Below are 288,358 nucleotides of genomic sequence, written 5' to 3'. Positions count from 1 at the left end.
CATCAAACAGCAGCAAGTCAAAAGGGTCAATTCAAAGTCAGAATTTGACGAGTGGCGTGTTGTAAACTTAAACCTTTACATCTAGCGTGACATATAGACTGCTCTTCATGGGACTTTCGTTTAAAACCACAAAGGTATGGCAGGCCTGGGAAAGAATAGATGTGATCTGGAAGGAAACCTTTCTACAAAAAAACACACACCCAATATGGAAAAAAACTACACAATCCTATGTGCAGCAGACAGTGGAGTATATGCGGCAGACGGGCCAATGGAGAGTGCTCAATGCTTTTCAGGAAGCAGAGCACCCCTTTGGCATACGTACATTATTCACAAGTTTCATTATTCACAAGTTTCCACTTGTTTCATTTTCAGTTGGAAGAGATGAAACGATGATCAAACTACACAGAACTCCCAGAATGCATTAACAAAGGTTGTGGCGGTTCAATTAAAACGTCATGCTTCATTTTCTAAAACTTGGCATTGGCTTTGGATGAAACCACAGGAAAAGTATGGGAAGTCTCCATGGGGGCCAAAGTTCTCAGGTCGGAGTTAATTTTGAATGTTCTTTTTAAGGCCAACATAGATGCTTTGACTCTGGTTTTTCGGATGCCACAGGATGTCTGATGCACTGCCACAAGCCAACTTAAATGTCATAGGGTGGTCTCCTTGCGGGTGAAGGAGCTGACAGATGGCAGGACTGCAAAGGGGATAGGTAGGAGAAGGGGCAACAGTTCCTTTGTCTCCTGCTGTAGTGGGAGATTTGAAGGGCAGCAGCAACCCTAAATATGGCTTTGTAGCAGCAAAGTCGTACACCCATACATTGTGACCTGATGGAACTGATACATTTCCCTGCACAATTCAAAGTGTCGGTTATAACCTTTAAAATGGGAGCTAACCCAAAGCTTATTGGTGGCTCCCAAAGGCCCCCCCCCACTTGTCAATTGTGAGTTGGTTTATTACCATTAAATTTTCCCAATCAGGGGTAGAAGACATAAATCAGGGGGACAGGCAAGGGGTTGGAGGTTCGGCAGGGGTTGGTGAGCAGCACGAGCAGAGACTAGCCTCCAGCATTTGTGTATTATTATTCTTAGTTGCCTTCAGTACCTAGCACATACTCTCCAACATTTCTCCAATGAAAACGGATGTCATATTCCACAATAATAATGATTTTATTCATACTCCACCCATCTGACTGGGTTGCCCCAGCAACTCTGGGCAGTTTCCAACATATATGAAAACATAATAAAACATTAAAACAACTTCCCTATACAGGGATAGTCTCGGTTTTACAGAAGCCATTCCAGTTTCTGATTTGATATTGGAATGTCTTGCTATTTTCATTGGATAAATGTTGGAGGATATAGAGTTATGCAACCCCCCCCCCAAGCCAACCTTTAGAACATACAGTGGTGCCTCGCAAGACGAAATTAATTCATTCCGCGAGTTTTTTCGTCTAGCAAATTTTTCGTCTTGCGAAGCACGGTGTCGGAAAAGTTTTGGAAAAGCTTCAAAAATCACCAAAAACCTCAAAAAAGGCTACCACACCACGTTCTATGAGTTGCTCCTCGAAGTCAAGTTGCAACTGTATTAACGGTGTTAAGAAAAAGGAAACAAACTTGCAAGACGTTTTCGTCTTGCAAAGCAAGCCCATAGGGAAATTCGTCTTGCGAAGCAGCTCAAAAACCGCAAAACCCTTTCGTCTAGCGAGTTTTTCATCTTGCGAGGCATTCGTCTTGCGGGGCACCACTGTATCTGAAGGCAGCCCTGTATAGAGAAGTTGTTTAAAATGCTTAATATTTTATTATGTTTTTGTATATGTTGGAAGCTACCCAGAGAGGCTGGGGCAACCCAATAAGATGTGTGGGGTATAAATAGTAAAATTATCATTATGCAGTGGGGTGCCCCTATTTTCATCAGAGAAATGTTGGAGGGTATAGCCTTCGTGTATGTTATCTTCCCAAATATACACATTTTCCACGCAGACTTTACCCCTCTGTGTGCTTTTTTCTACACCTTGCTGTGCTGGAGAAGTGCATTGCAAAATTCAGAGAGGTGCGAATTTCAAAGGCTGGCAGTGGCTGAGTTCACATACTGATTCAGAAAGTGCAAATTAGGCAAGCTTGTATTTGAATGCAGACTAATGAAACTAATTTATCCCTTATCGCTTGTAGGTGGGCATCATGAGATTGTGTGCTGTTGCAGGGCTCAACCCTCTTTCATAAAATTAAGAAGGGTGGGAGCTGGCATGACCTGAGAACCTCACCCATCAAAAGAGAGCTTTATAGGGCATAAGACAACACGACGACTTTGTAGGTGTTTGCTTCCCTTTTGTACTGTATATAACCTGCACAGTAACACGCAGAACGGCAGGTCACCGGAGACCTAAAAAACCCTTTTAGAGAGACTTGTTCTTGAAGGCCTTGTGTAGCAAGGCCTTGGAGACGTAATACTGATTTGACTCAGGGCCATACAATGCCTTTGTACCACTGAAGATAAACTGAAATAACATACAGTGGTACCTCAGGTTAAGTACTTAATTCGTTCCGCAGGTCCATTCTTAACCTGAAACTGTTCTTAACCTGAAGCACCACTTTAGCTAAAGGGGCCTCCTGCTGCTGCCGCGCTGCCGGAGCACGATTTCTGTTCTCATCCTGAAGCAAAGTTCTTAACCTGAGGTAATATTTCTGGGTTAGGGGAGTCTGTAACCTGAACCATATGTAACCTGAACCATATGTAACCCGAGGTACCACTGTACACTTGTTCTTTGATTGTGTGATCTCACCTTATTTAGAATTTTTACTTAAAAAAACAAACCAACACCTTACCTCATGACTTTGGATTCAGGTCATAAAGAAAAGGTTTCGTTTTTTTTTTTAAAAAAAAATACTTGATGCAATGTTGATAGAATCAGCGTATGCGTTTGCTCAGAAGAGTCTTCCTTTGACCAGGCCATAGCCCATCTTATCTAGTTGCCAACCAGATGCCTGGAGGAAGCTCACCTGAATTTATTGGGGCTTTCTCTTCAGGAAGTGTGTACAGGTTTGCAGCCTGAAGTGTGAAGTCTAGCTTTGCAGCGTGATGTTAAATGTGGAAAGCTCCAAGTGCATCGCTACTTCCTGCCTGATAGTGTTTAGTGTCCTCCCTCCCACATCGATTTCCATATCAAGAAATTTGCTCCTTTCATTCTTACTTAAGTGACAGCCTTATCAGGAAACCGGAGGCTGAGAAGTTAACATGTTCCAAAAAACAGTCTAAAGGTCACTTCAAAAGTTGCAGTTGATGGTTTCAGCAGCCACCCACCACTGTTGTTGATCATAGCAGGGGAGTGGGGAAATGTTTGTCTATTTATTTAATTACAAGATTTTAAAACTACCCTTCAAAAATTAGATATCATGGCAGTGCACAAAATAAGAACAAAATGATCTTATAACCATAAATGCAACCATGAAATGAAAACAATGGTCAAAACAACTTTAAGAGGTGGTAAAACCCAGAAGGGCAGACTGCACCACTAAAATGCTCAGACAAACAGAAACATTTTGGCACCAAAATGGTAACAAATTCAGCTAAATTCAGCCAGTGTGGTGTAGTGGTTAAGAGCGGTAGTCACGTAATCTGGGAAACCGGGTTCGCGTCTCCGCTCCTCCACATGCAGCTGCTGGGTGACCTTGGGCCAGTCACACTTCTGTGAAGTCTCTCAGCCCCACTCACCTCACAGAGTGTTTGTTGTGGGGGAGGAAGGGAAAGGAGATTGTTAGCCGCTTTGAGACTCCTGAAGGGGAGTGAAAGGCGGGATATCAAATCCAAACTCTTCTTCTTCTTCTTCTTCTACTATTGTATAGTTAACACATAACCCATAAATATGAACTCTGGTGTACCTTTTGGAGCAGTGGGCAAGGTTTGAAAATGCCTTCCCTGTGTTCAGTGCAAACATATATTTTTCTGTCCTAATTCTTAAAAAAAGAAAGTTTCCAGCGTTAATAGCGTGAACTGGGGAAAACCCAACTGCAAAGGAAATGTATTGACCAGCGCCAATGATGTCATGAACACTTCTACCCTCAACTTCTACAGTAGTCTTACAAGGGTTACATTTCAATTGTTGTGATTTTGATTTCATTTTGCAAGGCAGACATGTAAATGTAAATCTGCAGCTTTTTTTAAAAAAGACACACATACGTCAAACAGCCTACCTGAAGCATGAAAGGGTCAAGAGAGTAGCAGCTGAGCCAATTTACTTGATTTTATGTATGTGATATTAGTTGTGAATTCAGGCTCCCAAATTGAACTGCTTTTAAAATGTTTTTGCCCCAGTAAAAAGACACCTCAGGCTAAACTGGATATAATGTGGGAGATCCATGATAAGATGTCGTGGCATATTTTTCCTTGGTTGTGTGCGCACTGCTTGATAATGTTGGCTGCAGTGCTGGATGCAGGCATCTTTTTAAAGTGCTGTGCATACAACACCGTCTCTGCAATGCGCTCTACGTGGGACTACCTTTGAAGGTGACCCGGAAACTACAACTAATCCAGAATGCGGCAGCTAGACTGGTGACTGGGAGCGGCCCCCAAGATCACATAACACCAGTCCTGAAAGACCTACATTGGCTCCCAGTATGTTTCCAAGCACAATTCAAAGCACAACGGCCTCAGCTCAGTATACCTGAAGGAGCATCTCCACCCCCATCGTTCTGCCCGACACTGAGGTCCAGCGCCGAGGGCCTTCTGGTGGTTCCCTGACTGTGAGAAGTGTGGTTACAGGGAACCAGGCTGAGAGGGCCTTCTCAGTGGTGGGGCCCACCCTGTGGAACACCCTCCCATCAGATGTCAAGGAAATAAACAACTATCTGACTTTTAGAAGACATCTGAAGCCAGCCCTGTTTAGGGAAGTTTTTAATGTTTGATGTTTTCTCGTGTTTTTAATATTCTGTTGGGAGTCACCCAAAGTGGCTGGGGAGTCCCAGCCAGATGGGTGGGGCATAAGTAATAAAATGATGATGGTGGTGGTCTTCCCTTTCCTACACTATTCATTGATTTGAAACACATTCTGCTGGAATAGTTCTAATTTGTTTTGCGCCATGAACACACATCTCAAGCGCTTGCTGTCTCCATGTGGACACAGAGCGTGCATGGCAGAACTTCTGACAGTTGTGATGCTGTGTCACTCCCTCTCATTTCCACGCCCATAGGGTTTTCAAAATGTGAAAATCTGGAAAGAAAAGAAAGTTGTTCTGCTCTTTTTAAGCAAATTTTTGCCCAAAGTTTTTTTGCCCAAAATCACAACAAAAATTGACGTTTTTATACAGTACTTTTAATGGAGGGACATGGGTGGTGCTGTGGTCTAAACCACAGAGCCTAGGGCTTGCTGATCAGAAGGTCGCGGTTCGAATCCCCGCAACAGGTGAGCTCCCATTGCTTGGTCCCTGCTCCTGCAAACCTAGCAGTTCAAAAGCACGTCAAAGTGCAAGTAGATAAATAGGTATCACTCCAGCGGGAAGGTAAACGGTGTTTCCGTGTACTGCTCTGGTTCACCAGAAGCGGCTTAGTCATGCTGGTCACATGACCTGGAAGCTGTACGCCAGCTCCCTCGGCTAATAAAGCGAGATGAGCCCCGCAACTGGACCTAATGGTCAGGGGTCTCTTTTATCTTTTTACTTTTAAGGGAAATACGTTGCCATATGTCCAGATTTTCATGGACATTTGGCTGTTTTTTGCCCCGACACTGCTTCCAACTGCAGTATTCCATGCATGTCCGGGAAATTACAGGTGTATGTTAATCCTACATTCACCTGAGAGATACCATTTCCAGTTCTTTTCCGGTCAAGCTGAGAGTCACTGTTTTTGCAATGGAGGACAATGGTGCACTGGGAAAGGGAAGAGGCAAAAGAGTGCAGAAACAAAAGCAAATCTTTGAGGCTTGTGTACAAGGACTTTCCTGGTTGGCTCAGTTGGTTAGAGTGTTGTGCTGATAACACCAAGGTTGCTTTCTCGTCATTTGTCCTGGTTGTTGTTGTTGTTGCTGCTGCTGTTATGTTGCTTTGGCAGAAGATAATGCCGTACAGAAAATTTAAAATATATAAAAAATAAAAGAACATACTCTTAAAAACAAAAAATATATATGAGTGATCTAGAGGAAGAGGGTGGCAGAAGATTCAATTCTGGTTATTGTTGATTGATTGCTCCCAAGGCAAAAATATATAAGGCCAGGTCTTTTCTGCCTTGTTCTGTTTTTAGATAGTTTGGTTTTATTTTCGCTCCACAGCTGCTCATCAACCCTTGAACAGTACAGAGAAGCCTGGACAAATGCACCATGTGTATAGATCCACCCAGGTTTTTATTTTAGCATATTTGCAGTATATCTACCTCAGGACTGTGAAAATGAGTTTCTCTCTCTCATCAGGTTTTAGCCAAACACTTATTCTGACATAGTATCCTGAATTTTATTATTCCCTCAGTTTAGCCCCTGTTTAGCCTAGCCAAGGCTCACAAGCATTTTGAAGTGTTTACATTCCATTCACAAATGTTAGGAAGTGGCTGCACTCCACACTTTTAAAAGTGGCTACACTCTGTTTTGATAAGAAGTTGTTGCTCGAACCTCTGATTGAGTTGATCAGCAGAACAGTAGTCCTATCCCCCAGCAAGGTGGGGTGGTGAGTCTCTCTAAGCCTCCCAGCCATGCTGGGGGTGAGGGTGAATTGCAGTGGAGGAATAAAAAGACAAGTCTCCCTCGCCCTGTGCACTGCCTTCCCTGAAAGAATCTGGCTACCTGCATCCCTGATTTAAGGGGGGAAAGACCTTTCTGCATGCTACATAACAGTAAACCACAGTTAGGCAACCTGTGACAGCCCAGTTGTTGATGGACTGTGCTGTGCTGCTTGGGGCTGATGGGAGTTGGAGTCCATCAACAACTGGCCAGTCACAGGTTGCCTAGCTGCGCTTTACTGTTATGTCTCTTGTTGATGGACTCCAACTCCCATCAGCCCCATGAAGCATGACCAACGTCAGGGATTATGGGAGTTGCAGTCCAACATCTGGAGGGCCACAGTTCCTATCCTGATTTAAGCAAATGTCGAATTGGGCCCTCAGTCCATCACCACCTAGAGAAGAAACAATGTCATCACAAAACCCCTATGCTGCCCGAGCCTAACATGGTCTATCCCTGACCAATCAAAGCTGCCCCTGGCTCCACCTACGAAGCACATTTTTTAAAAAAACAACATTATTTGGCAACATTATGTCACAGTGAGTTTTCGAACCCAGATCCCCCTAGTGTAAGCCCACCACACAATCCATTAGATAGTGCAGAGGCAACAGTCCTATTCTTGACAACAAATGTTCCATCTCACAGTTCTGAGGCCTGACTCATGGTTTCTGAACATCTGGGACCAGCAGGCCCAAGACAGTGTGATCATCTCCACCCAGTTTCCTTTGAGCTCTGGAAGAGAAGAGGCCTCATTCCACATCCTGCCCCAACCATGAGGCATAGCCACTTAAAAGAGCACCATACTAATCTGTACAGTGTCGCGGATCCGGTCTCCCTTGACTTGGGAGTAGATCTCACGGATTCCAGTGGCACTTGCTCCCAAGTAACTGTGCTGCTGTAGTAGCATCAAGCAACGCCCACCTCCCTGACTCCTATTTTGAAATTAATTGCATTAGGCAGTGAAACCATTGACTGCAATGTTTCCCCCCTATTAGAACGAATCTTCACACCTCTCCCACGCAGCAAAGATGACTAAAGCAAGACTGAGCTAAAATTAAGGGGCTGGTATATTCTGTGTGCTACTCAAACAAGCACCTCCCAGAATTCTCTGAACGGCAGGTTTTTGTCTCACCTTCGCATAGCCAGATGCCATTGCCCATAGCTGTCAACCTTCCCTTTTTTTGCAGGAAATTCCCTTATTCCAGCGCCGTTTCCCACTGCTTCCCGCTGCTCTCCCAAATTGTTAGATATCCTGTAGACTGTCCCCAGGACAGGTGAGGCTGCTGACCCCTTATTTTCAAATCCGAAATGGCTATGCCATTGCCACTAGTACATAATGCATGCTTGTCCTGAGATAGCCACACTCGCTAACAGGGATTAGAATCACCGTAGCATACCGGTAATTCTGATCTTTTCAAAGATTATAATCTTGGCAGCCTGAAGACTGTCTGGCCCAGCAATGCTGGGTCCTACTAAAGCAAGACCCTGTACAGTACTGTAACCTGCTTTCACATTACTTCAACCATCCGCACCCAGAATGCATGGGCCAGTAGGTACTATGGAACTCTGTGCAAAACCAAAATTTGGCACCCTCCCCCAGCCCTCGCACTGCCTTCCCAAAGGAGGGTAAGGAGGCCCTATGCCATGGGTAGGCAAACTAAGGCCCGGGACCCAGATCTGGCCCAATCACCTTCTAAATCCAGCCTGTGGACGGTCCAGGAATCAGTGTGTTTTTACATGAATAGAATGTGTCTGTTTATTTAAAATGCACCTCTGGGTTATTTGTGGGGCATAGGAATTCGTTCATCCCCCCCAAAAAAAAATATAGTCCAGCCCCCCCCCCCCCAAGGTCTGAGGGACAAGGGACCGGCTGAAAAAGTTTGCTGACCAATGCTTTGGGAAGGAGGCACCAGGCTCCTAGAACTATCCCAAAGCTAGGAAAGTACAAACTAGGCTTTTGGAAGGAGTTGGGAGGACTCCAGGACCCTGCCAGAGTCTCATGCCTCCTTCCCAAAGCCCAGCACCTCGCTTACCGGGCGGAGACGCATCCCGGTGTGCCCTTGGCTCAGTGCCCAGTTCATGCACACCACACAAACAGCCCTAAATCCGCCCCTGCATGGCCCAGAGAGCAGGAGCATCGCTGTAACACAATCACAAGCCTTGTTCTTGGCTTGTTTGGCACATGATGGAAAGTGATTCTAATTCTGAGAACTTTCAGACATTTTTGCCAGGCCAACTGGTTGACTGCTACTCAATCACACAGGCATTAGTCATTTGCTATGGGGCGGGAGGAGAAGGAACCGAGGTGATGGTGTGTCGATCCTTGGTGTTGTAAGAGGAATGAGCAACTTTCTCACTCAGGATGACTCAAGAGACGAGGGGGCAACCAAAGGGGACAATAAAGAAAGAAGGAAGCAGATGGTTTGGCCTCAGCATTCAGGGACAGCAGCTCCCTAATTGGCCAGCCTCTTCTTAGCGCATCAGGGATCTTTATGATACTGGTAAACAAAGTTCTTGCACTGGCAGATGTTAGCTGATGCTATTTTTCAGAACTCAGGTTATTTTATGATTTTTTAAAAATTCTTTTATGGTTATATTTCTTTATTTTGATATGGTTCCCAGGCTGCTATAAGTGCCCTTGTGTGGACTGGGATGGAGCCTGTGGTACAGTTGATCATTTTAACCACTCAATGTAAGGGTCTTAGAAGGGATGGGGCAGTTGGGGGCTTTATCAAGGTGATAAGCTAGTTTTGCTGCATTTGGAAAGCCCCCTGCTCACTTTTTTGTGCAACGCTGCACAAAAAGTAAAAATGTTTACATTAATTTTCAAAAAAAGATGCTATTTTAATGGCATAAAAATGCAATTGATCTCTCCCTGAGATCAAAATACCATTCAATTGGAAACAGCATGACTATGGCAAAGCAAGCCAGCCCAGATTCAGACAAATGGCTCTAAGGCTTGACCCAGACTGGGGAGGGATAAATCATTTTCTAGAACCTCTAGCTGTTGACCCACAGTAGATATTACCTGATTAGGCACCAGCAGCAGAAATTTGACAGTAGTGGTCAGCACCTCACAGGCTTACACAGCTGCAGTGATACAGTCCTCTCAGACCCCCTGTGCACCCCAGCCTCTCTCACACATCTCACCCCACTCTCCACAACCCAGGTGTTTGGTGTGGTGCCGTCATCTCATGTTTAGAACTTTGCAGGCATCCTAGTTCTGGTGTGGGCCTTAAATTAGAGGTCACCAGCTTGGCACCCACAGGTGCAATGGTGCCCCTGAGGTCTTCTACTGGGCCCCACAAAATCTCTGATCCTCCTTGGTCATGACTGGGCGAGTTGCCCAGAGGTGAGGTTGGCAAGGTGCAAATGCACCAGCAGTGCTCTTGCCAGGGCATTTGCACAGCACCCACCTCACTGCCCCTTTGCCTTCCCCTGACCGCCTCCCAGTGAGCTGCAGTGACATAGGTGACAGGAGGTCAGATGAGTGTTGGTGGTGCCCTACCAATTGCTACTGGGGAGCAAGTTTGATCTTCTGTAGCTGAGGTTACCAGGGGAAGAGAGCAGATTTAGCCCCAAGCTAATGGCTTCCCCAAGTACAGTTCCACTCTGGCCTTTTACACTCACCCTTTATGTGAATTGTTGCCTTTCAGTCCTATAAGGAAAATTAAACTGCAGCACTTGGGAACAGTGTTGTGTTCCAATGCTGACGCAATGGCTTGGAATGTGTAGGTCAGGTGTGTGTGTGTGTGTATGAGAGAGAGAGAGAGAGAGAGAGAGAGACAGAGAGAGAGCATCCTGCACATTGCACACCTACAGACCCAAGGGTTCTTGCAATATAGAAACACTGTTTCCAGACAGGTTCATCCATCCTAGTGACAGGCCTTTTGCTAGTGTATAACATATAACCCATGTTTATTTTGTACCGCTATGGGTTTCCTATCAGGTTTTTTGTAAGCAGTATTATCAGTGTGAGTTCACAGAATCACAGGATTGTAGAGTTGGAAGGGATCCCGAGGGCCATCTATGTCAACCCTCTGCAACACAGCAATCTTTTGCCCAACATGGGGCTTGAACACACAACCCTGAGATGTTCTACCAGCTGAGCTATCCAAACTAAGGCAGAGAGGTGAAACCTTTGAGTCTCCAGGTTTGGTGGACTACAAACTCCTGTCATCCCTGATCAATGGCCATGCTGTCTCAGGCTGATGCCAGCGTGTGCCTGTGTGTGTCTAACAATATATGGAGCTGGCCACAGGTTTTCCATCTCTGCTCTGGGCTTGACAAAAATGTTCAAAGCCCTGCCATGTGTTCCCATATGAACTGATGGTTAGGTAGTTTTCACCCTGAATGGCTAAGAAATGCTTCAAAAGGGGCAGGAGGAAGACTTTCCTCACTCCCAGCTAAAGATGATGTCTAAGTACCTGCATGTGAAGAAATATCACAGTTCTGAGTGAAGCAGAGAACATCTGAGGGTGTTGCTGGCTGTCGTTGGTTCCCTGTTGAATTGTTTAAGCTGTGTCTCCACTTGTGTTCAAATAATACTCAATTACAAAACAATAAGAAGTCTCCAGCGACTTCGTACCAAAGGAAATCAAACTTGGGTAAGTGCTGCATGCCTGGAATTTTTTGCCGATTGGAGAAATGGGGTGAATATCACAGTTAGTTGAATATGGCTGGCTGCCCAACCAGAGCACAAGTCAGAAACTCAAGAAAGGGACAGTCCCTGCATCCCATCGACATCAAAATAGAAAGAGACAGCTGATTACTCTGTTGGTGTTTTCCAATCACCCCACCTATTTCAGTAGCTCATGCGGAAGACACAATGTAGGTATTTTTTGTTGCTCATTACTGAATCAGCGATGCCATTTTCCATGACTGCAATTCAGTGTCGACTCTGCATTTCACTATTAAACTCTCTCTGGGGTTTCATCATTTACGCATTACAGCGAATGATGCTTAACAGACACTGTACAAAACAAGGATACATGGCACATGAGATGCTTCAAAGAAGGCCAGACCTGTATCAGAGGGACGTGCCTAATTTTGTATTTTGCTTCTCAGCACCCACTTCAACTGCAGTTTTACAACTGCTGTAGCTTAGCTAAGGTTGACTGTTACTTCTCATCGTGATGTGTTAGCACAGAGGTTCCTAAACTTAGTTGGCCGACTGTACTGTCCCCTTTTCAGAAAAAAAATTACTCAGCACCTCCCTGGAAATCTACCTTCTCTAAGTGAGCAAACACAAAAGATACAGTGACAAATTTGTGTCAGATAACTTGACCACTGATTGATTTTAACTTGCACTTTGTGTCTTTATTTGGAAAATAAAGTAATCACTACGACTTTAACTCCACGTTACATTGGTAAGCGTCATTATACAACAGATGAAACATGTACAAACATTTTTTCACATTTTTCTACTCTTCTCTTGTTTCTTTATGCTTCCACTGCCTCCTTATTTTTATTCAGTACCCCCCAATTTCACCAGAGGCGACTACTACTACCCACCAAATTGTTCCAGCACCTCCCAGGGGGCAGTATCACCCACTGTGGGAAACACTGTGTTAGCATTTATAGCAGAACAGGATCCAATCACAAGCTGGTGGCATTTCTAGGCATCTTGTAGTTTTTTGGAAGACGTACGTGCATCATGATCTAGAAGCATTGGATCTCAACCGGAAGCCTAATGCTGGAACAACACATGGTGGCTGATATGCGACTACTGCAACCTGTGTCCCCACTTCTATTCTTCTGCTCTCTTTTGTAACATTTAGTAAGCCCAAACGGTGATGTGATCTTATCTCATTGCACGTTCCCCACGCCCACCTTCACTGCCTGCCATTTAGGAGGGCAGGGAAATCTGCAATGGAATGTCCTTTGCTTCAATCCCTACCCCACACTGACTGTCAAACTCTAAGATCAGAAATAAGCTTAGCTTGGGGTGTGTGTGTATTATATTGAAAAAACTGTAGGGACATTTCCGAGGAAGAGACAAATTTAGAAAAGAAAATCACTCTAGTCCTAGTAACCGTTTCCTTCTGCATTTTCACTGCTGGAGTGAAGTTCTCTTTTATGTTACTGTTAACAGAACTTTTTTTCCATTTCAAGAATGTGATGAACTTCTCCAGCCACAAGACCAACAACCAGCCCACTCAATCGCTAACTCGCTACTAGGAAATTACAAAGGACTAAAACCCCAACAAATAAAAAAAGAATCAAATGAGGTGGAAGGAAATGTGCAGACTTAATTATGAAGCCAGGAAAAAAGGGTGCGGAATATGTATTAGTAACAGAATAAAACAGTTGTTTAATGGCACAAGTTCCCATGATCCTTTGGGTCCCTTCCAGCTCCACAGCTCTAGGATTCTAGGTTGTCTGATCTCCCAGTCCTGAGACTTTAGCCTGGTCCTCACATTATTCTAAGCCATGGTTTGCGGTTAACCATGAGTTGTCTAATGGATGGTCAACAAACCATAGCTTGCTTCTCCAAATTATGTTTGTTTTCCATCTGTTCTTGCCTTTGTAGCTTGGCAAGCATCTGCAATAGAGTGGCCAAACAAACCATGGTTAAGGGTTAAGGAAGGCTGCTTGTGTTCACACATAATGCCAAGCCATAGTTAAAAACTTAAAACAAACCAAGGTTTGTAAGCCATGGATTTGGTGGCAATAAACAAACCAGAGTTACACTAAGTCATGGTTTAAGAAGCAATTGTTTATTAAACCGTGGCTTAGTACGAACAAACTAGGTGATACTGGGTAATATCTGTGTCTGTCTACTAGTGGAACAGACTTCTGCTTGCACAACAGGACTTCCCCTTTCTCCCTTCTGTAGTTTTTCATATCTCAGATCTGCTGCCCCTGTGGATCTTGCTGCCTGAGGCACTCACATCACCTTGCCACATGGGTGGCCTGGCCCTCTTTGGGGAAATTGAGCTCCAGAGTAGCCCACTTGAGGTCACAGTGTTACCCTTCAAAGGAGAGATTTGTTTTATTGTTTTTAGAAGAGTGGATCAGTTGTTACTTTCTGCTACTCTCATTTCCTTGCCCATTGCTTCCTCAAAGCTTCCATTTCTTTTCCAGCTGTGTATGTAACTATTCTTGGCACTCTTCAATCAGACAGGGAGAGAGGGAGATTCTTTTGATCCCTCAGATTTGCACAAAACAAATTATCCAAATTCTTCACCACATTTATGGACAGCAAAAGGTGGTGGTGGTATTATTGCCCTGGAATATTAAAAAACATTCAAGAGGTGACTAAGAAAATTCCCAGAAAAGTTATTAGAACATTATTTCCTGAGAAATTGTGGCCCAGATCTATACTGTCTCTTGTTGTGTTTACTCACAACTCCTACTTCCTCATTCCAGATCTAGCTCCCATTACGTTTTTACTTGTGTACCTCTTAAATCGGCTATGATTTCTGCTTAATGGCTCTCCATTTTTATAGCTGCTGTGTCAATGTGCATCACCAATGTCCCGCTTGCCTGCTGATATATTTATAATGAAAATGCACCGGCAAGGGGTGCAAGTCTACAATTCTGTTTCTATGATTGATGCAATAATAGCACAATCGTGGTGGATTTATACCAGACTGTCCACACACCATTCCACTGTATTACCATATTGGCCCAAACATAAGCCGCACCCGAACATAGGCAGCACCTTTAACATTGGGAGGGGGGTAGGAAAAAAGAAAAAATACCCAAATAGAAGCCGCTCCATTCCTTGCTGCTCCTGGCTGCATACTGGGGGGGGGGGAGCCATACTGCGTTGCCGGTGGCCTTTCCCCTTCCTCGCTCTCTCACTTCCTGGCTTTGGGGGAGAGGACGGGGAATATACACAGGGTGGGCGCCCCCGTGCCACGCTCCTGGCGCTGTTTGCCCCACGCTCTTGGCTGTATGCCGTAAGGTCGTGAATATAAGCAGCATTTTAACTTTTCATGGTTGGAATTTGGGGGGAAAGCGAGGCTTATATCCAGGCCAATATGGTACATATGCTTCTCTAGTGTTTCTGCATTACTGCCATCTGGAGTTTTTACTCGTGGAGGGAAAACCATGCCTGGAACATATGCAGTATGAAAAATTACAAGATTTCAGAAGAAAGCTGACCTGCAGTGAACAGTAAGTCCGCCCTGAAACATTGACAGATGAAAACAGTATAACAGTCTCAATACCATCATGAGCGCAAATTGTCACGAATTCTATGGGACGGTTTCCATTCATTTAAGTCAGGGCCAGCTCAATAACTTTTACCACCGTAACTAAATGAGGCCAGGGCATCTCTGTGAAATCTGCAAGTGCATTCTGGGTCTCTCTTTGATGTCACTGAGGACTCTGGGCTACTCTGCTGATTCATGTAGAGTTCATGTAGCACTGCAGGTGTCCTTTTAGGTGTACTGCTCTCAAGCTGCTGCCTCTTAAGCCTTCATAGTGCCGGCCCTAACATTGGTAGATGTCAATTGTACACAGCGAATCTGTTTGCACATTGAAACTATTCCCTGTTTTGCACTTCACTGCTGTACTTTATGCAATTAACCATATCAGTGCTATGCTTTTTGGAATGACATTCATTTTGGTCATTAATCCACAGCGAAAATGAACTGCAACTGCTTTATCGGAATCAGAACTAAACACCAGTACTTTTGGAAAACAGAGAGCATCTCTGAACGCACAGAACAAATATTTGCATTACCTATTTATATTAAAATATGCAGAAATTTCCTCAGCGTCAAGCCAACTTATAAATTTTTATAACTTTTTCAAATTCTTCACATTTTTTAACACACAGCATTATTTCAGCTTTGTGCAGAGCTCAATAACAATCTTTCTGGCCTGGAAGGAAAAGAAGAAGAAGAACACACATTAGAATAAAGAATGCAGAATAAATAAAAAACAAAACAGTACAGATTGTACATCTACACATACAAAGACAACTTTCATGGTGAGGTCTGAGCAATTATAACAATACAATGTACCACATGTTGATTGAAAGGAATTTCTCTAGTTATTGAAGTCTTTCCTGGCCAAGTTTCACAAAACATAAGTTAGGAAAGGGGGGGTATGACATTCTCCCAATCTGACTTCTGTGCAATGCCAGTCATGCACATTTTAAACACAGCCGAATAATGCGGTCTTTCTTCTAGGAACTGTTAACAGCTGTAGAAACTATTATGGCCTGTTTAAAAAACATGTCTTAGTAGCCAACACCCTCCAGACACTTAGCAATCCTAAAGCTATTCCTCCCGGCTAAATGAGAAGTGCTGCTGGAACAACACAATGTTTGACTGATGATAGTTGCTGGGAAAACAAGAACGAACAAACAACACAGACCTTTCAAGCAGCCATTTGTGCCCTCAAATCCACTGCATAGTTAGAAAATGACCCATCAATTTTATAAAAACTTAAGTGGGCAGAAGGGGGGGAAGGAGAGACCGAACAAGAGAAAGGGGTGAGAGAAAAGAAACAAGGGCTGCAGCAGTCAGCGACATCACAAACTGAGGTCTTCTTCCAAGGATGAGAAAGCTGTGGATCTTCAGGTGTTATTGGAGACCAGCATTTCTGGAAAAGGGATGGGCAATGGTCAGGGATGATGAGATATGACTATTAGTTAGTTAGTTAGCTAGTTAGTTAGTTGGTTAATTAGTTACTGAATTTCTATGCCACCCCTCATCCAAGGATCACAGTGTGGTTTACCATTCTTCATCCTTGCTGTATGCTAAGGAAAATCTAGATTCTTTCATCCACTGAGATTTGCTAGAAGCATGTATCTTTCTACCATGAATTTTCCTGTTCCCCCCAACCCCTCAGCACAGGGTAGGATCAACCAAACTTCAGACAGAACTGCTGTCATCCTACAACTGCTGCAAGCAATTTGGATACCTGAATTACCAAAATGATTTCAGTTTGAGTTTTTCTTTTGTATATGATAAATGAGTACTGAGAGTCGCCTATTTAATTCTGGTGAATAAACCTTATATGCTGTGGTTTGGTATAAAAACAACTCTAAAGCACAGCTAACAGTGTGAGACAGTTCTTTTAATAAAAATAAAAAAAATTAAAATTTGTGAACTGTTGCTAGAAGCTTCTCCAGATAAGGCTTCTTTCCTATCTGGCCCAGTGAGAGAGAGATATATATACTGTATGTGTATATATATGTCTGTGTGTGTATCTGTACATGTGGCCACATCCTGCTTCTGGCCTGACCTCAGCTTCTCCTCCACGGTCTGAGTCATGCCCACCAATATTTGAAAAGAAAGTAACCACATTTGTTTTAATATCAAATGAACTGCAGATTCATTGCTTGACACTGGGCAAGTCTGACAAACAAACCCCTTACATTTCCAAAAGAATTTTGAGCACCCTAATCTCAAAATACACATTGAGTAAAGACCAGATAGCACGTGCAGACAATTGTGAAAGTGTGTGTTTTATTTCAGTCCCTCAACCAACCACAACGCTAGCAGTTCAAGACAAGTGGATTTTCCTGACTGGACTGATAGCTTCATTTCTCCAAATACCACAGCACAACATTGCCAGCCCTTGGCATTGCTTGTTGCTCAGATTTGTTTTTCTTTTGTGACTATAATCACATTGCTCTATATTTTGCTTCTTCTGCCAGCTTTTACATATACTACATCTAAGCTGAAGAAAGTTTCGGTGATTTTTTTTGGGGGGGTGAGGTGGAAACAGGGATGAAATGGCCATCCATCTTAGCCTTGGTAGTGACAGTGTCAATACGCCATATTATTGATCAGGGAAATTATTTTCCTGTGTCTGCACAGCAGTAGAGCGAGGGCAGCAAGCACTACCCTCTCTCTGACTTGGCTTTGTGATGGTGACCCTACATAGTAAATAAGGTCTGACTAGTCAGAGGTAGCCAACATGATGCCATCCTGATATTGTTGAACTCCAACTTCCATCAGCCCCAGCTGGCATGGCCTGCGGTCAGGGATGATGGGAGTTTTTGTCCAACAACATCTACAGGGCACCATGCTTACTATGCCTAGACTACCTGATGTCACAGAGCCAAATCAGAGTAAAAACAAAACTTTTCACCATCATTCTAGCACAGCTAAAGACAGAAGAAAAAAATAAAAGCTAAAAAGCCACTTAGATGAAGAAGGGGAAATTATGTTTGAAACTTTTAAGCCACATCTCCAAAACTCCCCCTTTTGCATCAAAAAGGTTTGCAATGCAAGTTTGCAGTGTAAGCCATGCACCCTAGATGCTGCAAGTGTACTCCTACAATAGCAAAGTGCAAACTTACCTGTGTACAGTACATAATCAAGGTACATTCATCAGGGATTCACGATGAGCTACATATCCCTGTAGAGCACACACTCACTGACAAACTTGTGCATTCCTCTGTAATGTGTGCAGTTCCCCCCGTCCTGCAATACTCCCATTACACCAGGAAAACTCAGGAGGAAGTTACTCAGGAAGTCACTGGTCTGACACAAACATTCAAATGGGTCTCTGAAAATCTCTGTGTCTTAGATTGGCAGAATCTCCTACCTAACCTACTTATTTATTTTCTGTTAAATGTTTGGGCTTTCCACATTATTAGCCAATAAAAGTAAGCTATGGTGTTTGTTTCTGAGTAATGGTAATAACCAAAATGGTTGTTTCTGAAGCTGGCATTTGGTTTGTAGTCTATTATGGAGGTCACAACCAAAGAAGTGATTCATAAACCTCAAGGAAACAATTCATCATGTTCCTAGTTATGAAGTGATATCACCGTTTCACATCTCCATAAGAACTGCAAAAGGAAGTCATTGTTTTCAGTCATTCGCTAGCAATTATTTCCAAAAGAAAGTGGCATTTACACAGGATGCCATTACAAGCGAAAAGAGAATTTGTTCACAACAATGGTAGTTCATCAAGATCTCTTTGTTCTAGGATAATAGGAGCTGAGAAGCTACAAACCACTTCTTAAAGGCTGAGGTGAAAGAACTCCAGATGTTTTATTAGGGTAGATCACAGTCATCTCCATATTGCCTGAAAGGTGCTTATAAAATATGTGTCAGTCTAATCTGATTCTCTTCAACTTATATTCAACTTTTTCAGCAACTACACATTCAGAAGTTTTTTGCAGTATTACCCTTGGATGACTGAACCACTTCGTGTGTTGAAACCCTTTCTGCTTCCTTTGAAATTCCTGTTAAAACCTTCCCACCCTCGCTTTTGCTTAGAACTTAGAAGCAGATATGCAGATTCTGAAAGCATTGCCCTTGGTCTGACTTGGCTTTGCAGTAACACCATGCAGTCAATCAAACTTGACAACATGATGATGTCACAAAGCCAAGTCAGAGTGAGAAAATTCTGGCACAGCCAAAGAGGTGAAAAAGGTATGTGTTGCATGATCAAATATTCCCATAAGGGTTTTTGTTGTTGCTGTTTTTAAAATTGAACATAGTATACTAGCATAATAGAGAGAAGGCTATACTTTTTTCTGGTGGACTAGCTTTCCCCAGCAGGGAGTTTTTGACATGGGTGATTATTCAATAATGCTCCATTACTACAAGTTACCAAATAAACAGGTACTTTATTTCCCCTTATTGCTCCCTCTCTTCTTCCCAAACTGTTGTATGCTATGCCCAACTAAAAAAGAAGAAGAAGAAAAAGAAAACCAGCCCACAGCCTTTCCAGCTCATTGTGAATCATCAGGTTTTCAATAAAGCCTGGCAGCCAATGATCTTCCATAAACTGGAATTCTAATCATAGTTTGTATGCTCTAGGACTTCCCCAGATCTGAAAAGTTTAAGAATATGTTTAATCCAACTGGCATGGGAAATGTACAGATTGCTAGAGACTAGAATCCTGCATTTAAAATGAAAAAAATCACATTTAAGGGAAGCTAAGGGCAGAACTGCCATTTTATAAGATGAACACAGAGTTTCAGTTTCTGTATTTCTCTTGCAGCACTAATGCAGGAATTGTGATGTGAGCTGCTGGGAATGAGTCTTGGGAGAGTGAGTCTAGGACTAATTAAACATGCTAGTTCTTCCCTGCTCTACCACCACTTTTTTTTTTCAAACCTGCCCACCTACCTGCAAGTCAGTCTCTGGGACTGTGAAAACCAATGTTGGAAAGGATTTTCAGGAGTTATTCAATACACAAAGGAAGAATGAAGAACTGCCCCCCCCCTCCATCTTCCAATTTTCTCCTTCAAAAGTTGCCCTACCCAAGTATTCACATTACCTTGGCAAATGCAGGTTTGGGACCATGCGTTATCCAGGTAGCATATTGTCCTACTGAAGCTTACTGAAAGCTTGAAGCCTACGGTTGATTTTAACTATCTTTTGAATGTTTTATATATCTGTTTCTAACTGTTTTATGTTGATTCTTTTGTAAACCACTTATTGTTGTTGTTGTTGTTTAGTCGTTTAGTCGTGTCCGACTCTTCGTGACCCCATGGACCAGAGCACGCCAGGCACTTCTGTCCTCCACTGCCTCCCGCAGTTTGGTCAGACTCATGTTCATAGCTTCGAGAACACTATCCAACCATCTCATCCTCTGTCGTCCCCTTCTCCTTGTGCCCTCCATCTTTCCCAACATCAGGGTCTTTTCCAGGGAGTCTTCTCTTCTCATGAGGTGGCCAAAATATTGGAGCCTAAGCTTCAGGATCTGTCCTTCCGGTGAGCACTCAAAACCACTTATTACATTCAAGCAAAAGATGGATGATAGAGATAGATAGATAGATAAATAGATAGATAGATAGATAGATACACAGATAGATTTGAAAATAATGGAGTATTTGTGCTACATACAGGTCAAAAAAGAGTGAATATGGTCACGAAGAATTCAAGTGCAACCTGTGTTCATCTGTAGCACAAATGGCTTGGATGTAGAGACTTCAGGATTATAGCAGACCTGCCAAAGAAATGTTTGGTGAGAGGAATGGAAATTAACTGGTTTATGTTTTTTTTTTTTTGTAAACCACTTATTACAATCAAGACAGATGATAGATAGAGCGTGTGTCCCCATTTAAGAGAGTCACACCCAGCAACCTTTATTTTTGCACGTGTACCCTGAGCTGTCTTTATGACTGACATTTAGGATAACCATTATTTAGGTAGAACTACAGCCTGTCTTTTAGCCGTGGGCACCACCATGAGCCTTCACACTTACTCTGGGGAATGTAAGCTTGTCACCACCACAGCTGGAGACCCAAGTATGGGAAACATTGATCTAGACCTTCAGCCAGAGGGTGTCCACCTCACGTTCTTATGGCACCATCCTAACAATGTCTATTCAGAAGTAAGTCCTATTGGATTCAATAGGGCTTACTACAAGTTAAGTGAGGTTACGTTTGCAACTTTAGCTATTACACAATTAGCTTTCTAGAAGCACACCTATTGGCAAAATTCCTCTCAGCTTTGAATTATCATGAGACATAATTAAGGGAGAGGGCACAATGAGACATTATTGTAAGAAAGGGACAACACTAAGCATCAGCTTATTTGGCTTCAATTGACTAGCTATCTAGCACACTTTCAAATTAATATCCAGCTTTGTTAATAGAAAGGCTTCCCCACTTCCTGTTCACTGCCTTCCAACTGACTTTTAAGATCCCAATAAAGCTAGAACAGCAAACATTTCCTCCTACTCAGTTTTTAGATTTCCAAAATGTACACATATTTTTTCATTTAACACTATATCCCAAAGGGACTTGGTGTATGGTGAAAGCTTTAGTTACCACCATGTTTTTTTGGCAACCCAAATTAGTATCTGGTCCAACTCCGCCTTCTACCTTGGGAATGGAAAAAAGAAAAGTCTACAGATGTGGGATAATAACTCAGTAAAAATGCAATGCTCTAGCACAGATGCATCTATTCACTTTTCTTTGTTTCTAATATCTGGTTCGAAGGGAAATTGTCTTTTTTGAAAATTCATATTATTGACTGTTGGCCATGCTCGTGGAGGCTGATAGAAATCCAACTCATATTGTAGAAGAATTTCTGTACACATTAAGTGGCTGGGCAATAGCATTGCAAAATTAGGAGAAAAGTGAATTGTGAAGGATGGCTGTGTTTTGGTTCACATCTTCTTTCAGAAACTGTGGATTACTTAAGTTTGCCTTTAAATGTTCACTCATCTCCACACAGAGAAAGCACTACTGAGTTCAGTGGGTCTTGCTCCCATGCTACTGTGTATAGGATTGCAGCGTTGGTTTTCATATAAATCCTCAAAACAGTCTTGATATTCCCTGGTTTCCCTTGAAGAGTTACTTATTTTTAATTCTTAATTTGCTAAGTTACAGGTAATATTTACACAAAAGAAACCACTCCGCTGGTAGTACTCAAAGTATTTTTAAAAGAACCAGCACTCCATTTCTAAAGCAAGAAAGAAATAACTGTAGGCTTACTCACATTTCTAAATTGATTGATCTGGGACAGTTCTTCAGTTCCTGTCTGAAGTAGACTTTTTGGATATGTTATTTCGTTCCCTCAAGGATAATGCAGAATTTGAAGATGGACAGCCCTCCTTATCTAGGGGTCACTCTTGAGTTGGAAATGAAGGGAAGATGTTCAGCCACTAGCCTGGCTTTATGGCTAAGTCCTAATAGCACTGCCCCACCTCAAAGCTGCCTTAAGGGTGATGCCCTGTTTGACTGTAACCGGGCAGCATTTCCGTGGCAACGCCTGGTGCTCCACTGTGTCATCATTGAGAGTCATCTGATTGGTCAGATTAGCCTTTAGGCTATGTCATGCAGCTGAAGGTCTGAAATAAAGTCCAGTAGTGGTGTCAGTTATCAGCCCAACAATAGCAAAAGAAGATTGTGTTTTGCAGTGGGGAATCAGGCAAAAACCAGATCGAAATCACCTATCCAGAACAATAGAGCCTTCATCTTCATGCAGAACTTCCATCAGGGAGTAAAAAAAGATGACTTTCCCAAGGAAGGGTATTCCACAACTTAGGCACAGGCAACAGAGAAATTCCTGCAACATGATCCTGACAACTGGTGGGAGGACATGTAGCAGGGACTCCTCAAATGACCTAAACAATTGTGCAGGGTCACGAGAGGAATAGCTTCTCTTCTTTACAGTGTTCCAATATATGCAATCAGTTGGTCAAGAGACTAGTAGCCCTCACTGATCAACTGCAGGAGTGCCACGAAGGCATGCATGGGAAATCTCAGTCCCAGGGGCCCAAATTTGGCCCTCTCTATCTGTTTCTGGGTATTCTTCCCAGGTCACAACCCCTCTTGAGCCAACACCGCTCACCATCCCTGAGCCACACCATCGCTGAGTGCTTTTGCCTGGCTTGAAGGAGTCCTTGAACTCTGCCAATACTTCATGCTCGCCGGGAGGATAGAGAGGGATATGTGAGTGTGAAGGAACTAGCTTACCAGACAAAGGTAAGATTCACATTTATTGCTCTGTCCACCTTTGCCTCTGCGCTCCCCCCCCCCCCACACACCACTGCCATGTTTCTGATTACTTTTTGTAAATGTTTAAGTGGGTCTATATATTAGGTAAACACGCCAGGTATCTGTTTTGTTTTATTTTTAAAGGGTGAAGCATTTATAACTGATATGTGCTGCTAATTAAGGGCTTATTTTATTCTCTTTATAAATTTAAAGCACTTTTATACAATTTGTATAATTTTACAGTGTCAGTCTCCCACTAGAATCCTTTTTTGGCAGTTTAATTTTGAATGTGTCCAAGAACCTTGAACCTTGCTTGCTCACCCTCCCCATCAAAATCTCTCTCCTCCCACCCCCCGGTCAATTATTCCTGTTTTAATTTTAATTCAGGAAAGCTTTTAAATTATTAGAGGTGGACATGATTATCTTATAGGGCTTTGGAAACTAAAGGCAAAGACAAAGAGTCCAAGATCTCCTGATCACGATGTTCTCCTGTGATTCTCTGTGTCAGCTCACTTTCCTGCTCAGGTTGCCAGAGCAGTACGTATTGCGAATGGTTTTAATATAGCCAACTCATTGTGACTTCAGTTTAAAATCCTCAATGAATGAAGAGGATAACAAAGCGTGGATTGCATGCTTGTGATATACGGGAAGTACTGTATGTCACAAGTAAGATAATAACATGCATGTGTGGGAGTTTCCAAGTTGACTGAGTTATCTTTGAAGTTGTGGTATATCTCCCAGATACACTCTTTTAATTTACAGATATTGCACCAAGGATACATTCAGCCCTTACAAAATCTCCACACTATGCATTCTTCTGTGATTAACCGACTCTGTATTTGATTTCTCCCCTACTTCCCTCTTCTCTGTTATTTATTGACAGAGAGGCCAAACAAACCACAGAAAAAATACTCTTGTTTCTAGACTCAATCTAGTAGTGCCAATGGGAGCTCTTTTTAGAAGTCTGATTTCCACATTTGGAAGGATGGGGGGTGGGAGCTGGTTTTCATCAGGATAGCAGCGCACAGGAAGCGGGGTTAACCCTTCGCTTCCCAGCTGCCATCCCAACAAAAACCATCACTCCCCACAAAACACATGTGACAAATCCTCTAAACATTATTGTTGTGTAAGGCTGGGGAGGGGAGGCGGCAAAGAAAAACTGGCAGAAATAATGACCAAGATAAAGTGTCTGGGAACCAAACATTATGAATAACAGCTGAGGGAATTGGTTATGTTGAGCCTGAAAAAGAGGAGATTGAATAGAGATATTATAGCCATCTTCAAATATCATGGAGGACAGAGCAAGCTTGTTTTCTCCTGCTCTGGAGGGTAGGGCATGAAACAGTGGATTCGTGTTACAAAGAGATTCTGACTAAACATCAGGAAGAACTTCCTGATGGTAAGGGCTATTTGACAGTGGAACGGTCTCTCTCAGGAGGTGCTGGACTCTCCTTCCTTGGAGGTTTTAAAGCAGAGGTTGGATGGCCATCTGTCATGTTTGATCTGGTTGAGATTTGTGCATAGCAGGGCGTTGGATTAGATGACCCTCACGATCCCTTCCAACTCTACAATTCTGTGATTCAATGTGTGATCTGTGGACCCCCAAGGTCTTCATTAATTCAAAGATGAATTGAGGGAATGAAAGAATTAGGATAACATCTGCACCATTTAAAGCACATAGCTTCCCCAGAATAATGGAAACTGTAGTTTAACCCAGAGCTACAATTCCCGGCCCTCTTAACAAAATATGGTTCCCAGAATTCTTTGCGGGGGAGCAATGTACTTCGAATATATGGATATGAAAGATGTTAAATTACTCAAAAGCAAGAAAGAGTCTGTTGACAGAGTGGGCTGCTATAGGTGAAAGATGGGGTGGGAACTGTTGCTAAAGTCATTGGCTATTTAATCTATATGAATGTTTTGTTTGTTTTTACCTAGGAATTTTGTTAAATTGGAAATATTAATTTTGTTGCTGTTGCTTGTTTACCTTATGGCAACATTGTTAAGTTGTTTTTTTGGACCTGTTTGTTTGATTTTGTAATTTTTGCATATTGTTTTTGTTTATTTTTATTACTTAGTTCCTCTGGTACTGAAAACATTCAATGCAGAGTGGGCTATAAATACTGTGAATAAATAAATATATGGTGTGGATGTTATATAAGAGACTGGCTGGGCTTAGGGGGAGAAATAAAGAAGTTGTGGGATGACACCATATTTGAATCTGCAGGAAGGGCAGAGAGTGCTGGCAAAGAAGAAAACTGTGAGTATATTAGGTTTGATATGCAGCTTGGAGTCTCAGGAACTTAATTATCTCCTCAAATAAACTAATGCAAAGTTTGCTATATACAGCATTTCTCTGTCAAACATTAAATCAAACCGGCAGGTTTTCAGTATTTTAATATTTATAACCTGATCCCAACCATTTTTACATTTATTTCAGCTGAGCATATTGCAGCCTTAATGGTCCACTCACTGCTGCAGCAGTCCTGTAGATCTGCATTGATTCTTACTTCTCAGGTAAATACTAGGCATATTAGTTTAACGTCAATGGCAACAGGTGAAATGAAGGACCTGAAGTCAGTTGTGCTCACTGTAAAAATGATCTGTTCTTGCTAACCTAGCTAAAGAGAGTGATGTATTTCACTGGACTTAGGCTAAACTACACAAGGTGAATAATTAAGTGCGGAAAACAAAATATTCGTCATGAAAATTCAGTGTTGTTAATACATAGAAACCTAGACCTTTAGCAAAAGTTGTGAGAGGTAGAATCATAATGCTACTCTTCTATATTGGAAAGGCACAGTACCAATGGTTCATTTTTCATTATTAAATGTTGTTTTTAAATACATATGTTCTTTCAGACTTAAGATGTGTGCGTCCTTTACGAAAGAAATACCCTAGAGTGTGATGAGAGGGGCAAGCTCTGGAACTGTCTGCCAGAAATCTGCCCCACATCCTTCAAAACAAGGCTGTGTACAGCTTTAAAACACATTCTTTCCCTCAAAGAATCCTGGGCGCTGTATTTCACCCTTCACAGAGTGACAATTCCCAGCAACCCTTAGTAAACTACAGTACCCAGAATCCTTTGAGGAGGACATGGTGTGCAAGCAATCAGAACGTGTAAACATTCCTAAACAGAAGTTTGCTGGGTGACCGTTTTTTCCAGGAGCCCAAAGTTGCCTGCGGCCCAAGCCAGAAGGTTATGCCGTTTACTAGCCGCTGACGGAGGCGGCCTGTCACCCCGAAGGAAAACACTCTTCAGACACGCGGCTCCCACCTGCCTCATGGGAATTGTAGTCTCTCCGCGAGAAAGGAAAGGAGAAGGCCGGCAAGTTTTGCCCCATTAAAATCCTCCGTCCCCTTCAGCTTTCCTTTAAAAAAAAAAAAAAAACCAGGGATACCCGTGTAGGTGCGTTTCAAGCAAAAGAAAAAGAGAGAAACTGTCGAGGAAGAGAACTACAATCCCCATAATGCCTAGCGGGACCAAAGGGGGGGGGAAAGGGAATCGAGAGGCGGAAAGCCGACGAGGCGGCGCGTGCGCAGAGCCTCGCACCATCCGCTGTGGGGAGGCAGCGGCAGCGGCGGCGGCGGCACGATGCCCCGCGACAACATGGCCTCCCTGATCCAGCGGGTGGCCCGGCAGGCCCGCCTCACGTTCCGCCCGCCGGGCGGTAACAACAACGGCGGCGGCGGCGGCGGCGGCGACGGGAGCGGGCCTCGCTCCGCGGAGAACCTGCACCGCCTGCAGCAGCTGCTGAACGAGGTCCGGGCCGAGGACCTGCGCCTGTCCCCGCGGGGCCCGTCGGCGGTGCCGGGCCTGGCGCAGCCCCCCGTCAGCTACATGCACATCTGCGAGACGGAGAGCTTCAGCATGGGCGTCTTCGTGCTGCGCGCCGGCGCCTGCATCCCTCTGCACGACCACCCGGGCATGGACGGGCTGCTCAAGGTGCTCTACGGCACGCTGCGCATCGCCTGCTTCGACGCCCCCGACGGGGGAGCCGGGGCAGGAAGCGCCACCTCCGCGGGGGCGTCGTCGTCGTCGGGGCAGCCCCCTCCTCGCTCCCGCCGGCGCGCCCTGCTCCGCTCGCACCAGCTCTACACGCCCGCCTCGGCGCCCTGCCTGCTGTCGCCGCACACCGACAACCTGCACCAGATCGACGCCGTGGGCGGGCCCGCCGCCTTCCTCGACATCCTCGCGCCGCCCTACGACCCGGAGCACGGGCGGGACTGCCACTACTTCCGCCTGCTGGACGGGCAGAGCCTGCCTCCGCCCGCCGCCGACCCCCCGGGTCTGCCCAAGGAGGTGTGGCTGCTCGAGACGCCCCAGGCGGCGGATTTCTGGTGCGGCGGAGAGCCCTACCCGGGGCCCCAGGTGTCCCCTTGAAGGACCATCCCCAGACCCGCCATGCTCCTGGCCTGAGCTGCCCGCCATCCGCTTTAGGCGGAGGGAAGATGCGAGTCCTTTTCTCGTCCCCAAGGCCCGCCGGGAAGGGATTGCCCAGCTCGCCCCAGGCCCCTCGACACTCTAGCTTCCGGAGGTGCTGATGGCTGCGGTTGGGGAGAGCAAAGCCATAGGAAGAGTCCTGTCCAGTCCCTGGCCAGAGGCTCGCCCCCCCCCCCTTCTGGACTTGCAGCTTCCTTCCTTCCTACTGCTGCACCACACAAAATGCCCTACTTCCACGAGGGCATTTATTGGGAGGTGTCTTGATTTGTTTTAGGGAGATAAGTCAGCATCTGCTGCTACTTCTGGTTCAGTTATTTCAGAGAGCATGAAGAACTCAACTCCACTGGCTTAAGGTGGAGGGGCAGATCTGCAGGCGACATTAAATGAAGAGTTAAGGAAGGAAAACAGGTCCCGCACCTACTCCAAACCCACATTTCAAATGGTACACATAGAAGTAGGGTATTTTTTAAGGGTGGATGTTGCCCTCCCCACCTGCAGGCAAATTCCCAGTAGCACAACAGCCAACTCCTACTTGGCATACAAACTGAGAACACTTAAGGTGGGCACTGCCTCTTTTCTGGCCAAGAACGTGGCCTGAGCTGCTTTGTTGTGTGTGTGTCTCAGCTGCTTGGAGCGGAGAGGGGAACCATCATCCACTCAGGACACATACTGTATTCCACAGCTCTTCCTGCAAGGAAGCTACTACAAAATCCGGAGCCTTCCTCTCCATTCTGTGCGTGCAAAGCAGTCAGGTGCCATTGTATTTATTCCTACCGGTTGCTGTGAAGATATGGAAGAATAGGTTTGGTTAAAAACAACAACAACTACACTACTTGGCTTAATTTAGAAATAAACTTTGGGCTGCAACCCCCCCTTTTTTTCCCCTTTTGCTAGAGCTGAAAAAAATTAAGGCAATAAGAATTCTTCCCTGAAGCTTGCTAGTTAACTTTCCCTATGAATGGTCCAGTACTTTTCAGTTCCCATGTCAATTCAGACTGATGAGGATGTTGTCCTGCTCCTTCTCTCCTGGGTGGATTTGGGAGAAAAAATGTGCTGAAAAGCCAAGAAAGATACTAAATTGGCTGGAGCAGAGAGCAGTTCGGTATATAACTGAAATTCAGGTTGCATCCTGTGCAAGGATGCTGCCAGGTTAGAGATTATCCTGTGGGGGAGAAATATTGTATTAAGAAACATGATTTTTAGATATTAAAAACTGAGAATTCCTGATTATCTGTTGTGCAATTCTTTAACATAAGGTGACACTTTTTTTCTTAGTGGATTTTGCTGGAAGATTCATTCCTATGTATCTGGAAGGATAGCATTATGTAACAGAACAACAGATGGTGTTTTTCGCAATTGGTGGTAATAGTCTTAGTTTCTGGCACACGTCTTGTATAGAATAGAATTGGGGGGGGGGTTGAGTTGCAGGCAGCTTCTGGCTTGACCACTCTGCTTTTATGGAAAAAATAATGATCTATACCTGTGGGTAGACATGTAGTGAAGTAATATACAGTACTTGCCCCATTTAATATTTCTAGAGTTATTTTACAGAACTTTTATTAAAAGAGGAGGAAACAGGTGTTGTGGCTTTTCCTCCCCATAGCATGAGTGTCATTACAGGGTGGGAGGGGGCTTATTTACTGGATGCATACTGTCTATACTTCTGGAAAACTATATAATCCTGTTGAACGTAATACCAGTTGTCCAACAAGATCTAGGTTATACTGGTATCTTGGCTATCATTCTATTTCAGTGAGTCCCAGTTACTGAGGACCCCCTATTTTTCAACAGCCAAGCCATGACCCCTTTTGAAAAATTTGGTAACTCTGTGGTAGTTACCTCCGCAAAGCAATTTTTTGAACAAAATGTGGAGTAGCTCCTATTAAGACTAGGGCTGAGCGATATCTGGCTTTCAATGTTGTGATATATCAGCAGCTAAAAATCACAATATTACAATATATCACAATGTCTGAAAATGGAGATCAGGTGTGGGGATGTGGGAAGGAGCAGTCACAGTCATGGTTGAGTGGGACGGGGTGGGGATGGGGGGGTACATCAGGCTGCCTTCAGTGGGGCAGCCTGCGGTGGCAGCTAGCCAAAATGCACAAGATGCATGTCTACTGTGGCAGTGCTGCTTTCCTGCTGACTGAGAAAAGCTGCTCTGCCTCAGTGCCAGGGGAAGGTAGTGCCACAGTGCATTGGTGTGAGGGCGATCAGCTGCCCTTTTCTTCAGTCAGTGTGAGGGAAGGCAGCTCAGATCAGCAGCATTATCGGCTGAGATCATTGTGTGATTTCAGTGGTGCCTTGCAATCAGCTGCCCTGTTCTCCCTTGCACGAGGAGTAATATATTGCTGTCTATTGCCGAGTCAAAATCATTATCGCGATGTGATTTCAAAACCAATTTAGGTCAATATATTGAAAATTGCACAGCGCTAAAACAGACCATAAAATTTGTGATATTACCATGCAAAAATGACAAAAAATTATTGGTGAACCACTGGTCTATTTGGTTCATTAAGTGCCCTTCAACCTCTGTGCAACTCTTTTCATGTTTGGATAATTTGTTTCAATGTACAAGGTGGTAGTAGTTTGGGGGTTTTCAAGGTCAAGGTGTGTTACACAAGGATTTCAAGTATAATTTACTAATGCTTGTGAGTTTTGATCATAACCTCCACAAAGATCATAAGAGAAAGTGCAGTATCAAATATCTTAGAACCAACCCTTCATTGATGGTGGATTTCCTGTTCTTGTGGCAATCTCCAAACTCCTGCCTTCGTATCAGTATCACTTTTGTGGTGCTTTTCCTCCATTGTGATCAGGTGTTAAATCTTTTGAAACAGTGGTGGTCTTTAGTGTTGCAGCATAGGGAGCAGCTAAGCTAACTCTGGCCACGTTAAACCATGGCTGATTTGTCCCATGATGTACTGAGAGAGGAGGAGTGCAAAAGTGAGTATTGCTGAAATAATGATGTGCTGGGATGGATGGGAGTTGGAATCTAATCTAGCAGCATCTGAAGGGTGGCCTAAAGAATTAGCCTTGTGACTGAGCTGCTACTCATCCATGGTGTTCTGCCCCTGTATGCCGATTTTTCCTGTCTGTAGTCCCTTTTGAGCTTCACTGAAAACTGCTGTGGAGGGTCCCCTGACCCCTAGAAGCAGCGGGGGTGAAGTGGGGCAATAGAAACCCCCTGGGCTAATATTTGTATAGATAGAAGAGGATCTCTCTATAAAATCGGCAGCGATGCCATAGTTTGTACCTTAGGAGGATTTCTATAGTTCATAGACAAGTACAGGTTGGCAAATTAACTGTTGCTAATGGAAAAAGCTGCTGCTGTGTTAAACCAGTGTTGTTACTATTAAAAACTCCATTCTTAAGTTGGCCTAACTTTTACATTAACCAGGAAAGTGGACACCACACGTTACCAGCTAAGTTTGAGTAAATGTGTTTCATAACAAATGGATTTAACACACAGGAAACAGGAAAGCATGTGACGGTTTCTTCCTCCTGCCTGTGGAATCCAAAGTTTTCGCAAGCCAGGGTAGAGGTTTTCAAAAGAAACCTATGAAGGCGTAATCCACAAGCCACACAACCTGTAGAGCTGTTTAAATAGTAAGCCATACACGATCTATGACAGCAGGTGTGGACTGTTTTGAATGTGGCCCTGCTTAAAAAAAAGTCTCCCTGCAAGCAGGCTATGCAAACCCTTTTCTGCCTTTCCCCCCCACTCCCCTTGGTTCAGCTACCCTCCCCCTGCTTCTTATCCCTTATGAGTAGATTGCTGTGGTCTGTGGTGAAATCTCTCCTGCAACGGCCAAAGATCACAGAAGCCCCCTCCACAGTAACTCAGAGCAGGATTTTTAGTGTGTCTGCCCCTGTTCTGTGGAATAGCATTCCTGCCTAGATGCGACAGGTGCCCACTATGTACTTTGTGGAAACAACTGAAGACATATTGCCTCCTTCCCTTTCCTGTGACCAGCTAAATGCTCCCTACATTTGCTAATGTTTATTGTGCCCTGTTCTTTCCCTTTATCTTAGTCCCCGTCATCTTTCTTTTTGCTCTAAGCACTCATGGTTAAAAGACCAAAAGGCTGGCTCACACATACATACATACATACATACATACATACATACATACATACATAGGAATCACACGACGACTGCAGGATCAAGTGAAGACTTGCACTTGCAAAGGAGCCATCGTAGAGCCAAGACCACAGAGAGAGCTTCCATATCTCTGCACCTTGCCTCAAAGGCAGGGCTTTTCAATGGGGTCAGCTCATGTATTTGGGGGCCAGCCATAAAGTGTCGAAGAAGTCAAGTAATATAAATGCCGTGTGTTGGCCATTCTCATATCACTGTACGTCTTGCAAAGTTCCTACGATTTCATTGCCGCTAAAGCAAAAACACAGTGATAGGACTCAGGGGTGGCACCAAAACTCTGAAATTCCCATGTTCAACCAGCGTACTAATAGCCACTTGCCTCTCTCCCTCTGGCTTGCCAAAGTTAGTGCTTTTTCTTTACACCACATTTGGGATCCTCCCCCTGAGTTCTCTCCCTGGGCCCATCTCCCCTTCAACTGCGGAGGAGCAGCAGAACCAGGGGGTTTCAAGAACTGGCAATGTCTCCTTGCAGTTGACTGACAACCCCAACCCGATGCTGGCCTAATGCCCCACATACAGTAGATATGTGTGGGCAAGCAGCCAAATAAAAAGGGTAAGCACGAAACTAATGTCTGTGGATTTATTTCCAAGACAAAGAATGGGTCACAGAGTTATCAGGAGTTTCCACCACGACAAGATTCTTTACAGAGGGATCTGGCAAAAAAGGCATTGAAGCCCGTGACCTATTTAAAGTGACATTTCCCTGTGAAGCATGATGCTCTTTAAGCACTCTCTTTGCAAAGCTGCAGACACCTTTCCTTGCCCATCAAAGCAGCTTTCTCCAAGTGGGCCATGCTTGGTCGGCGCGGTATTTATTTCCTGAGCTTGCTTAAATTAGTATGCCTCAAATCACGGAACAGTAATGAGTCAAAAATGCATTAACATTTCTATTTCTTGCTTTGTGGGGAAGTCCTCAGTGTTCAAGTGCTACTCGGCTCGAGGATTTGGTTTACACGCAAAAAGGACAAGGAAGCTTTGCGCATGTTGCCATTTCGTGCACTTCCGGAACCTCAGGTCGAATTTTGCACGAGTCAGGAAAGACCTGTTGTGCACACCTAACCTGCAAGATCAGAAATGAACACCCAACTTTCATAGGCTGTGATCCAAAGAACAACATGAGCTTTCACAAAGTGCTTCCACTGGACCAGATCGTTTTTCTTTGAATGGGCTTGTGCCAAACCTGCTACTTCAAAACATTCTCAAGTGACCTAGAAGGCTGCATTCTTCTGTGTATTTACTTGAAAGTGAGCGCCATTGAAATCAGTGGGACATACTTCTGAGGACACGTGGTTAGGTTTGCACTACAGCCTGATTGCACTCAATAGGGCTTACTTCTGAGTAAACATGCCTAGGAATGGCTTCCATATCTACCGTACCTCCAAGCTCACTAAATTATGTTTCATGGTTCTTTAGATCCAGGCCATACTGTGTGGGATATCAACACTATTTCAAGCTGTGTGGATGTTTCTACCAAATACCTTTGCTGCAAGCAGGCGAAATTGCTAGGAGGGACACACAGCTGAAAGTGTGAAAGTGCAATGGCACAAACTTGGCTGTGGCACTATTCAGTCTCACAATTTCAAAACAATGCCCTTTCTATCATCATCATCATCACCACCACCACCACCCCCGGTGAAAACTTGCTAGGGGGGACAAGCGTAAAGGAATTCCACAGGCACTGGGAAAGTGACTGCCCACTGGATACAATGAGTAGACATATACAGAATCAGGCCTGCACTTTTCCCACTGAGGCTGATGGGACAAAATGCATCACTTTGGCTGGGTAGTACATTAGGTCCGCTTGATACACAGGAGTTGAAGGGAGCAGGACAAGACAGAAAAATGAGGCACATGCCCATGAGGCACAGTTGGCCACCCTCCCTCACTGTTTACTTTCACTGGGTTTTAAACATATTTTTCTTCCAGCAGGTTTTCCACACAATGTTTTCATGATGCTTTAACTGCTGACCCTGTTTCTTTTGCAGTTGTCCCACAGTGCTTTTTAGGAATTGCAGTTTTAGGCATTGCAAGCAGTCCTGCGTATGTACACTAGGACAATGTGATAAACGTTTTTTAACAGGTGGATCAATAGATTCTGTGGGATCTTGGGTAGCAAACCTAGAACGGGGAATTCAAGATTCCACCCGAAGACAGTGGGAATCCTAGTATCAACATAGCCAGCTTTAAATTCAGGTTAACATGAACATTCATGTTTGACGTGTTTGACAGAGAAAATGTAAGCAGAACCAGGAGGTAATGGATAGAAACGCTAAGTTACTTTTTTGACAGTCACTTAATTTTTGTCTATGAAGGGGAATTCTCAAATGTAGGGATGGAAATCTCTTCCCTGCCTCCATCCCTTCTCCAGTACCCATGACTGTAATATACAAGTAGCTCAATGTGTGGGATACTTCATAGTAATAACAGGACAGGTTTTTTTCTTTGCACAAAACATTTATTTACACAACGTTCATGACAAAACCACCTTTCTTGGGGGGATGGCTCCAGTTAGTGGTCGTGCCTTTTTAAGGCAGATCACTTCAATTTCACGCATTGTGCAGAAGCCAACAGCTTCTCTGTCAGCCCTCTAGAAAGATTATACACATCCTGTGATCCTTCTGTTTTTTAAAAAACAAATCAACGGACCAATGAACCAAAATATTATTTTCTACAAAAGCAACACTTAATAAGAAGTCACAAAGGAAAACCCAGTGCATACAAAAATAGAGTTTCTATGAAAAAATCCAAATATTAATAGGCAGAAATATACAGCTATACTAAAACCCAGGGAGCTGATGATAAATCTCTCTCTCCCTCCCACCCCACCCCACTGTGCCGTGATTAGTAAGGCAACTGATTCGCCATGCAGCCAAGGAACCATTGCCTACATCCCCAGAACAAGGCACCAAGCACAGTTCAACACGATTGCATGCAGCCAGACACCAGAGAAGGTATGTACAGTCCCCCTTGAAATAAGTTAAATAAGTCTCCATTCAGTCCACTAGCTTCTAACCCTCCTCACCCTGGGAGGAGAACAGTGCACATTGCTTTTCAAAAGAATACAGACCACAAAAGGTGGAAATATACAGTGGAGGGGGAGGAAATAGTTATTTTAAATCCGGAAAGTACCTTCCCCGCCCCCCACTATTAAGGCCAGATATTGCCCCCTGCCTCCTGTCCCCCTGCCCTGTCCCCATTGCATTTCTGTTTTATCCAGAGACGCATTGGTTTCCATTGGTTTTGCATGCTTTTCCAAGTAAACAGTGCTTGGGGGCCGCTGCTTAATTAGTTGCATTTAGATTGTTAAAACGAAACGAAACAAGAAAGGTTTCCATCTTTAACAACGCCGTGGTGCGTGCGTGCCGGAAGGGGTGAGGAGGGCAGGGGTTGGGCGGCTTTGGCAAATAAGGGATCCTTGCTGCTGGATTCTTGGGGGGCTATAAAGTGCACGTGAGAGTCCTCCCCTCCCCACCACTTCCCCTCCCCGACTCTCCCCACGGGAAAGGTACCGGTCTGTGCTATGAAGGGGCGCTTCTCCAAGTCCATCGCTTCCCGCAGTTTGTCCAGCAGCCCGCCCCAACAAGCATGAGGCGTGGAGAGCGGGCGATCCTTTACCGGTTACCTGCCGGACGCTGCCCACCGACGGCGGGACGGGCGGATCGCAGGAGGCGGCGAGGCCCCCTCACGCGCAACGCGAGTCCGTGGCCAAAAGCGGGCCCAGAGGCTTCAGGATCAGGGCGTCCGGGTCCGAGAGGCACACGAGGTTAGAGTGGCGCCGCCGCCGCCGCCGGAGCACATGGAGCCGGGCGGAGGCGCACCGGGGCCCGAGGCGGAGGCCGATCCCGGGCCGGAGGCCGCGCTGGCGCCTTTGCGCTCCTTCTGGCGCAGGTGGATCTTGGTGTGGCGCTTCCTCTCGTCGCTGCGGGCGAACTTCCTCCCGCAGAAGTCGCAGGCGAAGGGCTTTTCTCCCGTGTGCGTGCGGATGTGCGTGGTGAGGTGGTCGCTGCGGCTGAAGTTGCGCATGCAGATGCGGCACTGGAAGGGCTTGTGGCCCGTGTGGATGCGGATGTGGCGCGTCAGCTCGTCGGAGCGCGAGAAGCGCCGGTCGCAGCCCTCGGCCGGGCACGGGTAAGGCCGCTCGTGCACGGGCGTCTTGCTGGGGCGGTTCGGGTACTTGCGCGGGCGCAGGATGGGGCGCAAGGGCAAGTGGGCCGGGCTGCCGTAGGCGCCGGGCGCGAAGCGGGCCGCGGGCCCCGACGCCGGGCCGTCGCCCAAGCCGCCAGGGGGCGCGCCCAGGCTGAAGCTGCGGATGGTGGAGAGGGGCGTGAGCGGAGGCGGGACGCGCACCGAGTCCAGCGGGCACGAGAACGGCTTCCGCTCGACGGCGGCGCCGTGGAGGTCGCGCTGGCTGCACGGCGGGGGGGGCGGCGGCGGCGGCGGGAAGAAGCTCGGGTAGTCCTGGATCATGGAGAAGAAGCCGCCGCCGTCGGCGCCGGATGGCGTCCCCGCCTTGGGGGAGTGGTGGTACGAAGGGGGCGGGGGGTAGGGCCCCGAAGAGGCGGCCAGGAAAGCCGAGGAGCCGTCCGGATGCGCCTGCTGCTGCTGCTGCTGCTGGGAGGGGTGGTGGTGCTGTTGCGGCTGGAAAAGCTCCCCGCAGGCGGAGTAGGGCGGCGGGGGCGGCGAGTACATGTGCTCCAAGTCTCCGGCGGTGGGCGCCATGGCGCAGCCCAGCGGGTTGGGAGATCCCGACGAGGCGGCGGACGACGAAGTGACCGAAGACGACGAGGGGGCGGATGAGGACGAGGCGACGGCGGACGACGACGACGACGAGGGGGCAGCCACCCCCTGCAGGATGCCGGCGCTGACCAAGTTGAGGATGCCGTCGGCCGGATAGCAGCCTGCGCCGGGGTACTGCGCCGGGTCTATGGAGAACTTCCCCATGTAGGTGAAGGGCTGGCCGCGCGAAGGCGGCGCGAAGCCGCTGCAGGGGTACGGCAGCTCCAGGGACCGCTTGTCGCTCATGTCGATCAGGCCATGATCTGGAGGGTGGAGGGGAGAGAAAGGCGGGTCAGCACCGGGGGCCCCGCGGCTCTCCTCGAGGGCCCGCGGGCCAAGCAGCGCCCGGGCAGCGTCTTCTCCCTGCCAGGGCAAGTGAGCATCAGTATCCGTTCCATGCCCACGCAGACACAACACGGGGGCCTCTTTCTCGCGGATCGGTGGGGGTGGGAGAGTGGGGGCGTCGATTTCCCCGGGGGGAGAGCGCCTTTCAAGCGGCGCAGTCTGCGCCACGTTTGAAAGTTCGTCAGCCCTAACTTTGGTGGCTTGGATTGAGCAGAAATTCCCGCGCAAGGGGTAGGAGTGGGGCGGGGGGGGGGTTCTATCGACCGAAATCCCAAACAAGACACATTTCACTTTCACACACTACATTCACTGCAACCCACAAACCCCATTTCCACTTTTTGGGGGGTGAGTTACCCCAAAACACACAACCTTAATCCCACTGATATGAACGGGAATCCCCAAATTATCCTTTTCGCTCTTGACAGTAAAAGCGACTCCAGCGCTCTAAGTGGGCGTCTTGTGCAGTTAGTCACACAGTTAGGTTACCCCCGATTAAATACAGTTCCGTCGGCCCTATATAAATGTCTGTTACTAACTGTGGGCAGTTTATTTAGTGTAGCTCATCTCAAGGTTAGGGAATCTCTTCCAGTTTCAGGATACGAGTTCCAATTTAACACACTAACCCCCCCCCCCCAAAAAACCCGCCCTTTTCTTGAAAACTCCAGTTAAGTCAGTGGGATTTCTCCAGGGCAAGAGAGGTGGAGGTTTGCAGCTTCCTGCCCCTTGACACCTGTTTGCACATGCACAGAGACCCAGTTTCCCTGCCACTGAAACATCAGCCCCAAACTCAAAGTGCTGCCCCTACTGCCCCCACACCTCCCACAAAAAAATACTCTTGCCCACCACCAAAAGCCCAAGATCCGGATCCAAAAAGGTCGTTTTGGGAAGCGGCTCGCGGGGGGGGGGGTGCCTTACCTCCTGTCACACCGCTCAGCTGGTCAAAGGGTCCTCCCAAGTCACCATTAGGAAAGTTGATCACTGATCCTGGCAGGGTAGTGGCGATGTCCTCCACTGAGTAAATGCTTTCAGGGAGGTGGTGCACAAGCCCACTCAGACTGACTGGGATTTTGTCTACCGTCTTGGCGGTCATCATTTGGTCCACAGACAAGGGAAACTGCCCTGCCTTGCCCGTGGTGTAATTATTGTGCAGGGAAAGGGGAAAGGGTCGATTCTCCTCCAGTAGATAGATTTGGTTTGGTTTTGTTTGGTTTAAATCCTATATCTAAAGAGAGGCTCTTGCTCTGCCTCCCTCTGATAACTGCTCTGTTTCAAAGCCCCGGGAGTTGCTGTAAATGTTGTTGTAACAGTCGGTGTCCCTTGCAGAGCCCGTTTTAATCAATTGCAGCTCTCGGTAGATGGAAAGTCTTGCTCTAAGTATTTATTGGGAGGCCGTGAATGCCCGCTACGTCACTGCCCATATAAGGACTGAGGAACGGGGAAGGGCGGCCGGGGAGACTCGTCACATGGGAAATTAGCATGGCGCGCCCGGAGTGGCTGCATCCCCGCCCCTGCTTTCTTTCTATACCGTGCAGAAGAAGCGGCAAACTTGGGCATAGCATAGCATGGCAGGGGCAGCGGAGCCGCGGCGTGGCTGCCAATTTCGAGCCGGATCTCCGGCGCACGTGGCCATCGGCGTGGGGAAGGGGCTGCGGCGTGGGGGACCACCAGAGATCGCTTTCTGCAGCCCCCGGGAGAGGGATATTCCGGTTGCTGAGCCCCATTCCTAAAAAGGCGAGCATCCGGCAACGGCGGGGCTCCTCCCCGACTGCCTTTTTGGGAGTCCTTCCGGAAACTTCAACTTCGGAAAAAAGAAAACACACAAGCACACACACACGGGGAGCGGATCAGATAGCCGTCTAAGCGCCCCCTCCCCCCGCTCTCTCTTCTGGGCAGCTCCTAACGGGCCAATCGGAAAACAGCTGCATTCACCAAGCCGGATTCTATCCCACCCCCCACCCCCCGCACGCACATATACTCCCAATTTAATTTTTCTGAATTAGTGGCGGAAAGATGCGCCGATAAGAATGAATGAGTTAGACGACAGCTGCTTGGATGGAAAACTTGCGCGCGCGCTCTCTCCGCCGCGCAAGTGGAAAGTTGCTCCGCCGCGGAAAGAGAGAGTGAGAGGTCTGCAGGAAGGGGGAGATTTGCCAAACGGGACAGAGCGAGCGGCTGCCGGTTTTGTGCCAGCGGCGAGTGCGCGTCTCGACGCCGCCGCCACTGTTTATATCCTCTCCGCGACCCGCCCGCTGGGAAACTTCATGTGGGCGATTCGGGCTTCGTAAAACACCGTCCGGGTCCATCTGGAGTCGGAATCAAATCCACACAGAACACCCGCGAAGCAATTCATGGGGTGGGGGTGCACTTTAGATGACAATGACAAAAGCCACGATGAGTTCAATAAATGGGGGCAGGCCGCCGTGGGCCCCTAGGAAAGGCCCCTCTCTTACGCACACCCCCCCTTCTATAGATCCGGCTGGTTTGCAGTATTTCAGGTGCTCCCACCGACTTCTTTTTGTTTGGACTTTGTTCTCTTTGTCCCGAAGCTTATTCCCGTAGTCTTTTGTGGGCGAGAAGGGTCTGGTGGTGGTAATTGCCCATGAGTGAGGGGCAGGCGCTCTGCATATGCTCAGGAGCCATATCCTCGCGCTCCCGCGCGCACATGTTGCAGGCTGAACCTTGACATTCAGAGCAGACCCAGCAGGCGCTGACTCGCAGCTTAAATCAAGGTCTGCTAATGCAGATTAGTCATCTCTTATCTCCCATGGAGCTGCCTCGGATTTCAAACCCCAATCCTCATTTAAAGGAAGTGGAGGGGAACGCCACCCGGTTGCAGCGCTTGAGTTTTGAGAACCCGTCCTCATAAAACACCGGATCACAACGCTTCCGTGGCGGGATCACAGCAGATTAAGGCTGCGAGCGATCCTATGCCCTTGTGTCCTAGGAAGCAAGTCATGCGAGCCCAGTGAGGCCGCCTTCTGAATAGACGCGCGTGGGATTGCGCCGTGGGGGGTTTGGAGACCGCTCTCAAAATTTCCAGCACTTCTTTTGCAACGGGCCTTTCAAAGCAAACCCACACCATCTCCCCTTTTTATGGCTGATCTCGGCAGCAACGCTGTAAAAGGGAACCACTTTCTGTACAGGCCCAAAGCCACCCAACTGTGTTCTGCCCACGGAAGGGCTACGCGGCCACAAACCGTTTGCATGATCGCCACGTGGCGCCCCTAGAATTAGCAATAGTCGCCTGCGGGAACACTAAATGAGTGCTTCCAGAGTGACGGGTGTCGATGGTGGGCTGGGTGATCCTCATATAGATACAAGCGAGCACACAACACCCTTGGCATGCAAAACGCCACTGTCTATTCCCCCAGCCCATTTTATCCCAAAATCTGGTCTTGGGGTTCGTCTTGGTAGCGATATGCCAATAGCCCGTTAGCAAACCAAGCCCCCATCTGGAAATACCCCCCCCAAAAAAAACAGGCAAAGTACTGTACAGTACTACACTCCAGGGACGCGGACTTATAAAAAATATTGGGGGGGCCCGGGAAAGCTCGTGAAATGTAAATAAGCTCATGAATATGCAAATAAGCTCATGAATATGCAAATAAAGTGGCATCGCCCCCTCGTGAGCGAATAGGGGAGAGCGTGCTGCTGCCTATTAATCAGCTCCGGAACAGCTGATAGGCGGGAAACCTGGGGCTAGAGGCTGGAGCCCCCGCCCCCGGGGATTCCCTAATCTCGCGGGGGACGGCCGGGGCTCTCTGGCTAGGGCGCGCGGCTGGCTGGCTGGCGAGGGAGCAGGTGGGGAGGAGGCGGGGGACGGCGGCGGCGCCCGAGATTATTGGGGGGGCTGAGCCCCCCCAAAATTTTTTTTGAGGGGGCTCAAGCCCCCTCAAGCCCCATGGAGTCGGCGCCTATGCTACACTCTCCAAGTAAACTTTAAAACAATGGAACATGGGGCCTTCCAAATTCTTCCGGTCTACAGCTCCCATTCCCTCCGCCCATTGATCATGCTGGTCGGGACTGTTGGGAGTTGGAGGCCAGCAAAAGCTGGAAAGCCCCTGCTGCCTCAGCCTCGCCTTTCAGAAAGGAGGCCTGTGGCCCGGCCGTCAACGCGCACGCGCTACAGGAGACACGTTTTGTTGTTTTCCAAGAGGGAAGGTGGCGTTTCTCAGTTGAAAAGCCTTTTATTAAAGGAGCGAACTGAGAGCAACTCCTTGCAAACCTCGCGCGCGGGTTTTCCTTAGGATCAGGGGTGGGGGTAGCCAGTGTGGGGGCGCTCTCTAAATGGTCCTGGGCCTCCCGTCATCGCCCATCATCATCGAGGACCATTGGCCATGCTGAACGGGGATGAAGGTTGCTGGGCTAGCTCTAGCACAGGGGTCAGCAAACTTTTTCAGTAGGGGGCCGGTCCCCTGTCCCTCAGACCTTGGGGGGGGGTTGGACTATATTGGGGGGGTGAACGAATTCCTATGCCCCACAAATAACCCAGAGATGCAGTGGCATAGCGTGGGTTGTCAGCACCCGGGGCAAGGCAAGTAATTTGCGCCCCCTAACCCGTGGATTTGCGCCCCCTAACCCTAACCCCCAGATGTTGCGCCCGGTGCGGCCGGGCCCCCCTGCATCCCCCATGCTACGCCACTGCAGAGATGCATTTAAAATAAAAGCACACATTTCGCTCAGGTAAAAACACCATGCAGGCCCCACAAGTAACCCAGAGATGCATGTTAAAGAAAAGGACACATTCTACTCATGTAAAAAACACGCAGATTCCCGGACCGTCCGCGGGAGGGATTTAGAAGGCGATTGGGCCGGATTCGGCCCCTGGGCCTTAGTTTGCCTGCCCATGGTCTAGCATATAGAGCTGGGGGGAAACCACAGCCGAGTCGCCTCCATGGCTGATCACCCTTTTAGTTGGTTCCTTTCCATTCACAGCTCATCTGGGCTCTGAAATCTGAACCTTAGAGCATCTCACAAGCGGCTTTCATTGCAATTTGCTGCATTTTCCTTATTCCGATGTCTTTATAATAGAGGTGTCTCAGACGCGACTCTCAAGCAAATAAATAGTAATGATGGTGATGACGATGTAGCTCATTTGCCTCTTTTGCAACAAACCCAGTGCTGCCTTGACAGTTTTTGAATTTGTATTGTATTATATTGCTTAAGGGAGGGGAGTAATGCGGGTTAAATTTTTATTCCTCTCGGTTAAAAAGAAAAACCCGAAGGGAACCTGATCTTTCATCCCTCGTGCAAGTGCTGTATTCCGCTTGCATCTAAAACTGCTCCCCGCCCTCGCCTGATCACGCGCCATCCTGTGGCAAAAATGTTAATTGCAGGCAGAACAGTTTGCATATTGTTAAAAAAAAGAAACACGTTTAAATTCAGCTAAAAGACACACATTTTTTCAATACCAGAAGAAAACGAGAGATTTATATATTAAACACTATGTATAAATTGTTTCTTGTTGAGAGGGCGTTATTAGTGCCCTCAGCTGCCTAATACTTTTGAAGGGAGGTAGAGTGAAAAATCTCTGCTAACTTTTTAAAAAAATAAATAAATAGGCAATTAGGTATTTTCTGCGAAATCAGGAGAAGTTTGCTTTGGCATTATATTAATATCCGCACATCACTTTCCCTAAGCCCTCAAAATGCTTTGTGTCAATACTTAAAAGGTAGATGTAGATTAAACTTTAGACACGTTGGGTCTGTTTCTCTGTGGGCTTGCAAGTATCGTTTTTATTCTAGAAAGAACACTGTGCCACAGTGGGTTTGTTCAAGTGCACACTTTTTATTAAAAAAAATGCATTTGAAAGTAGATTTAATAGTGGGTGTTAAATAGGGCGTGTAGTATTAACCAGCATTCTGTTATCTAGTTCTCCAGCTTAACCCTCTTCCTATTTAAATTCATTTAAACACTCATTGCTCTTTCGCTCTTTACAAGGTGTGTCCCCCCCCCCCAAAAAAAGTATTATTAGTAGTAAATAGCTTACCAAGCTGGAGTAGCTTCAGAATGGCAGGTATATAGTAAGCAGCATCAGAGAAGCCTTAGTGCTCTCACGAACCCAAGTAGTCAGCACGAATTCTGAAAGCAGAATGATGGCCCACACCATTCCATCCTTGTTAGGAAACCTACAATTATGCAGCCACCCCGTAATGATGTTGGGCTCCTCTTGCCGCAACCACACACCAGATGATTCCCCAAATTCTATGCGATCGCATTTATCCGTTCCCACCCACACCCCAGTCTTTGCCTTGTACATTTTGCTGCATCATTCCCCACCCTCCCCTTTCTGGGGTCACTTATAACAATATAGGCGCAGGCTAGGAAGGAGGGGCCGAGGAAACAAAACTAAAAGGAGTGAGATTTTGGAGCAAATGAAAATCCATGGCGGGGGTTGGGAGAGAGTAAGAACGCCAGCAATCTAAATTTCGAAAACGGAGTGGAAACCAAAGCAATCATTTGACGACGCTCGTAAGGTCAAATGTGTAATTCCCACTGAACAGGGATGGTAATAGCTGAGCGACAAAGCACAACAGAGTCCACATTTGCTACCTGCTCAGGTCAGAATGCCAATGTACAAAGCCTGAAATTCACCAGCTTTGTGAAAGCTCGGTTTTATTTTGAGTAAGGCCAAAGCGTCAGAATCTCTTTAGTTTTCCTTTAACTTTAACCCTACCCATTTTATTTTTAAAACAAAACTATGACTAAAATAGGTATATATTATGGCCCTGCCCCAAGTCAGTGGTTAGAGTGTCTTGACTAGAACCTGGGAGACCCGGGTCCAAATTGCCATTCAGCCGTGAAGCTCGCTCGGTCCAGTCAGCTCCTCACAGCCTAAACTACCTCACAGAGTTGTTGTGGGAATTAAGTGAGGAGGGGGGGAACCGTGTGTGCCATTTGTGAGCTCCTTCGAGGAAAGATGGGGTATAAATGTAGTAAATCACTAGCAAAAGCCACTGCCCTTTGACACACCCAATGCTCTCACGTCACACCTCTGACATGATAAAAGTTGCGGCCTTCTACAGCGACACAGTTTTTGGACAACTTTCACGACACGTGTCCTTGTGATGTGGTGTGCTCTGAGCATCACACTACAAATACAAATACATGTTTTGTCCATACAACAAGGTTTTCTTTTGTGTTGAAGAGTACCAAGTTGGGAAAGATTTGTTCAGGCAATTATAATAGTACACCTCTCAGGCCTCTAACTAACCCACAAATTATTTACACAGAGGAAAAAGAAGAGAAGACAGGGCAGGATTTTAACAGCTGACTGGTTTTCACTGTTGCCAGTTTTGGCTCTGTGTTCTTTCAGTAGGAATGCCTTTAAAATTGAAATAATGCTTTTACCGAAATGGCTTGCTTCAGGAGCATCTATCTTAGTGGTACCCCACTGAGTTCTTTAAATGTCAAGATCTATATCTCTTTATTTTGTAATTCAGGCTAGAATAGAAATTAAAGAACCTCTTGTGTAATCAAGGTAGAAATGTTTCTGTCTTAAATCTGAACTTGAAATACAAAGAGGCATAATGAGGAAAGCTTCTTGGTAAAATGAAGGAGGTAATTAAAGACATCCCATCTAAAAGCTAAGGCTCAGTTCTCACGGAAATCATTGCACCTCTACTGCTTCAGACAATAGGTGGAAACTCACCTGAACACTCCTCCATCCAACCTCTCCAAAAACCATTCAAACCCTGTCACTACACATAGGACACCAGGTTGCAGAGAGAAGAATTCTATGCGTATTTGCCACGCTAGTTTTCTATGTGCATGGAATTTATTAAATAAATAAAATTATTATTTATTACAGCAAATTGTAGCTCACATTTCAGCATACGGATCCTTCCAAAACAGCTCACAGGTAACATTAAAATGCATTTTCAAGAAATAAATACAACAATAAATATATACATTAAAAAAACACACCAGAATCCTTCCCACAAGGCACCTGTTGGGTGGAAACTAAACACATATAAAAAAAGTTCTGAAAATTCTTTTTTCAAAAAAGCATGTAAAAAATTCATTGAATTTTCCATAAGGCTCACCATTGCCATCTAGTGTCTCATTGTATATTGCACTTAAACACACTTAAATCGTTTTAATTTCAACTGTATAGCTGAGTCCTTAGTAGATGGCCCTGGGGGAAGGAGAAGGGTTACTCCAGTTGGAGCAGGCCATGTCACACACTGAGGAGTATTTTGTGATGCTGGCAAGCCCTTCCCAGCATTCTGAAATACAAGTTTTTCACCCCAGTGATCATTGGGCTCAATTCATGAATCAGCGTCTAACATAGTGTGGTTGTGATCTGCGGCAAATCATTACAGCTCTGGCACCATGGCAGCTTTATTTAACCCTCAGAGAAAGATTATGATTACTCTGAGTAAAAATAAATAAATGTTTTTTTTAAAAAAATATTTTATTTTATTTAACAAAATGGATATGGCCCTTGATTGTGAGAAGCACTACTGTGCTTAAGGTGGACATGTGTCTCCTTAAGGCGACCAGCGGCAAACAACATCCACGCATCCTCTGACATAACAACACAGAACTCACACTTTGTACGAGTTCAAGCCACCACAATGATCTCTTATTGCTTTCCCCAACACTTGAGAACTCTCTCTTTTTGCCTTAACCCCTCCCCAAAAAAACCTACCTTATAGCTCAGTTAAATGCACTCCCATCTTTGGTTTTTAATTTGTTCAGTTGTCTCCCCCTCACTAATCACTTTTCCTTCTATCTAATTATATATTTGGAATAGTATTGGAACAAGCTGTTCCTTTCTTCGACAACACAGCAAGAACAGCCGCACTCCCACTTTGTTTCTCCAGCCGATACACACTGAGGAGGAGACTGTTTGCCTGTAACACCAGATGGGAGAATTCACAAAAGAGCTCCGTCTTCACAGCAGCGTCAACTTCTCCCTTTTAGTGCAAGCATTCACAAAACGGGTAGACCGAGCCACCTCTCCCAGTAGTATCACTCAGGCAAGGGAGGGAGGAGGCCCTGGATTGCTATGCGCTACCATAATTTCCTTTCCAGAGGTGTGGCACGATCCTGCCACAGTCTCACCCACAAGTCTCATTTATGACCATGTTACTGTTAGTCATTCTTAGAGCAGGCCTACTGAAATGAATTAACATGGTTAACTTAGGTCCATGCATGTCAGCGAGTTCACTTGGAGTAAAATGCAGTTGGATACAACCCATAATGCCTCCATTTCCTAAGCAGATTAGAGTCGTGGTTCTCTATTTTTTAATTTTTATTGGAAATTTTATTTACAACATAACATGAACCCCTCACTCCCCAATACAGAAATCCACCCTCATTAAACGTGAACATAACATACAATAAGCATAACATACAACAATACAAACAACCAAATAAAAGACTTCCTTTATCTTGAATCTGGCCTCCTTATTTACTTCTTATAAGCTGTTTCCTTTATGAATAATTATTAAGATTTTTCTAATTATAACTTAAATATCCACAAAGTCTCCTGTAGACATTAATCGAAACAAGTCCAGGTATGTATTTGAGGGCGCTGTTTTGTGAAGTACTCTCTGCATCTCCCCCATGGTTTTTGAAACTAGAGTTGTGGTTCTCAAACTCTCACCCACCCACCAGACCCCGTGACAATTGTTGTGGGTCTTACTGGACAACAAATTATTTTTCTGCCTGTTTAAGGTTATAATGTACTGCACACTTTCCCTCTGAGCTCCTTCTCCTCTTTCCAACGTAGGACCCTATCTTGCCATACAGGTCTCTTCCCCCTCTCTGCTTCTCATGCTCTCTCTCCCTGTCTTTCTCCAGCTCAGGCATAGGCAAACTCAGCCCTCCAGATGTTTTGGGACTACAATTCCCATCATCCCTGACCACTGGTCCTGTTAGCTAGGGATTATGGGAGTTGTAGTCCCAAAACATATGGAGGGCCGGGTTTGCCTATGCCTGTTCCAGCTCTTAATAAACTGTAACCCCAGCCCCCTTCAAAAGAAAGAGGAGTGGTCCCATTTGTACCTCTGTGAATCCTGCCCCATCCAACTGATGCTCAAAGGAGGCAGATTCCCAAGACATCACCAAATTAATTTAGGCCACCATACATCATTATTATTTTAAATTATTATTTAAACATGGGTAGCCTGCTTTTCTGTTAAAAACAAACAAACTACAAGGTTGCTAATAGAAGAAAAGAGCGGGGAACAGAAAATCAAGATACAATAATAACATAATCAATCACTAAGGCTACAGTGTGCACATTAGCAGCTTAAAACACAGTGAGGTTGTTTTCTCCAGCTGCTTTCCAAGCCACATTTTTTACTTGCTGGGCACAGCATGGGCTGATTTGTTTCTCTGTGCCTACATCTCCCCTGAACTCCTTCCTATTCAGTGAAGCCAACATCATGGGCAGAGACTGCCCAAGGGCTGAAGGTTCCTTGCCACCACCTGCAGTTCAACAGTTCACCACATGGGGGAACTGCAGATGGATCCAGCAGTTCACGATGGGCCCTGTGTTCTAAGGGTGCTCTCATACCCCACCCCAAAGCCAGCCATCTGAATTGGTGGGTGAGCAATAGTATAAATGGTTTGAGGACCATACTTCTTTCCCCTTTGTTCCATCGCTGCTTCTCTCTTGCCCATCTGGCTGCTCTGAACATAAAAGATAGGAAGGAAGCAGTTCTCATCTTCTGAATATCAGTCACTGAGAATCCCAAGTGGGAAGAGTCTTTCGCACTCAGGTCCTGCTTGCAAGCTTCCCATAGGCTCCTGACCTGACCAGTGTGAGAACAGTATGCTGGACTCGATGAGCCTTTGGTCTGATCCAGTCAGGCTTCTCAGGTTCTTGTATCAAAGGACCATAGCAACATTTTTTGGAAAGGGTTTTCCAACCAACAGAGAATCTGCTAGAACTGAAACACAATTTCCTTGTCTTGTGTGCATCGCCTGCTTCTCAGAGTTATTGTTTCTCATATAAATTGTGACCTGTGGATCACAAGTGGTCCATGATGCACTTTCTGGTGGTCTGTTGCATTCAGGGCCGGATTTAGGTTGGATGACGCTCTAAGCTACTGAAGGTAATGGGGCCCTTTATATGTCCAGCTGTCCTTTGTCAACAACACATTGTCGCTTTTTTGTGTTGAATATATGCTATATGGTAATTTATGGACCTAATAGGTATCTAAAGCCATTTGCACATAACAAAATATGTATTTTATCAAAGTGATTGTTGAACTGTGATATTTTAGGGAGCAGGCTACCAGGCGGGGCCCATTACTTATATCATAGGAGCCTATGTTAACACTGTTGCTGTATGTAGGCTTTATTTTATTTGTTTTTTATCTTATATTTTGGAAATGTACATCCAGGTGTTTTTTTCCTTTAAATTTTTTTTGGGGCCCCCAAGAGAGTGGGGCCCTTAGCTATAGCTTGTTTAGCTTATACGTAAATCTGGCACTGGTTGCATTCTGACAAAAACCAATACAGGGAAATTCTAAAAGTCTTCTTTCCCCCCAGAGCAAATAGTGATGATCAGCCCTGCATAGTAGCATCTCAGCTGATAAAAAATCTCAGTGACTCACAGTATGTGTAACGTTGCCTACCAGGCAAGACTCCCTCCCACCCACCCACCAACTCCCACAAAACATTCGTCTTTTTGATTCGCAAACACAGCTCCGCTGTATTTTTAACTTAGAAACGCTTCAAGGGAACTTTTCCATATTGCCTGCTTCTGAGGAGGCTGAACCCACAGAAGCCTTAATCTGGCCTTAATCTGAAGGCAAAAACAGAAGGGATAGATAGGGACAGTATATTAACATGTACAGCCCCTATCTGTATATGGATGCTATTGGCATCCTTCCATCTCGGAAGACAGTGGAGGAGGGCGCCTTTGAGGGTGAAGTCAAACTGTTGGGAGTCACAGCGCCTGCTGTGGGTGTAGAGATTGGTATGGAAGAGACATGTTTTGTTGCAGCTGGGGCAGATGAGGCATCTGGTTGTGCTGCTGCGGATGCGCCACGATGCTGCTTCTCTCTGCACTCCTCCCAGCAGTCATTCCTCCTCTGGTCATTGCTGTGGTTAAGCAACCTGTCTGTCTCCAGGCTGATGTTGCCAGCCTCATATCACGTTTGCAACACAGACCTGGTGCCTGACTGTATAGGACTGTGTATCAAGGTCCTTCAGTACCCTGGACAGTTCACTTGTTCCGATAGCATCATAGCTCCAAAAGAGCCCTTATAACCCTCCTAGCCTGACTGTCCTCACCCAGGCTCCACCCCCTTCATGAAGAGTAGAGGAAGTGGTGGATAAAAGGATAGTCTTCTGACCTACAGTCTATCATTCCATCACTTCTCCTGCCTGTTTCCCACTTGATGCGTTGCCTATACTGGAGAGCAGATACCAGGGAGCATGGGATAACTTGGTATTGAGGGTGCCGAACCTTCAGGGGAATTTGGCTCAGGGATGCTGCCTCTGGATTGAAGCACTCCTGGCTGTTGGGCTTGGTGGTGAGGACTGGGCCCAGCACCACTGATGCTGGCTTCTGCCACCTGGTCCTCCTGGCTGGTCTATTGTGCTGGGCCAAGTGTCCTGGCCACTATTTGTGGTTGTGACATGCAAAGTAGCTGTAATGTTCAAAACTTTGGTAGTTGAGAACAAAAGAAGCAAACCCAGTCAGTTGTCCCCAGAACATCAAGGTTTAGGAATCACTGTTAAAAGTTGAGACATTCCACTGCAGCTAGCAATATTAAAGCAGAAAAAGGTCTACTAGACCTCCTGCTGGTTATTAGGGATCACTGCAGTTTTCTCAGAAAGTTATACCCATAAACTTGTAGATCTGGAATGCCCTCCCCAATTAGGTGAGTGTTAGAAAATGTCAACTTCAGAAGCATGCTTTAATGAACACGAGCTTCCAAATGCAAGACTAAAGCATGGACAACTCCTACTGTAAGAACCTTAACAGAAGTATAACTATAGAGGGAGAAAAGAAAAAAGAATAGAGAATAAATATTTCAGTATCTAACAAGTATCCCTCCCTCAACATCTCCAGTTCTAAATCTGGTGATAAGCCATTGTGCTTGTTGACAGACGGAATGAATCAAAATAATAAAGTGAACAGAAAATTATATTGCTGTCAATAATTTAATTTGCACCAAACAGCATTTTGACAAGGTAACTGTTATATATGATGCCATGTTGGGTATAATATTTGGAGAATGTATTATGGAAAGTCAGCGTCTGACTAGTAGAATCAACTTATATAATAATAACTGTCACAGAATCTTTAGTTACATAGTAATTCGACTTTAATTGCCTACTGTAGAGGAATTATTGTTGAAGCTATTTCCAATAGTTAATAATCTCGGCATTTTCATTAGAAAATGCGGTTTCAAAGCCATTGCGGCTTATGTGGCCCCCTGAAATTCTCAACCTCCTGCTTTTGGCATCAAAGTCTGCTTTTAAGCGTCTTGTTTGAATGGTGATAAATCCTAGAACTGTTTCCACTGAATCTGTTGGTTGGTGGCAAAAATGGCAAAGAGGAAGCAAGCTGTTGCCTACGAAGGAGACCCCTTGCTACAGAACAGTGGTACCTTGGGTTAAGAACTTAATTTGTTCTGGAGGTCCATTCTTAACCTGAAACTGTTCTTAACCTGAAGCACCTCTTTAGCTAATGGGGCCTCCCGCTGCTGCCATACCACTGCTGCCTGATTTCTGTTCTCATCCTGAAGCAAAGTTCTTAACCTGAGGTACTATTTCTGGGTTAGCGGAGCCTGTAACCTGAAGCGTCCGTAACCCGAGGTACCACTGTATATTGCTAGCCTTTCACACGGATAGGAGAGTTGTGACTCACCAGATGTTGTCTAAGTCCCATCAAGCCCCAGCCAGGATAGCAGGGATGATGGGAGATATAGTCCAATAGCATTTGGGGGTCCATAGATGCCCCATCCCATCCTAATTTCCCAAGACTTAGGAACCTATGAAGCTGCCTTATATTGAGTCAGAACATTGGTCTGTCTAGCTCAGTATTATCTACAGCAGACTTTCCCAAACTTGGGTCTCCAGCTGTTTTTGGACTACAACTCCCATCATCCCTAGCTAGCAGGACCAGTGGTTGGGGATGGTGGGTATTGTAGTCCAAAGACAGCTGGAGACCCAAGTTTGGGAAAGCCAGGTCTACACTGACTGGCAGTGGCTCTCCACTGGAGACTGGCAGCTTCTATGTGCAAGGCAGATGCTCTGTACCTCCCCATTTTGCTTAATGGTAGGGTGATGTTCCTTGGCATTCGGCTGTGTGAGGTCCTGTACTCACATACCTTGGTGTAAACTTCACCGAAATCAGTGGGATTTAATAGAATCAAAACCATAGAGCTAGAAGGGACCACAAGGGTCATCGAGTCCAACCCCCATTTACTGGATTGCACTGTTGGCCTTCCAGATCATCAGATGACCAAGGTGTTCAATGGGCTCATGCTCTAGTAACTAAGGCTAGGGCATCAGGGGGAAAGCTCAATGGTGCTTCGTACGGAAACATACTGAATTTTTTATAAATTTGGCAATACAAGTGGGACCTGCACAAGAATGCTCCAGGGCCAATGGAGTGCTCCTGCGCAGGGTTCCTTCCAGCCAGCCAAGAGTTGCTGGAAGACTTGTCAGGACCAGAGAGGAGGAACAAGCTGGAAAAATCTCCACTGCCCTGGAGAATTTACAGCCATATGTGCAACAGCCATCTCAATTCAGGTCATTTACCAATAATTGGCTACTGTACCTTAAATATGTCCTAATGAGATGCAAAATTTGTAATTTTTATAAAGTGGAAAAAGAAAAAAGATTGTAGATATTTGAGGCCAGTATTTCATTGCCCTCCACACCCCCAGAGAATTCCCCTGTTAAAAAACACTAATACTAATAATAAGAATAGGGTTTGATAAGCGATGAGAAAGCGCTGTTAGAAGCTGCCGTTCATTCACATTGTCCTGCAGGTGCAAGCTAATCTAGAATTGCTCATCTTCATGCTCCGTTTCCCCTGGTTGACTTCCCTGGCCATCCAGGTTGCTCTTCACGATCCCTTCGGGATTCACACCCACTTCGTTCGGAGGCATTCCAATGTATCTGTGATGTCAGCAGCTCTTGGGCAACTGCCACCGGCCCACACATTTCCTCTACAAAGGAAGGATGCTAAGATTCTTAGCCGTTGCCTTTCAAGTATACCATGAACAAATCTGCCACAAAGAACTTTGTTCTGGCTCTCTTTTTTTCTCCTCTGTAAAGACTGGAAACAAATGGGAATTCATTCTCACACTTTTTCTTTTCTTTTCTTTTCTTTCTTTCTTTTTCTTTCTTTTTCTTCCTTCTTTTTTTAAAAAATGCTCTACTGCCAGCAATAAACATGACTGAAGTTTTTGTATGGTAGGCAGCTTCTGCCACACAAAGGGAAATTAATGCTGGTGTTAACATCTATGGCCCCGATCCAGATAAATTTTATAAAGATGTGTAGCTCAATCATACTAGCTTGGAAGTAAACCCCAAGCCACCAAAACATCAAATTTGAACCCGCTGGTGGGTGAAGCCTTGCTGACAGACCGTGAGCTGGAAGTTTCCACTCTGGTCTGTCAGCAACGGATAAAAGCTGGTTGCTCTGGGTACCTTCAGTGCGCTTGTCAGAAGAACAAACCCTCCCTCCCTTCATACTCTTATAATTGTTTAGTTTGGCATTTTGTTGCATTTTAGGCCACTCACTTCTTATGGAATTTAACCACGGTTGTGTGTTTGACAATGTTTTGCTTCGTTCTCCAGGTAACTTCTTTACCATGTTTGCTTCCTTTGTACTATCTGACCTTGCTATGGTTGCCAATGATTGCCATATTCGGAGCTGGGAAGGAATTTGCCTGCAGACAGATTGACCTGTCCAGAGGTTTTGCCTTCCTCGTAGCAAATGCCACAACTTTTGGCAGTTCAGGTTTTGGGTGGAATCCTAGCCAACAAGCTTTGGGATGAAGCAGTGCATCACCCGGACCAAACCAGCGATGTATTCAGGGTACCCTTTTAGAGGGGTCTCAGTGCAAGTCTCTGTCCAGAAGCCAAGCAGGGGGCAGACAGGCCATAGAACTTCCAGGGGTGGCCTGAGGATGGCTACCCCATTAGACTGGCATCTTCGGGAAGCCATAATCCTAGACAAGACCCTGAAAAAAGTTGCAGCCCTCTGCCAGGAGGCTGAAATTCGAGATAACACCCAGTGCCTGAATTAAAATTCACCTACATCTGGAATTAATAAAATTGTGGCCATTTTAAACCCAGATTGTTGTCTGCTTGAGTTTATTCATTACACCTTGGCTAAAGACACTGCTGTGTCTGGGGCCGCAATTGTGTGCCTTGCCTCACACAAGCATAAATGTTTATCACGAGTACCAACCCACTGCCAGATACAACTACAATTTTATCTCCGTTAAGACTTACAGTCAAGACAACAAAGAATTGATCAACAGTGCAGTCCTGTACATGTCTACTCAGAGGTACATCTCACTGGGTTAAACGGAACTTTTTACCCAGGTAAGTGTATGCAGCCTAAGTATTATCACTACCCATTATTCTTGCGCATGCAAACAATTCTGCCCAGCCGCTTCTCTTCTTGAGTAGTGCCATGTTTTAATTTGCTTTAAATAATATTACTTTGTCTCACTGGCTGCTGCAGTTTTACAGTAAGCAGAGCGAAACAAGCTTGGCAAGCCAGGGAGGGCCTCTGTTTCTGATTACAAAGCAAGAAAACATGAAGTACACTAGATGGAACAGTGATGGTACCTGATAACATTAGGAGTGGAACGCACCGATCAGCTTCACAGAAATCAAAGGCCGTATAGGCAACTTGTTCCTCAGTGGGCTGTAGCATCTGTGCAGGGAACCCTTAGCTGGCACTTCTGTGTTTTGGCAGAGTGCCTTGCACCATTAAGCCTTACCTCTCAACCGGAACCTCCTTCGCCTTGCACACACACACTTCTAAAGTTTGTCGTGATGTTCTGCTCTCCTTGTGCACAGGGGGCACTTTCAGACTGCAGTTTCCTTCCAGGTGAGATCCAATTGCAACCTGGGAAATACAGGCTGCACAGTTAGAGCTGAATGGGAAGCCATGTGCAATGAACCTGCTTCCCCCAAAGATTGAACTTTTCGCAGTAAGGAAAGTGAGGGGGAAAGGCAGTGGGGAAGTGTAAGGGAACACTTGTTTTGATGCCACATCATCTGAGCTCCCCATGAGCAAATCAGAAGGATTGTTCATTGAATAGTTTTGTCTAATCTCCTTGCAAACAAATCAGGATGAGTACTCAAAAAACAAGTCATCTGGAAGCACCTAAGGACTATTAAATCAGGGTAGGAAAACTTCAGAATTACAGGATCCACAGTATTTTTTAACCAGAACCCAAGATCTGTAGTGATAAGCGACTCTTCCCTCCAAGTGTCTTGTCACAGCAGGCTTCTGTGTCAACAGACCCCTTCCTACTCAGATGAGCTCAGCCAGACAGCTCCTCGTTGATGCAACAGAGGCAGCCAAGCCTCTTGTTGCCTTCACTGATACAAAGCACTATAATGTGTTCTAGCATAAATTCAGTCATCTTCACAGTGAGTGTTATGCCATCTGCGTTCCAGCCATCATCCAGTCTGCCTCACTGCCTGGAGCTCCACGGAGAACCATGGAACAGCCTGGGCTCCAGAGTGCTGGAGAAGGTGCTCAGGAGTCATTGCTTCAATGGCCCAATATGTATTGCCATTCCACAGTGACACCAAGGCCTCAACCATTTCTGGTTATCAAATCCTCAGAAAATTCAGGAATCCTCGGGGGGGGGGTAGTTGCCCTGGGTGCAAAATTCTTAGGGGCACAAAATTTCAACACCTGGTGCTGCCTCGGTGCAGCTGCGTGCTTCCATGGCTTCTCCAGGCGAACCAAAAAGTGACCTCTCTAGACAATGGAACAACTCTTTTTTTCTTATCTTTGTGGCTGCGAGCTCCTGGGTGATGCAGATGCCATTAGGAAGTTGAATGTGCATGCATACTTGGTCTGTTCCTTTCCCTCGCTCCCACCTACCCCACCTGACGGCCCCGGGCACTGGCAACCCATGCTACACTACTGGTGTAACAGATCTCTCTCTACTTGTGATTCCCAGCAAGCGACTTTAATTCAGAGGCATCCTGCCTCCAACAGGGGAATTAGAACATAACTATCAGTTCTAGTAGTCAGTGATAGCCTTTACCCTCCATGGATTTGTCTAACCCTCTTGTAAAGTCGCCCAAAGTGATGGCCACTACTACATCTAGTGGGGGTGAATGCTATAGTTTAATTATGTCTCGTGTGAAGAAGTGCTTTGGACAGTGGCAGATGGTTAAACTAAAGGCAGAATCTCACAGGGATATGGCAGGAGGACAAGGTGAGGCAGTATTTGTGCTGTCATTGCAAGGACGTTATGACCAATGTGAACACACACACACCCCAGGAGGGAAAACCCTCCAGTTTAGGTGCTGGGTGCACAACACATGTATACCTTCTTTAGAGGAAGATCTTCTAAGCTGGCTTTGTAGGGAAACAGCTGCCGCTTTGCTCAGTAACAACAAGCAGTTGTTTGATTGCTTTGACAGCCTATTTTACTCTCATGAATAGAACCACAGTCCCTAGAAGATAGCAGATTCCTTTTGATCTGTGGTTTCATAAGGTTTGGCCATTGACAAAAAAGTTTTCTAGTATTTTTGATCATGCTGGAGTTCAGGCTTGAAGCCAGTATGAAAGCAGCGAGGCTCGTCACTCAGAAGAATAAAGTAAAAACTCTCTCTTTTGCTGGTGAGTGACTGCTAGATAAAATAATGAACCTATTTATCACATGCATAACCCTTTAAAGCAGGAAATTGACTGAAGCAATAGTCATAAAGCTATCTCTAACTATTGGCCCATATTTAGAGGACCGTGACCTTACCAGGAAGCTAGATTGGCTATGGCAGGAATTGAATCCATACTGGATTTACTCTTTATGTCAGAGATTGTGAACAGAATCGAGCTGGCAGGTCAGATCCCAAGCAACACCCCACCCCTGCCATCGATGGGCCATTTTGACAGGTCACTGGAGCCTCTCACCTCTTTGTAAAGTATTTTAATGTTGCAAACAAGAAAAACATTTTCTGTCAGGTAGGTAGGAGTGTCACCCATTTAAATAAAATGAATGTAGTCAATAATCTGGGGGCTTAGTTTTAATCAATTGATTTATGAAAGCTGCCATCCTATGCCCACTTCTAGGGAGTAAGTCCCACGAAATTATTGGGACTTCTGAAGTTAGCATGTGGGCAGTGATGGCAGCAGTGAGGAAGAAGAGGAGCCCACCATGGACATCTTGTCTGTGGCCCCCCAAATCAGGAGCTGGTTTTTCTCAAATGACATGCTGTGGGGCAGCAGTCCTTGTTCTGATTGCTCCCACAGGGGTGATGCAGGAGTCATCATGGCGTGAGGGAAAGGGCTATTGTAAGTCATGCCTAAACAATGTCAGTAGTTCAAACCCCTGCAGGAGGAGAGATCTCTTATATGGCACTTCCTGCTTCAGGGACAACACTCGTGGGAGCAACTTTGGGAAGCGACCTCAAGAGAAAATGAAACGGTCCACATGGTTCCTAAGTAGTGACTGACAGTTTAACCTAGATTTAGAACCTTTCCAAAGAGGAAATGCCTCGATTAATGGCTCTGAGGGGACCGAAGCTTGCCTGTCTGTGAGCGCATGCCACATTTTTTACACTAATAGTCCCAGCCAGAATAAATATTGCATCCATTTGTGTGGCCGGCCTTTGACAAAGCAGCATTGGCTGGGTTGATTAGGAATACGTGTCAGACACAGATAATAGGGGAATCCCTTTCAACAATAACATGGCCAGAACTGCCATAATGAGATCAATTGAACGAGCCTCCTGCTTTACGAGCGATATTAATTGCAGCCTTGTCACATAAGGCACAGTTTCCCATAAACTAAGTAAAACACAGGGAATTATACTTTGGTCCATCCCCCCCCCTCATTCTGCCCCTTTGCCCATTTGTTTGCAGGATCATGAATCTGTTTGCTCAAGATCTAAGTGAGAGAGCACGTGTTTGCAATGCTTGAAGAACCATGGGAGTTGTCGTAATGCAATCTGCACCAAAAGCATTTCAGGCAAGGTTTTAGCTCCAACTTTCCAACCTTTCCCTGTTTTGACAAGATTGGTTTGTGTCAGGATGGGGAGTTGGTTGGCCAGCTTCTCTACTACTTGCCTGAATGCACCACTATGGGCTGAGATCCCTATTAAATGTTGAACGCTTCTCCAATTTCAATTTGAGCAAAAACATCTTCACAAACGATTGGGGGAGGGGAGGAATCCAGAGATAGCTGGTGGTGGCATTTAACACCTTGGTGATATTAAAGTTCAAAGAGTTGTGTTGCTTGGCCAGTATTCTGTAGCCATTTTGGTGTGAGCAAACTCTGGGTGGGGTTCAACTAATTTTTAACATGACCAGAACAAAGTCTTCTCACATAATGGGACCTTCCTCCTTCTCCCCATGAACCCCCTAAATGTGCTCTGGGGGCCACAGAACAGGTTTAGGGGGTGCACAAGGGGGAGAAAGGGGAGGAAGTCCTATTGCACTAGTGGACTTGCTCCCCGTGTGCATACCCTTCTTAGTGCTCCGTTGAATTCCCCCCCCCCAATGTACAGTGGTACCTCAGGTTACAGACGCTTCAGGTTATAGACTCCGCTAACTCAAAAGTAGTATCTCGGGTTAAGAACTTTGCCTCAGGATGAGAACAGAAATTGGGCGGTGGCAGCGGGAGACCCCATTAGCTAAAGTGGTACCTCAGGTTAAGAACAGTTTCAGGTTAAGAATGGACCTCTAGAACGAATTAAGTTCTTAACCCGAGGCACCACTGTACTTTGCTTGCCATATATTGTGTCTTTGGCCCGAACCCCTGTTTTTTTCTCTCCTTGTGCTTATTCTCTTCCATGGCATGTTTTGGTGACCAGCCCTGCGGGGAAGGAACATTCCCCCCCCTTTTTTTTGGGAGTGCGCTGCCCTGCTCCCACACAACTACCATCCTCCAAAGGATCCTTTTGTCTTTAGTGACTTGTATCACACATACTAGCAAAGGATTCTGCTGCATGGCAATTAATCAAATGACTTGCTTCTAGCTTTGATCTGTACGAAACACTGGGCAGAGTAAGGGGGGGGAGAAAAACGCTCCCCTCTCCGCAAGCGAGTTCTCTGTTTGGTAGCCTTCAATGAAAGAGAACTCTGAATGTGCCGTTTCTGCACTCTACATGTGACATCAGCATGGCAGTCTAGATTCACAGCTTTGCACCCAGAGTAGTCAGTTAAAATCTTGGTTTTATTTTTTTTAAAAACTGCCAAAGGACAAACATGGCGCACCAAAAGAACATGCCAAAATCCTTATTCTGAAGAAGAAACCTTTAGACCGGTGATTCTTTTAAGCCATTGGATATTTGTTTGTTTGTTTACTAGCTACCTTTGCACAGCTAAGTAAAACACGTCTTCCCTGGGCAGCTCTCTCACACACTCAAAGTGCAATATTAAACATGCAATACAAAGCAATAATAGCAGCATTAAAAAAAGAAAAAAAGTTCTTCCTGGCAGATCTATAATAAAACACAAATTATAAAATTGAGACGCCCGGCTTGTTTTTAAAAAAGAAAACCCAGAGGGGGGGGCATTATTGGTTTGTTTTGTTTTTGTTGTTTCGGTTTTTATTATGTATTTTGTGCTTTTATATTGTATTTTAAGGGTGGTGTACAAATTAATAAGCAGCCTGGGTGAATGAAAAAAGGTTTTACCCATAAGGATGCACCCAGGGGAGCCTCTCTAGGGCGGTTCATCTATAAGTTGGGTTGTACCAGCAGGAAGGCCTAGCTTACTGGAGATCATCCACCTCATAGCTCTGTGAAAATTCTGATGGTGTACTGCAGTAATGAAGAAGGTAAATTCCATGCTGGGGTTTACTAGGAAAGAATTGGAAAGCAAAGCAGCCAGAATAACAATAGTTGGGTACAGCCACATCTGGAATACAAGAGGCAGTTCTGGTCTTCCCATGTCTATGAGGGCACTGGAGAAGCAGAGAAGGTACAGAAAGGGACAATCAATGTGTTCAAGAGCATTTCCTCCATGCAAACAGGATAAAGCAGAGGCAGTGCATGTGGCTTCCCCCCCTCCCAAAAAAGTTTCTGAACTACAATCCATGACGGAAGTGCAACCCACAACATTTGGCAGGCAGCGATGGTGATGCTATGGGAAGGGTGGGGCCTGGGCTTGCTCCAGGCGTTGTTAATCAAATGGAGAGGGGAGGGAAGAAGGTCTCTGGATATGCCTGTCGTCTCTCTGAATTGCTAGCATATCGCCATCCCATGAAGGCACTCGCTAGGATGAAGCTCAGGCGCTTGATAATCAAATGTCTTTGGGATGCACGGCACCAAAATGAGTTGGCAAGTTTGCGCCCTGCCCTAAGGAGGTGGGGAAGGCCACTGGGACGCCACTTCCTAAACAGCTGCTGCCACTCCACATTGATCAAAAGCATGGATCCGTAATGGGCCATTGCAAAACTACAATGGCTTGCCCTGTCCATTGAAATCTCGTGTCAGCTATGGCAAGGAAACATAATGCAGCCCTATCAGACGTCCACCCACAAGTTTCACTCCTTGCTGTGGAGGTGTAGATGAGACTCTTGCTTTCTCCTTCTTGGCAGCTTAGCAAGGCAACTACTTGCTTAAAAAAACAAAACTTTTAGATTCTCATAGCTGTTGTTCACCCACGTTTTAAATCACTGTCTTTCCCCCCAAAATGTTCAAGAGAGAGAGAATGATATCCTCCACAAGGGATTCCCCTCCCTCTCTTACACACACACTCATAATTGCCTCTCCCAAACTGCTTCTTCACTTCAGGATTTAGGTGTATATTATTTACTCAGTGTGTGGGGCAGGACAGGAGAGAGCAAGGGGGAGATTTGGATGGAAAAACAAGGGATTTGTTCAGCTCCTCTTCCCTGTACTGCTTCTCCATTCAAAATGGCAGCCTCAGCTCCACAAACACGTAGAGTAAATATACACCTGAATTGTGAGGGAAGGAAGCAGCTTGGGAGAGGCAATTGCAAGCAGAAAAATGGTGTCCTGGGGGGGTCTGTCTCTGCTCAAAACTGCAGTCCCTTGAGGTAATTTCTTAATTTTTGCCATAGTGAACATCTTTCTGTCCCTGTTGTATGTGCTTGGCTGCTGCCAGTGCAGGTGGAGCAATGTGTAGCACAATGTCACATCACTGTTTCATTAAAGTACTAGATGTTAATGTGAGGGTACATGGAGTGGCTGCTTTTGACAGCCCAGTCTCTGTAACATCTAGTATGACTCTTCTTCTCTTCATGCCCACATTCTTAGAAAATGGAAGTACCTGTTCTCGTCTTTGTTACTGGGTTGCAAGATGTATGCGCCAGTAGCCTCCAAGAATAGAAGTTTTAATAAAGCCACTTCCATAGCTGAATATTTAAGTGTTTTTAGGACACTCCAGTGCCATCTTAACGGGGAAACAGAAACATTTTCTTAGTTTGGTGTGGGAGCTGAAACCTTCTTTAAAAAGACAAGAGAAAAGGTGGGGAGGGAATGTAAATTAAACCATAAACAAGCAGTATTAAGGGTTTTGTTTTCAACTAACAGGATTTAAGTGGGAATTGGAGACAACTTTCATAACATGGATTAAAAGTCTTTCATTATTAATGGTCACAAGCCATCCATAATTGAAGACTTCGTATCTGTATTTATTCAGGTTTTGTGAGCCCCAAAATACCTATTTAAAGCTTCAAATTTTATGACAAAGCTTGATCCACTCTGGTAGACATGGCAAAGTAGAAACCATTTGTTCCATCAGTGTTTGCTTGAAGGGTGAGTTTTCCAAAGTCACATCTATCTTCAGCCTCATTACCTCTGAAGATTCATCAACAAAATAATAAACAAATACTCCTCTAACGAAACTAACCTCAAACAATTATTTTCTCAATTACATTTTATTAGTCCCATTTCTGTAAAGTAGAACAAGATTTTCACCTTGCAGAAGGAAGACACCACTATGGTCTACACAATTTCCTTATTGACAACCTTTTCTTATGTTACTTTGGGAGGTCCATGCAGCACAACATTCTCTACTCTGCCTGGCCTGAGCTCTCCAAGATCTCAAGCACAGGTCTGTCTGAGCTCTGCTTCCTGAAATCTTTTAAATGGAGATGCCAAAGATGGAAAGTAGATCCTTTTTCATGCGGAGGTTGGCATATGAACCTCCGGGTCCCAGAGCTGCACTCAAAGCACACAGTTCAAAGATGGAGCTAACTCTTTATTAGCAAAAGCATGATCTCCACTGACTCAATTGAATGTCAGGCCTGATGAACAGAGCAGCTCATTCCCAGTGGTCTTCCTCCATGAAAATCAGTTGCCAAGACTGAAAATCAGTCCCTGCCTCCTCAAGGCTTTCCCCAAGCAATCACAGACTGCGCCTGCATGCAGCCAACTCTCTTCATGCCTCTTCTGGTTCTGGGAGACCAGGGGGGAGAGGAATTTATCACAGCAGGAGGGGAAGACACCTGTGACTCTTCACCAGCCGGACTCCTCTCTGCCTCTTGGCCTCCCTCCTCCCTTGCCTCTGACTCTGGACTTTCCTCTGCCACAGACTCTCCCTGCTCACTAACACCTGTTACCTCCTCAGCTTCCGACACCTCCTCTTCCTGGTCTTCTCCCTCTGACCATTCATAATTGTTCCACCACCACTCCCTGGGCTCTCAACCTTCTTCTCTTGGGGGTTCCCCAGCTGGTTCCTCCTGCCATTCCTCTGCGTTCAACTAGTCCATAACATCAGTGCTCCAGACCTCTTTATCTGGCCCTTGGGATACAAACCACACCCCTTCTTTCCAGGTTGCACCCCTTAATTGCCCTGCTTCCAATTTCCTTGTGTGTCTGGCTGGAATGTGTCCTTGTACTGTGAAAATGTCTCTTGCTTGCCTGGTGAGAGGATGGAGATTGGCGTGTGAGAGGCTTGTGTTGTCTGTGGCTGGAATGTAGTCAACTGTACAAAGGTAAGAGACACAGTCATCATTTTGCCTAGTTTGGCCTCTGTGTCCCTCCCCTCAACCCTGGTATGCGGTCCCCAGAACGTTCCTCATAAGGAAGGGTGGCCCTTCGGTTGAAACAGGTTCCCCTCTTCAAAAAAGCATAATTTAGAGTAGCTACATTTTAAAATAGATTTTATTCATGCAAGTACACTATCACTGCCAATAGTGGTTGGCATCTGCTTGTTGTAAAAGACAATGAAGTGCGCCTCCAGGGTTTAAGTCAATCCGCTGTGTTAGCAGCACCGAAGTGCCCTTCCTGGGGTGCAAGCCTGGGCAGTCTGTATTGAGGTCCTGGGCTGCCTAGATGACAGGACCCCTCTCTTGGTCCCACTGATGTGGTCCAGAGGAAAGCAGAGCAGTGAGTTTGGCACCAGTTCAGCTGCAGGAGTTACAGGAAGGAAGCATACAAGGTGCCATCCAACCATCTTAGAGACTCCACTCCAGATTTGTGTAGGGTTTATTCCTTAGCCCTTTCTTCTTCCAAAAACAGGGGTGCTGACTTGGGCCCCAGATTATGGGTGCCCATGTGTGTGACGTCATGTTGTGACATGATGTCATGACATCACACGTGCGTCCCAGCCTTGGAACCTGACTTCCAGTGGCACCACCGGAAGTCAGGCTCCAAGGTCTCACAAGGCCCCGGCCAGTATCTCCAAGGTCTCACAGGCCTTGGACGTGCCTTCTGGTGCCTTCTGAAGCACAGGAAGTCTGTTGGGGCCCCTGTGATGTGGATGCTGAGCACTCACAACAAAATTGTTGTGGGTGCTCGGGCACCCTATAGTTGGTACTCTTGCTCATAGATATCCCACAAGGCCCATGGAAATCAAAAGGCCTTCTCTGAGAAGTGAACAACAGATGTCACCCAAAATGTTTTGAGTTTTCTTCATGCATACTTGTCTTTGCTGACTGGTGATGCTGCTGTTTTACCAATTAGTTTTGATTACGCTCATTTAATTTTATTGTTTTATTGATGGCTGCTTAACTCTTAGTGAGTTTTATTGTTATGTTTTTTATTATAGTTGATAGCTGCTTCAAGTACCCCTTTGGGAGAGAAAGGCAGACAAAATACATTTTAATTAATTAATCAGTCAGTCAAAGATCACTGGCATACTTTTCAAGTGCATCACATACATTAAGAAAAGTGGCATGGACAGAATGTTTCTGCTAAACTTATTCAGCTTGTTTACCTTAAGACAGAATTTTTAAGCTGTGTTTGGTTAGACCTACTTGTACGGTTTTGTAAATTTTGTACATTGTTTACTTTTATTACTTTGCTCCCCTCTCTGTGATTGAAAAAAAATCACCAAAGTGTTGGCTATAAATCTGCAAAAATAATAATAATAAATAAACAAATTCATCTTATGTGGTAATTGAGAATGGATAAGCTCTCTCTGCAGCAGTCTTTCCAAGCTCTGGTCAGTCTCCCCTAGTCTTCAAGATTTTCCCTGTTATTGTCTATATATGTTCAAGTTGTGGGACAGAATATCCCTGGGAACAACACCCTTTTCTTTTGTTAAAAGGAAGGAGGGGAAGAGAAACACTCAGCCACCTCATATTTAAAGGCAAGACACAAATTTTCATATAATTCACCCATCTCCCGAAGGTTGCCAGATATATCCCCTTTTTGTGGGGGACAAATGGCTCTGCAAGAGTGGAAGGAGGGTATTTGGCCCAATTTGTCATGTACCCCAAGATAGCCTGCTGTCTTCAGGTAGGATGGAGAATGTTGTCCTTTTGCCTGTGTCGAAATGAGAGTCAGCCATCAGTACAGTTGGCTTCTAGAACTGGACTGTGACACAATAGACAATATGGCAGCTTCCTCTCTTCACATTCCAAAGCTAACCCAGAAGGGCAGCTGAATCTTACTTCAACACTGGCTATGGAAGAGCTTCCTCCTCTGCAGAAGAAGACTGGCCAGGGGGCTGCTGCAACTGCTCCACTCCCAGCATTTGCAACTTGAGGCGGCCGTCTCTCTCTCACAAATGGTAGGGCTGGTCCTGTCAGCTTTTTCACATGGAACTGTGTGGCACCTGGCTGGCCTGTCAACAGAGGAGATCTGTTAACATGACAAAAGGGGTTGTTGATAGGCCATCCGAGAGGAATCCTTTGGCCTGGGGAGACAGATGAGACCGTGTGTTTGAGGTGACAGGAAAAGAGAGTTTTTGAGCAAGGGGTGCTGGGAAGAAGGGAGAAGAAGGAAGACTGGGATCCATCTTGAGAAGGCTGGCTGGGAGAGATGCCTTGGACTCCAAGGTTGTAGCTTCATCTGGTTTGCTGATCCATTTTAACAAGGGCTGCAATCTGTAGCCAGTTTTAAATTGACAGATTAATCTGCTCCAGCTTCCGCTAATTAGCAAGGACAGATTTTAATCAGCGGAGGCACAAGTTGTGTGCACTTGTTTAGAGTCTGAGAATGTTTTTGTTTTGGGTGTCATGGGGATGAGAAAAACAATCGAAAAAGGGCTTTTTTAAATAAAAAAAAACAAGTTGAAGTTTCTGTGAAAGCTGTAAGCAACCTCAACAGCTTTGTCATGTTCTGGTCCAGTAGCAGAACCCACGGGGGAAGTGGTGAGGGTGGTTGAAGGTTACCGGACCGTGGGGAGCTCTGAGTGAGCAACTTGCTCCAGGAAAGGTTAGGAGCAGGCTGAGGTCTTTTATGCCTCTGTCTCCAGACCACCTTTATCGTGCCCTTCCATCCCCTTAATGCAACATTGGAGACTTACAGGGCCAACCCTCTGCCCTGAAGATGGACGCGCCTTCATTCCTGGTGTGCTTCTGGTCTGGTTCTCCACACTCAGGTGTCCATCAGGGTTCTGGCTCTGGCTTTGCAGACCTTGGTGGTTCTTCTGGGAGTTCTGGTCCAACTGCCTCAGGCACACTGGTCTCACTGCCTTCTGCAGCCAGCTCACCCCTGACCCAGACACAGCTCCCCATCTGATGCCCCTGCAGCCTTTGACTCTCTTTCCAGATCATGGCTGGATATCACAAACCTGAAGTCACCTATATTAAGGCTTTGGCAGATATCCCATTGTTTTAAAATCAGTTCAACTACACTCATGGTGCTGGGATTGGGTTTTTTAAAAAACAGTGTGCTCCTAAATTTTTGAGGATTTGGAAAAGTGGAAATGGGATTTATAAGCATTTTTTAAAAATAAACACACAAACATATAAAGTAAATGAGATGAAATGGTGCATCATGGAAAGTGTTGCTGCTCTGCAGAAAACCTGCAAGTAATATGTAAAGAGAGAGCATGTTGCATATTGCTAGGGTCTTGCAAAGTCACTAGCCTGCTTCTAGAGACCACAGGGAAATGTGAGAAACCCACAGCCAATGTGAAAGAGCTCTCTTAATCTCTTTTTGCACATGCATCAAGTAACCCCATGCGATATGTAAATGTCGTATATCTTTAGTAAACAGACCAGCTACATATACCACGGTATGTATTTTAATGGCATTTTTCTAAAGGTCAGACAATGCAAAGGAAAGTGGATGGGGGGGGGGAGGTGAAAGAAAGAGGCCCATAGCTCCAGCGTGATATAGCAGTCTGCTCAAAGGTACATATTCCCAGGGCTTTTCATGTCATTTGATTAAAGGACAGTGTTCTGCGTATTGGCGTGGGGAAAATAAAATCCTGCAAATGGGCTTATTTTGCATTTCGATCAGTTTGGTATGCTCTCTCCCCCCCCCCCATTCCCCAATACTATTTTCCATCCTATACTACCAATACTGGGGACAGTATATTCTGTTTATGCTAAACCTCACACACATGGAAACAAATCCACAAATCGGTTCTGCCAAATCCACATGGGACTCCTTTGTTGGGTATAGAAGGCCTCATGCCCTCTGTACATAGCAGAAGTGTGTGTGTGTGTGTGTGTGTGTGTGTATTTATGCACCCTTCTACAAGTATATCTACTATGCATTGAAGAGGATTCCAGATCAGGGCAAATGCCAAAACATTTTCAAAGACTTTTCCAGAACCAAGAAAAAGTACATACGTATGTAAGTAAGTAAATGTTATGGCTCTCAGAAATGCATCCAAACCACTCTGAGACCTGCGGGTATAATAAATTCAATAAATAAAAGAGTAAATGAATAAATGAAAGAATAAATGAAAAAAATCCAAGGTATCAGATCAGATATGACTTCCGATAATAGATTCTGCATGCAATTCCATGTTTGGATTAACAAATAAAACCACACATCCTAAAGATTTGGGCTACATCTAAAGTGGAGCCTCTGCTATAATCTGAAGATGCCTTTAAGTGGAGAAATGTTATTATATATTTGTTTATACCCCCAACTATTCCTCAAGGTAGCATACACATAAAAACAAGAACCGCTAAAAACAGAGCAAACAATTAAACATTACCAGAATTGAAACTATATACATATATAAAAGCTATTAAAACCATACGAATTATTACAATGAAAACAGCACAGCACCAGCTGTTTCATTAAAAGCAGTCAGATCCCCAAAGCCTCTTGGAAAAAGAAAATCTTCCACAGGAAGGAGCCTGTTTGTCTTCTCTAGGGAGGGAGTTCCAAAGCCTGGGAGCAGTCACCGAGAAGGCCCTCTCCCATGTCCCAAATGCTTTTCTTTTTCGTTTGCACAGCTAAAGCATCCTGGGTGCAATCCTGGAAAAAAACACAAAATACATGAAAAAGCCATCAGTATCCATGTATCTTTGTTAGAGTTCTCTGGATGTTTCACCCAGTGTAATCTGTTAGCAGAGTCTATGTATATGCATTTCATGTATGTGATCTTTGTTAATTAAATAGCAGCTACAGAGGGTGTGATCAGGATTAGGACAATGTTCACATGGCAGGGTAGAGTTTATTCATTTCCTCCTGTGCCACAACCCCAATGAAAATGCCTTCTTTAAGCCCCAGGAGGTCAGCATTCATTGGTGTCCAAAGCAGGTTCACTCCCGGAAAATAGCAGCAATTTCTGGGTTCCCATTGGGACCACATCATAAGATTCACTCCACACCCTCGCTGCACAGTGTGGTCTCGATCCTGGCCCTCAGTATTTGCTAACAAAAAGCAGGCATGTTAAGTGTATACTCACATTTAACGTGTTGTCTGGTTTGGCTCACAGCCTTTGCCAGTTACCTAAATTTGGCCTTGGTTGTGAAAGTGGTTTTTATTTTTGTCAAGTGCCATAATTCCTTGACTTGAAGTCAGGAAGACTTTTAGGGCCTTGAGTGACGCACTTGGTAGGATCAGTCAAAACCGCGAACTATTTAAAAGAGGCAGCATCATAAAGACATATATTTTTCTTTCTTCCTTTTTAACTCAGGTGCTGGTTGGGTCCCCGGAAGTTGCAACTGAACCCTAGCTTTGAAGATTAGCTTTTCGCAGGGTTACAAAAAGCCAATGTGACAGGTCTGGCATTTATTTCTTTAAAGCCTTCTGAAAGGGAATATTTTTGGAAGTTTAAGGGATAAGTGTACTTGGTGATGCATGAAGTTGCTGATAATTGCAGTAGCTGTTCATCGTAGCTCTGCCCTTCCCATGACAGCACAGCACAGATCCTAGGGACGTTTCAAATGCCATATGAGGAGAAAGAAGGAAGTTCTGACAGCTTTATTATGGTTATTGCTGCTTGAGAAACCGCTATCCAGTTAGTAAGCACACTCTGTATTTAGAACATCTGGCTGTTTCTCCTCAGGAAGAACACCACGGACTGGGAGAAATTAGCAACCCTGAAATCAAGGGGGGAAAGATGTTGAGAAATGTATACAAGAAGCAAAAATTAAAGTTGGAAGAAAGATGCACAAAAACACAAACCACGTCCCCACCCCCATGTGAAGAAGCAGCTTCAAGTGAAAAAGTGTAACAGGCTAAATTAAAGACAGGGAGGAAACCCCATTGCCACACGGGGTATTTTCAGTTGATCCAGAGGTGGGAAGCCTCATGATGCTGAGGGCCGAAAGTGGCCCTTCATGCTTCTCTGTCCAGCCCTTAGAATTCTCCCCAGGCCACACCCACTTTCCGCAGGCCACACCCATCACTGGACCTGCTTCTCACCCCAAGTGTTTTTGCCTGCTGGTATGTGTCCTTGAACTCTGACAATGTGCCTTACTTGCCAGGATAGTGTGTGTAGAAATTAGCCTTCTGTATAGAAAGGTAACATTTATATTAATTGCTCCAGCGACTTTCGCCTCTGGTCTTGCTTGCCTCTGGTATGCAGCTCTCAGAAGATCTCCTAGAAACGTTTGGAAGACTGCCACCTTCCCTTCAGACTTTCTCGGGTGTTGAGATTAGCAGAGGTGGTTCTCTTGTTCGTTCCACCATGAACGTAGGATCCCATCTGAGGCAGCCCCCAAATTGCGGAATTCCCTTCACACAGAACAGCGTCTGTCACTTTCATTATCATCATTATTTCTCCTAAGATCCCAGGATGAGTTACAACAACAGAAGTAATGCAAATTAAAACCTGATAAAACCAAACCATATGCAGAACAAAAAGAGATTATCAGCAGTCTTTTTGAAGCAATTTTGAGAGGAAGGCAGGCAGCTGACGCTAATGAAAAAGCTGATCAAACCACCAAGACAGAAGACGCTGAAGGGGAGCCTCTTTACCCTGGCCTCTGACACCAGAGAGACAGAGAGATTTTTAAGACCCACCCTATTCTTGTGGTTGTAATTTGCTTGGAACCGATTTTAATACTGTATTTTTAGATTGCTATAACCCGCCCTGGGACCTTGCAGGGAAGGGTGATGAGAAATCGAAACAACAAACACATAAGAAAAGGACTTCCCACCCCAGCTCAATCTAATCCAGGCTTCCTCAACCTCGACCCTCCAGATGGTTTTGGCCTACAACTCCCATGATCCCTAGCTAGCAGGACCAGTGGTCAGGGATGCTGGGAACTGTAGTCTCAAAAAACATCTGGAGGGCCAAGGTTGAGGAAGCCTGATCTAATCAGACTACTTCATGGTATTTAACTTTTGTCTGAGCTGTGAGGCCTTTGTCATCCTCCACCTGCTGGCATCCTTGGTTGGTTGGTTGGTTGGTTGGTTGGTTGGTGTGCCTATAATGTCACTTTCTTCCTTGAACAATGAGATTTTAAAATGAATGGTGGTACACATGTTCAGGATACAATTATTTGTTTTATGTTTGACTACCTGTCCAACTCCCTGTGCCTGTTTTCAAGGGGGAGGAGAAAAGGCAACATACAGTGTTATGCACTATGTGGAGCCTGGAGCCTGAACTGCCTCAGATGCACATTGTATCTGCATCCACAAAGGGACAGGTGAACCTGTTGCTTTCAGTTTCTCATTGTTTCTATTTTTAAGTTCATTTCTGCATCGGTTTGCAATGCTTTCAAAAAATGACACCTCAGAAGTGTTTATCAGCATTGGGGTGTGAATATAGACATCTGCATATGTGATTTTGCCTGATATACAAGTTTGCAAGCAATTTCTCCTAATATAGTGCATTCTTGAATATTCTTTTCACTATTATCTGCATTTTCATGCACACTTTCCCCTAAAACACTCTTTCTTTCTTTCTTTCTTTCTTTCTTTCTTTCTTTCTTTCTGAATTGCGTTATGAATGTATAGAAGTGTGAACTTTGAAGGGTAGCTATGTTTTGGTTTGTGTATTTTTTCAGGAAGTGTGAATGAAGGTAACTCACATTGAAGTGTTAACCAAACCTAATTTATCCCACATCCCTATGCAGAAGTCAACTTCTGATTATGGGCATTAATAATAATAATAATAATAATAATAATAATAATAATAATAATGCAGTGGTACCTCAGTTTATGAACTTAATCCGTTCCGGAAGTCCGTTCTTAAACCAAAACCATTCTTAAACCAAGGCACGCTTTCCCTAATGAGGCCTCCCACCACTGGTGCCCTTCCACAGTTCGGATTCCATTCTTAGACTGAGGTAAAGTTCTCAAACCAAGACACTATTTCCGGTTTTGCGGAGTTTGTAAACCAAATCGTTCTTAAAGCGGACTGTTCTTAAACCAAGGTACCACTGTAATAATGCAGGTTACGACAATTTGAAATTTACAACAACTTTAAAAACAGGTTAAAACTAACAATTACAAAAACTGCAAAAAATATAGCTTGTTGGTCTGGAGCACTTCTTACTGTTTGAAGAAGTTTGCCTCATGAGGTAAATATGGGAAGCAGATTCTGAGGGGTCTTTGCACAAACCCTGAAAGTGGTGGTTATGCACCGTTATGCAGACCCCAATGCTCTGCTATGAAGAAAAGTTTTCTGCAATATAACACCAATTCTTTTTTAAAAAGGAAATTTCATATTTAGCTTCTTTCACTCTCTTTTAGCAAAGCTTTAAAGTAGAACCTTTCTCCCAGAGGTAGATTATCTGAATGCTCATTTACTGAGACCGCAATGCCCATTATTACAGGACATGCAAATGTTTCATACAGTGTATGAAGAAAAATTATTCCAAATGATTATTGATGGGTTAATCAAGAAAACCATGTCAACTTCTTTTGTCCATTAATGTGGACGGCATTTCACAATCATCATAATAAAAGCCAAATGTTAATGGTTCAGGTAATCAGATCCTAATGAAGAACAGCGATGGATTTTCGCCTTTAAATAGTTTACAATTTTCATAATCACTGAAGTGGTCAGTTGGTCCCACGATTCTTCATATTTCATACTGCATCTTTTCCAACCTGTTCTTTAGTTTAACTTTTTCCTCTTGTTTTCTTTTCAGAAGGGGAAAAAAAGTTAAGGAAGCGGAAGGCAGGATATGAACACCTTTGAAATGAAAAAATCATCAAGCAATAGTGATGGTGGCCAATAATTCAACATCTCTCACACATCAAAGAAATTACAAAATATCATGTCACAAATCGGCTAGTAGCTGCAGATATACTGCAGGCCTCTTTCACCTTTTTATATATGGTTATTTATACCTATGAGAAATCCCAGCATTTGGATTGTCCATGATCCATTGCATGGCTTTTGAAAAACAGGGTCTGCAGTACTTAACTAATTGGGAATCGTTGACTTAGAGGTTTCCTAACCATCAAGCAATATAAAAAACATTGCTAAATAAATAAATAAAACATTAGGACTGCCTTTCCTTGTGTCCCTAGATGGATTTGCCCCTTACATATATTGCAATTAATTTGTAGGCCCCAGTATAAAGTCACCCAGTGAACAATATTTCTTTCATTGTTAAGGACACAAAGGTGGAATCTACACACATATTAAAAAAACACATTGTGAAAATGTATTTTTAAAAAAGTTTTGAAAAATACATTGAATTTTGCATAGCTCACTGCCACCATCTACTGTCACATTCGTATATTGCAATTTAACAACACATTTAAAACGTTCTATTTGCAGCTGTAGAGCTGAGTCCAAAGACTCCCTTCCCTGCCTCACATTCTCAAAACTGTCGTTCTGACTGACCACATGCCTATCTCTAACAGGCCTAGGCCTATTTGCCAGCTAAGTTTTCCTTTAAGAAGTAATGTATCCTAAGGGACTGCATACAAAATCTAATACCACAGAGGTGTGGGAACATAACAATAGTGGCAGCTAAACTGGTCAGTTATAAAGGCTCTCCAACTCAAAGCAACTGATGGTTTCCTTTGCTCAGATGCTGGATATTCCCCTGCCCTGTAACTGTGTTAGACTCTGTTGCGTCCAGAGAAGTACTGTTTTTCTGTTGATGAATCCTAGGATAAATTAATGAGCCCACTCGAGAACTTGGGCCGTTTACTTTATATGCTCATTAAAGGTGTTGTTAAAAAGCAAGTAGAGAGCTGCCCGAAATAAAAACGGATGAGAGTAACTAAAATATTGATAAATAAATTCCATTAAAACACAGTAGGTTTAAGTGGTATGGACAGCAAAGGGCAAGTTATAGCTGAGAAAGTTCCCACAAGACCAAGTCTAAAAATCACAAGGTTATGTAGATTGCTCACATCAAGGAGCACTGTCCTCTGCTTTTCCATAAAATAAATATTTCCTTACATAATTGCCAAATCATTTGGACGTACTTACTCCCTTGTCATGTTTTAAAGAGCAATCAAAGTGTCAATTTCCTGCGAACCAATATTTAACATTTATTAAGAGCCAACTAGTCACTTTAGGTTGAACTTCACAAAATAGAAGGTACCACTTTAGAGGATGGATGGAATATCTGTGGTCCTCCAGATGTTGTTGGGCAATGGAACCTGTGATCCCTGACCACTGGGCATGCTGGCTGGGACTGGGGTTCCATTCTGGCCCACCACACACGCCACTAGGATGTGTGTAAGTGGGGATATCTCTATTCTGCCCCTGCCCATTTTGGGCACCATTTTTGGTGCACATGTAAGCAGGAACACGCGTGCTGATCACGCACAAGTGGGTATTCCCCACCTTCATTTTTCCCCTAGCGCTCGCTGTGGCATTTGCCCTCCTAGGTGGGTCATAAAGAGTGTGTAGTGATTGGCCAGTGGGAACCCAAGGGGAGGAGTTAGAGTTAGAGTTGGAGTTGTTGGGAAGTCAGTTGGGAGTTGGAGAAGGAAGAGGGAGGATAAGTCTGTGGGTTGGTCTAGTTTTGATGTGAGAGAGTGAGAGAAACTGTTAGGAGGAGTCAGATAGACAGTTGGGATAATCAGTTAGAAGTTATTAGGAAGGTATAGGCCGGTAAAGAAACTAAGATTAAGAAACTGACAAGAAAAATTATCTGAAACCACAAACTTGTTAATGCTTATAAAATAAAGTTGCTTATTTGATTTAATGTTAACAACTGTCTGGACTCTGTGTTTTCCCCGAGAGAAACGGGTTGGTGGCAGCAGGGAAGCAATCACAGTGGTGGGACAGGGATCAATAGACCGTCAAATGTCCGGGGACCATGTGTGATGGCCACACTCGCCAAACCAAGGATTCTTTCCATATTGCTGCCTTTTAAATTTAAGCGTGGGACCTGGGTGCAAGAAATTCAGCAAAATAGGGATAGAAGCAAAACAATGCTAGCAGTAAAAGGCGAAAAATGTAGGAGCCAAATGAAGCACCTTTGGTTACTATGTCGCCATCTTGCAATATCCCAAATGACTCATTGGCTAAATATAGCCAACTGACTAAATATAGAATATAGTGAAATCAAATCAAATGACAATGAAGCAGACTTATGCAAAAGTTTTCATTTAGTCTAAAAGCAAATTTTGGCCATGATGGCATTTGGGTTTCTTGATCATAGGCGAGAGGAATCAGTTTGGAACTATCTGTGTGTTTCAATAAAGCTTCATTCAAGGACGCAGGCTCCTTTACAAAAAAAAGGGGAAAAGATACACAGTGAATGCAGGACCTATTTGGCTTTAGTCGTGAATTAATGTGCCCAGAATGAAATCTGGTAACTCTCCACCCCCCGTAAAGAACACCCAGCACAGTATAATTACAGCAGGTTGTTTCTCGCTAGCAAATTGATGATAAAGAAACACTGAAGTGACTTTTTCGACATAATCATAGATATTAGATGTCTGTGAACAAACCATTTGTGCATTTTAAGGACTTTGGAGGCAATTGTAGAAGTCACTAAACTCTATTCAGTACCAAACCTGGTCCATTCTACAAGTCCATTAGGACAGTGGCTTTTGAACTTTTGGAGGATTCCTTAATGAGCAGATCAGTCATTGTGGACGAGCTTCCCTGAAAGAGAGCTGACTCACCCATGCCATCGTGCTCCCTGCCATGTGCAGCTACAGAGGAGTGTTGAGAGCAATCTCAGATCATGTAGGGCAAGAGTAAGTGCTGAGTGATCAATGGTTCTGTGGCTGACAAAGGGGCCTTCCATGAAGGTGGAAAGCTTGAAAACCGCATGGAGAACTTCTGAAACAACAATGGGATATTAGCTCCGCCCAAGGCATGATGGAGAATAGCAATGGCTGGGTAAAGATAGACATACAGTGGTACCTCGGGTTACATACGCTTCAGGTTACAGATGCTTCAGGTTACAGACTCCGCTAACCCAGAAATAGTGCTTCAGGTTAAGAACTTTGCTTCAGGATGAGAACAGAAATCGGGCTCCAGCGGCGCGGCAGCAGCAGGAGGCCCCATTAGCTAAAGTGGTGCTTCAGGTTAAGAACAATTTCAGGTTAAGTATGGACCTCTGGAATGAATTAAGTACTTAATCTGAGGTACCACTGTAATATTTTACAAGGACAGGAAAGAACACCACAGACAGAATAACTGACACACAAAGGAGAAATAAGGACATAGTTTGAATGCTTCATCTATAGATTTATAAACATTTAATGTGTTCATACGAATGGATGTCATTAATATTGCAGTTGTTGTATAAGGGATCGTTATTTTTACTGAAGTGTAATTGTGTAAGATTTTGGAACTCAGAAATAAATCATCAAACCATCAATTCTAGCATGCGGGAGGCCACCTAAATTATATAATTTGGCTTTTGAATGGCTGGGATTAGTAATTGTGTTATAATTTGGCATTGTTATAATGAGGCTATCATTGGATTGTTGTAATTGAAAACTAGTAAAAATTATAGTAAAAAACAAAAACCCTGCTGCTTGAGGACATCATGGTGATGACCTGTTTAATTGTAATTCATAGAATCATAGAGTTGGAAGGGACCCCAAGGGTCATCTAGTCCAACTCCCTGCAATGCAGAAAACTCAATCAAAGCATGCATGACAGATGGCCATCCAACCTCTGCTTAAAAACCTCCAAGGAAGGAGAGTCCACCACCTCTTGTGGGAGTCTGTTCCACTGCTGAACAGCTCTTACTGTCAGAAAGTTTTTTCGAATGTTTAGTCAGAATCTCCTTTCTTACAGCTTGAAGACATTGGTTCGAGTCCTACCCTCCAGAGAAAATAAGCATGCTTCCTCCTCCATGTGGCAGTCCTTTAGATATTTGAAGATGGTGATCACATCTCCTCTCAGTCTCCTCTTTTCCAGGCTAAACATACCCAGCTCCTTCAAGCACTCCTCACAAGGCTTAGTTTCCAGACCCTTGGTCATCTTGGTTGTCTTGGCACAGCACACCTCCCTGGGATGAGCTGTGAGACAAAAAGCCGCCTTGGGGAGCAGGCCACAACCCACATTACAGCACTTGATGTGCAGTGTGTGTGTGACAGGCTGAGGGCCAGCTCTGTCTCTGCAAGGCCAGGAGCCTCCCTTGCGACTTAAGCTCATCGCCCTGGTTAAGATTCCCCTTTGGGGAGCGTGGCTGTCCTTCTGGACCGCCTGCAAACTACATTGCCATTCCCTGCAAGCGGACTGTTGCGATGGCCAAGCTGGTGGCCTGATTCCTGCCCCATCACTTACCATTCCCTGCTTGTGGGATGCTGTGCTGGGCACGGGGGTTACCCGAGCAACGCGGTCCAGGTCCAGTCCCAAATCCAAGGATTCCGCAAGGAGTCAGTCTGACAGGGCCAAGGCAGGAAACCAGGCTAGGTCAGGCAAAGGGTCGCAGGCAGGTTCTAGCAAACAGCAATGTTGCTCCCACAACCTGGGGTGGGGTTAGACAGCCTTTTATCTTTGCCGGGGTAACGGCCAGTCCTGATCCCCCAGTGACTCACCTCCCTGTCTCGACCGAAGGCGAGCACTCCTCCTGTGAGTACTCAGGTCTCTCCTTCTCTCAGACCTTAGTCTCTGCAGCTTGGGAGATGTTGGTGGGTTACTAGACCCAGAGGCCGCCTCAGCCTCTTCTGACCCAACCAGTAGTGGAGCAGCTGTAAGTGATGGCCCAGCTGAGGGCAATGAGGTAATTCCCGCATCTGGAGCCAGGGCAGGCTCAGGCCCCTGACTCGGCCCAGCTGGTGCTTGTTGCAGGAGAACCTGTGCAGACTGGGACTCTTCAGAATCAGGCCCCAGACTTGGTTTGGATGCCACCTGAGGCAGAGGATCTGGTGCGGACTGAGACTCCTCTGGTTCCGAGTCCGAGCCCGAGCCAGAGTCCCAGGCCATCACAGATGCTCTCTTCAGGGAAGCTTGTCTGGTGTCATCTTTAGACGCCAGGCGACAACTTTCCTGGATAACCAGGCCTTGGGCTTCTAACTATCTGTGTCTTTTCAGAAGCTGGTGGGTTGTTTTTCTGTATTCCCTCCATCCTGCTTTTAATGTACCTACTTGGGGTTTTGTTTGCTTGCTTTTAAGTCACTTTAGGTTGCCTTGGCCAAGATAATCCAACAAAAAATAGTAATGCATAAATATATAACATATATAAATGAAATTTCTTGCTTGGTGCCTTTCGCTGCGTTCCAGAGGCCCTGGGCTCCAAGGCAGAACTGCTTCCCCAGTGTGCCTCTGGAAGTAGCCAGCTGCCCTCCATTCCTAGCCAGACAGCCTTGCCACCCTTGCCCAGGGTGACCCCCTACGAGATGGCCGGCTGCAGAGTAGGGCCAAAGCCACCTCTGTGTCTGGCTAGGGGCCGCCTCTCACTCCTCCCCTTGAGGGTCCTGCATCGCTGCCAGCAGTTGGGTGGCCCAGGTCTGCACCTGAATGGGGAGTGGCATCTGAGCCAGGCAGAGCGCAGAGAGACTGGATGGGAGAGGAAAGGGAGAAGTGCTCCAGAAGGACAATGACAAGCGGAAGCAGGGGCAGGAAGTGTGCACAGCTCAGAGAAAGAGGGGGGGCAGGGGGTCCCCTGCTCGGTTTTAATTGCCATTGCTAATATGTAATTGTTTTAATATATGCGATTTAATAATTCAATACATGCAGCTCTCTTTTGATAATCACAGGACGATCTTTCAAAGATGTCATGGGTGGCAGAGAAGCTAGCTGGAGAAAGCATTACAAATGGAGGAACAATGTTTGGGAATCGTGGAGATGGCACCCAAGAGGAGATCCAAGGAAGTAAAGGGATGCTGGGAGGATGGACAGCTCCTCCAGACCACTAACTAAATTGGCACAGGGATGGTGGAGGAAAAAGCCATTTTGTTCTCCCCAAGTATCCATTGGCGAGGACATTTTAACTGCACAAAAAGGCTGTAATCTATTATTCACACCAATTCATTGATTGACGCTTGCAGCCCTAGCTGCAAATGATAAGTCCCTCTCCTGTGCTGGATCTCTGTTGGAGCCGCTATAATATCTGAAATTATCCCCCCTGAGAACCTGTGTGAAAAATCCTCTTTGTATTATTATTAATTGTGGTGGTGGTGGTTGCTCCCGCAAAAGGAGCTCAGTGTGGCTTGCGTACTGTTGGAGGTCATCTGTCCATATTTTAAAAGCTTCAGAGACTTCCACTGAAATCAATAGCACTTGGATGTGCCTGACTCTGGCTGCATTGTGCTCGGTGTCCCTCATCCGTCAGGACTGGCGTGTTGCTTCAGCATTTTCTCCCTACCAGGCTAGAGTAGCTCCCAAGGCATCTGAATTTCTTGAGCTTGCCGTTTTAAGGACTGCTGAGGTTGTGAATTGCAAATACCCCAAGTCGCCGTCGAAATGCGAAGGCATGGGAACAGTTGTCCTGTGATGGGTCAGTACAGTCATGATGACAGCAAACAGTCCGAGGGCCCAGCAGGACCCCTCCAGCTACTGCTGCATCCCCCTCCCACAGACATATCCTGATTGTGTGTCCTCTTTTGATAGCACCAAAGTCTTCTGTCCCATTGAAAGAAGTCCCATTGAAAGAAGATTCTCTAAAGGCATTTTTTTAAAAAAATAAAAATCATTTATTTTGAAGCAGATTCAAAGTCAAGCAAGAGGCAAAAACATTTATTCCCCCAATGATTCCTTTGTATTTGTATGACTCCTTTAAGGATCACAACGTGCCCCATTATGTCGAAATAGTAGTCAAAATGCAAGGACATTATCTTTTTTCTCCCCTTTAATTAGATTGATATCCCCCCTCAATGGAAGCTTCCATACATTCAACTGTACCATGAAATCCTCAAGAGCAAATCCCATACCGACAAAACATTTTAAGCATCACAAAGTACAAAAACTGACCGCAAGGGGGCAAGATATAGGGAGGGCGGCAGAGCTCTTAAATAAATGCTTCTTGATAGGTTCCAAAGCAAACCCAGTTAGTTCCTCTCAGTGGTGTAGCGTGGGGGGTGCAGGGGGGGCCGGCCGCACTGGGCGCAACATCTGGGGGGGCGCTCGCACTCGCAGCTCTCTGCCCCTACCTGGCTCACTCACTCTCTCTCACTGCAGTGCTGGCTGTGCGAATCCGATCCGAGCCGCTGGGTCGCCGCCCACTGTGGAGGGGGTGGGTGCCAGGCGTGCGGTGCGGAGAGAGAGCGAGGGACTATCTGGGGGAGGGACAGTGCAGCGGCCGCCCAGCGCAGCGCTGAGCACGGGAGAGAACCACACCAGACCAGACCAGGCAGCAGCAAGAAGAAGCTGGCAGCGGCGGCAGGTTAGGGGTTAGGGGGCGCAAATTACTTGCCTTGCCCCGGGTGCTGACAACCCACGCTACGCCGCTGGTTCCTCTTTCTGAAGGAAAGGTCAGGCTGGGGCTGAGGTGGACCTCCTTAGGGAAAGAGTTCTGAAGAACATGGACCACAATGAAGATGGGCCCTGCAGTGTCCTTTCCTCGCTGACACGGATGACAGTATGTTAATGAAGAAAACTCTTTGTACCAAACGAGATACTATCTCAGCAACAGGAAGGTCCCAGCCACACATTTGCTTCAATAGCATGGGGTATATGGGCAAAGTGGACTTACAGGGGAGGGTCAACGGGCAGAAGGGGGTTTCCCTCCCAAGCATTATCTCCTTAACAGGACATCCGCACTAAGCAAGTGTTTCTCCTCAGCTGGGATCATTTCCAGGTTTGGAACGTAATTGTGAGAGTGGAACCTTTTTTATGTACAGTCGTACCTCAGCTCCCAAACACCTTGGGTGTTGAACGTTTTGGCTCCCGAATGATTGAAAACCAGAAGCGAGTGTGTTAAGGTTTTTTAACGTTCTTTCAGAAGCCAAATGTCTGATGGGGCTTCCGCAGCTTCCAAATGTCTGCAGAAGCCGATCAGAAGCCACGCTTTGGAAGTCAAACGTTTCAGGAGTCGAATGGACTTCCAGAACGGATTCTGTTCAACTTCTGAGATACAACTCTATATAAAAACTGAGCATGTGTGCATGCGCTTGCAGAAGAGAATCAGCGGCCAAGGAAAAGAATAAGCAGATGTAGATTTCCCCCTGCAATTGGCTCCCTACCCCACCACGAGTGAAACATGGGGTTGGTAGCACCATGTTCCCTTTATAGCATGGGGCACCCTTGATCCTGTGCACATTTAATCAGAAAAATGTCTCGCTGAGTTCTCTCTCTCAAGAAAACATCCATAGGACTGCAGCCTTAGTTAAGCTGGGGAGAAGAAACAAGCCTCACAGTCTTCAGAAGAACAGCAAACAAAGCCTCAGCAGTGAGCCCATTATGACTTTGACTAATCAAGAGAGAAACCACCTGCAGGAATAGCCTCTTTTCTGTTTCCTCCCAACAGGAGCGTCCGAATGATGATTAATCACCGAATAAACCGAAGAACTGACAACAAAATAATGCCCAAGAGAAAGCAGAGATGGGGACAGAGCAACAGGCGCCATGTGGTCCTCGCCCGGGTGGGTGGAGCAGCCTGAGAAGATGGATGGCCCTCAAAATGCATGACACTTGAGTATCTTAAATGTGAAGGTAAAGCTACTCACGCCGTCAAGAAAATAACACCCATTCAGGTTGACACACTTCAATTGTCCAAAACTTTTTCTTTTCTTCTTCTTTTTGGAAAAAGAATCTAATAGAGGGGCAGCTTGGAAAGAAAATCTGCTAATGAGAGATTTTAATTGGACTTCTATGCCTGATCATAACTGAAATAAGAGATACTGTAAATGACAGCTTAATCCATTATCGCAAAAGGCACCGCAAAGGCTTTGTTGATTATATTCGCAGATTAGCCTAACTATGTCCCTACTAATTTGAGAAGCGATGAATCATGGGGTTCAAACGGGGCTCAGATGAGTCAATTATTCTAAACAGCGATATCAAAAGCTCATATTTTCTACACCAAGGAATCAAGCAAGTTATGTTCAACAATGAGCCAAAATGAGCTTTATTGCACATCCTCAATTGACCAAGTCATTAGCAACACGGAAGAAGCTTTTGCTAATTTTTCAGTATGTTCAGTATCTTCTTGCCCCCATGGAATCCCTTCTGGCAAGGATTTATTAACTTGAAAAACATTTGAAGGAAAACAAGCTTACTGCTGTCGGCTGGAAACCGGTCTATGGTTACTTGTTGCTGAGTTACTGCAAGTATATTTTTTTTTTGTCACTTTGAAAGAAAGAAGGAAACTCTGACACAACTAAGCACATTTCCTTATAATTCTCCAACACTTGGAATTGGGGCATATGCACAATGCATTAATCTTTCCTTTTCTCGTGGGTGGGTGGGTGTTCACTTCCCAAACTATCACTTAAGTTACTGGCAGTTTAGGATGTGTGAAAGATTTGGCTTTACAGCTCAGTCCTAACCAAGTTTATGCAGAAGCATGTCTCACTAAGCTCAATGGTCTGAGGACTTCCCAAAGGTATTGGATTGGACACTGGATGCCACACCAGTTTCAGATTTAGGGCTGCATGGTGATTTTGAGAAGATCCACGAAATTCAGAAGACCCACAAAATTGAGAAGATCCACAACAGAGAAGATTCATTTGGGGTTGTCAAATTTTGGCCATGCACAAGGCGCCATACTACAAAATATTACCATCTGGCTGCACCAGATGGACCCTTGGGTTACTCCACATAAAAGTCCATTAGCCCTGCTGAGGAACTGCTTTTCTATAATTGGATGAATTAAAAAAATCAGAGGTTCCGCTCACCACTTAATATAGTGCTATAGTATAGTAAAGTGCCCTTTCCCGTGGTCCAGGTTCTCCTGTAATGTTAATATACAAGTAAGCCTCACTCAACAAAGGTCCTTTCCAATGGCAATTAAAGGCTTCCTGTTTACTTATTATTTTAATTGATCAAATTTGTATACCACTCTTCATTGAAAATCATAGGGCAGTTCACAACAGCCAGTTGTGTGGATTCTCCATAAAAAGAAAGAAAGAATGGCAATCACAGAGAAAAGGGCAAATGTGGAAATAACATTGGTTTGATCTAGTAGGGCTCTTTGTCTGTTCTTAATGGGACTTGCTTCCTAGTAAGCATGCCTGGGGCAATGCAGCCACAGACTGTATGGTGATTGCTTTTTGGAGGTCCATGATCTATGACAAGCACTGAGGTACGCAGGAAGGTGCCATAATGTGCTGGTCCATTTATAGTAAAGGTAAAGGGACCCCTGACCATTAGGTCCAGTCGTGGCTGACTCTGGGGTTGCAGCGCTCATCTTGCTTTATTGACCGAGGGAGCCAGTGTACAGCTTCCGGGTCATGTGGCCAGCAGGACTGAGCCGCTTCTGGTGAACCAGAGCGGCGCACGGAAACGCCGTTTACCTTCCCACCGGAGCGGTACCTATGTATCTACTTGCACTTTGACGTGCTTTCTAACTGCTAGGTTGGCAGGAGCAGGGACTGAGCAACGGGAGCTCACCCGGTTGCGGGGATTCGAACCGCCAACCTTCTGATCGGCAAGTCCTAGGCTCTGTGGTTTAACCCACAGCGCCACCCGCGTCCCATTTATAGGCAGTATTAAAAATCATACTAATATTATTATTAGCATGCCTCACTCTGCCTAATGGAATGGCCAGCTTTATCATCCATTTCCTTTCACCATAAGCTTGCACATACTTGTTTGGCTGATGTTAGGGATCAAATGAAAGACTTGCAGAAGCAGCTCTCTAGTTTTCCTTTCACACCGTCTTTTGGTGACAAGGAAAAAGGAGAAACTTGTTTTCTCCTTAGCAGCACCTCTAGGTGATTCCAAAATAAATATAATGAAATGGTGAAAATTTATGATTTATTATCAGTGCTTTTTTTCTAAAAAAGAATGTTTAGGGGTAGTCTCATTTTCCAACTCATATTGAAATACTGCCCCTCAATGAGGCCAAACAAAATGTTTAGGGGTATGCGTCCCCTCCGCATCCCGTCCCCCCAGAAAAAAGCACTGATATTCTTATTCCACCCTTCACCCCAAGGTCCCAGGGCAGGACACTCCAACAAAAGCCAACACTACAACACAATATTAAAAAGTTTAAAACAGCTTACAGAAATAAGGTGGGTGGTAAAAATACAGTGGTACCTCGGGTTAAGTACTTAATTCGTTCCGGAGGTCCGTTCTTAACCTGAAACTGTTCTTAACCTGAAGCACCACTTTAGCTAATGGGGCCTCCTGTTGCCGACGCGTCACCGGAGCCCGATTTCTGTTCTTATCCTGAAGCAAAGTTCTTAACCTGAAGCACTACTTCTGGGTTAGAGGAGTCTGTAACCTGAAGCGTATGTAACCTGAAGCGTATGTAACCCGAGGTACTACTGTATACACATCAAAGGTCAAAAGCAAAGCTAAAGGGGGAAGCTTACACACACATAAACAATGCCTTGCTTATGGAACGCTGCTGCTTTATGATGTAACATTGCTTCAGACTCATTGTTGGCAGGACTGGGAAGATGGCAGCCTCCCTGGCCATTGATGGGCCACAGTTTTTTCTCCCACAATGCCTCTGGATAGCATTGTTCCATGTAAGGCATTGTGGAGTAATTTAGAAGCCTAGAGGACCCTACATGCTGTTTGTGAGGGCTGGTAACAAGAGAGAAGTGGGAGGCCAGCAAATCCATCCACATGTTTCTTCTACCTGGCAGCTTTGCTGACTTTGAAGCCTGTGAATTTCCTCAAGACTGAGAAGTCAGGAGAATGGTCACCTGTGACTTACTAACTTTCAGACAAAAATGATAACTTCTGTTCCTCTGAAGTACTATCCTATGCATATCTACCCAGAAGTAGGCACCATTAAGTTCAATAGGATTTAAAGGTAAAGGTAAAGGTACCCGTGCCCGAACGGGCCAGTCTTGACAGACTCTGGGCTTTGTGCACCCATCTCACATCTATAGGCCGGGGGCCAGCGCTGTCCGGAGACACTTCCGGGTCACGTGGCCAGCGTGACAAAGCTGCATCTGGCGAGCCAGCGCAGCACACGGAACGCCGTTTACCTTCCCGCTGGTAAGCGGTACCTATTTATCTACTTGCACCCGGGGGTGCTTTCGAACTGCTAGGTTGGCAGGCGCTGGGACCGAGCAGCGGGAGCGCACCCCGCCGCGGGGATTCGAACCGCCGACCTTTCGATCGGCAAGCCCTAGGCGCTGAGGCTTTAACCCACAGTGCCACCCGTGTCCCTTCAATAGGATTTACTCCCAGCTAAATTATAGAAGTCAAGTCTGAATGGGTGTCCTATTCTTTCAGCTCCCTTGCTAGTTCTTTTTAATAGGATTTGCAAACTGATTCAGAGCACTTCACATATGTGAGCAAGCTACGGTAGTTCTCTCTTCTCTATCTCCCCCCACAGATTCCTCTCAGTGCAGGACAATGGGAAGAGAACTGGACTGTGCACAAATATGTGGGATTTCCACGATATTGGAAATAGCTGGAGGCTATCTACACGTATGTCGCTTGGTTCATATTGAGGTTTTTCCATGTAATTCTGTACCCAGAAGGTGTTAAATGGAACAGAAGTGGGGAAATCACACCACTTCTAACATGTGAGCACAGTTCATCCATTTGATTGACTGAAATACAGTACTAACCAATCTGTCCATACTTATATATTCGGACCTTTGTTACTAAATAGATGGTTAAGATGGCAAGTTTTTTTTGTTTTTTTTGTTTTGTTTTTTTTTGCATTACCAATAAGCTATTTTGTTTTAAAAACAGGGAAGAGCTGTAGTGGTTCTTTCAGTATATTATTAGACCCTTCGTTTCCTCTACATCCTTTTTCCAAGACCCCAATGGAAACCAATATTCCAAAAAGAAAAGGAATAGTGGCATCAGTCTGGAAAGGCATAGATAGAGCCTTCCCACTCCAAATAATGAAGATCATCTTGTGCTTTGTTCTTTTTCTTTTTAAAAAGAAATCTATGGGTTGGAGATTGATGCCTTTTAGGATAATGCACTGAGCAACCACCACTGCAAAAAAATAAAAATAAAGAACAGCTCCTTTTTAGCCCAATCCCTGCATGTGGCAGGATATTGGTGGAACTCAGCAAACTGTGGTGTTAATGTTCAACCAGGTACATCGCTGGCTGCAAATCACTCAGGAAAGGAGAAAGATCGGCTTGACATTTCCAGCACTCCGGCCTTTTTAGCTACGCATGTAAACTCCTTGTAAGCTGCCATGTCTAATTAGCCGCTGAGGCATTCTGTCTTCATTGGATGCCTCGGCTGCGATTAGGGAAAGTGGATGAGGGCCCTGCTGCCGATTGTGACAAAGCACCGGTTGATGCTGCTACATGATGTCCTGCAGATGAAGTCCAGACACTTTCGACTAATCATCAACTTTTCCAGTCCTATTAACAGCAATTATTCGGGGAGGCAGGGAGTGGATTGCGGATGCTGGGAAACAACATATTTTCACACCGCCTTTCATCTGCCATCCCAAGGCAGAGCACACAAAAATAAGCAAAGGAAGCAATTTAAACCAATACAGATAAGTAAACATCCCTGGAACAATAAAACGCCGCAGCGATTCGGAGCAAATTTAAGACATAATAGCAGATAGATGATAGATGATAGATAGATAGATAGATAGATAGATAGATAGATAGATAGATAGATATTTTTTAAAAGGTTTGGGTTGTGTGAGAAATAGCTTGGCATCTAAACCCTTAAAACAAACACAGATGCCACCACCAGAAAAATCCTAAGAAAGTATATGGCAATCGGATTTATACACAACTTTTACTGTTGCCTACAATTTCAGATTGAATTTTTCACACCATCACTATAGTTGCTCCCTTTGTGGCATCCAGTGAGTTGTGTTCCTAGGGATTTGCTAGGTTGGCCCATGCCAAGGGTGCAAGCCCAGGGGGTGTGCAAAAATTTCGCCTTTCCACTCTGGCTCAGAGTGGCTAGGAGCGCGCCTGCCCACTCCCTAGGCTGCTCCCCCACTGCTCTGGGCAGTTGCGTGAGGAGCTCAGACTTCTCTGGGTTCTTCGGTGAAGGAATCCAGTTGCTGGTTTGAGCTGTTGCAACCGCCCTGCAGGGCCCCCTCCCCAGTCAGCCAGCAGCACTATTAGAAGTGTAAGTGGAGTGCCCAGTGAGGCTCAGACAGAAGAAAGACTTTGGGAAATGATATATAATGAGATGAAAAAAATGTTTTCAAAAACGTTTTCCCCAAAACCAGAGGTATTCCTTTTGTGAATGGTACAGATGGAAGTACTCAGTATATATGTATTTATGTATGCCACTAAAGCAGCTCAGATCTTGTTGGCCCCAAAATGGCAGGTGAGTGAGGTCCCTAATAGGGAGGAATGGCAATTAAAAATGATAGAATATGCAGAGTCAGCAGGTCTAACAAGTAAAAAAAGAGAGCAAGAGCAAGTATACAAAGAGGAATGGATTTTTGTGTGTGGAGTATATGGAAAACTGTAAACATGTGAAAATACTAGCAGGATTAAAGTAAATTCAACAGTATAATATATAATAAAGGAATAATAAGGGGAGAAAGTGAACCAAATGGATATATAAGAATATGCAGGGATGGTGGGAAAATCAAAGGAACCAGGTAAGGGGAAGAAGGGAAGTTATTGAATGTTTTATTATAAAGAAAGATATTAATGGTGGAAAGGTATAGTTGAACGTGAATGTGATTTTGGAAATGGTAATAATGAAATATCTAAATATATAAAACAGACAAAAGAAAGACAGAGAGCGGGCAAGAGTTGTGGGAGAAGGAAAGAGGAAGGGAGGGAGGAAGATGGAAGAAGGGAAAGCAGCGAGCGGAGGCAGGGCAGGAGGCAGGCAAACCGATGGGGGGAGCAGGAAGGCAATGACCATGGAGGAAGTCATTGGTGGAGCGCAAAAGGCACTGAAAAGCAAACATGAGCTTCTGATCCATGGTCTCTCCTGGCTTCTGAGATGCTGGCACAGCTCCTTGACAAAGGTGCAAGGGAGGACCAATCCAATACAGTGCAGCAGTGGCAGATTCGGGTACTATGGCGCTTTGCGAAACGCCAAAATGTGGTGCCCCCACCAGCCCTCATATGATAGGTAAGGAGGCAGGTGGCTTTAGCAAGGAGGTGTGGGGCTCTAAGAGAGTCCTAGAGCCCTCTCACCTCCTTCCCCAAACTGTAAAAGCTCTAACTAGGTTTTGGGAAGTAGGCAGGAGGACTCCAGGGCCCTGTCAGCACCTTATGCCTTCTCCCCAAGACCAGTGCTTTGCTCACTGGGCTTTGAGAAAGTACCCCCCTCGTCTCATCTCCCAGTGCATGTGAACAGCTCTCACAGCTCTAAATCTGTCCCTGCACAAGGGAACCTAGGCAGGCCTCTGTGTCCAGCACCTGAGTTTTTTGTGTGACTTTTCTTGCTGGTTTGGGGGCCACAGATACAGAGGAGAACAGTGATGAGTTACAAAGAGGGGGTACTTGGAGAGAAAGTGAATGGGTACAAGGGAGAAGAATTGGGTTGTAGGTAGAGGATGAAGAAGGAGGTCCAGAACTAGGGGACAAGGAACCAGACTCTGATCACAATGGCTCCATCTTGGCAATGAAAAGAAGAGCTACCCTCCTTGCCACTTGTGTAGGGAAATCATTGAAGAACACGCCTGAGCTGCAGATCAACAGTGGTAATGGTGAGGTAGTCATCATTTTAAAAAACAATGTCACAAAAGCTATTCCGATGCTGTCAGTCCTAAGACTAATTAGTTTCCATCAAAGCAACAGATTATCTGTTCATGTTGTCCACCAGGTCATTACAATGAGCAACCAATACAGACAAATGGTATCTAATCTCTTCTGCTCTTCCTTGGGACTGATGGATGGTTATAACATCGCCAATATTATAAGGCAGAAAAATTATGCTGACATTTAGAAGCCAAAGCTCCGAAAGATAAAACTAAGTACAAAGCACGTCCAGAACCATAAAAAACGGAGCGAGGGAAAGAAATAGCTCACGACAAATAGAACCGAGAAGTGAGCGGCAATTAAGCAAAAGGAGAATTATATAAGGGAAAGGCTATACCTTGTGGGTGGCAGGCAGCTCAATTAATTATATCACAACAGGGGAAATCTAGGCATTTCCATGAAACATTATTAAAAGGCATATTGACTTAGCTTTCTTTACATGTTATGCCTTCAAAAACGACAAAAGGATTTCCTCGGTATTGATTTTGTTTCCAGACTCGGTCGACTTAAGAGGCACACGGTCTCACACAATGAGAGATAGCTGTGTAGTAAATGAGATGGAGAAACGAGGAACTGCAGTTGCTTATGGGTCGTATTGACCAGCGTTGATGCATCATAGCCTCCTTCCATTTAGCTTTTGTTCATCTTGCCTGTCGAGATAATGTTAAGGCACAACTAAGGTTGCTCTATATTAGAATGCCCAAGCTTATATTTTAGCTGCTGCTCTGAAAAACATTTGGAAAAGATCTATGTCTTCCTGCCTCTTTTGCAGCGTACCAAGGATATAGTGGGCTTTTAGGTCTGGCTGACATAAGCCTGCAACTCTGCCACTTTTATGGAAAATCCTGGCTTTCTATGCTCATTGCTAAGGCTACCCAATGTGGCGCCTTCCAGCTGCAGCGGGACTCCCAACTTCCATCAGCCGCAGACATTGTGGTCAACAGACAGCAACATCTGGAGGGCACAGCGTTGGCTATTGCTGCTCAACATATTATTATTATTATTATTATTCCATTCAAAAACTGATAACTATCTGAAAGCTCTCAGCACAGTTTATAAGTGATAGATACAGAAGAATATCTATATATAAACAAAATAAATACAATAAAGTACAATAAAAACTTGTTTCGATTTGCATAAAAACAAAATACATAATAACCATACACATAAACACAATATGTTTGTTTGTTTAGTCGTTAATAAATAAATAAATAAATAAATAAATAAATAAATAAATAGTGTAGTGCAATGCAGTAGTGCAAACCTGCAGTCCAACAGTATCAAGGGATAAATGATGTAGGAGCTCTGCATGTTGAATGAAAGTGCTTTCGGTTTCTGCAAACACTGAAATCAGTGGCTAACCTGTGCTTAAGTTTGTTTGCTCTTTCTCAAATAAGAGTGGCATCTGAAGTGGTGTACAAAATCCTGGGTCCCCCATGGCTTGGGCACAGGACCCAGACAGGACCCCCCCCCTCCCTGGGTTAGTGCCTAGAACAGGAAAACACACTAGAAGTCCATTCTTTCCCTCAAAGAATTCTGGGCACTGTAGTTTATCCTTCATGGAGCTGTGATTCCCAGCAAACCTTAACAAAACTACAGTGTCCGGAATTCTTTGAGGAAAGGAATGCTCTTTGAGTGTACTTCAAAGAAATGTGCTTTAAAGGTACAGCCTCAGCGGTTCCCCTGAAGACCTCACTGATAAGGAATCGGGCGACCCTTCAGGTGTTCTGGACCCAGGTTGTTCACACCCTTGAACTTGGCTTGATAGCATATAGGCAGCCAGCTGTGGCACTCTTTTATGCCTTAGAGAAAGAGAGGGTGCATGAATGAATGTGCTTGGTCTGGATTCTGAACTTGCTCCAGAATGCTCAATAGCCAAGTAAACCAGAGCCTCGCTTTAGTATGGGAGTGCAGCGGGATTAGCAAATCTTTGCTCAAAAATTATTATCAGTGTTTCATCCTGCACAGGGTGTGATGTCAGCTGATGGTTAACACATTCATCTTGCCCATAGGAGACATCTATGGTGGAGCTATACTGCAAACTTGTGTCCATTTTATAACAGTTCAGCTGCCTTGATGATTTCCCCCCACAAGAAGGCAAGAGGTGTGGTGAGTTCTTCTTTTAGATATCCCTCACTCCCCTCATAAAACAGTTCCCGGGGGTCCATGGGCAGAGGGAAGGTCAGATGAATGTAGCGTTGCCTTCAGAGTTTCATAAAGCTGCCTGCCATACTTCAAGACCCGAAAACTCTCTCCCAAATTATAAAGCAATGTTAGAGAAGAGCTGCTAGAATTAGATGTGATAGATATATATTAAACCACAGCACTCGGCGAAATCGAATAAATGTATATCCAAATGTCATTAGCCAAGAGAATCTTGTCATTCACCTAGATGAATGAAGAAGGATATTCAATTTATATCAAACTAAGTTACTGTTCATGGACATAATGCACCACAATCTTTTGCTGCACAAGCCATACTGAACTGAATAGAAGTCAAAACTTCAAAACATACACAGACACATATGATGGGCAGGGATGCTCAAGGAATTCACTCACTCCACATTTTGAAGCAAAGTAATCGGATCTGGCAGCATCGCCCAGGCTAATATGGAACACTATTTCTCTGGATTTCGCACTTCCCTAAATGTTTTATTTACCTACTTGCATTTACCCTACTATGTTTTAGTTACCTATTTGCATTTATGAAGTGATCCAACAGCTGCCTGGAGAGTGTTTTATTTCTCTCCCTGAGTATTAAACCAAAAATGGGGAACTTTTATCAAACCAAAGGGGAAGTATCCCTTTGGGGTGGTGGTGTCACATACCACTGGGGGACAGTGACAGAGGCAAAAATGGGCGAAACTCCACTGTGCTAGCTAGCAGGAACCCTTGAATTTGGTTCAATGCATTCAACAACGAGGCAACATAGAATATCCATACAAATAAATAGGACTTTGACCCAGTGTTTCCAGGCTGCCAGGCACTCTCATCACCAGTGGAGGGGTATCTCAATTTGGCTTTCAGCATTTAAGGGTCTGCTGTTTGTCAGACAAAAGGTATATTCCAAATCCCACCCCCCGGCCTGTGATTCAGTTTTGTTTGCTTGTGTGGTATACTTTTGCAAAAATATATATTAAAAATAAATAAATTCAAAGTGTGTGCATGGTTTGCCTTACTACAGGATTGGATTCAACTAACTGGTTGGATTCAACTAGTGGAAGCTGTGCCAGGACCTCTGTTAGCACAATGGGGCTTTTCCTCCTTTTGTCCGTTCCCCCCCCCCGTGCCCCCAAATTGGCACGCAGAGGGGGGCAATCATTCCACTGGGAAGCAGAAATGCTTGAGCTTGCAGAACACTTGCAACAGCACAACCTCTAATTCCTCCCGCTATCAAGATCTCAGCACTGAGCCAAACCATGAATTATACATGGCCAAACTAATTTCATTTATTCATTTGACTTCTCAGCCTCCATAAAAACCCATATTCTATATGGTTTCTGCTGTAAAATGTACATTGGTAATAATGACCGGGCTTGGCAGTTTAGATCTTATTTGCGCAATATTTTAAATGGTTGCATGCAGGCTTCAATGCAAGGACACTGGGTTTTCTACACCAGTACCAAATTCTAGTCCTTGTCCTGCCTGTCACATAACCATAGTTTCATTTCTCATAGCCGTGGCACCTTGGCTGGCAACAGTTGTGCCATAGCCATCTCACCGTCCGCTGTAAAGTAGAAACAGCTAGAAACTGAATGACATTCAATTAAAATGATATTAGCAGTTCAGGACTGATTTTGTTTAATTTACTCCTACTCAGATGTAAAAACATTAGTGACTTTTTAAATTGGACCTCATAATGTCTCACTCCCACTCAGATGCAATGAAATTAAAGACTTTGGTGGCTAAATACCGCTTAATTTACTCCTACCCTTCTCTAACGACATTAAAGATGCTTTGGGGTAGATATTGTTTCCAATCATTTTTATTCAAAGGAAATCTGAGCTTATTGGTAGCATTATTAAGCATATAATGAAATCACCCAAGAAATGTATCTATACAGGAGGGGATAGGTGGCTACCCGTAATATTAAAAAGCAATAATTCCTTTCTAATGCAGGGATATTAAAATATATTTCACAAATTTCTGCAAAGTTTACAGCTGGCCACAATCTATTTCAGGGATAAATATAACTTTGAATATGTGATATTCATTCAAGGTATTTATAGGTACTATATTCTTCAAACAACTGCCCTCCACTACCCTGGAAAAGCATTGCGACTGGAAATGTAGAGATTCTAACGTTGCTAGAAATTACAGCATTAGGATCTATCCCTTCCAACTTCAGATGAAGAGCGGGACTTGTTTTGAGTAAAGATGTTCAGGGCATCACTGCAAAAGGAGGCTGGCTCATTATGGGAAATGGGTCATCAACCTTAGCCTGCCCTCAGCCTGCTTCCACCTGCCTGCCTTCCTACTTGCATCCTTTCTGGGGGTGGCACTGGCTGTCAGCCTCCTCCTCCTTAGTGTCAGTTTTGCCCTGGTAGAACTCAGCAGGGAAGAGGATGGGGACAAAACTAGAATTAGTTCTCTCTGCCTGTCATTGGCTCTGGCTCCACCTACGACTGGCCTCTCTGCCTTCCACTCAATACTTCTCAATGGGCAACAGCCACCTGTTGCGCAGTTTGGGGACATTAAATGCAAGAGAGTGTTTTTATTGTAGAATACATTCGTTTCTATTGTCCACTGTATAACCAGCTATGCAAACGCGTGCTATCTCCTTTTTTGGGTAATCCAGCATCACGGCACAATGAAAATATCAGATCCTATCTTCAGGTAGGTAGCTGTGTTGGTCTGACACAGTAGAAATATATTAAAAAATTAAAAAATGTCTAGTAGCACCTTAGAGACCAACTAAGTTAGTTCCTGGTATGAGCTTTCATGTGCATGCACACTTCTTCGGATTCTATCTGTCTGACATTAACCTGGAAGTCACTGCAAAGGCGGCTGAGTTTTTGTCAATAGTATCTCTTACAGTGGTGAATGGAACTATTTAGCAAGAAGAAAATCCAATGAAAATCCTCATTACAGTGATACCTTGGTTCTCAAACACCTCAGTACTCAAACAACTTGGAACCCAAACACTGCAAAACCGGAAGTAAGTGTTCCGGTTTGCAAACTTTTTTCAGAAGCTGAACATGCTCCATTTTGAGTGTTAAGCTTCTGATTTGGGTGCCACACTTCCATTTTGAGTGTTACACTGAGGTCTGTTTTTGCTTTTTTGGGGCAGCTTTTTGTGTGTGACTGTGTGGAACCCAGTTCAGCTACTGATTGATTGTGACTGCAGTACATTGTTCATTGCTTTCGTTTTATGGATCAATGGTCTTGTTAGATAGTAAAATTCATGTTAAATTGCTGTTTTAGGTGTTTTTTTGAAAAGTCTGGAACGGATTAATCCATTTTGCATTACGTTTTATGTGAAAGGGTGCCTTGGTTTTGGAATGCTTTGGTTTTGGAACTTCCGGAACAGATTAAGTTTGAGAACCAAGGTACGAGTGTATTACATATTTTACATGGCTGTTTTTGTATATATTTTAAATTTTTATTTATGGATGTTTTATGATGGCCTATATTCGTAATGTTGAATAAAAGTTTGGCAAAGTATGCGAAGCAAGTTTCTATTGTATTGCGAAATCTCTTTGAGATACTTCAGAGGAAGCGATTCATAAATTAAATTTGTCCATTTATCCTTTTAAGGAAAAGGACCTAAAGCTACAGCAATAAGCATGTGTATATGGTCAATTGTATTACAATAAGGTAAAGGTAAAGGGACCCCTGACCATTAGGTCCAGTCGTGAACGACTCTGGGGTTGCGGCACTCATCTCACTTTATTGGCCGAGGGAGCCAGCATACAGCTTCCGGGTCATGTGGCCAGCATGACTAAGCCGCTTCTGGAGAACCAGAGCAGCGCACGGAAACGCCGTTTACCTTCCCGCCGGAGCGGTACCTATTTATCTACTTACACTTTGACGTGCTTTCAAAATGCTAGGTTGGCAGGAGCAGGGACCGAGCAATGGGAGCTCACCCCGTCGTGGGGATTCAAACTGCTGACCTTCTGATCAGCAAGTCCTAGACTCTGTGGTTTAACCCACAGCGCCACCCGTGTCCCTTGTATTACAATAACGATAGCCAATTTGTCACTCTCCAAATGTTGAGGCTATGATTTATTTACTGTTCTTGTATTTCATGTAAAGGGAGACCAAAACTGTGAGGCAGCTGCTGAGGAGTTGACATAGTATTCAAGGGCAGTCCCATGTAGACAGTGCAGTGCAATAATCCAAACTAGACATGGAGCGCAGTGGTCGCACCACCTCTTTCCAAAAGGGGCCAAAATGGGAGAACCAGCTGACACTCCTGGCCGCTGAGGCCACCTGAGCCTCATGAGGTAGTGTTGGACCCAAGACTACCCCCAAGCTAAGGACCTGCTCCTTCCAAGGGAGAGCAACCTGGTCCACAACAGGCCATCTTCTCACCTCTCAGACCTGAGAACTCAGAACAAATAACACCTCTATCTTACAAAAATGCTACTTCAATTTACTATGTAACATCCAGCTCACCAAAGCTTTCAGGTATATTTTCACACCAAGTTAGAAGAGAAACGAAGGGCCAAACGGCATGTGAAATGAGTGACGGACCTCCGCAGGGGTACTTTCAGTCAGGATCTTAGCAGGACCCTTTGCCCTTTTACTGTGAGCACATTTCAGACTGGGACTCCTACACCTGCAAATAAATAAATAAATCCCAAAGCTCCCAGAACTTTCATTCCACTGCCGCCCCCCAAAGCCCTCAGTGAATTATTGACTAATTCATTGTGCTTTCCACCCTGAGTTCAAGTAGCTCTGAGCTTCTCAAAGACATGAAATTGGAGTAGTAATTGCAAGTTTAAAAATAAATCTACGTTGACTAATGCAATCATCTGTGCTCCATGTTGAACATTCAGAGCACATACTTAAGGCTTTGTCCATACAGATGATGAAGCTCTTATATCATTGCAGACTAGCTGATGGCTGAAGAAAAAGCATGATACAGAGCAGCAGAAAATGCACAGATTCTTTTGAATTTCACAAAAGGGCAACTGTGTCCTGATGCAGAACATTCTTTCATTATTATGAATACACAGGAGTGCCAACTTGAATAAAATATTGGGGGGGGGGGCGGGAAAGCTCTGCCCCGAATAATCAATCACAAAATGTGGTGTGTGCACACTATTTGAATGGCAATGCCTATCAGCTTGGGGGGGGGCAGCCCCCTCAAATATTTTATGAGGGCCCCAAAGGGATCTCAGCCCCTACGAATTGGCTCCTACGGGACTACATGAAAGCTGCTTTAACTACTATTCTTCAAAATTCAGGACAATGCCACAAATAAATTATCCCACAAGACTGTTTTACTGATGACTTCTTTCCTGAGTCACTTCTTTCTATTCCCCTGCTCCCCTTTTAACCATGAGAAAATTTAGCGGAGTTCTCTTGGGTACAGCAGACTTTTGTTAACTATTAAAAAGCAAGATAAAACATACATATACACACACTTCCTTTAGGTAGGAATAGCTGCTGGCTGCTTGTTCTATTAATTTTATTTAAGGATGGGCAGCAGTGGCAGAATTCAGGCTCTCAAATTTCAGCAGTGCCCTGTGTGACACTAAAATTCACCCCCCACCTCTCACACCCTGTTCTACAGTGTTGCTGTGGTGCCCCCTCGTGTGCAGTGCCCAGGGCAGCTGAACCGGTTGCTCTACCCTGAAACCACCTCTGATGGGCAAGCATCAAACCATATTCGGATTCTTCCTTGCATGCACTGTATGGGGCACAGGTAGGGAAGACATCTGAACTCCTATATCAGCCTTGATGGTGGTTCTTGCCCTTACTACCACCGCCACTTTCTGCTACACTTAAAAAAAAAGGCGTTCATGAATCAGCTGAAAATCTCGGTTCATAGACAGATGACGTGTTTTCTTCAACCGAACATTACGAATGCCAAACAGGAAGAGCCCATCCGTGGAAAAACAAGCCTCTTCAGCCAAAAGAATGAATAATGATAATGTGTGGGATGTGCTTTGTGTGCAGCAAACTCAGGGAAGATATTTCTATGAACAGCTATTTGATAACAATTGAAGAGGCTTTGGTGTTCTTACTCACCTCCCACAGACCTTTGTAACAGCAGCCTGGCAAAAGATATGTCTAGCAGGAAAGATTCCTTTGCCGTACAAATTTTCAGGTATTATGATAAGGAGGCTTGATACGCATCCAAAGCACAACGTGCCTTTCGTTCTTTTGCAATTTGCGGTGAACTAAGACATAAACCTTGGAAATTAAACAACACAAATATTATGTTCTTTTATGGGTCACGTTAACTTTCAGCTGCCAATCTGAGATCCACCTGAGAGCAACTCCTGTTGAACTTAGCAGAGCTTACTTCTGAACAGACATACTGGCCAACAAGAAATAAAACATTAATTATATTCCCTTCAAGTTACCAAGTGGCAAAATGAACTCACCTATATTTACAAAAAGCAACTGTGTTGAGGAGTTAGTTAGCTCCAAGTATTGCTGCAAAGTCAAAGAAAGCTACAGTAATTCCAAAAGGACAGTAATTATGAATGGTAACAGCTGTAATAATTATTATGAGCTAACCTTTGAATGCGGTGCACTTTATGTCTGACTGGATAGGCATGTATTGGTTTTGTTTCTGATTTTATATTGTGCTTTATGTAAGTCATTCAGAGACTTGCAAGCAACTGATAAATTTAATAAAATAATAATAAATACTATTGCTAATGTTTTTTGCACTGACACTTGAAAATCCTACAAGATTCAAAGTTTCTTGACACTTTTTGACAGAGTTAGCCACAAAGTTTGTGCAATAAAGTTGAACGCTACACCACCACCCAAGATTATATCAACAAACTGAGCCTGTATCAACATATGTAATTGTTTTTACATTTTAACACAGCCGTTATAAAAAGGGGAGCGGGGAATTGGAACAGTCAGGATCAAGACCACATGCTGTAGTTCTGATGTGACTCCCTCTCTGTGAATTTGCTATTATCTGAGGAGGAAAACTACTATTTCCACCAAAATGGAAGCTCCGGGGGGTGGGGATGGTCCATCTAGCCGAGTATTGTGTTCCACTCTGAGTAATATTCCAGCAAGTACACATGGTAAGAGCACTAGTGCAAATGGCAGCCCTGTGCCGAGTTCTCCCCTTCCCCAAACCTTGATAACATGTAGCACGAACTACCTCATGCCCTGATGTCACTGAATACCGTAAGTTTCATTTCTCCACCCACCCTTGCCAGCCCATGTAAAGCCACAGACAGGAAAATGTGCAGTGCAATGACAAGAGGACACAAGCTTGTCCTGAAAGTACATATATAGGAAGGGTGGTGAGGGGTGGCTCTGAGATTGCTTTGTTGGTGGCGGTTCTGCATTTCTTACAATGTGTATTTGTTTTGATGAATCCAGTCATGCTGTGTTGGCCCCCTTTTAAAAGAAAGTAAAAATAGCGTGTTCATTTGTTTTAATTTGAGTTTTAGAGAGGCATGCATAAAACATTTGTTATTCCACCTAAAACAAAACACACACACATATATATACAAAAAATGATCCATTAACTCTGACAACCTTCCTGGTACGTATTTTGCTACAGAGGCATTAAGATGTGGCATGAATCATTTTGGCATTATGTGAGCTAACCGTATACTTCGTATTTTTCAATATTATTAATATTTAGTGTCTTTCAGCAAATTAAGGACCAGACTTAACTAAGGTTAAAATATCTGATGATACAATACACAGAAGATGGTAAATGTATATTAATGAAGCTTGGTACAATCGGTTTCTATGCGCACACCCCCGCCCCCAGTAATCACTCACAGAACTGTGCCAAACATATATCAAGCTTTCAGCTGCTTTTTCACCCAGCCTTCCGACATTTCATTAATAAGGTTACTTGATTAATGGCTGCAATAATATATGTGGCGTATGATATGATATGTTCGCATTAAATTTTAATCAAAAATTACTAAATTCAGAAAACATTAAGTAAATCATGACTGATGAGGTAATATTGCCCTGCTGTTGTATTGATGGTTTGAGGAGAAAACTCACAAGGGAGAGTTACAGATGGAGGAAGAGCAACTCCAAGAAAAAGGGACTCTCACAACTTCAGCCGTTTGGTTTTCTTCCCACCCCAAAGCCAAGTTGGAGATCCAGCAGTTATGCGTGCCACTGCTAATTATGATGGGTTTTATTCATGTCATTCCCTGTTTCCAAACTGGAGGAAGGAAGTGGGGAGTTAGGGCAAAAGTCGTAACAAGGGTTTCTGTGGTGGGCAGAAAGTGTTCAGATTAACTCTTTATTCTGTCTAGAATTTATTAAGTACAAGTGGGGAGTGCTGCCTGCGAATTTTTAGAAATGAAAAATTGAGATTTTAAAATTAATATTCTAAACTGTGAGTTTGGATCCATCACACTGTCACATTTTGGTCCGCCATCTTGAGTCAAAATGATGCCCACCATCCAAACATCCATGAAGGCTGTTGCCTTCACCTCAGGAACCATTGTGCTGAGTTTGACACTGATAACTTGAGAGGTGTCCAAACATATGCCAACAAATGGGTGAAACCATGCCAAAATCACATTTGAGTTGTTGTTTTTACATGTTTACAGCCAGTGACACATGTGGGTAAGGGAGAAACAAGACTATAGCCTCTTACCTCACTGTACTCTGTGGCTTCAAGTCATTTTCTCCCAGTCCAGCCCTGATAATGAGGCATCTAATCATAAGCCTGCATTTTATTAATGTTTGATCAGGGCTTGTATATTAAAGAGAGCTTAAAGATTTTCAAAAGTTTCATGCCAGGCAGAAGACCAGCTGCTTAGAGAACCTTGGCAATGTTTTCCTCCTAGACAAGGGGCCCCTTGATTTATAGCAGAAAACAATTCTCAAAGTCGTAAAAAGGGAATTACAGGCTGAAGAGCAAGGCTACACAGACCCTACATAATTAATAGTTGGTAAACAGTAAAATAATACCAATGTGCCTCCCAGTAAAATGAGCCAGTTCTTCTTCCTAAGGTTAAAAAGGCCAAGAGCAATGGAGAAGCATCTAGCTGGCAGAAAGAGAGCATTTTTGGGAAGTCTTTTCTAAAGCTGTTTCTTTCTTAAACTGAGAGAGTTAAAGGGCAATAGAAGTGAACTGTGCAAGGATGGTAGTGCAGGACTGCTTGAAATAATTGGGCCCAGCCAAGGAAGATGGGAGAGGCTTAGGGTTTAATTCTCCCTCCCTGTTGAGTAAAAATTACAGAACTCTCTCCTACACCACGTCAAATGGGGGGGGGCGGCACTCCATATGGCTGACCTATTGCATCTAATTTGACCAAGAGTTAGTAAGCGACAAAACACACCCACCTTGGGATGGAACAAAAATGATAAGGGCATCTCTATACCACAGATATAAATAGGCTTAACAGCCTGTTTTCTGTTACAGATATACCCCTCCCCACCTTCTCACTATATAGAAGGATCTGGCAACTTCTGTTTCAGTGTATCTGAAGAAGTGTGCATGCACACGAAAGCTCATACCAAGAACTAACTTAGTTGGTCTTTAAGGTGCTACTGGAAGGAATTTTTTTATTTAGCCTGTTTTCTGTTCAGAAAATTGTAATAACTTGGGAATTCCTTAACGAAGAATTCTCAACTCCTGGGATATTTTGGTGGAAGCAAATCAAGATGAACACTCACTAAAAAGGTGAACAGGAGGGTCCCTTGCAGAACATTTTTTACTTTTCTCCCCAACAACAAAGAGCATAATTGATATATGCTTCATAGATTAGCTTTGTAGCATTTGCCTCCTCAAAGAAATCTTTTAAATATATAGATGCTTAGATAGAGAAGAGTCCTGAAATTTGCTCAGCCTGAAGGCTCTCCAAATTCAGCTGGACACAGCAGCATGATTGCTGCCCATGTGTGGCCAAAAAAAAAAGAAAAGAAAAAAGATGGGTAGTCCCATCAGCACATAGGGAAATCCCTTTTGTTTGAAAAGTGCTTCTTCAAAGAAAAAGGCATCCCCGTTTTTCTCTTTGAGGAAGTCACTGTGTGGGAGGTTATGTGGGCTTTTCTATAATGCCACAACTGAGGAGCTTGTCTTCAGCTGGTGCTTAACAGAAAATGCACAGTCCAGGCAAAATTCAAAGGCACAAAGAGTCAATAAAGGAGTAGTCAACGCCAAGCAAAGTGTGGGCTGAAGAATCTGATTCTTAAGGAGGCAACAGTCAAATGGAGCTGCCTCATCGTGTCTGTCAAAAGATGCTTTCAACAGGTAAAAGAGCAGCTAAACACTTTCCTCCTACTCTAAAATTCCACTCTGACAACACTGGGGATGCAGGAAGTTCCTAAATGACAGGGACTGTAGGACAATGATTGGTCTTTAATAGTCCAATTTGAGGCAAATTGACACTTTCTCCTAACACGGTTGTAAAACTTTCAATAGAACTCTTTGGAAGAGTAACAAACAAATACTTCCTTAATTAAAAAAAAAGGCTATCAACAAATTAAAAAAACTTGTTGATTAATCATCTGTCTTTGAACTGATAGATCAATTGAATTTAAATAATTGTGCATCTTCTCAAAATCTAATATAAGTGTCTTCTTGAGATAATGAAAAAAGTGTGAGATTAACATGCAATTTAACAGACAAAAGCTCTAATACATTGTTAGGATAGGTCATTTTCAGCATTTTATTTTTCATTTTATTTTAAGGAAACCAAAACGGAAATAGCCAGAGGGAGGGGGTAGCAAGTCTGCCTTTAGCTTGCAGCCCTAATAATTAAAAATTATCTAGTCTAAAATTAACATACTGGTTAAATTACAGCCCTATTTCTATTATTTGCCATATAACAAAAGAGAACTTCACAGCAGTCTTGTGTGTGTCTACTAAGAAGTAAGTTGCACTGAATTCAATAAAGCTTACTCTCAAGTAAGTGAAGATAATCTCAGAACTTCCTAATCTCAGAACTCTTGCAATTCTGTATAGTATATTCTCACAAAAGGAACTTCTTGGGTCAACCAGATCTTTATACAGCTAGGGGGGAAAGTATTTGATCCCCTGCTAAATTTGCCTGTTTGCCCTCTGATGAAGAAATGACCAGTCCATAATTTTAATGATAGGTTTATTGCAGCTGTGAGAGACAGAATAACAACAGGAAAACCCCCAGAAGACAAAAGTCAGAGATTGATGTCCATTATAATGAGTGAAATAAGTATTTGATCCCTTTGCAAAAGATTACTTAGTACTTGGTGGCAAAACCCTTGTTGGCAATTACAGAGGTCAGACGTTTCTTGTAGGTGGCCACCAGGTTTGCACACATCTCAGGAGGTATTTTGTCCCACTTGCTCTTTGCAGATCCTCTCCACGTCAGTAAGATTTCGAGGCTGATGTGTAGCTATTCGAACCTTCAGCTCCCTCCACAAATTTTTGATGGGATTAAGGTCTGGAGACTGGCTAGGTAAAAGGTAAAAGGACCTATGGATGGTTAAGTCAGTCTTTATACTTTCAGGTTGAGGGAGCCAGCATTGGTCCACAGACAAGCTTTCTGGGGCATATGGCCAGCATGACTAAACTGCTTCTGGCACAATGGAACACCGTGATAGAAACCAGAACACACGGAAACACTGTTTACCTTCCCGCTGAAGCGATACCTATATTTTTTTTTAATGAATTTTATTAAATTCTTGCAAACTACATCAACCAAGACATACAGACATTTAAAAGGTAAAAATAAAGAAATAGAAGAAAATAGAAAAGAAAAAGAATAGAAAATAGATATCAGATTAACACATATTAACATAAAATAAACAAAGTTACAGACGTTACACATTGGCTTCCTTCCATCTCGATTTAGGTTAGATAAATTTATAACCATTCTGCAGTTTTATTATAATAACTCTATACATCGCAGGTTTTAAATTCTGTCCACTGTTATTTTTTTAATTCCCAAATTACCTTCAATATAACTTAAAAATTTATTCCAATCATTCTTTAGTTTTACATTTTTTTGATGCCTGATCCTCTGTGTCAATCTCGCTAACTCTATATACTCACATAATTTCGTCCGCCATTCTCTAACCATGGGGATATTAGGGGTTTTCCAGTTTTGCGCTAACAGGATCCTAGCCGCCACCGTTGCGTATTGAAAGAATGTTTGATCTTCGCTTTTGATCTCCTCTCCGATCATACCTAAGAGGAACGCTTCAGGTTTTTTTGGGAAAGTGTATTTCAATATTTTCTTTAATTCATCATAAATTTGTCCCCAAAATCTTTTCACCTCATCACAAGATACCTATTTATTTACTTGCACTGGCATGCTTTTGAACTGCTGTTGCGGGGATTCAAACCACTGACATTCTGATTGGCAAGCCCAAGAGGTCCAGTGGTTTAGACCACAGTGCCACCCATGCCCCTATGTTTTCATTTTACTCAGAGCCAAGCATGGCAATTTAGCAACCCAAGGCAAGCTATTGTTGGAAAGAATCTGCATTTTGATATGCAGCAGGAGTGAGGGGCCACCCAGGCTTCTCACTCTGGTCCCTGGGACTCTCCTTGCTGGTCTCCTTGAGTCTCACTGGCTAGAATGCTCAACTGAACTCTTGATAACCACCCTTGCTTGCCAGGAGGTATGAGTACACACATTTTAAAAAGTAGTCTACTGTACAAAGGTAAACATTTCTAGTCATTGCTCCACTCAGCCCTGCCCTCTAGTGGCATGTGGCTGCTGGGAGGCTCCCCAGAAGGAAGCGCAGCCCTTGGATTGAAAAAGTTTCCCAACCCTAAAATGAAACATGGGCATCTGGTTTATATTTAATTTCCCAAATACCACTGTGTACCAGAAGAAAAATAATTTAACTGGATGAAAGCATCATTCAGATGACTGCTTTCTCTCCACCCCCACCCCCCGGGTGACTTCTGCAAACATCTCATAGGAAAAATCCATGCTGAGGGTGCTTCTAGACTGCTGCTATTTTGGGGTGGGATTCAGTCACATATCAGCAAATTCAGGCTGTGCAATTATTGTTGATTGAGAGGCCTTGCATAACTAGCCCATTCCCCAAAAGGATTTTTGCAATTAAGAAAGTGACTGGAAAGTGTGGGATCACACTTACTTTGAGGCATCATTGAACCTGCCCAGAAACAAACTGAAATGAATGATCAGCTAAACAGCCAGTGTTGTGTCACTTATCCAAAAACTTGATACTCTGGTTTCTCTTCAGATCGTATAATTTTTTAACTCCACATACATATGGACCAAGCTACAAGTTCTCAAAATCACTTCAAATCTGATTAAGTGTGCTCTAGTCCACAATCATTAATGCCATAGCAAACCTTCATTTTTAAAATGTTCTTGCTATACCAGACTAATAATAATAATAATAATAATAATAATAATAATAATAACCAGCACATCTGACTGGGTTGCCCCAACCACTCTGGGCGGCTTCCAACAAATATAAAAGCATAATAAAACATGAAAAACTTCCCTACATAGGGCTGCCTTCAGATGTCTTCTAAAAGTTGTAGTTATTTACCTCCTTGACATCTGATGGCAGGACATTCCACAGGATGGGTGCCACTACTGAGAAGGTCCTCTGCCTGGTTCCCTGTTAACTTCAAGTCTCACGACTACCTGTTTGGAATTTTTTTGTACGAGTTCAAGGAAAGGGAAAAGCCCAAAGAACATCTGTGTTATTTCTAATAAATTTACCCCTTTTAATATAGTAATTTGTTCTCAGATGGACTGCTTTGTCTGCTTCAAACCCAGATACTTCAAACCATGAATCAATACACTTTTGGATTTGCAACAAGGTCATCTGTATATACCAGAACAATCTCAAAAATGCAGTTCAGTCAGCGAAGAGCGGAAGGAAGCTAATAAAGCTGAAAGAAATGTAAGCTGCTTGATAGTAGCAATTTGACTGCCATTGTATCTAACAACCCAACCTACGTAGAATTTAACTAGAATTCATCAGTCTGCAGCTGTATTACTAAGTGCATCATGGTTATGGATAATCAAAAGATGCTGCTTAATTAGTAGAGTGGGTCAGATCTCAGGCAGTAAAATACCGTATGTAGTGGTATAAGTGAAATGCAGCCCTTTTTCAAAGAATACCTGAGTCAATGCACCTTAGGAAAAATCGAGCAACCAAACAGCATGTTAAAAAAACTTAATGTGCAGAGCCCAAATGTATGCTTCAAGCTGCATACTGAAGAGACAAAGAGAAAACTGTGATCACTTCTAAGCTTGTCAAGGAAATGTAGGGCAGCTTCAAGCAGGGAAGCTATATGGGATGCAATATATACATGATTTGAAGTGTTGAAGCTTTCACCAGGAGACTTGCAAGAATTATTTCCCCCACATATCTGCAAGCAACCAAAAAATTCACGAAACTGAAGTTTTGGATGCAAAAATAAGGTTCTAAGGCTCCAAACCCATGGTTCACTATGAAATTTGAATTTGGGGAAAAAGAAGAGCAAAAGGGAGACAGGCAAAGACAACATCAGGGGCTACCTCAGTTGGACTTTCCCCTCTCCTGTCACAGGGTCAACGATAAATTTTATTTCATATATTTGTTTTAGTATTTTGAAATGGCAAACCACCTTGGGTGTCTTGGCACAAAGGCAGTACATGTACCCAATAAATAAATAATAAAGTATGCTAACTGATTATCTTAAATTGTCAAGTTACAAATTCCAAGCTAGTGAATTTGAACTCAAATGTTTGTGTAATTTACATGTTTTACATGACTAGAGCTCTACTGATTTCCTTAAAAAAAAATCCAAAAAAAAAATCAAGGGGCCATAATGAAGTTCCCTCATGCCTGTTTTCCTTTCTACTAAACTCAAACTTGAGTATGATGTGTTACTATTATCTATTTTATGTTGAATGAGAAAAAGGAGGAAACTGAAGTATTTGCAAGATGAGACATCAGTTTATTTCAAAATGTTGTTGGTGTCAGAGCTAATAACAAGGAAGCACTACCTCTTTATAATCCCTAGGATACATTAAACTTCCTGGTACCTCAAAGCAAACAACCAGAGACCCAAGCATGTGAACAGTTTGCAATGCTTGTATCTTGCCATCTAACTCCTTCTTTTCTTTTCTTTTCTTTTCTTTTCTTTTCTTTTCTTTTCCTTTCGTACTCAAGAGAGAGAGTAGAAAATCGAACCATCCCTTCAGTGTTAGAAATGATGCAAGACAGCTGATGGAAACACACCTTTAACTATTAATGTGGGATGCTAACATGCTGTAAATTCGAACCTAGGCTCTTGTCTAAAATAATCTACCGAAGTACAACTGGAAGATACTGATGTTTTAGATTTAGAGGGATCTGATAATGTGTTTGGATGGCATATTTGTGTATGCCACAACTGCTGCTCGACTTTTATTAGCCAAGAACTGGAAAACACAAGAAGTACCAACAGTGGAAGACTGGAAGATGAAGATGATGGATTTTTCGGAGCTAGCTGACCTGACTGGAAGAGTCCGTGACCAGAAGGAGGAGGAGTACCAGGAAGAATGGACAAAATTTAAAGACTACAGTGGTACCTCGCAAGACGAATGCCTTGCAAGACAAAAAACTCGCTAGACGAAAGGGTTTTTGGTTTTTTGAGCTGCTTCGCAAGACGATTTTCCCTATGGGCTTGCTTTGCAAGACGGAAACGTCGTGCAAGTTTGTTTCCTTTTTCTTAACACCATTAATACAGTTGCGACTTGACTTCGAGGAGCAACTCATAGAACACGGTGTGGTAGCCTTTTTTGAGGTTTTTAAAGACTTTGGTGATTTTTGAAGCTTTTCCAAAATTTCCCCGACACCATGCTTCGCAAGACGAAAAAAATCGCAAGACGACAAAACTCGCGGAACGAATTAATTTCGTCTTGCGAGGCACCACTGCATTTAGTTAAATATGTTAAGTTAAACTAATTGGAAAAGCTTGCAAACACCAGATAGGCTTAGGACTTAAATATGTAATGTGATGAATTAATATGTTTAATGCTGAATTAGAAAGAAAGAAAGATGTTAAGTAAGTTAATTTTATAAGAATACTGATTTTGGAAAACCGTTAAAATGATATACACTGAAATTCAACCAGGGGGATACGAATAAGTCACATAACAATGTTAGTAAGATTAGTCTTAATAAGGTTATGATTTATGTTTGTTTGTTTGTGTGTTTACAATTTTGTGAAAAATCACTAATTTTTTTTTTTTGGGGGGGAATAATAATAATAAAAATCTACCAAAGCTCTTCTCTTTGTGCACCTCCCATTTGGGATAAGGTGACATCAACGTGGTTGAGGTTTTTTTTTACTGTAGTGCCCAGCTATGGAATGTCCTATTGGTGACTTGCCTGTCATCAATATTAGCTGCCAGGCCCAAATTATGCTTATTTATCTAGGGAAGGTAATAATTTTAGTCTGTTTTCAGGCTTTATCTATTGTTTTGATCTTGGAGCCGTGTTTACTGAATTCCTTGTTTTTAATGCTTTGTACATCGCAGTATAAACATACATTTAAATAAATCAGTAAGATGAAGTGCTGTTCTGACTGTTTTTTTAAAAAAGATATTTATTAAAGTTTTTAAAGTATAACAGTAAAAATGAAAAATAAAAAGAAACATACAAAATAAAAACAGTTAAAAAACACATTGATTTTCCATAACAAATCTTCCTTACACTTATTTCCCCGGACCTCCTTGTACCTCCCTTTTTTGTATTCCACTTCAAGTTTGTTAGTTCAGCAAATGCTTACCATTAAGCTTTTACCCTTTTGTAAACCTTTTTTCCTATCCCTTAAAGCATTACAGCTGGAAACCACTTAGTTTCTATCCAACATCCTTCTAGCATTCATTAATTTTACAATATTTCTGTAAATAGTCTTTAAATTTCTTCCAGTCTTCTTCCACCGACTCTTCTCCCTGGTCTCGAATTCTGCCAGTCATTTCTGCCAATTCCATGTGATCAATCACCTTCATCTGCCATTCTTCCAGAGTGGGTAAATCTTGTGTCTTCCAATACTTTGCAATGAGTATTCTTGCTGCTGTTGTAGCATACATAAAAAAAGTTCTGTCCTTCTTTGGCACCAATTGGCCGACAATGCCCAGGAGAAAAGCCTCTGGTTTCTTCAAGAAGGTATATTTAAATACCTTTTTCAGTTCATTATATTGAAGTGCTGTTCCGACTGTTTGCCCTCCACTAACCTAGGAATCATTTCAGTGAACTCCTTACTTAATGTACATGCTCACCACAAATGTCGAATCAGTTCAAGACAGGTTATAATTCAAGTGCTGAGAAAGGACAAGCTACAGGGAAATAATTCAGGATATGATTAAGAAGCTAATTAATATTATGTAAGGAATAATGGATAAATAATATGGCTTCAATCCCCATTTACCTGGGCATAAGTCTCACTGAATTCAAGGGGGACTTGCTTTATAAACAAGTTAAACATGCAGTGCAATTATTTGCATGTATATGCACATAAGTAACTGACATGGAAATAATGCACTCGAAATTTATTCAGCCCCCAACTAAAAAAAATGAAGCCAAAGGTCATTTTTTCATTGGAACCACAGCAGAGTGGTGATTCAAGTAACCCATACAACATTATGTGTAGTTAAAGCAGAATTGTGGACTGTTTTAGAACATTTAAGCATAATAATAATTTATTATTTATACCCCTCCCATCTGGCTGAGTGTTAAAAACAGTACAGCATTAAATATTAAAAACTTCCCTAAACAGGGCTGCCTTCAGATGTCTTTTAAAGATAGGATAGCTGCTTATTTCCTTCACATCTGAAGGGAGGGTGTTCCACAGGGTGGGCACCACTACTGAGAAGGCCCTCTGTCTGGTTCCCTGTAACCTCACTTCTCGCAATGAGGGAACCGCCAGAAGGCCCTCGGCACTGGATCTCAGTGTCTGGGCTGAACAATGGTGGTGGAGACGCTCCTTCAGTTATACAGGACCGAGGCCGTTTAGGGCTTTAAAGGTCAGCACCAACACTTCTGAATTGTGCTTGGAAACGTACTGGGAGCCAATGCAGATCTCTCAGGACCGGTGTTATGTGGTCCCGGTGGCCACTCCCAGTCACCAGTCTAGCTGCCGCATTCTGGATTAATTGCAGTTTCTGGGTCACTTTCAAAGGTAGCCCCACGTAGAGCGCATTGCAGTAGTCCAAGCAGGAGATAACTAGAGCATGCACCACTCTGGCGAGACAGTCCACGGGCAGGTAGGGTCTTAGCCTGCGTACCAGGTGGAACTGGTAGACAGCCGCCTTGGACACAGAATTAACCTACGCCTCCATGGACAGCTGTGAGTCCAAAATGACTCCCAGGCTGCACACCTGGTCCTTCAGGGGCACAGTTACCCCATTCAGGACCAGGGAATCCCCCACACCCGCCCGCCCCGTCCCCCCCAAACAGTACCTCTGTCTTGCCAGGATTCAACCTCAATCTGTTAGCCACCATCCATCCTCCAAAAGCCTCCAGGCATTCACACAGGACCTTCACCGCCTTCACTGGTTCTGATTTAAAGGAGAGGTAGAGCTGGGTGTCATCTGCATACTTATGAACACCCAGCACAAACCCCCTGATGATCTCTCTCAGTGGCTTCATATAGATATTAAAAAGCATGGGGGAAGAGGACGGAACCCTGAGGCACCCCACAAGTGAGAGCCCAGGGGTCTGAACACTCATCCCCCAACACCACTTTCTGGACACGGCCCAGGAGAAAGGAGTGGAACCACTGTATACAGTGCCCCCAGCTTCCAGCCCCTCTAGATGGTCGAGAAGGATGTTATGGTCGATGGTGTCAAAGGCCGCTGAGAGACCCAGCAGAAGTAGGAAACAGCTCTCACCTTTGTCCGTAGCCCGCTGGAGATCATCAACCAGCGCGATCAAGGCAGTTTCAGTCCCATGGTGAAGCCTGAATCCCGATTGGAAGGGATCCAAATGGTCCAAATGAAAACTTTTTCATACCAATTGGAACATAGCTTGCAGTTACAATAGTCATTATTTCATAGTCATTTTTTCTTTTGAGGAATGCTGGTCACTGAAGACACCTAGGGGATAGGATTACAAACTACACAAGTTCAAATATATCAATGGTAATGTAAGTACTAAATTGCTTAATTGGGAATTCCTAAACACTTATACTATCTTCTTCCTGCCTCTCCCATGTGTACTCTGTAGAGGATAGCAGAAAGATATGAGTACTGTTTCAAAATAGTTAGGGCAAATAGCCATTATGTATTGGATGAACCTGTCTGAAAGATGTTGTCATAGAGCTCATACCTTTTCTGCCCATTTGGAGGAGAGCAGCTCAGGATGTTTGTGCTTTTTATTGGGGTGGGGGGCGGGAATGTTTAAGTAGGCCTTCCTTTTGATGTCCTCTACTTAAACCTGTGGGACGTGGGTGGCGCTGTGGGTTAAACCACAGAGCCTAGGACTTGCCGATTGGAAGGTCGGCGGTTCGAATCCCTGTGATGGGGTGAGCTCCCGTTGCTCGGTCCCTGCTCCTGCCAACCTAGCAGTTCGAAAGCATGTCACAGTGCAAGTAGATAAATAGGTACTGCTCTGGTGGGAAGGTAAACATCATTTCCGTGCGCTGCTCTGGTTCACCAGAAGCGGCTTAGTCATGCTGGCCACATGACCCGGAAGCTGTACGCCGGCTCCCTCGGCCAATAAAGCGAGATGAGCGCCACAACCCCAGAGTTGGTCACGAGTGGACCTAATGGTCAGGGGTCCCTTTACCTTACTTAAACTTGCAGCCTCCCGCTGGTTTCGACTAAAAGGCAAAACAAACCACACATGCAGTTTATTCACATTCTATCTGCCCCTCATGTTTCCTGTTCTTTGTGGCAAGCACAGAGTACAGTTCCAGAGTGTTTTTTATTTTATTTTAAAAGTAACTCTGTTAACCAAGTAAAGAATGTTTTGTTGATTAGTTACCTACCTTTTACCAATAATTTGCATTTATTTGTCCACAAAAAATGCTTTTAAAAAATTGAAAGAAATGTAACATATGATAATTTCCTGACGGTCACTGTGAAACGTTATTGCAGCCAAACCAAAATCTTTTAGCATACCTTAGGGCTTGCCGATTGGAAGGTTGGCGCTTTGAATCCCTGCGAGGGGGTGAGCTCCCGTTGTTCAGTCCCAGCTCCTGCCAACCTAGCAGTTTGAAAGCATATCAAAGTGCAAGTAGATAAATAGGTACCACTCCGATGGGAAGGTAAACGGCGTTTCCGTGCGCTGCTCTGGTTCGCCAGAAGTGGCTTAGTCATGCTGGCCACATGACCCGGAAGCTGTACGCTGGCTCCCTCGGCCAATAAAACGAGATGAGCACTGCAACCTGAGTCGGCCATGACAGGACCTAATGGTCAGGGGTCCCTTTACCTTTATGGTAATATAATTGTCATAGGCAGTTTTCCCCACCCCCCAATTTACTTCCACCTGACCTCGCTGTTTACATTTATTACTCTACCTTCATATTTTTCTGTGTGACATGAGAATTTGCTGGATCAGACCAGTGGTCCATATAGTCCATTATCCTGTTCTCCCTGTGGCTAATCAGATGAGACGACCTGCTGACCTACATTGCTCTGATGGTGGAGGTGTGTATCTCACATACATACATCTGTCACCTGGGATTTCATGCATCTGATAATTGGAATCTAGCCTATAAAAAATTTAAACCATAATAAATGTGTTCATCTTTAAGGTTCTATGCTCTTTGTTGATTTAACTTATGATGCAACAATAAAAAACCAATCCCCTTCACATTAATACACCAGAAACAAAACAGCCTCAAAATAAATATGGCTGCGGTCATCATCAGTTGATCAGCTAAGCAACCACTGGCCTTGTAGAGGTTGCTGGACTCCAACTGCCATCAGCTTCAGCCAGCATGGCAAATAGTCAGGGATGATGGGTGTTGCAGTCCAGTAAGATGTGACAGAAAGTAAAATGATTGTTACCTCACTGAATTCTCAAACTTTAATGCAAAGCATCATTATCCCAGAAAGTAACATTTGCACACCCAACTGTGCATGTTGCTAGATCTCTAGAATCCCATTGAAACATCCCATGGCTCTGGCTTCACTAAAATCTCACCCGGGTATCCATACCTCATCCGAAGCACAGGAATTAAAGGACTTGCCGATCAGAAGGTTGGCGGTTTGAATCCCCGCGACGGGGTGAGCTCCTGTTGCTCGGTCCCTGTTCCTGCCAACCTAGCAGTTTGAAAGCACGTCAAAGTGCAAGTAGATAAATGGGTACCACTCTGGCGGGAAGGCAAACGGCATTTCCATGAGCTGCTCTGGTTCTCCAGAAGCGGCTTAGTCATGCTGGCCACATGACCAGGAAGCTGTATGCCAGTTACCTCGGCCAACAAAGCGAGATGAGCGCCACAACCCTAGAGTTGGTCACGACTGGGTCAGGTGTCCCTTTACTTTTACCTATTTACAGTGGTATTGGTTTCACAGTTCACATCTTGATGACCTCCTACATGACCTGCTACTATAAATGATGCACATAAAGCACATTCAAAGCACTCTCCCCGCTCTCCCAAGAGTCACGGAAACTGTCGTTTACTCCCCACAGAGCTACAGTTCCCAGCACCTTTTAACAAACTACATTTCCCAGGCGTCTTGGGCCCTGTGGAAACCGCCGGGGTGTTTTGAGGCGCTGCGGGGAAAGCGGAGGCGGGAAGTCGCAGCACTGAGTCAGCGGCCCCAGCCCTCTGCGGCTACCGCAGCCGACCGGCGGCGGTTCCTTTGTGAGGGAAAACCGTTGCCGTTGGACGCCGGTTGCCAAGGAGACGGCCGGTCATCTCGCGGGGCGTCACGACGTGAACTAGCGGCCGCGCGCGAGACCGGGCGTGGTGAAGCGGCCTCGCCTCCGCCTCGCCTGCTGGCGTGGTGCGCGCTGACGTCACTGCGGGCGGAAGCGCCTCGGCGTCGCGGTGTTTACAAGCGGGCTGGTTGCCGTCGGGGCCGCGCTAAGGGCGCTCGGGCCGGAGCGGCGAAGAGGCCGCCTCAGCGCCCATGTGCCCTCAGCCGCCCATGGAGGTGATGGAGGGCCCGCTCAACCTGGTGAGTGGCGCCGGGCGGAGTGTGTGCTCCGCGCTGGCGAGCTGACGTGGCCGGCCGGATTCGCGCTTCCTGGCGGGCCGGACGGGCGAAGGATAGATAACCGGGGTGGGGGGGGGGCGGGGAGGCAGTGTGTCCGACCCTTTATGGATGTCACCGTGTGGTAAAAGTAGCCACCAACCCTGTAAGTTAGGCTGTTAATAATAATAGCAATAATAATTAATAATGTCAACACCTAGTAATGATAATAACAACAACAACAATAACTACAACACCCCCCACACCCCATTTCGGGGGTGGAAAGGGTCGAAGGAGGCGCATTCCTGGCCCTCTCTGGACAAGCGAGAGCTGACGCTGAGGACTTCCTGTTACGTGGTTCTATTAGCCGCTGAGTGCAGGGAATTACTCCCAAGAGGGCCTTCGCCTACTTCTGCCTTACTAATCATAGGCTCATTGGGTTGGTGGAAGGGACCATGCAGGTCATCTTGTCCAGCCCCCCGCCCCAGCAGTGCAGGAATCGTTCGCCTGACGTGGGACTCGAACCCACGACCCTGAGATTAAGACGGCGGTACTCTACCAACTGGTGCAGCAATAAAACTGCTAGCACATTTGCAAAGCCAACCGGGGTCCAGTATGGCTTCAAAATGGATGGGGCCCCCCCATGGGTCAAAATTCTTGCATTGCAGGGTGTCGGGCTGGATGACCTTCAGGTCCCTTCCAACTCTACAGTTTTGTGATTCTATGACTGAGCTATTCCAGGTCAATGTCTGTATGAAGCTTATATTCTTACCCATTTGTATGAAACTTCTATTCTTCCAAACAAGGGATGAGGAACCTGTGGCTCTCCATATGTTGTTAGATTGTATCTCCTCTCAGCCCCAGCCAGCATGTTCAGTGGTAAGGAGTTAAATGCAGTTGGAGTCCCACAGCATCTGGAGGGCCTCAGGTTCCTGCAGGTTGATTTGTAGGAAATCCAGGTTTCATGTACACACCTTTTTGCAGTCAGTAGCTAATTTAGACATCATAGTTAAATAGATGTGTTCAGAAGTACTGAATACTAGATAGATGCTGTGGGCAAATAATGGGCAAGGGCTTGTGGGAACCATCTGCTATGTTAAAGGTACCCTTGCAGTGTTGATCCAGTTGGACCAGATTTTACTAGAGGACTACTTTAAGAAGGATTTACAATGGGCTAAAATCCCAACTCTCCTGAAGTTCCCTGCTGTTGAGTTTAGCCACCACACCATAGCTAAGGTTACCAGATTGTTTTCAATGAATCTGGGGACACTTTTCAACTTCAATGGATTTTGTATGGGGACTGATTTGTAAATCTGGGGACTGTCCCGGGGAAGTGGGGACATCTGGTAACCTTGCCTTAGACACAGTTGCTTTTTTGGTTGGCAACTGCGAGGAGGCAGTGCTTTCAGAAGGCCAGGTTTAGTCCTGGTGCATAGTAAGATGCACCATCTGTGGATGAATATAAAGGTAAAGGTACCCCTGCCCGTACGGGCCAGTCTTGCCAAACTCTAGGGTTGTGCGCCCATCTCACTCAAGAGGCCGTGGGCCAGCGCTGTCCGAAGACACTTCCGGGTCACGTGGCCAGCGTGACATCGCTGCTCTGGCGAACAAGAGCCAAACACGGAAACGCCGTTTACCTTCCCGCTGGTAAGCGGTCCCTATTTATCTACTTGCACCCGGAGGTGCTTTCGAACTGCTAGGTTGGCAGGCGCTGGGACCGAACGATGGGAGCGCACCCCCGCCGCAGGGATTCGAACCGCCGATCGGCAAGTCCTAGGCGCTGAGGCTTTTACCCACAGTGCCACCTGCGTCCCGCGGATGAATATAGGTGTACACAAATACTTAAAAGATGCTTTTGAGCATTTAAAATGCTCCACGTGTACAGGTAACTCACAACTAATGTGAATTTAACTAGTTCGCATTCAGCTTTATGTGCTTGGCAAATTAAAATAAAAATAATGGAAAGGGGACTGGGGAAAAAACTTTAGAATTCCCACCTACCATTGAACCCATTGTGTTTAAACCATACATAATTTTGCTTTAGGCGCCACCTCCGGAAAGTAACCCCCACGTAAGCTGAGTCACCTGTGTTACCTTTGCAACAGCCCTGTCAAAAGAGATCAGATTTGTTATCTGCTCGTTATAGAGGTGAAGAGATGGTCACCTTTGCCACTATTTATCAACCATCTTTTTGTGTGCTGGACACTGAATAGAAATAGAAAACACTAGAGAGAACAGTTTGCTTTAATTCATTGAATTGAACTCTACTTCATGTACCACACAGCAAAATGTGTGGCAATTGTCTTTACAAAAGTGTATCCTAATACCTTTCCTACATCTCTGTATGAAAAACAATTAGGTGTGAAGCAGCTCTTCTCCCTTTGTTACATGGTTGGTATTTGATCAGCATTGCTGAAAAGTCAAAATACTGTGTTTAGAAAATCTGTACCACATGCAATTCAGAATTTGTATGATTATTAAAGGTAAAGAGACCCCTGACAGTTAAGTCCAGTTGCGAACGACTCTGGGGTTGTGGCCCTCATCTCACTTTACAGGCCGCAGGAGCCGGCTTTTGTCCGCTGCCACAGACTGTTTTTCCGGGTCATGTGGCCAGCATAACTAAGCCGCTTCTGGCGAAACCAGAGCAGCACACGGAAACGCCATTTACCTTCCTGCCAGAGCAGTACCTATTTATCTACTTGCACTTTGACATGCTTTCGAACTGCTAGGTTGGCAGGAGCTGGGACTGAGCAACGGGATCTCACCCTGTTGCGGGGCCTCGAACCGCCGATCTTCCAATTGGCAAGTCCAAGCGGCATAGTGGTTTAAACCACAGCGCCACCCGTGTCCTGGGTGATTCTTACTGCACTGGTATAGTATAGTGGCTATAAGCTAAAAGTCCCCCATTCAAATTTTACAGAATCCACAAATCAGTTCATTGGGCTTAAGCAGGCTGGTGTGTATTGTCTATTGTTAAATAGATGAGTACAGTCTTCACACATTACAGTGTACATAGATATAAGTTTCTCCTACATTAGTATGAAAGTTGTGTGCAATGCAGCCCTCAGGTTCAGTGCCTAGAGGAAATAAATAGAACCGACTGTTAGAAGTAATAGATTACATCTGGATGCCCACTAGTACTGAGTAGTTTTATTGGGCTTACAACAAAATGTTGCTGGCTTGGAAGGGTTATTAAACTGTCAGCAAATTTGACAGCATGGCCAGGAATGCAAAACACATTTGCTTTATATGTGAGCCCGCTGTGATAGATGGAGCCAGTTGCCATCTAGTGCTGATTTAAGTATGCTTGCTTCAGAAGCTTCACAAAATACTTGGGCTTCAGTCCAACTACAACTTTGGCTGTAGACCAGCGAAACCATATGCAATCGGCAGAGTTCAGTGTCTCTTTTTAGGTTTAAGAAGATGTGGACTAAAATAGGTGGTAGCTTGTCAAGGAAAAGTAGTAATAACATGAAGTAATAACATGAAGGAGCAATAAAATTGCTTCCCTCCATTCAGTCCTTTGCTTTAGCACCATATCTAAAAAGCTTGCGAGATTAAAGAAGCATAAATATTTAGCCACAATTTGTATGAATAAGTCACAAAAGAACTACAAGACCACAAGTTATTTTTGAATCATGCAGAAAGAGGGCATCTGTCTAAGGGCAAAGTCAAGAGCCAGGTTAAAGTGCAACCCATTGTCCAAATCATGAAGAGTTTGCTATCTAAACAGAATCAGGATGTGATGACGCAATGAGGGCAGCAACACATGATTCATGGAAAGAGGCATGCAATAACAAAGTTCCTTCAAAACAGAAAACAAGTTTGGCAAACACAAAGCGTTATGTGGCTCAACTGAAGCTCAGGTGACCAAAGTGGCAAATGCAAAGTTTATTGTTTGCTTGGGCAGCTAGAGGGCCAGTGGGTAGGGCATAGTTTTAAGCCAGCCAGCTTCTTTCGGTTGGTATTATTGTTATTATTATTATTATTAGTAGTAGTAGTATACTGTCCTTCATCCACAGATCTCAGGGTGGTTAACAGCATAGATTGGACCATCCCAAGACATGGGGTTTTACAGGCACGTAATCCCTCATATGTGCAGTCCAAATGTGGCACTATTTCATATTTTTGACGTGGTAAAACTACAATTCACGATGTTTTTCCCTCAGCCATTTGTAGGGGTGTTGAATAGGAAATCCTTCTGCATGAGCAAATGGTTCCAACATGTCATGAGAGTACAAGGTGGTTCAGTAACACTCCTTCTTTGCAGAATGCAGTCTTGGCATGTGGTGTGCTAGACTACGAGCAGCCTAGCACATTTCAGGCAATCTTTGGAACACGGAGAGTCTTGGGGTTGTCCTGGATGGGTCTGGATTATTTTGGAAACACCATGCTCTTGAGGAGGAACAGTGAGCCTAGGAACAAAGCAACAAGGACTAAGCCAGGGGGAACCTGTGGCCTTCCAGAGGTTGTTTGGCTCCCAATTCCCATCAGCCCAAGCCAGCAAGGCCAGTGGGCTACTCGGAGTAAAACTTAGTTGCATCCCACCCAAAATAATTCTTCTGTTTATATATTTTGTAAGAATAGGCCAAGAACAGTAAATGCATATCTCACATAAACTCAATATATTCACAATCTAGGTGCATTGTATTAACTAAAGGACATCCATGATCTCTTCCACATCTTATGTATTTTTTGTCAGCAATAGCATGCTGCTACTAAACAGCATCCATTATCTTGATATTCATTTTACCCCTGTGGTAAATCTGCTAGCTTGTCTCACCACATCATCAAACTTTGTAGTCCTTGGCAGCATGATTTCAAAGGGAAATCATCAATTTTTTTCTTGCAAAGTGTCAGTTACTGTTCTTGCTACTCTATTTTTTTAGTTCTTCTTGTACCTGTTGCAGAGCAGCTGTCTCAGTGTGCTTTGACTGGGATGTCTGCTTGGTTGTGAAGGAGAGCCAGGTACTTTCTGCTGCTGGAATCTGCCAACATCAACTCCTGTGTTTGCTGCCAGAAATTCCCTAACACCGTATGTGGCAAGGAGAGGGACAGAACAGCTGCACAAACTGTATTCAGGGCCTGCCTCTAAAAAATAAATAAAAATCAACCCACAAAAAACCCACCTAAGAAGAATATCTCCTGTTGCTGGAACTGTTCTATGACCGAAATAATAAATTCAATTCAATATCTCCTGTTTCTCTTCTGACAAAGTTACATGCTGATGTTTTCTGTTCCCATAGCAGCCTGTCTTTCTTGAGACTCAAATTGATTCCTCTAGCTACCATGACATTAAAATGTGCATCTCACAAAGGGTCTTAGCATTCACTGATCAACAAATACATTCACTTGTCTTGCACTTCTCTTTCCTCAGAAAAAGAAAGGGTCAGGCTGTAGTAACACTGAAGTGTTTTGTAATTAAATCATGCCTGTGACTGACTATACATATAATTATTAATTTTTGTATTTTTCAAGCAGAAATGTATGTTTAAATTGGCTGTATTTCCCCCTTATAACTGCACTATTTGATTGTTACTGGAGAAATAGCTGGTGTGCTATTGGTCAGAGCTGCATTCCTCAGAGTTGCTCAGTATGTAGCCCTTTCCACTGAACCTTAGTGCCTTTTTATTACCCTCTAGGCGATTATTAATTCTTAGCTTAGAAATGTGAAAGAGGAAGAATCAGATGAAGGAAGAGGAAGCTGCAGCTAATAATTCACTTCAGGGCTCAAACTGCATGTGGCAGTCAGATGCAATACACACACCCTATGTCTAAATGAGGCCAGACGCACCATTTTCATTTGCTCACTGTCTAACATTTTTTAAAATACATGAACTGCAATCCAGTGTGGGTGTACATGAGCACTGTTGTTATGCATGCAGGTGTGAAAATACCTAAGGCTATCACAGAGGCAAACTTGACCTAAGCAATCAAGCTTTATGATAATTCTGTACTGAGGTGCCAAGCTATCTTACACAGAACCTGAGGCAGCTGACGTTTCTGTTGCATTGCCTGCCTTTTGTGTATCTACATGTCTGTTTCATGCAAAAGTTTGAAGTAACTAGAGATGCTTAAATAATAGTAAAAAATTCCAATAATTAAAAAGTTTGTTTTTCTTTTGAAGGCTCATCAGCAGAGCAGGAAAGCTGACCGTTTGCTGACAGCGGGGAAGTACGAAGAAGCAATTTCTTGTCACAAAAAGGCAGCAGGTGCATATTCAACAAAAAGAGCATTGTATGGCTTGTGTGAAAACACTGTCCTCGAAGTATGCCTGAGTAGCAATCATCTATTCAGCGCCAAAGCAAGTGCAAGTGTGTGTTAAGCCAGGCGTGATTGTCCTGACTGGGGCAGAAGTTTGTTGTCTTGGGAGTTGGTGTAAGCCTTATATGGAAGAAAAGTTAATTGCCTACATGTGCACGGGGAACTAAAATACATAAAGATCAAGGTGGTTGTAGAAAATCAGTAGCCAAAGACATAATGCAATTATCTCTCTTGAATATCCCACGTTAGAGCAGTGGAGCCTCTTACATGGTGGCTAAGTGACTGCCAAAACTGGGCATTGGCTGCCAAACTGCAGTTCATGTTAGGTTTAAGAGGTCTGTTTGCAAGAAAGTGTTTCTCTAATCACTTGCTCCTTGATACAACCCCTTTTGTGTGTGTGGGGGGGGGTGTTTGTCAATATTGTCTTCGTCAATATTGCAGTAGATTTACGGTCATAGGCACACTTAGTGGGATCACAGTGTACATATCTGGATAATGTCTGTGAAGCGATCATTGTACCTAAACTTAATGTGACTTCTCTGTGACCTAAACATTTCTCATTTTGTGGCTTATTCAGCATATCTCTTGGAGGCCATGAAGCTGACACAATCGGATCAGGTGAGATTGCACTCCAAATTACAGTGAGCGAGTCTAGTAGTGAGTCATTATCTCTATAACCATAAAATTGACTAGGACACCCCACCCCACCCCCAGCTTACATTCTGAAAAGGCAAGAAATGGTTGGGGAGAGATGTGTGATAAGAGGATGCAGATGCTGTTTCACTTCTGTATCCTTCACTGGCCAGGTTTCTAGAAAATAGTTGGCATTAGAAGATGATTTGTGGAATTACTGATATTATTTTGTTTAAAATGTTTGTAAAAAATAGCTGACAATTGCTTTCAAGCTATAATAGCTTCGTTGGAGTTGATTGCACTGTGCATATGCCTTCCAGGACCAGAATCTATGTAGTGCCATAAATGATGTTTAATACGGTTTCTCTAATGAAGTTAATGCTTTAAAAACACTTTACCACCATTGGACGATATTCGACCAACCTTATTTCTCTTGTTATATCCAAGGCTAATTAAAGGTGGCTCTAATGGTGAGAAACTCATCCCTTGTTTTTGTCTTTTCCACAGGCCCAGTTATCATTGGAATTACAAAGGGAGAGCCACCTGAAACAGATTCTACTTATCCAAGAGCGATGGAAAAGAGCAAAAAGAGAAGAGAGGCTAAAGACACAGCAGACTGTGGACAAGGATAGTGCTTCGTCGAAGCCGTCAGCTGAGGAATTTGATGACCAAAATGTGGCAGCTCCCGCTAGCCTGAAGTACAGCCCCTCCCCAGAGAAGGATGCACAGGCAATCCACGGTGTCTTGGATAGGGACCCCGACACGCTACTGTTCCTGTTTCAGAAAAGAAAGGAGCCACTGGAAGTGTGTGTCGGAAGCAAAACCCCAAAGGACGACAAGACAAAAATTGAGGAGCAGGCCACCAAAATCGCCGTTCTAGAACGGCATGTGGACTTTCTCTTAGCTGAAAACGAGAGGTTGAAGCGAGAGAACAAGCAGCTAAAAGCTGAGCGGGCCAGACTCCTGAAATCCCCCCTAGAAAAGGAGCTAGATGTCGATGCCGACTTTGTAGAGAAGTCAGAGCTGTGGGGTCTGCAGCAGCATTCGGAAACTGCTGCCGCGTCAGCCTCAACTTGGCAGAAATTTACAACGAATGCCGGTAAGGCCAAGGACATTCCGATACCCAGCCTTCCGCCTCTGGACATTCCATCCCCCGAGCTCCCTCTATTGGAGCTCTCGGAAGATATACTGAAAGGACTGATGAACAGTTAAGTAGAGACCACAATGTATGTTCACCTGTAGCTCAGCAAAATCCAAAAAAGGGAAACCCACCAGTACAGTTGTGATTCACAGGTACAAAACACCAACTACAACCCTACTGAGGGAGAATATCTTAGTGACTTTGTCACTGTGAAAAATATGCATGCTATTGGATCGGTTAAACAGGGCTGACTGTTTACCATCGTTGGTAAAAGCTAAGCTCTCTCTTCCTCCCCACCTTCAAGCCAAATGACTGAGGGGAGACTTTCAAGCAACTTGATCCTGCAGGGGTCTTGAGTATGCGATATGTAACATGTCTCTTTAATGCCATAAAATAATGCAAAACCTAAGTGGTGTGGGCCATTTTGGCAGTGGGGAAAAAAGTTTCTATCATGCATTCAATTAATTTAATTATGCAAACCAGGTCAATAGATTGGATGTTGCTTCTGTTCCTCCACAGTATGGATCTACGTGCCACACTTCGCACTCCTGACTTAAAAATGCTTTATCAGCCAATCAGGAGAGATGCTAAATTTACTACTACTACTTTTTTTATTTTAAGGAACCAAATTTTAGTTCTATTGAAATTTTGATTTGTTTACATAATCAGGGTGCTTAATAATGTGCGTGTTCTGTATATGAAACTAGTAGGCATCGTTTTAAACAAAATACAACAAAGAAGAATCCTTGATGCATGAATGGAAGTAACGGCAGTTGCCAGAACTTGACTGAAAATAAAAAGTTTTGGGTCAGTTTTGAATCTTACTTGTTTGAACACATAAAGCTGATGAATATTGAGTCAGACCACGGGTCTATCTAGCCCAGAATCACCTCTGACTTGAGTAAAATTCCAAGACCACCTTTTAACAGCAATCAGAGAGGCCAGGCATAGAACCTGTGGTGATATATTTTCTTATTGAGATACAGTTCCTTTCAAAGCAGTAAGCATAGGAAGCAATTAAGTTTATAAAAGGGAGCTGTGGAGTCCCACCTGCATAACCAGTGAGCAGGGATGATGGGAATTAGAATCATAGAGTTGGAATAGACCACAAGGGCCATCGAGTCCAACCCCCTGCCAAGCAGGAAACACCATCAGAGCACTCCTGACATATGGTTGTCAAGCCTCTGCTTAAAGACCTCCAAAGTAGGAGACTCCACCACACTCCTTGGCAGCAAATTCCACTGTCAAACAGCTCTTACTGTCAGGAAGTTCTTCCTAATGTTTAGGTGGAATCTTCTTTCTTGTAGTTTGGATCCATTGCTCCGTGTCCGCTTCTCTGGAGCAGCAGAAAACAACCTTTCTCCCTCCTCTATATGACACCCTTTTATATATTCGAACATGGCTATCATATCACCCCTTAACCTCCTCTTCTCCAGGCTAAACATGCCCAGCTCCCTTAGCCGTTCCTCATAAGGCATCGTTTCCAGGCCTTTGACCATTTTGGTTGCCCTCCTCTGGACACGTTCCAGTTTGAATTGTAGTCCAGTAATACCTGGTGGACTTTGGGTTCCCCATATGTTCCTTGAGCAGGCAGGGGGTGACACTGTTGCAGTTGCTAACTCATTGAGGAAGCCATTTGCATCATTAAGCAAGCTGAGGTGAAGGATTTCTGCCTGGCTTGGAAACAATACAGAGACTATACTACCTAGCCAGTTATTACAGTTCCAAGTATTGCCAAGGAAGTAAGGGGTGCATCTTTTTCTTGAATACCACCTCTTTAAGATCTTGGAAGCTGCAGTACTAAGGTTCAGTTCCTATAACTCTAGTGAGAGCTTGGGGGCAGGCGGGATGGAATCAAGCATTTGTATTCTCATCTACCAAGGGACACGGGTGGCGCTGTGAATTAAACCACAGAGCCTAGGACTTGCTGATCAGAAGGTCGGCGGTTCGAATCCCTGCGACGGGGTGAGCTCCCGTTGCTCGGTCCTGCTCCTGCCAACCTAGCAGTTTGAAAGCAAGTCAAAGTGCAAGTAGATAAATAGGTAGCACTCCAGCGGGAAGGTAAACAGTGTTTCCGTGCACTGCTCTGGTTCACCAGAAGCGGCTTAGTCATGCTGGCCACATGACCCGGAAGCTGTATGCCGGCTCCCTCGGCCAATAAAGCGAGATGATCGCCGCAACCCCAGAGTTGGCCACGACTGGACCTAACGATCAGGGGTCCCTTTACCTTTACCTATTCTCGTCTACCACATTATAAAAGGCAAACGGCATTTCCGTGTACTCTGGCTTCCGTCATGGTGTTCTTTTGCGCCAGAAGCGGTTTAGTCTTGCTGGCCACATGACCCGGAAAGCTGTCTGTGGACAAACGTCAGCACCCTCGGCCTGAAGCGAGATGAGCGCTGCAACCCTATATTTGCCTTTGACTGGACTTAACTGTCCAGGGGTCATTTACCTTTACCTTTTACCCATGAAAAGGAATATGACATGGGCACATTGGGCAGAAATGTGTAATTGCTTCAGGTGGGGTGATATTTATGAAGCAGGTACTTTGCATGGAGGACCAAATATTCCATGTCTGGATACATGCTCTTCTACCCTCTGAGTTGCATGACTACCCAGATAAGTGATGGAACCTAATCAAGAGTTCTAACAATGAAACTATGCATGGATTCTCAGTAGCAGTATTTGTGCTGTAGCAAACCAAATGTCAACTTGGTACACTTGCGATGGTAGCCATACAGGTATTGCAAGCAAGCCCAAAAGCAGACCACAATGGAGAAGAAAACTCACCCTGCTTGGCCCCAGCTAGGAATCCACTCTTTCTGTTAACAGCTTACTGTGTTTGAGTCATTGCTAGACCTATAAAAATTCTGTATGTGGCCCAGCTAAAGTGCAGCATCCTGCCTTCAGCAGGGACCAGCCTGCATCTGGAAGCAGTGCTGAGAGCTCTCCCACCATTTTTGGTGGCTAGAGGGTTCCCCTTGAATGCAGATTTTTTTATTATTATTAAATTTATCTACTGTCCTTTTCTCCAATGAGCTTAAGGTGGTGTACATGATTCTCCCCTCCCAATTTTAGCCTCACAACAACCCGGTGAAGTGGGTTAGGCTATTTCAGCTAATGATTGTTGTTAAATCTTACATTACTGTTCTGATGCAGTCATTTAAAATAGTAGTAACAAATGCCTCCTGTTAGCTATGCTCCTGAAGTGCAATAGTCAATTTCACTGGCTATCTCCAAGACAGGGGATTATGACAGGCTTTCTCGCCACACACTTGAGCAATTTTGATTGATACTGATTCCTTTGGTTACTACTTCCAGCTGAATCTAAACACTTTGGGTCACAGTTCAAGAATGAGTCTTGCCTCTTTTCTGTGTCATTTTTTAAAAAAAACATGTTTAGCTCTGGTGGAATAACTGTTTATTTAAAAATGAGAGAAAGCCGCACATAAATTCTGGTCCCGCAATATTTTGTTACTTCCTAGTAGCTAGGAATAAGAATTTAGAAATTTTATACAAAGAGTGCCATCTGCTGGACAATGCTATTTGCTTTATACAGTATTCCAGCGGTTCTGAACTTATAATCACAAAGTTCAACATACCACAGGCCCATAACATTACATCCTTTGGCTATACATCAAAATGTTATGTCATATCACATAAAAATGGTTTACTATTATTTTGTAGGAATATTAGTATTCTATGGGCATTAAATCCCCCGTATGCAATGTAATATGTGCAAAATGGAAACCAAATCCATGGTGCTACAATCACAATTCCATCACTGCCCTGTGGATAATGAATAGCATGAGAGTTTAATCTCATGGTTGTGGGTTCAAGCCCCATATTGGGCACAAGATTCCTGTATTTCAGGGGGTTGGACTAGATGACTCTCATGGTCCCTTCTATGATACAATAGCAATCTGTGACAGTTGAGTGCCTATCAGTTTGGAACCTAAACAAGGCTAATGAAAAATAATGCATTGGCTTTTATAGACAGGTTTTCCAAAGGTTGCAGAAGTCTGTGAGCAAGCAGAAAACAAAAGCCAGGACTGACAGAATGTCGAACGCATAAAGATAAGAAAATGATAAGAGCGGGGATGGGGATTCAGTGGCCCTTCAGATGATGTTGGACTACAACACCCATCATCCCTGGGTCTTGGCCTTCTTGGCTAGGACTGATAGAATCCTACAATACAGAGAGAGCCACAAGAGTAACTCATCTTGAGGGAACTTCCATATTCCTGTTGAAGGGTGGAAACTGGAACACCCATCACTGCTGCTACATTTTTTTCTTAAGGGTGTGTGTGTGTGTGACAGTGAAGGACGCACCTGGATACAACTATACAAAAATCAGGTTTTAGGGGGGCTGATGGGTGGCTCTCGCTTCTACATATCAATAGCAAATTGGAATTAATGGACACACCTAGTTTGGTGCAAGATTGCACATGGTGAAATGCAGTGTGCACCTTTACTAATATACTAATATTCAATTCAGTTAGTCCTCCCCCCTTCTACGTTGGGGAACCCCTGCACATCTACTAGGCCTAGGGTATTCTCTCTGTTGCAAATTCAGGGTTACATAATAGGTCAAAGCTCGGTTCATAAAGCCAGACCTGTTGCCTCTCAGTATGAACCGTAAGTGTTTTCTAATACTACAGATGCACAGAATACTGAAAGTTTCATAATAGTTTTTTTCATGGAAGTTGTTCTGCTATCACTCATCTGTCAAACCTTTGATAAGTGCCTAAGGGTACCACACTGACTCCTGGAACAATTTAAAAAAGTGCTGTAGTTTCTTTTTAAAAACAAACAAAACATAAATCAAATACATTATTTGCCCCAACTCGTTTAAACAAATTAAATACACACAAACCAAACAAAACCTTCATTTGAACGTTAAGGGAAGAAGGAATCATAGAATCGGAAGAGACCACAAGGGCCATCGAGTCCAACCCCCTGCCAAGCAGGAAACATGGTGAGTGAGAGATGGCTACAGACATTATTTCATAGTTTCTCAAATATATTGTACATCAGTTTTAGTTAAAAAGTGCTAAGCACAAGAATAAAGGGGATGAAATGTGTATTCAATGTTACAGTCTATGGCAGACTGGACACAAATCGTCACAACAGCTGTTAATCTATAAACAACTACTATAGCCAAGTTCTAAAGAGGCGAAAACCCTCAGGAACAATATTATTTTTACCATTTTCCTAAAAATAAGAGAACTGGCTATGTGAAATGCATGGTTTCTGGGACCAGGGCTGGGAGTTGGTTCAAGGTTTTAGAAAATGATCAACCCTGTACATTTAGAGTTAGATCTTATTTAAGCAATTTTGCTGCTTCTGAGTTGCAGTTCTAGATGGAAATCTTTTGATGGCAATCAGGACACTGCTGTGCTGGACCCACTACAGACTGAACCTGGAAGTTGTGTGTGATTTTTAAGATCTCTGCACCTATCCAATTTAAATGGGGGGACCAGACATTCATTTCTGCTCAGCCTGTTTGCTCACCACAGCAACCACTTGTCAGCTGGACCACAGAAATAGCGTCTATGAGTATAGCAGACACATACTTTGCCAAAATATGAGTCATGCTATCCAAGCAAACAGGGAACAAAATTGGTGGCACCTGTACTTCATCACAAAATGAACAAATACATATTCCTGGGAATAAATTTGGTGTTAAATCACAACAACTGCAACAATCCATGTAATTTTAATATGTTACTTTCAGCAGATAAAAGGATTGGGAGAGACAGTTGAGAGAGAAGCAGCTTTGCTTGAAAAAGTTTTGAGAAGAGTGTTGAAGGCAAAAGAGTTTACTAAGTTCATGTACCACCTATCTGCTGCTACACCTGTCTTATCCCAGCTGTAAAGAAAGGCACGGAACGGAACAGGCTGTACCACTTATGCATTAAAATCACCAGAAGCAACCGTCATAGTGCACTACTGTTCACTCCAGCATGAGCTCCATTTTTCAGGTGGATACAATTACAATCTGGTCTGAAGAACACAGCACAATTTATGAAATGCAGGTGGGGGCCAAGAATTCATGAAATTCCTGTTTATAGATGACTATCAGCATGTAGAGTTTAAGGACTTACTAATCTTTCTCATGTCTTCAGCTAGAATCTATTAACACAATATTGGCAAACAGCCACTAACTTACCTCTAGCAGAGAAATTAATGAAGCATGCTAGAGCACTAAGAAACACAAAGAGCAAAGACGATTTTGAAACGGTTTATTCAGTACACTGGAAAGGACAATGTTGTTTCTTCAGCACCAGCTACCCACAGCTCACTCTTACAATGGAGATTAGGAGACATTGAACTGCTATACTCAATTCTAAACTCTTATACAAACCTGTTTAATATTTGACTGTATCGCTTACACTGCACATGCATGGAAAGTTCCTTGGTGGGGTGCAGACCAAGAAGTGACTTCCTTTTAGGCATGAGCAGAACCCAGACACTTTTAAATCAACAGCAGAGTGCCGTAGTGTGCTTGAAACAGTCTTTAAATCATCCGAGACACAGATTAACCAATACCTTATACCAGGCATGGGCTGACTTCAAGGTCATTGGATTTGCATTTGTTTTCTACTATAAACAAAGGAACACCAACTGGAGCCTGGCATTAAATATGGCATGGGAGCTAAACCAGTTACATGAGAAGTGGAAATCTGCAGTTGAGTTACTACAGATCAGAGATTGTTGTTAAACTCCTAGGAGTTTAACCATTGATGCCTCGCTGGCTGGAGCTGTTAGGAAATGGCAGTCTATCAACTGGAGTATCACAGGTCAGCCATCCCTGCTTTAAATGGTAACAGTCCAACATCCTCTTTTAACTGCAGCTCTGCTGCTTCAATGATTCAGCATTTACTTAGGTTAATAGTTACAAGGCAGTTTCATACACCAATATTGGGCCCAGTTCAGAAACTCAAGAACTGGGTGGTGACAGTCAAAATATTGGGGGGGGGGGAGAGAGAGAGAGAGAAACAGCACACGTTATTCCACCACGTAGAGTGGAATATGAAGGTCCAATTTGTGCAACCTCCTATTTTAAAGCAGTAATAATAATAATAATAATAATAATAATAATAATAATACCCCACCCATCTGACTAAGTTGCCCCAGCCACTCTGGGCAGCTTCCAACACATATAAAAATATAATAAAACATGAAACATTAAAAAGCTTCCCTATACAGTGCTGCCTTCAGATATCAAGCATATCAAGTGACTGCCTTGTAAACCTGCCAACTCCACCAGACCAAGATTGTTTCCACATAAATGAATGTCTGAACTGGGCCTTAGAATTCTAATTTTTTTAAGTCCGCAGCATGTTTATGCATTTGTGTGTTTTACCTTTGCTATTGCCTAGGTTGTAGCTGAAAACACATATGCAACAGACTAAACAGGAAATTTTTGATCATGTGGTTCCATCATGTAATATTTGCCACATTCTGTTTGCTTGTGGTCTCTCTTTCATGGTTAAAATGTATTAGTTACTATGGAAACATTGCAGTTGTTACAGGGTGAGCATAATGATGCATTTAATTATAAAATCATTTCATAAATAAAATGCATGAAATCAACATAGGTCTACCTAAACGTATTAACCACAATTATCCAAACACTATACGCCAATGTACCCATTTGAAAACACTCCATACAAAGAGAATGTTTCATTTTCTTCATCTCAACAGGATTTCATTCTGTCTACTCCTTCCCCTAGCAAAGTGTGTAGACACACTGGGTTGTCCAAATGGCAGGCGGGAAGGAGTCCTGCCCCACCTCCAGGTCTCCCTCCCTACATATTGAGAATTAACAAGCAAATATTCTAGGGCAGATGGCACCTGCTTATTAGACACAATAGGAAATCACACTAAATTCAAGTGTGTTTGTCTGGTGCCTCTTTTACATTCTAATTGAAGTGCCTAAAGAGGAGGAAGTGGGACGCGGGTGGCGCTGTGGTCTAAACCACTGAGCTTGCCAATTGGAAGGTTGGTGGTTCGAATCCCCACGATGGGTTGAGCTCCCATTGTTCGGTCCCAGCTCCTGCCAACCTAGCAATTCAAAAGCACACTAAAAAAGTGCAAGTAAATAAATAGGTACCGCTCCGGCGGGAAGATAAATGGCGTTTTCGTGTGCTGCTCTGGTTTCACCAGAAGCGGCTTAGTCGTGCTGACCGCATGACCCGGAAAAACTGTCTGCGGACAAACATTGGCTCCCTCGGTCAGTAAAGCGAGATAAGCGCCGCAACCCCAGAGTCGTTCGCAACTGGACTTAACTGTCAGGGGTCCTTTACCTTTAAAGAGGATGGGTTGTCCTCCACAGCCACTTGGTGGAGCTTCAACCACCCAGGACACATCTACATCTTATGTTTACTATCAAGGATCTCTCATATAAACTTCAGGATGTGTTCAATCTTCCATACATATCTAGAGATGGTAACCTTCTCTTCCTTCAAGGCCAGTTATGTCAAGGTAAGGTTTTGCTACCTGCAAAGGAATAGCAGATCCAACAAAAAAGGCACAAGGGTTCTAATCAGCCACCTAGAGGGTATTTGCAGTCTCTCTCCAGTCTCCAGCCTTTCCCCCCATGAAAACGATATGGCTAGAGTGAAGATTCTTATTCTTTTGGCTATTGACTAAGAGGACCAATTACATGCTGCTTGTACAATAATGTATAGTTAGCCCCTAACTGATGCAATTATCAGAGAAACCTGAAACCTTGCCAAAACTTTGGCTAAACAATTGTCACATCAAATTTACAGATAGAATTTAAAGTAGAACATTTTCAAGTGATTAGATAGTAAATTTTAACATGGATTCAAACTTGTTATGTTGTGTACCCATTTTGTTGGTAACTTAGAATAAGACTATTACCTATCAACCGCTAAATACAGTCATTGGGACGCTGTGCTTCAGAAGTACACAAAATATTGTAAAATATGCACTATACCACCAGTGCAGGGAAAGCATGTGAAGACCTCAACTCTTAAATTGTTATTTGTAAATGTGAGCTTCTACATAACTATCATTTCCTAGCACAAAAGTTTGTCAAGGAGTTTGTCATATTTTATGAGTCTGTCAAATGCAATCTTTCTGACTGATAATAAAAGTCCAGGTTTTTTAATATGGTAATTTGAACTGTAATTAACGACAATACATAACAAGGAAGGATTTAATTTTTTTTTATTCTTCATTAGATAAACTTTCTTTGGCTCAGCCAGTTGAACTGTGCTCTAGCACATGTGAGCAGTTTCATATGAAACCTGGAGAGGGCAGAAAGATCCACACTAATTAAACACACAACAATCTGTCATTTACAATAGTCAACATTACAGACATCTGCAACCACTGTTAATGAATGAATGACTCAGACATGTGCATTTTTAACAAATGTGCCACAAAACATGAAAAACACACACAATGAGACAACATTTGATAAAGTCCTTTTAATGGAAAATGTAAAACCCCTTTCAACTTTCAAAGTACAAAGCATGTTTAACACTTGCACTTTTAACAAATTAAAGCAAGCCAATGTTTTAAAAAAATACATCATTGAATGTATATATGTATATATTTACATAGCATATTAAGTTTAATATTTAGCTTTAAAAGTTCACATAAATTTTACCAAAATGAGACAATTTTTAAATAAATTACACCTTTTTGAAAATGTTTTAATTGTACTCTGAATAGCTTCAATAAAATACTGAAGTGTCTGCAATATCTATTTTATATACTTTATATTGTACAAAGTTTACAGTTATTTGGCAGTAATTTTCAGATCATGACATGACTGCTGTGCGGTTTCAGCAATATCCCAAATGCAGGCAATAGCTGGTGTTTGTGTCCTACTCTCACAGTAACTGTCTCAATGTAGTGAAAAATATCCAAGTTATTTTAACCAAACTGTACAAATCACATTTACATTTGATCAACAATAGAGCATAGAATTCTGTGTTTTCTTCCCAAAAAAATAAATACATCTTAAATCTTTGACATTTTGAAAATTTCATTTACAGTATAATACAGAGCAGCAGAGCACTGCTTAGGATTTCCAATTTCTTTTTTTAAAAAAACCTCTCGTTCAAATCACAGCAGCTGTGATGAGAAGCTAGTTTGTTGCAGCGTCAGTAGCAAGTAAAATACAACAAATATATTTTCTTGGCACTGATGGTTCGTGCAGCTTAGATTAGTGAGTAGATTTCTTTTATCATAAAGGAAAAAAAAAGATAAAATACGTTCTTCTGACCCAAAAAGGACAGAGAGCGTGCACACTTAATTTTCCTCCATATCTTCTAGTTCATGTTCATGAATCTTCAAAGCTCTCACCATTTCCTTAACTGTATGATACAAAATATTTTTAATCTGTAAAAATAAATTTGGAGAGATTGGTGATTAGCAGAGTATCAGACAATGTAAAGGAAGGCATAAGAGAGGAAAACACTGAAAGGGAAAAAAGACTGCATCATTTTTGGAGGTTCTTTGTTTACAATTGTGGTGGTACAAAGATTAAGAACACTTTTATAACTTGTATAAGGCCCTGAGCTCACACGGGGTCTAAGCCTGTTCTTTTAAAGGAGAGAACACAATACTGGGTGGGGGCACAGAGCAAGTTCAGTATACCCCAATTGGTTGGCCTGTTATATGGCACTTTCTCCCTGGGGAAAACGGGAGAGGGAGTAGAGCAGGGGTTGGCAAGGCTTAACTTGCCTGGGCTGGTTCACTGCCGCGGAGCCCCCTCCGTGGGCTGGATCGCAGGCGTGCTTCCCGGTGCCGCAAAAGCGAGTCCCTGTGCCATGATGGTTTAGTGCAGGGTGCAGGGACTCGCTGAGTGGGTGGCTCGGGGGCCGGTAAAACGACCCGTGGGCCGCTTATGGCCCATGGGCCTTAGGCTGCCGACCCCTGGAGTAGAGTGAGCATATACAAGCCCAAGATGTGCACCTGTCATACCATTATATGGCCTTGTTGGAGCCCATAACCTTGTTCCTGTATAGGAATTATTCTGGATAATAATTTACATGCTGCCCATCTGAGTGGGTTGTCCCAGCCACTTTGGGCTGCTTCCAACAAATCAAAACATTAAACACAGTAAAAGATCAAACATTTAAAAATTCCCTATACTGTTCTAAAAGCTAAGGATCTACTTAAATTGTATTTTAAAACACATATACAGGATTTTACACATACTTACACATCTGGGTCCTAATTCTACAGGGAAGGGGGAAATGGAGAGTCCATTTTTTCTTCTTTACTATGAACCTAATACATAGTTCCCCCCTCTTATTAAAAAAGGCTTATTTAATTGTTACAGCGGCCATAAGCAGAATTAGCCATGGTTTTTATTTTATGCATTTTTCAATTGTAAACTGCCCTGTGATCCTTGGACAAAGAGCGATATAGAAATTTAATAACCAATTAACTAACTAAATAACTAACTAACACACATGGAAATGCTCAGAAAAGCCAATGTAAAACTATCACAAATGAAAGTGATACTACTGTCTCATATTCAATGCGCACATTCAAAGTTAACATGAGAGAGGACTGATGTTTCATCAGAAATGGAGTTATGACAAGTACTCATTTGTTACCTGCAGCTTATCATCATAATTGATTTCTTCCTTCGAGAGCCTCAATTCTTGTGTTAAGTGAAATGACTGTATAAGGTGCTCTGGAGACACAAAGTCTTCAGTTACTTGAATACAGCTATGAAAATTCTGTACCTGAGCAAGAAATGGAAACACAAAACAACATTCTGAATTGTTCTTGGGCAAACGAGAAAAAGTTTTTTTTTAAAGACAGTGTGCATTGATCACAGTTATCCAAATCTCTGAAAAACCCTATTATGCGTTCAAAAACCCATGCAAATTTTCCAGCTGATTAGATAGGAAAACAGTGTGTGTAATTTTTATCAGCATGAGCATTGCATTCACTGTAGTCAGCCCTCTGACCACCCCACAATTGCTCTCTCTCACATACATATGAGGAGGAGGTGCGCGCACATGCACGCACGCACGCACACTCACTCACCCACCCACCCCTATTACCGCCTTCACACATCCTCTTGGGTTGCTCCACTCTTGGACACCAAATAGTACAACAGCTTGTCTGAGGTATCTAGTGACTCTAGTAAAAATAAATTGATGTTTTTACCTGGTGAAGTGCTCCTGCTGGTAAAACAATGGCATCACCAAGGAACTGGATTAGAGTGCAGGTTTTTACTCCATATTCTTCAAAAAGTCTTTGACGGAGTTTTCTGTTTACATACCAACTCTGGTCACGTATCGGATCATGTTCTGGCAAAACATCTAAACCTTGTTCTTTTGCCATCTGTAATATGTTATAAGCAAAAGTGAATGCTATGTGGTTTTAAGCAATATCTATGTTCACAAAATCCTTTCATTCTAACATCTTATTTCTAACATAAATACAGTTTCAGTTTCAGAACTCTCCTATGAAACTTTGAAAACCTCAAGGGAAAATGGGGAAAAAACTGCTCCCTCCCCCATGTCTCGTACAGACTGCTTGGGCCGTATCTCAGAGATCTTATTTAAAATATTTATATCCTGACTTATGGTTGAGGCTCCTACAACTGGCTCGTGATCTAAAATAACTTTACTTAAAGACATAAAAAAATATAAAAAGGAAAAGTAAAAACCAAAAACCTCCAAAACAGAGCTAGAAAAATAACTAAATAAACCACGTTCCATAGCTTTGCTGCTTCTTGGACAAAGAAGCTCTGTCTCAAGAACATGTCCAGAGGAGGGCAACCAAAATGGTCAAAGGCCTGGAAACGATGCCTTATGAGGAACGGCTAAGGGAGCTGGGCATGTTTAGCCTGGAGAAGAGGAGGTTAAGGGGTGATATGATAGCCATGTTCAAATATATAAAAGGGTGTCATATAGAGGAGGGAGAAAGGTTGTTTTCTGCTGCTCCAGAGAAGCGGACACGGAGCAATGGATCCAAACTACAAGAAAGAAGATTCCACCTAAACATTAGGAAGAACTTCCTGACAGTAAGAGCTGTTTGACAGTGGAATTTGCTGCCAAGGAGTGTGGTGGAGTCTCCTACTTTGGAGGTCTTTAAGCAGAGGCTTGACAACCATATGTCAGGAGTGCTCTGATGGTGTTTCCTGCTTGGCAGGGGGTTGGACTCAATGGCCCTTGTGGTCTCTTCCAACTCTATGATTCTATGATTCAAGCGGTTCTCCACCAGATTACACCTGGTAGAGGAACTAGAACAAAGCTTCCAAGAAAAATCTGAAGGCAGCCTTTCCCAACGTGGAGCTCTTCAGATATTTTGGATTCTAACTCCAACCATACCTTACATTAGTCATGCTGGCTTGGGTTGATGGGAGTTGTAGTCCAAAACAGGGAGGGCACCAGGTTGGGGGAGGCTGTCTTAAAGCAGAGAAACACAGATGCAACTGAAGGGAAGAAAACCATCTCCCTGTCTGGATAGTCACTTCCTGCGAGGGAGCACAAGTGTATCTAACACTCCACACCCCAAAAATGAAGGATCCCATCAACAACTCAATGAGTACTGAGCATGCTCAGTGGGCAAGGAATTCTGGCTGACTGTTAGGGGAAAGGAAGGAAAACCTGGGGAAGGATGATGGAACAGAGTGGCTGGTACCCAGAAGACAAGCATTTGCCCATCACAAATCTTATACACAATAATACCAATATGCATTCATTGTAAATCTAACCTTCTGTAGAAACTCCCTTATCTTGTCAGCATCCTTGCTGGCATAAATGTGCCACAAAGCACCAGGCAGTTCACTTGAATCCTTCAGTCTTTTTCTTAGAAGATCATCCAAATCTTCCTCTTCAAACTTCTTTAATACCACTGAGAATTCAGAAATGCAATTACTTTCCAGAGCTGGAGAAATTCTTCCTTTAGATTCAACACTTTACCATAAATCTCTCCCTCCTTAACAAAAAGGGGCAGGGTGGAGCAAATCCACATTCACTGAGTAAAAATTATAATGGAACAAATCTAAAACAATAGGAGTACCAGGGGAAAGCTTAGAAACACCTTTGCTACACAAAGGCTTTCTGTGTCTCCATGGAAAATGCCAGAATCCAGTTTGGGGCAATTCACCCTCCCCAAGTGCCACAGTTCAACCTATTCAGGAGGGTTCCCTAATCCTGAGGAGGGACTTTATGAGGGTCTTGGGAAGTGAAGTGAGAAGAGGGGGGCAGAAAGGTTTTTCTTTGCCAAACCCCTTCCATGAACACTTCCTTGATTATAAGTCAATACATCCAATAATACTTTGCAAAATGGGGGGTGGGAGAGAATGTCCTTTAATCTGAATGAGCACCAACAGATTGCTAAAGTATCAAGTGGATTGATTTAGGGTTCATTTACAGGGTGTAGATCAGCTATTAAGCAAGTTGTGCCAACTCATATTTTTCTGTTTAATAAACATTGTATTATTTTTACTTTACCTGATTTTGAAGGAACGCCATTCCCTTTTGCTATGCCAACGCTGACAAGGATGTTCACCACGTCAGATACCTCAATATGAAGATTTGTAGTTCCTATATCATGATCTTTAGCAGCAGCTACACCTTTTTCAAACAGAATATATAGAATATGCTGAAGGGCATTTTAAAATTATCATAGACTTGTAAAATGTTTTCCTGTGAAATTGTTTTCTTAAACAAATACTGCTTTTATAATGAGCTTTCGTGTGCATGCACACTTCTTCAGATACCCTGAAGAAGTGTGCATGCACACGAAAGCTCATACCAAGAACTAACTTAGTTGGTCTTTAAGGTGCTACTGGAAGGGATTTTTTTATTTTGACTATGGCAGACCAACACGGCTACCTATCTGTAACTGCTTTTATAATGTATAAGATTAGGAGTTAGCATTCTGATATGAATAGCCATGAGGGTGTTATTCAACTAAGTTTTACTCAGATGAGACCCACTGAAATTAATGAACATGCCTAAGTTAGGCCCATTAATTTCAATGAACCTACTCTGAGTAAAACTTACCTGAATACCACCCAATTATTTCACCTACATCAGGAGCATTAATGTGTTTTCTCTCATCTCAATGTACATTGAATATGTACATGTATACTCCCTCCTCATTCATCAGGGAATTCTGTTAAGTGGCCAAGTTAACTGACATCTGTAACTCCCTTTTATAAAACATCTTTATATTACTATGACCACATTATCACATGCTTTGACCCTCTCAAATTTATTGATTCTTCCATTTCCTATAAACTTGCCTTTCTTAACTTTTCCACCTGTTGCTCCTTCTTTGATATTTCCCCAACCTCTTTATCCCTTCTTCATGCTCATCACCACTTTTGTGTCTCTGGCTCTTCCAACCATTCAAAGGCGAGAAGCTGTTTAATAATGAGGAGACACAACCCCCTGACCTGACACAAGCGGTATTGTAAGTTACCGTATTTTTCGCCCTATAGGACGCACTTTTTCCCCTCCAAAAATGAAGGGGAAATGTGTGTGCGTCCTATGGGGCGAATGCAGGCTTTCGCTGAAGCCTGGAGAGCGAGAGGGGTCGGTGCGCGCCGATCCCTCTTGCTCTCCAGGCTTCAGGAAGCTATCTGCAGGTCTTGCAAGCCTGGCGGGAGTTCCCGTGGGCTCGCAAGGCTTGCGGGCAGCAGCCTGCACCCCGAAGCACGGGGCGCCCTCTGGAGGACGCCCCGTACTTCGCGCAGGTGTCTGCAAACCTTGCGCGCCCGGGGGGGAGTTCCCGCGGGCTTGCAAGGCTTGCGGGCGGCAGCCTGCAGCCCGAACCACGGGGCGCCCTCCGGAGGACGCCCCGTGCTTCGCGCAGGTGTCTGCAAACCTTGCGCACCCGGGGGGAGTTCCCGCGGGCTCGCAAGGCTTGCGCATAGCAGCCTGTTCTGGGGGCTGGGGAAGCTCGGGCTTCCCCTGCCCCAGCCCCGCGGCTGGGGGGGGAATAATTTTTTTTAATTCTCCCCTCCCCCCAAACGAGGTGCATCCTATGGGCCAGTGCGCCCTATAGGGCGAAAAATACGGTACTTACCATATGCACTGCATAATCTGGGCCCTAGATCTGGGCGCACAAAAAAACCTGGCAAGTATGAAGCTAAATTCAGTTTTCCTTCTGGGTTGCAATATTCAGGCAGTGGCAAACATTTTAATAAGTCTTCATATCTGGAAAAAAAAGAGTAAAATAAACATAAATAATTTTTCAGTAAACCAAAAGCTCAATCCATCAATTGATGAGCTAAATAATACTAAATACCTTGCAGGCATCATGGTCTTGAAATCGTCTCCTGAAGGAAAGTCTTTCAACTTAAGTATAACTGTTTCTCCATTTTTAATTTTTTGCCGTTCTGCAAACAGTGAAGAGATCAGTGAGTGTGCTACCAGATGGGGAAAAACAGGAATTTTTTATAATGGTTTTAACAATAACTTAGAATATATCCCATCTTTTTGATCATGGAGTAACAGGGTTGATAAGGCATTTACCAACATCGGGGGGGGGGGGGAATCCTGAAATTCCAATTTTTTGGCTCTCATATCTGATATTAAAACTGCTCTATTAGTTAATACTACATTGCAATTCTGTTTGGTTCTATACTCAAGTTTTGGATGTATAAAACACACACACACTAAACATTTAGACATTTTAGAGATTGAAATACAGAATGGAAGATATTTGAATGTACATACTATACTGTCAAATGTGAAAAATGGGTTTTCAAAAAAACCATTAAAGTATCTTGTGGTAGAGGAAAATGCACACTATTATATAGCAATACAGATATTTTCCAATTCATGCTCATGCCTGTCACTGGAAGTAATTGGTGTCTCTGATCTGAATTTTTTTTATCAAGGAAGCGGCCTACAGATTCACATTGAGGTTTTTCTTTTTAAAATAAAATAAGCAGAACATATAATTATGAAATATTACTAAGGCTTATTTTGCATTAGTATATTATGTAGAGGGGGGGTCCTGTCAAGTCTAAATACTTTTCAACTGAACTTAATGGAAAGAATTAAGCACACAATCAACTCTTGGACAATTAACAGCATCCTGTCCCAAACTAAATCTTTTCTGGCAAATAATGAAAAAGGAAGGACCTCCACAATTCTCTGATATCCTCTTTTTCCAGATTATAGATAGGTATTTTATTTGGGTCTGTTATAGTCCTATACAAAGCACAACATACTTGAAACTTCTTCAAAGCCATCCCAAAATTCCTTGACACTGCCACTGGAAGTAATGCTGTCTTTGCAATTCAAGAGATCAGCTTTGAGATCACCAAAATCTGAACTAATAAAATCTGCCTTCCATAAGCTAGCATTCAGTTTCTTCTGCATTCCAGACACTAATACGGGCTGAAAAGGAAAACAGAAAAGTGGAAATAAGCAAGAGCACTTAAAAAACGGATTCATGCATATTTCCATCACTCTTGAAAGGACATCTTCTCTTGACTGCACAGAAGTTTAGAATATTAACTGTTCATCAATAAATATTGGGACACCTTCATTTAGGCATGTGAATTGTCTTTAACATAGCATGGTTTTCAGAGTTTCTACTCTTTTCATTTGTCTCACATTTCAAGTTCTTTCTACTATTTTTCAACTCGTTTTCTTAAATGCTGATTTGCAAGACTGCTGTTTGTACCACCAAGAGATGAAAATTAGTCCAAACATTAGTAATATTCTCTATGAAGAATTCTTAAGTTCAGATTTACTCTCAAAACAATAACCAATAAAACAATTTACCTGTTACTTACTGCATAATGAGACTTCATACTTAAAAGCAATTAATTTGCCAGCAATGGAAATACATAGTGAGATGCAACATTGAGTGAGTGTGCATCAGCTCATGCAATGGGGCTTCTTCATCTCCTCCCCACTGCAGCCCCCTAAATCTGCTCCAGAGAATTGCTGAATGCTCCAGAGCAGTTTTTTTTGACGGGGGCTGTAGTGGAGAAAAGAGAAACCACAAGTCTTGTTTTGTAAATGGGTTTCTGTTGCACAAGTGGAAAAACATCACCAGATGTTGCCCACTGACCAACCTCAACACAATTAGACTACAACTAAGACCCTGTTAATTTTCTTCCTAACTGGGAGTGCAAAAGGAGTTGTTAGGTTGATCTTTACACATATATACTGAAGTAATATTGCACAACATTAATAGGGAACACTTTAACTGGTCCATAATTCTCAGTATTTAATATGTTCTTGGCCTTAACCCACACTTAAAATTTTGTTAATGCATTAAGTTTTAACTTCAAGACTGGCATTAAAATGGTAATACATTGAGCTATGTGGCTGGTCACTTTTGTCAGCAGGGACCAAGAATTCTCTCTGATAATACATCCCTGCTACTGTTGTGGGCTATAGTTCTTCCCCCTTCCACTATAGCTAAAATACTGTTCTGAAGACTATTTAATGACAAGGAAGTATTGCAAAATTTACATGAGCTGCCATGTTGGTGATATTGCATAATCCTTATCTTCCTTTCCCCCAGTTAGTCTGGAATATTCTTCAAGACAAAATGAGGCATCTGTGTTACAAACCATATATAATGAGGCAAGTGGCAGTTAGTGAGGGACTCTGGCTGAAGCGTTAGGAAGTGGTAATCCTTTGGCCACATTTGGCTGCATCCACTGACAAATGGATTCTCTTCATTTAAACTCGATAACCCTCATGGTCCCTTCCAACTCTACAATTCTATGAATCTATGAAATCCAACAACAGATCTAAAATTAAGGTGCAAGCATGCACTTTCTAGGTGCTGAAGGGCATTTTAAACATACCTTTCCTTGTTTCCAACAATCCTTGAAAAGTTTCCAGTTGTTGCTGTTTTTATGATCACTGAGCCATAAAATGTGTTTATCACAGAGCCATGAATGTGGAACATCACTGAACAATGTGCTGCAATCATCTGTAATAATTTTTCTCTCATCCTTTGGCTCATCCTTCACTTCAGATTTTGCATTTATCTTTGGTGTTCTATTTGGTGGAATCTTGTTTTCTACAACTGAAGCAATTATGTCCTCAAGAATGTTTGGCATCGTCCTTCCACCTTTGCTACTCTATTGGAAAAATAAAATGAGGACTTAAGCAATATTGAACTTGTCAGGAGGAAACCTTTCATTATCAGACCATAGAAGAGGTGCTGCACTAATAATAATCAATAGTACAATCAAACTGAAAACTACAATAATATATTATATTCTCATTCATTAAAAAGTGATCTTCTGATAACAAACCCCTCTGATTTTTACACAAACAATAAAGGACAATGAGATTGCAGGAGTTTAACTCTTTAGTGAATTGCTCGTGTAATATTTACATGCATAAACAGAGCCTTAAAATGTTGTTAATAAGTTTGAACTTTAACTAAGTTAGTTCATAACTAAACTTTTTAAGGGAAACCATGGCAGACTGAGATCCAGAGAATTGCATAACTAACTCCACATGTCCAAGAAACCTTTGGACTCATGAAAAACAGCCCCCTTGTTCTGCAGTGACAAAAAATTCAAGAGCAGTTAATGATAATTCCAAATAATAGCATTGGACATGCCCAGGCCCTTAGGTATACAATTTCATTCTATGACGAATATCATACAGTGAAAGCAGTGCCATTTAGACATTGCTTTCTAAGCTAATTTAAGCCCTTCTCACTCAAGAACATTTGGAGCAAGGCATCTGGTAACAAACTCACTGCAGTTCCTGTAGAATAAACTGGTGCAAAAGCAATGCCAGCATCTGTAGAGCCGAGACGCAGTTTTCCAGCAGTAGTGGTGAGCAAGTCTCGTAATGTTGAGCCCTGCTCACTATTTTGAGACAAAGGAGTTGGCATCTTGTAGTTAAGAGATTCTGAACTGTCTTGGTCCTGCTCTTCCTTTGTATGCTTTCCAAGAGGGCAGTCTTTGTTTTCTGAAATAAAAAGGATTAATTGTACATAATTGTGCCATGATACAACATGAATAATACTAGCTGTTTGTGATTCACAATGGCAACAATCTACCTGTGGCGCTTATTGCCTTTTTTGGGGGGGGGGGGTTATTGGGTTGTTTTTGTTTTTATTTTGATTGTGTATTTCATGTTTTTATGTTGTGGTTTTATCCTGTGAACTGCCCAAAGGCCTGTGGGTACAACGGTGGTAGACAAATTTAATAAATAATAGTAATGTTTCCCTGAACACATGGGGATGAATTAAATCTTCCAAATTTGACCCTACTTAACTATGTAAATGGCATTTGTGACTGTTGAGTGTCCTGTCATAAATGACAAATATGGTAACTAAAAAAAGGCTGGAAATACATGCCATCAGCATATGGTTTTCCTATCTTATACAAGAAATTGTTTAGTTTGATGCCTCCAGAAGGTGCCAACACACAAGACTGGAAAATATGGAATTCCCATTGCTTTTTATATTATGAAAAATAGCAAACTGTGAATGATGACATATATCAATCAGTTACTAGACCAGTTCAGACACAATGGGAACCCACAGTTTTCTGCAATGTGAATTAGTTGTGACAAGCCTTGGTCTTAGGATTTTTTTCCTCCCCTTCACTTCACTTTCCCATGTCAGAACAGATGGCCAGATACATCCACTTTTGGTTTAAAACTAATCAAAGTCCCCTGGAGGTGTCAGAAGAACTATGATTTGAGAAAAAGCTGGAATGAGAACACAATATGATCCTGGCCTGTTCTTACTAACCATAGCTTAGCAAACCGTAGTTCCTTGAGTTCACACATCATAGGGAACCAAATATAGTTTCAAAGTGGAAGCAAAGATTTCTAGTCTCCTCCTTACAGGTATGAAAGAGCAGGAGGAGAAGTATGCAAGTCTGGGGGCCATTCACATAGTGGGGCAACAAGGTTTTCATATGAATCTGACCCTAGTGTTTTGGGGATCCAGTAAGAAATATAACTTGCCGCCCCCCCAAAATTCTCATTTTTTGTGAAAAAATAACACTAATAGTAGTTTGGTGAGTCTGAGAATTCATAAAAGAAATAAATTACTTTTATTTTCTGGCAAGCTGTTGCGTCCAGTGTCAAAACGCTAAAGTAATTTATAGTTATATTGAATGATACTGAACTTCATGACCATAATCCAACACTCTTCCAACCACTGACTTCAGTGGACATAAATGTGCCTGTGTGCTGGATTGTGGTTCAAATATATAAATGTGCTGGAAGAATTCATATTCACCACAGCCTCTTCTATGCCCCTAGGCATCCTTCTGCATTTAACATTTTCTGGTTACAGATGGCATTTCTTGCTCACAGACCAGAACAAGGAGGGCATTGAACGAGGGCTGAAGAAAAGAGGCATATGATGTGGCTTCTGATGTGGCTAGGTTTTTTGTGATAATATTGCACAGGGGATATTCACTACCATCTCCCAGGACTCCTGAGAAAACACCACCTAGCTCTGCTGTTCCTTAGAAGTAGCATTGTATTACTACTGTTAATATTTAAACAAAATGTATATACTGCTTGATAGTAAACAAAACTTCTGTGCAGTTTTAAGAAACAATCTGTAAAAGGAGAGAGGGACCAAATAAGGCGGCTGAAGCTGAAAGCCTGTTAAGGCGTTTGATGAGCTACATAGTAAACAAATACTTTTGTCTTAATGAAACACTAAAGCTTCACTCCTTCACCTCACCCTCCCCAGTTCCTCTTCTTGCAGTATATCCAAGCATTATTCTACTTCTGCTGTATTTATATTGTAACCACACTGTCAATATAAAAGTTGTAAACATGAATGTATGAACAAGCAGCTGAACCATATTGGTTGGTTTTTTTGCTGCAGACTCATTCACAGCTCCTCTGGAGTAATGTGTCATTCAGTCTACAGAAATCAAGGCAAAGCCCTCCAGTACTGCCTCGTTCCACAAGATTACTGGAAGTCTGAATCAGCTTTCTTTTTATTCTAGGAGGACCATTTGTTCCTTCCTATCCTCTTCATTCCTGCCCATGCAACATACATTTTTCTTAACATGGAAAGTTTACACAACGAAAAAACTTAATGATAATGTAGGTCCCTATAATGATAATTAACGATAAACTGGGTAATCTTGAAAAACACCTGTCATTTTGGAAATCTAACGTGTAAAGGAGGTCTATTCTGTGGCAGCCTGCTTGCACAACAACCACCCATCCCAACAGCATAGAAGTCGAGAACCTGCTGCCCCAGATGTTGTTGGGCTATTGCTCCCATTGTTCCTGATCATTAGCCACACTTGCTGCGTCTGGCGGAAATGGCAGTCCAATATCTGGAGGGTGACCGGTTCTCCACTCCTATACTAGGAGAAATCTTGTGCAGCACAACAGCTGAATCCAATGGGAGTCCTATTCTTGTCAGAGGGCCTTCTAGGTAGTGGCGCTCACCCTGTGGAACGCCCTCCCATCAGATGTCAAGAAAATGAGTAACTATATACCCTTTAGCATCTGAAGGCAGCCCAGTATAGGGAAATTTGTCAAGGTTTAATGTATTATTATGTTTTTATATGTTGGAAGCCACCCAGAGTGGCTGGGGCAACCCAGTCAGATGGGTGGGGTACAAATAAGTTGTTGCTGTTGTCAAAGCTGTTGTGCAACTGCCTAACGCAACCCGTTATTGTTAGTGGTGACAGTTAAGCTTGTGTGCTATTGCTTGAACAAAATTAAGATTCTCAAACTTCCTGTGCTAATGTTATATGGGATCTCACCCGCAATCTGCTTTCTAATCAACATATCCCATTATTTACCTTTCTTTTCTTCCCTGGCCTTTTGTTCTGCTAGATCTGCCAACCAGTGCAGTGGTGACTGGGATTCAGGAGGAGTTAACTTGCTGTCTGTGCTCACGTCACTTCCTGGGCTTGTATTACCATTTGTCTCAGATTTCTGAGATGCCTTCTGCTGTTGCAACTCAGGTATGCACAGAGAAATTTTATTACTGTGATTAAGGACGTTCTGCAAAATCTGTAGGACACAACAATTCAATTAAGCACTTTGCATATGATAAAACTGTAATTACTTTAAGACCCTAATGCAGCATATGTAAACTATGCTTTAGTGATGCACAGTTAAGCAGCACTGAAAGTCACTAGCATATGCAACTGTGCATCTTAAAAGTGTCATAACAAATATTAACAAAATTATATTTGATCACTAAGCTGTGGCCTTACCTGAGATACACCATTCATTGAAGGGAACTTGCCAGGTTGTAAATTCTGTTTGCTGGCACACTGGCAATGGGCTCTAATCTCATGTTTCTCTCTAATATTATGCATTGCTTCAAGAAGTTCCATTAATACTATAAAATATTAAGAAAACAATGAATTATACAGTTTTGAAGCTGACCACCTCAAACTTCATCTGCATCTGCACACCAAAGAGAATAGACACCAACCCTTAGAACCAGTTCCACCTTTGCCAACACATTTCAGAATTTTACCCCAAAATAAACAGCAAAATTCTGACACTAGCTATCTTCAACATGACTTTTTTAGATATGTCATTTTTTTTAAAAAATAATCTGCTAACATGGTTAAGTACCATTTTTATTACATAGGGTAAGCTGCAGCATTTGAGGGACTCAAACAAGAGGGATACTTAATGGGGAAAGGCAGAGAAGGGCATGACACATGAATAGACAGAGATCATAAAGCACGACCATCATTAAAACAACATTTCCTGTACACTGTGACCTTTAAAAGCAATGCTGGCCTGCCGCTTCATGTTTTTTCTGTGTTGCTTTCCCACTCTAGACAGAGGGCAGCTGCACACTTTATACAGCAATGGCCACTTGCTGCAGGTACGTTGATTGTTTACATAAATATTCTAATTAAACACACAATAAAATCAAAATGTATTTAAAATTCACCAAGAACCATCACTAGCTAATCAAAGAAACAAAAAAGCATTTCCAGTTAAGCACATTAAAACCAGGAGTACCCTAGGTGCTCGTTCTATACCAAGTTAGCCAATGTAGATGTAGATGTTGTTGGGCTAAAACTTCCATTATCTCTGAAAACTGACCAAGCTAGCTTGGGCTGTCGGGAGGTGTAGTCCAGCACCATCTGGAGGGCAGCAGGTTGGCTACTCCTGGTCTGTACCATAAACTCTGATGAAGTAAAAGGTCTTGATCTCTTTCCTAAAATCCTGCAAAAAGCTTTTGAACAAATCTATACTTTACACTTCTGCTATGTGGAACACTGATGTAACCATCATTCCGGTCAGGCCTCAGCCTTCGCTGATCTATAAAAGTTTATAAACTATGACCAGGAACAAAAGAAGTTATAATTTTATACTTAAAATTCTGAGCTGAGCTACGGCCTGGTTTACAAAAGAGTGCCTTTTCAGATGAAGGCTTGACAGTAGCCTGCAGAAGGCACATTTCCTTCTGAGGCTCAAGCACACTGTGAAATACCTTCCATTTTAGGAAAAGAGACACAATACCTCTGAGTCTGCAGCGCTAGCTATGAATCCTGAAATGCAGTACCAATATTCATTGATACAAAAGCTTTGACCTTCATTATGATCTTACCTGTTCCAGGAATGATCTGGGTTGGCATTAAATGTTTGTGATCATGAGGCTGCCCTTTCACACATTTCATCCAGGCGTACAATTCTTTATCTGTGAAGGCATTAACAGTTTACATCAGGGGTCAGCAACCTTTTTCAGCCGTGGGCCGGTCCACTGTCCCTCAGACCTTGTGGGGGGCCAGACTATATTTTTTTGAGGGGAGGGAAATGAACGAATTCCTATGCCCCACAAATAACCCAGAGATGCATTTTAAATAAAAGCACACATTCTACTAATGTAAAAACAACAGGCAGGCCCCACAAATAACCCAGAGATGCATTTTAAATAAAAGGGCACATTCTACTCATGTAAAAACACGCTGATTCCCGGACCGTCTGTGGGCCAGATTGCAAAGGCAATTGGGCTGCATCCGGCCCCTGGGCCTTAGGTTGCCTAGCCCTGGTTTACATCATAGAATCAATTACAAGTTTTTATTAACTTCAATTAAACACAGTAATTTTAGATCAGCCATGCAAACATACAACCTACAGTTATAAGAGCGGTGGTTTTGAACAAAGCTGAATACACATGTGGTGATTTTACTTGTATCCAGTTTTTGTGATTAAATAGAAACTAACCTAAAACTTCAAACAAGCAGTTCTAAAATGTTTAACTATTATCTTAGTTCTTACAAAAAGTGCACTGACCTCTAGAACTCTTCCTTTCCTTAGCCTTATAGCAATCTAAGCAGACCACAAATCCACATTTTTGGCAGACCCAGTGAATGTTAAACAGAGTGGCTTCACATGCATCACACATTTCACGGACTCCTCTGACTGCTCTCTTCCAAGCTATTTTGGCTGGAATACAGAGTAAACAGAAGACCAAGTACTGAAATTTAAAGGCAAACAACTGCAAAATTATAGCACATAAATGAAATTTCAGCTGAAAACCTGTTTGATTTAGGGTGTCCTTCCCCAACTTGGGGCCCTCCAGACTGCAACTCTCATCATCCAGGACCACTGACCATGCTTCCTGGGGCTGATGGGACTCATAGTACAAACCCTGTGGAGGATACTAGCTCAGGGAAGACTGATTTGCAAAGTACATTTGCCGCCCCACACTCTGATTATTTTGTATAGTTTTGCACTTTTTAATAAAAGTGCGTTCATTTTCAAAGAACCAATAAAGATACAGTTGAGACAGCCCATAATTACAAAACATCATATTAAATACTTTTTTTTTTACAAAAGAAAAGAAAAGTTGTTATGGAACAAATCAAGCTAGCAAGGCTGTTGTTGCATTAGGAATGGAACCCACGCTAATTTTATTTACTAAATTTATATCCCACCCTTCCTCCCAACTACAGTAAGTTTGGGGTAGCCCACCTTGTTCATGTCTTGGACATTTATCCCAATACATTTTTGTTTCCTCCTGTGCTACTTCAACAGTACAATAACATAACATTTTGATGCCAATAGGGAAATTCCCAAGGAAAAACACGATGGATGAGCCACATTAAAAAGCAGCAACTAACTTTTGAACAGAGTTATTCAGAAAAAGTTGGATACTTACCATCCTTTTTGACCCAGGACATGGCTGTTTTCTCAGATGTCACTAACTGACAAAATTTGTCACCTATGTGGTCTAAGATGTATTTGCAAGTTTCTAGGTCAATTTCATCATCATCATAATTATCATGTGTCCATAAACTCATTGCTTCATCATCATACTGATCGGGAGAAGAAAAGCCATCAATCCTAACCACTCCGTTCTTACTAAAAGAAAGCCTACAAAACAAAATACACAACTGACATAAGTATCAAATTCATGATCAATTTAAACTGTATTTCGATGTTAACTGTGTGTCAAACATGTTATGGTTGGTTAATGTCCAATGTTTCTAAAAGGCAGCATGAGAATGTATATATCTGTCTCGGTTCTCTCCCTGAACCATTTTGTTGGCAGAGACAGACAAGGTACTGCTGGAAAGCTAAGAGGGAGATGGTGGCATTAGTGTATCATTGGGGAATCTACAGTTGAAATATAGATTACCTGTTTCTGCTTTATATACCTTATATACATTGATGCCACATATAAAACAATAATTTCATAGAATAATTTCATTATTAATCTGCACCCGAACATGAGAAGTTTGTTACATAATGGTATTTTTTCACTGTTCAATCTACTCAATCTGCTGAAAATCAACATGGTGTGACTACTAGAAAGCTTTTCAACGTTTCTATTAGTTGAATATGTGTTTGGCATAGAATGTAATGATATAAATACAATAACAACAACAAAAATAACTCCACAAAACCACAGGGATTAATTTGCAGGTCACACCCCATTTTGTTTTTCTTTCCTTCCATCACTTGGGACCATAGTTGCTGGCTTCAATCTTACATTCATTCTTACCTCAGGCTACTGTCTCCTTCCTTTCTTCCCTTCAGTCTTATTCAGTTCTAGATCATCCTTGTTGTTGTGAAAAGGAAAAAAGTATTGCCTTTATGACATCAGAAACCGCTACTCCAATCCTTAGTCATCTCTTTGCCTCTGTCCTTCAGTTACTAGTAGGCATGTACATCTGTTCTGGTGATTGGCTCAACGGTTGATGTCACAAAGGCCCTGCTTTTTCCTCTGTGGAGCTCCTTGTAAAGGTTCCTTTTCAGGTTCTCTCCTGTTGAAAAGCTGAATGTTTTCCACAGTCTCTCACTTTCTCCTTATACATACCAGTCCCATACATATGACTTTTGTGTGGCAGGAATGAAGCCTACTACAAAGCCTACTACTACAAAGGCAGAGTCACCTCAGCTGCTCCACCCATTTTTGCCTTTGGCCACCCTGCACCAAGAACAGAGCATGTTGCATAATATGTATGGATATATTATTATTAGATTCAAAGATCTGAGAAGTAGCCTATAGTTCAAAATCACAAACCTGTTAAGCCAAAGACCTTGGATTTAAAGTAAAGGATTCAATATTTTTTAAAACCACCTCCACCAAAACCTGCTGCTTTTTGTGCAATAGAAACTCCAATTGAGTTTACTCAAAGAAAAATATTTCATAGAATCACAGAGTTGGAAGAGACTCCAAGGTTCATCTAGTCCAACTTCCTGCAATGCAGGAATCTCAGCTACAGCATCCATGACACATGGCCATCCGATCTCCAAAGAAGGAAAGTCCACAACCTCATCATGGAGTCCGTTCCGCCCATTTACACCTGCGATAGTGAAAGTGGTGCATTCCAGACGTTGTGGACTCCAATCAGACCTAACCATGGATTATGCTGGCCAGGGCTGATGGGTGTTGGACTCCAACAACATCTAGACCCAGAAATGTGCAATAATGTCAGAGGCAGTGTTTTGATAATGCAAAATTTCTATAGGTACCAGGCTTTAGCAAAGTAAAAAAAAGGAAGTAGGGTCCACTTCATCAGCTTGGTTGATAGATCAAATCCATTTGTTTCTCCTCTCCCTGAGCTGCTTCCACTCAAGTAGGCCATGACAAGAACATCAAAACTTTAAGAACTGGTGCCTGAGATTGCTGCCTCCACACCACTTGTTGCAAACCTGTGGTAGGTACTGAATTGTTTGCAACTGATCCTACGTAAGGCACTCTGGGAGCTTTTTAACTGAAGAGTGAGGTAAAAAAGTGACTACCCACAATTTAAAAAGCATTTCTAGCTTGTATGCATCACTGCTCCAGCGTGTTTCAAACTGCACCTCTTCAAAGCGTAACGGCATTGCTACAATAGAAGTGTAGAAATAAAACTTGGTTTCTCAAAAAGAAAAAAAAGTTTTTCACTTACCGACGAAAGTAGTAGAATCTACAAAACACTGGTGAGTGAGCTGATTCTTCTCCTTTCTTGCTTCTTACAAGTCTACATTCTCTGCATTTTTGCAAATTGGGCCCAATTTCGTAACAAGAGTCATCCTGCAAAAAGGATTCTCCCGTCTGTTTCAACTTCTTTACTTTACGCCAGTCTTTTAATACTGAACGAGGTATGCCAGCTGCAAAAATGACAACTTCTTTAGTAAAAGGAAAGACAATGTAATCAGGACTTAATATTTAGAGTTTAACAGAAGCTGTAGTGGGAGTTAGTATTATTATTTATTGCCTTTATTAATCACTTACTACAAAAATGTTTCAAAGCAACTTACAATTATAAAAGAATATATACATGATACAAAATTTAAAAAACATTTTTAAAAAATGGGTAAAAGTGTTTATATTGCAATAAAAAGGATGAATCCATGTATGTTAAATTATAAAAAAGTGTTTGAAAATAGGTGGGGGCGGATGGGAGAATTCACACTTTTTTATTTAAGCTATTTTTGTTTTTTATCAATTACCATTTTTATTATCAATTTGCCCCATAATTTACAGGAGAATGGATGATAACCCATTTATTTTGTCAGTATAACCACTAAGGCAGTAATAATTTCAAACACATCTTATTGGTGACTCTGCTTCTGTGAACTACTATGGTTACCTACACGATGAATTTATTTATTTATCTTGTTAAGACCAGTAGTATAAAAAAGGAAAGTATTTTCAAAAGAACAAAGTAAAATCTTTTACACATCTCCTTTCCGAAAATTCAGAAAAATGGGATTGCAAACATTTAATACATTTGTTGGCCTCAGTGCAAAAGTATTTCCTATGGACTGCATATGGACAGTAATGTACAATGCAAATGAAACATTTTAGTTTAGTTTGTTTTCAAACACTTATATCCCTTCTTTTTTCTACCATAGAACCCAAGGTGGCACATCTATTCAGGCACTAACTAGACTCAGAACCAGCTACGCTTCAAGCAAGGTGGTGGTCCCATGTCCCTTATATCCCGGCTATAGTTTCAGTCTTTAAAACAGTACTCACAAAAGACTATCAGCCAATCATGATAGGAAATTTTGAAAAACTGCAGCCTGGCAGAAAGCACATTTTCCTGAATCTTGTGACACTTTACATTTGTCAAGTGTGTAAGGTCTGACTTGCACTAATGCTAAGCCATGGTTTGTTCATTCAAAGGGTGACTTGTTTGAACATTTGATCCAAGTCTAGCAGATAGCAAAGCTATCTACAAAGCCAGTTTGTAGAGGAAAAATATTCATTTGCAGGCATGGAATTCAAACTGCACCGGCAAGCGAACTACTTCTAAGGGCTTGCTGTCAGCACTGATCAAGGAGCCCCACTTGCCAAGGAACACTGAAGAACACACTTTAGATTCACAACTGTTTCTTTGTGGCTGTCACTTTTTGCCTCATATGACATTGGGTGTGGGGCAGGCTGACGTGGTTTGGGAAAACAGCCTCTTGAGCCAATTTAGGATCCCTGCCAGGCCTAATTAGGCCCACAGGCCAGATGCTCCCAAACACTGCCTTAACACTAGCACAAACAGCTACATTAACATTGATATAGGTCACACGGTTCTCTGTGCCACTGATTTTTCTTCACATTATTTTAGTCTGACGCATCATTGCCTGCCTTTGGGAGTAGAAAGTGCTATGCAACCTAGTTACGCTCTGCAGTGATTTCTGTTGCTGAGGTAGTACTTTATGGAGCTACTGTGATCATAAATTCCTGCAGTGCGCACATAGCTTGTTTTCTACTGGTTCATGTAGTATACTTTCCCCGTACAATTATGTGAGGGAAATAAGAAAATGCAGAATATATGGCTAAGGATTATTTTGTTGAACCAGCCCACAGACATAAAGAGGAAGCACACATCTGTTCATCTGCTAACTCCTAAAGCAACTGTGCATTGCAAAAACTAATTTTAGAATCTAGACAGAAACAGTGTGGTCCATATCACATGCTCAATCCTAAATTATTATTGAGTGTGAAAATGATAACCAATTCAACTGAAGTGCATGTGCACAGAGTGGAAAAGAAATACATAAAAGGAAGAGTTCTTCACAGCAATAGGAGATGAAGGATCTTTAGATGGGGAAGCAGCTGGTAGCAACAGGGAGACAGGAAAAGCAGAGGCGCAGAGAGAGAGAGAGAGAGAGAGAGAGAGAGATGCTTTGGAAGAAGTAAACGGGCATGAGTCAGAAAGTAGCTACAGGGATTAGAATTGTGTAGCAAGTACAGATCAGTAAAAAATAACATTTTAAAGTAACAGTTCAAAAATGGGATAATATACAGCTACTTACAATAACAATTTGTATAAACCTCTAAGTTGTAACACTTAGGAATATTAGGTAAACTGAAGTGTCCCTTTTATAGCATTTATACAATTTCAGCACTGTTTTGTTGCAGTCCTAAAATTACTTGTGAATAGTAATTTTAAATAGTATCATTGTAAATAGTAAAACTGACAACAATGTTACAGTACAGCCAAAATCAGTCAGTTCTGATCAGTGGCCTGAGTCTGAAGGGGCAACTTTTAACACATGCAGAATACAGGGATAAGATCCCTAACTGGTGACAGTTTCTGTCTCTTTGCTGGAAACCCCTCTGCACCATGAGGGTGACCATTACAGACTCAGTCCATCATGTGCCGGTTTGGGAGTATTGTGGGGTTATATTGAAGGGACGGAGCTACACTAAAGCATTCCCACAGCCTCGCCACACGTTCAGAATGAATGTCTGAAGAAAGCATAGCGGACAGCAGAACTGTACAATACACATATACAGATGCATAATTTAGATAGGTTTCAAAATTCAAGCTTTTCCTGGTATATAATATTAGGTGGTGGTGGTTGTTTTTTAAAGTATAAAAGACACACAATCCTGACTGCAATAAAAAAACCTAATGTTCTTACATTCCAATTTGTATGCTAACTATATACTTACAATTGCTGCTGCTGCTCTGTAACTTCAATTTGCTTTTTTCTTTGGCACTTCTGCTAAGAACACCATTTGGCTTTATTTCTTCCTCTGCATCGCCTTTTTTCTTTTGCAAATCATTCTGTTTCTTTTTGTAAGTTGGCTTAGGCTGCCGCTTAGTCCTTTGCTCTGATTTGCTCTCACTTTCATCAGAATCTCCACTTTCAGAGCCAGATTCATACGTCCTTTTAGTTTTTCGCCTTGTCTGTTTCTCTTCTTTCGCAAGCTTTTCACCCAGCATTTTACAATCTATATTATTTTGCAAATCATTTGACGTAGAAGCTATTAAGTTAACAGTACATGGCTTAATGATTTCTGAGACACTGTTCCCCGAATTCTCTTTTTTATTAGTATTTTTATCTTCTTCCGAATGTCTTGTGAGCCAAGCTTTTTTCAGCTTCGTGTGGTAGTTCCCTTGACTCGTCTGGGATACTTGCCCATTGCCTACAGTATTTGCTTTGTTTATTGTACCAGAGATGACAGTACTGTCTAGGGAAACGGAGGCTGGATATATTGGATTTTTCGCAGCAGTCAACTCTGTATCACTGGCACCGCTACTTTTAAACTGAGCAGCAGCCAATGCTGCCTTGTGCTTTTTCAAGTGAATAAAATCAGATGGCCCAGAGAATCCAGAGCTGGCCTGAAGAACACTTTCCGTTTTGCTGCAGGCTAATGTAACTGGAGCTGCGGTGCTCAGGCCACATTCTTGTATGTGTGCCACTTCCTGGTTTATGGCTGTGGAGGCAGTACTCTCTACTGACGTGCAAGCTAAAGCTGCATTGGACAAACAGTAAGTCACTTCTGAACTGCCCATGATTGGAACGCCAGTAGTAGCCACAGATGCTGTTACATCCGTTTTGGTGCTGCATAGTGTCGTCGTAGTCGGCGTGACAGAACTGGGAACACTGCCCTGGGAGGCAGCTGGCAAGTTCTTTTCATACTGGGCATGAATTGTGTCTGAGTTCACGGTCGGCATAACTATTCTTCCAGTCTCTCTGGCTTCCGCTGGTTTGGGACAATCGGTTTGGTTTATCCCCATCAGCGATCTTTCAACAACTCGCTCTTTCGGAGCTGTCTGCACGACCGATACTGTATCATACTTTGTACGTGAAGGTGGACGTACAATGACAGAAGCTGTGGCAGAAGGCAATTTCCTCTCTATGTGCCATTCCATTTTGTCATTATTTGGAATATTATTATTTTTCCACATATCTGTAAATTTTTGCTCCAAAGCACTTTTGTAAACATTTTGTGCTTCCTTCGGCTCAGGTACTAAAGTTGGTGGCTTCTGTAGTTCGTGGATTTTGCTACCAGCATTAACTGGCTGCACTGGAGTTAAGGTTGGAGGAGAAAGGCTATTGTAACTTCCTTCCTTCCTCTCCAAACTGTGATGGACTGGAGGGTGAAACACCGGTGCCCTGTGCAAAGCGGGCATTGTTCGGAGTGTACTTGAGGATGAAACAGACAACTGAGTAGGACTTCTGGAGTCATTTCTGAAAGAATTTGCTGAATTAGAGGTTGCTTGCTGTGAAAACTGCTCTGTTATCTTGCCTATTGAGCTTTCAGACTCTGGTGGGTGTTTAATCAAAGGTGGTGGTTTTGAAAGAGATGTAGTGAAAGAAGTGAGTGACTGAGCAGAAGCTGTTGAAGGACAACTGCTCTGTTTATCGGCACACATACCTGAAACCTCTTTGGAGGAGTATGTTCGTGGTGGTTCGTTGACCACGCTGTTAGACAAAGTGGTAAAATAGTTGCTTTGTGGCAAATTCTGTGGTACAGAATGCTTCATCTTGTAGAGTTCTGAATCTTTCTCATGTTTTACTCCATGGCTTTTGGGGCTAGAGGATGATAATGGCAATATTCTGGAATATGATTCCCTTTCACCCTCAAGTGCCTTGATTTTAGCAGTAAAAGGAGCAACCTCAATACTTTCTTGAAGTATCCTCCTGTGCTCTTCTTTATACTTGCTTAGCCTCTCGCCTGTCTCTTGAAGTGACCTTTGCAGTGGGTCTACAAAGTGTCTTTGCAAATGGCCCTCTTTTGCGGTCTGTGATCTGTTATGCTCTACATCTGACTTTGCTGGAGTAGCTGCAACTGAACGTAAAGGTTCAAAAATTCCTTTCCTTTCCAATTCTCTGTACAAAGACACAGAAAGCAGAACTGAAATAATTCTGTTTCACATCAATGCATTAATATGCTAAACAAGAAATATGCCATACAAATGTGAAAGTGATAGTAATAATATATTCATCATTAATATATTTTTCACATTCCTGCTGGTCATCCTTTGAGTGTGATATGTGATGCAAAGTTTCCAGAGACTTAAAGCTAAATACAAAAAGCAAACAAGTAAACCATCCTCACTTTTTCATCGGCATTATCTTACCTCTTGTGTTTAGAAATTTAAACAAAGCAAACTTACTCTTTATGATGATCCGCTATACTTTTTGACAATGGAGGACTAGAGTGTGTCGTCAATTTAAGTGGCCGATGTGGTTCTGCACTGGATGGTCTTACAGGTATGTGGCTCATTAACCCAAGACCGTCAGCTGAGGTCACAGGGGTGGGTTGGTGTAACCAAGGACTAGGAGTATTCTGTTAACAGCAATAAAACCAGACTTTATAGTTACTACTGGAACCTAAACATAAGCATAACTCCATTTTATCAAAACCCTAGGGTGCCAAACTGTTTTTCTGTGCTGGCATTGTTTAAGGTATAAGTGACACAATTAAATTACTGCGGCTATCCTATTTTTGAATCCTATTTAAATAAGGATTCAAAATAGATGAAAAAGTATTCAGTTTATTTTGAAGCAAGGTAAAATGTTAAATTTAACTAAAAAGAAAAGCATACCAAATGAGTAGGAGAAAAATCTGTGGTCAGCATCTTCTAAAAGTAAACTGAAATATCACCCGTGGCCCATTTTTGGAACACAATTCCCAGCCAAAGCTATACCATCTTCCATGCCACACTTACTACAAAATACAGTATGAAACATCTTCAATAGCAATAGATTCAATAATGGGTTAGTTAACTAGCAAAAAAGACTCGTGCAGATGCAATGCTAATGATATCATGATTAGGAGCCTGGAAGCTTGCCATGTTCTTTCCCAGCCCCCTTTCCCTGGTTAGAATTAGTATGGTGCAGTATTAAGTCTGCACTGGTACTAAGAAAGGTTTGAAAACCAACATCTGGCCCCAGTTTAAAAGCTAGCAATTAGTTACCACTGCTGCAAATGTAATGTTGCACATTAGTTATCAACAGAAAGGGAGAGCAGGAGAAAGTACACATGAGTCTGTGGCATGCTTCCAATCTCTTAATCATGTCTAGGAGACTGCTATTACTGCATCTGTATTGGGCCTCCATCCTATTATAGTATATTATATTCTGCTGCTAAGATACTACAGTAATGGGTGAAAGAAATCCTTCTACAAAGCTAAGGACATTTGAGTCTTTGAATTTCAGTTTTAAGTATCCCCACATTCTGTATGCTTCTACAACAATGGCTTTTTTTTTTAAGAAAGAGAAAACCCTATAAATCCAGATTTCTCTTTTTTTAAAAAACACAACAACCCTAAAGTGCCTCCCAATCTCTCACCAGAAAGCAGAATTTAAGCACAAATATAAGTGTTGCACTCAGTCACCCAACTCTAATATTATACATAATACAAAACTATGACATGTTTCATTTTCCCCTCCCCTCTTGAATCAAAGCCTGATTACAAAGCAGCAATTATTTAAATTTGTTAAGGCAATTATAAAGCACTATAAACAGATTACACGCCACATCAAGTTATCATATATTAATCCAATTTATAATAAACTGGGGTTTGAGCATGACTTACCCTTCTCAGAGGAGCCTCAGTATTAACAGAAGCTTCAGAATGGACCCATTTAGATGAAGGTATTCCAAGTCCTGAGTATGCATGTGTTCCGTTGGGATACTGCCAAATAATTGGATAAAGTCCCAGGTGATTATACGTAGCAGAAGGGTGAGCTTGCCCAAGAAGATGTGGTGACTGGTGCTGCAGCATCTGTTGCTGTTGCTGGTGTGCTAATGCCAAATGGCTTAAGCTGCTAGCGTGAGCAGTCTCTAGTCGTGGATGGCCTCCCAACAGAGAGGCTGTAGGCACTCCAGGTAACACTGCAGGAAGTAGATGCGGGTGATGAACAGAATGGTGAGATGTACTACTAAGAGGATGTGTATTAATAGTAGACAAAGGAGTTTGGTTTGAGGACCCAGCTAACAAATGGGATGCACCAGTTAATGCGGGGTGATGAGTGTTTGGATTTAAACAAGTTCTATGGGAAGTGGAATGAGGAGGATAGTTATGTTGATGTAAATAGGGTGATATATGGTTAGTTCCCGTTTCTTGTCCAATTAGAGCGGGATCTCTGTAAACTGTGAAATGTTCATTCTTGTCAATGATAAGAGGACTTTTAGTAGCTTCTATTGAACTAACTCTAGCTGGAACTGGATGAAAGCTAGACCTAGGCAAATCATGTTCAGTTTTAATTGCTGACCTTGTTACGCCAGTAACATGGCTGTTTTGGTAATTAACCTTAGACTTCACAGTGTCGGGAGATTGGGCGTGTTTATATTTAACTTCAGGTGAAGAATTTGACTTGATTTTAGGGGTTTCAATCAGTGGGCCAGCTTTTGACTTCACTACATCAGAGACTGGACTTTGTTTACGTACTCTGCCCTCTTCTGCTATGGAAATGACAGTTAAAGATGAAACAGAGCCATACGGAACTTTTTCAGAATTATGATGTTCATTTGCTGATGTACTTTTCACAACTTTTGGTTGTATCAAATCCATTTTGTTGGCATTATTAATCCAGTTTTCATCAGTTTCCAGCTTTCTCACTTCCAGAAAGCTTGAATTTGTAAACAGATGTTTTGTATCACTACCCAGAGGCTCCATTTTCTGACGGGTTTGCAAACCAAAAGTATTTGATATGTTTTCCTGGGCCTCAATAGTTGAACTGTTTTCAATATTTATATCAATACAACCTTTTGGTGTAGGGCAACTGGGCACAAACTGCTCATTCGGTAAGAGCTCCCTGGGTTGTTGCTTTTCTATACTGCACTCTTGAATGCATACATCATTTGCATTCCTATCATAAACTGTTGGCTGCTCGGCCTGATGGAGTGAAATTTCTTGCAGCTCCAAGTCAGCTGACTCTGGCCTATCTGTTTCTTGGTGTTTTTTATCTTCCTGTATCTCGTGCCAGGGTGACTGGCTGTCTATTAGTGTTTGTTCCTCTATACCATCACTGCTCTGGGATTTTCCTTCTTTCCCATTTATCTTTGAAGTGTTCTTGCTTTTCAATTCATTCTCTGAATTCTGCTCCGACGAAGAATCTGTCAGTCTTTTGTTTGAATTTTCTGAGTCACTGCTCTCAGAATAGTCTGAAGTGTTGTCTATCCGCTGCCTCTTCATACAGAGTTTCTTTTCATCATCTTCTGGTTTTCTTCTTTTGGAAATAAAGTGTTTGCTTTTATTTTTGGAATTTTCTGTAGAAATAAATAAATAAATAAATAAATATTCCTTTATTTAGTACTATGTTGAAGAAGAATTGTTCCAACCCTTTGAAAAATGTTTATACCTCCTTGACTGATATAGTCGTATTTTTCCTCTTTTGTCTTTTCTTCATCAGGCACACTGCTATCAGAGCCTTTCCTTTTATGTGGACGAGCATTCCGCTGCTGGTGATGTGAATTTTGCTTAGGTGCTGCACTCTGGGAATTCATTGCTGGCCTGGGACTATTTGCCTGTGCCCGGGTATAGTGGCCCTAAATAAAAAGAGCAATACATTTATAATTCATTAATACAAGATAGTTAACAAAGTAAATGGCAATGAAATTTAAAATCAAAATATATCTACGTGGGCTGTGTTGCTGTTCTGGTTGGAACGAGACCTGCGTCGTGATGTAATGCCAATATTTTCACCTTTCAACAAAGAGTGAACAACATCATCTAGAAAGGTCATCTGAACCATAGAGGGATCCACATTTTGTGGTTCTAAAACCTGGTTAATTTTGAAAAACAAAAAAAGGGAATCAATTCTTATTTATATATTCCATATGAATACCAGCTGCAAATACAAAATTTATTTCCTAACTTGAAACAACTTTTTTGGCACAAAACTTCAAAAGGAATGAAGAAGTGGCATCCTTTCATATTGAAAGGGAGGGCGAATACATGTTAACATGTTTTATAAGAACAATGCCAACGTTCCAGCTTTGGTCCCAAACTGAAAATCCTTCAATTTTTTTTAAACTGGTCAAACAAAAATAAAGCATACAGGATGAAGATTTTTTTTTCCGCTTCAGAGGGAAAGGTATATGAGTGATTAATGATAACTATAAACCAACGCTAACTGAAAACAGGACAAAAGGTTATATTGGCCGTTACTTCTACCCCACCATTTCATTATCTTGGGGGCTCAATTAAGGAAAATAGATCTTCACCCCCCCCCGCAGCTCCATTTTTTTTCTGCATTTATGCCCTGAAAATATTAAAGACTACTGCAATATGCATTCTGGTTTCCTTTGTTCCATGTAGGCATTTATAGCCACTTTATCACCTGACAGCACTTTTTAAAAACAACAACAATGAATCCTTACAGACATGATTCCCTTCATCCACATTTTATTTATCTTACTGGTCAGGTAATAACCGAATAAGCAGATTTGAGTTTTTAAAACCATAAATGATTGTGTTAAGTAATATTTTAAAACAATTTATATATGCAACTCAATTTTAGGCCAACAGTTCCAAAGCCATGACAAACCTATTTATGTTTAAGACAAACACGGAAGAAATAGTTACCTGATCATTCATAACAATCATAGTGCGAGTGAATAGATCATGATGAGTTATTATACCAGTGAACCACTGGGTGGCAGAGTCCTGTCTGTATACTCTCACTCTATAGCCGTTTAAGGAATATGGTCCTTTGAAAATAAAAATAAAAATAAAAATAGTTTTTGAGGATTATTGCAATAATTTTCCAATCCATGGCTTGGTTTTAAAAGCGCATGCAGCACAGATGTTATCTTACATTGTAACCCACCCCACCCACGAAAACCCCACTTCCATTATGCCTTTAAGTCTACTGCATACTTCTCTTTGGATACAGAGGCATTTTTATGATCAAGCAAGCCTAACTTCTCGAACAGAACCTCTCCAGCAGCTGTTTGCATGCCCAGATGCTTCTGGAGTAGAAACAATGTAGTTCTTGAAGTTTTGGGTTTCACAGCTGCCAATAGCTTCCCACAAGTGACCACAGAACTCTGCAGCCTCTGCAGTAGTTAAAAAAAAAAATCTAAATCATTCAGCAGCCTTTTCTCCTTCCCAAGGCTACTGAGCAATAACAAGCATTAATTTATAAAACCCAGCAGATGAAACATGCATTTAAATCACATAGTAACCAACAAACAACTTCCTATTTTAAAATACTACAAATTTAAAAAAAAGGGGGGGGGGCTTTGCGAACAAAATATCCTAAAACTGGAAATTGGTTATACTGAAAACTGGTTGGGAAATACCACGGCTATTACCCACAAGTCATAATGCATAAATAGTCTAAGAAGGAAATTTTTAGTCTGCTTATTTTAAGATTTGAGACATTTCTGCATTAAAGTTTTGTTCCTATGCTCCCTGCTTGTTGCTTTAGCACTGAGCTGTAGTGTAGTGTGGAAAAAGTTCTGTGAAAAAGATCATACTGACATTACACCTCAGGTGGCACCAAAATTGTCAATAACTAAACAATAACTAAGGGACGCAGGTGACACTGTGGGTTAAACCACAGAGCCTAGGACTTGCCGATTGGAAGGTCGGCGGTTCAAATCCCCATGAAGGGGTGAGCTCCCATTGCTCGGTTCCTGCTCCTGCCAACCTAGCAGTTCAAAAGCATGTCAAAGTGCAAGTAGATAAATAGGTACCACTCCGGCGGGAAGGTAAACGGCGTTTCCGTGCGCTGCTCTGGTTCGCCAGAAGCAGCTTAGTCATGCTGGCCACATGACCCGGAAGCTGTACGCCGGCTTCCTCGGCCAATAAAGCGAGATGGTCAGGGGTCCCCTTACTTTTACCTAGCCCTATGAATGTTCTTATCTATGCATGAAAAAATATTAGTACAGATCCAGTAGAAGTATGGGTGCATTGTGAATTGCAGCTAAAACCATACTGCCTTCGTGTCTTGCTGGTGGGCTTCCGAGAAGCATCTGGAATTGTGAGAAACAAGATGGGCTAGACAGACGTTGGATCAGATCCAGCAGGACTCCTTATACTCTTACTGTGGGAATCAAATCCACTGAAAAAGCATTTCCAGTCCCTGCAGAATATTACATGCTGACACCCTTTGTTTGCCTGGAAAATGTACCATTAATGTAGCATAATATTACATGTATTTACATTTAATACATAAACTTGGGTCACAGACTCAGAAGATGTCAGTCATGTCCCTTTTTCATCATGTCAGCTCCAAGGACTTAACCACAAACTGTTTTTTAAATTCACTACTCACAAGTGGTTCAAGCGACAAGAAATAATTCATAATACATGCGATTACACCTGATTTTTAAAAGCATCCCCCCTCAACACAAAAAACCAAGTAAATCATGGCTAATGGCATTGCTGAACTACTGAGCTATTTACCATATACTAAACAACAGTTTCTGAAATATGAATATACTTTCATTTAATAAATTTTGAAAACAAATCCACATTTCTACTTACAGTATAATTTTTCCTCCAATCATGTTTCAGTATTAATTTTCATGGGACCTAATTAGAAGAAAAAAATATTTCTCAAAATTACCTTGCATAAAAATCTCTTGCACCTTTTGTTCCTTTACCCAGATTTTTACTTCCTCCTGAAGCTGTGGGTTGTCCCTGAGAACTGGGTTTAAACTGTCTACGTCGTCCTAAAGCAGAAATTAAGAAGAACCCTATGTTATACACATTTAGTATTTTATGAAGTTTATTTCCTTCAATCCAACAATTTGTTGAAAACTATGTATTCTGAAGAACACAACTGCAGATCAGTGGCAGAAGTTGTCCCAAATGCTCAATTCCCCCCTCCATTAAGGACCCAGATCCAATATGTTGCCAAATAAATAAATGGCTTTAAATACTTCTCTATTCCATGCATGTTTTCAATAGCACCAAATCAGTCCACTTTAATTCTTGGATCAAAAAAATCTGTAAGTTAAGACTACAATACCTCAATAAAAGTACTGTCAAATTCTGTACTTGGACAATCTCTTTATTAGGCCAACCAAAATGTAACAAAATAGTGCAAGCTTTTAAGTTTTCCACAACGCTTCATCAAGCTACATGGTGAACAGGGCAGTATGGGGGAGAGAGGGCTGCTTGTGGTTGATGTTGAAACCATGGGGTCTGCATCTGGTGGCAGTCTTAAAACATAATAACGAAGAAGACAGAAAAAAATACAAATGAATCGATGCAGCTATTGAGTTGCACCAAGGTCTGCTGAGAACTGTTGGCTGATTTACCATCTCTGAAACTCTCTCCAACCTTAGATGAAACACATAGGCTTCCACACATAAGGATGGAAAGCTTTTCAGAAATTGGGAATCAACCATTGCTATGCCTCTTATTCCCAGCAGGAAAAGCTCCATAAAGAGCTTCATTTGCACGTGGGCTACCTAGTTCCCATTCCACCTCAAGACTGATCAGATGAAGATTCCATGGCTTCAATGTTACAATTGTTGTCATCTCACTTCTGCCAAGTGCTCTGTTAACTTTCTAGCCTGGTCAAGAATTTTAGGAGTGCGCAAAAGCTTGCACACCCTTTTGCTATATTTTGGTTGGCTTAATAAAAGGCATTGTACTAATATGGATAATGAAAATCGTATGGGTAGAACATAGCTACCTTCATCTTTTGTGTGACTAATAAAACTAATGCTGCCTTATAAACTAGCATATTGAACTTTAAATACATTTTGATTTACACACCAACTGGAGTTTGGATGCTCTAAAACCCAAAATTCAGCCACTCCTCCATTAATACAACAAAATGAAACAAAGAGATGACATTGCTGAATCTGAACAAGTGCATTTGTATACACTTCTTTTGTTACACAATTTATACGGTGTGGGTGGATTCTGAAGAATTATCCCAGTAATATTATTTTAAAACACTGTTAGATAATGCTTTTCTTATCTGTGAACTTCAAAGACAAGTAAAAATCTATACTGAGTGGTCAATGACTATGATTAGACAAAGGCTGAATTATATTCACAAAATGCAAGAAAAGAATATAAAAGATGGCTGCTTATTTACATACAAGAGGACTCTCTACTGAAGGAATCCTCCCCCCCCCCCATCTATTGTATTTCAATAGTATGAAGTACAATGGTGGACCTATTACTGCATTTCTCAGGGGTTCCCTGTGAAGGCCTTCTTGGGTGCCCCAGAATAAACTGTAATTCCCTGATCTCCAGTTTTAATTTAAAAAGAAGTTCCTAGCATTTATTGAACCCGAGATATGAGGCAGAACATACAGAAACAGTTCTTCTCAATTTTTTGTGTGATAAATTATACAGCTCCACCATTTCAGTGTTTTACTTTGCCGCCCACCACATGGAAAAAACTCCCACCCCACCAGAAAATAATCCTGTGGACTCCCAAGTGTATTAGAGAGGAAGATGGTGCACTTAGGCAAGAGAGGGATAGATGCACATGTGTGTGTGTGTGTGAGAGAGAGAGAGGGGGGGTATAAACTATCTAGTCTCCATGTTATGTGCGGTTTGAGTGGCAGGGGAGAGATGGATAGGTGAGCAGTGACTGTGTGTATGTATGCAAGAGTGTGAGTGTGGTGTAGCCACCTTGTATATTCTTCATAGTACTGCTGGAACGCTCAATAGTGTGTGCATATGTGATATATGGGACGTGGGTAGCGCTGTGGTCTAAACCACTGATCCTAGGGCTTCCTGATCAGAAGGTAGGCGGTTTCAATCCCTGCGACGGGGGTGAGCTCCCGTTGTTCGGTCCCAGCTCCTGCCAACCTAGCAATTCGAAAGCACGTCAAAGTGCAAGTAGATAAACAGGTACCACTCCGGCAGGAAGGTAAATAGCGTTTCCATGCGCTGCTCTGGTTTCACCAGAAGTGGCTTAGTTATGCTGGCCACATGACCTGGAAAAACTGTCTGCGGACAAACGTCTGCTCCTTTGGCCAGTAAAGCAAGATGAGTGCCGCAACCCCAGAGTTGTTTGTGACTGGACTTAACTGTCAGGGGTCCTTTACCTTTTTATGTGATATATACACAGATATATCCTGTGTGATCTCTACAGTCAGGAGCAGCAGGACATAGCTGCCTCCCAATAAACCTAAGGTTGTCTATGGCAGAAGTAGGAGGGAAGAAGAAATGACAGCACTCTCTTTAATTTTGTGTTAGCCACCTCCCCCCCATCTACTTTCCTAGCGTAAGCCACCAGATTCTCCATCCAGAGATCTTACGGTGCCACTGCGTCAGGAGTTGGGAAGATGGCTTGCACGAGTTTGTGCACTAACTGATTGCGCAGATCCTGAATGACATGCTCGTGCCAGGCTTTCCTCACCCCGGTACTTGAAGGTAGTAAAGCTGTGGACATCGAATTTGTGTCATCGTTCATTAAGGAGTTTGCTGTCCCAAGTGAAGTCAGAAGAGCAGTTTCTGGGATCATGCTAGGTTGCTGGTCTGTAATTCCTCCAGGAGTCAGATTCATTTGATTAGTTCCCAGTGCATTCATGGTTCTCATTTGCAGATGAGCCTAAGGCTGGCTGGCTGGCTGACCTTGCACTTGGGGCTGCAGTGGCGCCTGCTGGAACTGGTTGCCATTGGGAAGGCCAAGAGCTGTGTAGGCTTACTGCATGGAACTGGGGTCAATGGGGTTCAGGTTACTCAAAGAAGGAGTCGTTGCCTGTCCTGTCCCAGAGGCAACAGAATTCTGTATCCCACGAACGGGGGATCTAGGGAGTGGTTGCTAGTTTCTCTTGTCACTGGCATTTTTCAGTGGAAGACACATAGGACAATCTTGTCGCGTACAATTCATGCTCCCCCATGGCAACCATTTTCTGACTGGTGCCCACAGTACTTTCTCAAAATTCAAGCACTGTACAGGCAATGCCCAGTTGGCAAGGGGTTGCATTCTAGGTCATTGCATGCTTCTGTGAAATCATACATTGAAAAAGCCTGCCTGCCCCACCCCCTTTTGTGACGTTTTTGTGTCACGTCCAGGTTTGGTGCAATGCACAAGTGTGTGGTTGCACACATATCAGATGCACCTAAAACGATCGCTGCCTGTGTGGTCAAATACCTGTCAGGTCTGTTAACTCAGTCCTGTTTTTCTTGAAAACACATATAATCTTTTAAAGGCATTTTTAAACATCAGAGGAAAAGAAATCCAATCCTACAATACTTAATAATTTTCAAGTTAGTGAAATAAGGCCCAAACTAAACATATCAGGCCACTATAGATACATTAACACAACCTGGCTGCTCATAAAGTGGTATGTGTGTATTATTTGAAGGAACAAAAGCATGTAGGGGAGGGAAGAACACATTACCTTTCTGTGCTCTACTTCAATAATGGAAATAAGCCAGCCTGGGAGGAAAAATAGCCTAAAGCAATGGAGTGTAACAAAATAAGGCAGGGAGGGTTTCATGTAAAGATTAGGGACCTGCCTCTTGTTTTTTATGAGTGGGGAAGCTATGAAGACAGTTGCCCCATCACATCTTGTTTGGCCCTCAGATGGAAAGCAAGTCTGCTTACTTGATTGAAGTTATTCAGCTTCAAACAACAATGTGTCTGCTGGCTACTGTTCCCTACTGCTCTTTATTCAGCTCTGGAGCGCAAAACTGCTTTGGATGGTATGTCTGTTTGAGCCAATCATAAAAAAGCAAGTAGGATTATCTCATGCCTTTTGGTGACAGGCTACTGAAGTATTTTCTACATCAAGGAGTAATATCTAATGAGCATGCAAAAAAAAAAAAAGTTTAATAAATTATATACTGAGAGAATAAAACAATATACATTTAATTAATAAATAAATAAGCCTCTCCCTATGGGTCTATCCTCTGCTTTGAAAATGTGGAAAGCTCACCCTCCTGGCAGACATCAACAAAACTTATGGAAGGAGGTAGTGCCAGGGATTTATGGGCTTTGTAATGCTTTTATCCAGATGATCCATAATATCTCATCTGCCTTCACTGAGGATTAGAAGAGGCAAACAGCCTACTGCACTAAGCTGACAATTAGATTTGGGTGCTCTAAGATTCTATGAGCCACCTGGATGCAAGACTTGAAAATATACTCACCGTACATTACAAAACAATATTCCATTTTTAAAAATGTTTTAACACATGCACAAAAACAGACAAGTTACTTAGTTAAGACTAGTCAAAATATCCATGGCTTTCCTATGGAAAGAAACACGCAGAATCTCTTTGAAGCAAGAAAGCAAAATTGCTGTGTGACGTCAAGGATCAAACAGAGAAGAAAGTGACCAAAAAACTGAAGAGATAGCTGTGATGCATACACAATTTAAGCTTAAACCTGCACTATTAATTTCACCAAATGGGCTTTTTAGGGCTGTTTATGTCTGACTGTTGAAAGTGACATTTAAGTGAGAGAAGTGGAAAGAAGCCATAAGTGACAAAGTAAGCACTTAAATACATGATTCAATAAGAATTTCTCTAGTCCCTAAGCACATCTGGGAGGATTCAGGAAGATGATTGCTTTACGGAACATATGTATACAGGTTCATCTGTTTCAAACTATCAGAAATGGGCAGACTGATAGAACTACACATTTCTCAACATTTGGGTGGGATTGTCTCCCCCTTCTTTCTGTTATTGTACATCTGGGATCAGATGTGTGCTTTCCTGAGAGGGGTAGTGTTTTAAGGTGGGGGGGGGGGTCGGCAAGCATCCCCTAAACTCCTGGGTGCCAGATTCTCCTCATAATTCCTAGATTTAGTAAATGCTTGAATTTGAAGGTGTCAGATGTTGGATTTAGCAGTCTTAACTAGTTTTTTTTTTCTGATCAGGAAATCATCTGGCAGAAGAGCCATCATGTACAACAGAAGAAAGATAATGAGTTATTAACAAAATAGTTACTCTCTTCCAGGTGATAAGGGGTGGGGCCCCTCCTCCAGCTGTATGTGTGCAGACACAAAAGGGTTTAGGTTGGGATTTCAATTTGCTGGATATGGGTGCGAGGAAAATCCCTTGGAGTTTGTTAGCAGCAAATAGTAAGAAGGGGAACAGAGAACACCATGTGGGTTGATTGTGACAGGCTGTAAAAGAGAAAATGGCTGATTTATGTGTTTGGGACCCGAATGATGCTGCGCCTATGAGAGAAGAGATCCTCTAGAAATGTGATTGTGCTGAACTCTCTTCATCTAGACTCAGGTTGTAAAGGTAAAGGTAAAGATACCCCTGCCCGTACGGGCCAGTCTTGACAGACTCTGGGGTTGTGCGCCCATCTCACTCAAGAGGCCGGGGGCCAGCGCTGTCCGGAGACACTTCCGGGTCACGTGGCCAGCGTGACATCGCTGCTCTGGCGAGCCAGAGCCGCACACGGAAACGCCGTTTACCTTCCCGCTAGTAAGCGGTCCCTATTTATCTACTTGCACCCGAGGGTGCTTTCGAACTGCTAGGTTGGCAGGCGCTGGGACCAAGCAATGGGAGCGCACCCCGCCGCGGGGATTCGAACCGCCGACCTTTCGATCGGCAAGCCCTAGGCGCTGAGGCTTTTACCCACAGCGCCACCCGCTGTGGTTGTATATATGTGTAAATAAACCACATATCATAAAGACACCACAGTCTCCGCTGTGGCTCATTGTCCAAAAGGAAACATAGACCCTGTACACCAGGAACCCCTGGAAGCTTACACTGATCAGAGATTGGGGTCACATGTAACATTCTCACCTGGTGCCTTCATTACATATATTTAGGCGCCAGGCAAAAATGGTTCTCTTTAACCAGGTCTTTGGCTTTGGTGAAATAATATTCTATGTCACTAAACGCCCCCCCCCCCGCAACCAGCTAAAGTTTCCAACTGCTTTTCAATGAGCTCCAAGTAGGATGCATTACAGTGAACCAGTGAACTTATGTTCCAGCAAAGAGCATGACCTGTACACCAGCCAAAACTAGTAAAATGAATTTGTAAAGCACCATAAATGGCATTAAGGAGCACCCCAAATCGATGAGCCTCTATCTTTAGGTAGACTACAACCCCACATGGTACAAGCTGTACACCTATCTTTGGATCAAGTGATCCGTTAATAAAAGTATTTCAATCTTATCTAGTGCTTATTGTAATTAGACCTCAGTTTGTGAATAAATCCATGTAGGAAAGGTAGTCCTACAATGAGGGTCCCAGGCTATGTTTATAACTATAGGTTACCAATTACATCAACCATAATCCAAAGAACTGTGAATTAGTTTCTATGAGTCCAATGGATCTTTGGGAGTTGTGTTTCCTAAACAGAAGTTCTTCAGGTCACACGAAAAATTGCTTTTGAAACCAAGGAGAATGTCAAAAGTCACTTGTGCTATGGCATGGGGGGGTACTTTGTTTATAAAGTAGTCATAAATTCCTCTAGCACAAAGCATGAACCTCAACAAGTCTTTAGATGTCAGCCAACGTTCCATTGGCACATGTAATGAATTTAACACAAGTTGTAAACTACAACTGTTGCAATTACTGTAAAAAAAAGTTTGAGTATAATGTCTCTACTCTCTGAGAAGCTGCTATGCCAGTACAGAACATGAGAGTTTGGAACATAAAGATATTGTCCAGGACTGTGAGACTCATTATAAAGATGCAAACTTACTGGTGATCACTATGGGCACATGACATCTTCTTTGATGGCAAATTAAAACCTGAACCCTACTAAAATGCAAGTATTAAAGATGAGACCATTATGTTTCCTGAGCTCCACAAATTTGAGAATGCGAAACAAATTGCTTCTCAGTTAGTTCTACATAGCCCTCTGGAAGGTTAGGCTCCTACTTTGGCTCCAATGAATTTTGTATTCTTTTTACAAGTGCCTTATCTCTTCCCAATAGGAAAAATACTGCATCAATTAAGACTCCTAGTACTTGAGGTGAATAAATTCCAATATTTTGATGTATTGAAAGAGAGAAGGATGCAGACGCAGCCAACGTTACAGGTTCTGGTGGCATTCCAGTGGAAGGTAGTAAATATGCAGCAAACCACAATCAGTACTAACTATCTATGTCCTAGAGGTGTTTCATGCAACCCACCAGCAAAAGTACCAAAATAGTGAGAGTGGGGAAAAGAGTGAGGGATCAGAGGCCTTGCCAGAAGGCCAGTCCCAACAGCACTGCTCCTACTACAATAGGTGTTACTCACCACTTTACATGGTGGCTAAATACATTTTTAACTATATAGTCCTTTTAAAAAAAACTTGCTTCCCTCAATTCTGCAGAATAACAACACAGGAATCGTATATTGAAACCCATGTATGCTAGTCCACTAAGAGCAACAGTATTATTATTTGATAAATTCTTAACTCAGCTTGAAGCAATTCAACAGAGACTGTGCCATGTTGTCTGCACATAAATGGCGAGGAAGTGGAGAGGGTTGGTAGTTTTAAATACCTGGGCATTTATATCTCGGAGGACCTCTCATGGACTGCAAATGTTAATATGGTTGTGAGGAAGGTGCAGGGGAGGTTGTATTTCTTGAGAATGCTCAGGGGACTGAATCTATCCCAGCACCTACTCCTGTCCTATTATCATAGTACCATCGAGAGTGTCCTAACCTATAGTATATTATCGTGGTATGGGAGCAGCTCTGAAACGGATAAAAAAGCTTTACAGCGAACAATTAAAATTGCCCAGAACGTTATTGGGCTCCGACTACCAACCCTGGATGAGATCTTCACGTCTCGCATCTTGAAGAAGTCACATAATATTCTGAGAGATCCCACCCACCCTGCTCACAACTTCTTTGAACTATTGCCTTCAGGCAGAAGATATAGGACAATGAAAACACGAACCACACGCCTTCTGAATAGTTTCTATCCAAGAGCTCTGATTGCACTAAATAATGATCTCAGGGCCAGTTGCAAGGTTTAGTAAGTAGGGAGTGGAAGGAATGAGATAGGTTTTAGGTTATGTTATGTTTTTAATAGGTCATGCTATATTCTGGATTATGTTATGTTTTATAGATTATGTCTAAATAGGATGAGAGTTCGGAGATACGTGCAAATGTATATGTGAACCCGGTCTTTGGGTGGGTGTTTGATTTTCGTTGTTGTGTATACTGTGTATATACGGACAATGACAATAAATTTATCCAAATCCAATATCAGTACATAAACGTGGAATTTAGTTTCTGGCCCAGAATTCAACATCCTGTTGTGAGCCAGTGTGGTATAGTGATAAGAGTATCAGACTGGGGCCGGAGAGACCAGGGTTCAAATCTGCACTCAGTCATGATGCTCACTGGGAGGCCTCGGGTCAGTCACTGCCTCTCAGTCTAACGTACCTCCCAGGGTTTTTGTGGATCCCCACAACACAAGAGAACCACATACACCATCACCTTGAAGCAAAAGATAGGATACAAATGCAACAAATAAGCAAATATCCTGAGAACCTCGTTTACATGAGTGCAGTTGAACAGCTGGTGCAGGCTGCAATAGAAGTTTGGAGCTAAATAAAGCTTCATTAGCTTGCAAAACTAAATAGCCCTCTTTCAAACATATTGGCCAATGGCCATAAAACCTCATACTCTCACAGCATTTCCTTTTACCTCCACAGTCTCTTGTTTTCATCCTAGTCCCTTATACATTCCAAGTTCATTGATAATCTCAATCTGAGATGTATTTATATACATACAAAAAATATATATGAAAGACCAATTGACAGAATTAATTCTAGAACAGAATTTTGATTTGTTAATTTTGTGCACTGTGCATACAGCCAAAATGTTAACAAATTCACTAACATAAAACAGAATCAGGATTTGGGATCCAAACAAAACAGAGAGAGAGAGAGAGAGAGAGAGAGAGAGAGGGAGAGAGAGGCTATCAAGATAATTCTTTATACACTCCATAAACTGCTATCTTCTCTGTACCTGCTTAGATGTAGCCATACTACTGGTTTCAATGCACACAGGGTATGCATTTTAAGCATTAATTTTAACTGCATTCTTTTTCAAAAATAAAGATAAGAAGATTTTGCAGCTCTCATGGAGGTCAGCAGCACATGTCCTTGCCATCTGTGGTCTAATTAACCATAGCTCCCACTAGATACTTAGAGAGGGACAATTTAAAACAAGAAATGGAATCAAGACTACTACAGATGAGATTCCTTAAAATGTACCATCGCTTTCAAGACAAGTGTTTTCAATATACAGTAGCAGCAAAGATAAATATAAAAAATTGTTTTCAACAACCTAAATTCACTAACTAAGATATAATTTTAATTGCAATATATTACACATTTTAAATCGAATACAGTTTTGTGGCACTATTTGAGACATTTGATATTTTAGTCAATGGTGAAGTCCTGCAAAGATCTCTCAGAAAGAAGCACTATTTTCTATATGTCATTCTTTTAAAAAGCTTACAGGTTACCTCATCATCATCATCTTACATTGGGCTCAAATAATCTGCTGCAATTCTCAACACTTGCTTTAAATCTACTGAAATGAAAACTGTTTAGAAAAGGAAGTGTTGATATTTTTCTTTTTGTTCACTTAGTCCTTTTCAAGCAACAATGAGGTTAATAGCTCTGCCCCAGTCCTTTTCTTGGAAGACAGAAAGGATGGAAAGCAACCCTACTCTGCAAACAAAAGACTAGAATTAATAGATCAGTTCCTGATTTACAGCCTAATGGAAGGCAAGCCATGCACATGAGGAGCAAGTCAAAGAAGCAATTCCAGAGGAATTTGGATCAATAATGTCACACAAATATACACAACTTAAACCAGGAGTGGGGACTCTTTTTCAGGTCAATGGCCACAGTCCGCTTTGGGGCCTAATGCAGCCCACTGGTCAGTTTAATCCTGCCCCTGCGGCAGTTTATTTCCTGGGGTAAAATCCTTAAAAAAAACACCTCAACAACTTCAATCCTTTGGTCGGCCCTCACCGCCCTTCACTTCATCAAATCTGGCCCTCTTTGAAAAAAGTTTGGACACCACTGCCTTTATGCGGAATTACCAGTGAAACCTTCAGGAGCAAAATGGCAGCGATGAGTGGGGATCAGAGATAAAAGTGGATGCAGTAATGGAGGTGACTCTTGAGCAATAGGCTACATTCTAGCCATGCAAAACAAACAAACTCACTCTTTTTTTTTTTTAACTAGTATCTCCAGCCAGGATGTTCACAAATGCAAACTGCTAAGCTAAGAATATGGATTTCTAATAGTATAGACTTAGTGGCTTGTTTCCAGAGAACAGAAAAGGTCACAGGAACCCTAAACAAAGAATGAAATTGGTATAAAACGTGATTTGTGAACAGACAAAATTTCTCCATTTCTGTTCTGGGAAAGTAAGACATGGGATGCAGACCATGAAATCATGTCTAACAAGTTGAGGTGTTTTGGGAAATTGTTATGATTGTCACACAGCAGTGGCTATAACTCGTGTATGAGCGCTTGCTCGCTCGCTCATGTGCAACCCTCAATTTGCACAGGGGTTAAGTTCCGGGTCATTGCAGACTTGCGTAAAATTGTGTGGACTTGAAACACCCTGTTCCACCCTTTCAGTGACGTCTTTTATTACGTTTCCGGGTCCCTTCCAATTTCATTGTTTGTTAGAGTTCCTGTGACCTCTTCTGTTATTCTGATACTTTTGGGGACCCTTTTCTTCTTCTTTTTTATTAGTTCCAGAGAAGCCAGCATGCAAAGCACTTCTGCATGTGTGGGATGAAGGCGAAGACCTTTAAACTTATTAAAGGTTGCTGCTACCAGGGGGAAGCTTCCGTAGAACAAAGGTTGCTAACTCAGTCTTGCATGCTAGCCACAAATTACACAACCACCTTCTGCCCAGGACTGCTGAATCATCATATAGTTCCATACTGAGAAATATACTGAGCTTACTGTGGTGTTTTAAGTTTTTAAGGTGACTTAAGAATATGTGCAACTTGGTCTGTAAACTGTTCTGGGAGAAATGTGCCTATGGCTGCAAACAAACCCCCATACATTCTGTAGAAAGACTACAGACTACTCTACTCAGTCCCTATTACTAAGCAATCTCCACTGTTTTGCATAAACCATAAATCCTTAAACCAGGAGAAGGAAACCTTTTTCAGCCAGACAGTAGTGGGCAGGGCCAGACGCAAAAATGGGCAGTGTAATGGATGCAACTCTTACCTTTGTACAGAAGGCTATATTTCACCCTTGCAAAAACCAGAGGTATATGCATATAAACACCTCTCTCCATCTCACATCCAAACAAGAAAGTCAAATTATCACAGTCCAAGGACACATTCCAGTCGGACAAATGCACTTCAGGAGGGCATGGAACAGCACTAGTGAGGGGTGTGGTCTAGGGAAAAGGATGTGGAGTAGGAAAAGTCCCAAGTTTGACCCAGAGTGCTGCATTTGACCCCTGGACCTGAGGTTCCCAACCCCTGCCTAAACCAATCCTCTTCAAAGAAGTCTTGCTTCCAGACATTTTCATTCCAGTATACTTGCACTGACCATTAAGACACACTTCCTCTTCTTTCCACACTGTCAATTACCTTTCACTTTCTAGTACTTGAACTGCTAAATGCAGTCCTTGACTATCGCCAGCTCTTTGATTATGAGAAAGTGTATGGAGTCAAACTTATTTGCCACATAAAACACACAATGTTTATAAATCTCAACAGAAGGCATGGATGCATCTTGAGATACTCGTGATGCCACAGATGTTCGGCCAAAATGTTTGCACGGCTCACTCCCCTTCCTCCAAGCACTTGTCTCTCCCCACATTGACCTCATTACCTTAAACTAAGATGTATTAACTTCAATATTTTAAGTTTCAATTTCGTCATCCAAATTCTACTTTAACACTTTTCATTACTTTGATCAAAGTATATCTGAAAACATTCAAAGCTGTTAGGAGTCAAATGTTCAGCTGCTTTAGCAACTCCAGAATCAACTATGACACGTCCTGCATAATGCTGGTAAGCATGACTAACTGATTTAACAAGCAACATAGAAACATAATTGAGGCCTGGGCTTCAAACATACTTGATTCCCCCCCCCCTTGTTTAAACACACACATCTTGCATCAATCACATAGTCTGCCATTCTGTTACATAGCCAGGGACTTACTGGAAAAGAGACTACTCTTTTCTGTACCTTGGGGGCGGGGGGACAGAAGGCACAAGTCAGATCTCAGCTTTGCTGATTACTATTTTCATCTCCAAACATTTTCGTGGTCTATTTTTGTGATTTCATAGAAACAAAATGTTAATATTCTCCCTGACCTAGATAAAACAGATTATGTGCTGCTGCTATATAGCAAATCCATTCTCAGTGGTACTAGCAGCTGCACACCTGGGGCTGGGGAGAATCTCAGCCATTTTATTACCATTTGAAAGAATTCTAATTAGGAAATATATGATTGTGAATATTTACTGGTCAGAGGAACTATCACATTTCACAATTAATGCCAGGAATTAATTAACAGTGCTTTGTGGATTATCCAGTTGTATTTTTCTTGTACATAACCTTGCAATAGGTGGTTGTTTATATACCACCTCTTACCACCTTGTAGACGGTGATGTAAAGCTACTGTTTTGATGTTTACAAGGTACAGAAGTTTTCCCCTTGATTTATAAAAGTATTTATATATCAAGGGGCAAATTTCTACACAACAGTAGCTTATAATCATCAAAACAAATACTATATTGTTGGCTAGTAAAGTCACCATAATTTAAATGATCTGAATTTGCATCCTGATGTTTATTGTTTGTTCATTTTTAAATCCCTTCCTGTCTGTCATCAGAAGTATTAAAGTTACCTGAAAATTACTGTATACCATATTTCCACACATTAGACTAAAATAAATTCAATTCTACTTTGACCTTTTAAATTAATCTACAACTTTCACATCTTGAACTTTCATTACTAAGATTTAGCTGACAATATGTACACATGCTGTCTCTCTCTCACAGGGATGAACCATGTTAAGCACTTTTATGTCCTACTTCATTTCAACACGGAGTTAAGCATTATTTCATTCTCCCTGAAATAAATTGAACTTGGAAGGTGGTCAAATTTGGATAGGCCTGTGCTCGCTCTTCTCTAGTTTACAAATTAATAACAAACATAAGGAAAGCTGAACAAAGACATACTATCAAGGACAAAATTCCAAATACAACATTATAAATACAAAAATGCAACACTATTTAATGGCCTCTGTGCCAGATTAAAGACATCACACTACAAGCATAGCACAAAGCAAAATTTAAGTCACAAAACCGTTTTCCTCTGGTGCCTATAGGATAGTGGAATAGGCACAAGGCAAACATGGTTAGGAACAGTGCTCCATAACTGGAGTACTGTTACAGAAGATAATCCGCCTTCAATAATTATCTATTGGTCTTTGAAAGTGGGAATACTCAAAGTAAGCTGAGGATCTCAGTATATCTTCATTTGAGAGAAGGCAGTTCTTCAAATATTTCAGTGCCAAGTCATTTAGGGCTTTACAGGACAAATGAGCACTTTGAATTCCATTCAGAAAGAAATGGAAAGCCAGTGGAAATTTCTCAACAGTAAAAGATGATCAAGCAGCAGGTCCCACTTAATCTGACCATTGGCAGACCTACACATAATTTATTATAGTAATCCAATGGATCCAAGGCATGGTTTTGTTTCATGGGAAATTAAGTCACCTCAATACTTCTTTATGCTTCTCCAAGCGCTAACAGCACTATTATGTCTCCCATAATGGTTTAGCTGGGACTGGGGGGGGGGGGAGAGATTTAGCAAACATTGATAAAACAATGGTGGAGAGGTCACAGTTCTACAGTTAGTGCTGTTGAAAAATTCTCAGAGATTAATCAACAGTGTTTAAAACCATACAAAATAATATAGAAAGCAACTATGCTTGCCTACTTCCCAACTACTGTATTGACCCAAATATAAGCCGCACCTGAATGTAACCCGCACCTTTAGAATTGGAGGGGGGGAAATATAAAATACTTGAATATTCCTCACTGCATGCTGGGTGGGGGTGGGGAGCACTCTTGAGCTGCCAGCGGCCTTTCCCCTTCCTGGCCTTGGGGAAGGGGGGGGGGACTACATGCGGGGCGGCCGCTCTTTGTCCCCCGCTCCTGGCTGAATACCGTAAGGTCGCAAATATAAGCCACACTTTAACTTTTCAAAGTCGGAATTTGGGGGGAAAGTGAGGCTTATATTCAGGCCAATATGGTACTTTAAGCACTAGAAATACTATCGGTGTCACAGAAATGCGTTTACATGGTAACAGAAGAAATAACCAACTGTGTATATCCCTGGTTATTTTACTGAAGGTTTTTGTACTGTATTTTATATTGTTTACTGAAAGAATATTGTTATATTCTTTACAGTGAAAGAAACTCCCTCCCAAATATACTGTTTGTGATGCAGGACATATTGACCAGCTTTTATTCCCCTCTTACATGAGCTCTGCAAGTGCGGCTTCGATTGAAGTGCAGAGTGTTTGAGGACCGGGACATTCACAGGGAAACCAAAATGCTTGTTTACAAAGCTATTGTACTACCAACCTTACTATATGCTTGTGAAACATGGACAACTTATAAACACCATCTCCAACTCCTCGAAAGATTCCATCAACAGTGTCTCTGAAAAACTGTACACATCACTTTGGAAGACAGGCAAACTAATATCAGTGTACTGGAAGAATCAAAGATCACCAGTGTTGAAGCAATGATTCTTCAACATCAACTTTGTTGGACTGATCATATTGTGCAGATGCCTGATTATCGTCTTCCAAAGCAACTACTCTATTCCAAACCTAAAAATGGAAATGCTGGTGGTCAACAAAAGAGGTTTAAAGACTGTCTCAAGGCAAATCTTAAAAAATGTAGTATAAACATTGACAACTGGAAAACATTGGCCTGCGAGCACTCCAGTTGGAGAACAGCCTTTACCAAAGGTGTCATGGGCATTGAAGACCTCAAACTCAGGACGTAAGGGAGAAACGTGCTAGAAGGAAGGCATGCTTGGCAAATCCACACCACTATCAACTCCCGCCTGAAAACCAATGTCCCCACTGTGGAAGGACGTATGGATCCAGAATTGGCCTCCACAGTCACTTACAGACTCATTGTTAAAACCATGTTTATGGAAGACAATCTTACTCAGCTACGAGTGATCATCAAAGAAGAAGACATGTGTGAAGTTCACATGATGGACTCTCCTTCATTGGAAGTTTTTAAGCAGAAGTCAGATGACCATCTGTCTTGGATACACTTTAGCTGAGATTCCTGCATTGCAGGGGGTTGGACTGGATGACCCTTGGGGTCCCCTCCAACTCTACAATTGTATGATCCTGTGTCTCTAAAGTTGCATATCAAGCAATTTAGAGTGATATATCTGTTCTGGCGATGTATGAAGAAACAAGAGAAAAGGGAGGAAAACTCCAGAAGACAAGGCGATGGTTAGGTGATGGCTATTGTGGGGAAAGAAATTAATCCTCTACTCCTCAGTCTACATAGTTTTCCCTCCCTCTTTTCATGTATATCAGTGGTAGGGAAGCTCTGGCCCACAAGCCTATTTGCTTATTTATACAAGATTTCTTACCGCCTCTTCACTGTAAGGTCTCAGGAAGAATTATAGCGATATTATCATACAATTAAAAGCAAGTAAAACGGTTTATGCACAGTTAGAAAAACAATTCCTAGCAAAAGCAGCACAGTTAAACAGGAGAGATAGGTTCCATAACAATAAAATCCTTAACTGTCAAAGTCTGTAGTGACTGCAGCCATTTAAATGTTGCATAACAAACGGTAGGTATGCCAATGACTGTACATAATGCTATGTTCCTCTTAGTTAGCCCAAAGGTAAAGAACAGAATTCCATTAAAAAGCATACAATAAATATGAGTTAAGGTTTTTTCATTTAAAATCCTGTCATGAACACTACCTTAAACTCCAAATGTAAAACAAAAACTCAGGATATAGTATTTGTACAACTTTAAATTTCTAGACCTGACAGTACGGAGATCGGCCTGAAAACAAGTGGACAGTGCTAGGGGAGAGGTGAATATGATATGTAGGAATTTGAGTGTCCTACATAGCTCTCTTTGCCTCATGACCTCCAGAAACAGAATATATGCAGGTCACAGGGGCAATGAATCTGGGTGGTGACATTGCTACCAGCACGCACGCACAGGTTTCTCTAGTTTGTGTAGTGCAAACTTACTTAAAACAGTAGTTTCACCAGCAGAACACTCCCCTCTCCAACCAAAAGGAAGAATTTTTGAAATTGCTTTCAATAGGCTTTCTTTTTTTTCTGTATTACCTCAGTAAATGTTAAGGAAAGCAGATCAGCTTCACAGAATACGTCAGCAAAGATTGTAGCAGATGTGAAGGGGTGGGGGGGACATGAATCCACAAAACAACCCTCACACAAAATCCAATTTAAGCCCAATTTTTCTTTTTCTCACATTCCTGCTGGAAGAGACTCCTGAGGAATACACTACACAAAAGAAAAATAGTCCAGCAAGTTCACAGTTAGGGGCAGGTCAATGTGAATATGAAAATGCAAGGAAGCAATAGTATGGCTGCAGCAGAAAATGGGAAGCTAGCCAACAGCTCTGCTTAGAGTCTAGTGGCCTTTGTCTCTTCTCCCTCAGCTGCTATCTAGAAGCGGCCATCCAACTATTGCTTCTGTGGGTTGTTGTTTTGTTTTAATTCCTTTTTAAAAAATAATAATATTTATTAGTTTTCCAACAAATTAAACACAACACTACAAAAAACCAAAAAAGAAAAAAACATACAATACAATACAATACAAAAAAACCTGCAAAACACTAACATACATCTAACAATACAAAACAAAAACCATTTAAAACACAATCCAATTTCAATATCTTATATTTCTTTCACTAATTTCCACGACCTCCTCACACCTCCCTTTTTGTATTCCACTTCTATTAATTGTTTCAGCAATTCCTTACTACCTTCCTCTGTTTTCTATCCTATAATTATCTTAACACATTCTAACCTTATTTTTCCCTTTAATGCTCTATTAATCTATTTATACTTAATTCCTTATAACATTTCTACTAAAGCCATATAACTTCATTCCAACATTTTTCTAACATTCATTAATTTTACAGTATTTCTGTAAATAGTCTTTAAACTTTTTCCAGTCTTCTTCCACCGACTCTTCTCCCTGGTCTCGGATTCTGCCAGTCATTTCCGCCAATTCCATGTAGTCCATCAACTTCATCTGCCATTCTTCCCTGGTGGGTAAATTTGTGTCTTCCAATATTTTGCGATGAGTATTCTTGCTGCTGCTGTTGCATACATAAAAAAAGTTCTGTCCTTCTTTAACACCAATTGGCCGACCATGCCCAGGAGAAAGGCCTCCGGTTTCTTAAGAAAGGTATATTTAAATACCTTTTTCATTTCATTATAAATCATCTCCCAGAATGCCTTAATCCTTGGGCACGTCCACCAAAGGTGAAAAAATGTACCTTCAGTCTCATTACATTTCCAACATTTATTATCCGGCAAATGGTAGATTTTTTCAAGCTTAACTGGTGTCATGTACCACCTATAAATCATTTTCATTAAATTTTCTCTTAAGGCATTACATGCCGTAAATTTCATATCTGTGGTCCATAACCGTTCCCAGTCAGCCATCATTATGTTATGTCCAACATCTTGTGCCCATTTAATCATAGCTGATTTCACCGTTTCATCCTGAGTGTTCCATTTCAACAGCAAGTTATACATTCTTGACAAATTCTTAGTTTTTGGATCTAACAATTCTGTTTCCAATTTTGATTTTTCCACCTGGAAACCAACTTTTTTGTCCAATTTGTATGCCTCCATTATTTGATAATAATGGAGCCAATCTCGCACTTTGTTTTTCAATTTTTCAAAGCTCTGCAATTTTATTCTCTCTCCATCTTGTTCCAGAATTTCCCAATATTTCGGCCATTTGGCCTCCATATTGAGTTTTTACTGTGCCTTCGCTTCCGTGGGGACAACCATCTAGGGGGTTTTTCCCCTAACAAATCCTTATATCTTATCCAAACATTAAGCAATGCTTTTCTGACAATATGATTTTTAAATGCTTTATGTGCTTTTACCTTGTCATACCACAAATATGCATGCCAACCAAATACATTGTTAAAACCTTCTAAATCCAACACTTCCGTATTTTCAAGAAGCAGCCATTCTCTCAGCCAACAAAAAGCAGCTGATTCATAATAAAGTTTAAGGTCTGGCAGGGCAAATCCACCTCTTTCTTTAGCATCCGTTAATATATTAAATTTTATTCGAGGCTTCTTGCCCTGCGAAACAAATCTAGAAATATCCTTCTGCCACTTCTTGAAACAATCCATCTTATCCAAAATTTGCAATGTTTGGAACAAAAATAACATCCTTGGTAGCACATTCATTTTTATCATAGCAATTCGGCCTAACAATGATAACTTCAAATTTGTCCATACTTCTAAATCCTTTTTCACTTCAGTCCAACATTTTTCATAATTATCCTTGAATAAGTTCACATTTTTAGCAGTCATGTTAACCCCTAAGTATTTCACTTTTTTAACCAATGTTAGTGCTGTCTCCTCCTGAAACATCTCTCTCTCATTCATAGTTAATTTTTTCTCTAGAACCTTGGTTTTCATCTTATTCAATTTGAAACCTGCAACCTGTCCAAATTCTTGAATCAGTTCCAATACCCTTTTATTACTAGGTTCTGGCTCCTGTAAAGTCAATACTAAATCATCAGCAAATGCTTTCAATTTATACTGTTTAGCTCCCACCTGTATACCTTTAACCTCTTGGTCCTTTCTAATCATATTTAGCAAAACCTCTAGGACCGATATAAAAAGCAATGGAGAAATTGGGCAACCTTGTCATGTCCATTTTTCAATCTTAAACTCTTCTGTGATCACATTATTCACAATTAATTTTGCCTTTTGTTCTGAATAAATTGCACCTATACCATTGTTTTGTTTTAATTCCTGATTGCCTCGCTTATTATGATTTATACTCTTCCTATCAAACACATTATTGGGGCAGCATACAATTAAATATTGAACACATGGCAAAATACAAAACAGAAAGCTAAAAACAGCAAGTTCATAGAAGCAGCATACATATCAAAATAACTGAATAAAAACAGAGGTGTTAAAAGGACAGTGAAAATCAAATCTCTTTACTCTGTTCCCATTGCTTTACTGCTTTCCTACTCCCTTTCCCTCTCAAGGTTGTGTTCTCATCCGTACCACAATCTTTCCTTCCTCTTGTTACTCAAAAGAAAGTCCTCGAGTTCAATGGTACTGACTCTCATGTGCATATGACCATCACTCACTGGCATAAAGGCAACCTATTTATCCCATCTCATCCAAACACAGTCACTGCCCACAAAGCCTGCAATGTGTATGGCAAGAAATAGCTCATACACCACCACACTGCTGATTTACTTCCTCAAACTAAACTCTAAAGGTTTTCTTGTTAGGAGCTTCCTTGATAACTATCCATAATATAGATATAACCAAACACAGGCTAAAATGACTGCCAAGCAAAATGCTTACATACTGTTGCGTAAAATGCAACAAATTCTCTCATATATCCACTTCTGACTTTCCAGAAACATTTGCTTACATTTTTCAACAAATCAAGTTGTAAGAAAGTTATTTTCTTCTAGAAAGACAAACATCCAGGTGGTGATAAATTGCACATGCCTCATGCGAAGTTTCAAGCCCAGTTTAAATATGCAACACAGCCATATGGAGGTTGCTGCATGTGGCAAAGTGTTTGTGGAGTTTCCTAAGCAATTCCAGACATTTCTCCCCACAAAGTCTTTTTTTTTAAATGAGATTTTAAAGTAGCATAATGAAAAAAATCTAGAATTGCATACGAAGTTGTAACCTGGCTGTCCAGCCACATGCTCCATTAAGCTGTACATGAATGGGTCTTAAGGCTTTGAAGAAATGTGTTCTCTAAAATTAACAACTTAGATTAAAATACCAGCTATATGAAGTTTGTAAAAACTACTATTTAAGTATAGAAGTGTCCAATACAAAATTTGAAGGAAATATTTTTGAATAGAAATGATACAACACTCATAGAAACTATATATCATCTTCAAATAACCTGCAGCTCGCAGTTCCAAGAACTTTTATAGGACTGTTTTGGACAGCTTATTATCAATTTAATAATAATAATTTAATTTATATCCCTTTTTATTATTATTATTATTATTATTATTATTATTATTATTATTATTATTAAACCATGGGCATAGGCATGATTTATTTTGGGGGGGCAGGCTTTATGTTTGGAAGAGTAGAATCAAGTTATCTACAATGCAAATCATTAGTTAGTTAGGTATTATTATTTATTTACTTAGAGAGGCAGCTCCCCACCCCCACCCCTGGCTATGCCCATGGTATATCACACCACCTGATAATGACATTAATTCAAATTATACAACAACAGCAACAATTCAAGTCACATCCTGCCCCTCTTCCTAAGGGATTGGCACTGACCCTGCAGAGCAGATGGCCAGGAGCATGTTTTTGGTCTCATTACAACAGCCATCACTTACAATGTAACTTGGAATACAGTGACCACCAACCAAGCAGCCAGCATCAACCTGCTTCCCTCTCCTTGTCTCCCATTGACTTAAAACCTGGACCATAAACCAAACAGTCAAGGCTGCATAGAGAGATTCTAGTTCCTGTATGATATAGGAATCAAATCAAACCCAAGTGTCAAATTACTTAAGTTTTATTAAAGAAGACTAGAAAAAGGGGGGGGGGAGAGAAAGAGAAGAAAAGAACAGGAGTGTTTCCAGTGAAAGAAGATGCAACCGTTTAATGGTCTACCTAAATCTATGTTGAGCAATTTAACATAGCAAAAGCATTTTTGTGGTAACCCAGGGTCACACAGTTTGTGCCCAGGGAGTCTAAGGATAGTAGGGGAATAACAAAGAATGCAGGGAAAACAATCCATGTTTTAGGAGGGTGATAAGTGACAACAGATGAAGTAAACCAGCAGAATGGAGGGCTGCCTGGGGCTTGGTGTATACTGTATGTAGGCAAGTAAACACCAAGAAAGTTGATTAAAGCCAGGAATCACCCTGACAAGGGGAAAGATGGTTAATCTTTCCCAGTGAGACAATCACGTGGATTTAAAAGAGGATTGTTTAATATGTGTCATGAGATGCTTCACATGATTTATTTTTATTTATTTAAAAATATTTATAGGTCCCCTTTCTGAGAAAAATTCTCTTATGGCAGCTTACATAGTAACGACTTAAATTACAGCTTCAACAATAATAGAATAAAAATACACTACAATATTTTATTATTTAACTGGACTTGTTAGTTGCTTTTAAAAAAGCTAATACAATCTCAAAGTGACTTACAGTATAATACAAAATTAAAATCAATATAAAGCTAAAAATATCTTCAGGAAAAGAAAGGGCTAAGCAGTAAACCCTACACAACTCTGGAGCGGAGTCCCTAAGATGGTTGGTTGGCACCTTGCACACCTCCTTCTGGCAACTCCTGCAACCAGGTTGGTGCCAGATGTATTGCTCATCAGTGAGGTTGAGAGTGGTTTTTTGTTTAATCTTGGCAATGCAGAACCTCCATACCCACTGCTCAGGCTTGCGCCCCGGAGAGGTCACTTTGGTGCTACTAATGCAGCGGTTTGACTTCATCCCTGAAGGCGGACTGCATTGTCTCTCAAGACAAATGGATGCCAACAAGGACATTAAAAAGCAGGCTAACATACCTTACCCACTAAAAGAGGCCACACAATGTCTAAATGCTCTATTAAAGGCCAAAAGCCTGGCTGAAAATAAGTGTTTTTGCCTGGCACCTAAAAATAGCTAGTGATGGGAGTCAGGCAATGCCTGGGGAGCGCATGACATACGCAGGGAATCACCTCTGAGAAGGATCCCAAGGTTTGTTCAAATAGAGAGAGGTGGTCCTTGAGGTAGAGGAATACAAAAATGCACAAGGCTTTGTAGGTCAAAACTAGCACTTTCAGTTGAGCCCAGAAACTAATTGGTAGCCAGCACGGTTCTGCCAGAATTTTATATGTTCTGGTTTTACATTTCTCACACTGGTCAGCAATCTGGCAATCAAATTCTGCACCAGCTGTAGTTTCTGAACCATCTTCAAAGGCAGCCCTGCATAGAACATGTTGCAGTAATCTATCTTAGAGGTTACCAGAGCGTAGATAGCAGAGTTTAGGTCAGGCATGTCCAAAGACCGTTTCAGGGGCCTGCTTAATCCGCCGGTCTGTTTAATCTGGCCCCTGTGGCAGTTTATTTCCTGGGGTAAAATCCTAAAAAAAGCTTCACAACTTCAACCCTAAAAAAGGTTAACAACTTTGGTCCTCACGGCCCTTCACTTCATCAAATCTGGCCCTCCTTGAAAAAAGTTTGGATACCATTGGTTTAGGCTGTCCCTCTCCAGACAGGGTGCAGCTGGGCCACCAACTAAAGCTCATGGAAGGGACTCTGCACCATTGAGACCACTTGAGCCTCAAATGACTGTTTATTAAATCTGTATACAGTGGTACCTCTGGTTACGTACTTAATTCGTTCCGGAGGTCCGTTCTTAACCTGAAACTGTTCTTAACCTGAAGCACCACTTTAGCTAATGGGGTCTCCCGCTGCTGCTGTGCCACTGCTGCGCGATTTCTGTTCTCATCCTGAAGCAAAGTTCTTAACCCGAGATACTATTTCTGGGTTAGCGGAATATGTAACCTGAAGCGTATGTAAACTGAAGCATATGTAACCCGAGGTACCACTGTACTGTCCCTCATCTGAAAATCACATACAGGGTGGCTCACAGAATATAAATGCAAAATGAGAATGCAAAATACAGATATAAAAAACCCAGTCTATTATTGTGGCAAGACATCATTTCAGTACTGCCACATCTGCAGATATAAAGGAGACAAAGTACTGTATGTCATGAGCATATTGCTGACAACTTGCTCCGAAATTCTGTATGACCCCCCGCTCCTGTTTCATGCTGATATTAAACAGAATAGGGGATAAAATTGAAGAACTCCACACTGACGGTTTCATACAATACTCCCTAAGTGCCATTCTCTGAAAACGACCACCCAAATTGGATCAGAACCATTACAACACAGGGCCAAACCCCCCCCAAGCTCAAACGGCCATTCCAAAAAGATACCATGGTTGATGGTAAAAGCCACTTGAGAAATCAAGCAGAATTAACAGGGACACACTTTCCTTAAATTCTCTTGGTATACCAAGAAGCCAAATAGGCACTATAAAGTGGGAGAGGGCGATCATGTCAATGTTATGGGCTTTTTGCATATTCCACAAACCTGCCAAGGATTCAACAGGAGCACCAGTTACATTCTACTAAACACCCACACCAACAAGCTAGGAATGCTAACAACAGTAACACATGCAGTCCAGAATATAAGACACAATTTCAGCAAAGCCATCAGCTAAAAGCAGAACCATAACTAACAAAAAAGTTGTGCAAGCATATATCACTTGAAACAAACAGGTATTTAAAGCCATCCTGAAGGACCAGTGTGTGGCAGCTTTCTGGACATCTTGTGGCCACAAATTTCAGAGTAGTGGGGCCAGCCACAGAAAAGTTCCTGCCCTTCATGTTTACTAATTTCACTGATAGTGGTGGTGGGCAAATGAGGAGGGCCTCCCACATTGATCTTAATATAAAGGCAGGCTAATATTGGTGTAGGTGGTCCTTCAAATAATCCTGACACAAACTATTCAAGGCTTTAAAAATTAGAACCAGCACTTTAAATTAGGCTCAGAAACACACTAGTAACCATAGAATCACAGAACTGTGGAGTTGGAAAGTATCCCAAGGGTCATCTAGTCCAACCCCCCACAATGGCAATGGCAGATGGCCACCCAACCTCTGCTTTAAAACTTCCAAGAAAGGAGAGTCCACCACCCCTTGTGGGAGTCTCTGTTCCACTGCCAAACAGCTCTTATGGTCAGAAAGTTATTCCTGATGCTTAGTCGGAATTTGCCTGCCTTGCTCCCTTCAAGACTTGAGTAGCTGAATTTTTAACTAGCTGAAAAGCAATCAAAAGGCAGCCCCAGAAAGAGTGTGTTACAGTAGTCAAGTCTGGAATTACTGTGGCTAGCACAAAGCTCACCAGATAGAGCCACCGTTGGCACATCAGCTGATGCTGGTAAAACACACTCCTGGAGACTGCCATCATCTGAGCCTCCCTTTTGGTTAGCACAGAGTCCAATAAAATTTTCAAACTGTCTGCTCTTTCGGGAGAGTGCAACCTTATTTAAGAAGAGCTGAAAAGCACTTTCCCATACATGGCTTCTAGTTATGATAGCCAAATATATTGAATTCTTAAAGCAATAGGCTTTCTTGAAGCAGGTTCATGTCACAATTCCTCTTAAAATTAAAATCCTAAGAAACCTGTTGCCAAAAATACTGCTTTTGCTTTCAAGTAGACAAATATCCCAACCAATTACTGAAAAATATACTAATACTGCAGAAGCAAAAGAATCACAAATCAACCATCCTGCTGTCCTTAAATGAGACAGTTCCAAAATAGTTTTGAGACTGCAGCCTCAATCCACTGACACCATGGTGATTAACACAAAGAGAAATAAGCTTAATTTTTATCAATGAATGACCAAGAATGATGTCAAATGTATTTTATAAAGCAGGGGTGGCCAACTCCCAAGAGACTGCGATCTACTCACATAATTAAAATCTGGCAGTGATCTACCCCCTCAAAGTTGTTGAGCTTTTTTTTAGGGAGGAGGAAAGCCCCAATTTTTGAGAATTAAAGCCTAAGCTCTAGGGACAGAGGAGAAAAGCCACTCATCAATGGATCGGATCACTGGGGAAACAAACATTCTGCAGATTGTGCAACAATGGAGGGTGGGGCCGGATTCTATTTTACCAACACTAAGGAAAGGGACCCAGCCATAGACAGTAGATTGCAACTAAGACTGCGACCAGAGAATAGCTTTAGGATGATGAATTATTCCTAATACTAAACTGCTGTTTTTTTCCAGTATATCATTAAAATCTTCCCCAGATATGCCACCAGGTCCTAAGAGAAGACCATTCAGAGAGCAGAAGTATCACAGATAGCTGCTCAATATCAAATTATAAGAACAACTATATGGAATTCAATTTAGCCAGATATGTTAGTTTTAGTAACAACTGTTTTCCTTACCTGATAGGGCTGAAAGGCACTATCTTCTGCTACAAAATCCAGCTGTTTGTCCACAAGAAATTCAACTGCAGTGATAGAATTGTACAAACTTTTCCCAACCAATGGTTTGAACGTCTGTGGACAAAATAGAAGCATTTAAACATTATGCTTTCTAAAGATCAAAGCATTCTATTTTTAAATTTTGTTCAATAACTATAAAAATAAACTTATCAGCTACTTGGATATATAATAGTATCTGAATAATTATTTAGATCAATAATTACATGCCCCCCTTTTAAACAGTAATATACTTCATGCATTATTTTTTTGGGAAGATTTTCAATCTCATTCCAAGAACAGGACAGACTAGCATCACAGAATGAAATTGCTAATAGAAAACGGTTGAAGACAAGCCTTTGTTCCCCATATCTGTGCATTTTCCACCATATAATCTCTTTTCCTCTCCCCAATATGTGCTTCTGGCAGTCTATCACCATGCCCACTCTGCCACAATGTACTGTGTCATCAACAAATTGCTAGATTTGATAGTTTCTGTGTTTTCAGCACATACAAGCAGCGAAAAGAAGCCTATAAAAAGAGAACACATGCACAAGAGGCTGCAGAGGTGACAAAAATAGGCTTAACCCACCATAAAATTCCTTCATCTGCCCACAACAGATGGGACAGACTGAATAACAACTTTAGGGCAGTCTGAGCAGGAAGGTGGCAACTTCTAAATTACAAAACAGGAAACAAGACTGACCATTGTGGAATCTTTTGGGCCAAAGTTTGTGAAATGATAAAGGAACCCAATATAAGGAGTTTCCTTAGCTACGATGATGAGAAATGTAGAGCATGGGCACCACATCAGCCCTCTGCAATTCACTCAGAATCTCAATAGCTCCATCCTTATTTTGATTTGGCACACTGTTGGGGGGGACGTGTGCACGCGCCAGATAGAAAACATGAACAGTGTCTCAAGGGGGTTTCCTAGGAAGGAGCATGGTGATGAAGAGAGTTTAGTTATAGAGGTAAAGCCACCTTTGCTTAGTGGAATATAAAGCTTGGTGGTTTGGATTGGTGGCCTGGAGCTCAGTTTCACAAGCTGTACCATTTCCCCAAGCGACAAGGGAAATACAGAGGCAGATACAAGATGGTAAGCAAACAGAAGGAACAAAAGAAGGTCTTTCTTGTTTTCTGTTGTGTTTTTCCTGCCTGAGGGGGAGAATGAAAATGCCATTGCTGCCTAGGTTTCCTCCCTTGGTTTCAAATAGTACAGGCTAGATATGGCTGTGAACGCGAACAGCCCATCAGCTCCCAACTGTTGTTTTTTTAAAAAAAACTGTGAAAGATACCCAGTAATATTTAGATGTGGTGTTCAACTACACAATAGGGTTGCAACAAAGGAAGTAGAACTTACAAATGGACTAGAACATGGGGATCAGAGATCATGTTCAAGATAATGACAGGCAAATTACTGGTATGTTTATTACATTCAACTAGAATATACAACTAGCATGTATTAGGTTTATACTATGGCCTTCAATGCTGCCCATTTCAGTTATCATTTATCATTTCTTTGCTAATGTAACAGCATTTCTGTTCCAGAAAGAAAACACTTCTTGATTTTGAGGAACAGAAGAGAGATGGAAGATCTGTCATTAGTTAAGAGACAAACTAAGATAGACTCAGGGAACCTTTTTGTTCCATCAGTTTATTTTCTAGGGTTCTCACGCCACTGGGCCACCAGAGTAAGCTTATGTAGAATCACTTGCCCTGACTATGTATATGAACAATAGCTTCCCATGAACTCTGGCATCCTTTAGCCATATACACCACTCATGGAGTACAATACTATGTCACAACTAGGCTTCGTATCACTATATGACAACAAATGGCCCCAAGCACAAATTGGTTTGACTGATGCGAAGAAAACGTGAGCATACAGTAAGATAACACCAGGCTCCACATATCCTGAAAAGTACAAGTATTTCTTGTAGGCCAAGGAGTTGGAAAAATACTTTTCAAGCAGCTAGGAGGAGCTCCCAATTAACTTAGCCTTTTGTGCATTTGCTTTTGTTTTATTATGTGTTTTGTGTTTTCATTTTGTGTTTTGATGCTGTGAATTGCCCTGTGATGTCCAGATGAAGGACAGTATAAAAAATTATAAAATTAAATAAAATATATAAAAATATATTAAAAATTGCCAGTAGCACCTTAGAGACCAACTAAGTTTGTTCTTGGTATAAGCTTTCGTGTGCATGAACACTTCTTCAGATTTTTTGATTTTTTTATATATTTCGACCATGTCAGACCAAAATGGCTACCTACCTGAATCTATAAGTAAAAAAGCGCACATGCATCACAGAAGACGTAAGTAACATATGTTGGAAGGCTTTATGTACATGCCATCATGTTACATATACATTTTATCAACATGAATGTGTTTTCCCATAGAACAGTAATTTCATAGTTGCTAATCTGAATAGCGTTAGCATAATCCTGGCAGATGTCAACTAAGATATATATTTTTTGACATTAAACGAGGGTCATGGGCATTTGTATCAATTCTTTAGCTGGCTAGGTATACCTATTTTAGAATTCCACAAGCAGTTTAAAACACTTGTTTAAACAAACAAACAAACAAACAAAATCAATTTAAGAAGGTAGAGCAGAACTCCTGTTTGCTAACTTAATAGTCAGAAATGAGTCTAGTAGTTAAAAATGTTCCTTGTGCTCAGCTGCTTTCCCCACCTCATACACCACAATAATTCACATCCAGCTTCCAGACACAGAATGGATGCAAAGATAAACAACAGTAACAATTTTGAAATGTTACCATGGAAACCCCCACAAGGACACAAAATCTGCAGGCTGTGGGCCAAATAAACTCCTTACACTGCTCTTGGGAAGGCATTCTGTTCTCAGTAGATGGCCCTATAAAAGGTAGAATGGCTCAGCCTGATTAAAAAAAAAGCAGGAAAAAACAAACATTTCCAACCAGAAGTCCTTGAGGCAACACTATTACAAGGACACCCCTTCCAAACAGTATTAAATAGCAGTTTGCTTCCAACTTTTTCTTTAATTGCTCAATTGAGCTGGTGTCCAGATACGAAAGGCGAAAAAGATAAGAGGAAATTAAACATTGTTTTCTTTAATTCTAGCACATTTGCTGTGTTAAAAACAAAAAGGTTTTGAAGGCCTTTCAATTACATACTTCAAAACTTCATAATTTTCCTTGGATAAATGGGGAGATTGACAACTTTTAGGTTTGTGGGCAGTTAAAGCTAATTGTCACTGGAAACAATATCAACATACAGATCAACAAATAATATTTTGGTTAGTGTGCTGCACTTGATAAAATCTGCATTACTACTATTTTATCGTACTTAAGTACCAAACTCTGTTTCCCAAGGCTGACTTCATTTCAAAGGTATTTGCCTTATATGGTGTAGTTGTTTAATTCATATATATACTACTGCCTGGAATAACTTGGCAATCTTCTTAAAGCTTCTTATTAATGGAAACTTTGTGTGCCAATTAAAAAAAACCCTAAAGACCTGCTAGTAACTAAATTAGTAGGCAAAATTCAAGCCACCTAAAGTACCATCTGCTCATCCACTCTGGTCTCCCTTTCCTATTGATTCCATGTCCTACTGTCTCATAGCCTCCAAGGTTCCTCCATTCCCTTTTCACATCAGTTACTCCTGTCTCTAGAACTTGTGTAAGATATCCCTCACTAAAAACTGATATTTCATGATCCTCACAAAGCTGCACTGTTTTTCAACACAGGTAACTCTCATCTTAAGCGAGTGTTTGGTCCCAGGGGTCCAAAAACACATTCAACCCCCCCCCCCCCGTGGCTGCTTACCTGGCTTTGGAAACGTGATGTGAGGACTCTTGACATGCCGCCTCCTGGTGCCAACCCAAAGCCATGAAGGCCCACAATCACAGCTGTGCATGGGTGGGGTAAATAAATGGAGGGTGGGTTTCCTCCTCTCTCCATTTATTTATTTATTTTCCTTCCCCACCGTGCAAAGCTGTGATCGTATGAGTAAAGTAAGCGGAAGATGTGTGTTACCTGTATTCTATTCTGACCTCCCCCAGAGCCAGCCAATTAAGGAAGGGGATGCTTATTTATCTATGTGTAAGCATCACTGGTTTTAAAATTCATTATTTTAAAAATGTTTAAAGCCTCATTATTTGCTTCTAGCTTCTAAAACATTCCAGGTGAGCTGCAACAAGTATCTAATAATATTTAACCATTAGATCTGTAGGTAGCATTTTTTAGAAATGGGAGGTGTACAAGGTAGAAAACTGACAGGAAACTCAGGCAGTTCATTATAATAATATGAGAATATTACTCAAGCTAATCAGGTGGTTTGCCTTTCCCATGAGATTTAAGTCATTTACTAATGTGAAAAACACATTCTTTAGAAGACGTGACCTCCCTCGCCCTCCTTTCCTTGCAAAGGTCAAAGGGTTCTGAGAGTAATGTTAAGCAACTAGTAGTGCTGGCTAAAGTAGAAATTAAATTTATGGGATGTTTAGGTGTAATTACCAAAACAATCATGACCAAACTTGCTTCTCATTGCCCTAGTTTTTAGGGTGCATTTTCATACGTTCAATGTATACGTGGGGAAACCATGGTTGTTTATGAACTGGCTTAACTATAAAAACAGAAATAAATCAAAACACAAGTATCACTTTATATGTAAAGGTTATGGCATACTGTTAGCATGGATTTTATGTAGTAGCTATACAGTGCCTCCTTTTCCAATTCAGGATCGGAATAGGCCACATGTTTTAAGTGGCACCCCATATGCTCATTTTTCACCTATGATGCATGCTGCATTAAAAGAAACAGACCTCTGTGAACCCAAGTAAATAATGACCTATACGGGTCTACCATAAATTTATATTTTTGCTTCTTCTGTCTCTGGATTCTTTAAATCAATAAAATGATATTAATAAAAACACACATCTATCATTCTACAAGTTACTTTCATTGCCTTAGGAAGCTGTTGTCAAAGATACTGTGAACCAGATTGGGCTACAGACTATTTTTAGCCCTACTGCAAAATGCCATGTTAAAAACAAGGGACAATTTAGAACCAACTATCTTTGCAAAAGTAATAATAAAGGGGAAGCGAGAGAAAGGAAATTTCTGCTAGTAGGATGAAGATATCTCTATTACTATTACAACCTCCTTTTTATACTGACACTCAGAACAACAGTCTTGTTTGGGTCTCCATGCAGAACTAAATTCCATTCATATGAGAAAAAACAGACCAGCCGATCCTTCTCTGAAAGACTTTAAAAAAGCAAGAGTTCCTAACACAGAATTCAGCTGCTCAATCTCTCCACTCCCAACTCCTGACACACACACACACACACACACACACACAACCATTTCGATTTCCTGTCTGCAGCAGGAAATATATTTACTTAATTGCAGGAGGCGTTGTATCATTCTGCGTCGTCTACCAGTCCTTTCAGAAATAATCTTAGAACTGTTCTTAATTATTTTGTGATGTTTTGTAGTTCAAGTAGATATTTACTACAGATTTTTTTTATACACTTCTTATTCAAACTTGCTAGAATTCAAATTAAGAATAATTTAGGCACTTGAGAAAGCTAGGAAACAAGGTTTAGATCCTAGATTTGTATCCTATCAAATGCTGAAACCACTGGAAACAAAATAATTACAAGTTTTTAAAAGATGAGGAAGCAGGGAATGAGGTTTGACACATTTTTGCTATATTTTTCTTTAAATATCCAAAGGCATACACTGTTGACAGAACTTTTAAGTAGCTTTTATTAATATAAGGCAAGATTTAGAAATCATTCATAATATATGGAGAGCTACAACGCTAACCTTATTTTACTTCAAAGTACCTTTCATTAATATTTAAAATTTTCACAAGACATGCCAGCCAGCAAGTAAGCGATTTCTAGTGCTCGTCGCAATATAGAATTCAACACAAATATATGTACAGGGAACAAAATCTAACCTTACAATTACACAAATTAGAGTCTCTCCCCACCTCCCCCACTCCAAGAACCTAGGCTTGGCTGAGCAGATTACAGCTCTCTTTGTCATCAGCAATGTGTGTGTTAACGACTAAGAAATCCTGCAACTGAAGCACTTACTGCGTTCCCAGATCTGGGTCATGATAATTTCTGCCAAGGTCGCTTACATAACAAAGCAGTCTTCAAAGATACAAAGGAACCGTCAGCTAGCAGTCCATAGGAGAGAAAATGTCTGGAACAATACTTTTTCGTCTGCACATACACTGCCTTACAGCCGAGCAGACACGGAAAGGAGAAGCTATCCCTCTGCTTACGACATGTTGAAAGAAGGGAAGAGGCGGTGCTCTGTGAACTGTAACTAATCCCCCGTCACAGGTGGTGATGGAGTCACTTCCAGCACGAGTCACATTACTGATTACTCATTTGGCTGGGCTGGCCAGGGAGCATGGGTCATAATTTTAACTACAGACAAAGCCAGACTTAAAGGAGAGACTGGCAGCTCAAGTTTAATATCCCTGTACAGAAAATGCAGGTATCGGGTTTCCACTTTCCTGAATTACTTACAGACTATTCAACGTATGTTTACTCAGATTTAGTGAAACTTGTTCATGTAGGATCGCAGGCCCAGCAAAAAATGGTGCATATATATGGTGCATATATAGGGATTCCTCCCCGCACAGGGGAAGTTCTATAGCCCAAATAATCTAGCAACATAGTTTTGAACTTTTACTAGAGTGCAAGTCTCTAAATTGTATTGTTATCTGCTCAACTCTTCGTGTCTCATTATAAAGAGTAGTGTAATTTGGGGACAACCAAACTCCATTTTAAGCTGCATTACAGCAGCAGTTTGACTTCACTCCCAGAGGTGCACACCATTGTCTCTCAAGACAGACGGATGCCAACAACAGCCAACTGGTGCTTTGAGCTCCTTGGAGGAAAAGCAGGATGCAATTTTGACAAACATTGGGACTGGAGTTCTATGCAGCTGTTCTACCTACAACTTGGCATTGGTTTGTTTATATTAATGTAGCTTTGGAGGAACTAGCAGATACTAGGGAGCCAAGGATGACAAAGTCAATTATTCCACTGTATGTTTGTGTGTTGGGGCCACGTCTTACAAATTATAAAACCGATTTTAAATTCAACACATTCTGAAATACATTGAAACAAAGGGAAAATATTGCTGCACTGGGGGAGGGATTTATTTTTTTTAACTTAATTCTTAAATGAAAGTACAATGCTCTAAGTCTTTAAAATAAAAAGGTAGAGTGTAAGCCCTGTAGCTGGCCAAAACTGATTGTCAAGGCAAGTAATATGCTGTGATGCCTCATGGCTCTAAAATACATGTGATCTAAGGGGCATGTGGATATTGCTAAATTTTGGGACTCATGTGATGGTGAACATTTTATCTACTAAACCTTCAAAAAATCCGTTTACGGATACTGGAATATTAGAAGTCTCCCTTTTATAACGATGGGTGTAGACATACATTTTGAGCAGTATGCAGCTGCACATGACTATTATTAGACCACAGCACATTACACTTCTATTGGTATACATACATTTAAAATACCATATGAAATAAAAAGGGTTCAATGGCTATCCTGGCACATGGAATTATGGAATAAGACATGGTAAGAAACAGAACACATCTGGGAAAATACAGACTACTCAAAAGAAAGAAAGAAAGAAAGAAAGAAAGTAAAAACTGAAAGCAGCATTGCTCTGTACATAGCAAATGTATATGCAAGTAATTCCAAGTCAGAAGATATTAGTGGGGCACTTCTGTTGAGCTTACCAAACTAAATACAAGTGGATATAATGGTATATGCCTATCACTAGCCTTCACAATGGGAGCAGAAAAATACTGACAAAGCATTATTTTAGCCTTTCCCAAGCTAATGCCCTTCAGATGTTGTTGGGTTCCAACTTCCACCTTCCCTGATCACTGGCCACGCTGGATAGATGGGAAATGTAGTCAAAAATATATGGTTAGGGAAGGCTGCTTTATTTATCAAGCCGGGGAAACATGCAAAGAGAAAGATCTGATGATTTTTCTGTTATCTATCCAGGAAACAATAAGGCTAAAGTAAAGTTAGCAGTCACGCTCACATACATTTTGGAGGTCAATTTGTTAAATCAAGAGGTAGTAACTAACTGGAAAGATAAGTTATTTTAAGACTTGTTTCTCAAAGATATAATGAAAAATTGATGATACAAAAATGGCATGTCACCAAGGTGAAAGCAGTCATATCATGTTAAAGTCAAGATAGTCTAGAATGAAGAACAATGGACTAAATGTGTTTAAGCCACAGAAACTAGTAAGCAAAGTCCAAAGAGAACCTCAAACAAAGGGTCCGGGGAGAATTGCCTTTTTCTAAGGAGACTACTTGGCATACTGGAGTATTAGTAATATGAAAAACAAGCAGCTTTAAAAAGAAATCGTAATAGTTTACATCAAGCAAAAATGTTTAAACCTAGCACATACAAAATGTAGCGAGGGAGTGATGCACTAAACCCCAGATAATCCTGTGTCAAAATGAGACTATTTTACTCTTAGTTCAGAATGGGAAATCTCCACTCATGGACTGAATTTGACCCACAAGGCCATTTCCCCCCAAAGCACACCAACCAACTCCCTACCAGATGATATGTGTGACATCAGGTGCAGGGCAGGTAGAGAGATTCAGCTGGATTAGCGGCATTATTTGACTTCCCTGTGGCAAACTTACTCATGTAGCTGATCGGTGTAGGAAGCAGCTTTCCAGCCCTATGTTCTTTGCTTCCCAAATGGCAAGCATAGGGCTGGTAAAAGCCCCTTGTGCTGTAGTTCTCAAGTGCCTGAAAATCAGTTGGTTGTTGGGACAACCTATCCATCAAGCATCTGACATCATAATGTCAGATTACTGACAGATGGGTGGTCCTGCCCACCTATCAAGTTGGCCTGTGTGGGTAGGAGCAGGTAAGGATCTGGCCTCCCTGGCGAAAAAGGTTCCCCACCCCAGTTGCAGTGGAACACAGTAAGGCACAGGAATATAGGAAGTTGCCCTATACAGAGTCCATCTAGCTCAGTCTGCAGTGACTGGCATAAACTCTCCAGGATTTCAGGGAAGGATCTCTCTCAGCCCTACCTGGAGATGCTGGGGTTTGAACCTGCAATCTTTTGCACACAATGCAGATGCTGTCCTACTGAGCTACTGCCCTGTCCCCAACCTCAGAGATGAATTGCTGCATTGAAGTATAGCTATGTTAAATGAAGTCACATTAGCAATCCCTACATGGAACCTGTACAAAACTAATCCCTCCAAGAACCTTCTGCGGCTGAATGTTCTTCTCAGAATAAAGGAGCTAGCAAAATCTGTACTGAAACATTATTTCTTGCTCAAAAATAGAAAAAAGGAAGAAGTATGGCAGTCAAGGCAGTAATGGGCTGAAAACAGTAGGATTCTTGCTTAAAATACACTTTCAACAGTCTTAGCCTGTAAGAAGTGATGGTATTTCAGATGTCCTTATTGCATTTTTTCATTCATCATTCTGCACTAAAGTATAATAATGTGTGAATTTTGTAATCAAGCGAATGACAGGGCTGGTGTCCCCCCCCCCATTCTGATAGCATCAGTAAGCAAATGCATGGATCAGTTTTGAAATATATCTTTCTATGTTGAATGTGCAAGTACGTCAGCAGGCTACTCCCAATGTTACAAAATATACATGTTCACAAGTGTACACCTGTCTGCACCATACACAAGGAATTGTTACACACAATTCATCCCCACACTTCAGAGGTGGGAAGACTGAATTTTGTTGCGGTAAACTGAAAGGCAATATAAGCCAAAAGAAACCTGCTTAGAGACAAGGAGTATGTTTAGAGTGTGAACACTGCTGAGCTTGCTCACATCACAGTCACTCTTCATTCTTATTCCATTCATCCTTTGTTTTGAGGTTCCATTAACTGTATTTTGGTAGAAACATTATTTCACGTGCCTTTAAAACACAAAAAACATGTGGTGATGTGACATAGTGGTTAAAAAGCATATGTCCTAAAGCTCACATTTGGCTACCTTACAATGCTGGGGTAAATGCAAAACATTCCAACCACTTGTTCTATTGATATTTTCTCCAGCAATAATGGAACAAATCTCCAAATTAACTTACATTATTTCACCATAAGGACCAAAGGTGAGCCACAATTTAAAATACAACTTGAAAACTGTTTAAAACAAATTACTATCACAAGAAATTATTTTTATTGATTTCTTTCCCTCCACTTCTAAACTGGGATGTTATTTTAAACAACCACAAATAAGCACTGGCAACAGCAACAACAACAACTTGATGTTGACATTACAATTCATTGGTGCACAAAATACCTGTGCAAAATGTTTCATTTCTCTATAATGACAAGACAAACATGTATTAAAACGCAATCAAAACTGACAGGCAAAGTTTGTATATCCATGTATTAATAGCATTCAACAAGCAATACATTAGTATCTGTTGCATTAGTAGTCCTACTAAAAATATAGGTCTTGTTTAAAGCTCAAGGGACTTGTTTTCATGATCAAAGCTAGAGTCATTTTTTCCTCTGAATCAACCATCTAAATTTTACACATCAGGGAATTCTTAGGCATCTTACTCCCTTTCCTACAACCTCAAAACCATTTCAGCAGTTTGCTGCTGTTAACCCTAAATTCCATTGACTATTCATATCACAGTCTGCATGCCCAAAGTAGGAAAGAAAGTGAAGAACCCTCTGAATATCCACAGGATTTTTAACATTTTACCTTACTACAAACACTAGCTAATTGGTGTGTAAACTACAGTGATTTAAAGGCATCACAACAAATTGTGTTGGAATGACCTAAACAAGCAACAGCACTTGGATAGTTTAAGTATTTTACCTATGTTCTTCAAGAAAACTATTGACACAGGGTTGGTGCAGATGTAACACTGCCTGTTTCATAACTATCAACTAAGGCATGGGGACAAACAGCTGTTTCATGCTAACTTCTAATGTGCAAAATTTCCTTACTGCCCTAACAGTGGTTAAAAGGTTGCAAACTGCTGCTAATGGGGGTTCTTGAAAAAAGGGGTGTGCTAATTTTCGCTTAACTAAGATTAAAGAAACAAAACCTGGAAAGCATGGTGCCCCCTACGTTCAGCCTCCTTAATACAGAATATTCTACCACAACAGGATCTTGTCATCTCATTCTATGCTTATGTAAACCAGACCTAAGAAAATACTGTATCTGCATGAATATAAATGCAAGGCTAGTTCAAACTGGTAAATGTGTGCTACTTGAACAGAGTTTAATTGTGGCTGCTGCATTCTAATACCTCACCAGCAACTGTTTTGCAGTAAAAAAAAAAATTGCTTGAAGTAAAAAAATGCAGGCAAAACTGAGCAACTATGTAAATGTAGAGTGAGAGTGACTGCGTAACGTACACCACAATTTATTTCAGAAACCAGCATTACAAAGTATTGAGGTATACAAACTTTCACACTTGACAAACTTCATTTAAAGTTATAGATTTTATAATATTTCATTAAGCCACCATTTGCTTCATCTCACAGTCAGGCATTAACTGTCAAGCAATCCATACCATAACCTTAAAAAAACAAAACAAACAGAGCTCTCTTTGTTTCTTGGCATTGCCAGTCCCCCTATGGACCAAAACAGCACACAGAACTGCACTTAGCAAACAATCCATGACCTTCAATTACTGTCTTGGCTTACAGCCACGGTACTAGTGTATTTCTGCTAACAGTGTGCCCTACTTTACAGAAAAGTTATTCAATGTGGCTCAAACACAAGCTCAGTTTTCCTTTATGAAAGAAAAACTGATCCTAATGATTTGTGACTTCAGCATATAAAAGAAATGTTAGTAGTCGTGAGGATCTAAACATGTACATACAGCATCTGAGTATGCAGAATGGTGGTCAAAGTTCCCTTGAGAGTTTAAACTATACGGCAAGATTATAAAAAAAGAATTTTTTGTTTGATAAGCATTGATAGCTCCTAAGGTTGAAGAAAGACTAAGATAGATTTCTTTCTGTCTCAACGAACTCTTATGAACTTTTATCAAGAAATGCTACTTGCATGTGCTAGCGTTTGTTCATTAACCTCTACAGAAATTGTGAAAAATATTTATATATAACTCTGCTAGAGGAGCTGCTCTGTACTGCCAACAGCAACGCTTCACTGCAACTCCTTTGCTGAAGTGTAGAACAAGATGGATAGCCAGCTGGAGGGCTTTTATCTGCAACTTGGATGACAGCCAGCACTGAAAATGTGAGTCACTTCTGGAAGGCTGAGAGCATAACAGACCCAGAGAACAGCAGAAGAAAGGGAAAATTGAAAATGCACACTTCCTTCCAAGAAATATTCTAGTTCAACATTACTTTTACTTATTTAAAAGTTCAGAGAGAGAGAGAGAGCGAGAGCGCTATAAACATAAAACTTTTGTTGAAATCTTATATTATCATTATTATCATTATGCTGCTGTTGAAACAGACCCCAAATATATGAAAGACTGCCCTAGAGACCTTCTTGGGAGTAAAGAAGGAGAGGCTTTGGCACCACCCACCAAGCAAAAGCTGGGGGGAAGGGCAGTATCTGTGGCAGTGCTGAAGTTGTATAATGCCCTCCCTACAGAAGTATGTGTGGCACCTTCATTATACAGTTTTTGTTGTGCGCTGAACTCTGGCCTACAATGCCTTATAAGCCGGGGGGGGGGGGAGAGAGAGAGAAAGAGAGAGAGAGAGACTATATGGACCCACTTTATTCTTGTGATTGTCCATGTTGGGATGGCATGCTAAACCAAACCTTGGTTTAGCTTGGTGGTGCAGCAGCTGGGCGATGGGGGGGATTAGGAGGAACAAAGCAGCTATGAGCTCTTTTCAGGGAGCCTGCATATTCATATTAACCCAACGTTTGGCTAAGTGTGTTGTTCGGACCAGGCAAATCTTGTGTAAAAGGGAATACAGTGGTGCCTCCGTTCCGAAGCTCCATTCGCAACATGAACAGAATGCAACCCGTGTCTGCGGGTCGCGATTCGCCGCTTCTGCACATGCGTATGACATCATTTTGAGCGTCTGTGCATACATGAGTGGCGAAACCCGGAAGTAACCCTTTCTGGTTCTTCCGGGTCGCTGCAGGACGCAACCTGAAAAGATTTAACCCGAAGCGTCTTTAACCTGAGGTATGACTGTATTTGTACTATTGGCTTTTGCAGCAGGGTTAAGATCCAGAGAAGAGAAATTGGAGGGAACAAAATAATCTCAGGAATTTGAGGGAATATGATTATCGTGTTTATTGCTCTTTCTTTCTTGTATTGGAGGTGCTGCTGTCGTTATACAGTTAAACAACCATGAAGTTTAGCTATGAAAAGTAAGTAAATCACCTAGAAACATTTTGTATTAGGTGACAAAGAAATCGAGTTAATAAGAGTTTTGTGTGTATTAATTGGTCTGTGTCCTATAATACTGAGAATAAAGTGGCCCCTTCCATTTATGCCCTGGCACTTCCAGTCAGGAATAGAGAGGTGTACATTTAAATGAGCAGCTCTAGTGCAAGGTCCTCTTAGTAAGCTGTACTGTGTACAAAGGTAGCTACACAAAAGAGATGCATTTAATGATTGAAGCTTGTACCATGCTAGAAAACGTTCCTGCATCAACATCATCATCACCATTAAAAAAAGCAATTAAAATTAAAAGTAATTTTCTTCAGGTAAATTGCTACATTTTAAAAAGGGAGGACAACAAACATTCTATTGATATAATGTTTGTGTAATACAGATTTAAAACCATATACTGGTGCTGTCTATAACATTTATACTAGAATATATCTTTTGTTTTATATAAGGCAAAGAAAAATATGGTCTAGTTTAGTTTAAGACAATTAGCAATATATCAGTGAAGAGATTACAAAGTGAAAGCAGTCACTTTGTTTACAAGATTTGATTAAGAAAGCTTATCAGGCTAGACTGATAAAATTAAAGGCCTTCCCATATGAGGGGGGTTGGGAAGCAAGGTTGTGGTGGTGAAGGAAATGCTATACTACCACTAATCTTAATTCAGTAATAGGAGCACAATAATCCTTGAACAATTGATATGCACTGACAAACCCTTTTAACGGGGAGAAAAACCCTGCTGCAATGTTTACTGGCACGTGGCTGCTGACTGCAGCAGACTATAAAGCTTCTAAGCTGGTTTCTACTAAATAGACATTTGGGCTTTCTGGGGGTGGGGGGAAATTCCTATGCAAATTAGAGTTATTTTCACCAGAAAATTTTCAGTTTGCATTGGAAAATTTTCTGATGAGTGACCTAATGTCATATATTTGACCTGCATTTAGTAAACAAAACCCCCCAAACCGAGCTGCTCAGCAAGTCCCTGCGCACTGCGCTAAACTGGAGCAGCGCAGGGACTCGCTTCCGTGGCACCGAAAATCACATCTGTAGATACTGGAAATTGCGGGCATACACACTCACGATCCGGCCCGTGGAAGGATCTCCGCTGGAGTGAGCTGGCCCAGGCAGGGTAAACCTTGCCGACCCCTGGTCTTTGAGGAAGAAGTTGCTGTTTTGTTGAAATGTGCGTTGGAAATTTTTCTGGTTGATTATTTTGTTTTGCAGATTTTTTTCCTGTTCTCCATTACCATGTGCTAAGCTCACAGATTCTATACTTTATGCCTTGGACTGGCCATGCTCTTTAGCCCTGCTAATCCTTTTCTTTAACCTCAGTCTCACCAGTTCTGCTACCCACTCCTTCCCACATACTCTGTTTTGATTGCTTTCTGGAAGTGATTGCAACTTGACTTCTTAACTATAGATCCATTTTGCTCTTCAAAATATGCACCTCTTTTATTTAGGAACTGCTTGATCACCCCAAACATTTAATTTTGCAAGAAGACACCAGCCCTCTCCAAAGGAAGGCAGGGGAGAGATGGGTCTTTTTGCTTAAGGCAGCAGTGTGAGAATGTAGTATGGAGAGTAAAAGAAGGAGTAGACACGCAGTACGTTGGATGCTGAGTCCAGTAAGGCTAGAACAGATGGCATCCAGCTGGGTGTGACTGTGCTGCTATTCCTACCTCTCATCCCCTTAGCCCCAAGAGCTTTCGGACACCCAGCTGGCTTCCTGCTTTGGACATATTTATGGTGAGGGATCTCACAGCACCACTAGCCAGAGGTAACAGTTCACCCATTCTTTTACTCTCATGGGTTGGCTGTAATTCTAGCTGCTGGAGACACTGCTGTTATTGCTACTGCTTAGCATAAAAGCAAGAGAGAGGAGAGAAACCCCACTCTGAGGTGGTTGTTCTACAGTTTGCTCTCTGTAGTAGATGCAGACTGCCCATTGAATCTGTTATTTAGCAAAGTGTGTCTTCCCTGCCAGAAAGAGCACTGAATTAACTATATGCAATTTTTAAAAAGTAGAGGAAATCATGTTGCTTTTCATTACTGATATTATCTTCTTCTTTGGCGATCACTCGCAACAGAGTAAGATTGTCTTCCGTGACTATGGTCTTAACAGTGTGTAAAGAGGTGACTGTGGAGGCCAATTCTGGACCTACTAATATTGTAGGTACTATTCATTAGCACTATGATATTCACAAGATCACAATTTACATTGTACTAATTACAGATGTGCTAACTTTGAGGGCAGACCAACTTACTTTCCTACAACAGGAGCAACATTTTCAAATTTGCTCTCAAGACTCCCCTATGACAACTCCACATTGCCAAGAACAAAAAAAGAGCACACAAACTTGTAAAGAAGGAGTTCTGTTCATGCAACAGAACTTTATCTTCCTCTCCTCTACACTGCAGGAACAGGACCCTCAAAATTTTTTCCAGATCTGATTTGTTCAAGCGCACCCAGGCAGACCTTTGTGATATATCACTTCTTCCAAACAATGTATCAGTCCCAACAATTTCAACATGTAACATGGGTTCACACACAAAATCAAGGTGAATTACAACTGGTATAATTCCTGCTCACTAAATTAATTGCAAATGTTTAACTTTTAGCCTCTAATAGTCCACTGGTCTTCAATTAGTAAACTGCACCCCAGACTAAGGTGGGTTACAAAATAATTTTAGAATGGTTTCTGTAATGAGAGCAAAAAAGAAAAACAGCTTCTAAATGCGAGAAGAAAAAGAAAGAAGACAGAGCTTATTTACTGTTTAAATAATTGTGAAGTGAGAAGGAAAATTCAGCAGCTGCTAGTTCTCACTCCTCTACAAGTTGCACTGACCCAAATTCCCACTTTTCTTCTAATGGTAACAGGGTCTTGTACCTGATTCACACATGGTCATTCTAGCTCTTAAAAATCAAGGTGAAAGATGAACCTGTGTAGTGAAAAAATAAAAGTGGGTCTCATGTTGTAGACTGAGATTAAGCATGGGTCTGAAAGGGATGAACACAAGTGCACTAATAAACTAAAATCAGGAACATTTTCTTTTCTTTTCACTATATTTTCCCTAAGGCAATTTATATACCCCATCTTATATACTAAGATGTGATGAGGAAATTAAGCCAGTGAGTCATCCCAGCACCCAGCACCCTCATATGACCTTTAGTCTTTGCTGGCACTACAGAGATGCCACAGAACATGCAGGCTGCTCAGTCAAGCACATGCTGAGTCTCATTTCCATTTCAAACAAACAGCATTTCTTCTGTACCATTACATCTAGGCCAACTGCAATAAGCTGTCAAAATCTAAATGGAAGACAAACCCAGAAGGGATCCCATGCCTTATGCCTTGTATGCCAAGGTCAAATCATTCTGTATACAGTAACTATGTTCAACAGAAGTGAAAATGTTTTCAGTGTTTCACGCAGTTTGGGAAATTGTGTGCTTTCAATATAACTTACAACATAAGAATATTTTTGACAATGTGCTTCAAGGCAACTTTCAGATACTGCAATAAATACTCTTCAATGTGGCAGTGAACATTTAGACTTCTTTGTAGCAATGAATTTCACAGAAAAACTTTAGTTTATTAAATCCGTCCTGTCTTTACAATGGGGAAATAGGTCAACTGCATCACTTCTGACAATGTCATAGGAATATTTTATACTTCCTCTGACAGCAAAATGGGAACACAGTATCTGCCTTGTTAATAAACTTGAGGAGACAGTGCAGAACAGTGCATGCACACATACATTCTAGTAAACATAATGATGCAGCAGAGAAAACATAGTCCAATCATAAGATGATGTTTAAATGGAACTGTATTGTTTTCAATAGACTCAAACCTTCTGTAAGCATATGTCAGCTAGCAGCACAATACTGTATAAATTAAACCAGTGTCCTGAAAATGTCATTCAACCAACTAAAAGTTCTTCACAAGAACGGTACAGAAGCTTACAAGCTTCAAATGAAAATCAGTCTTTTCATTTGCTATAGAAATCACACGTGCCTGCTAAACTGCTAGCCTTGCCAACAGGTAGTACATTTTCTGCAGTAAACTAAGAACACAAACCTACAGGCACCTGTTGCCTTTCTGATTCTGAATATGAATGCTTCCAATCTACAGCTATGAAGACAATATTTTAATATTGCAAGATAGAATTAACATTCTGTATTAGGAACACACAGTTTCTAAACCACAAATAAACATCTCAATGTGTGAAAGACACAGTCCCCTTGTCCTCATCATGGCTACAGTTCTTCCACTTCCTCACTGACCCCCCATCCCTGCAAGCAAGCCTCTTCACAGCAGCAATTCCTACTCTTTGTCCCTTAATATACACCTTAATTCTATCCCAGATATATTGCTTATCTTTCTTACCCAAACTGTTCAATGATACCCAAGAAAACTCAAACTGGAGGTCCCAAGCAGCACAGAACAAAGTGCACAGAAATTCAGGAGGGAATACATTAAATCAACCAAAGGCCCTGAAAGGGCTGCAGCTTGGCCAGTCATCCCACATGCATTGGTTATGCTTGTTGTACTAGCCATAAAGATCTTATAGTCTCAGAAATGATCTTCTAAGAGCTTTAAGACTTTTATATAAGCTTTACTAGAGATTCCAAATGCACAATTCAGTTGCCATTCCACTTCAGTGTGTAAAACAGGTAACAAGTGATCTTTCTTCTGAAGAAATTAAATTGCTTAAATAGAAATGCTCCTGCAGTCCACGAAAAATAAGAAATCTGTAAAACATTTGCAAGACATTAAGTCATTCCTCTGCATTAACTAAAAATGGTGAACCTGTTGGCCCACCAGTTGGGCGGAAACATGCTAAAATTATATTATGGTGATCCAACTCATACAGAAATGAATGTGTGCCTGCACCCACCCTCCCCTTGTGGGCATGGCATCAAGCAAAACTTTCCTGGTTTCCCAAAACATTGTTTCCCATCATTTCAAAACTGGTAAGAGCTCCCTACAAGGCATAATAAGATCCTGGTTTTATATCCTGTTTTTTGGGAGCCTTAAAACACATCCTACTGGTTTAGACACCACAGGAGACTGGTTTAATAAACCAGAAAAGCTTCACTGAAGCCAAATGCACAAGGAAAGAGACAAGGAGTGTATAGTCATATAGCTTCTAAGTAAAGATCTAAAAATCTGAAATCTGAAAAACAAAGAATCTGATGTAGTTCAAGGGGGTCTCTGTGTGAAATAGGCCGTAAGCCAAACATAGACTGTATAGTTATGTATTTGGTAAAGGAATTAAGCATGTAAATCTGGAGGTGGGGTGCTTACAGCTTACTGAATACGCAAATGTTTTTCATTTCATTGCCTCAAAATTATAACTAAGGCATCACCTACTAATTTTAACCACCCTCCATTCAGAAACACTAGAACTACACTGCAATATTCCTGAAACAATAACACAGCCATGAGATTTCAAATGGAAACAAGTGACTATGGAATTAATGAGGAAGATCCACACAAACAAAGGAAGCAAAGTCAAAGCCTTTTCCCATACAGGCCCTTCAATCTTATTTTTATTCTCTCTCCAACCAACCTTCCAACCTCAACCAACCTTCCAGCACCTAAGGAAGAACAACCTAGAAAATTGGCCTCCAAAAGAGGCTGACAGGAATTGGCTAATATAGCTCTCTTCCAATATCTAGAAACAGCTGTTTTGATTTTAAAAGACTAAAAAAACACAAAAATATTCCTCCACCTCACCCTCTAAGTATCCACTTACCCTCTAACAGATAAAGTATAGATTTAAAAAAGTGCTCCTTTCAGGAAAGAGAAAACAGGGAAGGGAACAGACTTTGCCCAGAGAGTCAAGCCTCTGTGTACTGAGTATGGGCTGCTCCCTAGTGGTCTCCTCCCTCTGGCTAGCTAGCAAGGAGTCGACAACAGAACTTGCAGCGGCCAAAGAACTTCTAGGACTCAATGTTGTTGTCTAAAACTTGATTGGTGTATATTTTGATTATTTTTTTAACCCTGAACTTTAATATTCTGAAATGTTTCTATTGCTTTTTGTTAAACTAACACAAGGGCTAAACATTGAGACTCCATAATGATAACAAGGTAGCCATGGGCCTCAATGGAATAACTGAGCAATACTGTATATGCACGCTAATGTCATTTCTCTAACCCTGCTGGTAAAGGCAATATGAACCAATAGGTTGAGGGAGGCAGAGAAGTGGGGCCCAGAGCAGTTTGTATCCTTTGCACCACTGTTAAAAAGAATTTCAATATCTTACCAGTGCAGGCCACTGAATATGCTTGGTCTTTGATCCCTGAGTCTGGCTAGGATCCTTTCTCTTTGCCCAGACCAGCTGGTACTCCACCAAGAAGGCTGCAAAATCTTCATAAACTTTAACCCATTCTCGTTTTTCCCATTCAAGGTCATCAAATTCCACATATACCTGGGGAAATAAAGTAGTTGGAGAAACATTATTGCAATGATACACATACTTTAACAGCAAGACCATAATATCTTATTTCTTTGATTTTAGACTGCTCCTAAGCAAAATCATCAGAATGATAAGTCCTGAGCTGCTGATGTGGTCCATCACCACACTAGCCTAGGTCAGTATTTTTCAACCACTATTCTGGTGACTTCTGTCTGGTGAGCTTTTGTTTTTGATTCTGTGTTCCATTAAAAAAAACCAACAACATTCATTTGATTACTTCTTCCTCCAAATTCATTTTCCTTTTATGTCATGTATTTTCAAGTTATAATCCTGGGGGCAGTAACTGTCTTTTTAAGTGATCTGTATGGCTGCTTGGAGCCTTTTTGGCTGAAGAGCAGGATAAAAATTATTTAAATACATATTCTAATTTGTACCTGTGTGAGAGTATTTAAGTAATAACCGAGTTTGGGAACAATTCAGAATTATGCTTTATTTGTTTTCTAGCTCTAATCTACAACACCTCACTAGTTGGAGGCAACAAAATCGACAAAATTTAGCAATGTCTGCAAAATGAAATTCCTATATGTTTCAAATTAAGTTCTTTATTTCTGAAGAATTGTGTTCCTATCTTTTTTTTGCGAAGTAAGTTTTTGTGCTCCTTCAGTGATAAGCTACCCCTGTGGTTATAAATAAAGGTTTATATAACCATGCTTAGAGCACCTTAAAATTTAAGGGTAACTTACGAATTGTGTCACAGCAACCCTATATAGGCCAGATTTGTTGCAGCAAGATGCAGATAGGTGTATGCAGATAGAAGAAGAGTGGCCAAACGGATTTTCCTTTGAAGTTTAATGTCAGGAAACAGTAATGAGGAGCAGATCCTAGCTTTGCGGTCAGTTTAAGAAAAGGTTCCACAATTCACATTAGCACTACAATTACAAGACACTTTCCCTACCATCTGCCCCTCATTCTGATTTACTTAAGAGGTCTTTGTTTCCAATAGTAAAAGAGAGAGAGAGAGAGAGAAAAGAGCAGTATAAGGTTTTATACATATTGGACCACTTGCAATGTTAGTCATACTCTGAGTAGACTCATTTAAAATGTTTAAGGCCATTGGTTCTGATGGGTCTAGTCAGAGGATGACTAACCATGGATATCACCCACTGTACATCTCAGACTGAAACAAGATTATTGTAATTCCATCTTTTCAAAAACCCCAAATTCTGTGCACTCAAAAGCATTTATAAAGCTCTTAGGAATATTAGCACCTGCAGGAAAAGATCCAGCCTTGGAGCTGGTGGTATTGTCAAAGTATTCATCAGATAACTCACATTTTCCTGAAGCCTAACTAGTAGAGTTTAAAATGAACAATACAGGCTCTGTTTTCTTAAACTCCTACAGCTAAGCAGCTGCATCTTCCTCTTAAATACTGCTAGAAAAGCTGCCTTCACAGAGAGTCATACAACATCCAGTTCTTAGCCAATAGCTCCAGATGGGCTGTGTTTTGATTTGTAAGGAAAAAAAGCATTTCATACACACATGCCCCCAGAAAAGTATGAGACACCAGAATTACATAATTGTCAAAGGCAATAACAAATTCAAGCAACAGAAGTTCACTTCTTTGTTGCTGCAAAATGTACTTATTTCACAACTTGTGCTAAGAAGGTACATATGACAGAGATGTTAGCACAGCAATTGAAAATGTTTTTAGATGCTTAATACTTAAAATAGTTATATCTATCTTACAACTTTTAGAAGTACCTGTCTGGAAACTCTTTTCAAGAATTAGAAACACTTAGAAAACAAAACAAAAACTGCTAAAATTGCAATGCTGTGTTACTAAGACAATGTAGGTTTTCTGCCAACATGAGAGGAAAAAAAACTGTCTAGCCTACTGATCACACCGAGTACTGGCAGTTTTTCAAACATCTGCTAAAGGTCAGGTTTCGCCTGCATGGAACCAATCAATGGAGCTACACAACTCTTAGCTCTATACTCAGCTAAAAGAAAGACAGTTTCTCTACATAACAACCAACCTACATTATTAAATATTAACATGAACTCTCACCACTTATATGAAGTTCAATAAAAAAGAAGCTCAAATAATTTTAAAATTGCCAAGTATGAATCTTATGATATATTCATACTTGGCAATTTTAGAATTAGTTCAGCTTCTTTTTTATTGTACTTCATATCTGACACTGCTTCAGTTGTATAAATTGCATCATGTCAAATTGGTTCAATTGTAAAATGAAGACACTCTCTTTAATATAAACACACATTTCTAATTAGTCATCTTTTCATTTATATAAAACAAAGTCTTACTTTACAGTATATAAGAAATCATCATGGAAAAATCAGTGTAGAATGATGAAGCATGACATGATTGCTCTACTCAGAGATCTGCACTGGTTGCCAACATGTTACCAAGCGAAGTTCAGTGTGTTGTTGTTATATAAAGCGCTTAGGACAGTTTACTTGTGGGATTGCCTTGCCCCATATATCCCACTCAACTGCTTTGTTTCTAACACCAGCAGTAACTAGGTAGTGGGGGGGGGAGAACTCACTGCCCCCTCCATTATGAAGACTGGTGAGGTGAGTTACATGGGGAGGACTATCTGGCAGCCAATATCAGAATAGACACACAGGATTAGCTATGGAGCAAATTCTGATAGCATCACAGAGACATGGGGGTTGCCCTTTTTATTATTATTTGTGGAACACCTGGTCCTTTAAACTCCACCTGAGACAGAAAATTACCAGGTACAACATCTCTATGCCAAGTACAGATACACCTGTTACATCACCACCTGTCAAATAATTTCCAAAATGTGCAGGTACCCAGTACAAGCTGTGGAAATGATGGCAACTTATGAAAAACAGCTGGACTCCCACTGGTCACTGCTGCTAGCCTTGTTTTTGATCTGTGTGGCACAGTATTGGGGAACATCCTTGTCTCTGTGCTTGGAGGATCGCTGTCTACGGAAAGATACAGAGAGAATGCAGAATAACGGATAGCAGTTGCAACAGACAACATTCTCATTTGAACGCAAAACAGGGTCAGCTTCAAACTCAGCCTACAATCATGGCTTCCCCTGAAAGAAACATAAAGCTAGCTGCGGTTCAGTCATAATGGTAAACCACAGTTAGCTTCAAACAAGAAGCTAATGTTTCTGTTCTCTTCCACATAAGGAAAAACATGGGAGCCTGTGCTTTGTTCAGGCTGATTCCTGTGGTGCTAAGTAATGATTTATTGTGTCCAAATGAAGCAATTATCTGTGTCTGGCTGTCCATTGGGAAAGGATGCCTTCACCTCCAAGTTTTTCAATTCTGCATGCCCCATAGATTCTCCCCAGTCTCTCACTAGGTACCACAGTCAGGGATACACTAGTTGGGTGAACTCATGTTGACATTAAAGCAACATTCATTTATTCACTCTGCGCCAACATATTTATTTATTCATTTATTTCATTTATGAATTGCTTCCTAAGAAACATCTCAAAGAAATTTAGCAGTAAAATTATATAGATAGTGGATTTGAAATTGTTTTTATATATGAAATAACTCCAACAGAATATGTTGCTTATCTAACCATATTTGCAGATACCTGTATTATGTTACATTTTATGGACTGTTTTCTCAGCAAGCATCAGATTCTGAGTTGTCCTCCTCTCCTCCAGTCCTCTGAAGTGTTTTACACACCAGATCAACTTGGGGACCGGATTATGCAATAAGAATGAAAATTTAAAAAGGCAATCTTTCCCATCTTAAAGCACTAAAGATAGGACTATGCATTGTCTTTCATCTCAGAGCCTGGTGGTTCCAGCTCCCTTTCATTCATTTTCCTGATTGTATGTCACAGCTTGAACTGATATTGTGCTCTGCGATCTAACTGCTGGCTCCAAAACAAAAGGTTACAGAAGACAACTTATCATTCAGATTTCTGCTTTAATAAGCCACTTTATATACAAAGCTCTACTGTAAACAGGTTGAGGAACCCAACACCCCCCAAACCACTTAAATGCTTGTCAGTCAGCCTAAATCCACTCTATCCTCACTTTGCGAAAGCATCACCCTTAAAAATAAATTAAGACTCTATCTTACAGCTTTCCCCCTCCAATACCCACCTATTAATTAGCACTCCACCATGTCCCAGCCCAGTTCTAAAAAGAGAACAAATTCTTTGAGGTATCCAATAAAAAAAACAACTGGCCCTGTGGCCCTATAAAAACACTTGCCATAATTAGATAAATGACCAGATTTTTATGACACTAATGAGTCTCTTAAAACACAAACTACAAAACGTGGGAGGAAATTTCAAATTTGAACTCACAAAACCAAAGGCATAAACCAACAACCTTTGTGTAACATCTTCCCCCATACACATCTAAAATACAGAAGTCTTCTATCAAGATTATGGAATGTGCTATTGAAATTAGGTATTGACCTACATACTGAATGTGCTTCACAAAGATTTTCATTACCGTATTTTGCGCCCCATAGGACGCTCCGGCCCATAGGACGCACCTAGTGTTTTTTTTTGGGGGGGGATAAAGGGGAAAAAAATTATTCCCCCCCCAGGTGCGGGGCTGGAAGAACCAGGTCGGGGAACAGTGGGAAGGCACGCTCTGCCTCCCCGCTGTCCCCCGAGCTTGTGGGGCTGGCGATGGGGAGAAGTGCGCTGATCCCGGGACTGCAGGCAGCTCTGCACCGCCATCCGGAGCGGGGCGGGACTTAGCGCCCCGCTCCCGATGGCCGCGCAGAGCTGTGCTGAGCCGGGGACTGCAGGCAGCTCTGCGCAACCCTCGGAGCAGGTCTCCCGAGGGTTGCGCAGAGCTTCCTGAAGCCTGGAGAGTGAGAGGGGTCGGTGCGCACCAACCCCTCTCACTCTCCAGGCTTCAGCGAAAGCCTGCATTCGCCCCATAGGACGCACCCAGATTTCCCCTTCATTTTTGGAGGGGAAAAAGTGTGTCCTATAGGGTGAAAAATACGGTATATGCGAGTCATACTGATTATTTTTTGACTCCATGTCTCCATTGTGGAGGACCAAGACCAACTGTGGCTCCCCATAGTATAGGCACATAACTTCTAAGTTGTTAAAAATTTAAGTCTCCTGTATGTTATGGAAACATTAGAAATATATGCAATGTGCACCTGCTAATATACATAATACTGTATGTGACGGCGGCCTCAATCATTGTCTTATTAAATCACTTCCTATGCAATCACTGTTCATGGCTATATATTGTAAAACAGTTACAGTAGCAGGATGAAAAACATTCTGACAGAAGATATCCCCATTGTTGGATAGTTAGGATGCTTCATGTACTTCCAAACAAGACTTTAAAAACTAAATTACTTCTTTACTGATGTTAGATGTGGGGAAGAATCCATAGCATGGTATGATACCAATACATCTGTATAATATGCAAGGTAGATAAGTATCAGCTGTCAACCAGGAAGACGTTGGATCAAACATCACAAGATGACATTAAGAAGCTAACTACACTCTTAACCTCAACCTGCCTTACTACACGCAAGAGAGCTATACAAACTGGTGTTTCGACAGTATCATTAATGAAGGCAAATATTTCATCTATAATAGCAATCGAAATAAAAATTCTCATATTTGAATATATGTGGAAATACTGTATCATTAAAGAATTAAAACATAAACAGAACATTGAAGTAGGTATCACAAAAAAAGTTTATGCATGCTGCTGTACCCTTAGACAACAAAAACAGTCAACTTCACACGATACAGATAACCTCCTGAGATATCTGCCTTTCATTTAATCAAATGATAGGATTCCAGCTGATATTTCTATAGTAAACATTACCTCAAGGATACATCCTGCGAAAACTTGCATATAGAAACAAACTGCTAAAATCTGTACAGTACAGTAGTACCTCGGGTTACATATGCTTCAGGTTACAGACTCTGCTAACCCAGAAATATTACCTCGGGTTAAGATCTTTGCTTCAGGATGAGAACAGAAATCGTGCTCCAGTGGCGCAGCGGCAGTGGGAGGCCCCATTAGCTAAAGTGGTGCTTCAGGTTAAGAACAGCTTCAGGTTAAGAACGGACCTCCAGAACGAATTAAGTACTTAATCTGAGGTACCACTGTATAAGGATTAAACCTTACAATATCAAAAACTATTCAGAATATCATTCTGTTATGGGCAAAGATGCTTAAACTATGAAGGTACCCCAAATACAACTGGAGGCCTGGTTTGCATGATTATTTTAAGTGTTAATGGGAATGTATGTGGCATGCTTTGAGCATTCATAACGTAGTATACAAAACACTAAAAATTATTTATTCTTCCGCTACTAGATTACATCCAAGGCATCTGCAGTAAAGCATTCTCAGCTTTCATTTTCACAAATTTATACAAGCTATGGTGGTGGCTTCCAACCTTAATGAGTATTAGAAACCCTTTTTAACCTCAAAACATTTTGTGGACCCCACATGCTAATTTGTTGTAATTTTCCTGAAAATGTGCAGGCTTATTCCTAAAGCAATTTAAAAGAACTTTCAGTTATTGCAAAACTATGAACATTTTCTCCTTTAAATAAGTTTGTAAAAAAATTCTTCCCCAAGCTTAAATCCCGACAGAAAGCAGCTTCTGTATGACATACTGAGGTCACTTTAAACATATAAGGAGAAAAGAATACATTAAATACTAATTAGGAACAAATATGTGCATCACAGGTAAAAAGGATTTTTTTAAAAAAGGTACGTAGCAGAATTCTACTTATTTATCCTGCACCAAAGTGTGTGGCTCTTTCACACCACATAAAGTTGAAAGCAAATTCCCAAAGACCATCTGAACAGACCCCTTGGGAGAAATCTGTTGCTCCACAAGAGTCTGTGGCCCACAGACTGGGAACCACAAAGCTATGGAATTTTAAAAATAGTGTTAAGAGTTAAAAATCAAAAGCTCTGGATATTGTAAAGATCTACATGATATTGTAAAGATCCACAGTGGATCACGTTAGTTTTTCCTCTATTCTTAGTTGGTTATTGCTATTTCAGGATGTTATGAGTTATTTCCACTGCTACAGTTCTAATACTTCTGAGTACCTCTAAACATAAGTAAGATGTCTTAAGTTCCTCCCCCTCATCTCTATTAAAAACAAAAGGAATAAAAACCAGTGCAGAGCTGTAAAATATTGGCCTGGTTGACACATCACATTAAACACATCACTGTTTAAAACACAGTTAATACACAATGTGCTAGTGCACACACTGCTGAAACGTTCTTGCTTTGCTCCTCTCCCACTCCTGCCACATCACCAAGAAACAAGCTAGAACCTGGCTTCTTGAGTAATCAAAACATGTAGTCATGGTTTATTTCCTCCAAATTTTGTTCTTGGCTTACCACTCATGGTTTAGAGAGAAACAGGTCACAAACTCAGGTTTTGCAGTCACAACCCTAACTCAGGCAGCACAGCAGGACCACAGAAAGAGCAGAGCAAGATGTTTTTAGGAGCATGCAGAAGCATGCTGCTCACCCAAACTACACCATTGTTTGTTTTTACTACAGTTTTAATATAGCATGCAAACTAGGCTGATATATGTTATCTTAGCAGAAGTTTTTCTTTATGGATAAGCTACATTTCAAGTTTCACTCACTGACATACTACTTTTTCAATGGGCCTTGCAGAATTTACAGGCACACTTGCCTTTTCCTTGCACTCTAAAAGCAGTTACCTGTAAAACCACCAGCAAACCTCACTCAAATTGATACCAAAAAGGCAACAAGGAGTGTCTACAAAGAAAAGAAAGCAGTTAAGATTAAGCATTCTTGAGGGTGTTATCTGGATTCCAACAATACTTTCAAGCAGCAAAAGGCTAAGAATTGGTTTTAAATGCCTCAAGATTTATAACCTACCTATTACTTAGTGGGTTTTGTTTTTTTTTTGCATAAATGAATCTCTTTATTTGATGCTGCTGGTATGCAGTGAATACTCTACCTTCTAAATATTATGGATTTTCTTTTCTGTACCTGCACAGAATGTGCAGTAATTTCAGCTGAAATGGCACTCCTTCCTTAAAAAGCCCCCAATGTAATCTGGAGTTATAGGTAGCCTATTTCACTGCAATACAGTTTCACAGTTTAGGCTCTAAGGTATTCTTCATAACCAAGGGCAGATGAAGATGAAGAAGCACTCCAGAGACAAAACAATCACATATGCCTTTTTTCAGGTTATATCTCATTTGTTCCCAACACTCCCCATTAAGAACACTGACTAACAAAATAAGTCCAGTTCTTTCTTCCTCAAAACCACTAGGCTTGCAGTAAACTTGCTTGTTGCTGCAAAAATTAGTTTTAACCAGACACTGGAAATCTGCACGTGTGCCAATAATAACAGGATGATTAAGAAATTGGTTACACGTTCCTGCAGTGGAAAAGTTAGCAGAAGAGGCCTGCCTCTCTCTGATTACTGTGTAAACAAAATGCCCTCCTTTATTAATGCTGGAATCATCAATGTGAAGAGATGCCTTTGGAAAGATCTCTTTGTAAACATTTAATGAAAAATGCAATGAAATGCAATGAAAACTTCTCCCCAGAAATAATGGTTTGACTTGAAACATTACTCTAGCTTCTACTTAAAATGACATGCTACATACTTCTTCATCATCACTTACTGGCCAACCGCTCAAAGTTACTGTCTCTATATACTAGAAACATTCCAGTGAAAGAATACATATACAGACATGTACAGTTCTACTGTACAAAATACTTTCCATTACTGCATTAAACACCATTCTAAACTTTTGGCTCTACATTCTAGGTCAAGGTATAACTTTAGTCATTCATTCCCCCTTAAATCAAAGTGATGTAACAAACATATGTCCATAAAATGCTAAATGAGTACACATGAAGGTTATGTGACTTTATTGTGAGAGCTCCCAAGGTACTGTCTTCTATTTCAGGCTGGCTTGCATTGCCTTGATTTAGTGAAAAAGATGGGAAAGGATGTCACAGAAGAGAGAGATAAGAGGAACGGGCTTCCAGTTCCTTTTTAATTAAGCCAGAGCTGGAGAACCCCTTTGGAATCACCTATACCACACTCCACACAAAAATAATGAATTATTCACAGGTCTAGGAAGCAAGGAGAGGGAGGCAGGAAGATACCCATGAGATGCCTCCTGTGGCATCAGTTCAACAAACTCCTTCACAACTGCAGGGGCTGTGTGAGAGAGTGCTAGCATTCAGGTAATGGCACTGTCACATGCATGTTTCCTGGGTCTTAAAATTGTTTCCCCTGGTGCTCCTCTCCCCCATAGATAGAATTAATTGTTCATCACCATTCCTTTAAAATAATCTGTTCATATGTGAGGTGGGGAACTGAATCTGATCAGCAGGCCAGAGAGTACCATCTTCCCACCCCTTGAGTGACAAGTTTGACAAGCTGGCAGGGCTGCCCACCTGTCAACCATCCACTATCACATTAATGGATGCTGGCCTGCTTTTGCATGTGTGGTTTGAAATAAAAATGTTTGGGCAAAGGCACAATCTACAAAAGCACTGATGATCACCTTATCATCAGGTACTGTTTTGGTAACTACTTTTGAGGACACTTTGCAAGACTCTACCATCAGCTGATGCCAGGGTTTACAAAGCACTGTGCATAGCACTTTGCACAGGGTTTTATAGGCAAACATTTTTTTTTTTTTGCTTTGCTGGCAAATCCTACAAAGTCTCTGTTTACCTGCCCACACAGTTTGTAGGGCAGCAGAGTAGGGCAGCTTTGTAACACAAATGAGGTGGCTAAGGGAGCTTAACTGGGCCTGCGGGCTAGAGTTCTCCACTACTGGCTCAATGGGAGAGGAGAGAATGAGAGGGTCTCCTGCAAAAAAAAGGGGGGGGGGGCTGGGGCTGGAACCACCTTTCCATCTCAGTCAACACAATGGAACAGAGCAATAAGACCGTGTAAATGTAAAATACTTTGCAGAAATTAACCCTATGAGAATCCTCAGGAATGATCATGAATTTTCACAGAACCCTTTTGTTTTTCTTTATCAAATGCCAAGGGGGAAAGTTGTGGAATGGGCACTGGTGGTTAAACAGCCAAGACTTGGGGCACAGAAATGTATCCTGGCAGGAATAGAGATGGTACTGCTTGAGGATTGTGAGGAGTTCGGAGCTGAAGGGATCCAGGGAGGTATTAAATCAGCCCTCCCCAATCTGGTGTCCTACTGATGTTTGGACTAGAACATCTATCAACCCTGGCCATCATCAAAACTCCCATTACAAAATACACACAGTAAGATCTGTAACAAATACAGAAAGTTATACTTAGGAGCTTAAAATTCCTACAAACTCATCCTCCTGGAATTGGCATAAAGCATGGAAACAGCTTCTTTCACCATTCTTAAAGCATAATTAAAAGAATTCTTGCACTATTCAGGACCAGCACTGTAAAATTAAGTTTTGAAAAACAATTTGGAAAAGAGAAACGCCATCTTACATCTCTGGCCTCTTCTCTGCAAAAACATTGTGTTTTCCCTACAAAATGTCACCAAGATATTTAAAGAATGGACAAAAATTGTGGCTATGTAATTTAGTGCTGGGAGAAAAACTATTTGATTTCTCATCAGACATTATTTAGTTTTGCTCTACAATCTGTTTCAATGCCTCACTGGTATTCATATTTATGTAACAGTGCTTCAAACAACACAGTGTATAAGTCTTGTTAACCTACCATCACTGCTTGGGAGGCAACTACTTTTAACACCTGCTCCTATTATGCTGCAAGATAAACTGTAATTTACAATACCTTGCAGAAATTTAACCTGACTGAATCAGGCAGTTACCTCCCATCTTTCAGGATAATCTAAAACATTATGCAAAACTGAATTCCTCAAGGCATATACAACTAAGTACCCCAAGGCAGTTTTTATTCCTGAATGCTAGCTTTTCTAAAAATATAGATGACACACACAAGAGACGTATTTTTACTAAGTTAATAGCCTGTCAATATGAGGTACTTTTAAAAAAGATTATGCAGAAAGGATGCTGAAGGAGGGTTGTTTCAAAACATGACCTTTCTTTATATGGTAATTTCTTCCCCTGCTCAAAAATTGCATGGAATGAGTTGGCATCAGATCAAACTGAGAGTTATCCATGGAAGCCCTAACACCTCACTGAAGCAATTAATTTTTAATACTTAAAAAAAAATAGATTTTCCTCTTGTTTTTGATTAAATGATTTATTACCTAAAATAACTAATATTTCAATAATGCATATTCAAATAACCCTCATCATACATTTACTCTAAACCTTAAATGTGGCCATTTATTTCCCTCAGTCGCCGCCTCTGCCGCTTGCAAGAGCAGGCATAGGAGCCGTGGTTGGGAGACGCACAGCGCAGCGCCTCTCCCAACCATGACTCCTGTGCCTGCCCTTGTGAGAGGGGGGTGGCGGCAGTGGGACCAGTGGTAAGAAAGGGCTCCTTTTGGCCGCTCATCCCTCCGCCGCCGCCCACCTCACTCAAGTATAAGCCATGGGGGGCTTTTTCAGTATAAAAAAAATACTGGAAAAGTCAGCTTATCCTCGAGTATATACGGTACTATAAGTTTATACACAAAGACCTTTTGAAATAAATAATAATAATAATAATAATAATAATAATAATAATAATAATAATTTATTATTTATACCCCGCCCATCTGGCTGGGTTTCCCCAGCCACTCTGGGCGGCTTCCAAAAGAATATTAAAATACTGTGATACATCAAACATTAAAAGCTTCCCTAAACAGGGCTGCCTTCAGATGTCTTCTAAAAGTCTGGTAGTTGTTGTTCGCTTTGGCATCTGGTGGGAGGGCGTTCCACAAGGAGGGCGCTACTACCGAGAAGGCCCTCTGCCTGGTTCCCTGTAACTTGGCTTCTCGCAGTGAGGGAACAACAAGAAATGAAACAAAAGTAAGCCAAAAAAATCACTTTGGTGGTCAGCTCATCTACCTGATAGTCTTAATAAACCTAAAGATCTATAAAAAACTATGTTTGGTCCATAAACAGGAACAAACAATAACACAACTTTCTATTTCACTATAATTTTAAAATTAACAATTTTAAACTGCACAAAAGTTTAAAATGGATATCTGAAAAACTAACTTTAAAAGGCACTATATATACTATGGAAGGTTTTCGTTTGATGCAATGCCAATCTCTGACACATATTTAACCTACCAGCAAGCATTGGTTTCTTATCACATCAACATATCTGTAGCCTGCAATATGTTTAAAAACCAAATTAGCCAAATAAAAGAATAGAGGGAAGGAGTCAATTACATTGATTGAAACCAAAGACTGAACCTGGCTGTTGAGCATCTTTGGAATAGGAATGGTCCAGCGATCATTCCTGGGCAGATCTCTCACAGACTACACCAAGTGTAGTACACCAAGAAGATGGAGCAATGAAGCATCAGATATAACAGCTGGAATACAAGTTGAGAAAGACTTGGAAAGTACAGGCTAGCATCCACTGTAGGGCCTACACTCCTTCCACTACCATTGCCCTTGTGCAATTCCAGGCAAGGGATCTGCTTTGTGTAATTCTCCAGGGTGATATTAATATATCATTGAAACCTTCCTGGCACCACCAATCATTTGATTAGGATAATTGAAAGAGGGAGGAATTGGGGGAGCCATATCCCAGGGTAAGTGATTAGTAACTGCAGCAGATGAAGGGCACAAACCATCAAGTACTGTTTGCACAGAAGTCCCACTTAAATAAAAAAGAGTGTGTCATAGGGTATATCTGTCAAATTCCCTGAGCCCCAGGTGTGTTTTGTGACTGGCACTGGTCCAATTGCAACCATGTGGCAACTGACATCTCCATCTGACTGGCCCCTCCAGCTTTCTTAAGCAGGTAAGCACAAGAACTTACTTACTGCATTTATAGCCCACCTTTTTCTCCAATGAGTACATGGTTCACCCCGCTCCTCGGTCCAGCAGCTGTGTCTAGCCCAAAGTCGCCCAGTAGGCTTCATGAATGAGCGGGGATTTGAACCCCGATCTCCCAGGTCCTAGTCCAACACTCTAACCACTACACCACACTGACTTCCTAGAGTACTTCTGCTATGCGGAAGATACCGCATTTTTCGCCCCATAGGACGCACTTTTTCCCCTCCAAAAATGAAGGGGAAATGTGTGTGCGTCCTATGGGGCGAATGCAGGCTTTCGCTGAAGCCTGAAGAGTGAGAGGCATCGGTGCGCACCGACCCCTCTCACTCTCCAGGCTTCAGGAAGCTATCCGCAAGACTTGCAAGCCCGGCGGGAGTTCCTGCGGGCTCACAAGGCTTGTGGGCAGCAGCCTGCAGCCCCGGCGAGTGTCCGCAAGCCTTGCACGCCCAGCAGGAGGTCCCGCCGAGTGCGTGAGGACGCACCTCTTTTTTGGGGGAGGGGAATGAATAAAAAAATTTTATTCCCCCCCCTCCGGAGTGCTCCCCGTGCTTCGGGCGAGTGTCCGCAAGCCTCGCGCGCCCGGCAGGAGGTCCCACCGGGCGCGCGAGGCTTGGGGTGGCAGCCTGTCACCCGAAGCACGGGGAGCCCTCCGGAATGAAGCTGCTGTTGCTCTTGTTATATTATTTCACTGTATAAAATATGATGCCTAGAAAGTCAATTGTGGTGACCGTAACCTAGGTTTAAGGTGCCATTTGGCGATTAGCTTATATATCTGAGTTTCTAACACTGATACCAGTATCTACTTGAATTAAGGTTTCCTGCTCTTACCACATAATGCCAGTGTTCACACATAACATACATGAGGGGTGGCTAACTTATGACTCTCCAGATGTTGATGAACATCAATATCTGGAGAGTCATAAGCTGCAGCTGATGGGAGTTGAGAGTCACAGGCTAGCCACCCAAACTAAGCAATGGTTTGTTTTAACCATGAGTTGTCTTATAGACAAGCACACAAGCTGCTCCTTGTTTTTTCAAAACTTTATTTGTTGAACAGAGGCTCCTCTGTAGCTTGGTGAGCACCTGGGATGGGTTGACCAAACAAACCATGATAAAAGCAAGGTGGCAAAGTCCAAACATTACACACAACCATAGTTTAAACAAACCACAATTCATTAAGACAACAACAATAATTTCATCAACTACTTTACAAAACTTTCTAGCACAGTGATTTCTCTAATGTGGTTCTTCATTGTAGAATCCTTTACAACGCTCAGAGTAGATAAGTGGAAGGTATTCCATCCAGAGGACTGCAACTGAAAATTCTATTCATGTTTTCCATTATAGTCCCTCATTCCTACTATAGTCAACACTGTATATAGTAAAATGCAAATAATGCTCTGTGATGGCAAATATATGAAGGGTAAATCTGGAGGGCTATTGCCATAGGCTTACATTTACCACCACAGAAATAACTGCAAGTGACAGGGTCAAATGATCTCTTATCAGTATGTTCCAACAGTTAATCTCAAAAAGCATAACGTTATGAAACATTATATATATATATGTCAACCTCAATGACTTGTTCATGGGAGTACTGATGTTGTTATTTCTTCACAAGTTATTTAAATTTGCTACACACTTGGTCCAAAGCACATGAGATTACCAGAGAAATCTGATGAGGAGAGGTTTGCAAGCATCTCCTCAAAACAGGTGACCCAAAGTATGTTAAATGCTCAATTTGCAGGTTTTGATACTCACACAATAGTTAAATAACTAAGATCTGGAACTGGAAAAGGCTGAAAATAGGATGTTTGTATATCTCTACCTTAAATAGAAGACACGTCATCCTGAAATGTTTAAGGTATGTCAGCATTACCCATGGATCTAGAATTTCACACACAAAGTATCTCAAGAGAGTCTGGTTATTAGAAGATTCTGAACAGGGAAATTTCATAAAGCTTTCAATAGGAACAGCAAAAAGTATACCCTGAAATGGTTATTAATACATCCAGGCTACACCAAAAGCTGAAATGCGTTATACACATAGCCCACAATATGAAACTACTAAACAGGTTTAGTTTAACAGTTAAAACCTAGGGCATGTTTATTTCATTAAAAAAACCCTGATGTTCTAGCAAAAAAAGAAAAAAGAAGAAAAGCTAAACCAAGCTAGGGCAGAATGATGAGTTCCAAGGGCAAGCTTGGATTTATTTATTATTTATATCCTGCCTTTCAGTACACAAAGCCTTCCAAGGTGGCTTATAATTTAAGATTTTTAAAGACTGCAAACAATATCAACATATAAAATGTCATTAGCATTCTTCCTGCAGGTTGATAAAATGGCCCTATGGTGGGGTGTGGAGAGAAAGTTTAAAACTGCAGAAGGCGCCAAGGTGATCTTCACCTGCATCCCTCTGCCTCCTGGAATCTTCCTCCAGGAAAGTTGATGCTAGGGGAAAGCCAGCTTGATCAAGCTGTGAGAAGTATTTGAATCATAGAGATGGAAGTGACACAAAGAGCCATCTAGTCCAACTTCCTGCAAGCAAGGAATTCTGCCCACAGGCAGTTGGGAACGTTGATCTATGCTGATAGAATGCATTCTTCATTTACTAGTATTAATTATTTCTCTCATAAATCTTTTGTCTTAAAGAAACACTGGACTGGTATCTGGTCAACAGCTGTCAGACAATATGGCAATGCTTTCTATATTGCAGAACATGCAAAAATGCAATTCTTACCCATCCCTGCAAAGCAATCCTATACAGGGTGCCTCCAGACCAGTGTTTCCCAACCGGTGTTCCGCGGCACACTACTGTGCCGTGAGACGTTGGCTGGTGTGCCGTGGGAGGGAGGCGGGCGAGTCGGGCGGTGAGAGGCGGCGGCGGTGAGGATCCGCGTCGAGCCGGGGGCGGCTCCGCGGTGGTGGTGCCGAGCGGCGGGGCAGCGCGTGCAAAAGGGAGGAGCGCGAGACAGCGGAGGAGGAGGAGGCCGGCATGTCCGGGCAGCAGCAGCAACAACAGCAGCAGCAACTCCCGGCGACGGCTCCTCAAGCCCCGCCGCCGCCCCCTCCTCCGCCCGCTATCGCCGCCACCACCACAACAGCCGCCGCCGCCTCAGTTGCCGCCGTCCCTCAGTCCCTCGCTCTGCTGCCTCCTCCCACCCCCAAAGCTTGGAGGTTCCCCGGCAAGGGGGAGGGAAAAAACTTTCACTTTCGTGCGTCCCTCCCGGCGTGACGCTGCGCGCTGACGTCACGGGGCTGTGCCGCGGTGGTGTGCCGCGAGATTTTTTTCATTAAACAGGTGTGCCGTTGCCCAAAAAGTTTGGGAAACACTGCTCCAGGCTGTCAGTATCTTATGGGAGGGATTCAAGCATGTATTGGCACTTTAGCTTTGTACATTTAAAATGGATTATAGTACCCTGTCACTCTGGCACAACTAATCAATATTTTTCTAATAACGATTTTTTTGGAGGTTGGAAAGTGATGGTGAAATGCACTGGAAAATGTTGAATAAACAAATGATTAGTGGGAAGATCTGGATACACTGCACAAATAAGAATGAATGGTCATTGTCATATCATTGCACTGTAAACAGATCAGAATGAATGCTTAAGACTGGGCACAGTCTACTCATTGCGTAAGTAAGCTTTGTACAAGCAAACCAGGATGAATGCAGAATAAACAAGTCATCTGTAGGAGCCCACAAACCACTTCAGACCAAAAGGACTATGGACTAGTGCCATGAGCATATTTACTTCTCAACAAAGCAAGCATGATGGTACAAATATTTTTAATCACATTGACCTTTGCAGGTCAATGCCCAAACTGCCTCCTTAACACTTCTGTTCTTTGCTGGCTTCCAAAGTTTTCTAAACTCTCAATATACGTCCTACCAGTAAGTAGCACAGCCTTACCATTCTTAAAGTCCTTTGTGAAGTTTTCTCCCTAGCCCTCCTTACTCTTAAGTAATATGGATTTCTCTATCCTATCCCGCCTTCCCACAGGAATCTGTTTGCAACAGGCCTTTGTTTATTGTGACTGCTTTGCATATTACAAGAATAGCAGGCATTTGCTGCATCAACTTATTTTATCCTCCTCCACCAGTATACTTTAACCTTCAGTGTAGTTTTAAAATTATTTTAATATTCACCTTGTTAACAGAGTTGTCAAGGTGACTTATGGAATCGGAATATCAGAACAGATTATGTATACCCACCACCATCTCAATCCCTCTTATACTCCAATGTACAAGTATTTTGCTTCAGAAACACCATACCAAAACACATCAGTTCTAGAGTGTCACAATAGCATTCTAAAATGTTATTGTTCATAAACAGGTTAGAAAATGTGGTTCCCCAGATCTGGCTTGACTACAACACCCCTCATCCTTCACAACTGGCCAGGCTCACTGAAGCTGATGGAAGCTGGAATCCAACTACATCTGTAAGGCACCATGTTTGCTATTTCTGCCAATGAAGTATGATAAACGGATGGAAGATGCCCTTACCTTTAAACAAGTCTTCACAAGGAAGTTTACCTGCAGTTTGGGTGCAGCAATTTTATCCACCCACCATGTCTGCTCTGAACTGGAGTCTAAATGTAAGAACAGGCTCCGCATATTTAGGGTGTGACTGTGACACACTATGAGAGCATCTTGTAAATCACTTAGCTAACACTAATACAGTGGTACCTCGGTTTACGAACTTAATCCGTTCTGAAAGTCCATTCTTAAACCAAAACCGTTCTTAAACCGAGGCACGCTTTCTCTAATGAGGCCTCCCGCTGCCGGTGCCCTTCCACCGTTCGGATTCCGTTCTTAGACCGAGGTCAAGTTCTCAAACCGGGACACTATTTCCGGTTTTGCAGAGCTTATAAACCGAATCGTTCTTAAAGCGGACTGTTCTTAAACCGAGGTACCACTGTAATGGCTTCCAGGGGTTAGCTACCAGAAGCAGTTGTAACGCAGCTAAACTAAAACTTAATATTTTGTTATGTAAGTTACATTAAAAAATGACCACTTTTTGTAGACAACACTGTTACATTGTTCATTACTTGCTCATAGTACTGTAGAAGCTGGAATTATCCATTCAGCTGTCAAGGAGGGTGGTAGCAAACTGGCTGCTTTTCAAGCAGTTAGAATCTGTTAGATGAAAGCCAGCCAACCCAACCACCACCTGCTTTCCTTAAAAACGCACTACTATTTTTATATCCCTTCTTGGTATATTTGTAGTCCTCAGCCCAACAATATAAAAGACAAATGGCTTTGCAGGGCCCCTGATCCAACCTGGGGAGTACTGACATCGCATTTCAACATGAATGGGGGGTACCCTTAAATCAGTGTTCAAAATCCCCAGGGGGCCAGGCACGTTTTGCGACTTGGGGTGGTCTACTTGTGACCAAGTTGAGATGTCCTGTTGCCAGGCTCAGCAACTGACATCTCCATCATCTGCTGAAGTGCAAGTCAGTTGGCTTGCTCTGCGGCGTGAAAATAAGATTGACTCTGGGAGCACTACAGTGCAAGGAGTAAAAGAAATTAAATAAATATAACATAAAATAGAAATGCAGCAATATCCTGATGCGGTCTGTAGCAACTAGGAGCGCATTTGGGAACTACAGGGAACAGAAGGCAGTTGTCATCCCCCTACAGATCTGTCTAGCCTTTGCATATGTGATGTGTTTATAATTTTAGAAATAGCACAAGTCTGTAGGTGAAGGAGACTCCACCCACTTTTAAAGTTCACTGTGGCACTAAGTTTAAAAGACCACATTCCTTTTTTAACCATTAGTTACTGTGTATATTTAACACAGGTACATATTTAGCACATTTGTTTTAACATAATTAAATAATTATTGTGATTTTGGCTACCACAGATTCCTTCCTTGGTTGAATTCAAAGTAAAATTGCTATCCTTTGAAATGCCTTGTAAAAAAATGCCAATTTCTTGCCTTTCTTCTCCCTGGTTAAAGAACAGTTTCCTGATTAATTTGAATATGATGTCTGTTTTTTTAAAAAAGCGACTAGACATTACAATGTGGCAAACGTAACCTTGGTTTAAGACAGGCATAGGCAAACTCCGGCCCTCCAGATGTTTGGGACCACAATTCCCATCATCCCTAGCTAACAGGACCAGTGGTCAGGGATGATGGGAATCGTAGTCCCAAACTTCTGGAGGGCCGGAGTTTGCCTATGCCTGGTTTAAGTGCCATTTGGAAAACAGCTTATATATCTGAGTTTCTAACACTGCCCTGAATCACCCCAATTCACTTCATTATCCCCCCCCAAACAGATACACACAACGTCTGTGAGCCCATTTTTAAATTTATTGATTGTAATGAGCAGTTCTCCAGGGACATTAAGCTTCTCAGCGTAGATCAGAAAGTGACCTATCCAATTAGAGGACTATGTTTCTATCCTATATCTGTTTCTCTGTTATCCTGCTCTGGACACTCCATTCGATTTCTGTTTTCAAACAGTTTTGGGATTCCCTGCCTCTGCCAGTCTTTAAACATTCTGTGTCACTGAGTTATTATTAGGCTGTTTTGTGGATGCCCCTTTCAAGTTTTTTCCTCCAGACCTGTATCTGTACCTTGAGGTTACCCCACATCTATCTGTTGGTGCACTGGTGGTGTGAATTTGGCTGCGTAAGCATAAGCACAGGAAGACTCAAACTGGGGGAAAAATCTGGATAAAGATCATGTGAGACAACTGCACATTTGTCTCTTTTATTGAGTGTACACATTTTCAAAAGAAACTGGAAGGTGGCTCCCAAAGTGGATATACATAGTGGTGCTGTGGTCTAAACCACTGAGCCTCTTGGGCTTGCCGATCAAAGGTTGGTGGTTCGAATCCGCACAACGGGGTGACCTCCTGTTGCTCTGTCCCAGTTCCTGCCGACCTAGTAGTTCGAAAGCACGCCAGTACAAGTAGATAAATAGGTACCGCTGTGGCAGAAAGTTAAACGGCATTTCTGTGTGTTCTGGTTTCCGTCACACTGTGCCGTTGCGCCAGAAGCAGTTTAGTCATGCTGGCCACATGATCCAGAAAGCTGTCTGTGGACAAATACCGGCTCCTTCGTCCTGAAAGAGAGATGAGCACTGCGATCCCATAGTCGCCTTTGACTAGACTTAACCGCCCAGGAGTCCTTTACCTTTTTACCTAGTAAAATAGGCTCAATCTTCACATAGGACCCTTGTTCTTAACCACTCATTTGGTCACTATAAGAATTTGGTCACAGAATTTCACTCAGGCAAGCGAGTGGGCTGCCAGGGATGCGACAGATTGCAGGCAGCTGGCATATGTGGCAGATACGGTGCTTCAGGTTGTGGGCTTTTCATTTGCGAACGGGCCTCCGGAATGGATCCCATTCACAGCCAGAGGTACCACTGTAACTTTCAGGAGCCAATTTACAAGGATGTTCTACACCTTTATTTACTGTATAGTCATACCTTGGGTTGAATATGCTTCAGGTTGAGCATTTTTGGGTTGCGCTCTGCGGCGACCCAGAACTAATGGAACGTGTTACTTCCGGGTTTCACTGCTCACGCGTGAGCTCAAAATGACGTCACACACATGCGCAGAAGCGGCAAATCATGACCCGCGCACGCAGGTTGCGTTCGCTTCAGGATGCGAATGGGGCTCCGGAACGGATCCCGTCCTCATCCAGAGGTACCACTGTATATTAAGTGGTTCCTCAAACTCAAAATTTCTTAATATCCAATCTTCACAAACTATTTGTGAGTGTTTATAAAGAACTGATTTTTTTTCTAACACAAAACTATACATTTCATCACTAAAAGCATTATGTTTTTATTTTAAAGGAATGATAGTTCTAGTGTATATTTTAAGCAAAATGCTCTTTCCCTAAAGCATGCTATCTGGAGACTGGCTCAAACGTCTGTTTATAAGTAACAGAGAAGATAAACAGAAATATCTCATTTGTTGACACTTCTGAGATTTGAGTTTCAACTGTAGACTTGTTAGTTCAGCATATTATGCAACACTTTTCGACTGCAGAAAAATGTGATTTCTTGAGTTAATATTACTAATGGAATACCAAACATCTGCCTAACATTAATAAATGACCTTTTATTTGAAAAAGCTTTCTTAATTACAGATGTTGAACACAGAAGTAATTATAGCAGGTAACCCCATAGGGTCTATAACCCATTTTATTACCTATGCCCAATGTAGGACATTTTAGGCTAGGCTTGCTAAAAGGCAGTCACCTGCCTACTTGTGATATGGGTTAGAAAGAGATACAGAGGACCTTAGCTCTGAATACAAGAGAAATAAATATCTGAATAGTATAAGGCTTGGGTGACAAGATTTGGGTTGGGTGACCACTCCTGGTTTGTTTGTTTTACAAAATGATATGCTAGGTTTTACACCAGGGTAGACTCAAGGTTTATCCTTGTCTTTTTTTCCATAGTCCCAAATTTCCAGACTCCAAGAGGAATAGGGAGGACCACAGAGGAGTCTTAAATTAGTCTGAAAGGCTCTCTGAGCTGAATTTCTGGCACAAGCTTAATATTCCCTCCTGAGATTCACAGAGTACGTCTGCATTTAGGTAGTTATGCATTATACATGCATACTATGCTTGTATCAAGTTTCCAGAACCATTTATAATGCAAGTAGAAATACAACTGGAGCTAACGAAGGATTTCAAATTCTGGATCAGAGAATGCCGTGTGCAACGCAAAGACAACATGCTCATTTTCCAGACAGCGTATGCCAACAGTAGAATAATCACTGCCAGCTGGTGTGACCATATTCCTTGTTACACCACTTCAGTGTCCCATTGACAAACACCCGAAAATGAAGCGTGTGTGTGTGTGTGTGTGTGTGTGTGTAGTCTCAAAAAGAAGGTGGAGGAACTAACATAGTTACTCCTACTCTGAATATATGGTACTCCACAATATATTTCAAGTGGCCTCTTAGGACTGTAACATTAAAAATGTTGTGGCCTGTAAAGCAAACCAGAAGAGTGGTCTACAACAAAAAGTTTTAGAAAACAGTCTGGTTTTAATGCTTTTGATTTGCTGGTAGCTTATGTCTAGTGCAGTGAAATTTACAACACTGGGCAGTTTTCTAAATTGCTATCTGAATACTGCACAGATGAACTAAACCACCACTCCCTTACCCCAAACATAAATGATTTCTATTTCACTCTGAGTACCAACAGACGTTAGAACTATTCATAGAAACAACCTAAGAATGGAAGCCTAGAAGGATTAACAAAGATGCTCCACCCACAACAGCAGTCAAATACTAGAGAAGCCAGCAATGGCCAAGGAACTCCTTCTACATTCCAGTAATTAGAATAGAACTTAACCCTATATAGAAGATTTGCAATTGTAATCTGTACTCCTAAACCTTAGTACAATAAAATCTAACCTTTCCTCTAAAAAGATGCAGAACTTTGGACTGTGGGTCTTTCTTTACTTTGCACCTTATCACACTGCTATGAGAACAGTAACAATTGGGGCAGCTTGTTCTCTACTTGCTCTCTTGAAAATACATCCCAAGCAGCACAACAGGTGTATACTCACTGGTAAGCATGCATAGGATTCCAGTTTTCAAGTAATGCAGATATTAATTTGCTGCGAAGGACCTGGATATCTACACTGAAGGTAACACTCTTTTACAACACTGATACTGTATTTTCTATATACAAACTACAGTATTTGTTGCTAGGAAAATAATATTATTTGTCCAGCTAGTACCTCCACTGCAGTTTTAACTAATGTGAGATCAGCTGTGTGACACTCATGGGCTCCTAGTAAACAGTATCTGCTACAACGCCTCCCCAACCATGCCTGCACTGTTATGACTTATAGGTCCCCCCACCCCACCCCATACTTTAGAAGATGAGCACTTCGCATCACATCTTAAGCGTGGGAATGCTCAAGCTATTTTAACAAGACTTAAGTGATGTACAACAGCAAAGCCACCCTTTTTCATTTCTACAGCAGCATTGCATGATTTTTACCAACCATTTGCTTCTTAATGTTTTTCTTTCATTCGTTGAAGGTGCTGTGTTCACAATTTCCAGTACACACCTCCTCTATTTATTTTAAACAACTGTGAGCAGATATATCCTGGCAGCAAGTCTAAGCTCCACCCATCAATTTGCTGGGGGCAGGAGGTTGCAGGATTTATGAAGGAATTAAGTTTGTAAGCATATACACCAAAAAAAGGGGTGGATTTTTTGGGAAATTATATTTCTCCATAGACTTTAACTGCTAAGTGGTGGACTAGAAAAAGGAAGGGGTATAGTCATTTCTCCAAATATTTTACATCAAAGTAAATATGCTACTTCTTTATAAGCATGCATTACATACATTTACAATTAAGTATAAAATAAAAAGTTCAGGATTTTAAAGCAACACCAAAAGGGATATTTACAATCTTCCTCTGTAAAACAGTCACACAACAGACCCACAAAAACGAGAACAGCACATTGTCAGCAGTGAAGCAAATATTACTGTCTAAAAGTAAGTATCATTATTTTCCTATTTAATTTGTTAAAGAAAAATCCTTGAACAATTTGTTATTAATGGTACTTGGAGGTAACCGGGAAGCCAATTTAAAGACCACTGGGAAAACAGAGAAACCAAGTTTTTATAAGCACTGCAGCATTTTTTTTAAAATGCAGCTTGTACAACTGTAGTAGTAGCATGTATCACATAGCTAGATTCTCCAGCAAGTATTGAACATAAATGTTAAATCTTTAGAAAAACTGTAAATGGAATTCGAGTAGTATGTATTTCTTACAAAAGGCAAGGAAATCCTGGTTGCTTTTTCCTTCCCTTCCCCCACAATATATCCTGGCTCCCTCCCTCCATTCACATTCCTACACCCATTAGGAAAACACTGGCAGGAGACACACTAGTTCGAAAGACCAATGGCTTCTTAAAACGTTTATAAAAATTCCACAAGAGGAGGTTTTCTGTTTGACTACAACTGCTCAACCTATGGCATTTAAAAAACAAAGACCCACCCACCAGATTTGCCAGAGGACAGCCAGCGCCTGTTTTATAGGGTGGTATTTAAAGGAATGAACGGGCCAAACCAACAGCTACATTTCTCACAAGAATGTGAATCAAAAACCAATGCCTTCTATCCGCTTTCCTCATCACATATGCTGGGCACACACACAACTCCACATTAATATTGCGAAGCGAAGCAGCGGCAGCAAAGTATATATGTACGTGTGTGTGTTGCCTGTGCGTGTGAAAGACAAACCCTTCTTTTCCTAAGAACTCCCATCTGCAAATCACCAACAGTTGGCGGCTGCTGCTGTGTAATCACGGTATCCCGCCCCCACCCCCACCCCCGTTCAATGATCCGAATCAACCTGGTTCAACACCAGACATCCCCCTCACCCCCCCAAAAAAAAACCCCGCACACATACAGTGGGCGCAAAAAAAAGCCCACACCACACCAGAAAACGGACAAGCAATTGGCGCTTCCCTTCCTTAAAGATGAGGCTGGGTGGGAAGCAGAGAGAGAAAGAGAGAGAGAGGGGTGGGGGGAGAAGAGATTTTCTGCTGCTGCTAACCCACTGTAAGCCCCTTCTCTGTTCGGGGCCTAGAAAAGGGGAAATGAGAGCGGATGTGTCATGTTTAAACTCCCTCGTCGCCTCCCCCCCTTTCACGAGCAGGGAGGGGGGAGTGTCCTGTTACTACCTCCACTCCTCTCACTCGCCCCAACAAACACACCCCATAATATGTGGCCCCGTATATGCGTGTGTGTGTGGAGAAGAAAAGAGAAGCCTCACACTTCGTCCCCCTCCCTGCTCTCGCCCTTAAAAGGGCTCTCTATAGGGGAGAAAGCCATTGCACTCCTCGGAAGGGGCAGGGAGTCCTTCTCGCTGCTTTTCGCTCCCTAAATTTTCGGCTACGGGGCGTCGTCGGGGGGGGGGGTCCGCTTCGCGGGAGGGGCTGGGCTGGGACCCCCCTGAGGGAGGAAGGGACGGAGGGAGACGGGAATGGCAGCCTCTTACCGACAACTCGGGGCTCCGCGAGTCCCGGTGCGAGACGGTGCGGATGACGCCGGCTCTCCAACGCCCGTTCTCGGGCGGCTCGTCTCCTCCGACGCACAAGAACCGCTTCCCCACCAGCTCCGGCCGCGACTCCACCGCCACCGCCATGGCGGCCGCCGCCGAAGAGCAGAGCGAGCAGCCAACCGCACCAGCCGCCGCGCTCGCTCGCTCGCTCGCGTCTCCCCCCTTCTCTCTCCCTCGCTCTCGCTAAGGGTCGCCCATGCCTAGAGGAGCCGAGGCGGGGGGAGGGCGTCCGCGCGTCGGGGCTTCGTGTGTGAGAGAGACGGGGGACCGGGGGGGGGTCTCTGCCTCCTCTCGCCCGCCGCTCCGAGCCGGGCGCCCCGGGCAGCCGCTCAGCCGCCGCCGCGACCAGCCTGACACAAACACACGGAAGGGAGGGCAGAGCGGAGGGGGCGGGGGAGCCGTTCGCTCAGAGCCGCGCTGCGGCCCCGACCACTCCGCCCACACGAGCCCACTGCCATGGAGACCGGCACAACGCGCCGTCTCCCTCCGCCAGACACAAACGCGTTGGCTCGGGCGGGAGAGGGAGGAGCGGGGAGGGCGCGGGGGAGACACCGCGGCAAGGGAAAGAGTCCGCCCGCGGTCGCGCGCGACGTCCGTGCCCTAGGGGGGAGGAGGAGGAGGAGGAGGAGGCGGCACGGCAGGGAGGCAGCCAGCCAGGAACAGAGCGGGCAACTGTCTGGCGTTCCGTGGCTGGAAAACTTCGGCTCCCGCCGCCTCAGCAACAGCGGCGGCCAAAGGACCCGGGCCGCGCCAGAGGGAGGAGAGCAGCGAGGGGATATAGATCGCCTCAGAGAGCAAAGCGGGGCAGCTGGCTGGCGCGGGAGGGTGGGGGCGCACACAGACCACGAGGCCCCTCCCGCACCCGCCGTTTCTGACAATACGAGCGAGGAGGCGCTCCCGTTTTCGCTCGCCCCCCCCCACCAGCCCACCCCCGCGCGCCTTGAGCCCCTCTGGCGCCACTGGAAGCGAGCAGCTGGAATTCCACGCAGTGGAGAGGGGGAGGGCGGGGGGAAAGATCAAAAGCGAACGGGACGACTTTGGGGTTTTCAGGAGCGGGCGGGAGGGCGAGCAGAGCAGGGGAGATTGCAGCCAGCATGCTGTGAATCTGCAACTCTCAACGAGGTGTTTTGTTTCTTTTTTTTTTCGCCTGGTCGGCTGCTTTCCTCTCCTTATCCGAATTAGGCTTCCCCAAAAGACAGCAGAACCCCACCCCAGGTCCTCTGTTCTCCCACCCCATGCCTCTCTCTGTCCTTCCCTCGCCTGGTTTCTATTCCAGACACTGCCTGTTCCTATATTACCCATACAGGGATTGGTCTGGATTTTGTTTTGTTTTTCTTCACTGCTTTCCCCTCTCATCTCTGCAGGATGACTCACAGCAGCTGAGGTCACCCAATCTCTCTCTCTCTCTCTCTCTCTCTCTCTGAATGAAACACCCACCCAGGGAAATTTCTACCTATCCAGCGTAGTGTTTTTGCTCTGAACATAGTCTTGCCATGGTTACTGCGCTGTAGTGATGCTGCTTCTGCTGCAATAGGAAGGACTGCATCAGTCCAGGGAAAAGGCGATGAAGAATTGAGCTTGCTAACATTGTTTTGGAAGGAATTATAATGCATGAATATTTCAGCCTGCCCTGGCAGGTTGTATTTTCTGTTCCAGGTACACTGACGTTTCATAGCTCCTTCTGCTAGAGCTTGGCATGCATAGATAGGGGACACAGCCATTACTAGCACAGTGTGTCAGCAAACTGCTTCACAATTAGCACAGGGCGAAGATTGTACTATTACACCATATGCTTCTAAGTTCCAGTTCAGTCAGAAAGGGAAACCAGATTAACATGCGGCTCTGGCTAAGCAGTCTTTGTGGGCTAGTGGATAGAGTGCTTGACTCGGCCTTTCTACACAAGCAAACAATGAGTGCCGCATTTTATCCTTTGTGCGTAAGCACAATACTCTAGCCAGCCCAACTCAATGTCAAGAGAGTACAATATTATTCTGTAATGCGGAAGTAGCTTGATAGGTTTTCATGCTGCTGCTCAACGTTTTTTATTTTATAAAAGGTTAATGAAAGAGGGAGGTTAGGTTTGTCAGGTGGCATCCTGGAGATTTACTCTCTCCCTTTAAAGCTAGTGATTAAAGCAGAAATTGCAGCAGCTACAAGTCCCATCAATTTGTTTCTAGGTGCCTTTGTCTACCCCCTGTCACCTGCTGTAGTGAACAGGACTCCAGGTGTGGTGCATAGCAGGGAGAAGAATGGGGCAGACAAAGGGATTGAGGATGGAACAGGAATAAGCCACAACTGAGAGAAACAGCAAATCTGTGTGTGATCTGGCAAGCTTATGAGCACTCTCTACCTTTGCATACCAACACCCAATTCCCGTTGACTTTTTTTAAAATCACAAAGCTTCAGATGGTGAAATGTATACTAGTCGCTAATACAGTAAAACCCACAATTTAATGGGTGGGGGATTACGTTCCAGGGATTGCACATAAAGCCAAAATTGTGTGTACAGTAGTCAAAACACATTAGGTGCAAAGGTGGTGAGGTGAATTGCCAGGGGTTTTTCTGGATGTTGCCCCCTTTTTATTTTACTTAAAAAACTTTTTTTTGGCAAGCACGTAAAGTTGAATGCACACAAGTTAACTGTGGGCTTACTGTACTGCAGACAATTTCCAAGAGGCATGCAGTTGAATCCTATGTCACAACCATGAGCGCAATGGGTACAGCATTGAATTTTGCCTGATACGAAGTATTGCAAATTGAGTGTTGGAGAAAATGTGACAGCTCCACAACAGAGATGCAGTCTTGAGAGAAGATGTGAACTAAGTATTAAAAATTACCGTATTTTTCGCCCTATAGGACACACTTTCCCCCCCCCCCAAAATGAAGGGGAAATGTGTGTGCGTCCTATGGGGTGATTGCAGGCTTTCACTGAAGCCTGGAGAGCGAGAGGGGTCGGTGCGCACTGACCCCTCTCGCTCTCCAGGCTTCAGGAAGCTCTCCGCAAGCCGTGGGAGCCCGGCACTGGGCTCCCACGGCTTGCGGAGAGCTGCCTGTTCTGGGGTCTGGGGAAGTTCGGCCTGGGGAAAAAAAATATCCCCCCCCAAAAAAAAAACTAGGTGTGCCTTATGGGCTGGTGTGTCCTATGGGGCGAAAAATACGGTAGTAATTTATTGTGGGGAGAAATTGTGGAGAAGGTATTTAATATTTTGCGTAAAGGGACCACTGACCATTAGGTCCAGTCGTGACCGGCTCTGGGGTTGCGGTGCTCATCTCGTTTTATTGGCTGAGGGAGCTTGCGTACAACTTCCGGGTCATACATAGATTCAAATTCCATTTCAGCTATGGACCTAGTTGGGTGGCATTTGCCAAATCACTAAGCCACAGTTGCCCATAATATAAATGGGGACAATAACAATCTCCCTTATGTGTTTATTGTAAGGATGAGGGAGATTTCATAATTTAGACATTTAATTGTTTTTCTAGCCTGAATAGTTCCAGCTGGTTAGAGCATGGTGCTGATAATTGCCAAGGTTGCAGGTTCTATCCCTGTGTGGGACAGCTGCCTATTCCTGCATTGCAGGGGGTTGGGACTAAATCGTCCTCAGGGTCCCTTCCAACTCTACAATTCTATGATTCTAATCAAATTCTAGATTCAGTCCAAGTAGAAGCAAGCATTTAATTCTAAATTAACATTAAAACAACACTGGCATACTATAAAAATTCTATATAGATAAAGCATAATTATTATTTCTTAAGTTCGTGAAAAAGCAAAGTGCTAACCATTATAAAACAATGACAACATCTAGGGCCCACCTTAATTAAGCCTTACAAGCATTATATGCTTATCTTTTAGACTGGTCAATTAAGGTCTTTTCCCCCCCATCATCAGAATCCCTCAGTAAGGAGAACGTAAGTAAACGTACAGTATTCTTTAAACTATCTCTGGGCAAAGAGAGTGTATCCCAGCTGCCATTAACTGGCATGGTGGTAGCTGGAAGTTTCATATTCTAACAGTGTGAGAAGCCTGTCCCTCTGACTTGCTGCAAGAACTTTCACACAACAACTACTCCACATGAGTAGAAAGGAGCAACATCAGATCGTAAGAATGCCTTCAAGTGGTCCACTTCCCTAGACACCATTGTACAACATGAGTAGGCCCATGGGAGAGCACCTTGTTCCCTTATGGCTCACTGCCCACCTCATCAATTTGTTGTCAATCAGCAGCAGCACTGCCAAGCTTATAAAACTCACTGAAAGAAACGGGAAGAAATTACAGTACTGAAGCATCCAGGCAGCAGATAGCCTAAGGGGTTTTTAAAAACTGGATGTTCCAAATACAGATGGTTGAGATCCTATATCCTCATAGTATTTGTTACACTTTGTGAAGCAACTGACTTTTTTATTGGCCCATAAGGAGATCAAGGCTTTCAAATGCTGCTTGCCTTCTATGTGCCAAATGGTTTTATAACTCTTGACCTGTAATTGATTAATTGATCAAACCACAGTGTGGTCATTTCTGTCACATCACTCAATAGTTTTCAACGGCATAACTTGGTCAGGTTAACAAACAAACAAACAAACAAACAAACAAACAAACAAACAGGTTAAGGCAGATTAATCACTGAATCACAGGAGCTGGAAGGGATTGAAGATACCTTGTTATCCTAAAGCAGCCCCTTTCCTTCATTAAACTATATGCACGTTGTACATTAGTCATCCTGAGCTGTGGCACACAAGATTGCTCCTTGTCCTTGAAATATTCTCAGTCACCAAAGCAGATTAGAATTCCCACATCATCAATAAAGTCATGTAAAAGGGCAAGGAAACTGTTTATACTTTTAATGTGCTGCTGGTGAGCTAAAACAGAGTGTCTTGAGTGAACCCCACAAAAGGGAGCTCCATCTCATTCTGATAATGAGAAGACACACCAGGATAGCTCATGGTATTGATGTTACATTGACTATATGCCCCAGTCCAGCTGCAGTCAGTCATGATTCAGGCTACAACCCTATACAAATTTAGGAGTACACATACATAGGATTGTGCTACACATTTTACTGAAACCAAAACAAGTTATTTGTGGCTACCAGAGTCCCATATCTTTCAACGGTCTTAGCAATTGCTAACTTTAACGCTGACACCAAACCTTACATATATTAAGCAAAATAGAAACATTGCCATCTGACCCCCCCATCTCCCCCCCCCCAAAGTCTCAACAAATGAAACTGATTTGTAAAAATGTTACATGGAAAAAATATGAGAGACATTACACATACTTCTGTAAAACAAGAAAATCTCTAATAAAAAACAACTAGCAACTGCTAACTTTAGGTGAATTAGGGTCATAATCTTTTACATCTATTTGCCACATTTCTCCCTCCCCCTTTGCTTTCTGCTTGCATATGTTTCTTTCCCCTACCTCAAACCAATCAATGGTAACCACTGAGGAGCAAAACACAAAGGAGACGCAGGGTGTACTGCTACAGAGGTGGGGAGCAAGATGAGGTGGAACAAAACAAGTCTATTAAGAAAATGCATTTGGTTTAGATTTAGATCAATGTCAAATTTGACCTAATTTCTGGAAGGCTCAAAATACCTATCAGATTAAACACCTCAGTAATAAACTTTTATCGCCAAAGATGCAATCACTCACTGCTCTTCACATTTTTACCAGTGAGTTAATATTCATGAGGACAGGGTTTTACCGTATTACTATTTACATGAATGGAGTATGTCTAGAGTTGAATAGACTGGTCAGATTAGTTGTGTGATATTGTTCATGTAAAGAAGCATAATTACTTCATAATTATACTCTGCCCTCTCCTGAAGGCTCAGTGGTTTAGTATTTAAAAATACTACTCATCCCTTAAACAATCAAATGTGTACATTACTTTAGAATGTTCAGAGCCCTTCGTGTGAATCACTTGTGTCAGTGTCATGCTTGGCTGTGAACCACTTTGAATGGGATGTATACAGAAAAGCAACATACAGATAAAGTGACCAAGACCTCAATGATGTTTACAACCCTGCAAGGTGGGAAGGGAAGTAATATTTCTAGATTGCAGATGAGTCGGGGCTAAGCCTATGGTAACAGTGACTTCCCAAAGGTGGCCTGCAGCTAGATCCTATATTAATGACAGGCAAGTCTTTGCTATAGGGAGCCAAATTCTTCACTTTTGAGAGGTCTACTGCCCTTGATAAAGATTGCTGTGAGAAGGAGGAAGAGATAGCTCCAAATGAAAGAATCAGTCTTCATGGCAGTCGAGCTTGCGGTAGAGAAAATAGTGAGTGGGCATTAGGTTTTTACTAGAGGAGGAAAAAATTACATTGCTGTTGTTAAACTGTTCAATCTTTCTTTAACACTGTGCATTAATTTCCTAGGTGAAATATTGTGGTGCCTGACTGTCAGGGGTTCAGGAGCAGAGACGCAGAGAAGGGAGGAAGCAGAGAGCGAGGGGGAGGAATCCGAAGGGAAAATGAGTGATGATGACGACCCGAGATCTCCAAGCCTAAGCAGTGAGTCAGAGGACTCCCAAAAGGGAGCCCCAGTGAGCAGAGCAAGGGGGGGATCCGGGGGGACACCCCAGGAGGAAGGGAACAGAGGAGATTCAGAGAGTAGCAGCTGGAAGTCGGGACCCACGCTCATAACTGAGGGCGGCAGCAGCTGGAAGTCGGGACCCACGCTCAAGACTGAGAGCAGCAGGGAGGAAGGTAGCCAGGCATCGGGTTCCGGAGGCTGTCAGCAGGAGGGAGGGCACGAGTCAGGGGTGGTCACGCCCTCCCCAGAGAGCGAGGCAACGGTTAAGAGGAAAGTAGAGAGTTGGGCGCGCGCGCCAAGTTCAAATGCAGCGGAAGCTGGAGCAGTAAGCAGCCCGGAGAGTGAGCCAGGTCCTAAAGCCCGCCGCAAGGAGGCAGAAGGATCAGGGGGGTCAGCGTCAGAGGAGAGTAGAAGGGAGGAGGCCCAGGGGGGCAGAAGGACCCAGAGACGTAGGGAGAGGCGAAGGAGGTGGAGCAAGGCTAGGGTATTAAGCTGGTGTGCAAGAGGCGGGGACTCAGACGGGTCTTCGCCGACCTAGGGCAGAAGGTGTAGAGCTGCACGCTGCAGTTCGGAAATGAAACCTGTAACCTAATAAAGACTCTTATAAAGTGAACGCTGGCGGACTTGGTCCTATGTGAGCTGGGACTGGGTGGCAGCTCTGACACTGACTGTCAAGTTCTGGCATCAATACTCTGTCTAATGTCAAAATTAAATGGATTGTCATTATTTATTTTTGTGCATCTCAAATACTACTGCTCCTTATAGGAGTTATGTCATAAAATCAAATGGAATTATTATACTGCATGTTTATCTTGTGATTATAATGTTAAGTGATGGTTTTTGACAGGACTTCATCCATGATCCTTTTCAGTGGAGGCTAGTCACACATTCAGTCATAACTTACATGCATTTGTGCACTAGCCTATTACTGCATAATGCAAAATAGATGGAGCCTGAGGATTCTGAGCCTGAAGCTCTGGAGAAGTAGTGAGGACCACAGGAAAGAGTTTTGGCTGTGCTCAGCTGTAGGTACAGGAATCAGAATAGGTCTCAACAAGCAACTGTGCTGCTACCGGTGAAGAAATAGCTCTCTGCCAACAGCCTGTTTATGTAGTGCTGTCTACTAGAGTGGTTCAAGGCCTTCAGCCTGATTTACATCACAATGTTTTAAAACTCTCAGTAGCCTGCTGTGACCCATTTGCTAAGCATTCTTTGGAGATAAAGTTATTAGCATCTGCCATGACTTGAATACCACAAATCCATCAGTTCAATCAATTAATGGGTTCAGGGTACAGTCTGGTCCAATTTCAGCTGCTGAGATTCGAGAACATGGACAAGGTGCATGGTGTGTTCTATGTATGAAAAATACTGCTGCCCCTCCCTGCTCATTAATTCAGGCTGCCATACATATACGGGATTCGTCCGGCGGAAACAGCGTCCGGGTGGAATTTCCAAAAATTGGTAAAAATGACCGGGGTGGCAACCCATGGCCATAAAAATAGCTCAAAAAATAGCTCAACCATATGGCAACCCTACATTAACAGACACTGCATAGGTAAATGCTATCAGCTGAATAAGGAATGCTTCACTTTAGTATGTATAATACTCTACTTTTGAAGTGCCTAGAAAACCAATACTTTCAAAACTGAGGTAACCCCCACCTCCAGGTTTCCATAAGTCACATGACTTGTACAATGCTGCTCAAAAGCTTTAGCTATAGAGCAAGAAGCAGAGTGATTTAGAAGGAAGGCTGGAGTCTATGCAGAACAAATTTGTGGTTTCAAAGGTACAACGGAACAAACATTGCCTCTAATTCTTCAATCTAACTTGGAGGTCACAACTGCACTAAAGCTTGCAGGATTAAGGCACCTAGGATTAAGCTCTCTTCAGTGAGCTAGAATTTACACAGCAGATATGCTTAGTTATCACGCTCCACACATGAAATTTACCTACAAGTAAGGTTCCCTGATGTCAATGGAGTTCACTTCTAAATATTACAACCCAACAGTGTTAGAAATATACTCAGGTATATAAACTAGGCACTAAATGGCTCCTCAAACCATGGTTACAGTCACCAACATGGAATGCCTAATTGCCATTTTGGGGCCAGACGGCGCAAAAGTCATATTTTTCAATGCGACTTATTGGTTCCTGAAATTCATTCTGATTGTGCAGAATATAATGGACAGAATTCTATAGGATGTGTTTGGTAGTGTGTGAAAACAGTCAAGATCCAAGGATCATCAGGCATGAACCTCCAGTTGGTGGAGACGTCAGCCACTATCCTGGCAGCCAGGCATCTTCACTTAGTCTCAAGTGGCAGACAGCCAGGTGCAAAACGTGCCTGGCAAATTTCGAATGCTGCAACCCAACACTGTGCTCGGTACATTCACCTGAAATTAAATCTCAATTTAATTATAATCTATTTCCATGTAACTGTCCTTACATTCACAGCAAAACTGAAGCATCTGAGCAAACATTGTGTAAGGAGATACACAGCCATCATTCAGGGGTGGAGGAGTCAGAGTTGCTTGATATGTTTTTCTAGATACAGCATGTACCAAAATAATTTGAGTGCCAAGCCCTCTTGCTTTTATTTTATCTTTTTACATTTGCATTCCATCCTTCCTCAAAGGAGCTCAGAGCACAATTGCACCGCTCAATCCTATGCAGTTTGGTGCACCTAAACTCATCGAACCTGATGGAACCGTGCACCTAACTATGCATAGAACTTTGCCTCACACCATCCTTGCAAAGTGGGTGGGCTGAAAGGTTTTGGCTTGCCAAGGCCACCAAGCACGCTTCATAAGTGAGAATTGTAGCCTGAATTTCCTCCACTGGAGCCCAACATTCTAAGCTGTTGGACCAGATTGGTCCTCTACAGCTAATAAGCTAGCCAATCCATCATCTCTTGGAAAGCAACATGGGCAGAGGCATTCTGTACGCAAAACATGACCAGCTTGATAGATACTTCTGCAGTTTCTGTGCGTGCTTAGGAAATTTTGCTTGCATTAACAACTGCTTTGGCACTATTTATTTCCTTTTCTTCAGCCACCAAATCTGCCGCTTGTGGAACTTTTCCCTTCAGCCTTTGCCAGGTCATCACGAGGAGATCCTGGTCTTATGCCGGGGGTTGGGGGAAGAGGAGGAGAAAAAATGGAAAGCTGAAAACATCCCCAAGTCATAAAACCTCTGCTTTCAGTCGAGAAAAGGTTCCTAACAAAGCAGTAATCTTAACAGGCTGTCAACACAGAGGGAAGGAGTGAAGTGTTTCCGTTTTCTATAGTCTCCATTCATAGGAGCTACATTTTTTTTCCAGGCTCCAATAACACCAAATGGAAGCAATAAACCAGTATAGCCATAAGACTCTGCTGCCATAGCTACAGACCTGAAACTGAGCCATGCTGAACTCTCCCCTTCCTTTCTGGATCATGTTTCCTTTAGAAAAAGGAACTTGGGAAGCGTTTTCTTCTAGCTCTGCTTATAAGTGAAAAAGGTACTTAACTCCCTCACCACCTTACTAAAGAGAAAAACTTTCTCTAGAAACCTGATTTATAAAACAAATAAGCATATATAGATTTAGGCAGGTTCTAAGCCACACAAATAACATCTACTTTAATGGGGGTGAGTAGTAATGCGTTATGTTGCTTCCTGTAAAAAAGTTTTATTATCTCCCCCACTCCATCCCACCCCAGACAATAAGATCACACTATTTTGTGAGGCTCCACCTAAAAGGGAAAACCTTGCATTTCACTGGGATGCAATCAAACTAATTTAATCTGGGGTTAATTAAAAATCTTCAGTTTGAAACTGCAACTCCAAATGCTTTAGGCCGTTAGTGCGTGCTTTGAGGTTCTTTTTAGCAAAAATGTTATGATTAAATAAAAAACACACAGAGAGAAGAGTTGTTATTGCAAAATGCTGGAGGCGGGTTTTGACAAGACTAGGGGCTGGTCAGTCAAAATAAAATAAAGCTATAGGTGTGTTCCCAGCTGTCTGGTTAAGAGAAAAGCCCATAAGAAGTGATTAAAAAGTGGAGGGCATCTGAATAGGAAAATACCATGGCAGATTATTCATACAGACCATTTCAGCTAATGTTGGCTTCCAGTTGTTTCAGGTTCTCCTAACCCATTAACTCTTCTGATGCCATGGGCTGAATCAAGTTTTTATTATGAGGTGCTAAGCATGTTCCTAGGCAACGTAGCTCTGAATAGGAACACAGGAGGCTGCCTTTGTTGAGTCAGACCAGTGTCAGTAGTGCCTACACCAGTGGTTGAAAACCTTTTCAAATCTGGGGACAGATTTGGAATTTTGGTGCTGCCGGGGTGTGGCTTAACACAAAATGGCTGCTGCCTCAAAAAACAGCAGAAAAAGAAAAGAGACGAAAACCTAGAATGGTTCAAATCTGAAAAATCTATTCAGATTTATTTTTGTTTTTAAAAAAAATGTTTGAAAAGACATTTTATTTTCCAGACATTGTTAAGTCTTGGTATGCTGCTACAGATTAAAGCTAGAAAACAAAAATCAGCTGAATCCAGAAATAATGTTTAGTAACTACAGCCAGCCATACACATACATAGTCACAAATAATAATAAAATATACAATTGCACAAAAAACACCCACGTTTAAGAACTCACTAGAGTAGCCGTTGAACAATACTGGCCCAGATAAGTTTGATGTTTGAAGCTGAATGCCATCTGCAAGCTTCTCAAAATGAGGGAAGCATGGGAATAATATTATTTCTGCCTTTGCACTGCGCTGACCACCTCAAACGACGACGTGGGAATAATCCCTGCTGTGAGCAGAGGAAGAGGAAAAGTTGATAATAATGATGCCACTGAAATGCTTTCCCCAAAACAACTTGGGAACAACTAGGAAAAAGGTGATCCTTATTAGCACCATCATTCTGACAATGCCTCTGGCCTGGGCTCCCCCAACTCAACCCTGGAACAATCCCACTGCCATATTCAACTCAGATTCCTCTCAAGCCGCTTCCTGTTCCACATGCCAGTAAGCAGAAGAAAAACCACAACAATGGGAAGATTCTCGCATTTCTCCCCTCACTCCAGATTGTCAAGCCAAGCAGCTACCCGCTGATTGTTCATTGTGGCTGGCAGGCAGCAAAATGTATGACAAGTGATTCCTGTGCTCCTTCCACTGTCCTAACACACAAGTTTTTTAAGCGCCTCTCAAGTAGGCTGTCTGTTTTGTGCGGCATGCAGGCAGCAAAACAAAACAAATAGTGCAGCATATGGGCAGATCCAAGGACGAGAAAATGAGACAGAAGCAGGAAAAGTGCACTAGAGAGGTGGCGGAAACACCAGGTCTTTCAACACCGAGGATTTCTACAGCCTGTTTTTTTCTGCAGTCAAGTCACTTATTAACCACAGCTCTGGGGCCCTCTAAACATTGCTGGACTCCAACTCCCATTTCCTCTGGCAACATGGACAACGGTCAGGAATGATGAGAGTTGTAGTTCAGCAACAACCACAGGCTCCCCACCCCAGATATGGGAGGATGAGGGTCTTCCTCCCAACAGAGGCATGCCTGGTACCCACTGATATGTTTTATGTTCTGGGTGAAGCCATTTTTATTCTAATTTCAGGAACTGCAATGCTGTGTACTTTAAAATGGTATTTTAAAACATTGGAACTGGAGTTTTTATTTTGCTGCTTTCATTGTTAGTTTAACGATGCTTTCCCGTGCAAATCATGTCATTTGTCTATTACCTTTCATTAGATTACTGTGCATTTTATTATTGTTTTGTTTTAAATTGTGTTGTAAACCACTGCGAGGTACATATATAAAGATTGTGTAGTAAAGATATAGAGACTTTAAACAAACAACATTTCAAAACATTAAAGCTTTGCAATAAGGACAGTTACTCTCAGGAAAGAGGCTCAGTATTAGGAACAGCATCTTGCAGGCACAGGAACCAGGTATAAAAGTGTTAAAAGGAAGACTTCTGCTAAATACACAATGTGTGACTGCCACAAAGATGATTGAGAAATGCTGAGCCTTGACTGTTTACAAGCCTAGTACCAGTAAGGCATATAGAACTGTTTGCACAGCCCCTGCTGATGTTCCCTTCAGGGTGTGGGCAGTTGCCCTCTAGCTAGAGAAACACTAACATATTGTCATTTCTAATGGAATCTTAAAAATTGCTATTTTATAGGAAAATAATTTCAGATTGAAAATAGATAGGTGTCAAAATCTGTTACAGTTCATTCTTAAAGAAACAAATGCCAAATTCGTTCTGGAGAAGTAATTAATTGAGTTTCTATTTTTCAGATTCCTAAGGTAGCCTTTGATTTTCTCCTTGATAATAATTGCAGTTGCATTTCTGTTTTCATTCCTGTTTGATAAACAAGCTTTTGCTGTACCTCTTTATACTGAAGCTCAAATTCTATGAGATATGACAGACTCTTAGTAACAAAACTGACACCTAATTGCTATTTGTGTTTACATTTATAAGTGTCTCTTTAAATGTAAATGCAGCTTTCCACTAAGGATTCTGTTACCATGGCAATGAAGGCAAAAGCTATTTCTTGTGGCCTCCCCCCCCCCATAAAGGGCATCACTTTCGTATAAGAATGGCTCTCTAGCAGAAACTGACTGCATGCAAGCTTCAGCGTATGTAACCCATAGAACTGGTAAATGTACTTACATTGCAAAATAAGTTTAACAACTTAAAACTTGTTTGACTAGTGCTTAATCGCTTTGCACACCTCTTTTCCTAAATGGAAGAAAATGCAACCCCACCCCTTTTAGAGGATTGGTTTCTGCGAGTACTGGGTACTGTATGTATCGTCTTTGTAATAATCTGGTTTTAAATATACAAGTAGCGTTGAGTTGATTGAATCCAGATGATCCCAGGTTCAATCCCTGGCATCTTCAAGTAGGGCTGGGAGAGATCCCAATCTGAATCCCCAGAGAGCTGATTCCAGACGGACAAATGATCTGACTAGAAGGCAGATTCCTAGGTTACAGGGGCACGGCAGCATGAGGAGGCAAGATTCACAGCAGAATTAATCCCACAGCAACTCCAGCACTCACAGGCACCTGGAAACCTTTATTTTGTGACTCTAGCAAGGCAGAGCTGGAAAAGGTGCAGCAGATAAGGACAACCCAATTTATAAAGGGGCTGGAGCAACTCACCAATGAGGAAAGCTTAAAACCTTTGGGGCTTTGTAGCCTAGAAAAAAGGCAAATAAGGGAGGACATGTTAGAGCACTATAAAATTATTTATGGTATTGAGAGAAAGTGGGTAAGTTTTTCTTCTTCTCTCCCAATACTAGAACCCAGGGCTATTCAATGAAGGCAAATGGTTGGATATTTGGATTGGCAAAAGGAAGTGCTTCTTCACATAGCTGTGGAATTAGTTACTACTGTCAAACCTCAGGTTACAGACACTTCAAGTTGCGTGTTTTCATGTTACGGATGCGGCGAAACCTGGAAGTACTGGAATGGGTTACTTCCAGGTTTTGGCGCTCGTGCAGAACTGCTAAATCAGGCTTTGTGCATGCGCAGAAGCCCCGAATCACAACCCGCACGTGCGCAGACGCAGAGATGCGGGTTGCGAACGTGCCTCCCACATGGATTACGTTCGCAACCACTGTATTTGATGTAGCAATGATGGTCATCAGCTTGGGCAGCTTTAAAAAACAACTAAGACTATCATTTGCTGCTAGTCATGATGGCTCTCTTTATTAGCTCGTGTATCGGAGACTGTATGCCACTGAGGAACAATTGCTGGGGAACACAAGTATGAATAGGGCCATTGTATTCAGGTCCTGCCGGAGGGCTTCCCATATGCATGTGGTTGGCCATCATGGGAACAAAACAAGGGACTAGATAGGCCTTTGCCCTGATCCAGCAGAGCTCTTTTTACAGCCTCTCAGCTGCTCTGACAACCAACAATTTAAGCTGTTCCTTTCCTCCCTACCTCTTGGATCAGCATACCCTCTCAGCTCCCATTCCCATGGCTGCAGATACCTTCTCCTGGCCCAAAGCCTTGTCCTGGCCTCTTATATCTGATGCCCTGTTATAGCCACTCAAGGGTATTGTTATGTATTGGGTTTAACACTTCTTATGTTACAAAGCGCGTTCTAACCAATTGTAGAAGTGTTGGTAGACGAACGTTCTAATGGCAAGTAAGCGCATGCACTGTCAACTGTCAATGGTCAGTTCATGCTCAGCATTATTATTGTGTTGTCCAGTCAGTTCAGTTCTTGTTTTCCTATGAGTGAGCTGTTGCTACTGACAAATGTTGAATAAACGTAGTTGAGGAACTTATACTGCCTTGGGCTTCTGACTTTTTCTGAACATTTAACATTGGCGACGAAGGTGGGATTGATGAGCTCCCGCTGGCTGCCAGAGGCCCAAGACCGCGCACCACAGCCTGCCGCCTCGCAGTAAGCGCGACCTCACTGCCACGCTGGACTCAGCAAATAGTCCCAGAAACGAGACCGCACCTGCCACGTCTTCGCAACCACCCACAATTGCACAAGCGACTGCTCCAGGTCCGAGGATGGCCACCAGTCATAGTCGGCTGTCATCGGATTTGGATATGAGCCATCCTGCAGAATGGTTGCAGTGGCTCCGCCGAATAAGGAGCTAGGTCCGACTACAAGGCTTCACTAGGGAGGCAGACAAGGTGGATGTGCTACTGATGGTGCTAGGAAATTCCACCATCACTCTACTGGAAGGTCTGATGGCACCCAGGGCATGCACTTTCGATGAGCTGACACAGGCTATGACAAGACACCTCACGCCTCAGCCAACTAAGAACCACCGCCGCTACGACTTTGCACAAAGAGAGCAACAAGCGCAAGAGTCAGCGAGTGAATACATCACAGCACTCTGGGCGATTGTGATGTATTGCCAATTCGCTGACATTGTATAATGACTTCTCAAAAGGTTCGTCAGTGGCATGCGAGACAGCCGTCTCCGCCGCAAGCTGCTGGCAAAAGATGACTTCATGATGATGGAAGCAATGAATATGGCCACGGCCTTTGAGAAGGATAATGCCCACGAGGCGGCCCACAGCCCACGTACTGGAAGGAGAACTCACCACATCCACAATGAGGATGTCCACTGAGCTTTGGACTGATCCGACCAACACCACTGCTCCCAATCTACAAGCAGATCATCGAACCAGTGATCATCTGACGCACCTCAAGGGACCTGTGCCAGCTGCAGAGAAAACCACGAGCGTCGGACATGCAGGTTTTGGGACACCACATGTCGCCACTGTGAGAAGACTGGGCACATTGGTCGAGTCTGCCACTCCAAGACTTCCAGAGCACGACCCAAGCAACATGTCCACGAGCCCTACATAGAGGAGGACTTACAGTCCACCTCTCCAGCCAGGTACTTCAACTTCCTTCCCCGGGGTCCAATAAGCTTAGGGTACAACTCAAGATAGACTCTGAAAGAGCTTTACCCTAATGGCGGTCCTCCTCTCCACCCGGTCCCCTAGTGCTATGGGACTTCCAGAGAAAAAGAATCCAGCTAAAGGGGATGGGCACCTTCAAGGTCCAGTTTAAGAAGTACACCAAGAATTTGAACCTCATCATAACTGAAGGCCCATTCACTAGCCTTCTAGGCCTAGCATGGTTCGGGCCGTTAGGCTTAGGTATTTCAGGGCTTAATCAGATTTCCCCAGGGGCAGATTTTGAATCGATCTGCCAGGAGTTTCCATCAGTCTTTGATGGAACCCTGGGCCTGTACAATGGACCCCCAAATTCCCTATGGCTCAACCCCACGGTGAAACCCATTTGGGTCAAGGCCCGTTTGTGCTTAAACCCAATACATAACAGGTATCTTTCTAATAAGCAAACCTCCCTAGAGTACCATGGACTCTGGTTTACTTCACCACCTTGTTACAGTCGGGACTTTAACATTTGCAGTCAAATACTTCTTATCTCACCTGCCTTCTACCCTCTCACATTAATTTAAGATGGCAAACGCAAAGGTAAGCAACAGGCAATTTGCTGTCTCAGGCAGACAATCAAGTGTGGCACTGTTAGTGACATTGCAACTTCTGTAGGTATTGCACAGAGAACCAGAAATCTCTCTGACTGTTCCTACACATCCTGCCTGGACTCACATACACCCTGCCTGAAGCAAAGCAAATACAGTCCAATTAGCTAATCAAAAGAAGGCACATTCGCTCCCACAATATGTAACAATGGCAACTATCCTGGAAGGCTTGGAAAGAGATTTAGACATAGGCCTTTTGCCTGATCCAGCAGAACACTTACTATGTTCTTAATGAAATATTTACCTAATCTATCTGCCGGAAGCTCGCAGTGGATCACACCGAGTAGGTGAAGTTAATTATTTAAACAGGATCTGCACAGGTGTGCCAGGCCTAATGAACACAGCAATTCTCTTCAAATGTCTTGCTCCTATGAGGCAGCTGTGGAGACTAAAGGTCCCTGCCTTCCCGCAGCTACCTAAGTCTCCTCCTCTCCAGGGTTTTCCCCCAAGCAATCTGAGACTGTGACTGCACGCCTGCCTTTGCTCCTCCCACTTCATGCCTTCCTTGGTCCTAGGTGACAAGGGGGAGAGGAGTTTGTCACAGCAGGAAGGGGAAACCCCCATGCTTCTTCATTCATCTCTGCCTTTTTTGCCTGATCTGGACTTCCCTCTACCTCAGACTCTCCCAGCTCACCAAGTCAGTCACAGAATGGTGGTAGTTTGGTATAATCAGCTGGCATCACTTCCTATACATATTTATTACATTTTTAAAAAATTGCTAAATTATTTGCCAATATTTTCCTTGTAGCTGTGGAGGTACTGACTCAGCCTCCCAATTTGAGGAAGTATTTGCTGGAAAATGTTTTTTTTAAAAATATTTTCCCCTTTACATCCCCATACCCGTATCTTCCCAAATTCTCCTTCTACACTCAACTTACACATTATCTCCCCTGCCCATAACTGCACTCTCTCTCTCTCTCTCTCTCTCACACACACACACACACTCTTCCCTGGTCCTTTTACATGCATTTATTCCTCCCATAACACTCTATTTTATCCCCTGCCATTTAATTCCCAGTCTATTTATTTACTTATTAATAGTAAATATTCAACTATCTTTTTATTTCACAACCTAATTTCCCTCAGCACCTCCTCCTCTGGATCTTTGCCCTCAGAGTAGGGAAACCATATTTCCTTCCTCCCACCCAGACTTCTCTGTCTCATGGCCACCTTTGCTCAGCAGACCAGACCACTGTTTGAAAAAACACTGACGTCGACAGTGGAAACCTCAAAAGTTTGCTTTTCATGAATTTTTACCTTCTAGACACAACACTCCAGCACAAAGTCTGTCAAATCACAGACTCTGGGAGTTCTAGTGGTCCTCTGATCCCTTATGCTAAAAGTGGTGGAGGGGTGGGCAATTCACCATAGCAATCATGCTTGCAAAATTCACCTCCATGAATCACAGTTCATGCACGCTGCAGCTTCAAGCTTTCATTACATCATTTCCTGCTATTTTTGCAAATCTGGATTGTAAAAAAAGATATCTAAGAGTCAGAAACCTTATGAGAGAGTCCTCCTTAAAAGTAAGATAGATAAAGGCGCTATGCATGGCCCTTGAAGAGAAAAAAAGCAGGCAAAACTTGGAATTGGGTTATCTGGTATCTGATCAGAAAAGGACAGTTGCAAAAAAGAGTGCAGGATTTCACACGTCCTGAAGAAGCTTAGGAAGTACACTCATCTTCATTACCTGTCAGACAGGCAGATCTGTAGTTGTTATTTATTTCCACACTACAACACACATTATTTATTGGCAGGATTACAGAACTGAACAATAGGAGGAAGGAAGCCAAGTTCGGAACATAGCACAAGGTTATATTTGAGGAGAAATTACTAGTGCAAGAACTGCCAGCATGTGGGATTTGTATGTCTCAGTATATTTCTTCACTAATTTCAGAAAACTACATCAAAAAAGGATCTAGTGCTGCTCCTTGTCCTCTGTGCGTACCAATGCTTACGATTCCTCTTTCCCCCTCTTTCAGCCCCATTCTACTATTTAATGCCTAACACTTCCATTGCAAATTATGCCCAAATCCAGGGCCAAACAAATGTATCCTTGCATATATTTGACCGTTTGAAACTGTTCAGTAGAAAGGAAACTACGAGTCATTCCAGGATGCTGTCACCATTTTCATTTATCAGGGGCGGGCAGAAGGTGGATCAGGATCTACTGGGAGATCTCTGGCCGATCTGCAGCAGATCAGCAAGGCTTTCCGATTGTTTAACGAGGGCTACGTCAGAGACACCTTTGCGGCGGGGAAAAGGCTTCGGGCGCAAGATGAGCAAACAAGGCCAACACCGCGCAGAGCTTAATGTGTGCAAAAGTGGCATTTCCCAAGACTTCCTCGCTTTCCAATTTCACCTCTCCAGCCGCACCCAAGAAGATCGGCTGCCTCCTCCCCGCAGTTTGGTGGGGTGGGGTGGAAACGTTTGACGCGGCTGGGGGAAGAAAACAACCTCCAGGAGAAAGGAGCCTCGTGCGGAAACGAAGGCGCCGCTTTCTCCAGCCTTAGCGACGCGGATCCGTCGCGCGAAGATTATCCCCGGGGGCCGCTTCAAGGAAGAAGGGGCGCGAACGGGGCAAAGCAACGAACCACGAGCAGAAGCCACCCGGGGCCTGGTGTTGGGACACCTGAAAAGGCTGCTGCATTTGTTGCGGCGCCTCCATCGGATGCTTAATGGCAAGATAAACATTTGGGAAGTCCCTCTCTTTTTTTTTTAAGGTGCACGAGACGCTGCGGCAAACTAACCCGGCTCCCCCACCCCACCCCTCTCCAAAAAGCAATAAATAACTCATGCGACCCTACGGGAAAGGGTCTACATTACAAGACACCACACAGCCAGCAAAGGGGGGGGGGAGAAAAAGACTGCGCCGGCGCATAGCTGCGGCTCCTTACATACCCATCCGCTCCTCGCCGTCCAGAGGCGCGCCGCATGCGCGCTGCAGCCCAGCTCGACGGCAGGCGGCGGGCGAATGAGGCTGGGCGGCGCGAGCCAATCCGTTTATGGGGAGGCGCGGCCTCCGCGCCTATTGTGATGCCCGAGGCGGGAGGAGGGCGGGGCTTAGGCTGTGTTTGTCGGGCGAAGCGGCCGGGGCCATTCGGTGCCCGGCTCGGCGGAAAGTCGCGAGCGGGAAGGAGAGGTAGGGCTCCGGCTGGCGGGACGGACAGACTGACGGACGGTTAAAGGTAGAAGCGGCGCCCACGGAACCGGGGCGGCAACATGGTGTCGTGTATCATCTCCCGAGTCGTTGTGTAAGTGGAGAGGGTGAGGGAAGCGGGGCCTCAAGAGGGACCGGTACCAACGGACTTTTCCCTCAGACTTGTGCTGGGGGTGGGGGAGGCATCTTCGCTCCTGCCTCTCTCGCCGCTGAGGCTTGTGGGGGCCGGAGGAGGAGAAGAATGCGGCGCTACTGCGCTTGCGCGCACAGCTGGGGAGATAGAAGTGCCCTCTGGGACTTCCTGCTGCTTTGATACTTGGGGTGGAGCGAAGTGGGCCTTTCCGCAAAAGCGCCGGTCCCCACATCCAGCGCATGGCCATTTTAGGGTGCAGGGAAAGCAATCCTTATGGGCCTCGTCGTGCTCTTAGGCGCGCCCATAATTTACGCGGCTTTCCGCGTACACCTGAGAGCGTCAGGCTTCGGTGCGGCAATCGCGGGGATTTTGCGAGTTCCAAGTCACAGGGAGCAGCCCGCTTGGCTCTCGGTGTCGCTGTTTTGGGACTACAATTCCCATCATCCCTGACCACTGGTCCTATTAGCTAGGGATGATGGGAGTTGTAGTCCCAAAACAGCTGGAGGGCAAAGTTTGGCCATGCCTGGCTTACCTCACGTGCGATCATAGAGTCACAGAGTTGTAGAGTAAGAAAGGGCCACAAGATCATCTAGTCCAACCTCCTGCAATGCAGGAACCTCGAACCCATGACCCTGAAATTCAGATTATCGTGCTCTACCTACTGAGCCCATCCCTAAGGCATGTTGTGTAAGGAGAGGAGGAGATGCGCTGGAGCGGGGCAGAGTCATGGCAGTTTTTTATTTCTCAGATTTTTTTGGGGGGGGGCAATTGCGCAGCCTGTTTAACTTTAGAGACTCTTTCCCCTCAGCTTTAGATATGTGTATACAGTATATCATTGTGGTCATTGGGTGGCACTCAAATTATATAATGGTCATCTTTTAAAAATCTGATTATGATTCCTGTTCACTCTATAATCCAGAGGTGGTTACAACTATTTAAAACACCACACTAAAAACAGTAAAGGCACGCTTGAGGCCACAGCCACCTTTGTTGTCTAGAGCTTCGCCCTGTCATTGAAAACCAGTTTGGGGGCTGAGCCCTAGCCAGTAACTCTAAACAAGCTTTTATGTGACTGCTGGCTCATAAGTTTTATTTGTAAACATGGTGCAGTGATACTCTGTAAACGAGAAGCTCCTTATATTTTTGTAGATCTCCCCCCGTTTTATATAAAAAACAAGGTTTTATTAGTATAATACTGATGGGTCTACTGATGAGTATGACCCAACAGTGCCAGGTCTTCATCCTTGTCAGTTTGCTTAAATTCATACAATTTAGAAACTAATTGGGAGATAGATGAATGTCCACTGCCTACAAAGAGACTTGAAGTAATGGGTTTGGCTGGACCTTGGATACACCATTTTGTGTTTTTATCAGAAATACCTTTGCCATCATGGGGGAGGGGGCCGTAGTTGAAAAGTTAAAGTGTACTTTTCCTATTGAAAGATTAGCATTTTTTGGTCATTGGGCAAAGTGTTGAAAGAAGGTATATTTTTCTGAGAAATCCCATATATTATCCATTAATTTCAACATTTAGGTGATTAAAGAATGGCTTTTAAATGCATGCTGTAGTGATTTTAGCCTAGTTTAACAAGAATTTGTAGTGGTTATAAGAATGTGATCTGGTAAATGTAGTTCCAGTCCCAAATGGCAATCTTGTTGCAGCTTAAATACTAATTTGGCAACCCTTATAATTTATTGCTAAATACAGTGTGATTTTTAAAAAACAAACAGTGCCTATTATTCTGAGGACTGTTTTAAAATTGTGGTATAAAAACAATCAAATGTTTTATGTCAGCCATATAAATTAGCATGCACATGCTATGATTTGGAAAAGAGTAGGTCTCTGTTTGCTGCAGAGAACTCTGGCCCCGACAACACCAAACAACCCTTTTTCTTTTAAGTACTCTTTTTTTCGAGTTCAAAGGGCAAAATGATGTGGCCTTATGAGGCCCACACTTGAAGTGAATAAAATTGTGGTGTAAACCAGGCATTCTGAGAGTGTCTGCCATGTGAGCAAGCAATTAAATGGTAAATATATCTTCTTAAATGCATGTAGTCAACCAGTAGGCATGTTTCAGATATTTGGAATTCTGTAATGATGGGTATGAGGTGGAAATTGCACAGACAACCATGAAACTGTCATCTCATGGAAACGTTTCTGAGCAGGCAGTACTATATCAGATCCACTAAATTATATATGGACTGAAGGTGGCAGCAGTTGCAGCTTTGAAGGTATGCATTATCCAAGAGTTTGTGAACATTTCCTTTTAAATCAGTCTTTCAACTTCAATATTGGTCTCCTGTTGGTGCATGTGTACAATAGCTTTGCAGGTTACAGCAAATTTGCAAGCCTACATTAAAAATTATCCTCCCAACTGCACATCCGTAGTGACTAATTATGGAAGTAGCAATTCATTTGCCTAAGGTAAACAGCCGTTCCTTTCTGCTTAGTCTGTGTGGTTCCTGTAACTCCTTAAATTTTAGCACAATAGAAGCAAAAACCTAATAACGTTGCATACTGTATATGTACAGTGCATGCTTAATTTAATTAGATTAGAACATCATTCCACTAAAAGTAAACAAAATGGGCAGAATTCACCTAACCAGCCATTTCACCAAGCAAGGATGTCTGCTTGAACAACAGGGCTTTCCCCTTTCCTTCTCCTGTGCGCCCCCCCCCCCAAGTTGACTGTGGGGAGGAGTCAGGAGATCCCCCTGAACAGCACAGGGGTGGGGGGGTGTCATTCTCTCTGGCAAGCTGAAATCTTGGGGTAGATTGAATTATTAGATGAGCATGATGTTGAATTCCACCCAATGAGGAAGTGAAGCTAATGTTGGTGAGAAGAGACAATGTTCTAGGGCTTACTAATGAATTAAAAGCCGACACATCACCAGCTTCCAGGTGGCATCCACCCAAGAATTCTTAAAGAGCTTACACATGAAATTAAATGGTAGTTGCATTCTAGTTCATGCACACACTGTGGACCTTTCAGTTTTCTTCTTCCAAGAAGTCCTGAGGATGATATAGCAAAAGTGTGTCTGTTTTTCTGCAGGAGGTTTCTCTGCTGCTTTCACAGCCCAGGAAACAAAACTGGAAGAGTAGAAATCTGATCTATTGTGGCAACAGTTGCCCCAGTTGAATGGGTTTTAATAGTGGAAAGAACAGTAGCTGCTGGTATGGTTGTTAATAAAGGAAGGAAGGAAGGAAGGAAGGAGGGTCCTTGGGGTGGCAGTGTTAAAGAGAATTGTTGTTTTTGCTCTGTGGCTGACAATGGCCAAATAGTGGGAACATTAACACATGGAAATATGTCTATCCTTGAGCATATTGATGAATGTGAATGGTTACAGCTGGGAGGTAGCATTCAAGCCCTAAAGCTAGGGTTTTAGCAGGTTTGTGCAGTAACACACAATAAATAGTACATGACTTTTCTTTTACTAAATATAAGTTTTGAGTAAGGTGTTCAGTCAGTAAAAGTTAACGTTTATGAAACCTTAAATTCAAAAACCTTTCCTTTCAACGAGAGGCATTTTTTAGGACGAAGAAAGCTTTCTTTTTTTAAAAAAACCTTAGTAACTAAATATTAGCAGTGTCTGGGAGAATCTCGGGATTTTCACCCATGTTGTGCCTGTTGGCTTATATTTAGAGGCGTGTGTGGGCTTGTCTCATTTCTGGAACTTTGTCCAAGATGTGTTACTGCAGGCTTCTGAATGAGATAGTTCTGATCTCCACTCTAGGAGTCATGTTGATCTCACCAGCTAGGTGATTCATTATGTGCTCATTCTGCAGAGTACTACAGTGTCAACCCTGAGTACACTCTACATATTCCAAAAAGAGTTACCGTATTTTTCGCCCCATAGGGTGCACCTAATTTTTTTTGGGGGGGGGGAATAAAGAAAGAAAAAGTATTTCCCCCCTAGGCGCGGGGCTGGGGTGGGGGAAGCCCGAGCTTCGCCCGAGCTTCCCCCGACCCCAGCCCCCAGAACAGGCTGCTATCCGCAAGCCTTGGGAGCCCGGCGGGAACTCCCGCCGGTCTCCCCAGGCTTACGGATATCTGCCCGAAGCCTGGGGCGCGCTGCTCAGCAGTGCTCCCTGGGTTTCGGGCTGCAGGCTGCTGTCCGCAAGCCTTGGGGGCCCGGCGGGAGGTCGCGTCGGGCTCCCAAGGCTTGCGGAGAGCTGCCCGAAGCCCGGGGTGTGCTCCGCTGCACTCCCTGGGTTTTGGGCTGCAGGCTGCTGTCCGCAAGCCTTGGGGGCCCGGCGGGAGGTCGCGTCGGGCTCCCAAGGCTTGCGGAGAGCTGCCCAAAGTCCGGGGTGTGCTCCGCTGCGCTCCCTGGGTTTCAGGCTGCAGGCTGCTGTCCGCAAGCCTTGGGGGCCCGGCGGGAAGTCGCTCTGGGCTCCCAAGGCTTGCAGAGAGCTGCTCGAAGCCCGGGGTGCGCTCCGCTGTGCTCCCCAGGTTTCGGGCTCCCAAGGCTTGCAGATAGCTTCCTGAAACCTGGATAGCGAGAGGGGTCGGTGCGCACCAACCCGTCTTGCTCTCCAGGCTTCAGCGAAAGCCTGCATTCGCCCCATAGTATGCACACACACATTTCCCCTTCATTTTTGGAGGGGGAAAAGTGTGTCCTATAGGGCGAAAAATACGGTAACTTTCATGGCCTAGGTTCTTAAGGTTCCTTGGCCACACAGTTGACAAATAAGCTTCAGCTTGGATTCCTGCATGGACCAGATGACCCTTGGTGGTCCCTTTCAACTCTATGATTCCACCCAACTTGGAAATTGGGGATATGGTGAGGAATAGTGTAACTATGCAGGCAATCCCCACCCACCTTTGCAGCTTCAAAGTTGGAAGGAAGACTGGCTGACTCTTAACTTGACCAGAGGATGTGGCAAAGTAGATTTTTTGGAAGCCTGCTTGTGGGTAGAAGTATGTAATGAAGGGGTGTAAAAGGAGGAGCCGGTAAAATTAGCAACAGAGAAGTTGTGTAATTAATAACCAGAAGGATCTTTGCATGTTCTTTAATTTTAAGTAGTGGAGTTGGTGACATTTAGAGAATTGCAGTTGGGTTGGATTAAAGACACATCTATGAGTTCTGTATTTCAAATGGTGTAATATTTTAAAGACGTTTTCATTGGCAGCAAAAGGGTATTTCCAGTACAAAAATGCACTCATGTGGATCCAGCTTTCTAAAATGCTGTTTAAAGAATGAATGTTTTAGAATAGCCCTAACATTTAAAAAAATCTTTTTGCATCTCTGTTTAATGTGAACTGCCAGCATGTTTGTATAATGTGAATTTTGTAGCCTTAAGAACTGAAACAAAAGCAGCATTCAGAGAGCAGCTAGATTTTTAAAAAGGAAATCAAAGTAGGTAATTCCTTAGAGGGAAGTTGTCCCTTAAAATCAATCTTCAGTATTTATATATGTTTTAAAAGTAGACCCATCTGTTGTTGCCAAGGCAAATCATGCCACTGAACCATGAAAAATATCCCATGACTTCGTAGGTGAATGACTTGCTATAGATAGGCAATGTCTGTGGACTAGGAATTTCAAGGGATGCTGTGACTAGAATTCTTGGCAACAAGACATGCTAGCAAACTGCTACTGAGAGGAAGAAGTAGAAGCACTGGGCTGATGGGATATTTGTCCTATGATGTAAAATGCCTGTCATTTCTTCTGTTCTGATAGAATGAGAGATAGTGGGCATCACTGTACATGAGTGTAACATCCGTCCCACAGTTATCTGCAGAATTGCTGCTGAAGGATTCTGCTGTGCAGAGCGATGTTCTGTTCTGTTCCAGCCAGTGAAAGTGGTTGGCATTTGGCCCTCATGTCAATCATGTTTGGAAGATTTTTAAAATTTTTATTTATTTTTTGCTCTGAAGCTGTAAGGTCTATGAAGTCTTTGGACATAGTCCTGACAATGCCTGCTTTCATACATTTATAAAAGAAGAGCAAGTATTGGTAGTCATCTTTATCTAATATATGTGATAAATGGAGATTGACAGTACAGCGCTTTGATAGTAGATTTGTACAAAAATGCTACTTCTTCTTGAGCTATAGAATGCTCTTCCATTAAGCATGAATAAGAGTTCTAAAGATTAATTGATTCTTCACTATGTAAATTGAAACAAGGCTCAAAGGAATGGTGAAAAACTGTGCCTTCCCAGTTACGGGGTTATGTTCTGGAGATTGCGCCAAAAGTCAAAATGGCATATAGTCAAAACCCACTGGGTTTAATGGCAGATGGGATTGCCAAAGTCATTTTACCCAGAACCCTGGCCTCTTTTTATTTATTTTGCCATGCACATAAAGCTGAATGCGCATAAGTTAAATATGTTTAACTGTTATTGGGAGAGATAGTATCACTATTAGAGTGGCAAAGAGTGCCATAGAGTAATCAGGAACAATAGTTTTTCTATATATTTGGAGCTCAATATTTATCTTTTTGGCTAGGAAGTTGTTTACAATCGCACTTTGTTGGTGGTGTTTTGGCTGCTTGTCAGACAATTGTTCAAGAGTGCCAGGCAGAGAACATTGCATGTACAATCACAAATCTGTCTTTTATGTGCTCTTTTAATACTTGGAAAAGAGTTGCTGTTTAAAACCTTAATGCAAATATTGGGAATAAAAAATCAGACTTATAAGCTCAACATGCACAAGATAGTATTTTCTAAACTGCTGGGGAAAAGGCTGTGACACAAGGAAAAACCTTGTGTTTTATTTTGCTATAGGGGTCTGCAAAATATCCAGTGATCTTGTTGAACGCAAGTCAAAGCTGTACTGTAACAAAGTGGCATTATGGATGGATAAAGGTTTTGATGTGATCACTGCTTTTTAAAGAGAGAGATCTGTGTCCTTTCTCACAATTAGCTGTAGAGATTTTTCCTAGTCCGTTGCTACTTATGATTTTTACTGTGTTCTTAGCCCTTTCTATATCAGAGGCTATTTCCATACTCTTTGAGAACTTGCCTCTCTTCCAGATGATTTGGAGATGGTCTCTGCATATGTAAATCAAGGTCAATCTCCTAGAGAAGCTGTCAAAATAGGAAGGCTCAATGCTACTTCACAGTCTACCCTTATCCTTAAAAGGAAGATGGCAACTTCATGCAACCTACCAGAAGGGTTATTTCCTGATTTGGAGAATGATGCTGGTACCAAGGCCAGCAGGGGAAATTATTTCTGAAAACCTGACTTCAGATCTAGACATTTTCTTAGGGAGAACAATATAACTTGTTCAGTTCTTTACATATGTGGTTCCACTTTTGCAATAACTTTAAGTTTTATGGATGACCCAAACTATGCAAAAAGTTTTTATGGACCCAGGTTTTTTGGGGAAGTAGAGCTTGGTGTACTTGAACCATTCACAGTCACCTCATTATTCATTCTTCTGCTTATCCCCCTAGGTAGTGGGATAGAGATGAATGTTATGAAATAGTAAGACTGGAAACAACTATTTTCAACTTTGCTTATGGTAGTTGCTCACTATTCTTTTTGTCTTAACATCTGTATCTTATAATGCTTATAGACTCAGTAAAAAGTTGATGTTTTGCCAGTGTTGCCACATTGGATCAATTTATCCATTATGAACTGTTGTGGTGCAATTGAAGCAATGTGGCAAGCACTTGATGATGATGATGAATTCCTCCAACTGATGTAATTGGTAACATTTTGGAAGTCCACAATAGCTCTTGAAGACTTAAAAAGAATGAAATAGCAAATAATGTTTCAGTCTGGAAAACTAATAGGCTTTGCCCTAAGTGTCCCATTTCTAGGTCCTGGGGAAAGCTATATTCTATTTCCAATGTAAATGGTAATAGAATAGCAGTATCATAAATGTTCAGAAATGGGTTGCTGAAACTGGGCAAAGTGTTCCAAATCAAATTTCATCAATTCTGTGCTTTAATACAGTGGTACCTCAGGTTAAGTACTTAATTCGTTCTGGAGGTCCGTTCTTAACCTGAAGCACCACTTTAGTTAATGGGGCCTCCTGCTGCTGCTGCGCCGCCAGAGCATGATTTCTGTTCTCATCCTGAAGCAAAGTTCTTAACCTGAAGCACTATTTCTGGGTTAGCGGAGTCTGTAACCTGAAGCGTATGTAACCTGAGGTACCACTGTAGTTCATTAGTCCTACTGAAGTTTATATGTGGATAGCTGAATCACACTGATGGTTTGGTCACTTTGTTAATAAGTAGCATCCTCTTCTTTGTTTATCATTCCCAGCTGATTCCTAAAGCATTGACCCTGTGCTTTTGTTCTGTTGAATTAGCTCCTAAGAAGGAAATGCACATGACTAATGCAGGTAAACAAATCTCAACCAGTAATCAGCAGTAAATGTCAGAGCCAGGTCAGGGCTGAGAGGCTGTATCTGATTCAAGGCCTAGTATGTGCTCTTACTAGGGAAGGGGAGAGTGTTTGACCAGGGCTGACATTATACACCATTCCATTTTGTGCTTGGAGAGCATCTGAGGCCTGCATTCAATCAATCCCAGGTAGTTCACTAAGCTAGGTCACTGCCCTGGCTCCTGAGATTCCTGATTCAGATCCCGGGATCACTGTCAGTAGGTCTGATCACTACCTCCAATGTAACAGTGGACACTGTAGGTTATGCATTTAGTGTTAGTGTTAATAAGTTGACCCCCGCAAATTAAAGTAATCAATTGTAATTTTTATTTGGTAGGATTGCAAGCTAAGATTATTCTTGTCTAATTTTTGAAATTATTTTTTAACTGGAATGTTCCTGTAAAACAGGTGCAGGGAACTTGTGGCCCCTCAAATGTTGTTGGACTCAATGTCACACCAACCCTCCCCTAGCCATGCTGTCTAGGGCTGATGGGGATTGGAATTCAAAAAATCTGGAGGGCCATAAGTTTCTCATCCTTCCTTTTGAAGAATGAAAGTCCATTTTCCTGCTTTTTCCTGCTTGGAATGTTAACTTAGGCTTTTCAGTATCCTGGAAGACATCTATATTGATCTTTGGTAAAGTGCATATTTAATTGTTGATTAGAAGATGAGTAGTTAACATATCTTAATGTGTTGCCAGTCCTACGGAATTAGTCATCTCTCATGATATGCATGTTGGGTGGGGAGAATACACCTCTATAATTGCCATAATCACAAAGGTGATTTTTTTAAAAAATGCTAGCCAGTGCATCAAGAACATGGCATTTTCTTTTAAAGGAGCCTAGTATTAATCTTAAAAGTCCTAGTTGGTTCTGGTTTACCAGAAGCAAACCTTGTTATGTTGAATTTTATTCTCTTCATGTGGCAAACTGCTGTATTGATGTAAGGTGTATGGAATCCTTGAACTTACCTGTCTAGTGTGGGTGGGGCCAGTTGTCAGAACATGTTTGGGAAGAATGTAAATGGATAGTGCATATATTTCATTATGTGAAATCTACCTCTGGTGAACTATTGCATACATTTGCAGTAGACCTGTTTTCTACAGACATGGATGCCTTAGGAAATACTTGAAAGAACTGGAGTGCTGCCAGTACCTGCTTTGTATAAAGATCAGCCATCTGGTGATTTAAAGCATGTTTCGCCAGACTGCCATGGCAACCAAGTATTAAACAGTATCTAGCTATTTGAGTTTAGAAAAACACTTCCTCATTGAAAGAAAGTGATTCCTAAAGCCTGACTATTCTGGTGAAGTGCACATGCTAACATAACCCTACTAGGGAGATGGATCCCCTGTTTTGGAGACTCACAACATGAACTACAGTAGATTGCATGCTGAATGTTCTTTTCTATTACATTATAACAGGGCACATTTCCTTATGGGCATTTGTCTTCCCTACATGCCCTTAGTTACATTAGTGTTTGGCTCAGTCAGAGTTGCTGTCTTCTTTCTTCACTAGGCTTCCTATTTGACTTAGTGCTGGTTCAGTGCTGGTTCATTGGGCAAACAGGAAATATTAGGAATTCTGATGGGCTGTCACCCATCCTGCAGGTCAACCGTCTTCCTGTCTGGGCTGATGGATGTGGCATTTTGTTTTTCCAAATTTGAAGCTATAGCACAAATTCTGGCCTGAGTGTGCTGGATAACTCTCTGTTTCTGAGCCTAATTCAAGTGCTGGTTTTGAATTTTAAAGCCTTATAAGGCTTGGGACCCTATATGTAAGGGTATGTGTTTCCCTGTATGAACCCGCCCAGTTACCAAGGTCATCATCTAAGTCCCTTCTCTATGAGCCACCTCTAAGAGAGGTCTGGAGAATGGCAACGAGAGAACAGACTGGTTCTCTAGTTTGGCACCAGGCAAAGTCTTTGGGCAACACCTATGATATGATATTGTATTATTAATTCTGCTTCTAATATATTAAAGCTGTGATTTTATTACTGTGGGTTGTATTCAACCAAATCATTCTACTAGCTGAACCAGCACAACTATGCCCGCTAGCATAAGGTTACCAGAGGTCCCTGTTTCCTGGGGACAGTCCCCGGATTTACAAATCAGTCCTCTGACAAAATCCATCAATTTAGTAGGAAGTTGAAAAGTGTCCCCGGATTCATTAAAAAAATCTAATAACCTTATGCTAGCACAATAGGACTTTTTTCTCCCTCCCCCCAAGCAACCCTTCACCCTTCCCAAACTCTCCTCGAGAAACGCTTACACTGACAGTATGATCTCCTTATTGCTACATTTAATACAACCTTGCATTTTTCCTTGGTTCTAAATCACTTTGAGACCTTTGTTGTGGAAAGCAGTATATAAATTCAGTTAACCTAACTTTACAAAGACATGAATGCGATACTGGTGTAATAACCCTTTCACATCTACAGTTGAGTTTCTTGCCATGATTGTGTGCCTACCTTGTTATTGGTTTGTCTGCTGCCACAGTTATCTCCATTGCAAGCTGCTTTCATGCACCCCCATTAACATGTTCAGTATATAGAGAACTGCATGCTGTAGAATGACTAGATACTTAAAACCTCACACTTCAATTTGAATATAAATATTTATTATATTTGATGAATGTATATTCTTTTTAGAAATCTCTGTCTCCATTCCAGAGAAAGCACTGTGTTTTATAAAGCTGGAGAAAAACAACAACCATGAACTCAAATGGCACTACGTACATTTGTAAACAAGTCTATTAATTAAAAAGCAGTGTGTAATATAATTAGAATCAGCTGAAACAGTTTGACTGAAAATGGTTTTTTATTTAATGCCAGCTAAAAGTCAACATAGTGTCTTCAATATAAAATTCAAGCATTTTTTGTCTTTGTACGATGTTTTGTTAATCGAACTGTGATGTAGCTTATTTTACAGTAGTGCTGCCCCTAGTATGTTTCAAAAATAATCCCAGAGCCTTTGCTACAGTGCATACAATAGTTAATATAAATACAGTGGTACCTCGGGTTACATACACTTTGGGTTACATACGCTTTAGGTTACAGACTCCGCTAGCCCAGAAATAGTACCTCAGGTTAAGAACTTTGCTTCAGGATGAGAACAGAAATCGTGCTCCAGCGGCGCAGCAGCAGCAGGAGGCCCCATTAGCTACAGTGGTGCTTCAGCTTAAGAACAGTTTCAGGTTAAGTACGGACCTCTGGAACTAATTAAGTACTTAACCCGAGGTACCACTGTATGAGTATTTATGCCTACAGAAATACTTCATTCCTCCAACTAGCTTGGAGTACCGAAGTCTTTAGATAAACAGACAATATTCTCTCATAGGGTTACATTTGCTATATACGCTAGTTAGCAAAGAGTAAACCTGATACCTCTGTGAATAATTGCGGCAAGTGTGTGTGTACATACACAGCTGTAACATACTAGAATCTCTGCCCTTTAGAGATATTTGTGAAGACATGCAGGAAAGGAAAAGAAAGCTCCCTGAGCCAAACCTTTCGCTTTGCCAAATATGTTAAGTGATAGATGAACAGATTTGTTTACCTTCATGCATTTCTATTATTTGTAGTTGTAGCACATTCACGAAGCTTCCTTAACTACAAATGCTGAAATTTGGGTCCCCTCCAAACCTGTAGCAAAATTTTGCAATCATTTCCCAGCATAAACAGTTTTCAGGGTACTGTAGAAAGAATTATTGCAATAACTTTTGCATTGGTTTGGAATAGCCTCAGTTTGATATACTGTATTGCTTTCTGTGCTTTTGGGGGATGGGCTGCAAAACATGGGGTTTGCACTGCAGAACAGAGAATGTTGGGTTTGGGGGTAATACCTATGACCCCCATTTTGAGTATCAATTGCTCAGTTTTGGGGGTGCTGCAAAATGTGGGGTTTGTGCTGCAAAATGCTGCAAAACAATTGCAAAACTTTGGCACCAGTTTGGAGGGGATTGGGGGGTGTAGTTAATGAAGCTGATTTTTAACTAAGTCATGGCTTAAACAAATAAGATTTGTGTTTTGTCGAGCTTCAAAGTAGTTGTTCTATGTTTTCTATCTGTAAGTATTATGTGTAATAGGTAAAACTTTTAAATTATTGTTGTGCTACCCATTAAATTCTACTTTAAGAGCTCTGCAGGTCATATAAATCACTTGCACTGCTGGCAACAGCCAGTTTAATGGTTTAGCTCCCAATGCAAAAGCCACTGGGGAAAATCCAAATGTAAGCGTGTTTCTGTAGGAATGGCAAATATGCAAGTCTTACTGCAGGTTGTGTAATGGGGTAATCTGTATTAAAAGTCTAATAGATTAAATCATGTTTGCCAATATTTTCAGGTTTTTAAAAATAAACTCACTATGCAGAACAAGAAATGTGTATATGACTGAATTTGAAATACTTCCTTCTTAAAGCAGCCAACCTTCAAGATCTGCATCAAAGACAATCCCCAGTCAACCATTTTTTTGACCAAAGAAATAATATTTGGGAAGTATTTCATATTGAAGTTAAGAAGGGCCAATTACAGAGGCCAATCCAGTGCAATAAACAGAGACCATAGACAGGATTATGTTGGAACTTTTGTTAAGATTGGTTCATAGGTTAGCACTGAAATAAACTTCATACAGACTTCAGATGGGATAGTCCTGTTAACTGAAGCAGTTGTTCATTAGGTTATCTTGTGTTGTCAAAGTTTGCTTTTGAAGGGACTGGAAAAACCAGTTTATCTCTTTTTCTTTCTCATGCAATATTACAGATTCATTGTTTATTTATTGTGCCCTTCTTGTCAAACCTAAATACTTCTATTTTTTTTCAACAGGCTGGTTTTTGGAATGCTGTATCCTGCATATTATTCATACAAAGCTGTGAAGACAAAAAACGTGAAGGAATACGTAAGTTTTGTTGCGCTATTTTTGTATTACTGAGTTGCATTTGTGGTGTGATACAACACAGCTTCATCAGAAGTCATACGGTCTCACGTTCAGTAGTATGTTTGGTGATGCTGCTGCTCACTTTAATGGGCTGGGACCAGCATCGAAACTCCCATTGTGCTAGGCGCGTTTTGCTACAGGGGATTTCATTTATGCAAGCAGTTTCTGAGCTCTGAGCACAGTACTGCACCTAAGAATTCAGATTAAAACTGCTACTGCTGGAAAGAAAGGAGGACCTTTTTCTGCCTCCCTACTTCCAGCCACTCTCTGAAGACTGGAGAAGGGACCCTCATAAGAATATTAGGGGCTGGGCAGGGAGAGTATGGTTTTGTTTTTTGCAGTCTTCAGATGAGGACTAGACCATGTGAAAAATGAACATAAGGTTTTAGCTGCAGTTCATTCATTTTCAGCTTTGCATTCTTGTTGTAAAAAAAGTGTGCCTAGACACTCGATTGCGGTGCCCATAACCTAGGTTTAAGCTCCATTTAGCCCCTAGCTTTCATATCTCAGTTTCTAACACTGACTGGGACATGACAGCTGTGAGACCGAGACTGAGCAGTTGCACCAGCAGAAGTGCTGGATTGATGATGGCAGTCCCACCGGGGCAACTGCATGGTCCCAATCTTTTTGCCAGCCCCACTGAGGTGATCAGCAGCAACACTGGTGCTGAGTGGGTGGTTCCATCCCGTCTCATATACTGCTACTGCACAAGTTTGTGAACAGCAGACAATAATTTATTGTAACACCTTGTGATCCTAATTCATACCTGAGTGCGTCAGTGTAGAGAACACTGTGTAGGGAACAGTGTCAGCTGTTCCCTAATTTGATGCACATTTCCTTCTGCCAACCTTAATTGTGGTATAGGGTTTTAATTGGCTTTTCCTGTGAAGCCAACCCACCTTAGGAAGGCTGAGAGCCATGCTGCATATTATTACATTGTGCACTGACCTAGAGGGTCGTGTGTCTCCCTCTTTCACTCTCCCATCTGCGGGGAGAGGAAGACTCCGCCTAGCCAAGATTTGGATTTTTGAATAGGTGCGCTGTACAGTCAGTTGAAGTAAGACTCAAACTTCTATAGTGCAAACCTATCCATTACATTTCTGCTCAAAAGCAAGGGCCGCTGAATTCAGGCTTACTCTTAGAGAAAAATGTGTAGGATTGCAGCCTTAGTTGATCTTAATGAAAGAGGTCTTTGTTCACCTACTTAAGCAGAAACTTTTTCATGTCTCCTGCTTATGAAAAAAATAAGATTAGAATCTGTTCTTTTACAACCAGTTAAACTTGAAGTGGAAGGCAATGAGGTAACTATTTCCAATGTGTGCCTTGACTGAAATTGGAAGAGTGCAAATATGCAGTTTCTTAAGTTCTATTATGTCCAATTTTATGAGAGTCTTTATGTAGTTGAATGAGTTGGAATATGTGATCTTCTGCCTCTAGTGGTGTTTTCTTTTTGGTTTCTGTGTTTTTTGGCGGGTGGGCTTGTTTGTATGTCTTTTTCAATGCAGCTGTCTATTCCTCTCCAGGAACAACACACCTTCCAGTTTGAGAAATGGGGATCTGAAGCTCTCCTTCAAAACAAGGGAGTCAGAATTGTTATCACCTTGGTTGAATCATGTTGAGAACAAGTTTTCTCCACACAGCCTTCACAAAACATTAAACTTTGACAAATTTAGTTAGAGCAGATTGTATGTCCTTGAAGGTGAGATTACATAGGAACTATTCTGGAGGTGCTCTTTCCATCCCTTGGATGTTGTCTTACAAGGGAATAAACACTTTGACAGCCTTATCCGAGATAGCAGAGAGCTGACAAATCTTCTCCAATCTAGGAAGATTAAAGGTCTTTGATTCTTGTAACCCATACCAAGTGGTTTTTAAAGTTTAAAACAACATTTTGTACAAGTTGTATATTCTTGCTTGAAAAATTAATTAAAATGCTTCCCTGCTTTGCATCTGAGACTTTCCCTACAGCTTTACTGTGGTTCAAATTCTCAAAGGGCAAGCACAAACTATTTTTTAAAAAACAAAGATTTATCACCTGTTAATTACTAGTAGAACTTCAACCAACACAATCTATATACAGATTAGGCAGGAATTTAGGAGACAAGGCAAGCATATGCTTTGGTCTTGTTAGGCTATCTTACTAAGTTTCCATTCTTCACTTAATAATTGTGGATATGCATGAGTGGAGTTCACCCACATATAACCCCTTTCCTACTTCTATAGTCTTCCTTTACATGGGTAGCAAAAACACCCCAGGATTCAGTACAGACATTAGTTTCAGTTACGTCTGAACTGGGAACTACGGCACAATGCTTCCAAACAAGCCAGGAATATAAGCCAGTATTGTATTTGGAAGTACTTCACCATGATTCCCTGTTTAAACGCTGTGTAAATACTGTACATTGCCATTATTTGAACTAGTATCTGACTATAGCTCCAGTCACTGCTGGCCATTGGCCATGCTGATTGGAGTTGATTGAAGTTAGTTGCCATCAACATCCGGAGGTTCCACTTCTTGCTGTATATGATTGTATGAGCATGGCTAATGAGATGGGGCCAGCTAAACCTTCCGCATGTGAAACTGAATTTTTGCTTTAACTTGCCGGGTGAACTTTAGTTCCTCGAGACTGATTTAGCAAGCCTGTCATCCAGGATGTTGAGTTCGTAATTGCCCCAAGCAAGCACTGCTTGAAATACTGAATTATTAAACGAGTTCTCTAAGGAAGCATGTCTCTTTGTTTAAAACAGACTCTCTTCCATAAATCCCCTTTCCACTAGCAGTTTAGTTCAAATAATTATTGGTAATACGTGAACATAATAATGTTCACAAATGTAATTATCAATGCCTGGCATTTAAAGCTTAAATTAAGTTATATAAAATGGAATAATATAAGTACAGAGAACAGAGTCTGAAATTCACGAGACTTTAAGTTTGTGAATTTAGTTGAGTTGGGTAAAGAGTTGGCATTGCTACTTTTCTTGCAAGAGTCACAACCCAACAACATCTGGAATGCCATAAGTTATCCTCTCCTGCAGCAGTACATCTAATCTATCATTGCTCTATGTTGATGATTTAAATATAAACATTCATATTTATATATTTTCTTAAATGTACACCTCACCTTTTTTCAGTCATGGAACCTGTGGTTCCTAGGTGGTCATTCATCCAGGTCTCATGCCTTCAGAGCACACCCTAGTACATGCATGTCGACATTTCAGTTTTTAAATTCAGAAATCATGCGCTAATAAGCAAGCATGTCTTCCATCAGAATATAAATTCTTGACACCTGAGAAAAAAATTCTTCATGTTTACATATTTCTAAAAAATCGGATTTGATTCCTTTTAGGAGATAAATCTTTGTTGATATGGTCTTTTTATGGATAGTATGTTAGTATGCATTAATAATAGATTTTTCATTGCCCCAAATAATCAGAAACACTTTACCAATAAATATTTTTTCTTTTAAAATTGTGCAACCCACAAAATATGGCTCCATGGAATCACTAGGGCAGTGTTCAAAACTCTCATTGTGCTAGGCGTGTTTTGCAACAGGGAATTTCATTAATGCAAGCAGTTTCTGAGCTCTCAGCACAGTACTGCACCTAAGAATTCAGATTAAAACTGCCACTGCTGGAAGGAAAGGACCTTTTTCTGCCTCCCTACTTCCAGCCACTCTCTGCAGACTGGTGAAGGGACCCTCATAAGAATATTAGAGGGGAGGGCATTCTTGTTATAAAAAAGCGCACCTAGACACTCGATTGCGGTGCCCATAACCTAGGTTTAAAGTGCCATTTAGCTCCTAGCTTTCATACCTCAGTTTCTAACACTGCACTAGGATGATGAACATGCCAGTGAATTACCCTTAAGTTTTAGAGCTAAAGCATTTCCCCCTATTTCCTCTGCTATTCTTCCCCATTTCCTCTGCATTAAAGCATTCTGCTCAGTCTATGGAAGTTCACATGAAGGTCAATTTTTTTCAGATGAAGACAGCCCATCAGTGTAGTAACTTCAGCTGGCATGTACACTAATTTAACTCTGTTCACTCGTGCTTAAAATACCCTCTAATTCCTTTGGGAATTAAGCTTAGGATATCATCACATGACTGGTGCTCTGTTCAGTCTGAAATGCTAAGAAATCTGTCTGAACCTGAGGAATTTCAAAAAATAAAGTGGGCAAAGTTTGCTCCAAGGGAAAATACATCTATGAGTTCAATGGTGTAATTTTAAAATTGATTACGTAAGGCTGTCAGCTGTCTAAATAACTTTTAGTTGATTAATAAAATGCATTTAATGCTCAACTGGGTGATTAAGTAAGTTTACACATCACAAATAAAAACATGTCCTTGCTGATTCACACCCCCCCCCCTCCGCTAGTTAATTGGCTAAATATATTCCGTATTTTTTCGATTATTAAACAGCACTGTGTATAAGACGCCCCCTATTTTGGGGGACTCAAAATTAAGAAAATGGGGGGAAATTGCCTCCGTGTATAAGACTACCCCCCCTTTTAACATTATTTTTTAGGTAAAAAACCTAGTCTTATACACGGAAAAGTATGGTAATTAATTGATCTACTATGTAAATTACAACTTGTAGTTTTACAAAAACTTTTTTTGTTGTTTAGCTTTGAAAATCGGTTTCTTTCTTTAAATTCAGTAGTGCTGTGTCTTTCAATTATTTGTATTTTAGTATGGTGGCATTTTGATATGGTCTGCCTTGTGGAGAACTGGGATTAGAAGTGTCAGGCTAATAAGCTAGAGAAAAATGTTTTGCTCCAAAAAACTGTACTTCATGCATTTGGAAGCAGGATAACTTTGTAGAATATTCTCACAACCTGACTTTGAGAATTGCTTTTTAAACAACTAGAGCATAACTTTTATTATAAATTGAAACCCAGTACTTATTTATGTATTTCTTTGTTTTAACGGGGAAATGGCATCTGGCTATTTTTGCAGTGGTTTGTATAGCGTAGTTAGCCATAGATCCCTTCTTGTAACCCTCTAAATTACCAAGTATGACATAAATGTGTGTAGGAAATGTAAAAGAGACAGATTAAAATATCCTATGGGAATAAATACTTGGACTTCATTTCATTTATTTATTTACGGCTATTAGCCCATAAAATATGTACAAACATAAAAAAGCACAAAGGCTTAAAAACCGAAATATCTTACAACAGAAGGTGAACACTGCGATGCAAGGGTGGGACATTGGGCAAAGCCAAATAACAGGATGTGGCCCGGAGAGCTCCAAGGGACGGTACACAGAAAAAGGAAAACTGAAGACGAGATCCGACATGCACTCTCATCATAACTGTCCGATTAGATTTTGATGTTGTTGTTGTTTTTTGGTGGTTTTTGCGTGTGAGATAACCGCATTCAGGAATCTCGCCACCTGCAGAGTAACAGAAGGATCTGTATCCTGCAAAAGCAGTGCGGCGTGTGACTCAACAGGCCTGCTAACCAAACGCAGTAAAGCAGGGCCCAGGAATTTAGTCCTGGCTATGCTATGTAGGGGACAGTTGAACATTATATGTGGAAGAGATTCAACAGTTTTCCCATCACACACGCATAGCGGAGACACCAAACCCTTGGAAAATCTGTGGCTCAGCAGGTTCGATGGAAGGACATTGAACCTTGCACGAATAAATGCAAGTCGGTGTGGTACTGATGAAAGAGATGACATGTATGAACCTTGGACTTAATACTGCAGTTCATTTTTCAAGTGGCAAAAATAGTGACTACAGACGCTTTTCTTGCCCATCGCATGCTTTGAAAATCTGTGCTCTCTTTAAAAGCACATTTTAAGGAAGACTCTCCATGACATTTCATCCAGTCTGTGCTTCTGCATTCAGACTCTTTTGTCTGGTCCACTTACTGATCACATTTGGATGACTATATTCACTTAGGTTGAGATTTGAACAAGATACACCCATACACACACCCTTTTCATAAGCTGTGATTTAAATCAGGAAGTCTCTAATCACACTTTCCCCTTTCTTTAGAACAGGGAGACCATGCCTACCAAATTCAGAACAAGTCAAAATCTTGAAACTATGGCTCAAAACTGTTTTAAAGAGTCTGCCTTGTTCCAGAATCGGTAAATGGGTGAAATGGGAAATTGGTTAGAGAATGTGGTTCAATCACAGTTCATGCAAAGGGGTTGTAGGCACAGGCCAGAGACTTATTTGGAGAAGGGCTATAGCTTTATAGGAGAGCATGTTTTGTTTGCAGAAAGTCATAGGTAGATCTAGGAAAGACTTGCACCTGAAACTATGGAAAGCTACTGCCAGTCTCTATAGAGTCAGTGGGTCAGTGATGGAACAATGATTTGGACTGGTGTGTTTCTGTGTCTTATTAAAGCAAGATAATGAACTTCTGAACTGGATTGGAACACGGTATCATTAAGTGAGTGTAGCATGCCAGTGGATATTTTGCTCATAAAGCCTACCCACTGGAGCGAGGGATAGCTCTGATGCTGGAAAGGGACGCGGGTGGCGCTGTGGGTTAAACCACAGAGCCTAGGACTTGCTGATCAGAAGGTCGGCGGTTCGAATCCCCATAACGGGGTAAGCTCCCGTTGCTCAGTCCCTGCTCCTGCCAACCTAGCAGTTTGAAAGCACGTCAAAGTGCAAGTAGATAAATAGATACCATTCCGGCGGGAAGGTAAACAGCGTTTCTGTGCGCTGCTCTGGTTCGCCAGAAGCGGCTTAGTCATGCTGGCCACATGACCCGGAAGCTGTACGCCGGCTCCCTCGGCCAATAAAGTGAGATGAGCGCCGCAACTCCAGAGTTGGCCACAACTGGACCTAATGGTCAGGGGTCCCTTTACCTTTACCTTAGGATGCTGGAGGTCTCAAACTGAACACAGGCGATGGGACCCAGCTAAACCACTGTAATCTTTGCAGTGATCTGGTAGCTTGCTAAGGGCTGGAACTGTAGGACTGTATAGATTGCCATAGGTTATATTATAGCTATCGGGTCAGCAACAGTCCTGTGATACAAAATGAGTAGGGTTCCATCTGACACTAACACAAAATTATCAGCACTCTCACAAAATTAATTTGATATAAAATTTTATTTTGGTGGAGATACCTATCCATCTGTCCTGTACTGTGTACTGCTACTGCCAACACTAGCTTAAATGGACATGTATCACTTTCTGCAGCTTGCTTAACCAGTGAGAATTATATTTAGAAGATTCTCAGTGGTGCTACTTTTCGAGTCCCCATTTTAAGGAAAGCGATGGAATGGAGGGTATTTTCTCCTTGTTGTATGACTTAACTCATGGTAGTGAAACGATAGCTGCTTCTTCCAAATCGGCTGTTTTGTTCCTTTTCTGGCAGAAGTTGGTCAGACTATCAGAGCTGCTTTGATTTAAGCTAGAGTAAAAGGGCTGTTTATCAGAAAGGTTCTGACTCTTTCAGCTGCTGTCTGCTACCTATGGTTCCCATCTTTCTAAAACATATGAATATAAGCAGCAAGTAAGCATAGTTTAAATCATTGCAAAATCTGTATCCTGTGTTCCTGTCATTGATGTATTGGAAATTAAAATGGTTGTCACATCTTTCCTTTTCAGGTGCGGTGGATGATGTACTGGATTGTGTTTGCTCTTTATACTGTTACTGAAACAATAACGGACCTCATGATATCTTGGTAAGATATGTTTGGGTTCAGAGCATAATGTTACAATTCCAGTTGTGTTTTGACATATTGTAGTTTATAGTGTGACATACCCTTTATCCGAATTATCCTATGCTAGTTCTGAAAAAGGTAGAGCTATAAAATAGCAGTAATATGTAAAACTAAATTAAGGATTATAGATAATTAAAGTAAAGCCAAAAAAAGCTTTTGATTAAAACGTGTTATTATTCAATATCATCCAGAGCTTTCTAATCTAGAAGGAATGTACCTGTTTCTAAAATAACAGAACCCAATTTTGAATTCTGATTTGTTTTGCAGGTTTCCATTGTACTACGAGTTGAAGATTGCATTTGTTATTTGGTTGCTCTCTCCATATACTAGAGGAGCAAGTTTAATATATAGGAAGTTTCTTCATCCTCTTCTTTCTTCAAGAGAAAGGGTGAGACATTCCTCTCTTTGTGTTTTTAAAATAATTTATTCCATAATATTAAAAAAAATAATGCAATTGGGGTGGGGCGGGGCAGGGAGGAGAAACTTGCATTAGTACTTTGTATTTAACACTGAGAATGTTATGTCAAATTAGATTAATGTCCACACTGTTTGCCTGTTTTTCCCCTTAGGAGATTGATGAATATATTGTGCAAGCCAAAGAACGCGGTTATGAAACAATGGTTAACTTTGGTAAACAAGGCTTAAATTTAGCTGCTACTGCTGCAGTGACAGCAGCTGTAAAGGTAAAATATTACTTAACCGTTCATTATAAAAATACATTGCATATTAAGTTGGATAACTTTTTTCTAACAGCATGTTCTAAAAGTATGTCCTCTCTTAAACACTAGCTATATTATGATTTTTTAAAAAAATAGTGAAGATGACCCTTTCTTTCTCTCTTGTTGCCTTTTCTTGCTGGTAATCACACTCCGTAGGATTTCTGGCTTCTTTCTGCTGTTTTCCTTCAATCAAGTTGAGGTAATTGTTCATGGAAATTAAAGCATGAAGCAGTGCTACAGTACATATGAGTTGGCAAATTAATATGAATCCCCACTGAATTCTCTTTACCTTTTTCAGAATAAAATATTAATTCACTACATGAACTTGAACCATAACTGTTCTTGCTTTGAGTTGTGTGATATTGGAAAACATTAATTTAATTGGGCTGCTGCACTTGGACTCAAAAGGTGTGCTCCTGATTTTCTGTGAGGTGTCTAAGTAATAAGCTTCTCGGCTCTTCCTGTAATTCAGGCATGTAGCTAATGGACACTAATGAAGTCAACATTTGTAACTATAGCAATATAAAAGGAGAATCTATACACCTCCAATCAAAGATGTGCTTAGAATAAATGGTACAAGACAGGTTGAACAAGATGGACATTGCCTGCAGTATATTTCCATGCATTAGTGAAGGGTAGCTTCCTCTTTTCTCCCTGTCTTTCATATTTCTAGGAAATTATAACTGCAACTAGTAGAAGTGTAACCTTCCTAATACTTGTAGCAATGCTTTGTAGACAAGTTTCACCAGCAGTCAATGGATCAGAAACAAAAAGGTAGTGGAAATGCTTAAAAATATATCTGGCTAACTTTAAAGAGGTGTCTTCAGAGCAAAGCCCCTGCCCTTCTGTTTCACTTTCCTCAAGGTGAAGGAAATCTCAGAACAAGAAATGTGAACATTTAAACAGTCATATTCACATTAGATATTACAAGAGAAGCGAAAACAAATCAGTAGAGCAGGAAAAACCAGCTTGCTCCAAGGCATGGATATGTCAGAGCAGTCAGGCTGAAATCCTTCCTAAAAAAACCCAGATGAACCTCGTGCCAGAAGAATCAGTTGTTGAAACCCTAAGGAGAGTATTCTATAAAATTGACACTGCCGCCCCAAAGGCCTTACTCGTAGCAGATACCTGATGAACTTCAGCTGGCAGCAGGACACTGGACATAGCCTTAGATCAAGCATAGCCAGTGATCAGGGATGATGGGAGTTGTAGTGCAGCAGTATCTGGAAGGCTACAGGTACCCCATTTCTAGTCTAAAACTTTGCATATGAGTGGAAATGTCTGTACAGCACTTCAGTGGCCCATGCTTTTGGGTTTGATGTGCTAAGAATAATTGAGATTGTTACCACTCCTCAAGGAGTGCTGCCAAGCGAAAAGCTTTCAAACAGCCATAATCTGTGTGTTGTGTTTAGGCAGCAGGATAACGTTTGAACTGGTTGTCCGATATTCTTGGTAAACAACTATTCAAATTCTGCACACGGCCATTTTATTCAGGAAATAGCTATTGCTTTAATTGACACTAGATGAGATTCTGAGGAGGAATAATTACTAGTTGGCAAGGGTATGCAGAATTTGCCATTCTTAGGGGAAATTGCTTAACTGCATAAGGCCTCAGTTGATCAAATCATGCCTGTCTTTGGCATATGTGCACTCACACTCACATCTGCACCAGGGAGAGAGTATGTGAGCGCATGACTTGCTGTGGCTCTTTTTTATTTTAAACTATGGCTTAGTGTTATGTCTACCTCATCAGTTCTTTCTGAATTGGCAGTAGCCTGGTTTGATGTGACCACTGTGTTCTTACAAACGCAAAGAAACCACACATCCAGGATTTCCTAAGGCTGAGACATGAGACCTAACCTTCCTCTCTTGAGTCTTGATCAAGGCAGGATTTTCCTGAACGTTGGAGCTCAATTTATTGAAAGAAAACAATAATGTAGGGTCATAATGTTCAGCTTTTGTCCTATTTGGCTTGTTTATGGCTTCCATTTTTGCTGTACCTGCTCTTCTCAAGGTTTCATTTCCTCAACTTCAAACGCTGCAAACTGCTGATGGTATGCAGCCAAAGTAGCTCCTCACTTCGCTTTCATATGTAGTATTTTATATTTGGCCATGCTTTGTCTATTTACTCTTATCCTGAGAGCTAGCTGTTTAATGAAGACCATTATATTTCCAAATGCATAATTTAGTGTTCTGAGATGATTCCTCTGCTGGTTTATCTACAGAGGTTCAAAACGGCCTTTGGTTACTGCCAATTTGTAGCTTTTTGTTCAAGGACAAAGATTTGTATGAGAAGTTCTGACCATTTATACCATGTTTCAGATCTATGTTTAAACACGTTATTATATATCATGCAACCTCTAAGGATGTTACTACAGTACTAATGTGTTGACAGCTGAAAACAAGAAAATGAATGGCATAAGGCTACTTTGTCAGCCATAACTGCAGCCCTTTGTTAAACCAAATTTCTCCCAAATGTGCTTGAAAGGATTGCTGGTCCTGTTAGTGAATTAATTCACGTGGGCCGAACTGTTTAATATAGCACATGGAAGTTTTACAGCAAGGAAAGACACCATCTGCATGCTTAAAATAAATAAGGAAAAGGTAACTTGTATGAGCTTGCATGCTTAAGTGTAAATTCAGTAATTATATTTTAAGAAAATTCGGAACTTTATGGCCAGGAGATTGTACCAGATGGAATGGATATATGAGGCACAGTTGGGTTGGCTGCATTAAAGATCCTATATGACAGGAGGACACAATTAAAGGCAATATAGGATAGGAAGCTAGTTGGGTCAAAGATGCTGTTCCCTGACAACTGGAGGCCTATAAAAGCTGGAGAGCTGTAAAAATTCTCAGTAAGTACATAATTATAGGACTATTTTTAATATATTGGGGCTTATTCATACAGAAATTGTGATCCAGATGCTAAATAGAATTTCACAAAAATGAGTAATCTGGGTTGGGTATTTGAAATGGTCCTGACTTACACTTAGGATGGAGGGAAATGCTTTTAGTTGAGAATGCTGTTTCTAACAGTAACAAGCCAAATACTTCCAGGAAGCCCACAAGCAATTCATGAAAGCAACAACAACTTGTACATCCCAGCACCTCTGAACACTGAGGCTCCGTTTAGCTGTGGTAGCCAGTATCCATTGATTTACCAAATTTCCATGATTTTGTTTAATCTCTTTTAATGTCATCTAAGCTTGTAGCTATAACTGTGTATTATGGCAAGCAATTCCATAAATTCAGTGTTGTGTATGAAGTACTTTCATGTGTTCTGTATCTACAAAGTAGTTACATGACAGGGGACCCTTTGCACAGCCAATACAGTGGTACCTCTGGATAAGCACACCTCTGGTTGTGTATCCTTCAGGATGTGAACACGGCAAACCTAGAAGTATTTTTCCAGGTTTTACTGCATGCGCAGAAGCGGTCCCTCTGCTTGCGGAAACCTCGGGATCCAACCGGAGCTCCAGAACGGATCCCATCCGCAACCGGAGGTACCACTGTGCTGACTATCTGGGCAAATACATGTGGTACGTAGTGCAAAACACTGAATACTGTCCTTCTGCTGGCTTTCTACTTACATTTTTACTGCTGGTTTTCTGCATTGCCCTACTAGTACACTTTTGTCACTTTGGCTTCTACAAAATGGATGGATCTCATGATAAACCTTGTTAATGACTAGGAATGAGGCTGTCCGAGCCTCAAGACTTGTGCATTCCCACCACCACCACTTCTTGTGCAGCTGTGTGAGGAGCAAATCAGAAACTTTTGTTCTGATTAACCACAGTTTAGCGTTTCCTCTGAACCCTAAAGTGTAATTATTCTAAAACTCTGGCTCGATTTAAAACAAGCTGTTTTGTTTCGAACCAACCATGGCTGGGTTTGGGCAGCGCAACAAGTGGCAGTTAATCTAAAATGGAAGTGGAAGTATCCAAAAAAACCTTCTTACACACATGCCGGAGGAAAAAGCAGAGAAAGAAGTGCAGGGGCCTCAGGCTTGCACAGGCTTGTTCACGGACTATAGAAACTATTGCAGGTGCTACATGCACTTGCATGTTTCAGCCCTGTCTTGCACATGTGTGCGCGCACACACACACCCCATCCTTTTTTAAAGAAACAACAACAGGTGTCATCTTGACACTTGGAAGCATTGCTAGATAAGAAATCTTATTTGTTGCATTCAAAACTGTCAGCTTGCCCAGAACTTTACATGCCCCTTATAATTATTTAAGGTTGACAAGGGATAGAGTTTTTCCAGGTGTATTTTTTGCAGCTCCATTTCCGTAGAGGCACTTGTACATGTGCTATAGTGCAATAGTTACAGCACGATCAGGAATAAGCTCCAGTGGTTTCAACGAGAATTATTCAGTGGAAGATGTATGTAGAATTGTGTTGTCACTCCCTTAATCTACAGCCAGGAGTGTAACAATACAGTTCAGCTCTAATACAAAACTGGGAAACCTCCATTTGTGCAGAACATCTGGCATTATTTTTAAAAAGAGAATGTGATTTTATAAATTGGTTTACTAGTGTAAATTTTGTATTATGGAAGTTTTAAGTTTTATGTTTAAGCAAGGTTCTACACAAAAGAACACAATATGCTTGATGGAAATGGAAGCACTGCATGTAATGCCTTGCAACAGTACAATTTATATTTTGACTGTTACAAATAAACTTTGGGGGAAAATGATCCTTTTCCTATTGAAACATTTCTCTGCCCCCCCCCCCTTAATTTTTCAGGGTCAAGGGGCAATAACTGAAAAGCTGCGGAGTTTCAGTATGCATGACTTAACAGCTATACAAGGTGATGAACCAGTGGGACAAAGACACTACCAAACATTACCTGATACAAAAAAGAGAAGCAGAAGCTCCACCACCAATGAAACTTTAGGTTTGTATATTACTAAAAGAATTGGGATGTTTCTGTTTTTGCTAGATCATGTGATAACTGATATTGGATGTTGCCCATTAAATTTTGTATAAAGCAAGCAGTGGATGAATACAACCATGTTATTTTACTGGAAATTGAGAAAGCCTTGTTCCTGCAGATTTTATCAGAACAGTCCAGCTTTGTCTAGTCCCCAGTATTCACCTTATTTAAAGATAATTTATACCAATGATTTATAATTTAACAAACTTTCAACTTTGCAATCTCAGGTTACACTATTCCATTAAAAAAAGATTCTGAAGATGATAAAACAGATGAGGAGAGGGAAGGGACGTATTCAGAGGATGAGACGTTCACTCAGAGAGGTCTCCGGCGAACACAAAGTATGAAATCGGTAAAAACTATCAAAGGCCGCAAGGAGGCAAGTACATCTCTACTTAGTAATATAAAGTTCTGCGTTCAGATGGTACAAAGAAATAGAGCTGTATGTCATTTATTGGCAACACCTCACTCCAGATCTCCTGATGGACAGCAGTAATGCACTCTCACTCCTGTTTGGTTAGGTTCAGTTAAGAATTTATGCTATCTGCGCTCGAGCAGTTGATCTTCCTGTTTATCACATGAAGGTCACTAGAGTACCAAGACAACCTTCATGCTCCACAATGTTGGTGAGGGCACTTGGAAGCCATTTGGTGACGTCCCTTTGTGTCCTGCAGTTCAGAGTCCTGTTAGCTAGAAACCCTCCCAGACCATTCTGCCCCCAGCAGAGTGGGGTAGCTGCTCCAGGCCATGTCTCTGACAATGGGCACATGACATAACACCTAATAAGCTGAATATTTCCAGCTTGCTCTGCAGCAAGAACCAGATCAACGGAAATGTGTGTTTTATGCAGCTTTTTCCACTGTTGTTACTGACATCTTTTTGTTTTGCTGATTTTTTTGGTGATTCTAAGGCTGCCTGGAAGAGAGACTCCCCCCGGTGTTTTATGCCTTTCTGGGGGAATATTTTGAAACATAGCCTTTCTTTTTTCAAAATAAGGTTTTATTAAAGCTTTTTCATAATACAAATGACCTTTAAATATTAATTGTTGGCTCATCATGCTACCATAGTTGGATGTTCAAAGTGTTATAATTCAAAAGGTGCATCTGGCAGTTTTCTCAGTGATGCACTGGTTGCCTTTTAACAGTAGTTAAGCAGCCTTCCCCAGCATGATGCCCATGGGAATTGGAGTCCCAACAAAATCTAGAGGACACCAGCTTGAGGAAGGCTGGGTTAAGCAATGGAGACCCCCTGCTCATTCTTTCTACTCCCTTCCCTCTCAGGACTGCATTCCCCCTTCTCTTGTACCATAGGTCAGGGTAAGTTGGAACTGAATGAACTTGTGGGTTCAACGCCTGCTTAAAGGAATAATGCTGAAATCCCTTTGAGTTATGCTGAAGCTGGGAGGGAGAACATGTTTTCCCTAGGAGGGAGGGAGATTGCTGCTCTAGCAGTTGGCTCCGGATCTCTCGAATTGTGTTTTAAGTGACATTCACACAGCATTAATATGTTCCAGCTTTCAAATATATTTGTTTTTATCTGTTTCTTCTTCATGTACTGCTTTGCCAGGTTTTTCTGTTCAGCATTTTGTCAAATCATTCATATGCTAAGGGAAATAAAAATGGGAAGGGGGTGCAATAGCTCTTGATAACTGTACTGTATGCATCAACCTTGTTGTGTGTTCTGTAGTGGTCATTTGGGCTAACCAACATAAAACCATCCAGATGTTTTGGCCTACTATCAGCTGGCATGTTCAGAGATGGTGGGAGCTGTAATCAAACCACATGTGAAGGACACCATATTCGCTACCCCTGTGCACAGACTGGCATTTTTTTAAAGGCTGCTAATGATCAGAAGCTGTTTTTATTGCACATAATTGGATTAACACTTTCATTCATGTCCTTATGCTTGATTCTATTCCTGACAGGAAATAAACAGCCAGTTTTACAAATTTTGCACCAGATTTTGCTCTTTGTATCTAAATCTTCCATGCCATTTTTTTCTTTCAGGTGCGGTATGGCTCATTAAAATACAAAGTGAAGAGAAGACCACAAGTGTACTTCTAAACGATCTTCACAATTCAGCATGTCAAACTGCTATATTAGTTGCTTCCTGCAGGCCCACAATAGGGCCTTGTCCTGCATAGGACTTCCCCATTCTCTGAAGGGAAACACTTGGCACACGTGTGGATTCCCATTGCCAGTGTAGAGCATTTTCTTGATCATTGAAGAGGAAGGGGAAAGCCCTGCATGCACAGAGCTCTGTGTGCATACCTGACTTAACTGGCCACTATGGTTAGGGATTATCCATATCAATAATTCAGTCATGGTGGTAAGAATATATTGCTTTAAAGAGTGGAGTTATGTTTAATCTCAGTTTCTTAAAACTAATTGCTAATATGTTTAGGTTAGCACATTACGCTTTTGTACTTCATAAGTGAAATAATTTAACAGCTGACTCTTAGAGACTTTTAATTGTGGCTTTGTGGATGAGCATTAAGTGCTTGGTTAACACTTACTGAAAATCTCAGCACTTCCAGAATTTCCTTTTTATACTTGGAAAGCTTATACTTGAATGCATCATTGTGCTAGATTCCTTAAAAATTCTTAAAATGCAATGTTAAGAGTATTGAGTGTGAAAGAAAAAGTCATTCACAATTAATCTTCTTAATGGCTTGGATCCAAAGAACAACTTATGGCTGTTCAAGGGGTTTCTGCTACCTAGTGGAATTCACTTTCTTAAAACATGACAAACTACTTTTGATAATTTCCTCACTGCTATGTGACATGGGGAGACTGCTTTATTCAGTCTGAAGTTGGTTTTAGGTGAAATTCTGTACGCTGCATAGATATATTTTATATGAATTTGCAGTATAGAACTAAAATAACAACAACAACAACACCAGAAGGCTCACATAACTTGCTTCATTGTTTGGAGGTCTGTATATTGCTTTACTGTAACAAGGGATTTGAAGGTAGCCTGTGCATACAGCCGAGTTGATCACTCAGAACATTATCTTTTTCCAGAGCAGCCCCTGTGCTAGTCTTTTGCAGCAAAAACAACAGGCATGAGCTGCCATGAACTACAGTTCACAGATACATGAAGTGTTACCCTGAGTTACAGGTAGATGTGCGCTGTAGTCCACAGATGTTTGTGCCACAACAAACGTGTTACACAGGTCCCTTTGCTATCTGTATCTGGACACTTGCATGCTGTGATCTGTAGTATTGCAGTTCTAATTGGTTTTTTCAATGTAGTGTTGACCAAGGAACACGGAAAGCTGCAACACACAGTCAGACCGTTGGTCTTATCTAGTTTAGGATAGTCTACACTGGCAGCACCTCCTCAGTGTTTCAGACAGGTATTTCTCCAAGCAACACCTGGAGACCATCAGGGATTGAAGTTAGCACTTTCTGCATGCAACTCTTATCAAGTTTATCTTCGTGTGGACTTTCTCTTATGGGTTCACTGCTGCATGTGAGAGCACGCAGCTGAGCAATATGGGCCAGGTGCCTTTTCTTTTTGGAATGTATATAAAGGAATTTAACTACAAGACCCAAAAGATTTCAAACCTTTTTGTTGGATACCAGCGGTCGTATGGTGTACCATGTACTAGACATGTCAAACTCAAGAAACAGGAAAAACTTGCACACTCTAAATTTAGTTGTTCTATTATTTTAGAGTCCTGTGTTTCTAGTGTTTAATAATCATCTTGCATATGCTTTTTATTGTGCTTGTTTTTTTTAATTCTTTTGTAAAACATTGAAAGTTTTATGTTGGCGCACTGCAGAGAATTGAAGGCCGTTTCAGGAACACGAGGGTGGTATGCAACCAAGCAGTTGCAAGATTTTTCATTTCCAGTGTCATATTTGCCCTTTCCCTGCATGTCCTCCCCAAATCTGCTGCAGAGGTTTGGTGAAACCCCAGAACAGATTTAGGGCTCTCATGGGAGAAGAAAGGAGAGGGAAGGAAAGTTCAGCTACACAGCCAGATACTGAAATACTTTGTTGGATACGATCCAGAGCAACTGGGTGGTTGGGCTTACATATATGTACATATCTTATGTAAAACAAGCATAATATGTAGAGCTTGTGTTAACTTGATACACTTGTGTGATGTTCGTTATGCCATTCAAGAGTAGCACTTGAAATGTTCTAAATCTTGATATTCTCAAGTGTTAAGTAGTGAACACTTAAGAATATCAAGATTTAGAACATCTGGCTCACAAAATACTATTATTTTTGGCTAGATTCCTGAGGAATGTCTTGACTTGTCCTTTTTAGACAGGTGAATCTTCCAAAACTATTAGAATAACCAGGAGTTTTAGTAATGCTTCTGGATGCAAGAACCATGTCAGACCCTCAGCCAATAAATGTTATTTAAGAAATCATGAAAAGAGGTTCACATTTTAAGCCTGATCTTCACAGCTTTGAGTGCTGCACACTTTTTAACCGAACACTTGAAAAAAATTGCTGCTGTTATATATGTTGGTACTAGGGTTTTAACTTGGTAAAGTGGTTCCAAAGGAAGTGGTTCCAAATATGTATATGCTTCACAATTTTTAATTCATGCCATGTGGAAGTGTCTCTTCTCCAGAAAAGAATTTACCATTTATTCTGAATACTGACAGCTTGCCCCAAATAAGGAACTAAAGAACTGTTTTCTCTTCAGCTTTGGAAACAGAATTTTAATAAGAAACAATGCTTGCTTTTACATTTTTGTACCCAACTTGCTAAGATGCTGTTCACAAAATTAGATACATGATTGCTTTTTTAAAAGGTAAATTACAGCTGCTGGGGATGGGGCTGATTGGCATGGAGCATCCCCCCCAATTGAAAATCGGGGGGGGGGGCTACTCCCACACAAAGTTCCCAATTCAGACTGATGTCTCTGTGGCTGCAATTTCTTTTTAAAAAGCCACCTATGTAGCTGCTAATTGTTGAATGGTATCTTCTCTAGTTTGGCCCTCAGAGTAGCTACTAACGTGGTTTCACTGAGTGTAGGGAGAAAGGAGTATAGTATCTGAATTGGAGGTGTATTCCCAGCATTATCTTTCAGAAGTCTTTCTGTTGTATAATCTCTCTGTTAACAAAATTTAAATCAGCCTTATGTTTTTTTTGAAGCCTACATACTGGAAGACCGTAGTTCTAAAATAAGCCAGCCTAGTTTTCAACTTGTGTCTTCCACTTTTGTTTTTAAAATAACTTGTGGCTTGTTATGTAGAAGCACACACCATACTGGGTCAGACAAAAGAGTTTTGTATCTTCCTACAACTGATCCAACCAGATAATTTCAAAGGAACTGTATAGGAAGTGATTGCGAAATGATATGTTATTTCAGCTATTTTTTAAAATATATCCATGCCTTTTGTCAAACAGACTCATCCGAAAAATTTGTAAGGCTTAAGGGCTGCTTTGTATGTTATGTTGTTGGTGTGTACTTGTATCATGAATACTCAAAAGTTACATGTAGTGCTTGCATGTGTATGGTGCAGGTGTGATTGTACTTGTATGGTATGGGTGTGATACAAAGGGAGCTCTTGGTTGGCTGAATCTTCCTGGTTCAAGTATATTGAAAGACTATGGTGTACACCCATGGCAACTACAAGTGGCACATTCCTTGGACACTCACTCAGTGAGGTTGTCCTTCAGTGAAATGAATGAAAAGCAATTCTTTCTCCCATTTTTAAAATCCATTTTTTAGCTTCTTGGATTCAAAGAATGGCAAAATAATTGCTGCAAATTAAATATAATGGTTTTACCACGTCAAAAACAAGGTATTTTGTTGAAAGATGATCAATGTTGAATGAAGTACGTATTATGCAAAAGAAACATTAAACTATTTTCAAGGACTGCTTCTACTTACCAGGTCTTACAAATGCAATTTCAACATATTGACTAATTGCAGCTTTAAGACTGCAAGCTTTAACTTTCCCATCTGTAACAGACTGTCAACTTGTTTACATATTTGTAGTACTGAGTTTTGTACTGATACTTCTTTACCTATGTATATGCTATTTTTGAAGATGCAATGGCTCTTGAAAAGATTTTTTTTTTAAAAAGATACTTAATAAAATGAATACTTTCAATGTCTTTGTCCTGTCTCATTCAAATGCCATGCAGCTTAATATCTGTAAGGAAATAAAAACATTATAGGAAGTAATGTACTGAGCTGCCTCAAATCTAAAATGGTTGGAATCATACCAATTGCAAATTGTCATTCTTCCACATCTCTCTTTAAACCTGCTCTGATCCCATGGATGCTTGCAGGGGCAAGACTCCTTTAGCCTAGCTTAAAGCCTTTGTCTCCTCTCCAGAAAAGATCCCCAAAGTGATCTGATACCAAGCTGAACTATCTCACTTTCAAATGCAGTCGGGGTGGGGGAGTGAACTCCTGGTTGAGCAAGAAATAGCCTGAAACCTCTTTAGTTGTGCTGAAATAGTTTTCATGGTTGTTTTAAATCCTGATCATAATCTCAGACATCTGTCTAAATGTGGTAGGGTCATTTTTAGTAATGGTGGCACATGGTAGCAATGGTTACATTTTATGGAAGAGTAAAAGCACAAGCTACTATTTATTTTGAGCCAGAATATCCTCTTGAGTTGCAATGATCATGTCTTGCCAAGCTTGAGAAAATATTCTCACGTTCCTTTCAAAACTAAAATATAAGGATGTGATTTCATCGTTCTTATAAAAACAATTGTTTTTATTTTTCTTCTGAACATATTTTTCACTTCCATGGTGGTTGTTTTTTTATTTAAAAAAAGCTTACGCCAGCACTGTTGATAATTTTGGGAAGGAGCTTTTGATTGGAAACACTTGTGTGAGTGAGCTATATGTGACCTTCCAGCGTCTTTCCTCCACTGGGATGGGAAACGTGCAATTTTGCTGAAGACGAAATGTCTTGGAATCAACTAAGTGGGTTGGCTGCTCACTCCACCCCCTGAATTCTTCATGTGCAATGCTTTTAACTTTTGTATTAGATTGTCTGTGCATCTTGTCAGAGACAAGTACATCTTAGGATTCTGTTGATTTGTGTCTTGCCTTACAGTAGAAAGATGTTTGACAGTGGGGAGTTCTAATGTTTTTGCTTTTTTCACTTAAGATGTTTAGGATAATTTATTAAATTATCCTATAATTTATTAAATAACATAGAATGAATTTTTTGCTACACTGGAATTTTGGTGTCAGTGCACAGAGGGATGTGGATTAGTGGAACTGCTGAGCGGGCAGGATCACTTGGAAAGATGGATGTACAGGCCACCATTTTTATATTTCTGAACAGCATGGATATCTTTTTATGCTGTCTTGTTGGATGTGACCAATTTTCTCATGGGAAAGTTACAGAGCAATAAGAGGGATGGAATACATGAAAGGAAAAATGGGTAGTTGCAAGTGGCATACATTCACCTAGCTGTTGGGTGTTGCCCAGGAAGCAGAACCCAGTGCCCAGTGGCACTGTTAAGACTTGCAAGTATGATTCATATGCACACTTGAAGAATTGCACATGGAAAATATTGATCTGCAAAGAGGGGCAGATCTAATAAGTGTTTGTTCCACTGCTCTCCCACTGTTCTGGTTTCTGATACCCTGTACCATACATGCTGCCTGTTTCTAACAACCTTCCTCACTGAATAAACCATTGGGTATGCTGCCTTAGAGATTAAAAAGGTTTTCATACATTCTATGAAATCGAAGCTGAATGCTGGAAGAATGTACTTCTTCACATAGCGCATAGTCACACTACGGAACTTGCTCCCCTAGGAGGTGGTGATGGCCGCCAACTTGGATGGCTTTAAGAGAGGATTAGACAAATTCACGGAGGAGAGGGCTATTGATGGCTACTAGCCATGATGGCTCTGCTCTCCCCCCACAGTTGGGGCAGCAATGCTTCCAGATACCAATTGCTGGAAACCATGGAAGGGGAGAATGCTCTGTTTACTGGTTTCCCAAAGGCATCTGGTTGGCCACTACGAAAACAGGATGCTGGACTAGATGGGCCTGATCCAGCTGGCTAATCTTAGGTTCCTAGGAGAGTAGGATTGCACTTGGCAGGTACCTTTCAATGCACCAAACTGTTTGCCCTGCTCCTCAGGCTCTTTCTTCACAGTCTCACAACATACTGCTGGCTTAAAGTGCAAGTCTCTTCTCTGTGGCTTCCCAGCTCTTCGAGATGGCACAGTGCAGAAGCCCCTGAATGGGTGCTTTTGTAATTTGTAGTCTTGTAATGTCAAATTGCACAGGATGAATGGGTATTATGGCAATACCGTAATAGCAGCCATGCAGCAGCAGCAGCAATCAGACCTCACAACATAGAGCTCCCCAAAGTCTCATCTCTCAGCAGATGCAGAAAACTCCTTTTGGATTGTCTTAGGCATTAAAAGTACCGTACATTCCAATATTTTTCAACACATACATCTCTGTCTTCTATTCTTTGAAGAGTAAAGTAACTTCCCTAGCAGTATTCAAAGCCAAGCTGGCAATGAGAGTGATAGAGTGCTTCTAGGAAAATGGCCCATTGCATGATCTTGAAGTACTGTCATTCCTGTTGTGATGCCCTAATTGGAAACTCAAAGAGAAAGCCCCAGAGCAGTGTTTCTGTTTACTAAACTAAAAACCATCAAGCTACAATTATCAGTGCTATTTGCATGCAAAGAGGAGAGATGCATGTTGTACAGTGGTACCGCAGGTTACATATGCTTCAGGTTACATACACTTCAGGTTACAGACTCCGCTAACCCAGAAATAGTGCTTCAGGTTAAGAACTTTGCTTCAGGATGAGAACAGAAATCGGGCTCTGGTGGCACGGCAGCAGCAGGAGACCCCTTTGGTTAAAGTGGTGCTTCAGCTTAAGAACAGTTTCAGGTTAAGTACGGACCTCCGGAACGAATTAAGTACTTAACCTGAGGTACCAGTGTAAAATGTTACAACCCTAGTCTCTGACTCCAAGGGTCCCAAGTGTTTTCCCAGGGTGTGGTTTCCTTAGAACGAATGTCAGTTAAGGCTGTGGATGTATTTAGGACATATGGTTATATTTACACCTATAAACAACCTGAGCGTAGGATGGTGGGGCATGATCATAGCATTAACACCCCAACAGATCTTACTTCGCCTTAGGTTTCCAGGGGAGCCCCAAAGTCCAGCACAGAGCATAACATGGCTCAATCTTCAGCTTTTCAGCTCACAACTGGCTATTGTTCTATGTAGCTGCTGGGTGTGGGAAGAGAGGCCTACCCATTAGCTTGGATAGTACCATCACTTAGTTGTAGCTCTTGCAACCTAGTTCATTCTTTTAGATACTGATGAGAGCACTTAACTAACAGTAAGAGCTGTTCTGACAGTGAAGCGGGGTGAACTCTCCTTCCTTGGAGGCCTTTAAGCAGAGGCTGGATGGCCATCTGACATGGATGCTTTAGTTGAGATTCCTGCATTGCAGGGGGTTGGGCTAGAGGACCCTTAAAGTCCCTTCCAACTCTATGAATCTCCTCTTAATAGTGGATGCCAAGAGAAATAGTAATGTCGTTCTCATGCTCTGTATGCGCATTGATGGAGGGGTTGTGTGCATCTTGGAATGTTTTTGGAAGACCCACACAGTGAGACATATGAGAACTTCCAACCACAGTGGTCACTAAAGGACAACAATCCCAAATTCTTGTTTTTTAAAGCAGGGGCTCCCTGATGGAAACAATTCTCAGATCCTGTATTATAACAGCCAAGAAAAACACTGGAAATAGTATACATAAACTTAGTAGTGTCAGTTAAAGTGGAGTCGATTTCTTTACAGAATTAATTTTATGTTGTTTCACTGCACCCTATCTCAAAGGCTTAAGATACAATGTATTTAATATGACACATAAAAATAAACTTTATCTACCTAAAACGGGTGGGCAATCTATGGCTTTCCAGATGCTCAACTCCAAATCCCATCAACCCCAGTCACTGTGGTTAGTTGCCAAGGTTGATGAGAGTCATTAGTTCCCCATCCATGATCTGAAAGATGGAATGCACACCCCATCCATGATCTGCAAGAGAACACTATGCCTTTTTTCTTTTTTGTTTAAGTAGAGGATGAAAGTGGAAATACGAGGTTCCCAGAAGGTGCTTGAGGAAAATCAATTGGGTCAGAAATCTAAATACGGATTGTGTGTCTGGTGTAATGTCTAAGCTCTTAAATCTAGAGTGCACCTCAAGGTGGTTGTCCAAAGAATAAGAGAACTATGGTCAGTTCAGTGAGCTTATGCATGCTTTATTTATGAAGTGCTCTAAAATTTCAAATGTTTATAAACATTGGGTCATATTAAAGAAAGTTATGTATGTAGGAATTTGCTGAAAACCCTTTCTATTAATGCCTAAGCACCACCAGCTGGTTTGCTGCTAGCTTAGCCTCTTATCAGGCAAGCCAGATGATACCGAAAGATACTGTTTTCCTACCATATGTGCCTTGAGACATAGGCATGCTAGGCTAAATTAAAAACAGCTTTAGTGCTATCCAGCCATTTCCTGACTTCTGTTAGTGTAAGCCAGACATTTGTCACAGTTAGTTATTTGCTTGTGGGTATGTCTACATAAGCTATTGTGTTTGTGGGTTCATCCTGTTCCCCCTCCTCCCTCCCCATCCTATTCAGTCTTGTCTATATTAGGTATGAAAAGGTAAGTTTGCATGAAGAGGGAAAAAACAGGTAGCACACAGATGACCCGCTCTGTTCATAAATGATTATAGGCTTATTTTTACATTAAAAGGAATTTCTGAGCTGGGAAAGCTGTGTATATTATCTTTGCTTAGCCTAATCAAGTACCAGTGCTTCTCAGTCAGATGACATCCTTGGCTGGTTCTTTTATAGCAGTTATTCTCTCTCCCATAAGGCATGATCCTGATTCATGATCAGAACTTGTGTGTAAAAATAACAACAAAATCTACAACAGTGCTCCAAAGAGGATTGGGAAGGGATTAAACCATAATCTTCAAAGCACACATACTCCCAACAGAGAAAATATTTAGTCTCCTTATTTTTGTGAACAGCATAATATGAATTCTGAGAGGGCCCATTATTTGCTGTTTTGGTCTTAAATCAGTTTTTATGATGCAGAAATGTAAATTCCAAGAATGAGATGTTCCTGGTCTGTTTGTTTGTTTGTTTGTATGTTTGTTTAAAAGCTCCAGTAAGTGACTCAGTATAAGAATGCAATAAGAAACCTGTGGAAGAAGTGGGTAGCAGAGTTTTTGTAGAGAACCTGCCTGCACACTGAAGGTTGCTTTGCCAGTAGGCATATCCTGTGTACATTCCCCCTTGCCAGTCTCCCCCACTGGTTCCTACTATACTTGCTCCTTTTCCCATACATTGCATCAGGGGTCTGTGTGGGGCTAGTGTGATGAATGTCACAACCTTCCAGTTTCTCTCCATATTTATTCACCTGGAACAGAAGTATCTAGGCATGGGTAGGCAAACTAAGACCCGGGCGCTGGATCTGGCCCAATTGCCTTCTAAATCCGGCCCACGGACAGTCAGCGTGTTTTTACATGAGTAGAATGTGTCTTTTTCTTTAAAATGCATCTCTGGGTTATTTGTGGGGCCTGCCTGGTGTTTTTACATAAGTAGAATGTGTCCTTTTATTTAAAATGCATCTCTGGGTTATTTGTGGGGCACAGGAATTTGTTCACCCCCCAAAAAAATATAGTCCGGCCCCCCACAAGGTCTGAAGGACAGTGGACCGGCCCCCTGCTGAAAAAGTTTGCTGACTCCTGATTTAGAGCGTACACGAAAACAGCTATATGTTAGGTTGCCTTATACTACTATCCTTATGCACACTTACTAGTAAAATGGTTACAATGAAATACAGTGGTACCTCGGATTAAGAACTTAATTCGTTCTGGAGGTCTGTTCTTAACCTGAAACTTTTTTTAACCTTAAGCATCACTTTAGCTAATGGGGCCGATGCTGCACGATTTCTGTTCTCATCCTGAAGCAAAGTTCTTAACCCGAGGTAATATTTCTGGGTTTGCAGAATCTGTAACCTGAAGCATATGTAACCCGAGGTACCACTGTATTGTTTCACTTCAAATTGTGCATGAGAGAGGGGGATGACAACAACTGCAGTCTAGTGATTGGCCCCCTGTTCCCTGCCCAGCAGCTGCTTCCTATGGCTTCTAGTGTCTTTTGCATGGGAGTTCATTTGCTCTTAGATTAATTTTCCAAATTGAAAATTAAACAGCATGTTCCCCAGAGCAGCAAATGCATGTGTACATCCATATGGAGTGATAATATTTCTAATTTTGCATCTATACATGGGAGTTCCTAGAACTAAGTCTTATTATTTTTCCTTTAGGATTTATTC

General features: G+C 42.3%; 5 protein-coding genes and 5 long non-coding RNA genes across 16 annotated transcripts; 6 read left to right on the top strand and 4 right to left on the bottom strand.

The window, feature by feature from the left end:
- Nucleotides 1-12,029: 12,029 nt before the first annotated feature.
- Nucleotides 12,030-19,897, bottom strand: LOC309532354. Its single transcript, XR_014219804.1, has 3 exons — nt 16,034-19,897; nt 15,396-15,535; nt 12,030-13,930 (listed from the first exon to the last, which is right to left on the bottom strand). It is a non-coding gene; the product is annotated as an uncharacterized lncRNA (long non-coding RNA).
- A 5,556-nt stretch (nt 19,898-25,453) lies between these two features.
- Nucleotides 25,454-28,749, top strand: ADO (2-aminoethanethiol dioxygenase). The gene has a single exon (XM_082222502.1). The coding sequence runs from the start codon at nt 26,671-26,673 to the stop codon at nt 27,457-27,459; it is 789 nt and encodes a 262-aa protein (XP_082078628.1). The 5' UTR covers nt 25,454-26,670; the 3' UTR covers nt 27,460-28,749.
- A 5,364-nt stretch (nt 28,750-34,113) lies between these two features.
- Nucleotides 34,114-40,290, bottom strand: EGR2 (early growth response 2). The gene is made up of 2 exons (XM_082223529.1): nt 37,717-40,290; nt 34,114-36,719 (listed from the first exon to the last, which is right to left on the bottom strand). Exons 1-2 carry the CDS (start codon nt 37,892-37,894, stop codon nt 35,413-35,415), a joined length of 1,485 nt encoding a protein of 494 aa, XP_082079655.1. The 5' UTR covers nt 37,895-40,290; the 3' UTR covers nt 34,114-35,412.
- Nucleotides 40,291-62,788: 22,498 nt separating this feature from the next.
- LOC309533603 lies at nt 62,789-69,116 on the top strand. Of its 2 annotated transcripts, none has more exons than XR_014220311.1 (3): nt 62,789-63,916; nt 67,235-67,320; nt 68,331-69,116. It is a non-coding gene; the product is annotated as an uncharacterized lncRNA (long non-coding RNA). The 2 variants fall into 2 exon arrangements; XR_014220312.1 differs by having other exon boundaries at nt 62,789-64,200; nt 67,235-68,011; nt 68,338-69,116.
- Nucleotides 69,117-82,395: 13,279 nt separating this feature from the next.
- LOC309533602 lies at nt 82,396-83,918 on the top strand. 2 transcript variants are annotated; one of them, XR_014220309.1, is made up of 3 exons: nt 82,396-82,509; nt 83,331-83,523; nt 83,696-83,918. It is a non-coding gene; the product is annotated as an uncharacterized lncRNA (long non-coding RNA). The 2 variants fall into 2 exon arrangements; XR_014220310.1 differs by lacking the exon at nt 83,696-83,918 and having other exon boundaries at nt 82,397-82,509; nt 83,331-83,581.
- A 15,630-nt stretch (nt 83,919-99,548) lies between these two features.
- On the bottom strand, nt 99,549-110,419 carry LOC309532327. 2 transcript variants are annotated; one of them, XR_014219756.1, is made up of 4 exons: nt 108,534-110,419; nt 107,628-108,171; nt 101,061-102,401; nt 99,549-100,419 (listed from the first exon to the last, which is right to left on the bottom strand). It is a non-coding gene; the product is annotated as an uncharacterized lncRNA (long non-coding RNA). The 2 variants fall into 2 exon arrangements; XR_014219757.1 differs by having other exon boundaries at nt 99,550-100,419; nt 107,628-110,419.
- Nucleotides 110,420-110,716: 297 nt separating this feature from the next.
- On the top strand, nt 110,717-119,736 carry NRBF2 (nuclear receptor binding factor 2). Its single transcript, XM_082222496.1, has 4 exons — nt 110,717-110,864; nt 117,007-117,091; nt 117,721-117,761; nt 118,284-119,736. The coding sequence occupies exons 1-4, from the start codon at nt 110,817-110,819 to the stop codon at nt 118,986-118,988; spliced, it is 879 nt and encodes a 292-aa protein (XP_082078622.1). The 5' UTR covers nt 110,717-110,816; the 3' UTR covers nt 118,989-119,736.
- Nucleotides 119,737-128,101: 8,365 nt separating this feature from the next.
- On the bottom strand, nt 128,102-249,089 carry JMJD1C (jumonji domain containing 1C). Of its 4 annotated transcripts, none has more exons than XM_082222295.1 (26): nt 249,016-249,089; nt 204,389-204,553; nt 184,696-184,809; nt 159,102-159,207; nt 157,112-157,236; nt 156,165-156,308; nt 155,886-156,072; nt 154,118-155,793; nt 152,693-152,865; nt 150,238-152,405; nt 147,245-147,446; nt 145,006-145,220; nt 144,138-144,290; nt 143,452-143,541; nt 142,091-142,218; nt 141,671-141,884; nt 138,631-138,845; nt 137,720-137,998; nt 136,121-136,289; nt 135,190-135,280; nt 134,968-135,098; nt 133,386-133,508; nt 132,644-132,783; nt 131,089-131,265; nt 130,527-130,658; nt 128,102-129,300 (listed from the first exon to the last, which is right to left on the bottom strand). In XM_082222295.1, exons 4-26 carry the CDS (start codon nt 159,106-159,108, stop codon nt 129,211-129,213), a joined length of 7,029 nt encoding a protein of 2,342 aa, XP_082078421.1. In that variant the 5' UTR covers nt 159,109-159,207; nt 184,696-184,809; nt 204,389-204,553; nt 249,016-249,089; the 3' UTR covers nt 128,102-129,210. The 4 variants fall into 4 exon arrangements, with proteins under 4 accessions (XP_082078421.1, XP_082078418.1, XP_082078419.1 ...); XM_082222292.1 differs by lacking the exon at nt 249,016-249,089 and adding an exon at nt 229,469-229,874; XM_082222293.1 differs by lacking the exons at nt 156,165-156,308; nt 249,016-249,089 and adding an exon at nt 229,469-229,874.
- LOC309532378 lies at nt 196,920-204,799 on the top strand. The gene is made up of 3 exons (XR_014219831.1): nt 196,920-197,000; nt 198,049-198,098; nt 204,644-204,799. It is a non-coding gene; the product is annotated as an uncharacterized lncRNA (long non-coding RNA).
- An 81-nt stretch (nt 249,090-249,170) lies between the features above and the next one.
- Nucleotides 249,171-282,113, top strand: REEP3 (receptor accessory protein 3). The gene is made up of 8 exons (XM_082222503.1): nt 249,171-249,368; nt 262,562-262,634; nt 270,252-270,328; nt 270,635-270,755; nt 270,937-271,050; nt 275,839-275,989; nt 276,256-276,407; nt 278,035-282,113. The coding sequence occupies exons 1-8, from the start codon at nt 249,337-249,339 to the stop codon at nt 278,089-278,091; spliced, it is 777 nt and encodes a 258-aa protein (XP_082078629.1). The 5' UTR covers nt 249,171-249,336; the 3' UTR covers nt 278,092-282,113.
- The last annotated feature ends 6,245 nt before the right edge of the window (nt 282,114-288,358 follow it).

Source organism: Podarcis vaucheri (assembly GCF_965113315.1).
Source record: "Podarcis vaucheri genome assembly, chromosome: 5".
Lineage (NCBI taxonomy): Eukaryota > Metazoa > Chordata > Lepidosauria > Squamata > Lacertidae > Podarcis > Podarcis vaucheri.
Note: the sequence above shows the minus strand (reverse complement) of the source record. Positions and strands in the feature narration are given on the sequence as shown.

Excerpts from the sequence above, each read along its gene's own strand:
- REEP3 (XM_082222503.1), top strand. The coding sequence starts at position 249,337 with ATGGTGTCGTGTATCATCTCCCGAGTCGTTGT. Across the intron at positions 271,051-275,838 it reads CAGTGACAGCAGCTGTAAAG|GGTCAAGGGGCAATAACTGA; the intron begins GTAAAATATTAC and ends TTAATTTTTCAG. Across the intron at positions 276,408-278,034 it reads CTATCAAAGGCCGCAAGGAG|GTGCGGTATGGCTCATTAAA; the intron begins GCAAGTACATCT and ends TTTTTCTTTCAG.
- EGR2 (XM_082223529.1), bottom strand. The coding sequence starts at position 37,894 with ATGATGACCGCCAAGACGGTAGACAAAATCCCAGTCAGTCTGAGTGGG. Across the intron at positions 36,720-37,716 it reads GCTGAGCGGTGTGACAGGAG|ATCATGGCCTGATCGACATG; the intron begins GTAAGGCACCCC and ends TCCACCCTCCAG.
- JMJD1C (XM_082222292.1), bottom strand. The coding sequence starts at position 229,615 with ATGGCGGTGGCGGTGGAGTCGCGGCCGGAGCTGGTGGGGAAGCGGTTC. Across the intron at positions 159,208-184,695 it reads GTGCCTTTCAGCCCTATCAG|GACGACGTAGACAGTTTAAA; the intron begins GTAAGGAAAACA and ends TTTCTGCTTTAG. Across the intron at positions 147,447-150,237 it reads ACAGAGCAGCAGCAGCAATT|CTGGCATACCTCGTTCAGTA; the intron begins GTAAGTATATAG and ends TCATTTTTGCAG.
- ADO (XM_082222502.1), top strand. The coding sequence starts at position 26,671 with ATGCCCCGCGACAACATGGCCTCCCTGATCCAGCGGGTGGCCCGGCAG.
- NRBF2 (XM_082222496.1), top strand. The coding sequence starts at position 110,817 with ATGTGCCCTCAGCCGCCCATGGAGGTGATGGAGGGCCCGCTCAACCTG. Across the intron at positions 110,865-117,006 it reads TGGAGGGCCCGCTCAACCTG|GCTCATCAGCAGAGCAGGAA; the intron begins GTGAGTGGCGCC and ends TTTCTTTTGAAG. Across the intron at positions 117,762-118,283 it reads AGCTGACACAATCGGATCAG|GCCCAGTTATCATTGGAATT; the intron begins GTGAGATTGCAC and ends TCTTTTCCACAG.